General features: G+C 40.9%; 4 protein-coding genes across 9 annotated transcripts; 2 read left to right on the top strand and 2 right to left on the bottom strand.

The window, feature by feature from the left end:
* The first annotated feature begins 80,413 nt into the window (after window positions 1-80,413).
* On the top strand, window positions 80,414-115,935 carry PHYHIPL (phytanoyl-CoA 2-hydroxylase interacting protein like). The gene is made up of 5 exons (XM_054207320.1): window positions 80,414-80,615; window positions 105,687-105,883; window positions 110,200-110,374; window positions 111,357-111,474; window positions 115,020-115,935. Exons 1-5 carry the CDS (start codon window positions 80,510-80,512, stop codon window positions 115,552-115,554), a joined length of 1,131 nt encoding a protein of 376 aa, XP_054063295.1. The 5' UTR covers window positions 80,414-80,509; the 3' UTR covers window positions 115,555-115,935.
* A 386-nt stretch (window positions 115,936-116,321) lies between these two features.
* FAM13C (family with sequence similarity 13 member C) lies at window positions 116,322-247,271 on the bottom strand. 3 transcript variants are annotated; one of them, XM_054207316.1, is made up of 20 exons: window positions 247,128-247,271; window positions 246,709-246,918; window positions 244,780-244,963; window positions 238,769-238,904; window positions 215,144-215,190; window positions 173,524-173,562; window positions 168,550-168,606; window positions 166,633-166,831; window positions 157,892-158,013; window positions 149,537-149,600; window positions 142,079-142,229; window positions 136,102-136,312; window positions 135,011-135,149; window positions 133,541-133,622; window positions 130,930-131,141; window positions 125,209-125,292; window positions 121,852-121,947; window positions 120,453-120,649; window positions 118,823-118,924; window positions 116,322-118,042 (listed from the first exon to the last, which is right to left on the bottom strand). In XM_054207316.1, exons 1-20 carry the CDS (start codon window positions 247,150-247,152, stop codon window positions 117,919-117,921), a joined length of 2,481 nt encoding a protein of 826 aa, XP_054063291.1. In that variant the 5' UTR covers window positions 247,153-247,271; the 3' UTR covers window positions 116,322-117,918. The 3 variants fall into 3 exon arrangements, with proteins under 3 accessions (XP_054063291.1, XP_054063293.1, XP_054063294.1); XM_054207318.1 differs by lacking the exons at window positions 215,144-215,190; window positions 238,769-238,904; window positions 244,780-244,963; window positions 246,709-246,918; window positions 247,128-247,271 and having other exon boundaries at window positions 120,453-120,652; window positions 173,524-173,641; XM_054207319.1 differs by lacking the exons at window positions 215,144-215,190; window positions 238,769-238,904; window positions 244,780-244,963; window positions 246,709-246,918; window positions 247,128-247,271 and having other exon boundaries at window positions 173,524-173,641.
* Window positions 247,272-260,965: 13,694 nt separating this feature from the next.
* Window positions 260,966-281,779, bottom strand: SLC16A9 (solute carrier family 16 member 9). 4 transcript variants are annotated; one of them, XM_054204689.1, is made up of 8 exons: window positions 281,760-281,779; window positions 277,435-277,494; window positions 276,914-277,032; window positions 275,613-275,839; window positions 267,294-267,437; window positions 266,248-266,343; window positions 263,317-264,225; window positions 260,966-262,974 (listed from the first exon to the last, which is right to left on the bottom strand). In XM_054204689.1, the coding sequence occupies exons 4-8, from the start codon at window positions 275,806-275,808 to the stop codon at window positions 262,796-262,798; spliced, it is 1,524 nt and encodes a 507-aa protein (XP_054060664.1). In that variant the 5' UTR covers window positions 275,809-275,839; window positions 276,914-277,032; window positions 277,435-277,494; window positions 281,760-281,779; the 3' UTR covers window positions 260,966-262,795. The 4 variants fall into 4 exon arrangements, with proteins under 4 accessions (XP_054060664.1, XP_054060660.1, XP_054060663.1 ...); XM_054204685.1 differs by lacking the exon at window positions 281,760-281,779 and adding an exon at window positions 280,891-280,967; XM_054204688.1 differs by lacking the exons at window positions 276,914-277,032; window positions 281,760-281,779 and adding an exon at window positions 280,891-280,940.
* LOC128911119 (basic proline-rich protein-like) lies at window positions 281,400-287,428 on the top strand. The gene is made up of 3 exons (XM_054205416.1): window positions 281,400-281,611; window positions 282,012-282,492; window positions 287,321-287,428. The coding sequence occupies exons 1-3, from the start codon at window positions 281,400-281,402 to the stop codon at window positions 287,375-287,377; spliced, it is 750 nt and encodes a 249-aa protein (XP_054061391.1). The 3' UTR covers window positions 287,378-287,428.
* The last annotated feature ends 930 nt before the right edge of the window (window positions 287,429-288,358 follow it).

Here is a 288,358-nt window from a genome sequence, read left to right as displayed (position 1 = left end):
TGTAAATAAAGGGCTCAGCAACAAAAATACTCGTTTTAGCCTCCCAAAGAAAGGCTTATAATGAACCACTATGTACTTTCTACCTCTGGACTCTATTGATCTGCAGAAAGAGCAAAGATGAGCCTGGGGGCAGGGGGAGAAACATCACAAGAAAATATTTTATTTCCTGAATGCTCCCTCCCCTCAGTACCGATATAACATTGATCCTCTGCTGTCTCTGTGGTCTGTGACTTTTGACTCCATCTTTTATAGCGCACAGAATTCTTGCAAAGAGGGCACGTGGTCTCTCTTAGTGCCTGGAAAGTACCTAATGCATTTGAGGCAGTAGGCTATCACAGTTTATCTGTCTGGAGACCTGCACAGACCGTCTCATTTCAGGCTCTGACTTAACCTATCTTTTGTTTGTTTTACCTACCCGGAGAGGAGACCAACCCCACCATTTCTCTGGCGCCACCCTTTCAAGTTGGCTGAACCATGTATATTTTTTACTTATATGTGTGTATATAAGTATGTATTAGTTTTGGGCAAGCTAATGCAATTGTGAGAACTTTTCAGTTATTTTTTTTATTGCTATTGGCAGAGTTTGAAACCATTTGAAATGCAGCCACGTTGGCTTGTGCTCTATAAGAAACAGGGGGAAGGAATCAGCGTCTGCCAAATGGAAAAGGATAAAACTGGTGTAATGATATGTTGCAATCATGCTGCAAAGCCTACCACAGTAAATTACTGCTGTAACAACCTCCTTCCTGTTGCGAAAGGCTCCAGCCCAGGCTTTCTTGTGTCTCCCTTCTTGACATTTCAGTTCTTGAGAGAAAGTTATCTCTGCAACCCTTAGCACTGAGCGACTGCTAAGCTTCTTGGAGAACAAACTGAAAAGCAGGGATGGAGGCCAGGAGGGACAGGTGCCTGATTTTGGGCTGGGTGATGCTGCGGGACATGAGTGCCATCTCTTTTTGGCAGCTGACCCACAGCATTGCGGACAAGCCTTCATCTAGTGTGTTGGGCTTGCTGCATAGAGTCTTTTTCCCCCCGTCTGCTTGCTGGTGGTTGGTATCAGTATTTGTAGGTCACCTGAGGTTTTTATGGCATTGTCTGCGCAACCCAGCTTCTGGGATGCTCAGCCCTGTGCCTGCAGCAGCGGTTTGGCCAGGCTCGATTGTCCAGGGGGAGCTTTGTCCTCTGAGGTGGCTTGTGGGAAATGAGCTGCAGCTCCTGCTTTCGTCCATCCCAGATGCATCTCCTCTCCGCAGACATTGCGCTGTGTTTGGCACGCAGTTGTGTTTTGTTAACACTGAATGAAGGACTGAAAAGAGAGAGAGCCAGAAAAGCGAATTACTGTCCTGGTTTCAGAGTGATCCTCCTAAAGGGAGGGGAGAAGGTGACAACCTCAGTGTGGGAAAGTTTTCAGGCTGCTCTCTAAGTTGTTTATGTTCTGTGGAGAGGGTGGTTTGGGTCTCCTGAATCCAACTGCATGTTTGAGACGGAATTATTCATCTGTTCAGGGGAAGGAGGAAAGAAAGCCTCCTCTTCAAGGGGAAAGCAATGAGATCCCAGTGGTTTCAGAGGTGTAAGGTGATGGCCTTTTGACAGCACTTTCCAGAAAAACATCATACAAATCTTCATCTGATAGTTAACACTAAAACAGGAAAACACTGGAAGGAACTCAGAGCTTCCTTGTACTTAAACTGTGCAAACCACCTGGTGTGACCCAGGATTCAGGCTGTAATACTGATGACCAGGGAGGCATCTCTTCCCAGGGCTTTCACCACCTGCTGGAAAGATGGACTATGAGTATTGAGGATGCTGGGAATTATACAGAGCCAAAATCTGGGACTCCCTGAAAGCTGAGTGGAATGGAAATTCACTTTCCTCAAGGCACTTTCCAGACTGGCAAACGATGGGGTTCCCAGCACCCTGCACTTGTGTATGTGCTTAGCTGGGTGCTGCTTCAGCTGGTCCAGGGCTTTCCACAGCTGAGCCTCCTGTGCTGTTTCCCCTGGATGTGAATGAACTCTTTCTAATTTCTCTTCTGTGGTGTTTATACAATTAAATTTCCATATTTTTTAATTATTTGTAAAAAAAAAAAATCATTAGCTTCCTGTATGTGAAGTTCACCACCACATCCTTGTGCTCCGTGAGTCCCCAGCCTGTGTGGCTTCCAATAATAATAATAAAACCTGAAAAGGATTGTTTTGTCCTCTTTACAGCTACAACAAAATGGATGTAGATTTAGCTGTGCTTTTCCCCTCAGATATCTGGCAGCACTCCCTTTCTCTCTCTCCAAGTCCTTCCTGTGAGGAATGAGCACAGCTGATTGTGGGGATAAGGATCAGCTCAGGGGAGCATGTGCTGGCCAGGGAAATTTTTTCCCTTTGATGCCCATTGCTCCCCACCTCTGATGTCTCATGCACATTTCACATTCTCCAAGCCCAGAGTCATCTGAAGTCACAGGCCAGAAGCAGCTTCTCTCCCCGGGCTGCACAGACCAGATCACCCCAAGGGGATTTTCCCTTGTTAAAGTTGCCAGCAAAATATTTTGCATGGCTTAACTTGAGGTATCAAATTATTTCCCAGCTATGGCCAGTTTGAACCAAAGGCTGTTATGAAGAAATGCTGTCTGTTACATTAACACGAGTGGTCAAGAACAGCCCCAAATAAAAGCTCTGAATAGACAGGATCCAGTTGGCCAATTTCTTTTATTTTTTCTTTTCGCTTGTTAGTTTAACTATACATTCTCTCTTAAAATGAAATCTGATATTTATGGGAATATCTCATTCTCTATAAAGCTATGAATTATTTTTTTTCATGAACAGACCAAACGCTACATATAAACCGCATGGAGCAGATAAGCTGAAATATGTTTAAAAGAAGTTGATTTTTCTTATATAACAGAAGTGGGTGTATCTAATTCTCTCTTGCACTGGATGCTTTCTATGGAAAATCCATAAAACAAAATGGGAAATAAGAAACCATTTCTCTGCTGCTGATGTAAAATGACAGAGAGGAGGAAGTTTCTGAATTACAACGGGTCAAGCAAAAATACCTCAGTGACTACTCTTTCCAAAAGAAAACTGAACAAGTCAGAAATCCTACATACCAATGGGATCAGTTTGGGCTACTCGGTTCAGTTTTGCATCAAGGGAGTTTGGTTGTATTACTTTTGATATTAAACTTTCTTGGCCATAAGTACCTTTAATCGTAAATGTCACAGAGTATCCATTTCAAACCATGTTTGAGTAATTACTCAAAGTGGAAAACAAAGGGAGCAGAGTGTGGTTTGGGGTTAGACTGGAAAGGGATGGCACATCTCGGGTGTGGGGTTTAGTTTCAGTGCTGTGAGGACCAGGCATTGGGAAAAGGAGAGCGGCTGAAGGCAAGCAGGGGTCCAGGCTGGGGTCTTGCTGCGTGGCGCTGTGCCTTGAGGGGAGTGTTTCTGCTTCTTCACCAGTGCCAAAAGTCTGGTTCTCACCTTCACTGCTGCAAAAAGAATGTGTTGGGAAGCACAGTGAGGGTGGCTGCTATCACCCTGTATCTTCATGGTGGGTAGGGAGCAAGGGAGGTACCTGGGCACTGCTGCCCCCCTGCCACCTTGGATGGGGACTGATTGCTTTTGCTCTTTCCCCGTCCTTCGCCCCTTGAAAACCTCTAAGAAGTCCAGCTGGCAGCAAAGGAAGAGAGGCGAGGCACTGCTGGCCCATCACCCTGCATTGCTTTAATCCCATCATTGCAAGGAGAATCATAGCAATGAATGCCCGTGGCAACGTAATTCACTGCAGCTGAAAGCTGCCTCACCAAAGGGATTTGGTTTATTATTTCTGTGTGTTGCTCCAATAACACTGGCTGTCAGGCCTGTATTCAGTGAATGAGGATTTCATCTCTAGGAAGCTGTTTTGTTGCTGTCACAGCTAATGGCTTGTCAGAGTTTCCAAGGATATTCTGATATTTCAGGAGACCAGTTTCTTGATTGTTCCAAAATGCATTGGGCTCAGTCCTGCATCAGCCTAAGGAATATACTTCTCAATACAACCTTTTCTTTGGAGCATGCGAAGCAACTTTGCTTGTTTACTTGGTCTGCTTTTTTAAAGCTTTTTTGAGCAGGTTGGCAGCCTGCCATAGGGTTTATCTCTGTTCTTGCCCTGCTTGCTGCCCGCTGCTGGGGTGGGCAGAGCTGTGGATGGATGAACACTCAGCTGGGAGATGTCCCTGCCAGATGCGACTCCCCCATCAGTTGCAGGAGAAAAAGTGGCATTTTTACTCTGCTGGACCACTAGATGGGGAAATTGTATTTACGTTCTTGGGTTGTAAAATGGATCCTGGCAGCCAGGCTGGAGCTCTTGATAGTAATGAAGCGTATCAAGCCTGTTATCTGCAAGAGGTGTGTGGTGATGACTCAGACTTTATCCCCCTCTTCGTCAACGCCGCTGCAGCTCCTTTGCAAGGAACCAGGCTCTGCCGAGCCACGCTCAGGCCCAACGTGCTTTTGGGGACATACTCTGCAAAACTGACCTTTACCAATGTCCCTTCCTTTGAAACATTTCCTGTGGTGTGGGGCAGCAGAGGGGTTGCTCCCTGGGGCCAGTGTGTGCCTGCTCCACCGCCAGCCCTTGCATGCACCCCGCAGCTTCACACCGCAAACAGGGGGAGGGCATAAATATTTCAACAGTCTTCTGAACAGGGAGCTCCTGAGGTCAGGAAACCATCTGGGAATCTGAGAGCTCATGTCAGGTTCAAGGCAGAAGCACAAGCCAACGTGTGCTCAGAGCCTTCTCTTGTGTTTGGTATTTTGCTGCTGCTAAGCCATTGGCTTTTTCATGATGAAAGTATTTCTGCACAGAGTGGCAGAAGTGACAGCTGTATGGTGACACTGGGTCTGACAGACTTACAGGTAGGAGACTGATGGTTATGGGGCAGGCTAATTCATAGGATGAGCTTGAGAAGATTCAGTAGGCACAAGAATATTTCAAAGTTGGGGATTAAAGATCTTTGCCCCAAACATGGTGAGTATCAATTCTCAACCATTAGATCATTTTGATTTAAAGCAGACATTTTGGAACGTAGTGAACCCTTTTTCCTGTAAGAAATCAGTAAGACTGGTTATAGTCCATTTTTGATTACCCAAAGCTGTAAATCCACAAGGCAATTGGTGACTTGGTAATGCTACCTAAAGATGCAGTTAAAAAAAAAAGGCGGGGGAGGGGAAAGGCTCAGTACAGGTCATAGCGATTATTTTCCTTGCTGCAGGGTGTGAATGATGGGATCACAGCCTGATGCAGTGCTTTTGACTCAATGTTACAGTAATTCAATAACCACTTTCTCTATGCAGTGCTATTTACAGAGGAGATGTGCCTTCTGCTAAGGTGCATAAAGTTTTTCAGACTTTCTATGGATAATATAACTTTGGAAAGCAGGTTTATTTCTTTAAAGGTATTGCTGTACTATTTTTGGGAGGATATTTAAAGTGGTGCAACCATCGCAGTGTGACAGCAGCTATAAAAACATGCACCTCTACCTGTGCAGGCAGGGAAATGAGCTGTACCATGAAAAGTTACCTTCACGCTACCACAACTGAGTCCGTGCAGCCCTCTGTTCCCACCTCTCCCTGCCAGTCTCCATGGGATTCAGGGTCTGCATGGGGCCCAGGCCTTCTCCTCACTGCACCATCGCTGCACTCACCCTGATGGGTCCTGTCGTGGATGGATTCTTTACTGAAAGCTCAGTTACCCAAAATCAATGTCAGCTCAGAAAGAAGCCAGAGGAATGTGTTTAAATAAGCATACCTGCATCTTTTTGGCACTTGGAACTACTGTAAACAGCTTAGCCAAAAATATGGATGAGTGTTTATATCCTTTCAAATATCACCACCAAGCAACTAGAGAGCCAAATGGTTTTGCAGCTGTTGCATGCTTTATCTGCATGTGCTTTATTAGAGAAATAATGTCTTTGGGTTGGAGTCTGGAAGTCAGAGCTATTAAGGAAAGAAGATGCCTACGAGCAACAGTTACAATCATCCTTTGGGTGATTTCAGTTAGCTGTTAAGGAAGGCATCTTATGTTTAACCAGATTTGTCACTAGAACTCTATACTTGATTAATTGAGGAAATTGTACAGGGTCCTTTACTTCTGTGCCTTTGACTAGGAGAAGTCTCTGTCATGTGCCACAGTGTGCTTGGGGATAGATGATTTGTGGAAGTTTTCCCCTTTTGATTTATAGAAATGCTTCCATAAGGGAAACCCTTAGACCAAGATTCCTCACAAATTGAGAAAGTCCTGGTACAGGAGCAGCATTGTAGCGTGTGCTCAGAGGAGCCGAGGTGCTTGGGTAGCAGCAAATCTTTTCTGTGCCATGGAATGGAGGTAATCTTTCTATTTCATGAAGTCATCTGCTTTTGCATTTTTATCCATAGATCTTAAAATGATTCACACAAGATATAAGTATGAATGTTTCCATCTTCAATATGAGAAAACAGAGAGTGCGTGTGCATGCGCACAGGAACAGAGCCTCTTCCTCCCCATCCCAACCTGTAAGTTGACCTCAAATGGGATAAATGCATATTCCCAGGACACTCAGTGACAGAAGGAAGAGGCAAACTTTCTCCAGGGCATCTATCCTGATTTTATGATTGGAAAATCTTCCAGAGTCTTCATCTCCTGATATGCAATAGTATGGCATGGCGGGCTGGACTGCTAAGTCCCTTAAAACAAGCGGTGCTTTGGCTGAAAGTGAGACGAACATCAATATCCCCTGCTTTGATCCTGTAGAGTAGTTTTTTGGGTTTCCTTCTGTTGTGCTGAGGGGTGACCGTGGTATGAATGGAGGTGATGATGGTGGTGGTGCTGGAGGCAGCAGCACAGGGGTGGATCTCACAGGCTTTTGCAGCAGGCTGCAAAACTGGGGGCTGCTCTGGCATCCCAGCAAGCCAGGCTGTTTCCAGTTACACCACAGTGATGGCACTGCAAAACACTTCCTTGCCTTCAAACTGGCTTTCACTCTTTTTGATGTGCACAAGGTGCTTTCTGCACTCTTATTTTCCCGGACAAGCTAAGGTTACTCTGTGTCCTTAAACCATAAAGAGCCCTTTTATGCAGAGTTAGATGATGTCTGTCAGCTTCCCATCATGTCTGATGGAGCTGAGGTTCAAAGATACCAAAATTAGGTTTTAAAAATTCATCCATGAGCCAGCATAGGGAAATCTAGGAGGTGAGACATAATCACACTCCAGCTTTCCCTGGGCATTGAAATGTAATAGAAATGTCCTTACAGTCTTAGTTTGTATTTTATGCTCTTTGCCAAGAACCTATTTGTTTATTATCTTGATTTATTTATGGCCATTTTTTGGCTGGAGCAGGAGCTACCACAGAGTTTTGCTGCTGCTTCTCACCATCCTTTTGCAACCATTAGTTAAAAAAGCTGCAGACCTCACACTCCATGTAAAGGATCAGTACCTTGGCAGGAGAGAGCTAGGATGGAATTGCTTATCCTTCTTGTTTAGGTATGGCTCACACGGGCTGGCTTTATAGACTGAATTATGAAGTGAGGCATAAATATGTGACTGACAGTTTCTTCAGTCCCTCAAGGACTTCCCAGAGCTCTCTGTCTGAGATCTCATTTTTAATGGAGGACCATCTGCTGCAAACGCACGTGGTTGTTAGCAAATGCTGTTCCAAGCAACACCCAAGGTAGATGAAACAAATTAAGAAAATATACCACCTGCTTTTCTATTTGTTTAGTTCATTGCATTTCAAAACACATTGTGTATAGTCAGTTTTACTGTTCCCCTGCGTGTTCTGTCAGATTTTGGTTTTGTGGGGTTTTTACACATGTGTGGTGAGAGGTAATGGCGGAAACCATAAGGGTTGTAATATCACAACAAAATAAATAGCTGGAATGCAGAAGTCCATTGCCTGAAGCTATCTGAAAACTGAAAATGGCTGGATTTGTAGTAAACAACAATGTACCTTCAAGTTATCTTCAGTCTGCAAGTGTAAATTTATAGTTTCTTGCCCTCTCCCTGTTGGTTAGGCTGCAGTTCCCAATGCAGTTGGGAATGGTCCCTCTGTTGATTTTGAAAGCCCTCTAATTACAATTAATTAATTAAAGTATAGATGTATCTCATGTGATTTCTGGCATGACTTACCAAACTGACATCTTTGCTTTCAAACTTCTTGATGTCTAGACAGTTCATACAATTTACATATTCACTTAAAAATGATTTGGTTCTTTGACCTTTGATACACAACATGAGCTTCAATTGGCTGTCTGCTCTTTTATAGCCAACGTTATTAGCAAAAGCTTTTTAATTATTGAGATATGGTTGAATTCCTGTGAGTTAACATTTACAAAGCTAAGCACCAAAATATGTGATGCTGCATGTGGCCATTCCTAAGCTCTGAGACTTCCCTACTCTCAAAACCTTAGTATACATAGGGCAAACAACATGCATCTTCATCTTGCTAACCTCTGCCTTGTCAGGGTAACTACCAACAAAAGGTCAATATTGAGGCTGTGGGAATTGCCTGGGGTGTACCACTACATGGCATTATGGATCTGATACCAAGCAGTCCTACAGAATAATTGTGCCCTAAAATAAAAGCAAAGGACACAAGTGTAAATAGTCAGGTTGAGATGACTTAATTGCACTATTAATTTTGGATGCAGGATGGGTGACTATCCCCTCTTAGTGAGAGGAAAGGGAAAGAGATGCCCCTGCCCACCTGGGGCAGCCACCCTGGTGAGGAAGGAGGACAGTGGGACTGCCCCAGGTGGGCAGGGGCATCCCTTTCCCTTCTCTCCCACTAAGAGCAGAGCGCTGAGCTGCTTGGCCTTGGACAGCTTCGTACTAGCAGAGACAACACCTGCAGTTTCCTTTTCAGCAGTAGGTAGTTAGGGCTCTTCCCCTCCCCACTTTGGGTAAAATTACAGTTCAGCTACGCAAGAGCAGCTCAAAGTCATGCACTTAATGGTACCCACTGTCTGATGAAGGAATCCTTTTTTACTCTCTCCTCCTAATTGAGTGGGCTGTCTCCATGCAAAGTTGATATAGCAAATGTCTAAGTGAGAATCTAGAAATCCCAACTGGGGATTTACATAAGCCTTTTGCTTTCTCTAGGCCCAGAGCTTGGATAAATAATAAATGCATCTCTGCTAGTGTGCGTTTGCAGACCTACTCCAGACAAATGCCCACTTGTTCTGAGATAAAATGTCCCAAGTGTCATAGGCCAAAACTAAAATGTGTTGTTTTCTCTCTCACTCTCTCTCTTTTCTCCTTTTTTTGTCTTCTTTCTGGCTTGGCTTTCAATTACATCAGTAATAGACACAGCTGCAGGCTGAACAGGGATGCTCTATAATCTGGCCAATACGACAGTGGTATCGCATGGCACAGCCCAGACAAGCAGTCAAAATTTTCATCTCTATCAAAATCTGCCACCTCCTCATGACTCTCCACCTGCCAAGGGCCAAAGTCTGTGGGTTGGCCCTCTTAGGAGGGAACAGGGCCTTCCCTCTCTGAATATCCCAGATATTCTTACAATTTCTTTCCCTTCCCACACACTAGGCATCACAGATAATCTAAATTCCTGCAGATTTGCTGTTGCTGGGATTTGTGGCAGGTTTTTTTTTTTCTGTCCTGTGATTTCTTTGCTTTTGTGATCAAAATACTTACTCTTTTTGTACCTGGTTCCCCCCCTGCACACCCCAGGTTGTGGGGCGTCAGTGCAGGGCAGCTTGTGCAGGCAGCTAAAGATGCTACGCAACGTCCCAACCCACTCAGAAAGTTTCTTGGGGAGTCAGTGTAAGGTGGTTTGCAAACTGAGAACTTGCTCCACTTGATTCTTGCAGTGGGAATAAAAAGCTTCAGCAGTTTGTCTGCACAGAGAAGTGTATTAAATATCTCTACCAAGTATTACAGCATCATCAAAGTACCTGCACTCCTCAGTTAATTTGAACTGCATTCTCTGGGTAACTTTACTGAGCTGTGCTTGGAAAGAGCTGAAATTGCTCCAGGTGTGCCAGGCTGAGCCCAGCATTTCCTAGACTGTGTACAGGTTTCCACAATGCTGCAGATGCTGGCTGTGCCGCCTTCAACCATGTTTGTCCTGTCCAGCTAAGCCTAGGTTCAAGTTGACTGCGCAGCTTCCAACAACATGAGAAATACTTGCTGTGTGCCCTTTGGGAAACAGAAAGGCAGAGAAACCATGTACTTGCACAGGTGATGGATGTCAGGAGGGAGCGAGGGCTGGGGGTGCTTGCCAGGCAAGCATGCGGGATGCAGCATCCAAGTTTGTGAGCCCCTGGCAAAGTGTGAAAGTCAAAGAGAAACAGAAGAAAATAGATGGTAGGAGCTCAGCTCAAAATTGCAGGCAGTATCTGAACTGCCTATCTATTTTTTTTAATAATGTGGTCTCCTCCCTGTGTTGTCCTTAAAGCCCATTTTGTGAAACCAATTGTAAAGCGCCTGTATGATTTACTGCCCAGTTCACTACAAAAACCACATAATTCATTAAAAGAATCAAGGGATAATGCCATACTAAAAAGCGTACAGTCTGCAATGTAAACTAAACAGCTTGTAGGGATGGTTAAATGTCAGCTCATCATGGGAGCATTTAATAACCACAAAAGCCACGTATTCAAAATATAAAAGACAACATGAAGGGGAAAGTATTTGGCTTTGGCTTGCAAGAATTTGAGAGGTCTGAACCACCGGCACTGATCTCTCAGGTTGGCTCTCAACATGGGCTGAAGGAACAGTGCGAGGAAGTGGCTAGCTGAGGAGGTCTGGGGAAGTGACTAATTAATCTTGGCCTTCATTTAGGGGAAAAAAGGCAGGTCAGTGTTAGCCAAGTGGCTAAGGAAACTGTGGCACTCTGCATCGTGTCTTGTATTTACCTGGCAGCTAGTAGTGATTGCTCTTTTAGATTAATGTACCCATGGTTGAGAAACTGATGCTTTAAATGGTCATTTGAGATTATACCTTGCATGAAAAAAAAAGGGACAGGTTGGGAAGTAAAATGGGATTTTAGAGGGTCGTCATTCTCATGACATTTTAGGTAATGCCGGTGCTCCCAGAGTCGGTCTTGCAGCTTTCTAAAAAGGCAGTGTCACACAGCAGACAGCAGGGCCGTGCACATCTGCCCATGCCACCGGGTGCCCTTTTCTGAAGGGAGCCATGGGGTCTCCAGCAACACAGCCCAGCCTGTCCCGCTGCACGCCTGGGCTGAGTGGGCTGAGTGGGCTGCCTGGGGTCTGCCTCCACATGGCTCTGACCCAGCACCTTGATGTGCTGCTTTAGGGAAAGCATTCCCTAAATACTTTAGGGAATAACAAATTACCATGGATGCGGACAGCCACCCATTTGGTTTTGTAGTCTGTTGCTGCTTTTTTTCCAGTCTTCCATTTTGTTTTCTTTCCTTCTGCCTTCCCCCCCAACCCCGTTCTGCACTCAGGCAGGGAGCCTCTCGTCTCCTCCCAGCTCATGTGCAGCCCCAGCAGGTGCTGCCAGGAAGGACTGACCACTTTGTTGTCACCAAGTCATGCTATTGTTGCTGCCACAAGTCTTGCCCTCACTCTGGATATGTCACAATCACTGTTTGAATTGAAACCATTGCCTGTGGCCACAAAGAACTGTATCTGATGGGGCGATGGGCAGCCCTGTGGCAGCATGGGAAAAGAGAGCTGCACTGCATGCTTTCACCCCATCATGGGAAGTGTGTGCTGTGTCAGCCCAACAATCCTGGATGTGGCACTCATGTGGTCAAAGCACAACAAACCCCAGTGCCAACACATGAAACAGTATAAAATGAATTTTCACCGTCTTCCTGCCTGCACCCCTCTCTCGGTGGTATGTGTCAGTGGGGAAAAGCAGCAACTGAGGTATTTCCCTCTGGGATGGGAAGGAACTGGGACTGAGATGCTACCACCTCGCCACCCCCTGCCTGTCGCAGCCAGCACAATTTCAAGGTATGTTTCCTTTTGTAAGAGGGCAGCAAACCACAGGGACTTCTTCAGGAGAAAACTCCGTGTTTGAAGTGTGAAATTTCTCGCTTTTTCTAGCTGCCAGTGACACTTCTCAGCTGCAGCAATGATGTTATTAACCTGGCTTTGGCTCCTCCAAGGTAGAACAATCTGCTGCAAAGCAGTCCCTCTCCTCAGGGTCTAAGGAAAATGGAGTCCCAGTCTGAAAGGGAAATACAAGCTGTTGGTTTGCGTTTCAGTCTTGTGAACGTTGCACAACTGCAGGACAGTGTGATGCAGAGCAGAAGCAAATGTGGACAACTCTGGACACGATGATGGCAACAGCGGAAGGGGCACAAGGGGGCCCCCATGGGGACAGCAATGGGCAGGGAATACGCATACTGCTTATGTATTCTTCAGGCTCCCTTATCTCTTATGCATGGGAAAGTGTGACTCTGGCTGTGGGCCAGGCTGGACCAGGAATATGCCAAAATTGCTGTGCAGCTCCATATAGGATGTTCAGGCTCAACCTGCCTATGCCTTCACCAGGCACTGATTCAAAACAGCTATTGAAATCCCTGCCAGTATCTGCTGTCAGCAGCTTGGGCAGAAGTACAAAGGAAGAAACAGTCTTGCTATAAAAAGCAGCTTCTCTGCCCTGCTGATTAGGGACAGCGGGACCGGTTCCCCTTCGCAGAGCCACAAGGTGCTGGATGTGCTGTTCTGCTGCTGCCAAGGAGCAGCTTGATAATCTACTCCCATCTTCTTGAGAGCAAACCTCCCAGTTTCTCTACTGTACAGAGCCATGAGCCCAAAAGGCCTCAAGAAATGGAGAATTTGGGAAACTCCTGAAAATTTCACTACTGGGGAAAACAGTATGTTCCCCTGAGTGACATGGTCATTCAGTAATGGATTACATGACCACATGCTGACAAGCCCATGGTTATTCCTTTAACCTGTCATTAGCATATGAGATATTTTAAAAACAAAACCAAACCCCTTCAGGACAAAAAAGCCTTTGCTGCTCCGTCAGGCAGTGTACAACGGCTGGTTGCATTACCTGGAGGCTAGAAGTTGCTTGTGTCTCAGCCTGGGCTTTTCTGTCTGTAGATGGAAATAGATGTGAGGAGATACTAAAGAGGAGAAAGCACTGGGAAGAGGAGAGATTGAATGATTCAAGATGAAGACAGCGCTAACCAGTGTACAAAACAAGACCATCTTTGTTTTCTGTAAATGAAGTGTGTTCAACGCTCTCTCCATCTCTTGTCTCTTTCTTTCCTTAGTGAGACTGGTATTTCTGTTATTTTGAGTAGCCTGCAGACAATATCAAAATGAAACTTAGCCTTTCTTGGAAACGGCTCATTTAATCAAAGAGATTTACACAGAAGTACTGGGATAAATACGCACCTTCTGAATGGACCACTGAAGAGATGTAGATTTGAGATAAACCTGTGTGTGCTCTCAAGTAAATTATTCTAATTTTGGTCTGAATATAGTGCTTAGCAGAAGTCCTGCGTGCTGCTAGGAAGTATAAACCATGCTCCATTTAAAAACAAACACACACACACATCCCCAGCCGTGATATTGCTTGTCATTAATAACCACACACTGGAAGGGAGTGTTAGTTGAGTTAAACACCGATTCTCCTTTTCCTATTTTTCACAGGTCTTGCCAAACCATACCGTGTAGCATGTGAACACAAACCATGGTAAATCCCAGTCAGGGAGGACCTAAGCTCTTAATGGTTTAAAAAAAACCAATAAATCAATCCTGATGATTTAGAGGTGTTGATGGCAGGGGTATGGCACCCAGCAATGTCCCTGGGCACAGCTGAGTTCACTGGGTTGGTCAGGTCTGTGTGCTCTGGGTCCCCACTGGGTGCGGGAGCTGCTCCTTGGGCCTCTCCACAGCCCTGTCACTCACACACAGTGGGTAGTTGTATTCAGTATGCGCCGTTTGGTTTCCCTGCATCGCTCTTGGGGAAGAGCTTTCCCTGCATCTCTCCGTACCACGGATGTGTTGTGCAATGGATTTTAAAGCAGTGTTCTGCTTTCTTTCATCTGCATGAACCCTGGGTTTGTGAGGTTGTAACGGTCTTTTTTGTTTTGGGATTTGTGAAGCTGCATCGGTGGCAGCATCTGCACTTCTGGGATGGGAGAAGGCTGTGGGGGGAGTAAAGAGAAAGGTCGTTTGGGATATGGGTGTGATGGCATTGGAATAACACAGTGCTGGTAACAGCTTTACTGTCTATCTGAGAGGTTTTGTCACCAAAACCACACAAATAAGAGCCTTTTCATGCAGAATTAATTTTGCTCTTCACAGCCCAGTGGGTACATCTTTTTAATGGAGTCAGAGACACACCTACACTGAGTGTGTTTACCTCTGTGTGTGTGTATATGTGTATATATAGATATATTTTAAAGCAGTCTGCAGTGAAGTGATGTTAACCACTGTAGGAAAAATCCAAAAATGTCTTAAGTCTCCAGGAGAATTTAACTATATTTAGAAACCAGAGGGGGACTGCCATTATGGATGGTATGGGTTGTTTCTGCTGCCAGTGCAGCGCTTAGGCAACATGCTGTGGTAAGGTGCAGCTAAGGTTGTAAAAACTTCTGGGGTGCATGCACTGAAACCCTGGTACAATCAAACTATATGGCTGGAAATACCCCAGCCAGCTGAACTAGGATTAAATTCATGAAAATGAGAAACTTCTGATTTTCAAAACCCAAATCTGAGTTATCTTCAGCTATAGACTTGGCAAACTTTATTCAGCTTTGTTCTGTTGACAGAGGAAATATCCTATGTAGTTTTTATTGATCTGATTATTTTTACTGTATCCCATCAACATGTTTTTAGGATTTTATGTTGTCACCCGGGGCTATGGTATCTCAGATAATTCAGGTCACTCACAGCCTGTCCACACCTCTGGTTTCCCCGACCTGTGGGATATTCCATGTCCTTGCCTGCTCCCTGGGAGTTCACAAAATGTCCCCAGGGATTATAAATAATCCTTTTTAGGGCAGTAGTTTATCCAAGTGACAAATTATTGAAAAGATAAGCATCTGGGATGGATAATGTGAAGTTTGTTTCCCTGAGATGGTCTGTGTTTGCTGGCCAGGCAGCGTTTTGCTCCAGGCAGTGGCAAACTTTGAACAAGTTGTTCTGTGCGTCTGTGTGATGCACGTTCTGTTGTGGGATATTACCTGGTGTTTGAAATCCAGCCTGGCCTAAGGACTCAGTCCCTCACGCCAAAACCCTGTGAGCACCTGACCTGTGGCAGAGGCTGTAGTTGGAGACTTTGGTGTCATTACAAATTTCCAAAACCACAGGCACCGAGCCTAGGAGGCTCCTTTGGCAAGAGTGATGTGTGAGGCAGCTGGAGAGCTGCCCTGGGAGGGGGGGGTGTCTCTGTCTCCCCAGGCCCTTTCATAGGGGTGGTGCGGGGCAGAGTGCTGTACCGAGTATGTGGGTGTATGTCAACATGGCATTGGAGGATTTATAAGCAATGCCCAGCTTGCAGAAGTTTCCAAAATTCAGGACCATTGTGATTCCCTACATTATGCTGGGGGTCGGATGGCTGGAACTGATTCCCTTGTGGTGTGTACCCTTTTCTCACTGCAAATTCGTCCTGGCATGGAAAGAATCATACTGCCAGTAGAGGAAATTATCTTATCATGATATATAGAACAATACCGATTCTTATTTAAATAAACTCACTGTATGCATAGAATCATCTGTTTTATATAAACACTTTTCATGTCAGCAGATTATAGGTACTTCAGTTTGTGTGAAAGCCACTGTGCTCAAACTGAAAACACCTACCTCTATAAGCCTGTACAAGACAAAAATGAAGACTAAATGATCTATTTGAAAAGCTAGGGGAATTTCAATTACTCAGAAATCTATCTAGAACAATGTATGTTGCTATAGCTGCCCCTGCAGAAAATGCTACCGGAGCATTGCTCAAGAGTAGCTGGTGCCAGCACTGCACAAGCGCGTTGTGGTGAACTGTGGGCTCTTGCTCTGACTCAGCGATGCAGCAATATGATGCAAGATGAAGATCTTGAAGATAAGATGAAGAGCCCCTGTCTCCACTGTGTGCAACTGCTGCACATCCATCCTGATGCAATAACCTTAGTGTTCCTGTGATACGTGTCTGTGATTTAAAGCATGATATTACCAAATATTTTGTGCAAAAAATCAAGTTTCCTCACTCACTTCTGTCCTGTTTATATTCTTATCCCAGGATGACCAGCCTGAAATATGAGTGCCCCATGCTTTAAATGCCTTGTCACTTACTTGTCACCTGTGATGGTCCTCCTTTTCCTCAGGGAGGGAGAAGACATGGGTTTTTTGTGCGAACAGATATTTTGTGCACAGGCAGTGAGGAGAAGCATGCCTGCGAGTGGAGAGGAATGGCTGAATTTGAGGTGGCTCTGGCCCTGTGGGTCCCCAGTGGCTGCTGCGTCCCTGGCAAGGGTCAGTGTTCACCACAGCCTGCCTCCAGGAGTGTGTGGCAGTAACAGGATGTTACTACCTAAAAATTGCTTCCTTTCAATGTTCTCCCAGTAACTGAAAGCTTTACTGCGCATCAGTGTCTCAGTGTCACTCTTTTTCGTAACATATAATTATAAAAAATCAGTGCATATGTCTAAACTGTGAGTTGCCAGTTCATCCCAACAGCCATAAAGCATTACAGCGTGGCTGTAAGAGCCTGTGCCTGGCTTTGAGGATGAGCATTAGCCTGACCTGCGTGGTGCAGCTGCACTCCAGCCTTGCAGGGGGGTAAAATGCAGAGCATCAAGAAAGAACAAAACAATCTCCAGCTACGTGGCTCTGAAGAGTTGGGGTCAGGGAACGTGTCTCCAGTGCCTGCCCTCTATTTTTACTAAAACAGATGAATTTTAGAGTAGGCGCTGACCTACATAATGTGGGAAGCCTTGCCTGCAACTGTTCATGGGAGATTAGCAGAGGGGGCTGGGTGTGGGGTGTAAAGGGGTAATAACATTTCTTACTTTTTTTTTTAAACTTGTTAGCTATTTAGAGTCCAACCTCATTAAATCCATGCATTACAATTCAGTGGCCTTTGAATGAATGGATTAATTCAGTGTTATTTTATCGCTTTCCTCCTGCACCCTGCAGCTGTGCAGTCTAAAGTTATCTTGTTTTCTCATTTATAAGTGTTGTAAAGGAAGCTCCCTGGAGATGATGCAGTGTGCTGAACACGAAAGCCTCTGCTGAGCTCTGTTGCTGTGAACAATCATCACAACAAGTCCTCAAAGCTGCAGCCTGGGCTACACTTCACGGGGGATGTATTAACTGTACGTTTCCCCTTTCTGCCGTTTCACCTAGGGATCTCTGCGACACACCTAGAAAGGTGCAGAGCATCAAAACAGCAGTATTGATTTGTGAAGTTTGGGCTTATTTTTTTGTGGTCTGGGATGACTGTGAATTACACCTTCCAGCAACATTGTTAAAGCAGCTGCAGGTCCAGAAAAATGGTGTGAAGAATTGGAATTTGTGCTCTTCATTGCTTTTATATAGAAAACACTGGGGTTTGGGTTCTTTGTAAACAGAAATCTCTCACGCTGAGCACAGCAGATTTCAGAAAAAAGTATCTAGAATATCTCAGGCCACTTCTGCTCAGTGGGCACTAGCAGGGCTGTGATAATGTGTGCTGCATTTTAACAAAAACCTCTCATCTACTTTGGCATCACATGTTTGAAAAGCCTTGCTGGATTTCGTCTTTCCTAGTAGATAATGAAAGTTCGTTTTGATTTTCAGGATGTACAGTTGTTCAGACCGGTTGCTGGCAATGCTATCTGTATTCAGCATGTCTATGAAACAGCCTTGATTCTCTGGAGAAGGGAGTGGGGGGTGAATCTCATCCTTTAATGTCTGTGGCAGAGCTGCCCCTGGCCAGCCCTCCCCTGAGGGCTGACGGAAAGAAAAACCAGTGGCATTCCTAGGGTGAAAACTTTTCTAGGTACAAGCTGCTGTAGGACCCGTCATCTCCCCGAGCCTTTTCCCTCCTGCAGGCTTCAGTCACCACACTGCCCATTCTCTGAGTCTGTGATTCAGGTGAATGGGGACCACCCCGGGGCGTCATGGTGGGGACAGGTCCCACCCAGCACTGCTGCAGCTCTTTGAAGGGGAAATACAGGAAACAGAGGCTTTTCCCTAGCAAATGGGTGCTGGGTGCAGGTAAAGAAGGTGAAATCTGCTCTGTGGTGTAGGCAGGATGGCCATCACTTGGAGGAAAGCTCCACTAAAGCCGTTCTAGGATTTCAGAAGCTGTGCAGTAAATGCAACAAGAATCAGTGGAGCCCTTTCCACCCAGTCACTGCATACTGTAATCTCCAACCTCCTAGGAGACACTTACTTCTTCTGCTTTATCCAGAGGTTTCTTTTTATTTTATTTCAAACCTCTCCTCTGATAAATCTGGGATAGCAACCCTCCCACTCAACTTTTTTATTCCTGTAGAATTTTAGTATGAATAATTTCATAGCTGGAGATCTTAGACCTCTGTGCAAGTTCCCCTGTGAAATGAGCAGCGTGCCCACAGCCCTGGGAAACATGGCAGCCAATGTGAGTGGGTGGAACTCTGTGGTTTGTTTGGAGGACACTGGAGGCAGGAGGGACCTCAGAGATGATGCAGAAGGCTTGCTTTGGCACCTCGGGGATACCTCGTCTCCTCTGAGAAGCACCTCAGCAGATGCTGTGGCTACTCACGCTGCATGGCCACAGGGAGGCTGAGCTCTCTGCAGCCTCACGGCCGAGAAAGGGGAACACTGTTGGTGCTGCCATGCAGGCAAGGGTGAGCTGCCTTTCCTCCAAACCAGCCCAGCTTCTGTCCTCTGCTGCCCAGTTGCTGTGCACGCTGTGTATTTGGTTTACAGTGGGTGTTCACAGGTCCTGATGTGTATTGCTTTGTAGGATTCATTCTTCTGTCCTATGGCTGATACCACTTTGCTCCTAAGATGAAATGTGTTGTCCTCCTGCCTCTTGCCAGCTCTGGGTCCTTCCTACAGGAGAAGGGACAGCCAAGAAGCTGTGTCCCAAGAAGGCACACTTGCTTTCCAGGAGTAAACTACAGCCTTAATCCAGATGTGCTTTTCTTCACTCTGTGTGTTTAATTTTCCATTTGTTGAACGTCACATTCCAAAGTTGATGTTGCATCAGGGAAAAGCTGACAGGTAAAGGTGGTTAAAGAGTTCCCAGAGGCAAGGTACTTAGGCTGTAAAATTTCTTAGACTACTCTCTCCCTCTGTAGGTAATTAGTAAACTGCTCACTGAGATTATTTCCTATTAACAGGTATGAATAACTGTATAGTCCTTATGCTGTTTGGTACCTGATAGCCCAAAACCCACGTGTAGGTAAATGTGAAAATTAAATTACTCACCAGCGCTCATGGGCTATAACTCCAGGTCTAACTGTGTGTGGGCTGACATAACGCCACTTTAAAGGGGAGCTTGTTTATGAGGAGCTGGATGATAGATCTGCAGGAGGGAATTAGACTCAATGTGTCTTACACCTGTTAATTGAATCAGGCTGAGGTGCTTGCAGGGAGGGTGCGTTTAGACAACATCAGGGCTTGGTTTGTGCCTGTAGTGCCCTGGCTGAAAGCTGGAGCTGCATCTGTAAAAACCCGAAGACAAGCAATGAATCATCATCACCACTTGCAGCTGCTCCAGCGTCAGTGTCTGATCAGCAAAGGTGCTTTCAGCCTGGTTTCTGCTCAGTGCTGCAGTGCGATCAGAGCAGGGCAAGCTGGGGGCGACTGGGGGCTCTCCTAGGACCCAGAAAAGCCGGCGGCAGACCTGCTTGCGTGAGGCTGTGTGCTCCCTGGGACGCAGAGCTGTCAGCCCCCATTTCTGGGTATGCTGGCAGACTTGCTCTGTGCTAGCACATTAACTCCTGTAGAAATTGTTCTCTCCCAGGGTGGAGAAAGCATCCATTTCTGCCAAAACCATTTCTTTGCAATTAGCTCCAAAGAGAAGGGCCCTTAGTGCAGAGATAAAACACCAGTGGGATGAGCAAGATGTTCACTCTTTTCCTCTGAAAGTCCTTTGTTTTCAAGGAGGATGTAGCTGTCATCTCATAATTAAGTTCTGGAAAATTATCTGCATCATTAGACGGAGGTTGCAGTGTGGAGTCAGGTTTTTGATCTTAAAATCTAAGAACGTTTAAGCATGTTTGAGCCATTTATCTGCTGTTGTAAAATACAAATCTTTGGAAAAAGGCTTAACGCAGCAGTCATTAATACCAGCGTTAGGTCAATGCACAAAAATCCATTAGTGCAGCAGTAGCTTTCTGGTTTAATTTTGGCATTCTGTCTTACAATTATTTTTGTTTTATTTTTAATGAGGAGCACTAACCTTGATATTCACATATGTAAGTAGTGTTATATAGGACTGGGAGGGACCTCTGGAGTGTCTTCAGTCCAACTCTAAGACAAGACCGAGTTCATCTATTTCACCCCTGAGAAATATTTGTGTAACCTCTTCTTAAAGCCTTCCACAAAGATTCCCCCAGCATCCAAAGAAAAAAATTGAGTGTTTGGCCCCAGACTGTACTCATTACTCCAACTGAGGCCTTACCAACACTGAAGAGAAAGGAATAATTGCCTGCCTTATTTATTTCATGCATTCCATGAAATCTGCCTCCTGTTCATCAGCATTGCTTTGCAAGCTCCTGTTCAGTTCAAGATGATTCCTAACGCTTTTCTGCATATTGCTGCCTGACTAGTTATCGCTGACGTTGTACTGTGTATTTGATTTTGCTTTCCTTGGTGTAGGGATTTGCATGCGATAAAACATTTTGAATCATGTCAGACAGGAAAGATATATATCAGAAGCAAATATGTCTTTGAAAGTCAATGTAGTTTCTAACGTACAGTCACTTACTCTGTGATAGCTGTTTCAATAACACTGGAGAGATTTCATTTCCATTTGGTAGGTGTTATGTGTTTTGTTTCTAACAAATATTAATAACTGCAGTAGGTACTCATTTCAGTTAACCAGGAAGCTACCGATTTCCTGTTGTCCTCAGTACACGTGGAAAGGTGAATATATTTATATTCCAGTGAATATATTTATATTCCAGACCAAAGGAAGTTTTGTGCATTTATTGGTAATGTAATTTTGGGGTTTGTGGCATTCAGGAGAGGTCCATATATGCTGACTAGCAGTGTCTTCTCATTGACTACAATTAGCTAAAGTAGTTTTCTGTACCTGTTCTGACGTAATCTTCCATTAATATAAAACTTGAGCCCAGTGATATGTACAGCTTTGTGATAGCAACCTGGGGAGAGAAATTCTGACCAACATGTCTTACTATTTTAAATGTGGAAAAAAGAAATTTTCAGTACTTGAAGAAAGGTATATGAGATAGCTTAGGACTTGCCCGAATTTCTTGGTACGTGATCTCCGTGCATGGAACTTTTTTTCTGTTTATGGCTGTAAAAACACCCTGGGTATGTGCAGATGGGGGTGTTAACTTCAGCTCCAGACAGCTGCAGTGATTCTAAATAGGAACAGGGTGGGTCACAATAATTTATCAACAGAGTTGTTTTCAGTCTCCTGTTCTAGGCTGAAGAACCCCTTTGTGCAACAGCATAATAACCAGCGGGCAGATGACTTTGACTCTCTCACTCTCAGGGGCACGTGAATAAGACCTAATGAAAATAGCAGAGAGACAAAGAGCGATAGCTACTTCATGCTGCTAGCAAAGATAGTCCTTTCTACAACTCCATACATCTGTAACAGTCCACATCTACAACACACTGGACAGGGCCAACAACTGTAAACAACGTTATCAGAGGACAATGTGGGCTGTATGCGTGTTTATTCCAGATAAATTAACACAGGCCTGTTCACTGGAGCAGAGAAAATAAGGCAATTCTTTTGTCACTCTGCAAAAACCTGTTTTGAAAAGAGCAGTTTTAACCAAGAATGTTTGGAAATTGAATGTTAGTGGTGATGAAAGGCTGATCTTCGACTGTCTTATCTTTCACTGTCATCCTTGTCGCCTAGACATATTTAGACAGTCTCTAAATATGCTGCTTCTGAGTAATGCAAAGGAATGTAGAAAGATGTAGATCCAGTCCAAATTTTTGGTTTTGGTGTCTTCATAGCCTCTAACAGGGATGTTTAATTCCCTGAAATGACATTTGCTCTTTTGCTCAAAAATAAGATGGTCTTTAACCAATGCTCAAAACCTGCATCCAATAGTAAGACAAACAGGCTGAGCAAATCCCTCCCTACCAAAATAAAACATCTTTAAAATGCCATGTTTGGTCTCAAAACTCCAGTTGAATGCACCAAAATTAATGGGATGTTTGCCTGATGGGTCTCACTAGCTGCTAGTAGGAATAGACATAGAACACCCAGTATAAATTATAAAATGTAGGTGCAAAACCAGTTCAGTTTTATAAAATACAGTTGTGATAGATGTGCAGTGCAATAATAGCCTATGCAACATTAGCCTTAAAGGAAATCTTTACTGTATTACCATAAAAATCATGCCTCTACTTCTACAAGTCTTTTTTTTGTGGGTTTTTTTTTTTCCATAGTTTTATCCCTTCCCTTTCCAAACAAACAATAATATATAGTTAGGAGACATACTGGGAATAGAAAGCCTGAAGAAGGTAGTGTTGAGGTTTAATGCTTTTAAAACACCCCCTCCCAGCTTTGGCTGGCATGGTTGGGTACATTCCTCACAGATGCCACGTGACTCGCTTTAGGAGTAAATCCTGCGACCTGCAGCTTGTGCTCCCCTGCACACCCATGCCACCCCCACAGATGGAAACACTGAAAAGCATTATTTAAGGTATTTTGAAAGCTATGGCTCTAATAACGTCCTTATACAGGATAACTCTTAGGGGTTATCCTGGAAAGATATATGGTGGCCTCATTGCTCATGTACATAAGAGAGGATGTGAAACTGGATCAGGTATGAGGTAATGACTGAGATATGGAGAGCATCATATGGGAGAAGACAAGAAGGGCTTTATTTGTTCAATCTAGGAAAAAGCAAGAGGATCTGTGATCACTTTCAAATAGATGAATGAGGGAAAGAAACACTATGGAGAACTATTTTAGTTCAAATAAAAGGCTGTCACGAAGAAAACTAGGTATAAAGTAGTCACAAATCTGAAATGGAAATAATCTTCATTAAAAAAAAAGGCTGGACAAATAATGAGTTTTAAATGAAGTGTTTATCAGCTGTGGAACAAAGGGCATAATGGGATAAAACTTGATGGCTATTCTTTGTTTAGGAAAACTTGAAGCCTTTTTTTTCCTTTTAAAGAATGGTAGGTGCAGCGGGTTTTGTGTGTTTGAAAAACATACATCGCTTATTGAAGTACCTTTTATGCTCTAGGGACCAATCTACTTAACATGAATAGGTTTGCAGCGGTACAGCCTTTGGTTGTGTCATGGTTCACACTGAATAACAACCGTGCCACTCTTTGAAATAACATGGGAAAACTTCCGCTGGCTGTACTTACGGTAGCCCTTCACTGTGAATTAGGCAATAGAGCATCCATCCCTGCCGACTTTGCAGCCTCGGCTGTACTTCACAAAGTGCTTGGAGCAGGCAAACATGCAGGGGCTGCTGCGACTGTGCCCGCAACCTGGCAAACGATTCATAGTAAACAACCCATTAGGCTTCCCCCCCCCGTTTATTGTGAATTATCTGTGAACAGATGGTTATAATGAATTAATTCAGCCTTCAGAATTACTTTATAAATGCTTTTATACCAAAAAATTCCAGTCTGAAGCATTTGCTTTGACTTTGTCTTGACTGTTCATCCCAAAGAGGTGAACCCCCTCTCTGGTTCCTGGTTATGGAGGCCAGACGACTAGGAAGTGATGCTGCAATTTATAGCCCAAAGGTAGAAGAGCTGAATGTCGAAAGCATCAAGGTCCCCGTTTCCAGGTTTTTGGGGGAATTCTATAGTAAGTTGGACTGAAACGTTGCCAAAGCCTCAGTGTAAAGCCCAGTTATGCACAGACTGAAAAGCTGTGTAGTTATGCTCAAATCAACTGAAAAAATCAGCTACACAAGCAAGCATATGCTATAGTTATCTTTTGATACTGTCTTTTACACTACTGTAAGTTTTAACTTCATTCAATTAATACTTATTGTTGTTGTTTCTAGCAAATATTTCAAAACCAAACTTCATTTACTTTAAGTATGATTTTATTACTCTTACTTCAAGTTCTTTTTTAATTGGAGTGCCTTTCCCTAACAGAAGAAGGAAAATTATTTGGCTTGTTATCTTCTAGTCATCCCCTAGAAATTAAACTAGTGTATTCTGAATAGATATTCTGGAAGTAAGTATTCAAAGTACACCTCTCAAATGATTATTTTCAGGTTGCCAGGGATTACGCTGCTAATTACTTTTCTTTTGCTATCAAACCTATATCTGAAAATTGAGCAACGTGTTTACAGATGTGCAGGGTTTTCCCCACCCTATAACTAAAGGAAAATACACCATATTTTTTGAAAGACAATTAGCGTATGGGGAATCACCTTTCCCTGTGTTAGTACAGTGCTCAGAGCAGTTATGTACCTGAGTGCTACTACAGCACACCTGAGTAGCAATCGTGTGATAAGTAGCCTATTAAAATGACAGTGGACTACATATGAATAATTCCCTTCTCGTTTGTTGCCACTGCAGGACTGGAGATGCAGGAACTTCTTTGTAAAGGCGACCTTGCCTGGATGCAAGGCTTGGAGAACAGGTTTGGGCAGCATCGGGGATTGGCAGTGGCTGCCCTGCAGCCCCCAGCACTGCTGTGCAGCCAGCTCCTGCAGCTGGCAAGGGACAACCTGTCCCCTGTGGTGAATTGCTGTCTCGGGTGTTTTGGTGGCACGAGTGTCTGTACGGCAAGTACTTCTGAGTGTGATCTTGGGTCACTCTGCTTCTGCCTCAGCTCCCATGATTGGGTATATATAACAAACGCTGTTGCGGATGGAAGAAAATGTGTGGTTTCACGAGGAAGATGCTGGCCTCTGGGGACAGTTTGCCAACATCTGATTTGTAAAAGCAAGGAAGGAGATTAGGGTAGCTTGTTGTAAATCATGTCAGGTAAGCCTAGCTTCCATCCATTTTTGCCTAGACAAAGATGAAGACCTTTTTTTTGTGGAGCTCTGCACATCTCGACGCTGTCCCATGCTGGGTGCATGCCCTGTGGGCTGCCCTGTCTCATGCCACTGTGCTGAGCTCTCCAAAATCGCAGGGTCTGGCCAGCGCTGGGAGCAGCCTCACAACAGAGCACTGCGCCAGCAGCACTCTGCGTGCTAAAAGCGCAGCGACACCAGCCTGGCGGCTGATTGTCTTGCCGTGGGCACGCTCCTAAAAGCTAGGCCGGTGAAAATGCAATTATAACTCTACAGTACAGTGAGATCTGCTCGTTTCGCTACGTGAGTTAGATATCAGGCTTCTTAGCACTGCAGCTAGGCTGGCAGAGGTAGGGAGGGGAGCAGGAACCATCAAAGTGGTGGGATTAAAGATGTAGTCCTCCTGTCTAGCTTGGTTCTGGTAGAGTCTCAGCACAGCATTTGACTTATATCTTGTAATATCGAGTGCAGCATTTGGGAAGACCTAGGGGGAGAAAATGTTTTGTGCACTGTTATGTTCCTGATTTGTATAAAAACTACTGGGAGATAAGAGCCAAGCTGTAAAGAGAGCCTGACTCTCCCTAGTGGTTAGGCTAGTCTTGGAAGAAGTGGGAGACCTTGCTCCAGCTGCTGCTTGACATCTTTGCTTAGCAGGACATCCTGACATCCAAGGCTTCGCAGGACCCTGGCTGCAGCTCCCTGTCCCCACACACTCTCTGCGGAATAACTGCCCACTGCAGTGGGGCAGCCACTGCAATGGGGCAGCCCCCGCACTCACCCCAAAATACCAGATAATCTTACAGTCCTCAGAGCATGCACAGCAGAAGCAAAAGACTGAGGCTCTGCAGCCTGGGAAGCCTGTGGATTGCAGTTTATCTGAAATAGATATATTTTAGTTTGGGGAGCTGGCACTTATCTATTGATCAGAGCTCACAAACACATACCTTCTTTGCCATAATGAAGCTACGGATGCATGCTGTTTGATTTAAAGTTTGAAAAAAGCAATTGGCTCTGAAGCCTAAACCCATATTTCCGCAGAAATGAAGCACCTTTCCTGTCGGAGTTCTTCAAAAGGGCCTAATGGCATCATTTCCCCAAAGTTACACAACATTAACTTTGTATGTTTTTTCTAGAAATGAGGGGAAATTACGTGAACATCTAATGCAATTAATTGGTATAAATATGCCTTGTGGCAATAAAGAAAACCAAATAATGTTCTTCCTTAATGTAATGAATCAGTTTAGAAATTGTAAAGCAATAAATGTATCAGACTGAATTTAACAGCACACACTAGACAAAATGATGCTGTTAGAGCCACAGTTCTAGAAATGTTGTATTTCTCTGAGATAGGAACAGAAAAAGAGGAAACTCAACTATAAATAGAATGAACTGAATAGCAACATGTTTCATGCCTCATAATTAAGAAATCAATAACAATATTATATGATATACCAGGCTCAGCTGCTTTTGACATTTCTGGGACCTGAAGCTCCAGACTTTTATGTAAACACAGGATTTTATTCATATGAGCATTATTATCGTTGTCAGGGAGACAGTCACTCGTCTACCGTTGCCACACGGAGCATTTTAATCATCCCCTCTCTAGTCAGAATTCCTGCTTTTCAAATAGCAGACAAAGGTTCCTTTTCTCACTTGCTTTGCATCTAGATATCGCAGTTAGACAAGTCCTGCATCAGGTCATGTGCGATGAAGGGAAAAAGTCATTCTCGGAGAGAAAAGAAGCACCTATTATTAGCGTTCCCAAGACACACTGCTGTAAGACAAAAAAATTGATTTTTTTTCATTCTTAATGTGTTCTGTGCTGATGCCTGCTATTTTTGCTGTTAGCTTTTCACATTTGCTTGACTGTTTTATTTGTTGCCTTTTTATTACAGCAACAACCGTCTTGCACCAAAAAAACCCACAAAAACAACTGACTGGTAGGAAGACTTTTTAGTCTTTTGTCACTGAATTCAATAGAAACTGCTAGAGACCAGGATGCCACAGAATTGTGGGAACCCTGACTGCTGCTTATGTGTTTTTTTTTATATTACTGGATAATTTATATTTTGAGAGGGAAAATGTGCAGTCTTTGTCACCTTTTATTTCTGTCTTTTTTATAAATTTAAATTTCTCAATGAGACAGTATGGAACTGCCAGAAACACAGTAGAGATTGTGCAATAATTTCAATCCCCGTAATTTAAAATTTGTGTCTGTCAATGCAGAATAATTGCTTCTCCAAAGACTAGCACGATGCGCCTACAAGTTCAGCCTCTTAACCTGACTGCTGACTCCCAAAGGCATCTGGGCTGTGATGCAGGCTTTGCGTAATTCAGGGCTAAAATAAACACACACAAAAAAAATACTCCAAAGTGGTTGGATTCGCATGTCCCTCTGCACTGTGTTAACGCTACAATCGCGGTACATCATAAAACCATGTTGAGCCATCAGGTGATTGCTCACCCAGGTTTGCAGGTGCGTGCCTGGACCAGGCTGGCCAGTTTTGGCAGGCTGAGCAGGGACGCGACCACCCTGCATGGGCCAGGAGGAGGATGTCCAAGTGAGAATTGTGTTTTCAAAAGAGGGGTGAGAGGTGGGCTCTGTGTGTTGATACTTTAACTCCTGCTAACCCACGACAGAGATAGGAATCTCTTTTGTAAGTCTAAATAAATAATGGGCTCCTGGTGAATGGAAATGGGAAATTCAGAGTTTACATTGGGTTTTGCAGCTTGTTTTCCTGGTGGCCCCTGGCAAGTCAGACAGATCCTCTCTCCTACCTCTGTCTATAAAGACCATTTATTACTTATCCCGTGAGCACATTACAAAGGTGGTTTAGCTAATACTTGTGAAATACTTTCAATGGGAAATGTGTTGGACGTGAGCTTGTTTGTTTCTAAACTCTGCTTTCTGAGGTAACTATAAGCAGATACAAGAGTGGTTTTTCAGTTACAACAAACAGCTAGTTTGTGAAGCAGCATTTCACAGTTTGGGGTTTTGTGGTTTGTTTTTTTTTTTTTTGCTTATCTGCCCTGAGCTATTTGAAGAATTTCTCCAGGGAGAGGGCAAAGCAGAGAAAGTTGAGAGGCTCATGGGAAAAGCTTACCAAAACATTAAGGAAACTGGGCTAAACCCTGGTATCAATGTCAATATTTATTTTCAACATTGTATTGGAAAGGAGGAATGCCAAGGATAAGTTATTTAGTCTTTCTTTCGGAGGTGAATCTATGCGAAAATGTTTTACTGCCACCAAACCCTAAAAATTGTATGACCTAAATTCATATACAAAGTTGCTGTGTAGACCATACCAAAGAGAGAGACTTGACTGAAATACTAAGCTGGATCTTTGGGAGTTTCTGGCTGCACAGTGGATCTTGCTCTCTGCAGTGTCCATGTTCACTGAGATTAGTTCCCCATATAAAACAATCCTTCTTGCTTATGTCCATTGTGTTTATCAGACTGTAAGATTTTTGTGATGGAAATGCCCTTTTTGCCTGTTCGGTTTTTAAGAAAAAAATCCAACTGCCCAATAATAAGTGCTTATCTCTGCTCACCTACCTATGATGTGACAAATTGGTGCCACAACAATACCTGGTCATTATAATCTGCACGAGTATATTAAAGGATTCATAGCAGATGAAACCATTTTTTTTTTTTCATAGACACTAGATTTCCTTTAAAATTAAGGTCAGAAAAAAAACATTTGTGCGTAACCAAAGCTGTCTGCGTGTTTACTTTGGATTTGATGAGCAGATTCCTTGGGAAAACGTGTGTAAGTAGGGGTAGGGACTGAGACTACACAAATAAAATGGATTTTTTTCATTCTTTAGGGAAGCATTTAAATGAAAGGCAAGGAAAGATCTGATAAGGAATGAAAACTTAATGTTCCATTTCAGGTGGAACAAAACATTTCAAATTACCTAACCAGGCAAACATCAAAACTGAAAGAAAAAATTTCACTCTGCTCTACTTCTTATTCTTCTATGCCAAGCTGCTTCTAGAAGTAAAATTTTCTTCCTGTGGCACTCTGGCATAACTTTTGCACAGTATCCATTTTGATTAGCACCTCTGGGCAAACTCGTGCCCAGGTTCCAGGAGTAATTTATTGCTCAAGCAACAAGAGAAACCCATGCTGTTTGCAAACTGCACAGCTTTAGTTATCCTAAGCGTAATTCATTTTGTTGTAAGGCAAAACTTTCACGATACAGTTCCGAAATAATAACATATTCAACAAAAAGTCTTCCCAAGTGCATGCAGTGATATATATCTTCGTAGATTTAATATAAACTGAGCCTACTTGCAATAAAAAGCCACCAGAATTTTCCAAGCCAGTGGGGACCCACGGATTGTGTAAAAGTGTAGAACGTCAATAAAATAAACTTGGCAGGACCGTTAATTTCCATTCCAGTATAAAATCCAGTTTTGCTGATTATGGAGGTCAATAAGGAATTCTGAGGTCTCCAAACAATTTTGTGGGGTTTTTTTTCACGTCTCTTTGTTCAGAGTTGGTAAGACTGGCAGACTGGGAAAGCAATGCTACCTCTATCTCATGATGTAACTGTATTTTACGGTGCAGCCTAAGCATTACATCTTAAAGTCATGTTGTATCTTATCAGGCTAGATTCTCATCCTAATTACACTGGCATAAACAGTTGTGGCTTAATTGAATTCAGTTGAATTGAATAATTGCTGTGAGAAGAAAGCAGATCTCATTGAATTCACAGTCCAAATTAATGTTTTAAAAACAAACCCAGTTCACTCAGAAGCTATGCAAAATGCTGAATGTTGCAAGTTCCTGTAGAAGTTCAGAAGAGTTGCACGACATTGGTGACAAATCCTCATTTGGTGCACATTAATAACCTGCTAATTCAGCTGCATTTTTGTGTGACGTTCCATAACCAATAGAGATGTATAAAGTTTAGAAATCAGATGAATTTGCTCATCTAGCACCAAGCCAACACGGCATGGTAACAGACACACAGCAAGAACGGTGCACAAAAATGTATTATCGGTCAAATGGAAAAGGAGTAGCAGGCAAATCTGTAAGCTGCAGCTGTAATCTTTCATTCAAAGTGGTTCAAAAATACTAGTTCAGACTCGCAGCCTCCTTGAGGAGTGAGGAAATATAATCATGTCAGAAATGGTTGCTGCTTGTTTGGGATCATACACTTAGTGGAAAAGTGGGGACTAGGAGCTGGAAACCCCAAGAACCTGAAAGGCTTGAGGATAGTCCTGGTAAAATTGCAGTTACTCACCACAAGTATTTGATTCTTGGTGATTATGAGAAATTTTGCCTGGCAGCTCAGTTTCCTAACTTGAGGAGTCCTGTTAAGATAGAAATACCACAAAGAATGATTATGCATGAAAATTATTGAGGGGGAAAAGTTTACTTAGCTGATATTTTACTAATCTAAAAAGAAATTTAAAATTTCCAGTGCCGTAGAGACATCTGAATGACTTTCTAATGTTCCATTGAGGAGCCTTCAGTGACTATGAAAGATGAATACACTATGACCAAACTTTACCCTTAGTGAAGACTCATTAGTTCCTCCCTAACAGGCTCACCTGAAACACTGAGAAGAGCCAGCAAGCTGGTAAGCCACTGAAGCTAGCTGGTGTGCTATCACAGCGCACATCTATTTATGGATGCCCCCCTAAAGAAAGTTTATCAATAGCCAGCATGTTCACTTCCCGGCTGTTCTGCAGCAACAGCAGTAACCAGGACTCCTATCACATGGCTGTTGCAAATCTTTTCTTGGGCTATACATACTATGCATGTAATCAACTGCCATTCAAGTTTCCTCGTATGATGTCCCCTGTGGAAATAAACAGATAAATTATTTACTCTGCAGGCAAGATGATACTGAATACTGTGGCAGTTAAATATTGTAGTTACACTAAGTTCCCGTGAACAGGACATAACTTATTCATTGTCAAGAAGTGCAGGAACTCTTTCACAAGCTAGATTTTTTGTCAGTCATGATGATTTTCCATGTGTTCTGTACAATAGGAAGTCCTCTTTGAAAAGAGGACAGTAAATTATTTACCATGCAGGGAGTATGATACTAAATGGTACAGCAGATAAACCATGTAGCTACGGTGAATTCACATGAGCATGACATGACATTCATGAACCATTTATTTAGTGTGGCTTCCATGCTAAGCTGGTTATCTCTGGCCACCCACATATGCTTTTCAGCTGTGAAACAGAGCTGTCTTCTGGAGAGCAGCACAGGTTAGCCCTTTGAAATCTGCCACACCTTCACATCTGTCCAATAAACAAGTTGTTCTTGCCTGTGTAAATCTACAGGAGGTATCTTAGTCACTATGGTGCCTCTAGATAGTGCTCTGCCTTTCTAATTTGCTGTCATCTGGGGCCAGACCCTGCCTCTGGCTGGCAGAGACTTAATCATCTCTCTGCAAGGTGATATATGGGCTGCTGAGTGATGGCTGCAGGATGTGGTGCTCTCAGGAGTTGTTTTGAGGTGGAATTGCACCCTGCAGCCTCATGTACAGCACACTGTGTACAGGGTATAGTCTGCCATAGACACTGATAGAATGTGACATATCGTTAACTAGAATTCTTCTTTAGAAAGGGAAAGAAAAGAGAAAAATACCAGTAAAGCTAGCAGATGGCATCTTGAATACTGAAGTAAGGGCCTCAAGTGCTCATCCACTATAATGGCGGAATATTCATTTTGAACACTAGACTGTCTTTGGAGGGCTGGAAGGGCTTGTTGTCTTATAAAAGGATTCTCCTTTGTTTTATACAGAAGTGTTTTGAGGTGCCTGTGATGACTATTGTGGTTCTTGTCCTTGTTCTAGGCCATCTGGAGCCTGGTTCAAGAAGGAAACTCTCCCTGATGCAGCCCCTAAGCCTGTGCTTTTGTCCTTTAGTAGGGGAAAAACATGAAATATCAGTGGTCACAAAATTTTTAAGGAATGAAACAAGGAGGAAAATTCACTTTCTGCTTCCTTATCACTGTCCTTAGAGTTCCTCAGATGCTTGTCTCTGTCTTAAGGACTTTTGCATCTCCTGCCTCCAATGCGTAGTGTGGTGCGTTTTCGCTGGAGGCCGAAAGCTCCTGTTTCTCATGCACAGATGCAAGCGGTGGCACAGTGGAGCAGAGCGACTTGCCCTGAGCAACACAGCTTGTGACTGTCTCTGGTGACTGGACAAACCTCCTTTCCCTCTGCAGTGCTGCTGAGGAAAAGGACTTGTCATCCTCTGTAATTTAACATAGGTACAGCAGCACGAGAATCAGTGTGAATGCCGATTGGAGAACATTTACCTGCAGAGAGTTAAAATCTGCTCATCCAATTCATTCATGTAAGCCTACATATAAATGTGTTTATTGAAGATAAATTTGCTATCATAGCTAATTTATTCTGCATACTTCTTATTAGCTATGTTAATTCTCTTAACTCACCCCACCACATTTCTCCTCTTTGCTTCAATTCTGTTTTGATCCTCTCGGCACTGGTTTGAATAAGTTTTACATCATGGCTCCTGCGTTAAAATACTTTCCGGAAACAGCCCTGTGCTTACTCTTGCTTGTCTAGCATTTCCCTCTTACAGCGTGGAGGGTTTGTGTTTTGTTTTTGCTTTATGGACCCTCTTGCAAACACAGTAGGTTTTGGTTTTGCCTTATTACACCCTGTGATTTCTGGAAGCAGCTGTATTTGCTTGCTTGTCACCTACTTTTATACAATAAAACTGCCTGTTGATTAAAGCCTACACTGAAGCCCTGAGCCCAGCCCTGTGTCAAGAGGGACTGTGCAGTCCTTTCTCGGAAGGAAGACCTGTGTCTTGCTGAATTTTATAAGGGATGATGCCATTTCAAGTAGAGTAGAAGACCATCAAATGATGGTTGTTGAAATCATTTAATAAGAAGTGCTAAGAAAACACCCCACACCATGCAATACACGTAGGGAAATACTGTTCCTTTTCCTGCTTTGGAAGTTGTACACTGATATTGCAAATGCATTTGTTGTTCCATTTTTGAATGAATGCCTTGTACGAGCAGATTTTCCCAGCAGATTTCTGAGGAACTATATGCTGCTTATTCACCTTTAGGTGCTTCTGTATCTCAGCTGTGGGATGCCATCCCAGGTTGTGTCCATGTGTGGTTCACAGAGTGACTCTGAACCTGGGAGCTCTGTCTACCTTCCCCTGGGACTAAAAACTCCATTTTGACTGTGGGGCTGCTCCTTGCCTGCCATTTCTCAGGGAGCTCACTGAAGACTTGTGGTATGGATTTGTTGGCTAAGTGCTACAATGTCAAAATCTAACTGGTGTAACCAGCAAGAGCTAAACCGTGGCTCTCCTGGCAGATGACGTGCTGCTGGGAGGAGATCACCCTGGCAACGCCACTTGCAGGTACTGCTGCAGCAACCTGCTGAGGATGGCTGATGAGAGCTCATCAGGGAGCTCTTGCAGAGCAGCAATGGGTTTTTGTAAAAACAACTGTGGCTTTTGCTCTCTCTGGCTATTTCCAGCAGCTGAGTGAGAAACCCAGAGGGGCAAAGGAAATCCTGCTTTCCTTAAGACTGTCAAACCCTCGGGGACTAGGAAAGGAAAGGAGAATTAGTGATAACCACTGCCTTTCCAAAGAGTGTTGTTTCCGTGATGACCTGTTGCTTTCCTCCTTCAGTAAAAGCCATGGCAGATTCAAAATGCCATGAAAAGTATTTTAGTTTACAGCTATTACGAATGTTCTGCAGATTTAGCTGGAAACCAAAACCATCCTCCAATGGGAAGAGGTTGTTAGAGCACAGGGTGAGTCCGAGTCTCAGCTGGGACACAGCTGCCTGGGGATGAGGCAACCCAGCACCTCACAGTAGTTTGGTATGAGGCCAAAGTGAAATGCTCAGCCAGTGCCACCATAGCAGCATGTGCAAGTCTCCTGGGCTTTCTGTTCAATACCTGGACAGGCTGAACCTTATGAACTGTAGTTTAGAATTTTATAACTGTATTTCAGAATTTTTGCTTTGTTTTTCTGCTTTCTTATAGACACATAGGTGTTTGTCTCCCATTTTTGCAAGTAGGACATGAGGTTTCTGATACCCTTTGCGAAGTTTGACCCTTCTGTAGTGCAAAGCTGTTAACCATGATCATTCCCTCAAGGATATTAGACAGTGTTTCAGCCAAGACAAGCTTTGAGGTATTTCTCTAGAAACAGAATTAAACCAGCGCGGACTCTCAGCATCGGAGTCGGGCATCTGCATAGCTGCTGTTTCAAAAACACCTTCAGCTTCAGAGCAGAGACCACAGATGGCCCTACGGGACACTTCAAGGAAAATCCATGCTCTGGAGCAGAGCCCTTCGCCTCCTTCAGATGTTCTTTGTTGGGAATCTGCCACTCCTTCAAGTCTGCTCTTAGAATAAGAATGCAATTAGAAAAAGCTGGTTGGGGTGTCAATTCATGTTGGCAAAATATTACTGTGAAAAAAAAAAACAATGCAAGAAAACAAGAAAAAAAATCAGTCCTCTGCCTGTGAGGTGCATGTCCCATCTGCTGCCTGAGTGAGCAGGTCAGGTGAGGAGAAGACAGGGCTGGAGATAAATTTTCACAGGTACAGTGTTGCCCGTGCTTAGCTGGCAGATGCAGGTGGACATCTTTTGCCATTTGCCTGTTCTGAAAACGTCCCTCTGAGATCTAAAATCTCTTGCTGTGTTTAATTTACAAAACTCTCTGTTAATGTTACCCCCAAATGCTTCTAACGGAATTACTTAAGCTTCAGCTTCTCAGGTTGTTATCTGTCTGTAGAAATGCACCTTGAGAGATAATTTTCCAACACTTGAGACAAAAACTCCTGGCTTGATTCTAACATGTATTTCTAAGCATAATGAGAGGTAATGTACTAACAGCTCTGATATATCTAGTACTTAATTTAAACACCCTCAGACATAAACTTTGATATGTAGATTATGAATGACAAGTGCCATATTTTAATGAGTTTGCAAGGCAGAACTAAGGAACGTTTGGATAAACTGGAAGTTATTGCATGCATAAAAAGCATAAGCAGATGAATAAAAAAGGATTTTTTTAATAAGATCAAAACCAATATATGCCAGAGGCTTTCTGACTTCACTGAGGAAATCCATTTTCATCAAGTAGTGATTTGCCACATCTCTTCATAAATGGATAGGTTTCTACTCTAATTTTAATCAGACCTGCCGCAGCAAACTATTTGCCATGTCGATGTTTAGAGAGGGTGTAGTCCAGTAGTTAAACATTACACAGGAATATACTCTTGATGATACCTTCGCAATTATTCCTCAGAAAGTTTACAACAGCATAGCTTTCAGTAGTCGAATATTTATCTAGACAGAGGTATGCACTGTCCCCATCAGAGTCTCTTCTGTCATGATAAAAAAGAAAATAAATCCACTATGCACTTTGATTCATGGGCAGAGTGGGAAAGTTCCAAAGCCAGCACAAAGCACCACAACAATTTAAATTGAGAGCATCGCTTGGCAGGCTCCAGTTTTTACCAACAACACGAGCTAGTGAGTTAGAGCAATTAGTAGCTGTGTGAGGATGTCCTCATCTTTAATGAATCTCTGATAGCTGCTGCTTCTCCCAAGACCTCATTAAGGCCTTGCAGATTTGGAGCTAGGAAGAGATTGGCTTTTTGGACTGGAGTCTTTGAGAGTGCTTGCCAGATGACCGTCGGGTCGCCACCCTGCTAAAACAAGTTGCCATTCACAAACGCAGTTAATGAAACAGAGCAGGGGGGTGCCACCAACACGCTGCAGAGAACTGCTTAAAGGGGACATAAGATGACAGAAGAGCAGTGATGTCTGGGGGCAGGCATTTACCAATACGCTGTTAAGAGATATGCAAAAATGGTTTTCTTTCCCTTGTGGGTGTGGTACAAATTTATTTGCGTTACTAGCACAGCTTTTTCTTTTGCTCTAGTGTAATAGGAGGCCTTTGCAGAAAGTCCTTTTCTGCTGTCCATCAGGAACTAGCCTGAGAGCAGGAGTCTGTTCCTGTTCCTTGCAATGAGTGCTGGCTTGTCGTGCCTGCAGCTTGTGAAATTCTGGTCATGGTGATTCTTCAGACAGCATGAGGGCTGGAGGAGGTGGGGGTGCAGGACACCCTGCCTAAAGTTTGTCATGTCAGTTGAAAGTGTCCAGTTCAATTTGAAAAACCAAGGGTGAAAAATTTCTGCAACATCCAAAAGTAACCACGGGCCTTGAAAATAACCCATGTAGCTTATTGTTTCAGGAGGTGACTGTAGGCCATAGAGAAGAGTGATACTTCAACTGGTCACTGACTTAAAAAAGGAAATAACGCTTTGAGTAGTGCCAATTACAGCACAGAAATTTCATCTCAGTTTTTGATCAGAACATATATTAAAGGAAGAAAATAACACATGCTTTTCACTTTATGTCTTCTCTCTGGCTAATACATAAACAAGGTTTGGGAAAACTGGAGGTTTAAAAATTGGATTAGATGTCTGTCAGTTTCAGCACACATATTTTGCGGAACCCTATTTCTCAAACCTTCCAATTTGTTACTTTGGCATGAGTGCTTCACATTTTTATTCTACCTTTCTGCTCTGTATTGTGGTTTCCCAGCTAAAATACAGACAGTACAGCAGAGTGAAAAATACACAAGAGCCTCTTCACTGCAGCTTTCTGTGACGTACATGAGTAGAAAACTTGATTTACTTGACCAGGCATGCAGTTGTTTGTCAATGTCCTTTCCTCATGATTCCTGGTGTAGGGCAAAGTGATGATACAGTGTTTTCTGACCCAATGTCTAGGATACTTCCTATGGTATTCCCGTGGCTTCTTTCTTTGCTAATGTACTTTGTTTACACACGTTTTAGGTAGTATCATTTTAACTCTCGCTTGCTTTATTTGGCAGTGTTTGCTTCAAACCTTCTCCTGCAGGCAGCATCATAAATCTTGCATAAGGTGCCTATACCTTTCTTGTCATGGCTTTTAATGAGTTCAGCAAGTCTGCAGTCACAGTCATTGGTCTTGTTGTGTTCGCTCACTGCGTTTTCTGCTTCAGTGCAGATGCTGGTTCCTGTTCATTGTTAGCTACAATAAAATTTCTTTATTATCTGTCCACTATAATGTTTTTATTATGTGTGTTCCACTCTTTCTTCGTCTTTTTTTTTCCCCATTTTACGCTGTCAGTTTAACCACTGGTGATTATCCCATGGCTTGGCTTGATGACATCCATCCTTGTCTGAAAGCCTGATGGGAGCTCTCTGATTATATCAAGTGTTCTGAAATAATTTCCCAGTTGATTCAGTCTCAGGAAAAACAAGCAACGCACAGCGTGCTTTGCGTGTGCCCTTACTACCCGTCTCCTCTGAAAAAGAGGTCATTTTCGGTGCATATTTTTTGCTCTTAAGCACAAAACTGCTTTCAAACGCAAAAGCACCCCCAGTGCTTCCCTATACTCTCCAGGCAGCTGTATATCAAAGCACACACCAATTTTTGCTAAACATCCGTTTTCTCTCATGTTCAGTGCATTCCTGAGCTATTGGGCTGGGGTGCATTTGCAGGAAAGCTGGACTGTTGGCAATTAACTAATCATTTTAGGCTGGCAATTGGCAGCGTAAAGAAGGCGCATGTGTGATACCTTTTAACTGCAAAACTGCTTCCTCCAGGCTGTGAAGTGGTTTCCACTCTCCAGCATTGACCTTGAGAGTGCAGGGGAGGAGCTGCTGCTCAAAGCAGAGGTACGGAATTGTGCATTACCACACCATTACCCGGTGATCAAAATACTCCTCCAGCGTGTTAGTGGTGAGGCCGTGGTAACTGCCAGCATGGTATCAGGAAAAGTATCGGGAAGGTGTCAATTTTAGCAATACACTGGGATTGCTAAGGCTATTGTTTTTAATAGGACTATTTTCTTTGTCAGGGCCTTGGCACTTAGGTTAGGGAAATCTTGTATTCCCTTCCCTTTCCAATCTCATGTTTATCAGGTCTCTCCATACACTTAGTGTCACTTGGCACTGAGAATGAAAGAAGGCAATTACAGGCAAAAATTACATAGCTAATAGATAGTAAAGCATATTGTCTCCTGATCTTACCTTTTTGCACTGATCTGAGCCTCCTACTCCTCTTCATGTTAGCTCTTCTCTGCTGTCACTGTTTTCTTTGTCGAGCCTCCAGATTAACCTTCTTGAAAACTCAGTTTTCTTGTGTTGTATGTAAAGCTGTAGCAACACGTTTATATAATCTGTCAGTTGAAACAAGGAATAAAAATAGAAATAGTCACACCATGTATTAGTCATTCTTAAAACAAATTACGTGTCATGGGACGGCGTAGTAAGAGAAAAATTCCCTGGACTGTGGAGGGTTCTGGCTTAGCAGTTTTCCCGTTGCACTTCCCTTGTCAAACAAGCATTGAGCACAGATGGGTGGGAGAGCGGCAGAAGCCCAGTGGACACTGCTGCACTGCCAGGGAGGGCTGTGCTGGGCGACACGGCAGCTCCCCTCCCAGCTTCAGCTTGTGCAGTCAGTTTTGTCTTTTCCCCAACTACATAAATAACCAGGAGGCCCAATTCTAGCTGCTACAACTGACACACACGTGGATTTCTTCCAGAAAAACAGTTAAATTCTACTGTAATCTAATATGACTTTCAAACTATCATAAGCAGCTTATTCTTTTTCTTCTATGACGGTGCTTCTAAGTCATACGGATTTTACAGATAGGATTTTAAGCCATAAAGAATGGAGCAATCTGTACTAAGGTAAATGGAACCATTTAATTTGCCAAGTTTATCAAAAGCCTTTGGTCTGCACAGAATTCAGATAATATTTCGGGAAAATTAGGAACCTGGAAGGGGATGGTTCTGAATTAGTTTTCTGATGATGCGTGTGTCTGTTAACTGGAATATTATAGAGATCTTTGCTTGTATTAATTAAATTGGTGAATAAGAACAGATTAGTTCTGATTCAAATGCATTACTGCTGCGAAGCACATCAGAAGATACTGGTGGGGAACATTTTGTGGGCCATAAATAAAATGGGACAACACAACTCACAATTTCCTAAGTCCCTCACTAAAATGTGGTGAAAAAAATAAGGGCTTATGGGAGAAGGTCAGTTTAAGCCTTAAGCTCATATGTCAAAGTTCTTAGGCACCCGAAGTGGAACATTATTAAAGTTCTTTATTGTAAAGCCAAATTTTCTGTTTCAAAATTTCTTGCTCTTTATACACAGTAGCTGCATTTTGAGCCTAATTTCTAAGGAGGAAGGGAGCTAGTTGGTGGGTCAGAAATCAGTGTTTACACAGAAGCTGGTGACTGTGGCCTGATTACATCTATAACAGATAGAAAGAGGACTGGTTCCAACCACTATTGCCTATGGTGGCTGATTCCCAAGGTCTGCTTTATCAGAGCTGAAGAAAAATAAGAACAAATATGATGTGTGTATGTATGTGTACACACACAGAGAAAAATGGAAAAGAAATCTCAAAGATCTCTAAGATTTATCTAGATGGCCAAAAAGCCAGTATTCCTTGGCAACATGAAAATATTGTTTTGGCTAGAAGCATATCCTACTTTATGAGAAAACAAAATAAGGAATGAGAAATATAGAATGTAAAAAGTGGGGGGGGGGGATCAAACTGCAAAAAAGTTTTGAAATGCGGAAGAGGAGCAGAAAAGATCAAGAGTATCGGCATCATTCTGCAAGAGCAGGGAATTTGCTTAGTGACATTCCAAAAAAATGCACTAGTTCTTGTTTTGTAGAGAAAGGCAAGAAAAATTTTAGGAAAAAGATCTGACAGAGAGAACTGAAGAATAAGAGTGTAATTATTATGGCCAGATGAACCTGATTTCAGCCTCTGAGGTAAATTTACTTTTTGACTGAGATGTATATTCTTATCACTTAGCAGTGCAGCATCGAACCTGTAAAGTGCACTTCAGTGAATGATGAACAGGCTAAATGATAGGCGCAGTTTCTCAATAATCTGAGAGTAAGCATTAAGAATGGGATAACATGGTGACTGTAAAATGTACATGACTCTGTAAAACATGACTGTACATGACTGTAAAACAGAGTATCGGAGATATCCGAGCCACTTCCTAAACTGATTAACTGATTCATTAGAAGAATACACACCTTTAGGAACAAGGACTGCCAGCTACATGTATGGAAATGGGCGCTGTGCCTATTTCTGAGAGGTAACTAAGACAATATTCCATGTGCAACTCCCAATATGTGTTCAGCGCTGGAAAAAAATCCACAGATGGTAAAAGAAGGCATAATAAATAGGAAAAATTGGATGATACTGTTTTGTATACCTTTGGCAAATTGGTGTTGCAGAAGATAACCTGATCATGGTTAAAAGAAAGGAGAAACGAAAAAAAGAAAAAAGAAAGGCAGCAGCTAGGAAACAGGAGAGTGTGGTAAAAATTCCCGAACTGATTTGAGGGTTAGAGATAATGCCTTCCATGGAGAGGCTTAAGGAGCTCAATCTGTTTAGTTTGTCAGGAAGAGGCTTGAGGGGCGACTTGATTACAATGTATAAATAGTTTAATGGGTTCTAACGGGCTCTTGAATGTAGTGGAGAAAGGCATAAAGAGGATCATCAGCTGGAAGCTGCAGCCCGATGAGTGCAAATAGTAAGACAGGAACATTTAACAGTGACAGTGATTTACAATTGGAACAAGATATCAAAGAAAGTGATATATTCTGCTGAAGTATCTATCAGTTTCCTTACTGACTGCCTTTCAGCATAACGTGCTTTAGTCTAATGAAAAATCACTGGATTCAGTTCTGGAGCCTTTAATAAGCAGGTCTGGCTACAGGATCTGCTTGTTTCCCTTCTGGCCTCTATTTACATCTTTCTAGAATAGATACACTTGTATATTGAGTAAAGAACACTAGTAACTTCACTATCTGGGTATAATGATGAACTCCAGCACATTCTGTTATTGTATAATAAGTTGAACTGGCTGAATCATGGTTTTGTTTTATGGAAAACCAAAAAAGTTGTAAAGTTAAAGAAATTTCTGAAGCTTCCTTTAAATATGCTTTTGATAAATTCCTTCTCCCTCTCCTCGAAGCTCTGGTAAAAATGGCATGTCTTCTGACAATGTATACTTAGGTGTGGTTTTTTTTTTTTTAAAGTATTTTCAGAGCAAAGACACTGAAGAGGGTTTTGAGTGATGCATTGGAGAATCTCAAGCAGCTTCTGACGCGCGTGTGCCGTATCATAAAAGATATTTGTAGTTTTTAACCGCAAAGCCAGGTTACCAAAGTCACGTGTGCTTTTGCAGAGCAGCTGCACTGAATTAGCAATACTGTAGGTTTTTCAGTGTTTCAGTCCTGACCACAATAAACCATCCATTGCACTGAGACTATTTTTATAGTCCCAGATCCATTCACTGACTACTGCAGAAACTGGTGAGGCAGGCAATAATTCATGATAATTGTGATAAATTTCTGTGTCAGTTTTTTAAAATAAGTGGTCTCAAACAATGTGCTACATCTTACATAAACCACACATGGAGCATGCGGATGGGGAGCTATACCTTGCCACAGGCTGGGAGCTCTCTACTGGTGCTTGCAGTCCCTTCCCTCCCTTGCCTTCGCTATTTCTCAGAAACATTGCAGCACTGCAGCATGTAGGCTTCACCTCATAGTAAATGCTAACTTTTGCTACATACACTGTGAAAAGAGGATGCCCACCACCATAAATACACTGAAAAATTATTCATCTGAACCAGCAACACTGAGTTAAAAGGCTCCATATTCCTGTCCTGAGTTCACTATGAAAAGCGTTTGCCAAAGCACATGTGTGAATGTGGGGAGAGTCAGTCCACAAGCTGAAGTCAATCCAAAAATGAATTTTGTTTTTGTTCAGAAAAACATGAACTCTGTTTTTGTAAACCAGATATATATTAATTTGACAGCCATTCGTCTCACCCAAATTTGAAGCCAAAATCTGCCCCCAGATGTGAACATGCAGACGCTGTTCCTGGATAAACCGGGGTCAGAGATGCGTGTGCTTAAAGGCTGAAATGGATCTTTTCTGAATAGGCTTGGGGTGCGCTCCTAAAACCTGTTAGTGTTTCATTGCAAGACTCACTTCAATAGACGGGGATTAGCCTGTTTGTGAAGCACAGCACTGAACTTGCTAAGACTGATTGGGGTATTTAAATAAATGAGGAGTATACAACTTTATGGAGTTTGAACATTATGCAGAATCTTCCTGCAGATAAAATTAATGGAGAATAGTTAGCTTGTGCACAAAAATGTGTGTTAAAGCAAATACAGGTCAGTAAATGTTTACAGAGGTTGCAGGAAAAATCTGGAAATAATATCTTGCCCTGCAGAACAGAGATTCGTGGCAAAACTATGTAGCAGAGTGATCTATTTAATCTGATTTATGAGTACTTTTCTTCTTTAAAAAAGCAATCAAACAAACTCTATGAATATGATTAGAATCAAAATAAATGCTAAAAGGGCAAATATTTATATGGGCTTCAAGTCAGAATTTTAGCTGTGATGAGGCCAAAATGAACACAATCCATGAGCCAGAAATCTCTGATTGTATTTAGAACAATAGTTTTAAACAAAATAATCTGATCGATTTACTGTATAAAAACCCACAGGGTACACCAGTGCCAACATTTTATGCTTGAAGAGGCAGCATGCTTTCAAAGTGCTAAATAATGAGGAGTTTTTCAGAAACATCCTAATAGTGAAAATGAGGACACAGAACTGTGCCTTTGCAGGCAGAGGAAGGAACTCAGCAGTATTTACGATGAATCAACCACAGATGAACTCTAGAAACTGAGCAGCTATAGCTGTGATGGTAAGTGCAGAAAACGGTTGCCTGTGTGCATTAGGCACCTCTTGCATGCAATCAGGTCTTTAGATGAAAGATTTTGAGGATGAGGTAGGGTTCTGTAGTTCTTCCCATGCACAGTCTTCCTCTTTCTTGGATCACGACTGTGGAGGGAGCTGGCATGCTCTGTGGAGAAGTGACTGAGGTGCAGCTGTTGAAGTACAAATACTCAAAACAAGAAAGCAGGAAAAGCAATTTTGTCAGCAAAGTAGCTGAACATCAGTTTGAACCTGATTGAACCTACAAAGCTTTCTGAATGCTCATGCAGAGTGGCAATCCTTCTCCTTTTAATCTTCCTTAGGTCAGGCTGGCTAGGGGCTGTCAGTTCTGGGACTTCCCCCCGCACAGGAGCCTGCTTTGGTGAAGGTGCAAGAGGAGATGTTGCGCTCTTTCACCTTCAAGTGCTGCCCTGACAGCCCTTGCAGCTGTGCCCTGTCTCTCCAGCTGCAAAGTAGCATCTCTGGCTGAGCTCCTGCAGCTTTAAACACATCTCTGATATGTGTTTGTTTAAGCTTCTCTTTAAACACTGCAACATTTCTTTCCTTGGTAATTTCTCAAGGGCTTTGTTATCCTTACTGTTAGAAATATTTTATTTTATTTTATTTTATTTTTTAAAGGGTGGGAGAAATGGTTGAAAGTGAGGAAAGTGGCTAAAGGTGGCTTCTGACATAACTTTCTTCTTAGTGTATTTGCAGCTTGTTTGATACGAGAACGCAGAAATATCATTTCAGGATTTGAGGGTCACTCCCCAACAATCTCAGGCCAGCAAAAAAGGCAGTTTCAGAGAAGAAAACAAGCCTATCTTTGACTCATGTTTCCTATCCTGTGTCTGAACTATTGCAAATCAAAACTCACATGCTCCTGATGCACAGACACATAAAAAACCACAAATAGCAACATGCAGGAGTTTTGTTACTGTCTGGGAAAAAAAAAAAGCCACAATGCTCTCCGTGGTTTTGGACTTTTTTCTTTGTTCTGCCACAGGATAAAAGCCTCGTACATTAAAACTGACACATACTCAGAGATAACTTTTCATCCACAGTTTTCTTATTGTAGACTATGGCAGCATTTTCAGGCCGAGCAGTGATTTCTTGCCAGAAAAGCAGCCAAAGGTAGGCTCATGCTTTCATGGCTTGTCTGTTCCTATTTTCCACCAGTTGCTTGAGACTGAAATAAAAATACTGACCACCCAACTTGAATATTTCTAGGACTGGTGCGCCTTTAAAAAATAACACAAAGAGCACTTTATGTAAACCACAGAGTTTAGTAACCGTTTTTTCTTTCAACCACAATGTATAAAATGTTTTGACCCCACAATATCCTCTACCAGCATCTGGTTTCATCATTTGAATTATCTCATATTATGTTGGAGGAAAAAGGAAAAAAAAGAGATCATAAACAGACATTTTAAGCACAGGACTCAAAAGGCTGGGAGTGCCCTGCAGGTAACTTCAGGTCCTAAATCATTTCTTTGGGTCTGCTCAAGCTCAGCAGATTGTGCAGCTTCTTTGGCAGCTTATGCACAACGTGGTGCTGGGATGTACCGTTCCATGCAGTTCTTCTATAAACCATGCGCAGGGAGAGGTGGTTGAGAAAAGTCTTATGGCTAGCTGGATTTCAGTGTACCTTTGGAGTGGGCAGATAGCACTAAGGACATCATTGCCTGCTGGGCACACTGCCCTCCCCAGCTCCCTTCCTGCCTGCCTCCAGGAGCTGCCAAGCAGCAGGGCTAACATCTGCCATGCACATGCTTTTTCCGCCAAGCAGTGAGGTGTGTGCAGGAGGAAGCGTTGAGGGTTTATATGTAAAATATCCCAGCACGTAAAATTTAAGATGGTGAGGTTGCTAGGGTGCTCTCGGAGAAGCCAATGCGAGTGCTGGGGGCAGAGCAGGCACAGCGTGTGCGTGTTGGGAGGACTCACTGCAAGGCTCCTCGCCTGCCAGAGCAGCCTGCCTGCGTCTGTGAGCTCTCCTGTCCCACTTGCAGAGAAGCATTCCCAGGCAGAGGGGATGGGATGGGATGATTGGCTGTTGATGTGGTATGGTAGAGAAGCTTGTATATATTGGTAGCTGAAGGGTCCTGATAACACTGCAGAGCATGTTGAATGTCTTTCAAACCCTTCAGGATAAGAGATGCCATATAAATGTAGTAGACTGGTGCAGAAAAATTCTTATCTGTGCTTACTGTATAGGTCGAATTCTTCTCCCTTAGTGCCAGTGAGGTCTCTGATTCTTCACTGGGCAGGACACTTTATTTTTGAGGAAGGTCTTTCTTTGTGATATATAATGCTTGTGGAATAACACTGCTTTGACCTGCTCTTTTTGAGAAAAATAATAGTATGCTTTCCCTTTATTCATTTGGTCTGAAAATACTTTTGCTTGACCTTAGCAAGGCACAATAATTGAAACCTCGCAAGTACTTCTGCCTTTGTACTAATTTTTGCCCTGGACGTGGGTGATTCCCTCCAGACTCACACACTGTGACTGTCCTTACGCAGCAGCTGGGATTCTTTCAGCTACCAACTTTCCCCTTTCTTAGCTATGGGTTTTGCGTATCCTTTTGTCTCTGTCCTGTCACAACAACAGCACAGAGCTGAGGGTCAGATTTTACATTTGAAGGCGTTCCTCAAACAACTGGGTACTGTTTTCCCTCCTGATTCCACAGATCAGTACAATGAACTTTATCAAGCAGTATATAACGATTCCCTTTTAAATAGCAAAATGTTTTTCCTGGCTCCTGTTTGTGTTACTCCTGGCGACTCAAAGGTCTGTAAAATCGCTTCCCCTGCCAGGCTCGCTCTCGGTGGGATGCTTTAGCAGCCGGCAGTTTGGATGCATGCGAACAGACATGTGCTGTTTTCCGAGGCAAGCACCCGTTTGTTAGCGCGAGCTGCTTGCGCTCTTCTCTCGGCGGGAGCTCTTCCCCATTGAACTTTTGAACCACCGAAGCAAATCGAATCGTGTAGCTCTACAAAATGGAAACCAGCATTTGGGCTGCGTGAAGGAAGTGTTCCAGCTTCAGCACAGTTACCCAGGGAAGCAAAGCCAACACAGAAACACATTGTCCTGGGTGACTAAAGAATAAGGGCCTGTTAAACGGGTTTTGTCTCTCAAGTTTGTGGTATCTTTCTTGTGTCGTCTCTTAGGCATGACTGCGTATGTAAGATGATAAATTTTTGCAAGATTTTTCCTGTTTGACTGATTGCTGAAATTTGCACAGTACCTGCTAATACGGTTTCCAGGATTGGTGAGAGAGTGGGAACCAGTGCCAGAAATAACAGCCCTAAGTTTATAAAGACCATACGTACTTTCAGTCTTGTGACAAAGGAATGTACCAGTTCTTACAAATGGGACTCCTATAGACCTCTTTACTTCTCAGGCTGCCTTCACACCACCTCCCCCAGGGCAAAGCACATATGTGCTACCCCACGAGCCGAGTGGCTCCTTTAAATGCATCAGGCCATATGTGGGGGCACGGCCAGTAGCCACAGAGAGGAGAGGGAGATTTCAGAGGAAAGGGCCTGGCAGGCAGGGCATCTGTGGGCTCCCAGAGTAGCTCTTCTCTTCCCCCAGCAGCCCAAGCAACAGATGTGGCTGAGCAGAGGGGGATAGGAGCAGCGGCGGCGCAGCCAGCAGCAAGTCTGACAGCAATGCCAGGCAGAGGTAGTGAGGGAGGATTTGTATGAGCACAGCTTAGTCCTGACAGGTTGAGTTCAGTGAAAAATGGAGGCAGGAAATAAAAAAGGTTTCTCTTTAAGCCTGCAAATAATAATTGTGAAGAAATTGATCGATCTGTTATTGTTGAAACAACTTCTTAAAAATATTGCCATGAAATTAACTGCCCTTTGGTGTACTTTTCAGACCTACCACCTCCCTAAAATGAGGTTAGAATGACCACACCTGCCCTCAGGAATGCTGTGTAACTGGAGTCAAAGTTCAAAATAAATCCTAACCAGAGGGATTGCCACAGCCCAGCTGAACTACGTATTGCAGTAAAGAATACTTCTTAGCTGATCTTTGGTGGATTTCTTTTCCACTAACGCATTAGCTCAAATCTTCTTGCCATTTCAAGTCTTGTTTTCTTCAGAACAATGTCCTCGAACTTGAGAGGACAGCACTGATTCAAGTGGGCTCATCTAAAACGCCTTCATCTTTCACGCAAAGATGCCTACAAGCTTACAGAACAGTAGTGAGTCATTCTCATAAGCTCATGTTTTTATTCACATAGCAAAAGTAAAATGGGTGTTCTCTGCCCCCAGCTCCAGCATTGCTAATATGCAGGACACAAATACTAGAATGTGCTTTATGCCCAGGAAAAAACCTAATTATTAGCATGTGATGACACCTCCATAGTGGGCAATCATTCTGTCATTCATTCGTATTAACTTATTTTTCATGTTCCTTTTCCTTGTTTCCAAGTGTCTGCACTTGGGAGCAGGAAAGTGGGACTGCAACTGGGAGTAGGAAAGGTCAAAGGTGCTAAAAGCCCCTCTCATTGGTCAGAGGTAGCACAACTGTAGGTTTGTTCTTTATCCTTAAGACTGTGTTAATTAATCCTGTTAAGGAGAGCATATGATTTATACAAGCTTTAACAAGTGAACATTGGTCTATCTTTTTGACTGAGGGCATGATTCAGCAAGTCCCTTTTGCATTTGCCTGACTGTAGGAATGCACTAATCTCATGGAAATTAGCTGCATCGCTGAAGCGAGGTATTGGGGCTGGGTCAAACCTGCAAAATTAAGCAAAGTTGATCAACAGCTTTTCACTACAACTGGGATTCGTATCTTCTGTATTTGGCTGTATAAACTTCAGGTATGTAGCCAAGGTCAGCCATCTAGGTGGAGCTGGTCACTGGAGAGGATCTCAAGGTGAGGATGGAGTAGAGTGGGGTGCCTGTCCTACTGCATGGACTGTAGAGGGAGCTTAGATAGTTGTTAGCCTAAATCTCTAATGTATACATGTCTATACATGGCCAGTGAGGTAAATCCTACCTAATTCCTCACTCTAGTGATCAGCTTATGTTAGACGTATGATCAGAACACATTGTTTAAAAAACAACAACAACAACAAAAAAACAAACAAACAAAAAAAACCAAGAAGAAAAAGGCACATTAAGCAAAGGATATATGGCAGCACAGTATGTGGCCTTTGTCTTTTAACCAGCTCTTTGTTGGTTTCAACTAATTATCGACACCACAAGATAAATTAGCTTTTAATTTTAAATTATTTTTAAATATCTAGAAATAGCACATCATGTTTAAGTCCAGTAAGCAACCATGTTATAAAACGTTTGAAAGCAAGGACATTCAGATTTAATGATTTTTGCAGGGCACTAACTTACTTCATTGTGTTCAAGTGGAGATCTCTACATAGTACAAACTTGAAGACAACATAAAATAAATGTGTCCTGTGCCTATATAGTTGTTTAATCACCTTCCAGGAATTACTCTGGTTTTGTACTGAATGATGTTTGGGCCTACAGACCCACTGTGCGTTATAGCAGATTGACTGCAAACAAAACAGAAAATATGTGTGCTAAAATTTGATAAACAAATCAATAAATCATGTGCCCCTTTAAATATAATGAAAGGAAAGGCTCGTATTGATCTGCATCAACTCTGATTAGAGTTGCGTGGTATTCTCTTTGGAAAAAAAAAGCAGAATAGCTGCTGCTAAGTGAATTGTACGCATCAGATATTACATGGCTAGCTCCCATTGTAGTCAGACAGAGGAGCCAAAGCAAGTAGGGAGCCAGAGGACATTACCACCTTCTATAAAATCGTGTCTGAAAGATGGGGTTTTACAGTGTACTTTCTACAGCTCAAGTGTTCATTGCACTTTTCATTGGTAAGAAAAAGGGAAAAAAAAAAACCACAGAAGGGAACCTGACCTCTGAACTGAAGAAAGATTGGCATACTTTGCAGTTTTTTTAATGTTTTGATTTTAGGGAAACTTGCTAAGTACACAATAACAGGGCCTATGGTGCCAACATATTCTGAGGAGGAGTAAAACTCTTTGCAAGGTAATATCTATCTTCGCTTTCCTGTGACATTTCATTTTTAAAATAAGGTAGCTAAATGCTTTGCATGCTTACATGCTCTAGTTTGCTGAAATGTGCCGCTCTTTTTGGCCGTGGATGCTAGCTGTACCTGTCCTCTGCAGCCTTCCTTCAGCTTTCCCTGTGCAGGGGAGCCAGCGTAGGTAAGGCAGCTTGCTCCAGCTCAAAAGCTTGTCAAGTGCCAGGATATCTGGAAAGGCAGAAAGTCTAAAATCCTCTTTGGCTTCCTTTGCAGCTTGTTAATTCATACTTAATTTTTATTTGTGACTTTGGCTTGAACACAGTGTATATCCAGATCATCTGGGTTTGGAACACTTTATCATCACATTGGCATGGTGATATTTTGCCCTTGACTGTAGGTTTCTGTTTGATTGTCTTCCTAGGGCTTGTGCAAGGGTGGTGTTTTCCAAAGTGATGTTACAAAGAGGACTGTGGAACAGGGAGAAGCCAGCTATCAGGCTTGCAGGGCACGTGACATACCCCCTGTGTGAGAAGGGTCTCTGAGCTAGGGATGCAGGGCAAAGTGCAGACCCTCTCTGTGAGCTCAGAGAGCTTGTTTACTAGGGAAGTTCTGCAATTTGCTGTATCGCAAAGAGTCTGCAAATGCCTACATGCATTTTCTCCTCAAAATGGCTATCTTATATTTAAGACAAGGATAGGGACCACTTTCAAAGAAACAAAAGCCTGGTGAGAAAAAGAGGGAAGACGGTGGTGGAGCAGCATTTTTTTCCCATCTTCATTTACTCTCTCCTGTAAAGTAGCAAACCTTAGGCATGGAAATGAGTGCTGCTCTGCACTGCGTAAGTACGCTGAGGTCGCAAGGTACAGTACTACATGCAGGACCATCACACAGATTCCAGGGGCATCTCATCAACTATTTTACCATGGCCTGATTACCAGTGTTCCTCAAAAATGGAAGACCAAACTTCTGCACATTTCTTTTAAGACCTTATGCAAAGAACATGGAACAAGTCTGTAAGATGAAAAATTGTGGCTAGAAATCAGGTGAATAGCAAAGCAGATCTGGCTACAAGTTCAGAAACCCCCCCACCCTTTTACTTTGGAAGAAAAAAGCTACCAGAACCAAGCATCTCTCTTGAGCGTCTTACCTGACCCTGAAGAAGTGTTGCTTTCCTCTAGTATTGGATAAAGTAAGTTGCTACAATAAACTTAGCCTCTCCCTACTTCACCTGTGTGTTTTTCCTCAGGACTTTATCTCACCCCTTGTCTTGCTGTAAATTTAGAGAGACAGACAAATTAGTATCACATGTAGTACCCTCACCATTAGGGCTGTGCCAAGGGCCTTGGACTCTCTTAGCCCTGGTCTGTCAGATAAATTCTTACTGTGTTGATCATTAGGCAGTACCAGAGCTCAGCACAAAGTGCTGCTTTGGATTATCTGTGGTGCCACCAGTGCATTGTTGATTCCAGTGGAAGCTCTAATTTCGTATTACATGTTATCAAAGGATATCACATCATCCTTTACACGCAAGCTTTTCACAATTTAAATCTATACGTTCCTCAAAACAGGAGCAAAAGCCTCATTTTCATGCCATGCCCCAGCAAAACTGCTTTCCTGACACAGTGCAGGACTACTGATAAGCATTTGTAAGGATGGAAACATACATTAGTATAATTTATTGGGTTATTTGGAGCCTGAAATGAAGGAGCATGCATGAAGGTGGGACACCAGTGGCTAATGCTTCTGACTGACATTTATACAGAAAAACACTTTGGGATTTACTTTAGGAATGGAGTGTGTGGATAGGTCTCTTCTCTGTCCCTGGGACTAGCTGAGAAATGCTGTACTGTTCATTCACCACATCTTCAAATTTTTCTCTTAATCCTCTAAGAAATGTGGGCAAATCAATTAATAAAAGTTGCACTTTGGAAAGAGTACATCTTCTTTCCCTTATCAGAGGGAATTTTCTGTGCCATACCTCCAAACATGCTAGAAAATCCATGCTTTTTTAATGTCACCCATTCTTTGTGTTTATTACTGATTTCTTTTTTACATTGATTAAGAAGTACTGGCTGCCCACAAAAGATTAAGAATCCATACGGATCACTTATCCAAGCTCAAATCTTGTACACAATTAAAACCCTCCTGCAATTTTAGCTATGCTTTGAAATTCAAATGGATTAAGAGAAAAGCTCCTTAAGGAGGTTGCAACTAGTTAGATATTTTATTGTATGTAAATTGTACACACATGCTTACAGATATATAAAACAATACTGTAGTTTGCTTTATCAAAGTCATAGGTGGATTTAGAAAAGTCCCCAGTTGCAAACCGGCAGCAAGTTACACAGGACCTCTCCCTCCACTGCGAGAAGATCTGTATTTTGGCCTTGTACTTGAAAAATCACAGATACTCAGTGTTAGTTTAAACTCACGTACCGAGGCTATGTTTCATGTCTAATAGTCTTCAGAGCAGCACGTCGGAGCTAAGAGGTGGAATGCTACTGAAATTCAATAGGAACTGGGCCGCAAGCTCTTTCAGACCCCTTGGAAAATCCCTGTGCGAATGTGGAGGAATAAGACTGCTGTAAAACAGATTAAAAAATTACTTGGAACAACTTTTATGGACATCTGAATGCGAAGTATTTTTAAGGCTCTTCCTGTCCCAACTCTCCCCTCTTGTTGAGTACTAAACGCATCCTCATAAACTAACTTCTCTTGGGCTTTGAGGCAGAGTTAGTTCTCAAGTAAAGGTCTGTATTTTAATGTAGACAGCAGACTAGAAATGCCAGCTGTCTGAACCTGTTCAACAGCATAAAACTTCAGAATAAGTCCCAAGACAGAATGGTTACTGGCCAGAGAGTAGGAAAGGTAATTAAAGGTGTTTAATAGGTGCATTTATCAAATAGCTCTGTGGTTTATCACATAGTTCAACAGTTTATCACAGGAATATCACTTCCAGGCGTTCCTGGCTGTATGCAATGCTAGCCCTGGCTTTTTTCCCGCTCAAATATAGTGCTTCGTGGGAACAGCAAAATCTGTAGAAGTCAGAGATCAAAACTGAATGTTATTTCCAAAATACCAGTGATACACAGAATGCTGTCATGGAAACCTTCCTTACAGAGCCTTTAGTATAATCGGCAATCATCCCACACCATGCTGCAAAAGTATTCATCTGTCAGCATACCATACTATGTAGTCTATAAACTGTAGTCACAATAAAAATACAGATTTTCCTTGCATGATACTGCTTTGGTTAGACAAATGGTGCAGCATGCTTTTCATGCCTGAATATTTGTCTATACATTGCGAAGGTATGTGGGATCAGGTGGACTTTGTTTCCTTAAGAAAACTGGAATTTCCTATTTCCTTTGAAGTCCATGTTAATATCAAAAGCTACTGTGGTTTCATGAACACTTTTTAGCGTGCTTGTGACTTGGGGTAGAACTCCTACTTGATAGTGTCTCATCCAAATCAACATTTCATTGCTACTCACAGGTGGTTTTGTTTATCCTTCGCAAAATCCTAGTGGTTATTAGTTATATTTCCTGAGGTCATTTATCTTTTTCCAGACCATAACTAGAGACACTGTACCAAATCTCCAGACAGTAAGTCAAGCAACAGTGGGAGACCGCAAAGAGACCACATGAGAGAGCACAAAGCTATTCAGATAGATGAGCTATGAGAATGCAAGTATCAGCTTCTTTTGGACTCGGTGTATTTAAGTGAAGGGGACAATATATTCAGGCATGTGTCACAGTACGATTTTAGTTGCATCTTCAGTTTTCAGGTGGAATAGAAAGGCTGAATCAGAGCATTTGGAATTTATTACAGGGAAGAAAGCAGGAAATCATTGATCTTTTCTTGGTTTGGGTTTAGATTGTTCCCAGCAGCTGATTCCTTCAATATGCAAGTGAAACTTTTTCTATGCCTTTCAGTGCGGGTGGTTCAGTGCTTAAAGGGCATCAATGAATATTTAAACTGATTTCACTAACCAGAATGTATGGTAAAAACAAAGCCAAAACCCCTCAAAATTTGCGTGATGGAATTATAGTGATTCGTAAGCCTTAGTTATCATAACAACAATACAAGAAAAATAGAAAGATACATGCTCCTCTATGCCCTTACAGGCACTGGACTTAATCTCTGTTCCCTTTATAGGAATTATATCTTCTGAGACAGTCCCAGAAAATGCTACAAGTCATTCTAACCTAAAACCTTATTTAGATTGTCCATTATTGTAGGTCTATCTCTAACTAAATAGCCAAGAGAATAACAAGTATCTCCTTTCTCATGCTGCATGTTTGCAATCAAGTGTTAGAAATTAGGTCATGTAAATGATACTGTTTGGTGTAGGACTTTTCTAGGTCTTACTGCACAGTAAATAAAATTACAAGAAAACAATCAGATGGGCTACACAAAAAAGATGATCGTGCAAGATCCTGGCACAACTAAGGAGCTGCCAGGAATTAGTTCTCTGTGAGTTGTGCTCCAAAGAATAAAGAGCTAAGAGTAGAAGATAATGGGCTTGGGAAATTTCAGAGAAGTTAATGGTGTTTGTAGCACCGTGTGGTATCAACTGTGCTCTGTGGCCTCTTATAAAAAAAATTGTCACACAGCCACAGGAGGGGCAGGAAGGGAGATGGCATCTGTGCATTGTGGGGCAGTGGGAAACACAAAGTCAGTCTGCTTTTCACTTTGGTTTTTGGTCTGACGTAGCATTTGTGACTCTGCCTCTTCCCCTGTCTGCCAGATCTGTTTTTCAAGTGAGTGAATACCCGTGAGTTTTATGCCAAAGATGTTAAGGGATAAGTTTCCCTTGTGTTTCTATACAAGATGGACTAAGTAAATCTTGAGAAAAAGAAAACTCTTAATTTCCTTTCAGGCTGAATAGACACATCTGCTGTGCTCTTCCTCCATACTGACTTGCTTACTCCCCAGCAAAAAACATTTTCGATTACTCAGCTTGAAAGATCTCTCTATACTGGCTGACCACTGACCCTAATTCTCAATTTCTGTTTTAATTATGTTGTGAAAGTTGAAACAAAATGAGATTTAAAATAATTCGGAGTAAGTTGTATGAGTTTTCCCTGCCAGATTTTGGGAGGCTTCCCTTATCGTATCAGAGAGAATACTCATCCTACCTGACTTAAAGCTGTACATGGAGTATATTGGGAAAGTAAGTCTTTCTCAGATCTTTTTCCCCCTAAAAAAGAGATCCCAAATAAGAGTTTCTGACTTTCTATTCAATATTTAAATTGCTCAGAAGCTCCAGTAATTTTTGGAAGAGGTCTTCTGCCTTCTGCTTTCATTTCCTCCCTTTTAATAGGAAACTCTTTGTTCCTGTGTCTGAAAGTGAAGAAAAGTACACTTCATTAAGCCTGCAATTGTTTAGAACTCAGAAGTGTAGATTGATTAGCAAATACTCTACAATAGCTCTTATAATGGAGAGCTTTAAATAAATGGGTTTAAAACTATTCTTACAGTTTCTAGTGCTTTTTATACAGTCTAAACGTGCTGTGTACACTATTCTTTAACTCTGCTGTGTTCCTGGAGGGGAATGAATCAGAATATTCTGAATGCCTTATGTAACGTATTTAGAGAACTTTTTTGTTTGTATCTTTGTTTGAATTTCTTGGACGGAATTAATTAATGGCAAAGTATAAAGGCCAACTTTGAAATCCAAGCTGACTTATACACTAGAGCTCAATTTGTATTCTACATCAAGGAAATGTTTGGATTTGAAAGAAGGACACCATTATCAAAAAGATTTCTGTAGATGGCTCTGTTCTTCAGAGAGCCATCTCTTTGCCACAGAAGTGTGGTTTTAACATTTTGGTAATTCAAAAGGAAATTATTTTTTTTATCAGAGTATACATTCCTTATTAAAAATTAAAATTCCTTATTAAAAATTAAATGCAGAACAGGAAATAGCAACTGATTTGGGATAAGAAAAAAATTATAAAGATTGTATTTGTTTAAAACAATGTTAACTTCAGAGGAAAGGTAGAGAGAATAAAGTCTGTAGCCTGTGCTTTTGTGGTCCCGCAGAAATCTGATGGGATGACAACAGCTTTTAAGAAAGAGAGAGATTCTTTTTCTTTTCCTATCCATATTTGCATTGCAATTTTGTAACTATGTTCCTTTGTACAGTAGTACACTACTGCAGTAATATGTAAGGATTAGCTTCTTGGGGGGTATAAATTTGTCTAGCTTCATTGAAGACAGTGGAATAAAGACAATTTACATCAGTTTCCAAAGAGTTTGATCAGCTGATCACCGCAGCAATGGGGAAGTTGGCAGGAGAATCCTGCCTTTTGTCTTTGCAGAAAAGGGGCTATTGATGAAATGCCATGTTCTGCTTTACAGACAACTAAAGCACTGTCTGAGAGTATGTTAGCATGTGTGCTACACCCCTCTGTCTGCTCCCTTGTGGGACAGGCAAAGGAGAGCAGATGGAGATCCTGCTTGCACACCTACGCTTTCCTTGATTTCAGGTTCTACATTCAAAAAGGGCTTTCCTTGTAGGCAAAGCAACTCTGCCTAGGTGATAACAGAGGAAATGAAAAAAATCCCCATAATCTGGGGCTATCACGCATACACCAGCTTCTGTTAAAGCTACTGAATTTCCTCAGAGTATACAGTAGGACAGACATTAGTATGTGGTAGGGCACAAGGGAAGTTTGACATCCAGTATTTGCAGAAGACTAGACTAATACCTGTGTCACACCTGTAGGAAGCAGAATGCTCAACAAGGAAGGCTGGAGGGTTTCAAGTCCGTGCATTAAGTTCAGGAAGTACAGGGGGATTTTTTCCACTCTAGAGAACTCAAAGCTTGCTGATTTTTTTTCTGATCTATTTCTTGTGTTCTCAGGCCTTGAAGTTTGTGCGGTCACTCAGATCTGTGCAAAGTCAGCGTAATGCTCTGGTAGCTCATAGTGCCTAGCAGTAGGGTATTACAACTTCTAGGTAGATGAAAGACCGTGTCTTTATGCTTTCCAGGATTATCCTCCCTGTCAAAGAGACATTAGACAGGAAGGAGTAGGGTGTTGATAACATCTTTTATGCTTTTGAATATTTGCAGGGTAGAGAGAGGCTTGGTCGAGATGGTCTTTTCTGGTTTTAAGATCATTTTTCTTCTCACATTATTAACTCTCTTTTTTTTTTCTTCTCAAACATTATGTATTTTCTGCCTCATTTATTTATCTCTGTGGCACCTTGGCACGGTCCTGAGAAATGTTAAACGCTGTCCACTCTCTGTCTTTAGAAACAGTGGAGCATTAAAGATGATTTTTAGCATCAAACTCTGAGCGAGAATATTTATCACAGTCCCATTATATTCCCTTGTCCTATTTCTCTGATATCGGCAAACTTCTATATTCTTAGAAGAGATAGGGAATTAGGATATGGATAGTAGCTGGTGTACAGAAAGCAGCCCAGCTTCTCTGGGCTGTTTGACACTGGGCGATCATGGATTTCCTCTAGAGCTGTCAAGAGCGCTGTGGACAAGCCCGTGTTTATACTCCTGCAGTACAATATGAGCAGTGGCACAGAAAGGCTGCTGGGCTCCTGCCAAAGGGCCCCACAAAGGCAGCCAGATCATCTCCCTGCAATGCGAATACGATGACAGTGGCAGCAGGGGAAGCCTGGTTGCGCAGCCACCTCCTCCTCTCCCCTGCTCACCCTCCCCAGTTATGGTACCAGGAGAGTATACATACTGAGGGGGAAGTCACCAGGAGTGCTGGCTGCAAAGGGATTTTGGGAGGCAGGCTGCCTTCAGAGCTCAAAGCTCCCACCCACCTGATTTTAGGATGGGACTGGTAGCATCCCAGGTCTCTTACTGACCCTTCACTTCAGGTGTCTTTGGTGTTTGGCTAGTGGCCAAAGTGGGCAGGACCGTTCCCCACATGAGGCCCCAACACAACCTTCAACAAAATCTCTCTTCTCTGTGCCCGAATGAGGGCATTGGCGGGAGCTGGGGGAGGAGCACCAGGAGGACAGTGCAGATCCCTCTGCCAGGGGAAGGGCCCACGGACAAGTTGCCATCTCCAGCGTGAGAGAGAGTGGCTTCTCAAGCAAGAATCCCAGCCGGTCACCCTGTGCACAAGGTATGGCGGTCCTGGGGCAGAGGGAGACTGGAAAGAGGGAGGAAAGGGAACTAGAAAAGAGCTGAACAACTAAGAGAGAAAGGTAATGAAGAGAGCAGAGAAACCAGAACAGAGGGGCTTGGAAGAACATGACCCACTGCCTGCAGGGAAAATGAAATTTGATGAGAAGTTCAGATATGCGGAAAGTAAGGAATAGTGATGCTGCGGGGAGCAGGAGGAGAATTTATTGTGGAATTAATCGCTTGATGCAGTGACTGAGGAATTTGAGTGGGAATACCCATGTTATACAGGCAAATCTGATGTACATTTTTCTTTAAATTGTTACTCTGCTGGCATTAAGTATTTTTGTCTGGTTTCCGCATAGCTCCGGGGTTTAACAACATAAAATTCTATTCTTCTACATTGCTGATCTTCTCCTAAGCCATGAAGTTGGAAAATTGTCTAAAAACAACTTTCAAACCCAAAAGTTTCCCTTCCTGAAATCAGCAAGTAAGGGATTCCCTGCTTGTCGGTCCATCAGGTTTCCCATCTGTTCAAAAGGTTATGTATGCTTCCATGAAACGAATACATTTTATTTATTTATTTATTTTTGGAGGAGGGGAGTACATGTATGTAGTTTGGGAAGAAGACGTAACAGATGGTGCCCTCTTCTGAAGGGATGGCCAGAATTGCTCTTTAGCATGTGACAAAGCTCAAATATGATTTGTTCTCTTGGACTTGAATGCCTTTGGATCCCAGATGCTGAAGGATAAAGGTTTTCTTGTTTGTTTGTTTGTTGCTTGTTTTCTGAGCAGAGTTTTATTTATTTACATATGTGCAGAATGATCTATTCTACTGGGTGGGATCTCAGACTATTTGGTTTGGCGCCTAGTTTGAGAAATAGGTGTTTTTACTGCGCAGCTGAAGTGTTCTTGCTTCAGGTCCCTTTAGGATTGTAAAACCCACCAGAGTAGTGGTTCACTGCAAAACAAAGAGTCAATAGTACTTGGCTTTACAAATTTCTCAACACTTTCCACACTCTATCTCAAATTCATGCGTACAACCTTCAATTTTCATGAATCTCACATGGGTCAGCACGCTTGGATTTACTGGTTTGTGGTTTTTTTTTCATTTAAATTCTTATTGGAAAGCTAGTTATTTAGGGTATTAAGTTCCAGCTGTCTTTACTTTGATACAAGATTGTTTACTGCTTGATTAAGAAAATTGTCCAAAATAACACTGTATATGTCATGGTAGATCACTTTCTATACAAAATGTTATTTTATAATATTTCCCTATTGACATTTCTCCTAAGACTCGTTTAGTACTTGGAAGGCACGCTGGAGACCGCTGGCGTTACAGTGATGGTTTAAGCCTTATCCTGTCATTATCAAATGCACAAAACACACAAGACAGACAAGGATAGGATCTCTGTCCATGGAGTGGCTACAAGCCAGACTTTACTCGCTAGATAGTATCTGCTTGAAAAGAGAAATCAGAGCTGGGTGCAGCAGATATAGTGATGCATCTCAGCTATCTCTGAGCAGCGTGTGAGTGTACGCATTCAGGCTGATGGGGGTCTCCCATGTCCTGGGACACTGGAAACACCCCGTGAGAGAACAAGTAGTAAGCAGTTCATCCCTCAACTTCTTTGCTGTCCCACCAGACTGGTGATGGCTGCATGAGGCTCTTTTTTTACCTGTTTGGTAAATAAAAATGAGGCAGCTTAAAATACAGCCTTGGTCTCCAGCTGGAAGAGAAGTGGTGACTTTGCTGGGTGGTCAGGCTCTCTACTCCTCTGTCCTGCATGGGGCTGGCCCGTCCCCACAAGCTCTTCACTCCCCGCAGGCAGTGGGCTGACCCCACATAGCAGTAAAACATTGTACCCATCCTTGCCGTGGTCTGGCTCGGCTGCCTGCTGCAAAAATCAGTCTGCTGATATTTCACTTTTCGGAGAAACATTTCAGGACCTTCATTTTCACTCAGACGGCGCAATTTTGTGCTTTGGGATTTTGGTGCGAGGGAATGGTAGAGTTTGATATTTCTCTACAGATATAAATTTCAAGCTTTTAGGCTTAAGGGATGGGGTGGAGAAAGTATCTTCCTTTTTCATGCTTATGACAATAACTATGAATATAAATAGATACATTAATGAAGCTGATTGAAAGTATTTTATTAGGGAATGTGCAAGTCATTAACTTTTCAGTAAGAAAGTGTAAATAGCCCTTCTTATATTTCCATGTGAAATTGTAAAACTAAACTTCCTGTGCATATAGGAGCATTTTTGTCCATCATAGTAGCCGAAGTACTTTAATAAGTCATTTTAGTTTGAAGTAGCGCTGTCATTTAGTACTGTCATTTTTCCTCCACTGCCTTACATTCCCAAATTCTTTCATAAAAGATAGCGTATGATTTTGTGAATGTAAAGATAAAAACAAGGCTGATGTTCTGTGGGTAGAACCCTCATTTTGGAAGCTGGTTTGGAGAGCGGATAAGCATCATTACTACTGATTGGAAAATTTTCTGTACCTGAGTAGCCTCCTCGTTTTACTAGTGGCTTGATAGAACATTTTGTTGCATTTGTTTTAGAATTTCTCAGTGTTAAAAAGCATGCTTACTCTGGGGTTTGTGCACATGCTGGCAGCAAGATACTAATGGACAATGTAGAAAGAAATAAAAATAAGGAAATTATTAATTTAGGGTATTTTAATAGGTCCTCAAAATAATTAACGCTTTATAACATCTTACTAAATTTAGTGTGCTCATTTTCAATGAAATGGACTAAAAGATCAAGCCAAATGTTATTCTATATATTTTGAGTTTGCTCCAGTTCTGTGTTTGTTACTATTTGCATCTGTAAATCAATGTTTTTAAAGTGTCACAGACAAAATTTCTTTGAAATCTCAGTGGTTTTGACTCTTCCAAATGGTGATGTTTCAATTGTTGATGTCACGATAAATTTCTATTATAGAGAACTTTCTTCTAGGGGAATGTGTATTACATAAAGCGTAGAGCATTGGACTCCGGGAATTATTCAAAATTAATAGCTGTGTTGGCAAGGCACTCAGAAGAATAGCTGTGGTGGAACAAGGCACAGAAAGAAGGCCCTTTGAAGAAGGTGTAGAAAGAAGTGTAGGCACACTCCTCACAGAGAGAAATGTCATGGCGAAATGAAAACAGAACATGACTAGAAGTCAGAAACCTAACACCAGGTAATTTTTTTCCTAACAGAGGAACGTAGGGAATCTTTGTGTAAGGGTTGTAAGAAATCCACAGGAGGAAACCTTATGGCAAGAAATAGTTGTAGAAATGTACCCTACTGAGGTTTAGTACCATTTTTATCTACAATATTGTCTCTGTTGTTTAACTCCAATAGTTAAGAACTGTATCAAATTCATGTAAGCAGAAACAATTTCCTTAGTCCTAAAGCAATAATTCTAGCATCCTTCCTATTTCTAGCAGCAGCAACAACAATAACAACAAGAAAAGTTGTAAATAACTTAAGTGCTTCCTTTTTATGGATGCACATATGGTTCAAAGCTGCACCAGCGGACGTTCAGACTGGACATCAGGAAGTATTTCTTTACCGAGAGGGTGGCCAGACATTAGACAGGCTTCCTAGAGAGGTGGTCAATACCCCAAGCCTGTCAGTGTTGGATTTGGAAAATGGCCTTAATAACCTGCTTTAACTTTTGGTCAGCCCTCAATTGGTCAGGCAGTTGGACTAGATGATCACGGTAGGTCCCTTCCATCTGAAACAGTCTATTCTAGTCTATATAGCACACAGAAACCAAGTCTCATAGTAACAAAAATTGTCGCGTGCGCTTGGCAACAGCAGGCCTGTGTGTCTTCCCTTAAGGCTTGAGTCAGCTGAGAAAAAGTGCTGTGTTGAGCATTACACCGTTTTTCTCTGGATAATTAAATCTGTGAATTATTTCACTGTTATTTTACTGTTTACCAACACACTAGATTTTAAGAAAGCAATTTTATGTATACAGTACTTAAGCACCCACGAAGGCCTGCTGGCATTTGTGGGGATTACACATGAAATCCTGCTGCGGATGCAGAGAATACTCAGCTTGTTTCTCCAAAAGGCTAGTCACATCTTCACATATGATGAGATATTTATTGAGTACAATGTTAACAGCTACCATATTGCTGTACTCCCACGTTGACGCAAATGTTGGCAAAAGCTGCTCTGCCAGCTGCCCACTTACACACTCTAGTGGCACCTTTGCTATTCCTCAAATCCACAAACTGCCATTCTCGTCCAATTAATGCTCAAACACTGGTGGTTTTTTCTGCCTGACATATTTAGCAGATTTCTGTCAGAAAATAAAAGATGAAGGTGGATACACAGGACCCTGTCAAGCCAGACCAAATGCAGGAAAGTTAAGACTTTTTTGATGCCAGAAAATACCCTGGAGTGGTCTGTGGGAATATTATGAAAGAGAACCAAGGATTAGTGCAGAGATTGAGGAGATTAAACCTTAATTAAAATGAGCACTTGTATACCGTACGTATGGCAGACAACTATTCTTACGGTGCCATGGAGCAGAAGTCTTCCTGCAGTTACACAGGTCCTACCTCTCATCCCACTCAAGGAGTGGCCTTCTGCAGCAGCTGCTGGAGGACACATTGTTTAGGTCAGTATAGAAACATGCAACTACAGAAGACTCCCCATGGCATAGTGCTTCTGTGCAACAAGATAAGGTGCTTCTATAATCAGCATTTGTATCTAAACTGCATACGTGTGTTTTGCTATCCTCCTCATAGACTGGGCTCCTCCAGCTTGATGGTATCAAGCCAAAGCATGGGAGCTGCATTCGCCACTTGAGTGCACAGAAGTGGAGGTGGCCACCATTTCTGATAACTTTTCATCTCTAGAAGTATTAATCTCAGACCTAAGATAGTCTCTGCCTGCTGACCTCCAAAATATGCTGCAAGGCGTAGTCAAGACTTGAATTTGTGTCCCTTTTTATTAAGTTTACATGATTTTCTAATGGAGTTACACTTATGTTTGAAAAAGAAAAAAATCAACTTAATTTGGTGCATGTTGTTTCTGTGGTTGTGTAATCATTTTTCTGTGTCCATGAAGCTTCATTTTGGTTATCAGGAGGGAATTTATAGACCTGTGATGAACAAGAGGCATGTAAAGATCATACTGTGGTGGTGGTGATTGTCAAAATGTGAGGAAAAAAACCTGCAACTTTTGATGTACATCCCTTCAGAACACAGTGGCCATTTCAATCGTTTGAAATAGAAATACAGAATAGCAAACTATATCCAAATGACATGCCAACATCTTTCCAAAATACCAGCAATGCTATTCTTGTCTGGAGTTTGTGTACAGTCAGGGGTTCTTCTGGAGTGCCGCTCTATAAATGCTTTCAAAGCTCCTGATGTTATAATCCATTGTTTTCCAATATTTTATGATTCTCGGTAGGACATTTATTGGAGAGATGAAACATGAGTAGGTCGTAATTAATCCTTTCAGCAGATTAGCTGCGTACTCCTGGCTGTGTGGAACTATTTACTCTTAAGCAGAAACCTGGAGGTTGCAATGGTGTTCGCCACTGTTCCCTTCTGACCTGGTCTGTGTACTGGTGTAATGTTATTTTAGGGACATGTTTGATAGTTTAGAAGCAAAGTCTCGAAATAGACATCCACACGTACGTCTTTTAAGCAGCGGGGCTTCTGCTGCTCAGGCTCCTGATAACTTCATTCCTTAACTTTATTCAGGGGTTGCTGCACATAAAGCATTCCTCCAAATCATTGCCAAATAATTTGTTTATGGTTTCAGGGCATATTATGTTTAAATTACTTGAGATAGTGTCATAACAGGTATAAACTAATTATTCTAATCAAGGTTGAAATACAATGCCATCAAGTTCCAGGTGTCATTTTAGAATGTCTTCCTGTGAAAATCCTTCTGTGCTGTTCCGCCAAGGGTAATTGGGCTGGATCCTTCTGTTTCAATGCTTGCATCGAAGTCAGTGAACTTCCTTCTTGCTATCACTCTGGGAAGAAAAAACATAATCCCTGTTTTAGGGGACTTTGCTGGTGATATTTTATCCTTACGCTATTCCATAGCCTCTATTTCTTACTTGGCAAAAAATATAGGTGTTATATATAAATAAAAAAAATATTTATCTTGCATATGCTGTGTTATTAGGTGAATGAATTTAAAAGGCAACCCAGCAAAAGAGGGTTGCGAGGGGGAGAATGAAAACTGTGACTTCAGTGCAGAAGGAAAAGCAAAAAGTTTGCAGAAGCAGAGCAAAACCATTACTTCAGAGATCTAATAAGCAGTATTAGTGACTTTTAAATTAGTGTCTGCTAGGGCACGTACAGAGGAGCACTAAGAAAGCTCAGCTATCTGGTGACTGCCAAATGATACTGCTCTGCAGCCACTGCCTCCAACACAAATAGCTCAGCTCCATTTAAGTATCCTTACTGGAGGCGATCAATCACATATGGAACAGAGCAGCAGTTATAAATAAGGTCTGATGTTCATATACATTCAGTTATTTTTGCAACTAAGCTATATTTGCGTCCAAAAGAAATATTTGGATAACTGAATGTCTCCCTCCTAGAAGCAATGGAGAAAAAAAAGAGTGCAAATTGTCAGCATAGGTCAAGAAATCATTGAAATTCAGAATTCAGTGCCTGGATGCATTTCATCTTCAGAACCAAAGCGTTGCCACCCTGTGCAACCTTTCGAAAGACTTTGACGCCTTAGGCTTAAGTACCTAATGTCACAGTGAATGAAGAGATCCAGACGGCCAACTTACTGCTCATGATGGAAGACAACACAGCAAATGGAAGGAGGAGGAGCACTGTAAGAATATTACAAAAATTGCAGAGACAGTTTAAAGAAAATTGTTAATACAAGAGCTACCTTTGAGCAGAAAGTCAGCTTCTTGAAATTCCCCATGTCTCTGTGTTTCTCAGTGTTGATGATAGCAAAATGCTTTAAAAACATTGATTTCTTTTTTTTTTGCTAGTAATGTCCCACAAAGAACACTGGTTTTAGAAATTTCAGTCAAGAGTGTGTCTGCACGCTGTGGATTACCAGTTCTCCAAAACTGTCTCACGAGTCTGTCTAACGTATGATGAACTCGGTTACATATATAGCACCAGCGACAGACATAAATGGATTCACTTGCTGGGCAAAGAAGAGCAAAGCAGGAGACTGGTGGAACGGGCGTGTGCAGCAACAGCACTGAGCAACAGAGCCAGAGAGCTGGGTAGGGCTAACATCATCAGCCGCTGTAGTAACACGTCTGCTCACATTTAGTAATTCAGTAGTAAACATGTCAAAGTCTCATTTTCTTAATTAACTTAATCTAGTCAGATGATCAATATGTCATCACTGTTTTTACCCCATGAAACAAGAACATGCAGTGTATCTTCCCTTAGTTTTGGTGTGGGTTTTTTTCTCCTTACTTTCCCTCCTTTTGGGTGTTCTCTCTACCTTATATTTCAGAGCTATTCTGCAGGGCTGAAGAGAGACACGTGCAAGTACTGTGTTTGGGTTTGTTCTGCCTGTGAAATTTCATAGAATCGTAGAATGGTTCAGTTTAGAAGGGACCTTAAAGATCATCTAGTTCCAACCCTCCCATTTCATTGTAAATGGGGCCAGTGTTAGGAGCTTCAACCTTTTTTTCCTCAAGTTTGGCCTTGATCGTACTTCCAAGGAACTGCACATCAACTAATGTTTTGCATTTTAAGGCAAAAATGCAAACAGAAAAAAAAAAAGACAAGTTTTTGATAAAATATGCATGCTTACGATGTGTTTTCCATTTGAGAGGCTGATAAAGTCCAGCATGAAAAACATTTTAATGTTAACTAATTTCAGAATTACATCTTTTTGAATGGGAAAAAAAAAGCAACCCAGATATGAGCCCTTTGTTTATAACTAGTGTAGCGACAGGGCAGAGGTGAAATTTCCTTAGTTTCTTCTGTCTTTAAGAATCCAGTATTTACCAATGCATTATTCCAAATCCTTCACTGAATAATTTACATAATGATTTCAGTTTCTGTGAGTCTCATCACCAGCAAATTCGTTCATTAGAATGTATCTGAAGGACAAACATAGAAGGAACTGAACCCAGCTGAACTGAATTCATAAAAAAGTTTGAGCAAATGCTGGTGGATTTTTTTCCAGTATTTTCAGCTCTCTTAAGAAATGATACAAATCCCATCTAAAAGCAGTGAAAAACCTACATCGCTTACTGAGTTTTGTAAATCTGTGAGCCTTCTATACCTCACGCTTAAAAGTAAAGACAGGACAGACCCTTTCCCGATTTTGACCTTTTTTTTCTGTAGGTATGAAACTTGTTGAGGTATTCTCATATTACTGCAGACAGCCTCCACCCATGAACGTTGTTCATCTCTCTGGTATGTTCAGGTCTTGCATGTGTTGGCTCTTTGAGATTTTCTCTGAGCACGGTGTTCTCAAAGCTCGCAGTATGACACGTGATATTGCAAAGGAAGATAAAGAAAGGAACAGAGCAGACAGTAATAAATATGAATGAAAAGGGCAAAAGAGCCTCTCTGCATTTTCCATCCATTCTGCTACTCTTGCTTCTTTCCCCTTTATCTTTTGCTTTATGTTCTCCTCTCTCTGCCATTAAGATTTTAAACATTTTAAGTCATTCCCTCTGTCTTTCTCTACTAGGAGCATGAGTTATGAGCAATAATGAATGAATGCACTCTTCCTTAGGAGCAACAAGCAGTACGCTTACAGCAGGAGCTGCTGACGCAGCACATGGGGAGATTGACTGGAGTAGCACAGCAGAGTTTCCTAAATCAGCATGCAAAAAATGTCAGACATCGTGTGTCACCACGTGGCAGCTGGTTCAGAAGAACAACGTGGTTTTCTCCAACCTGAACATACCTCAGGAAAAACCCATTTGCAAACGCTAGTTTTCGGAGCTTTTTGTTCAGTTTTGTTTTGGTTTTACTTAGGATTAAAATGTACTTGCTTAGTTACCTCCCATTTCGTTCACTGAACATCTGGTTAACTAAATACCAGGTAGTGGATTATCACACAGGATTCCGTGGTGAGCTGCAACTCTTAGTTAAGTTTCTTGTGTCTATTTAAAAGTGGGTGAATTTTATTTCTGTTGGCTTTTTATTAGCTTGGATACTCAGAAAGGCCTTTCAAGATGGCAATACCTATGCTGAGCTCCAGATCCCCTGATGTTTTGCCATTCAGATTCTGCTCTTAACTTGTTTTCTTTCTCAGCCCTTATGTAAGGAGATTACATAAGAGAAGACTGTAATCTCCAAAATCATTTACCATATTAAACAGCAACTACCATCAATGGATCTTTATCAGCTGCCTGGAGCAGAAAGGAAACATGCGGCTGTACATTTGGAAACTGGTTGTTTACAGTACTCATCAATGCTTGCTGCTAGTCGTGGGCAGATGTCATCAACAGTCATTACACAGCTCTGAAAATAGAATCAAACTTGACCTGGACAGGTCCTCAAACAATTGATAAGCTGTCTCTGAATGATGGAAATGCGTGGAGTCCATTCTGTCCACCATTCTGCAGAGCCAGATCTAGGGCAGTGTGGGGAATGGGTACTCAGTTGTGGTGTACCTGTCAAGCTGAAGTTTCCTCACCCCTAGGAGTTATGGTTTCTCTGTGGGCCCCTGACGTGTCCTTGTGGAAAGGAGCATGACCAGCATGTGCCTGCTGATCCCTGCAGCAGTGCTGTGTTATCTCTGGAAATGACAAGTTATATTTGCCCCTTGTTGTTCTTCCTTTTTCTCTTCTTCCCCAGAAACCACTGGTAAGCAAGGAGGTGAGCTAGAGAAAGCACTTTGGGGAAAAGAAGGGCAAAGAGGGTTTGAGAGCAGCTCTGCCGTGTGTGTGCTTCTTCGGCTGTCCCAGCCACTGCGCTGTGCCCGGGGAAGGGACAAAACAGCCTCAGAGTGCAGAGGGCTCCTGTGCCTCTGTCTTTCCCACTTTTCCAAACCATGTGAACTCAGCATCAAGAGCTGGTGTCATGGCTTTGACAGCACTCCTGCAATTGCTGTGTTGTGTGGAAGGGGACAACCTGCCATCATCTCATATTCGTACATTTGCCTAAATCTGGCTTTCTCTGCTTAGCTCCCACAAGAGGATGAAGAGTCCAGAGAGTGGCTTCCTTTCCCCTTCCTTCCCCCACCCTCACACAAGGCTTGAGAGGAACACTGCCTTCTCCGTTTCTTTGAGGAGTGCTGGCGAACACAGGCTGTTACAGTCCACCGCATACAGTGCCTTGGCATCAGAAGTGGTCAGCTGCTCCGAGGCTCCTATTTGTTTGCTGGCGTGTGGCAGAGGGCATGAGAGAAAAGAAAGCAATGCTATACTTCTGAAATGAGGCATAGCAAGCATTGTGTGCCTGCAGCTCCAGCCCAGCCTGCCAGTGTTTGTCTGCTCTTTAGTTAGCAGGTAGAACATTACAAGTGACTTCCACTTAGTTGCTCCCCTGTGCAAACGGCTCTGATCTCCAGCAGGCCTGGAAGACATGATTTAAGGCTCTAAGAAATGTGTCACTTAGCCTTTTTAGAAGTGCACAGCTAGAGTTCGTGTGGTAATTTTATCTTTGAAATACAAGAGTGCTTTGTAAAGGCTACCAATGCTGATAAACATAATGACAGGAAAAATTAATTTTTATGTCTCTGCCAGAATGATATTCTGTTTGTCAGAAATAGACAACAGTCCTGCCACAATGGAAGAGGGCTGTATATCTCTTTGCTATTTGCTTCTCCTCCTTTACAGTCTCTGGAAGGGTGCATGCAGATGGGCTTTCTAGCTGTTTGTCTACTTTCCCAAACCAAGGAGGATACCACAGCAATAATCATTTGGTGACAAAAATACTGAACTGAATCAAAGTTTGTTATGAGCTATATAACAGAACATACTGTTATGCTTTATCTATGCAGGGAGCGATCTCTTTATTTAACAGCAGTTGCAGCAACAGAAATGTTTCTGGCTACAGTTTTTGTTTTTATACTTTTTTGGGCATTCTCCTTCTCCCTTTTGGTTGTTCTTGAGGTTGTGACATGAGATCAGGAAAGCTTAAAAGCTTAAGTGACTTCTTAGCATACCATCATTTCAAGATGAATAAGCGTTCATGAAGACAGCCTGCGGGAAGGGAACTGATGTACTATCTGAATGCCCTGACTTTATAATTCATACAAAACTCTCTCGGCAGGAGTGTGCCCAGTGCTGAAAACTTTGCCTTAGGGTTCAGATGGATCAAGCGGTAATAAGACTCCATGGCTAGCAGAGGGGGAGGAAGAGGAGAAAACAATTTAAAAGCAATGAAAGGAGATACCCACGATCATTGTTGTAGCAAAGCTTTTGCTCCCACAGCCTATGGAACCACCACATAATAGGCTGGAGAACTGACCCCACTCTCAGTTGCCTGCCTTGCAGCTGCACGTGGGATTGCAACCTTGGTTTGGGAACAAGTGGCTGAAGGAGAGGCAGCTGGCTGCTCCGCTCAGCTGTGTTTTGAGATGAGCAATTTTCTGTTGAGGTCAGCGAGAGTGTGATGGTATAAGGAGTTCAGACCACCATCCCTAGAGAGGGTGGAGAAATCCAAAATGAGAAAATAGGGATAAGACCATGCGTTCTCTCTAAAACTGGTTGCATGATCTATTTCAGTGTGAATGCATTTGTCCATAATGTGTTTTTCCCAGCAAAATACAGGGAGGAGGTTTTACTCTGAGATGAATTCACAGTTTGCATAAAGCTTGCATAATATTTCCATTTAGACAGTGCTGTCAGGCAGTCATTTTAATGAGTGCTGAAAACCCCAAACCAATTGTAGCCTAATCCCACTGCTTGCTCCTATTTCTGTATTGATGCTTCTGGCACCTCACAGCCATTTGCCTTCTGCAACCAAACAGCCGCACATTGGGAATGAGCATCTTGGCCCAAACTGTCTGCTATTTAATAAAGCTTGCCGATAACTATTTTCATAAGTTCTAGATGGCATGGTTTCAAATGCTGAAGCACTGTGCACCAAAATAGAGCCAAGACCCAGATAGCTTGATTTTTCCCTCATTAGCCATCATGTTCACTGCTTACTTCTTTTAGATCATTTTTTGCAAGTTTTAATTAAGAAGGTAGTTTTGAGATAACTGGTGAGAGGAGTTGGGGAACTAACCTCTACTTTCACAGCTGGGCTTCCCAATGCATGTCTCATTTGTCAGTAAGCATCCCTCATCCCTTATCCCTCGTAAGCACGGGAAGAAGCCCTGGAAACATCTTGGAGCACCTTCCTGTGTTTTGTCCCTGAATTATTTGCTGTCACATTTTTATCGGACATCACTGCTCCTGTGCTGGAAGCAGGAAGGTTTGCTTGCAATTCAGTTAGAGGCCAGTCGTGTATTTTTGGTGTTTGTGATAGCCCTGTTATTAACTCCTGAGGGCATAAGACTTAGTGGTCAGGCTATAGATAGCCTATGGGAGAGCTGCTAATCTCATTAACCCTTGGACTTAGCTTGATTTGTACATAATATGCACCCCCTAGATATATTGCTCGACTTCAGGAAAGAACAAAACCACAGGGTGGATGACAAAAAAGTGGTCATGGAGAATTTTTGCTCAGACCTCAAACTCTTTGCAGAGAATGGAGGATTTGGATATAATTTCTTGCCACTGGCACTCATTTCTATTGTACTGTTAGGTACATGTGAATAGTCCTTCATCGATGCTAAAGAATTTCAGTTTTCCATCTCTCCTTAGGCTCACTCTGTGTCATATCTGTCTTTTCTGAATAACTTTGCTTGAATAAATTTTATGAATGTAAACACACGTGTAGTAATAAGTTTCCAGAGTCTTTACTCTAAATGAACATTTGGCTCTGCTCCAAAAATACACACAGGTTTCAGTACTGCCTTAATACCAGGGCTAATTCATTTCTGGCAGGAGCTGTTTAGTGGTACACAGAAATTAAGGGGGTTTTGTACTCAGCTTTTGTATGACATTAGCTGTATCACTGTAGACGTGTGTATAATTAGGCTGATACAACCTCTCAGTTAATTTGATGGAGCTACAGCTATAAAATATGTTTAAAGGGGTAGTGACTGTACTAAAAATTTAAGGAAATAAAGCTGTGGCAGTGTAGCTATTGCCCACGCGAAATAGTAGGGCTAATCTAGATGACTAGCATTTGAAGTACAAAGCTCTGTAAGCTCCACCTTACACCATTACTTTTCTTGCTCTGCTGGATCTGCTATCGTAAAACTTTTCTGTCACTTACATGCACAAATTCATATTTCCACAGCATGACAAGGAATATGTTATAAGACTGATAAAATTGATGAAGACAGTTTTCTTGTCTAATGGGAGCTACTGTAAATAGTTATGCTAAGCACAAGACACCAGAAAATTTGATTTCACTAAGTAAAGCCAACCACTTCAACACAGAAAGCAATTTTTTGCTTTTTTGCTATTCTCTACCTCATTTGCCCTCCCCACCCCAGAAATGACCAGGTGGATGTCATGTGCTCAAGCCTAAAAAAGTACTGTCAGTGGCTAAATTGAATTTATGTGGAGGTATATTAATCAGAAGCTAGCATTGAGACCGATGGGAGTAGATGAGGTTAGACTAAAAGTGGAGAAAAATAAGAACAGAGAGAATTCAGAAGAAGAAAAATACTGGTTTTAAAAGGCAAAAATAGAGAAATAACTCTAGGAAATTTGATTAAAAAAATTCATGTGAGATACCAGGTTAGCAGTTAGCATGGAAGAAAAAGAGAAAATTAAAGAAAAAGAATTTACAGATTATGAGCTTTTGATGCAAGTTCAACAGGTCACAGATAAGCAGTGATCAGGCAAGTCTGCAACAGACCGGCGTTCCATCACACAGGAGCCACTGTCAGACTTCTGTCATTAGGCAACAGCTGTGCCTGGATAAATGACTACTTGTTCTGCTTTGCAGCCAGCACCATCCCTGTGGGCATGTAGTGTAGATTAAGCCCCCTGAACTTTGGACAAGGAGGGCAGGGGCTAGTGTTAGCTTAGGAGACAGAATTTTGTAGTATTTGTTTGCTATTCTCATTTCTCATTCTAGAATATATCGCAGATTATCAGAGACGGCTGTTGCAAACACATACAAGGATAATTCAAGGGGCATTCACAAAGCCTAGATTTAGCCTTGGGATGCTTTTCTCCCCCAGCTTCCTATAGAATCAAGAGAAAGCATTTCCTCTGGGGCAGCCCAGAGCGCCTACAATCAGGTCCCATTGAGACACTCTGCTGAGGACTTTACCACTCCCCAATGGCTGTGGAAAGATCCTAAGGCAAATAAGCTCCTTAGTCTAAAGGTGGCCTTTGCAACTATCCTGCTGTGCAGCCCGGTTTAAGAACCAGGAGCAGTGAATCAGTCACTAACAGATTTTGGAGTCAGTTCTATGATTTTCAAGGCTCACAGAATGCCATAATTCCTCCACTGGCTTTAAGCACTCTGGAGCATTACACATGTACAGCAACTGGAAGTCTGTAAGGACTGCTACAATATCAATAAATAACATACTGTGGGGCTGCCACATATTCAGAACACAAGTAACAGTGATAGGACATCATTCAGAGCACAACATGGTTTAATTAAAATGCTTGTGGATGTTATTAACAAAACAGTGCTATAAACTAGCAGTCACGTTATTGTCTGTTCGTGTACTCCCTCTATCTAATCTGCCTGAATATAGGTGCTAAGTGGGCAGACATTCCTATCAGAGCAAAACCATGTAGAACGCAGCTCTTAATTGCTGTTTCTAATGTATTTCCTTGTGAAATTCTAATAGTGGATCACATATTTAATCATAGATCTGAAAGACAGTATAAGAGCTTGTAGTAAGTGACTGAGTCAAGTGAGTGAAATTTAAGACTAGTCTCACTAGGCATCCAGGCTCTGAGCCAAGGAGAGGGAATGTCTGAGTGTTCCTCCTCTCATTCATTTAACATAATTTTTCCTCTATTTCTTTAGCAGTTAATTAGCTGTATTCATGGTAGCAGTGGGGGATAAGACAATGGTGTCTTTCCTGTCTTGCCATGTCACTTCAGTCATAGAAGATCTTGATGGTACAACAGCTGGCAGGCAGCAAAATTAATCTATAACGAGTATCTTCTGTGCTTATACAAAAGTGGTGGTCAATGGAGTTAAATCCAGCTGGCGGCCGGTCACAAGTGGTGTTCCTCAGGGCTCGGTGTTGGGACCATTTCTGTTCAACATCTTTATTGACGACCTTGATAAGGACATAGAGTAAGTTCGCAGATGACACCAAGTTAAGCGGGAGTGTTGATCTACATGAGGATAGGGAGGCTCTACAGAGAGACTTGGATAGATTGGATCGATGGGCCAACACTAACGGTATGAGCTTCAACAAGGCCAAGTGCCAGGTCCTGCACTTGGGCCACAACAACCCCATGCATTGCTACAGGCTTGGGGAAGTGTGGCTGGAGAGCTGCCTGGCAGAAAAGGACCTGGGGGTTCTAATTGACAAGCGACTGAATACGAGCCAGCAGTGTGCCCAGGTGGCCAAGAAAGCCCATGGCATCCTGGCTTGTATTAGAAATAGCGTGACCAGCAGAAGGAGGGAGGTGATTGTCCCCCTGTACTCAGCACTGGTGAGGCCACACCTTGAGTATTGTGTCCAGTTTTGGGCACCTCAATATGAGAGAGATATCGAGGTGCTGGAGTGAGTGCAGAGGAGGGCAACGAAGCTGGTGAAGGGCCTGCAGAATAAATCTTATGAGGAGCAATTGAAGGAGCTGGGACTGTTTAGTTTGAGGAAGAGGAGGCTGATGAGAGACCTCATCACTCTCTGCAACTACTTGAAAGGCCACTGTAGAGAGGTTGGTGATGGTCTCTTCTCACAGGTCATTAGCGACAGAACAAGAGGGAATGGCTTCAAGCTGCAACAGGATAGGTTTAGGCTGGACATTAGGAAAAAATTCTTCACAGAAAGAGTGGTCAGACAGTGGAATAGGCTGCCCAGGGAGGTGGTGGAGTCACCATCCCTGAATGTGTTTGAGTCATTTAGATGTGGTGTTAAGGGATATGGTGTAAGGGAGAACTTTGTAGAGTGGGGTTGATGGTTGCACTCGATGATCCCAAGGGTCTTTTCCAACCTAAATAATTCTATGATTCTATGAAAAAGCTTAAAGCTCTATAGTTATAAGAAAACCAGATCATTAGTTGACATTGAGGAACTAGTCACTTGGACCTTCTTTATTAACTTTATGTGTTACTGAACTGTACCTCCTTCTTGGCTGTCTTTGAAGAGTTTTGATGTCATCCAATGAAAGGATGTCGTATTATGAGGAAAATCTAATGTACAGGATCAGCTGAGAGAATTTAAGAAAAGCCTTTGTGGGCTTTGAAGGGGAGGGGCAGTAGGAAAGACTCAAGAAGATACTGTAATGGAAAGCCAGCAGAAATGTGTCTTGTTCCAGTGAAAATGGGAAACGCAGAAGAGAGAATGGGTCACTGTGGGCTACTTAAGCAAGTAAAACTAAAATATGAACTGCACTGGAAACAGAAAACTGGAGGGCCACCAAAACAGGCTTTTATATTCCAAGTTCAGTGCACGTGAGAAAAACAGGGACAGCATGAGGATACACTGAAACAGTTGCCAAGAGGTTAAAGATAATATGAAGAGACCGTGTTATAAGTCCTGAAGGCACAATAGTGCAAAATGACTTGACCAAGAAAATACTAATTGTAATTAATTTGTAATACGGTGATAAATTTTGAGACCAGTTCTTATTCCCACTAAAAATAATTGGACTTTTGCCATGCAGTTTATTGTGAAGGAGATTAAACTTTGAATAATGGCTTGGTTGAGAAATCATTGATGTAATTGTGAACTGCTGGGAAAAAGCAACTAAGATACATAATGAAATATCATCACTTGAACAAATGCATCTGAGGTGTCCCTTTGGGTATTTATAGAACTGATGAAACAACTAGTTGCTAAAAAAACCCACAGAGAATTGAGGAAGTATCAGGAGACTAATGAAGTGTCAGCATGTTACAAGTATTTAAAAATTGAATTAAGAGTAACTATGGAAACTATTGTCTTATGGGTATGGCTCCAAATTGAAATAAATAGTATAAATATTGAAGCAGACTGGGAAAATGTGTTTATATGGAGGTGAATAGTATAATGAGACCCAGATATGACACAGGTGTACTAGAGTAAACTAAGCGAGACAAATTAGAACATTTATCCCTCCACTTCTTTTAAAGATGAAGCCAGAAGATTAGTAGAGTACAGAATAGCATCAAGACTTTGCAAAAGCATTTGATGCTCTGCCACATAATATCTTAAGGGACTTACTGCAACGAGTCAGCTTGGGCTAAAATTCACTTAAAGGTACTGCAGGCTGGCCACGGAACTGTAGACAGAAAGTAAATGTGAATAGCAGTCAGCATGGTCAAGGATAAGCGGACGGTAGTATCCTTTAAAGGTCAAGATATGGTCCGATATCTGGAGGATAAAGCACTAATTAAATGTGAAAATGATACTAAAGTAGGAAGAATGATTAACAGCACAGAAGAGAGAGGAAATACAGAAGGTTCTAGTTGTTCTCTAGGGATACTATAGATATAATAAAGTGAGGCTAAACTTAAAAGAAAAGCAAATTAATAAATGATAATGCTGAGCATTAACAGTACTTTGTGCCCATTAGGCAACAAATAAATTTTATGAAGTTACAAATACATTATTTTTGCCTATGAAAGAATTTGTCTGTCTTAAATGCTTATTCAGGCTTTATAAAGCTGATCAGAAAACTGAAACTTGGAAAGCAGCAGTATAAATAGCATTAATAATTTGCCTGATATCTTTCTGTTTATCTGAGAGGAACGTTTCTTTTTAATTGTTTACGTTGCTCACAAGTAGGTTGGGAGTTGCACACCCAGATGACACAGTGGGAGGGCTCCATATACTGAAGTGTTCGTTATGAATGAGGACGGTGTGGTGGCAGTGGTGGCTGGTAAGGAAGGAAGGCTTACATACCAGGGCATTTCCTTGATTGTGCTGGGTCAGGTCATTTGAGCAGTGGCTGAAAATGTATGTTTATGGAAGATGAAGAGCAGGACAAGCACATGTAACAGTCTTCAGTGACTCTTCCCCAGATTCTAATAATTTTCAGATTAGGGACTCCGAATCACTTGCGGGTTTAGTAACTCAAAAGGAATTCTTTTCCATGAACGTTTCCAGCCTCTCCTTGAACCAATGCAGACTTTTAGCATTGACACTATCCTTTGGCCTTACAAGTCTAACACCAATTGCACAAAGTACCACCTCCTTCTGCTTGTTGTGAAGCTGGCTGCTATTAACTGCATTTGATGCCCTCTGATTCTTGTACTGGGAGACCTGGCAAACAGACTTTGGCCACCTTATTTGTGCTACTTGTGCTTTAGTGAATATCACGTATATCCCCCTGGTTGCCTTTTTCACAGACCGATTGTCTTTTTATCTGAGTAGTAGACTAGCTTTTCCCCATATAGAAGCCATTTTCACATCATACTAGACAAAAGACTTCAGATTCCTGAGTACATCCCCTGGCACCAGAGGTCACAAGATTACCTCAGAATAGTATCTTTGACGTTTTAAAGTATGTTTTATGGCCTTGCAAGAAAAGCCTGAATGCACGAACTGAATGCAGTTGCTGAAATGAAGTCTTCCAAACAAAGAATGAGAGATGTTTTGAGATGAATGAACTACTGCACACATCTCACTGGAGAGTTCCCAGAAATAGTGAGGGCTTCCCAGCATCGTGACCAACATGAAAGCAGAAAACAGCAGACAAACAGACCCCTTCCCAAGAGAGCTGCAGCCTCACGGCTGGGCTTAGTGTCAGGGTGCCTGGCTGCGGTTGTCACCTTTGCAGAGAGTGGGAGAAAGAGGGAGAGAGATTCACTCCAGCGCTAAAACTAAGCACTGCTGCTCTGCCTTGGATTTTCTTAGGGAAAAAAAGTGGGGGGGAGGGGGGCTTGTGCCATCATCCTCCTTGTTTGAGCATTTGAGAAGGCTCTTGCTTTGCTATCTGAGAAAAAACAAAGACATTCCCAGTGAGATACTGTGCCTAGTGCTCTAAATTGTCATACATCAGTGTCTGTCTCTGTGTAGAAAAGGAAGCTGTGTCGCACTGCACGTTAACTGTACATAGTCACGGCTTTCACTTAGCGTCTTACATCTTTTTTATTTGTCTTTCTGTCACCAGTGTGTGGATTTTACTTCCGTCCTATGGTATTTCAAGAATATCTCGCACACAATTCTTTGTGAGTATGTGCCTTTGCATGCTTGAAACAGACATGGCCACTAAAGACAAAGAATGACTGTGAAATTGCAAAGCATTTTTTTCCAGGAAACTTCAGGAGTTAGTTGCTAAGCTTAGTCAATGCTCCTTTTAGAACTGACCCAAAATATGCTGGATACTGGTTTTGACCCTTCCGTTTAGCTGTCCTTTAATATTCTGCTTTTCTCCTCAAAAGTGACGTATTAATAAAAAAAAAAAAAAGAAAGAAAGAAAGAAAAGAACTGTCTTTATTTCTTCCCTTGTTTTTCTTGCCTGAAAACTGTCTGTAGCCTTTCTGCCTTCTGCTTGCACAGTCCACTGAGCAATAACACAAGTCCCTTTTATTCCCAAGTGGGAAGGAAGAGCTGGAACTCTGAGTCTTGATGAAGTCTGAAAAAGGAGGTTTCTTTTATAACTTGCAAATAAAAACCTGCTACTGTGAAATACAACGGTGTTTTCAAATGGGAAGGAAAGGGTTGCCTTACAGCTCTGCGCTGTAGTCTGCTGCCGCTGCAGAGCACTTCTCCCAAAATGGAGCGCAGCACAGGCAGGACACAACTTTGTAACGGGGTGTGGGTTGGTTTGTGGGGAGGAGAGGAGCACGCAGCACCTTTTCCTCACGCTTTTATGGCTTCTCGCTTTTATGGCATGGGGTAGTGGCTTTTAGGAAAGAAGCCACACACCTCCCCAGCTGGCTGGCAGCCTCTCTGCCTGTCTGCTGTAGAGCGGTAGCCCTGCAACAAGGTCTTGGTGACCAACCCAGGGGGCTGTGAATGCCGGGCATGAGGGCCCAGCTTGTTGAACCTAGCCGGGCAAGAGCTGTGTGTCACAGCACATGTTTCCCGGTACATTTATCGTCCTAGAAAACGCTGCTTCTCTCTCCTTATGTGAGGTTGCAATAATAACAGACCCACTCCCGTTGAACTACAGAAATTGGTAATATTCTATTTAATGTTCAAAGTGCTGAAGGCTGCTGTTGTGGCAAATTCCTTGCAAGCTTTTGCAGTTCTAAACACACCACACACTGTTGTCTCTCATGTTGCGCTGCCATTGGCAGCCTTCCCATTACATAATATTGACCCATATTTGTGGTGCGTGACATTTTTTGCTAAAGACTGTCAGGGATAATCCGTCACAGAAGAAACGTTCTGATTATACGCTGAGAATTTGTCATCCTTTAGCACAAACGTAACCCGTGCCTCAGACAATGCTATTCCTTGTTAAGACAAGCAGAGTACAGTTCTGTCAGGTAAGAAAAACACCAAGACAGTATTGTGTGCTTTGAGACTGAAACACCTAAGACTAAATTCACCACAGAATGATTGCATGGGATCACATCTGGGAGTAATTTGAGCTTTAAAAAATGTTGAGCCCGAGCCCAGGTGATGGGAGCAGCGACTGGCTGAGGGAAGCATGAAATCTGAAGTGTGACTCTGCAAAATGCTGTCTCAGGCAGGTCCAGCTTGTTTCATGCTTCAGAAAAGCAGAGCTGTGGAAAAGGTTTCTTTGCTCTACTGTTCCACTGAAGTCTGCCAGTATTTGTAGACTAACCAGTCTTTTCTTTAAAAAAAACCCCAAAAAACAAAAAACCAACCGTAATGGCGTGGGGAGATAAATAGATATAGCTCAGGCAGGGGTTATTGCTAAAAGGCAGCTGAGAAATGAGAGGTCTTGGAGGAATGGGAATGCTCCCAAAGCTGTCTGCTTTCAAAGAGCTGTGCAAAATCCATCCGTTCTTAAAAACACAATTTCAGTTGCATAGAATAAAAAGTAGAGGAGAGAAAGGTGTTTAAAACGGAGGCAGAGAGAATAAAATGGGAATTCTCTCTATTCAAGAAAAGGGTCTGCTTCAAATTGACTTTATATAATGTAGCAAAGAAGTAAGATTGCGTGAGCTGCTGAAGCGTCTGCCACTTTGTGGAAAGGAATGAATGTGGAACATAAGGCCGAGAGACTAAATACGCTGTTTTCAGAGAAAGACATTTTCCAGCCTTACGTAGGAGATGACTGTGTGCTAAGAACAGTTGCAATATCGAGGAGAAAGGTTTTGCTTCTGTGTGAGGAATTAATGCTTGTCAGAGCCAAAATTAAAACCTGATGAATGCAGTCTCATCCACTTTCGTTTCTTCCCTCTCAGATTCTGCATTTGTCCTCATTCTGTCTGTGCATTCATTCATACATTCCTCTCCCTTCCCACCTCCCCATTGACTCACACTCTCCCTCTCTATTTGGTATCGCTTCCTTTTCATTTTCTTTAGGTTTCCTTCCCACTCATTCCATTTCTCCTCTGCCTGACCCCTCTGCACACATTTTCCTTCGTGGTGAAAACACAACAGAGAGACAAAGAGGAGGAAAAAATAGAAGATGAGCAAGGAAAGCAGGGGGCGAAGAGTAGACGGTGCAGGAAGACTGCTCAGTGTTGCACTTTGTCCCCGTGCTGCACTGCTGATTTTTGAAGGTGTCCTAGGAGTCAGGGCTCCTAGAACCTGTTTCTTTCTCCCAGGCAGCAGCACTGGGCAGTGGCTTTGTGAAAGGTAATGCCAGAGCCCCTTTCCTCAGATTAGTGTCCCTAGAAACCATCATAAAGAATAGAATAATCCCAAAGCCCAGTGGAAAGCCACCTCTGAGTGACAAACATCTGGCTGTGCATGGAGCTTGCTACTGCGTTGGATCAGTGAGGACCGGAAGGAGACTGCGTGGTCTTGGGACTCAAAATGGCAAAGGGGAGCCTTAGGGACTCTGTGGACTTGCTGGCATGCAGTACTGAGCAAGAAACATCATGGCCTCAAGCTTGTTGGGGGACAGTGGGCAATGAGCTGGTGTTTCTCAAAGCAGCTGCTGCTGGTGTCTCAAAATCGATGGCCAAATGTTGCCAATTTTGGTTTAGTGAAAAAACAGAGAGGTGCCAGGAATGCTTATTGTAATGAGTGGTAGGAAATGGGCTAAAACCGGTTTATCTGGAGACTCATGATGCATCTGAGCACAATGAGCTTGATCCCAAAGTCAATCTGTAACCTGGAGCAAGTGCTGCGCTCTGGCAGGCCCAGAGGCTGTTTCTTTGTACACCCTGTGGACCTGTGGTGAGGACGGAGCCGAGCCGCCACAGCCACCCATGGTGCAGTGCTGCACGAGCTTAAATTTCTTCTCCTATTACTCTCTATGTAAATTTTCTCCTTTTCTGGCCCCGTTCTTGTTCCTGAAACTGCTAACTGAGATGCAATTGTTTCTCCCCGATTTAAAAAAAAAAAGAATAAAATAATCTACTCTTCACAAAAGCTTGGTAGGAACAGCACTGGTACACTGCGGGTTATTTCTCCTTCCCACAAAGGGAGCAGGCAGGAAGCGTGCAGGGCAGGTAGCCAGTGACGACTCACTCCTGTACCCTGCCCTGCCATCTGTAACCTTCTGCCAGCTTTTCTTGTTTTATCAATTTAACAAGGGCTAATATTTCTTTCTTCAGATTCTTGCATAATTGAAGGATCAAAGCGAAGGCACGCGGCCCTTCCCTGGCAGTTTAGTCTGATTTATAAGCCGTGTTCCCGGGGAAGGGGAATCGATACCCGCGGGCCGTTGGGGTTTTGGCGTCGATGCGCCGCTCCTTAGCCCCAAACGACGACGCCAAATACGACGGACCGCGGCGCGGCCGGCTATGCCCGGGGCTGTGTCCGCGGGGACGGCACCCGGCGGCCCCGGCCCCCCCGGGATCCGCGGCCGGGAGAGGCCCGGGGAAAGAAAAGGAGAGGAGAGGCGAGGCGGGCGGTGGGCCCGGGGAAAGAAAAGGAGAGGCGAGGCGGGCGGTGGGCCCGGGGAAGGGCCGGGCGAGACGGGCAGCGACGGATAGGGGGATGGCAGCGGGCAGAGGGATTGCGACGGGCCCCGCCGCCGCCGTTACATAAGGAAGGGGGGGGAGGGCAGCGGGCCGAACCGGGTGGCGGCGGCGGCCCCTTTAAACGCGGATCCCCGTGTGCGGTGATTGCGCGCCTCTCTGCTGCCCCCTCCCCGCCTGCCTGCAGTGACAAATCCGCTCCCCGCCCGCCTCCGCCGAGCCCAACCGAGCCGGGCGGCGCCGGGAAGCGCTGCCGTGCGGCTCTGCACCGCCCGCCCGCCGCGGAGCCGGCCAGCCCCAGCCCCAGCCCCGCCGGCGCGACAGCAGGGAGCGGCGAGGGGCGCGATGGAGGCTCCGCGCCTGGCGCACACCATGAGCAGCCCCACTAGCCCCTGCGAGGAGGTGATCAAGAACCTGAGCCTGGAGGCGATTCAGCTCTGCGATAGGGACGGTAAGTCCGGGCTCGACACGGCTAATCCCTGCAGACGCAAGATGCTGCTGCCCCCACGGATGCTAATGCAAATTAATCCCCGCGGCGTATGGTCCTTTGTTATCCCCCATGTATTTGTAGGTGCTAGTGTTCCCCACCCCTCCCGCCGCCGCCGCCACCCTCCTGCCATCGAGAACAAAAGAAAAAAAGAGAAGGTTGCACCTTGCTGGAGGGAAGGGAGGGAAACCAGCCGCTCCCTGAGCCATCCCTTGCGTTGCAGTGCGTTTACCCCTGGGCGAGCCTGCTGCACAGCCCTGCCAGGAATGGACGCCGGGGTTCGTTCCGGGAGAGGCCGTAGGGAGAACCGGAGCAGGCGCTGGAGAGTCCAGCTCTAGGGACCAGGCTAGTAGCCCTTGTGGGTGTTTTGTTCTCTGCGATCTCCGAGCTCCTTTGTATTGTAAGGCAGTTCCGGTGCTTAAAATACACAGGGATCCTCTGGCTGGCGTGGGCTAGCGGCGAAACTTGTTGCCGGTCCCTTGTGCCGAGCGGTACGGCGGGGATCGGGCCGAGGCTGGGGCTCGGGGGGAGACGGAGCGGGAGGCTGCGGCGCTGGTGGGCCCCGCGGTTCAGCACCGCGGACAGCGCCACGGCCGGGCCCCCGGCTGGCACAGCCCGACCGTCGGGGGCACAAAGTTTGGGTTTAGAGTTAGCGGGTGCGGATATGGACGATTTATCTGGGTCGAAGCAGCCAGGTAAACGTAAGGTGGCGGTGAGGGAGAGCACCAACACGTTTACGTGCTTAAAACAGCACTGAAAGCTAGCTATGGTAGAAGGGAGTAGTATCGTTTGTGCAGAACTATGACTGACAAAACTGAACAGACAAAACTGATAGTCAAACAATGAAAATATTTTCTGGTAAAGTGAGTGACATGTAATCTGTGTTCATATACCAGATTATTCTCATCTTCCCATTTGATATTGAATTGTCAAAAGTAACTTAGCATTTTTTGTTGCAAAATGTGCTTTGGGTGTGGAATATATGTTACCTGGTAAATATAGCCAGGAATGGAGGTACTGTGTCAGTGAACAGTACAGTTGAATTAATGAATTGCCTGTTGTGAGTGTATTTTTGGAGCATAACTGTTACAGGTGGTGATTATAGAAAGACTCAGTCCAGCTTTCTCAGTTATTTTTTTGCAAATTGATTGTGATGAAATACTTCACTCTTTTGACCTAGGTGGATTTACAATATAAAATGCTGGATTTTTTAAGTTCTTTATTTTTCTTGAAATATTCAAGAAATTGAGAAGGCATTGAAAAGTCTTTTCAGTAATTATTTTTATAGCTGCACTGGAAATTCTTTGAATTTATTTATGTTTGAATTAAGATATAATATGTATCTCTATCCACTCATGCTTAACTCGCTGCCTAGAGAAACCAACCTATGTTTATAGTATTGAAGGCTAGACTGTTCTTTTGTTAAAACTCTCTTTCATGTATATTTCTTTTTATTAATGCTAGAGAGAAATGAAAATAGATAAATTATGTAATCCTTCGTATTTGTCCACCCCAAGTAATTGTAGTGAAGTACTCCATGTTAATCATTGCAGACTCTATTTGGCTCAACAGACCGTAGTTAAGGACTGCTTGATTTCTATGGAATAGTGTCATGCAGACAAGCAAATGCAAAAACGTAGTATTTTTAATTTTAATTCCCTTTTGAATAGGCTTCACTGGAAAACATCTTTGCTGTAGATCTGGCTTTACAAACTAATCTTCATCGAGTAAGTCACTGTTGTACAGGGTCATTGCTTCCTACAATACATGGTTGAATTTCTGAAGGAGGCACCTATACTGGGCATGTAAAATGTGCAACTCGGTGCCTAATTTGGCACAAGACTGTACTTGGGCATACTTCAGTATTTCCTACAGGTGGCACTTATGTATCAAAAAGCTTGTTTTAATGGGAACATAAAAACAAGCAAGCAAAGGTTAGGGCATTGATCTTTCTAGGTAAGCATGCAAATGTATACGCAACACATTTAGAGCCCCAATTGCGTACATGGGTTTAATTAGTGCATTTATATTATAAACACTTCCATATTTTTTTTAGGGTATCTTTGTTGTAAAAGATTTAGTTCTTAAGGTGATATGTTGGCATCACTGAGATTAATCAAATATCAATATATTACCTGTGGTGAATTTAAAATATGCTAGTTTTTCACTTTTTGAAAATGTCCTTGATGTCTAAGCTGTAGTAACTGTAAAGGTAGTCAATGAAATTATGACATTCTATATCCAGGTGTGATAAATTCTGCAGCATACTTAGTTTGGACTTGCAGGCAATGCTGCAGTATAAGCGTAAGCAATAATGTAATATTTATGCAGGTAACATAATATTTTTCTTGTTTTCTAAGATGAGGGAAATTAATATTGAAACATTTTGTATTCGGAAAACTGAGTTATACCTCCTACGGAGGTATATGCAGGAGCCAAAAATCCAGGAACTGGAGCAAGCAATTAATAGTATCACAACAGTTCATATATTTTTAGATTTTTTCTGGGTTTTTTTCAGTGTGTTTTTTGCAAGCCTTGTTTTCTCTTTTAATGAATCAAGACCATTTAGAAAACTTACAAATGTCAAATAAAAATAAAACAAATGTATGCATTTTGGAGATTTTTTTTTTTATAAAAACCACCTGGTAAGATAATAATCTTAATTATTATTAAGATAATAATAATGAATGCAACATTATAAAGCCAGTTATCAGCTCTTAGTTTCAGCATTCTCTGTTATTTACAAATGCATCTTACATTATTTTTTCTTTTCATTATTGTAGGTGGGTCTACTGGCACAGCTTGGTATTAGTCTGTTGCACAGTCTAACATATAGTTCCTTAGAACTCTGCTGAACTTACTTTCTGTATAGGAAAAAGTGTATCATTTGTTATTTTCCTTTGTCGTGTTTGAACATGGCAGCCATATTTCTTTAAATTTAGGCCAGGAAAGAATGTTTAATCTGTGCTAAAAATTCTGGTGACCTTTTTATAAAATTTGTATTAACCCTGCCCAGGGATTAAACCTTTAGTAGATGGATGCCCTTTGTGTCATAGCAGGCCAATTCTGTGAAAATATATCTAACTTCAGGAAATCAGGAGCCTTTGAAAAAAACTGTGCTTTTCTCAGACTTGCTACAACAGTCTTAGATTTTAGCAGCTGAATTTCCTGAAGCTCCACGTTGTGGTTGTGCAGTGCTCCCCCTACAGATGCTGCGCTTTGGCTGCTGGGGTCCTGCCAGGGTGAGAGCAGTGATGCTGGCATCTGCTCTCCCTGTGCTTACAGTTGGCATAGACAGCTGGAAAGAGGAAGACACCTGTCGGAATGCAGGAAGGAGCAACAAACCTTCAACGACGATGTTGGAACCTGGGAGACATGGATTGGGGAGAGGGGCAAGAAAACTGTCCCAGAAGGCACATTGGGCTTGGTGCTAATAGAGACTGAGGCAGTGGCTGGTCAAGGGTAGAAGAACAGGAAAGACTTAGAAGCTGGGGATGTTTGTGAAGATTAGATTAAATGGGAAGGCAGAAGTGGGCAAAATGACTCTGAGTGAGAATAGGAAAAGAAGATGAAGGAGCAAGGGAGGTAATCCAAGTTCAGGCAGGCTGTGCAGGAAAGTAAAACTGGGAAAAAAGATGAGGGGGTGTTCACCCAGATGAGATGAATTGGCTGAATGAGGATGGAATGAGAATTGGGAACCTGTGAAGAGTAAACCTGGAGACTTGTCTGCAAAGAAGAGACAGAAAGTACAAGAATGTGGAGGGGCGAATGGGGTAGTTTGGACCACAGAGGTTAGGAGTAAACGAATGAAACTAGGACTTGCTGAGCAAAGAGACTGTGTCTGAAAAGACAGCCTTAGGAATGAAGAACAGGATTTTTGAAGCGTGACTGGGAGCCAGAAGGGGCAGGACAGGAACAAGTTCAAGGAATAGGGCAGAAGTGGCCATGTTTTGGTGTAACAACCAGAGAAAGGTCATGTATATTGGCACGTGCCATCTTCCAAAGCCACACACAAGCCCAGGGTACCAAATTCTCCTTGTTCATTTGCCAGCAAGGAGGTCTAAAATTCACTGGCAAAGCATGACATCCATTTTCAGCACTTATCTGCGTGAAGGCTGGCAGTGTGGTGCAGCTGATGGTTGGCCTGTTAGATCAAATGGTACCATCTGTGCCTTTTGCTGTGCACCTAAATGTTCCAGCACTGCAGGATACCCATACGAGAATTGATATGAAGCCACAGGTAGATTTTTAATCTTCTTTTTAGTTGCCATTTTGTAAGATCTAAGAAATTGCAGACATACAATAGGTTATTAAGGTTGCTGAGTTAAGCACTCAAAGCTATGAAATGGTGAAAGTTTGGTCCTCTGTGCAGAACCGGCATGCTGTTGGGATGTTTATGCTGTGTAGTGAATACTGGGGATGTTGAATGGCATGTTGTAAACATCGTGGGGGAAGAAAGGAGGGAGAAGTTTCGTTCTAACCGTGAGTCTGTTCCAGACTTTCTGCATGGAACTGAGCAAGAGCTACCTCCTTTTCAAAGGGGTTTGTTATTTCTTGTGTTTCTCCTTTTCTGGTTCATCCTGATACCATGGTGTCAGGGCTTCAGAGGTTCTGAGTGTCAGCAGCTGCAGCTGACTTCAGTGAGAGTAGGACTTGGAACGTACAAAGCGCCATGCTAAATGCTTTGAGAAAAGGGGCATTAACCACCTTCACTGGGCACTGAAAGTTAGTAACCATCTTTAACTTCACATATTCATCAATGACCTGGATGAGGGGACAGAGTGTAACCCCAGCAAGTTTGCCGATGATACAAAACTGAGAGGAGTGGCTGACACACCAGATGGCTGTGCTCCATACAGCAAGACCTGGACAGGCTGGAGAGTTGAGCAGAGAGGAACATAATGAAGTTCAACAAGGGCAAGTGTAGGGTCCTGCAGACAGGGAGGAATAACCCCTGCACAGGTTAGGGGTTAACCTGCTGGAAAGCAGCTCTGCAGAGAGGGACCTGGGAGTCCTGGTGGACAAGAAGTTGACCATGAGCCAGCAGTGTGCCCTTGTAGTCAGGAAGGCCAATGGTAACCTGGGGTGCATTAAAAAGAGTGTGGCCAGAAGGTTGAAGGAGGTCATCCTCCCCTCTACTCTGCTCTGGTGAGGCCACATCTGGAGTATTGTGTCCAGTTCTGGGCTCCCCAGTTCAAGAAAGACAAGGGACTACTGGAGAGAGTCCAGTGGAGGGCTACAAAGATGATCAATGGACTGGAACATCTCTTTTATGAGGAAAGCTGAGGGACCTGGGTCTGCTTATCCTGGAGAAGCCTGAGAGGGGACCTCATCAATGCTTATAAATACCTAAAGAGCGGGTGTCAGGAGGATGGGGCCAGAGTCTTTTCAGTGGTGGCCAGCAACAGGACAAGGGGCAACGGGTACAAACTAGAACACAGGAAATTCCGTCTCAACATGAGGAAAAACTTCTTTACTTTGAGTGTGGCAGAGCACTGGAACAGGCTGCCCGGAGAGGTGGTGGAGTCTCCTTCTCTGGAGACATTCAAAACTTGCCTGGATGTGTTCCTGCGTAACCTGCTCTAGGTGACCCTGCTCTGGCAGGGGGGTTGGACTAGGTGATCTCTGAAGGTCCCTTCCAACCCCTACCATTCTGTGATTCTGTGGTTTTCTGTGCCTCAATTTTCCATGTGTTATTGCCTCCCCTCACAGAGATGTTTTCAAAATAAACTAATGAATGTTTGTTCAGCAGCCAGACACTGTAGTAGCCTGGAAAACCCATGAGGTGCATGGAAAAACCCATGATGGAATTCATAATTTTGTCTTCAGAGCAGAATATGAATAATGTGTAGCAAATAAGGCCTGGGACTACACACTGAACAATAGAGAATAGCTGTTACAAGAAAAATAGTTCATTATGTACGCACTATTCATTACATATGCAGAATGAGTCAGAATTTATGTGGAAAAAAATAGTATGTAATCATGCAGTTAAAGACTATATCATAATCTAAACAAACAAAGGGGCCAGTTTAAGGTTATGCAAGTATGCTTTATTGTGATGTTTTCTAATCATTGATGGCTTAAACTATACAATCTCAGTTAAGTGCTTTTAAAGTGTTTTTTGGGGTTTTTTTTTCCGTGCTTTATATATTTGTATATATTCTGTGCTTTTATATATTTGAAGATAATATTTGGGTATCAGGATCAGAACTGGAATTGGTGTCTTGGCTAGTTTCACTTGAATAAATCAATTTCATCACTTTTCTAAACACTTGACACCATCAAAATTGTTTAGTCTAAGAAGCTTGTATAAAAGCATTACCTCATACAAGCTAAGATGTCACTTCTGTCTTATGTAAACAACTTGCACCTGTGGCTTTCCATGTTATTTGACCATGTCTCATGTTTTCTTATTTATTTCAGAAGTTTATTATTATGCTGGATTTATTGGAGCGTTCCAAAAGATACTTCTAAAGTTTGTAAATGGGAGTTTTCATGGCCATATCATGTACACATTTGCCTTTCAAACAAGGGATAAAGTGGCATCATCCAGTGTCTGGGTGCATTCTTCAAATGCCTTTTTTGACATTATGGAGCAGTGTCACTGCTATTTCTGAAATGTTATCCTGTAAGTCTCAGAGGCAGGGGAAAATTGAATTTCTAGGTAGGCTACCACACGAAGGACAACTGAGAGATCCAAATTTCACAGTAATTCTTTGTGTCCTGAATGGCTGGACTTGCATAGTTGTTTGGGTTCTTTTTTTTTAAAACTATGATTCTTCTGAGCACAGGAATGAAAAATTCATATTTTCGTATCCACCATAATAGAGAGGTGGTTGTAACTGTGATGTTTTGATGGGACACCAAATTCAGAGGGATGTTTATTGTTGTTTTTATTCCTCTCCCCAACTGCAAGTTTGGAGATTTAAATTTGCTTTCTTCAAAATGCAAACTGTATCACTTTTCTAGGCTTTGAATGATGGAGTGGCCTACTAAGACATGTATTTCTGCCATAAAATTTCATCTAACCTGGCTGAACTTAAAAATAGCAAATTTTTTTGACTATTTAACATCCCTGTGTCAAGAAATGTATTTACCTCCATTCTTCCTTTATATTCTGTAATTTTCAAAGTTATTTTCCTTCTTTCTTCCTCCCTCCTCATCTTAAGAGCCTTATGCCACTCAAGTGTGTGTAATTGATTATTAACTATTTTAACTGGCAATAACCAAGTTACATATTATTAGCTATTTAAATCTTGCCTGGTATTCTGTTTATGCCCCTATTGATTCAATTATTCTTCACTGAAACTTTTCTAGATCCTTTACAAAGCAACTGAAATGCTTGATGTGTAATTATGCCAAGTTCACATACAGAAGCACAGTTCTCTCCCAGTGCTATGCACTGATACTGCTAGGTTGAAACTCAAATATATAATGTCAGTTTTGTAGTTAATTTCTGCTCATTGTTATAATTAAGGCTTTTTAAACATTACTGTCTCCCATGTATGTCCCTTTTTCTTTGTTTCAAATTATAGTTCCCAGATGTGTTCTTTTATTTATTCTGTAACAGAATCCATTTTATCCTTTTCTGCCTATGTTTCTAAGCCATGTTGTCCTTGCAGCTCCTTCTATTCTGATGTTTTCTGCAATACAAAAATGTTATCTTTTCTTTCTAGATCGTTCATAATGGTGCTTATTTAGCCTAGAACTAGCCACAGGCTCCATGGTAGCCCAGTACCTGAACTCCTTGGCTGTTTTGGCATGTATCGATCTCATCTCTGCCAGCTGATGTTCATTCCCGCAGATCAGTAGTTCTTAGTAAGTACAATGGCAGGAGGAATCAGTTAGGGAAGAGAAATTCCACTCCCTCCAGCATTTGAGAAGTAGGAATCCCAAGCCAACCCCTCACTTAAAATTTCGTATATCTTCTGCAAATCTCAAAGACAAAACCTGTTTTACCTGAGTGAGAGTTAAGCCATTAGTATCCTCTTCAGCTGTTTCATCTTCCATCTTAAACTAGATGTAGCAATTTTCTACTCAGCCTACCAATCTTGATGGCTCTACCACCTCTGGTAAGCTGTGTTCTGAGCTCGCTTCTCTGAATTCACTTCTACTTCCCCTGCAGTTGTGCCTGTGTATAATCTAGATCAGAGTCTGCCCTATAGGCCACTTCAGCTTTCACAGCAGCCTTCCAGTCAGGTCCCTGGTCCTAGAGCCATAGCTTCTAGGACAAGCAGAATGTCACTTTTGTCATGTAAGGTCAGGGGAGGAGACGCTATATCACATTCTTATTTAGAGTTCTCTAGTATTTCGTCATTCATTTTTGAATGGGTTCCAGTCAGGCATCATTGTGTTCAATTGTGTCCAAAGGCTTGCTGAAGCTTATCTTCCTGACCTTGGGTTTTCCTTATGGGACTTCTTTGCCTCATTAATTTTTCCTCCAAAATCTAGAAGGATCTCCTCCTTTACCCATTCTTCATAATTCCGTCCGCCTTTTATTATTCATGGTCTCTATATAGCAGAATTTGAGGCACCGACTTCTGTGAATAAGGTAGTTTTCAGTTCCCTTTGTGCTGCTGAAGTAGTGCCAGCATCTTTTACCACAGTTGAGGAGGTAATCTTTAAGGAGTCCTTACAGCCTAGGTTTGTTTTTCCTAGTCCGCTTGGTACAGTAGGTACGTCTGCCGTGCTGCCAGCGTGCATGGCCTTTTGTGCTTTATGTGACCTGGTAGGCTATATTTAGTTCTGGCTGAACACAGCCCAGAATCATCCACCATGTTTTCTTTATTCTTTTGATAGAAGTTTTAAGCCTTTTACTTGCAGACAGCTTTCTTCAAAAATTTATAAACATGTCTGAAAAAATAGTACTAACATTGCTAATACAAGATGCATGTGTAAAATATGTCACTGCTATAGGAAAGTATGAACAAATATAACTTTTATGATGTTGGAACTAAAGAAGGCTCTGCTCCAGGATCACTTCCCGTGGTTTCCACACTAGGTTTTGTTATATAGCAGAGCATCTTTTATTTGACCTTGAAAATGTTTCCTTCAGCACAGAAGGTTTGGTTAGAATTGTAGCTGGATCAATTTTCGCAGTGGTGTTTGTAGTTGAATCATTAATCAATTTTATTTTATTGTTTTCACAGAGTGTTCTTGTTTTATTTACGCTTGAATGAACAAGCTGTTTTGCATGGATGTTTTCAAAAACAATGATTAGCTATACTGTTTTTATAACCTAACAACAGTTTCTGTGAGCCTCGACAGTTCTAGCTGCTGCCAGAAAGGGGAAACCTTAAAATTAGTTTGGTGTTACTCTTTCATTCCTACAGAATGACAGAAAGTATTATCAGAGTTACACTCTTTCTTAGTTCCAAGTATAGAGTGGCATCTGGAGTTTATTTTTCCAATACTGTTAAGTCAGACACAGCTGGTAGCTCTCGGGGAAGCATAGTTTGAGGAATTCCCATGTTAAGCTTTCTATATCAAGGCACTCTTGTTAGGAGAATTCTGCAGTTTGCAATTGTCAGAGGCATCCCATAAATTTATTTCCTGAGCTGTTCCATTGGCTTCAATAAGATTTTGTGTAAAAAACAAATATGCGTCCATAACGCAGCATGATTAAGATCTTGCAAGAACTGTGTTTTCTTAACTTTTGTTGTGTGTGTTCAATCTTATTTCATAGAGATAGGGATTTAATTTGTAATTTCTCTCTTCAAGTTGCAATTTGTCTGTCATCTATCTTCAGTTTTGGGCTAGAAATAACATTTTAAAAAGATTATTCTGTGGTTTTTTGCAGTTCACCTCTAAGTGTACTCAAAGTTACAGGGACTTCATAGGGACTTCAAAATCAGCCAGATAAAAAGATGTTAAAAGGCTCTTTCGATTTTGGCCAGCTCTAAGTACTAGTATACAAATATCAGTGGCGTGATTCATGCTGTTGGTACTTTTAATCCAACTTATGTAAAGGGAAATTATACATGAGTTTATATAAACTAAGGGATAAAATTAAGAACAGAGTGTGCAGCAGATTGTATTTTAATGCTACTAAGGTGCATCTGATGACATAAAGTAAATATTATGCACTTACACTTTTATGATGGAATTTATGCTGGTAATTTAATATAAATGCTTAGTAGCAAGCGTGGCTTTCAGTGTGCTAACGTTTCTGACGAATTTCCAGCCTTTACACTTTCAGTGTAATTTCAAGGCATATCTCTAATCACAGGAATGGAAAATTTCCAAGCTTATCTGCTCAATGAATCCATTGCATCGCAGAGAAGTTGTGTCCTTCTTGTGTGGAACATACTGGAATTTTAGCCAGTGTTACCTGTGCTGTGATGCCACAGCTACCACCTTACCCTTCATGAAAGGACGGGCTTGAGCAGTAAGACTTCACACGGAATTTACTGGGATTGTCTCACCTCTGCCCATGTGTAGAGGTTACTTTCTCTTCCCTTCTAGATAGAGGCACCTGAAACTCCAGGTAGATTTCTTTGTTTCCTCTGTCTGTGAACTGCTTTGTACCGTGCTTTGGAACCTCGACCCATTAAATACGTTGCTTCTGTACTTCACTTTGTCCCTCTGTTTAGGTAGCATGGAGTTCTTAAATCATATTTGATTTAAGGCTCTCAAAGTCCCTCTGTCCTTTATATAGGTTATAGGCTGAAAGTCTGAAACCTGCATAAAAATTAAATTTAAAAAAATATTACAAGTTACAGATTAGAATTTCTTGCACTATTGTGAATATGGAATACATTTCAAATCACAGTTAAAAAGCACAAACTGGTGTAAAACAGCCAAATCCTATTCCTTGCAAGAGATCTGTGTGCAAAGCACACGGCAATTACCAGTGCGCTGAAGGAAAGAAATGCTCATTCATGCTGCAGACTGCCAGGGTAGCCAGTGAGTCACAAAAGCCCACTCACGCTGAGCACCCTACTTTCTCAAGAAAAAACGCTTAGTAAAATTGTGTTCCCGCGCCTTGAGTTCTCTCTTCAAGTGGTGAGTTTTGCCTTTCTCTCTGGGCATCCCTTTGCTTGAAAGAAAAGTGGGTCTTAAGTGAAAATCCCTGTGCGATGAAGGCAGTTGGTTTGCAGACAAGCTGGCAGGTCAAATTAAAGCTCATGTGATAACAGGCTGCCTCTCCTTGCTAGATTTGAACTCGCATGACTTAACTTGAGGTAGAGAACGCATTTTTGGTTTTGATTAAGACACAGCTGCAATAAATGGCACAAGTTGTTGCCAGCCAAATAAGAATGAGGTAAACAAGTATGAGCGTGAGGCTCATAGTAATAAACTAAAATGAAAGCATTTGTTTGCGCCTCTTTTTTTTTTTTTTTTTTAGTCACATGTGAAAGCACAAATCATGAAAGGACACTCAATTCTCTAATATACAGTTAATATTAAAAGCAGTAGAGGATTAAGGCCAATGCTTTGCCCTCAGTTATACTGTGTTAGATGAGGAGCATTGGAGCAATTACGCCAGTGACCCAGAGCAGTGTAACTTGGATTGGAATCTGGCCCCAAGCAACTTGTCTGGGGTCATACAGTCAGTGCCTTCATCTGTGAGATCTGTTTTATTTCGTTGTTAGTCTTGGAGATGCAGGCAGTTCCACGCACTCAGAGGCAGCTGTACTTGTTTATTCATCAGAAGAGGAAAAACCTCATGCCATAAGAAGCTCCAGATCCCTTCCTGCTCTAAAATCTGCCTCTTTAGTAATCAGCAGGGTGGGAGTCTGCTGAAAAACATCACACTCTGTTTTCCAGCAAAAAAGTATTGAGGTAGCAGCCTTCCGAAATTACACCACAAAATGGGTCTGAGTGCAGTCTGAAGTATGGTCAGCATTTCATAAGGATGCATGGATGCCCGACAATGCAGGCTTCTCCTGCAAAATGAGTAAAGTACTTGTGATAAATTGATCTGCTTGTGTAGTAGTGTTTCTGATGTAGTTACTTGCTTTCAAAATCTGGAATTCCATATAACTGAAGGTATGCATTATACACAAATTCTAGTATATGTGAGTGTCTGTAAAGTTCATTTTAATTTTTAAATGACACTTAAATTAAGCTAGAAGATGGTTTAGAGCCTTTTACATCCCTTATTACATTCTTTCCGTTTCAGCAGCTGAGAAATGCTCATTTTAATTAAAATTTGTTTTTAAAACGCGTCTTGTAGTCAACACATGCTGAGAAGAGCCACTTACCACCCATGTACTGTAAGCTTGCTGTGTTGAACAAAATGGGAGCAATGCTTTAAGTAGTAGTAAATACTGTGGTGGCTTAGCATTTGCAGTCTACTATAATGTCCTGTTTGATTTCAGGAAGGTAGAAATGCACTAGCCTGGCTCTGACGGTCAGGGGCATGAAAAGCAATGGTGTGCCAGTAGGAGCTGGAGTGCAGCTGTAGATGTTTTTGCCATGCTTCAATTCTCATTCCATAGAAGGTTGCAGAGAAGCTCATTTAGCTTCAACATGACAAGGTACAGTAAAAAATAAAAACATGTCTTTAGTATAAGCCATCTAAGAGAACTTCAGTGGGAACAGTATATTGGTATAAATGTTTTTGCATATCTGAGTCGCTCAGCAGAGAGGATGAGGAGCAAGACGCTGGTGGTTGGGGGTGTTATTTGCACTCAGTCTCAGCTTATCTGGCCAATTTAGTTTACTTGGGCTTGATATTCATGGGTCATAAAAGGAGATCCCACCACTTCTCCTCAGCTTGCTGCCTCAAAGATTTGGTCAGTCCTTAGAGCATGGTAGGATCAGTAGATCTGCTTATCTTAGGATAAGGGGAAATGCAGGCGTGATGGCACGTCAATTTAGTCTTCTGGGCTAGGTGGTTTTTTACTGTCTTAAAATTTTCCTGGTCTTTAGTGAAGAAATGTGTACCCGCATGGTTATCCAGAACCTTCCAGCTGCATATTTTTATCTGATAATGAAATTCCTTCTTTTTCATTATTTTCCCCATATATTTTTTAACACAGTGAAAATTAAATTTTTTGTGCACGTGTGTGCTTAGCTTAGTGTTTTACTGAGTGAGCACTCCTCAACTTACGTGTAATAAAAATGTGAAAAGGAAAGAGCAAAAACTGGGTAATAGTGGCCCAGCCTTGTGGAACACCAAGTAGTATATAGAAGCGTAGAGGCGCATCCAGTTTTCATAAAAAATTGTCTTCCAAAAAATATCCATAAGGAGTAAGGGAAACTCTAAAAAGGTGTCATTGTGTCAACAGAGACTTGCATCTATTTTCATTTCAGTCTACCAGAAACTCTAGGTTTCTGGCTGCTATTGACATTCTGAAAATGTGGTTTAGTTTTGAATGAGTAACGTATAAATACTAAATACTTTCAAGACTTCAGGATACCCAATAAGAATTTAATCTTAGTGAAAGAATAAGGTCAGCCTTGCCATAATAGTCATTGCACAAAGTTTTTTCTGATCCGATTTTCAGTCATGTTTAGTTTTATGGTTTGGGTTTGTGAACTCATGTGCCTCCACAGTTCACTTTCAGCCATGGGTGTGAATTGTTAGATGTTTGCAGTCAAGTTTTGAGGGGCCCTCAAGTAACTCAGTTTAAATCCCATTGATTTCAGTAAGATGCTGCTAAATCATATAGGTGCTTCTGAAGATGTTACCAAATGTTACTTAAATTTTTGCTACAAGTAAGGATGGGTCAAAAATCAAAGGAAGAATTGGCACTGGATTGGAACAATTGGCTGGTAAGAACAGAGGACAACTCACAGTGATATATCTGAATTTTCTTTATGGTAATAACGAAAGAGGAAACAATTATTGAGAAATTCATTTAATGATGCAATTGAATGTATTATTTATTTTTAATTAAAATTAATCAAATTACAGTTATTAAATTATTTAGCTATAATTGTACTTAGCAAGATATAAATTCATCCACATTCAAACTTAAATGGTCCTGAGATTTTTCATCCTATCAGTGCTTTCAGAAAAAATATTATGGGGAGAAGTGAAAAACTCTGAAGCACTTGACTCAGGAATTCAGAGAAATTATTCTTGAAAAGTTTATCCCTTTTAAAGTATCAGTCCAAAGGCTATTTGTGAGTCAGTGAGATGCAATACTTACTTTTTTCCCCATGTTCTTTTTCTTGTTACTCTTTGGCAAGAATCTTGCGAATTATCAGAGGTTGCTGTTGCATCATGAGAATCATGAGAATTGACGAGTGTAATTGAGGAAATAATTACAAAGGCTAGCTTCAGCTAGCTCTTGATGTCTGCAACCTCCCTTTCTAGTCTCTGAAAAGAATTAGGCTTCTCCAGCGCGAAGTTAAATGTGAGAGCTAACTGTAACTACTCACGTTATCTAATGTAGGAGACTGCCTTTCTTCACTGAATGGAAAGTGAGCCTGAGGAGACCAACCACCCAGGGCTGATGTTGCTCTTTGTTAGTATTTTCTTCTTTCTTAGCGTAGTACACCCTATCGGTATTGCACATGAACATCGTTACAAGTCATATCTATGAAACCTTTCGGACGGTAGCCTTTGCTTTTGAATTAGAGGATGCATCTTTTGTATAGAATTTATTCCAGGTGTAATTCCACAGCCATCTGTGGTCTTATTGCAGGAGTGAATGTCGTTCCCGCTTTTTCCTTGTTACTGACTACTGCTACTATCTACTGTCAGTTTTAAGAAGCAAAGAAATGTTTGTGTTTTACTATCTTTAACTTTGAAGGAGTACATATGGCCCAGCAAATCCATTCTTGAGAATTTTGTATCTAAGCCACAATTTATATTTCACACAAACATTATAATGGGACTCTGCTTACTAATTATAGTAACCTTTTCTGTACAGATACACTTAATTCCCTGTTTGACCTAATGTTGTATTCAGTGTCCACTGAAAGAATGCTTGAACTTCAAACCAAAGCCCTACAGTTCTGATGGCATAATCCTATTCCAAAATATACCAGCGTAACTCTTTATTTGCTACCACTAGCTGTCAGGTTTGCCACACTTGCATTGTGTTTTCCCATTGGCGTTAGAGGAAAACGTACACATTTGAGGAGACTAAGCCCCTAAAGTCCCATCTGCACAAGATCTCAAAATGTATATGATAGTCGAGTGTTTTTGCTAAGGGCAAATGAGCATCTCAGTTGAGTTAGTATTCAAGCGAACGGCAAACCTTCAAGGCTGTGCGGAACGCTTTTCTTTCAGTGTCTGTACTGCGCCTCCTGTCAGGTAGCAACTGAGCCTCTGAACCGTCATTGTGAAGCAAGAGGCTGCTTGTTTCAGTTTTTCAGAACAAGGTTTCAGTCCCGTAGTTGACAGGAGGCAGTGAGAAACGAGGCCTGAGCGAGAGCGGGGCGCTGCTCAGCAGGAACTGAGAGCCTGCACATTTGCTGCTGTTAGCGGCAGCATTGAGGTATCGGTCTGCTCCTGATTTGAATCATGGCACCACTTGTAGAGTACATTTGTTCTCCATGTGAGATGGAGGAAGAATTGAGTCCTTTGTAAGGGGCTGAGAGAAATTCTTTAATACAAAAGCTAGACAATCTAGAGAATGCTCAGTGCTTTATGTAGGTGCAGTTTTGGGGTACCCTCTCTGCTGAAGATGATGGCTGTACTAAAGGCACAATTGTGCTCACAGAGTCTAGTTTTGTTGTCTCTGTTTTACAGCGTGGAATATTCCTGCTAATGGTGTAGATTAGTAGGAAACAGATAAATTAAGCCTTGAGTTAAAACCAAGTAACAAGAGAATCCAATTGTATATGAACATTTTAAAAAACCCTCAGTAAATATAGATAATACATATTATAAATAAGTAAGACTTCATTTTCAATACTATTTTTTTAAATTGTGGACAGAGTGCACATTGTCTTACTAGAAAATGCAGGACAGTAGTGTCAGACATGGGGAGGAAATGTGGAGAAGATTTAGAGGGGCTTATCCCTCTAACAAGATTGATAGAGCCAGGCATTCTCTATCTAATGAGGAATTGGTTTTACAAGGATACTTATTTAGAAAATATTCTTAAATATGCTTGTATAAATATAAAAATCTGTATTGGGAGTTAGTTTACCAGGGTTCTGGGGAGAGGAGAGAGAGACATTTAAGAATCTGAGACTATTCACTCATTTTTTGTACATAAAAAGAAGCAGAAATAAAGCATAAATGTTATTTATGTGATTACGCATAGCAAGTGGAATTTTGAAATAGAATAGCCATCCTGGAGAAGTGCCACTTCCATGGCCTAACAAATACCAGCCTTGATTTGATAATTTTATAAATGTTGTTGTATTTCCTCTGTGTGATTTCATCGTCTCTCTTGAACAAGGTGTTGCAGGGAACATTGAAATTCTTGATATTCTGGTTAATTATTTGCTTGGTAGGGACATATTGTCCTGGTCCAGTAAAACAATTTTTTATAGCTAGCAGCTGGACAGGGACCCATTCATTCCAGAATTCAGGAGAAAAACACGATGATGTATTTTGCTGAGTTAAATTTAAAATATGTAGCTAATATATAATTTCCTGGCACTTCCCTGTCGTTTTTGATGGTTATAGAGACAGAATAATTCTCCCTCCTATTGAATTTTTGAGTAAATAAAATACCTCCACAGTAAGTTGGAGAATTCGGTCTGAATTATAGCGCTCAAATATTGTCGGTCTATATCAATTTTCCAGAATTACAAACTTAGTATTTTACCTTTATAGAGCCGGTATATAAACAATCAGCTGAATTATCAAGACAAGGAAAGGTAGAAATTTTTCTGTTTCAGAAGGTGTAAAGGTGTCTCTGTTCATTTTATGGGAGTTAGAGTTTCTGACTGAGTTGTTTTCCGTTGTTAGTATCAGTATCTAGTAAGAGGATTTCTCGTGCATGGTACCTGGGTGCTCTTTGTGAAGTTGGTCCCCTCTCATCAAACATTTCTGCTTCAAAAGGTCATAGCTGATGTCTCTCATTGTATTGAAAATGTTAACTGAAGAAAAACGCTTTCTGTTTTCCCCAATGGATATATTTTAAGATGTGAGAAAGGTGACATTTTAAAAAACATGTGGTTTCTATTATAAGATTTTGTTTGGCTTTTGGTGTGTTTATTACATGTGCTGTTGGTATCTGCATATAATGTAAACCTGATCTTTCAGAGTCTCAAAAATTGCTTTACTTTATAGGTTATTCCTCTATGCCTGTCATCCTCATCTACATATCTTTTGATTTTCAGATATCTTCCCAGAATGTATTAAGGATCCAGCATTACCTTTTAATTTTGTGCTATGTAGGTAAAGTCTCACCTTGCTTATTTTCTGGCTCACAAACCTTAGTCACATTTCCCTTATCAAATTCCTAGGTTTTCATGGAGCTGATGCTTCAGGGAAGTAACTGCAGGTGTTCCTATCTTGTATGTCTTTCTAAAGACAGCACAGTGTAGCACTTGATGCACTATCTTCTGCATGACAGCAGCCCGGATAAACCCCAAACTACGTGAACCAGATGAGTGAAATTATGTCAGTGTAGGAGAATATTGTGGTGACGCAGAAGTGGCATTGATGACTGTTCCACTGGTTTTCCTCCCAGTGGCTGGTTGTGAGGTATTACCAGGGCTTCCTTGTGCTTTTGGCATTCCCAGTCAGGTCAGTAGTTTCCGGCTGTCTTACCTGCCATAAAAAATTGCAGCAACCTTAGAAGCTGCTTTGAGTTGCTTTAGCCCAGCCAGCCATGTTGTGGGTGAATGAAGCAATTACCACTGAATCTAGGCTTTCTTTTTTGTAGCAAACCTTCAATCCTGGGCCACAGGTCAGTGTTAGAGGTTCTTCAGTATGTTATGTAGGCTTAGTTTTCGTTATTGTCTGTGTAGTCCCCCTAAAGTAATGTGGTTTGTACCACGTAGTTTTCCATCATCTCCCCCTCGCCCCCCCCCCATCAGAAAGCCGTTTTTCAACATCTAAATGTCAAAAGATCTCATTTTTGGCAAGTGTTTTGAACTGTTTTCTTCTTTGTTGCTGCTAGAGGTAAATTCAGAGGACAGCCAGTCTTCAGAGAGAATTTTAGTACGACCTGTTATTTACTTTGCTGTTCCTCTACCAAGTTTTAATTGAGCCTTAAATGAGCGCTTTGACTATAAGGAGTAGTGACATTTCTATATTTTCAATTAAATTCTTTGGGAATTAGCAGATTCCATGACTTTTAACTCTATGTTCATTTGAAATCTCTAAATATGTGGATGTCTTCTGGAAAATTGAACCGAGGTTTTAAACAGATGTTTTTTGCAAATCATCGTGAAATCAAAGTTTAAGAAACCGCTGTTCCCAAGTCAGCTGTGAAGGCTGTAGCTAGACTAGTCAGCTCTTAGGATGTTTCTCTGTAACTTACAGCTGGAAAACACAGGATTGTAACTGGAAGTAGCCATCACTGACAAGGATTCCACTGTTCATGTTACGGTTTGTTTTAAATGTAGACCATATTAAATGCAAAGAGTTTCATCCTCAGGTAAAGAAACTTCTTAATAACAACCATTTCAGATGCAAGGACAAGTGTGAGATTTACAAAGTACAGATTGACAGCCCCAAATGCCTTAATGTTATTCCAGATCCTTTGGGAACATTTTTTCAAAGATCCATGGCAATGGGGTTGGTAGCTTAGGAGAGGCATAATAGTGATTTTTTGAATGTCTGCTCCAAAAGCATCAGAAGTCCATGTTTCCCACAACATGACTCTAAAGACACTGAAGGTTTATCCCTGAGTACAAAGAAACTTAGAACCAGATGATTTGTCTTTGTCCATAAAACTGGAGATTTTCCAGTGCAATGCCAAAAGAGGCAAATCTATTTGTACGTGTTGAGGGGGGTTCATAATGGGTTTAAATGAAAATGTAAGTTACACTTCATTAAGCTGATGTAATTTGCATCTTGAGGGACAGAAGGACAAAGCCTTAGCAGGAAACACAGTCGACAAGAGATTTTAAAGTAATGCAAGGAAAAGCCATTTTATCGCTTTCTTCCCTTTTCTGTTGGTTGTTCCCCTGGCATGTTTGGGCTCTGTAATACAAAGCGCATTTACAGCACTTCAGGGATGTGTAACTTTCCCCCACTACTTAGGACAGCTCTAAATTTGTTTGAGCGATGCTTCAAACAGACCCCCCCCTCTTTTATTCCAAATTCTGTTTAGATATTTGCGTTTTTTCCACATATAAAATGGATAAATAATTTTTGTCCAGATATTGGACAAATATCTGAATTGGTTGAATCTAAACCCCGTGAAGGGGAATTCGCAATCTGAAAAGCATTCTTATATATACTTTGCTGGTCATTACCCCCAGTATCCAAGCCTAAATTGCAGATAAATAGTAATATTTTACATCTATATTTTGTCATCCATGATTACTGAAGGGATACTTTCACAGCTCCAGCAGAGAAAAGGATTTCACCTGGCCATGCCTTCTTTTAATTTCTCCCGATTTAATGAACATCATTGTGGTTGAATGAATATTTCACGAGTTTACTTCACACTGCGTACAAGCAATCACACTCATTATGGCTGTAATATTTGTCGTTTTTTCCCTGTTGATGGATGGCTATTATGTCATTGTATTCAGTCATTTGCAAGTTCTGTTTACTGTGAATTTGTTTCCTGACTGCCGGGTAATTCTTCATGGTTGCATAGTGCAGCAAGCCACGTAGTTAATGCTGTGAAAGGTGGCATATTAGTCTTGTGGATGGAGTTACGGGAAAGAGGGTGTGATTTGATTGCTGAGTACAAATCGCATGAGTTCTGAATACTTAGGAGTTCTACTGCAGCGTGTCTGGTGTACAACCTTTGATCATGAAGCCATCTTCTTAACATTTCTAAGTGAGGAATTACATTCAAACTATGGGAAACAGATGTATGTGTAGGGATTCTATATATTCATTAAATGTGTATCGTACTGCTTCATTTAATTTTTTTTTTCATTCTTAATGCTTAATAGCAAGAATATATTTGCCAAGATTGTATCAGAGTCAAAACATCTATAAGCAAGGTCATAGGAACTCAGAAATGTATTATTTTACTGGTCTAGTTTCATAAAACTCACTTCTGTGATCTGTAAGTATGCTTAGAGAGTGGATTACAAATTAGCCCTTTCAGGATTTCTTTTGTGGATAACATAAACAGTTTTTCTGTGAAACGAAAAATCAGTAGGCATGTACTTCCTTGCCCTGCTGTGAAGTTCTGCATTTTTAGAACTAAGGAACAAGAAAGATCAAGTATTCTAAAATTATAAAAATTCAGTGATGGTGAATGCTCAGTAACTACCAGTCAGGGCTTGTGTAAGGTTCTTCACCATCCTTCCACTGCTGCAGATGTAATGAATGGTTCAACTTGTTTTGCGTTACGAGGCAAATTAAAGAAAAACAACATCCTTTTCCAAATCTTTTCAGTGTGGGCTTTCAATTTCCAAGTCTTATCATTTGTCTCCAATAGTAGCAGATGAAAGCCATGCATGTTCAATGGGAATTTTTGGCCTTTTTTTTTCCCATTCAGAGATAATTTATGTAAGTAGAAGATATAATGAGGATACTAAATTAAGTGTGTCTATGTGTATATAAATAAAATGTGTTTGTTACCCATTTGCCAGCATTTTGGCTCAGCTGCAGCAGTAAGTATCATAACTGCTTTAAAATTGATTAGAAAATTTAACTTGAAATTTAACTCTGGATATGGCAGAGAGAGATAAGCCTGTGAATAGGAGCGTAAAGCATTAATCTTGCAGTTCTCCAGCTGATCTCAGTAAAGCTGGCGTGTTGTATTTATTGTTTGGCTTTGAAGAAATTTAAAGTCTTGATGCTTCCAGTGTGACCTGTGCACACATGAGTGGTCTTTGACTTCTTATTATACGGGTCAAGAATCACTGGGTCCTTTTGCTTGTTCTAAAAGTGAACTGTTTTTTTGTTAAAACAGAAGTGTTTCTGCGGCACACAGGGATGACATGCCTAGTTTTTTTGGCAGGGGAGACCAGGTTTGTTTGACTACTGACTCTCCTGTAAGTTCCTGCCCAAAAGAAACCTGAAAGCAGTGTTTCTATCCAGTCCCACAGTGGCATCCAGTGTTGAAGGAACATGAAGGTGCAAAATGAAGTAGCCATTTTAATTGGAAGCTGATCTGTTTTAATTTGATTTGAAGCTGTTTGGAGCAACATTTCTTATGCTACCTTTTCAATTTTAGTCTGGATTGTGATGCTTCAAAGAAAGATCAATTTAGCCTCAGTGAAGTGGCAAAGCAACAAATGGGAAAGCAGCGAGTTCTACGGCCTTCTCCACCTATTTTCACATCCGTAACCATAGTAACTTCCTTTCAGCTGGAGTTTTGGAGTGCTTTAGGGCAACTGTATGCTGGTGTCGAGTAAGTTCAGCTGCTTATTTCTGCTTTTAGTAGACATCCTATTTCCTGATGTTGATCTATTCTTTAAATCGATCCTGGTATAAAGAAGAAATGATTTGCAGTGGACATGCTTTCCAGTATGAGAACCAATTCAAAATATTCACTAAAGCACAAGTGGAAAAAAGGCAAGGTACAAACGTGTTACCTTTTTAGTCAGTTATACCTGTCAGTTTTTGATCTTCGTGACATCTATATTTCATCTACCACACATGTGAAGTCTCTAGTTATAACTAGCAAGTGGTCCACTCAGCAGTCTCTTGTAGCAGCCAGCGTTTTTAACTGGTTTGGTTGAAGATATTTTCAGACCCTAGATGAACCCCCACTTTAAAAGCAGAGAGTAGTATTTTCCTAAACACCTGACTTCCAAGTTTAGCTCAAAGTTACCCTTCTGCTATAGAAAATTCTGCCCATTCGTACTATTTTGTCTTGTAGGTATGTAACTATATATTATAGTAGTTGTAATGCTTTTATAATATTGATAAACTCTAATGGAAATATGCCATGATATGTAGTTGTTATAAATGGTGTAGATACATTGCCAGACTGGATACGATATTCTGACTCTGCTTCTGTGCTATCCTCTCATTGTCATTTCTTTCTAGTTAATTACAGTACAGTGATGTCAAACACTGTATCTCACATTTTTATGTCGTATTCCAGTAAGTCTCAGGACAGAATGGTGTTCCTAACATTGAAAAGCACTAGTTTTTGCAGGACCCAGATTCTGAGTTAAAGCTTAAGCTTTGCAAGAAAATGCTTCTTTAAAATTTCTTGGTGGTCTGAACACTGGGGTGTTGGCTGAGTGGGCAGAGCTGGCCCAGTATCTGCATGTTTGGTTCCTACCATCAGTTCCTTAGTGTCAGTTCCTTAGCATCTAAGAAAGCAGGAGCATGCTTCTCACGCTCTGTCCTTTTTTTCCTTGTTCCCATGAATGGTCCACCAGTTGCTATTCAAAAGTCACCATTTACCAATGCCCACTGAATCATCATTCTCTGTATTAAAACTATATATCATTATAAGGTTCCTGTTACTGCCTGTCAGCTTAATGGATTTTATCATTCAGGACTACACAAATATGTATCGAAACATGCATTACAAATTTCACAGGTGCTTCATGTTCTAAATAGAAGGGAAACTGGAGTATTGCTTGCTGCTGATGATTGTGAGGTATTTTACATTCTTATTTCAAATTCTGTTTGTATTCTGTTTGTATTTCAAAATCTGTAAAATGATTTTTTTTTCCACTTTCAAAGATTCCTGAGAAGTGTTTATTTTGGATTTTGTTCCATCACAAAAAAAAAGGATAGCTTAGCACTTAGTAACACAAGTGGTTTCTTTTTCTGACATATTAAAAATGTTGCTAAAAGTTACTGGGAGATATTCTGCTAGACATTTACTTAAACTATTTATTCACTTCTTAAGCAAAGAAAGTGAAAGGATCAGGAGTGCAGACATCTAAAGATGTATGCCAGACATTATTTCCAAGAAATGTACAGAAAACAATACCTATTTACAGAAGCACTTTTGCTCTTTGACTGTCATCGGTGTGCTCCAAAATCTTTTTTCATCTCCGTTACTGTTTGTTAGTGGCCATTACTGCTTTGCACGTGTCTGCTGAAGCTTAAACTACTTTGGCTGCTTGTAACACAGCTAGGGCTCATAGTTATGGAGTAGAGAAGCTTACTTTTGGAGCGAAGTCACGTGTTAGTGTATTGTGGACATAGATGGCTTGGATTCCTGACTGCATATCTGTTCAGGTCTTTATGCAGTTATTCATTGTGCTGGGATCCAAGCCCATCCAGCTCTCTGGGAGGTCTGGGAACCTCAGCAGCATCCCTCCATCTTCTGCTTAAACACAGAGCCTCGCTCCTGGCAGAGCAATCCCATGGAGCCTTTTTGGTGTGCCTGGTAGAGCTTTCACTCATTTTTCAAATACAAAATGCTTGCAAAAGAAAGCAATGCCATTTTCTCCCTGCTGGCTTTCTGAGGTGTCATGTTGGGAAAAGCACTTACCAGGTATTTCGTATGAACAGAAAGCTTTTGTTAATGACTGGTATTTCGGAGCCAGTTGCAGCCAGTGCAGCTGTTGAAAATGTCATTGTGGATGGCACAAATAGGATAGGGTTTTGCGCAAGGCCATGTGCCATTTGACTTTGATATTGGTTGAAAAGGAAAAAAAGAGCGATAGGATGATGAAAGAATTGACAAACTGCTGGATGTAAATGCATAGAATGGAACAAAAATAGAAAAGTGTTATTATTGGTTCTTGAAGTCATCAGTAAAATTACTTTATTCAGAGTACTAGCTGGAAATCTATGGATTTTGCAGACTCTGTGATTGAATTTCATATATCCATGAGGAGAATTTTGAACAATCAGGCCATCTTGATATTCTTGCATTGAGGTGTTGGTATAACTCTCTGACAATGTATGTCAATAGGTTGAAGTGTCCCTAATGTTTTCCAAATCACATTTTTATTATTATTACAGACTAGACTCACTTTCTGTCTCCAGTTTTTTATCAGTTATGATGGAAGTATATAAATACAATCTTTTTCTATAATTAAATGTGACTAAAAATAATACTGACAATGTGTTCCTTCGCATCTCTGCATAGATTTCCAATCTGCCTCATCTGGACAGAATTTTGGGAACTTTACTCTCTTCCTTACACAGGCATTAGCCTTGATTTTCTCCATTGTTTTTTCTATTCTTGTCTATGTTTCATTTTATTTTTTTATGCCATGTTTCTTTACTCCATCTCTTACATCATCTTCTCTATTTTTTTCCTTTCTGTCCACTCATTTTTCTTGTATTTCTGCTTGATTTTATTATTTCTTTGCTTTTGACTTGTGTCTTATGTAGTGCAAGATCCCCTAATGTTTCTGAGTTTTAATGCTCACGGAAGGCTGTACTATAAGGTTGCCTTGGGAACTAAAGGACGACCCAATCTTAGAACCTGTGATGCTTTTTGGGGTCAATGGTCATTTGTTCAGCTACCATAAGCACTTAGAGAAATTAGAAAAAACTTCCCAAGAAGACTGCAGGGTCTCAACTGGGCAAATAGAATAGAGAAAAGAAGGACCAGAAAATGAAATTGGTGCCTTTTATTGTGGCTCAACAAGTTACTTGTTTCATTGTGAAGGAGACAGATTTTTATATATGTGTATGCATATGTGTATATACCATCTATAATCCTTGAAGAGATTGGTTTTACTTTGTACTTGAAAAAGAGTTTTAGGTTGGATATGATTTCTGTTTGTATTTATGTCACTGAGAGGTATGGATAGGGCCATTATATTAACTGTGGATGTTGCTGGCATCTTAACTAAACACCGTGGCACCAGATGCCTTCAGATGTTTCTTATCCTTAAACTACAACTGCACACGGTTGTGATACCAGCCAGTCTGGGCATGCTGCTTACATGTTAGTGGTGCTTATCCACATGAGGAATTTCATCCCTTTCCAATATTTCCCATCACTGAAACGGGGACTTGCATAATTGTACTTCATAGTTGCTTCTGAGCACCACCTATGAGACTTTGTGAAAGGCTCTTCAGAGATGTGATTGTATTGGAGCACAGAAAACAGATATCTAATAGGCCTTTAACTGAACGAATCATGCTTGCTTTTTATGCAGGGAATAAATCACAAGATAGCGGGATTGCAGAGATGGAGGAACTTCCAGTCCCGCACAACATCAAAATAAGTAACATCACATGTGATTCCTTCAAGATTTCCTGGGACATGGATTCTAAATCCAAGGACCGCATTACTCATTACTTCATCGATCTCAACAAGAAAGAAAACAAGAATTCCAACAAATTTAAACACAAGGTAATTTTCACTTAAAAATCAAGGTGGAAATATTTCCAATAGATGAATCTCAGTGTTTTATTAACCTTTCAAAGCCAGACCATGGGAAACAGGTATTGGACATCCAGCAAAGGTGGGTTTTGAGCAATCCGATTGACAGGTTTTACTCAGAACACCTTCTCCATCTCTAGCCTATGCGCATGTACGCACGAATGTATTTGTTTAATGGAGAACTGAACATTACCTTTTCTATTTCATTTGACATTAAAACAGTTTTGGAACCTGTACAATGTATTGCAAGATAGACATCTTTATTCCTGACTAGTTCCTAACCATTATTTAAACAATTTCTGTATTCTGTGCCTGTCCTTGTTCAGTGACAGACTCCTGAGAGCAACACATGTCATTTCAACAGAGCGGTCACAAATTCTAATGCCCTTCTAGGAAGGCTTCCAGCAATTTGGGTTTGCAGCGTTCAGCACTGTGACCTGAATATTCATCTGGCCTCTTACCTCAAGCCACTGATGCGGGGACATACTGAATGTATTGCAGAATCTGTAGTTATCAAATCCAGCAAAATTTGCTTTGACCTCAGAACAGTTGAAATACTGAGATGTCTAGAGAAACATGGAATGAGATAGGAGATTAAACACCACAATCATCTGCACATTTCAAAACAATGTTGGCAATATCTCTAAAAGATAAGGTTTACCAAGACATAAACAACCATCCAGACAAATATGAGAGCTCTAATTCCACCAACACCTAAATTACTATTGGCTTATAAACCAGTGGGATAAGCAGGAAGTATTTCCACCAATTTCTCCAAGTCTGTTTATTGTGAGAGTATTTTTCCTGTGACTGCTATTAATAGCATGCATATAATTTTCACATTTCCTTATTTGACTTTTTTTTTGTTTTAATGTGGTTAGAAGTAACATATTCATGAACTGCAATGAAAAATCACTACTGCTTGAAATCGAGAATTTTACGTGTTTGGCTAAGATGTTGCAGTTGCTAGGAACCAGTGTGCAAAGCACTACCAAATTTAATGTTGTAATAGCCATTTATTATGACCCATTTTTAATTGTGGTAGCAAATAAAATAGGATATGTTCGGGTTTTCCTACTGTTATTACTTTTGGACTAGCAACCTTTGAATTTGAATTGCCATTTTATCCTGCAGGAATAAATGTACCTTTTAATATAAGTGTTTACTTGGATGGATTCTTTTTAATTTTTTTCATTTTATTAATCTACTTTTTTTAAATTGGTGTGCGAACTGATCTAAAGATGTAAAATTTGTTTTTGTAAAAGGTAGAGCCACCCAACTAGATCAAACACTATATTCACTTCAAAATCTGTATCACAGTGATGAGACTAGTGTTAAAATGGAGAGGAAGAAAAAAAAAAGGGTATTGGTAGTGTAATAAAGATAAGCCAGTAGATTTATTTTGTTTTTCTGAGCAATTCCCTAGCTTTTTACGGTGATGAAGTGTTTAGTCAAAGGAGAGAGGTAATTGGTTTTGTAAGAACAGGATACTAAAGCCTATCAATTAAAACAATGAGTAAGTCGGATGTCTTGTCAGAATTAACTTAAAATTTCCTGGTACTAATTGTGTTAGTGACTTTGGTAAAGCTTTTTTTTTGGGGGGGGATGGTGTTGGTGTTTTTTTTCCCCGCAGCCAGAGTGATGGAAATCCCGACAGCAGGCAGGGTGGGTGAGAGAACTGCAGAGACTGAATACTCTTAAATCTGTGCCGGAGCACACGTGTTTGCTTCAGGCATCTTTAGCACTAAGTATTTTTTAACACAATTTTTTAGAATGAGCTTAAAAATTGCTCAAATTCAAAATCTGCTGTATCCCTAGTATGATTAGAGACTCGCATCCTTCCTCCCTATAACATTAGTTATACGCGTGTCAGGGCAGAAGCTCAGCGGCAGAGCTGCTGGGAGCTGATAACCTGGCAGCTGCAGCGCCAGGGACTGAATCCCCCCACCCATCCATTGCCTTCATTACAAAGCTGTTGTAGCAAGGGGAAGGATATCACTGCCCCTTCTCCTAGCTTTTTAGAAAGAAAAGAGGGAGTCCTACCACTTAGTTATAAAAAAGAGCCTTGGGACTTATTCCCAGGAGTCATCCAGCAGTCAGGCTCTGGAAGGAGACAGGCATTTCAGGGGGAAAAAAATCATCCTCACTTAGCTTGCAGATAGGGTAAATCACTGTCTGCATGTGCCTGTCTCTCTCACAGGTGATAAGCCCAGATCACCAGCTTAAACTGTTTTCTAACTTGTAGAGAGTTAGTGTTAAGTCTCAGTTTTCCCACATGGCTGTGAGGGAGTGACTAGGGATATCCTGGTAGATAACCAGGATAACCTGGTAGATAAACGCCGTACTTCAGGAAAGGGGGCTGATTCTTTCCTTCTGTACCTAAGAGAGCATAAATGAATGGTTCATTCCTTACGATACCTTTTCTGTTGGCAAATATATAAAATATATTCAGCATATTTAGGGTGCATATAGTGTTATTATTTAAAACTGTTGTCATGATATCTGTGCAGGAGGAGATTTGTATTGGTATTAGCATGTAAAGATTAGAATTCTAATAAGAGTGTCTTTTTCTCAATGCAATTTGCATGCCTCCCCCTTTTTTTAAAAAGATAGAAGTATGATTATTCCCATGTAATAGGAAATGAGGCTCAGATATTTAGCAAAACTAGGACTAGAACCTGGGTGTGCCGAGTTCCCACAGTGTGTCCTAGGAGCAGAGCTGGCAAAGGAATGGATAAGATCAAATGGCAGAAAGCTGAAAATTGAAAGCTGCTGCTTTGGCAATGAAAAGGGACTGCAAAGTAGGCAGCTCCTCCCAAAAAGGAGAAGAGGTAGTGTGACTCGTATACCTTCCTGCTTCCTTATTCAGTGCGTCCAGGTTGTTCTTGGAAGTTATTGCCGTCTAGGTACCTTTAGAGTTGTCTGGTAAGTGCTGGTGGTGGAGCAGCCATCTGCCACTGCAGAATCCCGGCCGGCACATAACCTCCTTTGCATTTCTTTGGGGGCTCAGCCAGGAACGAGAGCTGGGCAGGAAAGAGATGAAAGGAAAGAATCGAAAATCCCCAGAGTGATTTCAACATGCACATTTGAACATTTTTTCCTGAGGTCAGTATTGCAACCTTAAAAAAAAATAATGCTTATAAAGAGAACAACAGATTAGAGTTATGAAAAGCATCGTATCTGGCCCTCCCTCCCACCTGTGCAAGAGAAAACCCTCTATTTAATGTGCTTGTGGGTAATCTGCCCTTTTCTGGTACAGTTAGAAGAGTTTCCTGATGCCCAGCTGTAAGGTAGGGCTTTGGTGCATGGGGGCAATGAGGCTCTTACTGTTACATGAAAAACTGCCAAAAGTAATGGGGGCAAAACCCACCACCGGTTGTGGGCAGAGAGATTTGACCCAGGGGGAGGCAGTTTTTACCATTGCCAAAGAAAAGATGACAGGAAGACTAATGATTGTAGCTGCAGCAGCTGCTGACTGCTTTAGCGTTAGCAAATACAGTCCAGCGGGACGCCTTGGCAATGTAGTTCCAGGGTGTCAGCTTTAAACGTCATTTGAGGTTTCTTTTCTTTTTCCTTGTACTTTTTCTCTATCTTTTATATATTATTTATTTCAGAGCACACAACTGAGTCCTTTACAGATAAAGTTTTCTCCCAGCTGTTTCTTGATTTAAATGAGAATTAGCAAAAAAAAAAAATGAATCGTGACAGCAAAATCTTACCCTTGATTATCAGTCGATCACATTTCAGTTCTTGTAATATCACAAGCTGCAATTTTACAGTTACTCTGCAATGTGTTGAATTTTTTTCTGTTGAAGTTTGGTTTGGAAGATATCAACAGCGATATAGGTGGACTGATTGATCACAGATATAGAATTTTGTTTGGTTACACTGACTCAAGGAAAACGATGGCAGTGAGAGCACAAGGAGATCTTAAATTAAGATATCCTTGTGGTTGGTAGCATGTCTTTCCCTGCTTGCAGACTTAAGCACAAATGGCCCTAGTCCGAATTATGTATTTGGGCTATATATAATAGTATCAGTCTATAGTCACTTGTAACCAATAGTAAACTCATAGGTGCCAGTTACACCGTAGCTGTTAGAGCAGAGCATAGAGCATTGTCCTCTGTTCACTTTGCTGCACCAGAAGACTGTGAGAAGTAACTGAGAGTTACACAGAAGAGCCGGGGGCTGGGGATTACATTACAAAAACAAGGAGGGAGGGGGCGGTGGAGTGATTTGATTGCACTGCTGACCTGTGTGTTATTTTTTCTTTGTGTTTCCATCAGGATGTACCCACTAAATTGGTGGCCAAAGCTGTTCCTTTGCCTATGACAGTCCGCGGGCACTGGTTCTTGAGCCCAAGAACAGAATACACAGTGGCAGTGCAGACAGCATCAAAGCAAGTTGATGGCGATTATGTTGTTTCTGAGTGGAGTGAAATCATCGAGTTTTGCACAGCAGGTAATATTGCTGAGGAACCATGCGTGCACCACAGGACCTATGCAACTAACGCTAGCTCTGCTGCATGAGTTGGGGAGCCATCTACCAGTGCCAGCTGGGCCAGTAGGGTTACAGTAGTCACACCTGGGAACTGGAATTCTACCCTTCAGGCTTTGTGTGCGCTCAGGTTTGGTGTGTTAATGAGAGGAGGGAGGCAGCTGGAGCGCCCCTTTGTTCTGCAACCCCAAAGGGCTGTGCCTGGCACGATTGCTTGTCCCAGGAAAGGAGAGCGGTGAACCAAAGTGGAGCGGGGCCGCTTGTGGACCTGTTGCTGGCTACTAGCACCTGTGGAGAGAAGAGAGAGTGGCAGCTCCCAAACAGAGAGCTTGCTTAAGGCGTTCTGCTGCTCTCCCTTTCTGCGTGCTGCAGAGCCTGAGCACCACCAACGCCCTCTCTCGAGCCTGTCATTGATGTATCAGTCTCCTCCTTTGGATGTCTGTCACCTAGTGCAAATGTGGTTGCCTGTGTGAAAGCCGAGCGCTGAAGTGAGCTCTGTGTGTGACTCCCATCTTGGTTGAGAGGCAGTTTAGGCTGGGTCCCAAGCAAGCTTTTTTAGTTACGTGAAGTGTTACTGGCTCACAACCAGGTACGTTGTAGCAAACAGTTTATCAAATGACAAAGTCTGGGAAGGCAATTCTCAGCTCCTCTACAGGCCCAAATACAAGGAAACATAGGAAATCCTGAGCTGAAAGGTGTGGTAGGCTGGCAGGGTATTCCTGGGGAAAGGAGTGGGTAGAATCAAACATGCACATTCCTGCCATGTGTCCGTTGCCACTGTTGGAAACGGCTGCTGGGCTATATAGTTTCCGTATAGCTGCTGCACGATGTGAGGTATGTAACTGAGGCTCTCTTCCCAATTTTAAGTCTGTGCATCTGCGTAGCTTTTGGAGAGTATTGTAGTTTTTCCTGCTTCCCATACTAGCAGATTGTCTTTTCTTTACAGATTATTCAAAAGTTCACCTAACACAGCTATTGGAAAAAGCTGAAGTGATTGCAGGCCGCATGCTTAAACTGTCTGTTTTTTATCGGAATCAGCACAAAGAATACTTCGATTATATCAGGTAAGAAAGTAAGCATATGCAAAATTGTTTGGCAAATTAAGGGAGTAATGAAAATAAGTAAATGGAGGCAGCTGTGCTACAGCTAGAGCAGAATGTCTATATGCTTTATTACCAGTTCAGAAGAAGGGGAAAAAAAAAAAATACAACTAATTCTTCCACCTTGCTTAACTCAGCACTTCCATTAGGCAATAAAAGTTTGTGTTTTGAAGCAGAAACTGAAGTATGCACGGGGTCTCCAGCCTGATTAAAGTGGCTGTTCTCATAACAGAGTGTTTAGTAGCCAAATGCTTCTATTGTACTAAGAAATTCAGAGTGAGATGTCTGATAGAAGTGCACAACTGCGTGCATAGGCATTTGCCTGCATATAAGAGTTCCACTTCAAGTATTTGCTCTCCACATACAACCGCCCCATTTCTGTGCCCAAATATAGCAACTGGGGCTCTGCAAACCAAATGCGATTTACAGGTCGTGTGGGAGGGAGAGGGGATGATGTTTAGACAATTTTACAACACTGTGCTTCAGTTGGCATGAATAAATGGGATAGCTGGAGGTAGGTTCCTTATTCCTGTTGGAGACCCAGTGTGCCTTTGCACATGCAACGGGAAGTGTTATTACAATAGAAAAGAATAATTTTCAATAGAAGCAGTCGAAGCTCATGTACTGACTGAGGAGGAGCAACCAGCATGCAGAGGTAACCTTGCGCTGTTAGGAGAACACGGATGGGAGGTAAGCGGTGTGTCGACATCTGTTTCATCGCTGTGTCAGAAGGGCGGCAGCACTGACTGTGCTTCTTTAACGTGTGTTGAGGGACGGGGCTGCTGCTGTCCCACAGAATTCCAGTTTTATGTGGGTGGCACACTAGTACCCGTCTAGAACTAGAAGTTTTTTAAAACTGGTGAATTAAAAAAATACTCGAGGGAATCCAACTCCAAGGAGTTTCCACCACCCTTGGAAATGTTCCCACTTTGTAGCGAGTATGACTATCTGCTTGATTCCAGGAGTGTCTTGTATGTTCCAGAGCACAGGGTTTGCTCTTTCCCTTCTGTGTTTTGGAAGAATTATTTTATTGCTGCAAAACTCAATGGAGATAGAGAATGAATTGCAGTTGTTGCAGCTCTTTGAGGACCTCGTAAATCTCTGGGGCCATCCTGGACTAGGTACCACAGAAGGGAAGTGCCTGTGGCAGTTCTGGTTCTCATATAGTTTTGTTTTCAGCCATAGAATCATAGTGCACCTGCCTTGGTGTTCATAGAGCTTTGAAAATTGCCACTGAGGTGCATTTATAGCTGTGGGTTTGGCCTTGTTCTGCCAAATGTGACGCTGATTGCAGTGTATCTTTTCACCTCCTTCCTGTTATGTGCTTTCTTGGTTTGATACAAAGAGAAACTCGTTAGTTTTCCCTTCTGTTAGTGAGTTAAAGAGACAAATAGCTGTGTTTTACCGGGTCGGTATGAATCTAGAATACTTGTAACTGATAGTCACCTTTTCTGATCAGGGATGTACTAATATGGTCATGTGGGCTAGTCCTTCCACTGTACCCATAACATAGAATGTTATGTTAAAAACCCTAACCACATGCTTCCTTCTAGGAAAAATTTCTTGTCACACCATGCCTGCAAATGGCCTCTGTGGTGTCATAACTAGTAAATAAGCTTGGAAAAGCTTGTAGAGTAGCTCTAGTAGCACTGGCAAATGAGCAACTGCCACGCTGCTGAAGCAGCAACCCCTAAATGTAGGGTTTGAAGCGTGAGCGTGTGAGCGGTGTTCATGACACTGCTGCTTACCTCGGCTGGGAGCGCCATAAAGCATGTTACATCCCCGGGAAGAGTGACCTATAATTAGCCTAATTGGCCACTGGATGTCAGTATCTTGCCACAGAAATGGAACTGCGAGAATCCTGGCTTTTCAGGTGTCAGAGCTGGTCGTTATTCAAGCTGATTTATTTTTTTCTTCCTAGTAGTCGTTTCAGCCATAAAAAACCCATTGTACCCCACCCCACTCAATGTCTTGTGAAATAGGGCTTGAGACAATAACTATGTTATTGTGTTTGAATGACCCTGAAAACTTTTGAAATTTATTGTAGAGTCAAATTAAGATATGCTGCTGAGGAGATTAGAAATAATGAAAAAAACACAGCTGGAGACATTGCTCAGTTGATCAGCACTGTTTTGTATGTATACACAGAATTTGTTTGCTTTGTCTGCTACCTCACGCTTTAAACAAGTAAAACCTTCTCCCGCACAGCACCATTTTACCTGGCGCTGTTGCAAGTTAGAAGCAGGGAGAGAACAGTCTCTCTTGGCTAGCTTCCCTTCCTCAAAAAAAAAAAACAACCCAAAGGTGGGGGAAGAAAGAAAGAAAAAAGAGTAAAGGTAAAGCAAGAGGAGGATGTAAGACTCTCCGGCCCCACAGCCTCATGCGTTTTTAATCTGTCAATGTGCATAAAGGCATTTTTCTAAGGGTGCCTAGTAAATCTGGTGTTTTGCAGGACTTACTTACAAAAGGGAATGTTTCCTTTTCTGGCATCCCACGGTTGCAGGTGCAGACAGAGCCAAGCTGTCACCAGCGCTTCCAGAGAGGCGTGGGGCACAAGTTCTGGGGAACATCCTGCTCGATGTAAAATCTCAGGTGCTAAGGGAGGATTAGATGGGGTGTTTTGGACTGTTCTCCTAAATGTAGCAGCCTAATGCTGCTGAGTGCAATTTGGGATTTGGGGTTTTTAAAAATCCACTTGTTACATTGAACGTTTCTTTTCAGTGGAAACAAATGGAGCTCAAATGGAGCTCAGCTTGCAAAAAAAAAAAAAAAAAAAAAAAAAAAAGGAGTTAGTCTTGTACATTTTTTCCCCTTAGGACTAGTGACTGCAGAAGCTGGATACCAACCAAAGTGGAAACTAACCAAATTGCCTAATACTCTGTGCCCAGCTCTGCTCTGATTGAAGTCAGCAGTAGACAAATTAGACCTGAAATTATCATCTGGGGGGAAAAAAAAAAAAAAGCCATGGCAGACAGTACATTCCTTCCTATGAGCTCTCTGAAAAACATCGTTCAGAAATAACTTTCACTGGCAGTTTTCTACATGAAATATATACTGCCTATGCTAAAAATACATATTAACAAACAGCATATTCCGCATATTGAGACTGACTTGCAATTTTCAACGTATGATTAAACTAAAATGTGTTTATTGTTAGAGTTGTAGTGGAAGGCTGAATTAATCAGCTAATTAAAGACAGTGGCGGTTTGGGGGCTTTTTTGTTTGTGCTATTCTTTGCCTGCATATGATACCCACACAGCTCGCAGCTGACAGAGAAGACAGACTGGAAAAGCAGGTTTTTCCCTTGAGCAGGAGTTATTCTGGGTCTTTCTGAGCCTGGTGTCACTTGATTTTCTTGGTCCTAAGATCATGACACTAACCAGTTTTCAGTTTAACGGTTTTCCTTTGTGTCCCTTCAGTACTGCTACCAAACAGCCCGATGTCCTAACTTCCCACTTTTTCCATTAACATGTGTTATAAAATAAACAATACCAGTCATTCGTTTGTAGAGAGCATCACGGGAATGCCATGCAGCCCTCTGTTAAAGATAACAGTGGCAGCCATGGCTCTCCGATCAGCGGGAAGCTGGAAGGCATCTTCTTTAGCTGCAACACTGAGTTTAACACTGGGAAGCCACCACAAGATTCACCTTATGGAAGATACAGGTTTGAGATTGCAGCTGAAAAACTCTTCAACCCAAACACTAACTTGTACTTTGGAGACTTCTACTGCATGTACACAGCCTACCACTACGTCATTCTCGTTATCGCCCCTGTTGGATCACCAGGAGACGAATTCTGTAAGCAGCGCCTTCCTCAACTAAATATAAAAGATAATAAATTTCTGACCTGCGATGAAGAAGATGGTGTCATGGTTTACCATCATGCCCAGGATGTTATTTTGGAGGTAATTTACACTGATCCTGTGGATCTCTCCCTCGGCACAGTTGCGGAAATTACCGGTCACCAACTAATGAGCTTGTCTACTGCAAACGCAAAGAAAGATCCCAGCTGCAAGACCTGCAATATCAGTGTTGGACGTTAAAACTTCCCTCGTTACTTAGGAGCCTTCAAACCTCTGTTGCCCATTTCCATAGTCAGACGTTTTTGTCAGAAGCATGCACATGCCGCTGTCACCAAAAGCAAACACGAGTCTTCAAAATCTCCAATAGCGTTTTTAGTATTCTTCTCTCCCTCTTTCCCTTCTGTTCCCCCGATGCTTCAAATGATTAGAAGTCCTGGATTACTTTCTGGCAACCATTTATACCTAGATGCTGCAAAAATTGTTTTCTGTTTCTTGCCAAACATAACAAAATCCTATATAAACTGCTTTAGCAAAATAAAAATAACGGCTTTTAAATGGTGTTTAAATATGCATTCATTTTAACTACTGAACAAATACTGGGATAACTCCAAACAGCATGAAAGGTTGTAATTGCAGCATGATTTAAATTTCAAAGCCTAGAAATGTCAGCACTTCCAACGTGTTGTTTGACAGTGTTATTTATGTTATTTATATTAGCTAACTGAAAACAGAAACTGTGTCTCGACATAATAAATATAATAGAAAAATATTTTATTTGTACTGTTGTATAAAATATTATACAATCATATAGAATATATAGATTACATTTTAATATCAATTGTATACATATGTCATGAAATCATTTTCCCTTATCAAAGATGTAGTTTGTAAACTTCAAATAGCTCTGTATCTGTTCCTGTTGCTCTAGATGACTTTAATTAAAACAGATTTACGAAGGAGACCATTTCTGATTCATAAAAGTTAAGTTATAAATTACTAAGTCAGTACACTGAAACAGCAAACCTCTGAGAAATAAAAAATTCCTTTTTTAGTGTTCATACTTTTTCCTCCAAGCTACTTGAAAACGCATACGTCTTCAAAATCATGCCGAGCCATTACATACGATAGAAATACAAACACGGTTGGTACAGAATAGGCTTCATAAAATGAAAATCTTCTTACCAAGATAGAAAACAGGTTGCTTATACTACGTGGTCAATACAAAATGACAGTTAAAGCAAAACACTAAATGTGATTCAACTGATTCAAGTCCCTTTTCTTTTATTTTTCTTCCTTCCTTTACGTCTGGGCTAGGTATTTCCCAGAATCCCTGCTTTTCATTTCTAGTACAAAAACCAGTGATAATCCTCCTGTTAATAGTCCTCTTTTCACACAAATGGTCTATCACAAATAGTGAAAAAAATCTCCTTAATATTACAAAGTGTGGTGCTCTGAAAGTTAAGAAAGATGCATAATTCCAATGGAAAAATATCTTTTTTTATAATCTTATTTTCCGTAAACAAGAAGTCTAACATTCCTCACCCAGATAACTGTGACACTCGATTATATACCATGTACTTTATCTATCCAAAATAACTCAGCATAATGCAATAATCTAGTCTTGTTTTAATATATATATATATATATGTGGCAATTTATAACACAAGAAATACTTTGACATTTTACAAAGTGCATGCGTCTAAACGAGCTTTGGTAGTTAGAAAAGCAAAAGTTATAGCGTCAGGCAAAATAAAGTGCAAGGTTTAATACAGAAATAAAAATTAGCATGTAGTCGATCTATTTACTGAATTTTAAATACCATGAGCCAGGTCCTGTGAACCAGGGTGGAAAAGACAGCAGCCACTACATTTGTTTTATCTCTTCCCAGTATATTGTATCCATTTTGTTTTGCCAAACACTTTCGTTTCTAAAAAAACCCAACAGTTCTATTTGGCAGTCATGTTGCAGCCTTTTTTTTTTTTTTTTTTTTTTTTTTTTTTTTGCATAGGCAATACCACTTTGCTCTACTCCCAGAATTTTAGACCAAATCCTGGCACTGGTTCTTTGTGTGCACCTTTGAAGCTACCGGAATTGGACGGCAACTCTGTCTTGAAAGATACAGCGCCTTCATGAGTTTTTCCTTCATTTATTTTATGCTCATGTTTCTTTTAATCTAGTGAATCGGCATGTTGAGAAACAACATTAATAGTTAATTATAGTGCATGTTAATTCTGGAAAGAAATGTGTGGTACATCGTCACGTACTAAAAACCTGGAGAGCATTTCCTCACGCTTCTTAAAACTAAGAGCCGGTCAAACTGAAGATGTACAATACTTCAGCATCCCCTTAATGTCTAACATTCTCACAGTGCACTTCAAGGCTTTTTCAACAGGAAAAAATATATACTATAGTCCACTCACCCGTGCTTAATATTCTTGCATATTGCTGTCCTCGCTCATCCCAGCTAGTACAATTGGTAAAGTGCATCAAAAATCTCAGTGTGTCAAATAATTGTGCAGCAGACCAAGACCTGTAAAATTACTGCCTCTTTTTCATTATTTGTTTTTTTTTGCTAGAGAACAATACCATGGCAATCCATTCCCTTCAGATTGTTTTGGAAATATCATGCTTACTGATGAGAACCTCCAAGAGCCTGATTTTGGCTTTCGTGTGCTTGTATTCAGAGTATTCCTCGGCCATTGGCACCCGATCTTCTTTTTGAGGACTCCTACGAAAAGCAAATAAAAGTGCTATCACTTTTATGATTAAGAGGAGACATAGTCTTTAAAATTAATTCTGTAACAACTAATGAGGATTGGGTTGGATTATTATTTTTCTTCCTAACTGTAGGTAACTAAAGACAATTTGACAGGACGAAAAGCTCTAATAGCCTGAAATAACAGGTTTTAAAATACTGACTTTTTATATACCAGGTAATTTTCATTCTTGTCAGCTATGCAAGCATAACTACTTCATTCTAAAATATGCAGAGAAGTTACTACACAGGGCTTTGAAAACTGCTAGCAGAGTACTGCATGCCCATATCCTCCGTGGTTTTCACCAAGCAAGTTTGCTAAATGAAGGGAGGGGATAAATAGAGTGAAAAATAGCCAGCATTTATCTATGGGTGAAAGGAGCTCTGGCTTCTGTTTCTACATCTGGCCTTTTAAAAATGGCCCAGCTGCCAAGTGTAACCCCTGCACTCTTTAGCAGCCTCCCTTCAGCTCTGGAAACAGGGTTTATACCCATTGCAGGCACATCCTGAAAGATCCCCAGATCCGGATCGTCCTCACGGATGCTCACATCCTGGGGGAATTAAGCATGGAGATGGACATCTCCACAGAGCCCAGACCCCTCCATGGTATCTCCCAGTCCCTGTCCCCAGTCCCAGAAGCTGCAGCTCCTTTGGCCTGCTCACCCAAGAGTACCCCCCCAGCAGAAACACACTCATCTGCACAGGAGCCCAAAGGGGAGGAGGAGAGGGCTTTTTGTTGAGCTGGTTATTTACCTTCCTGTCTGTTTATAGAATTGTTCCTCAAACTCTCTCAGAGCTTTGCGAAGCCTCTTCTTATCTGCTCTTGTTTCTCTGAGATGTTCAAGCAGAACAGGCCTGTAAAAGAGAGACAAGAACATGAACCCCGCCCCCCCCCCCAAGTGCTTGGAAGTACTGTAAAAGCTGTGGCTTTGGGTAATAAGCAGCCAGCTGCTATGGGCCATGGCAGGCACTGCTCTCGGTGACCCGAGACAGTCCACTGCATCCCTCCCACTAGGGATATAACTGGCTGTACCATCACCCACAAGAAGCAGTATATTCTCACCCCTCTAATAAGGTGAAGGCAGAGACTTTGGAAAACATGGGAGGAAAAGCTTTCAGGATTGAGTCTTGCTAGAGGGTCTTAATTCTGTGTGGAATTAATGGAGTTGACAGGGCTCAGCATCTCACAGGAAATGCTTTGCCTCTCTGTCACTGAATAAAGTCAACATCCAGCCCTACTCCTAAAAGCAGCTGTTACCAAATATTACTGTGATACGGTGGAAATGCTAGTGGTACCCAGAACCAAGAAATTTTTTTTTGAAGGCCTTGTTTTAGCTGGTATTTGGAGAAAAAGGTTTTTTAAGCATAAAAAGACTTCTGTTATGACATCTGCAGCTGTTTGTTTGGTTTGTTTTTTACTATAATAACAAAATGCACAGAAATACCTTCACAGCATTTGTGAGCAGACTGTTGCATACATAGTTGAGTTACATGGAAAACCAAGACATTTTTATTTACGCTCTATTTTGGTAGAGCCTAGTCAACTTCATTCATGCATCTAAGAGCTGCCACTTAAAACACACGAAGAAGATACCATCCCATAAGCTATGACAACAGATCTGTTCCTAGAATGCATATGCAACAAGTTTCAGAGATGAGTGATAACAGGGCATGTGCATCTTGAGATTCGTTATCTCATGCAACCTGAGATTCTTCACTACAACTCAGGAGGAGGGCTTTATTTTGGGTGTATAATGGAGGGTGGTATTAAGTTTTCTGGGCATGCAGACACTGATAACTGTTCTTACACAAGGAAGAAACTGATTTTACATGCATTCAATGGCCTCCCATGTGGCCAGGTATTGTGTGACCCTTGACTCAGCTCACCTGTTGCTACTTGTATGCTTCACGTCTCCAGCATTTTTACCTCACACAGTCAGTCAGTCCTAGTACACACACACAGGAGCAGACTGTCCTGCCTGCCCAAACTGTGCTTTGTTTTGTGACTGCTTTGTAAGAACACAAGTAATTAGCTATCTAAAAATTTTGCAGCAATTATAGGTAGATCAGCATATACTTTACTAAGGCATGATGTAGTATGTACCACTCTATAGTTTTTTTCTCCTATCTGTTTACATTCCTGCACCTTTCTCTTCATGGGCCTGGCACAGAGTTGTGTGAATAAATCGCTCAAATCACAGGTATGCCGCCCAAGCAACAGCTAACCTCTGCCTCTTTTCTCCTGTAAGAAAACGCGGAATCTCTTCTTTGGTACAGAATATTCCTATGCAACAAGTATGGCCCACGTGTCATTTACAAAGTCTACATAAAGTATTTTAAAACATTCAGAAAAAAAACCGACAACAAAATAGACAGAACTTACATTGTTGCCTCATGTAAATTGGACATAGACAGGGCTGTTTGCCTGAAAACTTTCTTTTCATCCAGAGGTGAAACGTATGCAGGCTCACTCTCCTCCTGAGAGTAACACAGGTGCTCCTCGACAGGGAGGCAAGATATTGGACCAGATGATAACTCATGGCTGCTTTGAGAATGGTCTTCATCTGAATCTTCCTCCTCCTGCTTGTAAAATGCAAAGCATTATTAAATTAGCTGTTTACATTACAATACTAACAATTAGTAGGATCTAACTTCCTGGATTTATTCACTGAGATAGATGACACACATCGAAAGCTCTACCCAGCTCTACCTGGGATCGTTCACGAGAGCTGTCGTGGGGCCCACTGAGTTACTGTGTATTGTCCACCATGACTAGACAGGACACAAGTTGGCTCTGCTTCTGGGTTATCTCCAGCTGGCAATTTAGTTCTGTTTACTCAAAAGCCTTTATAAGTAGCAAAGATTTAAAGAACATACTGTATTTATGTAAGCAGCACTGCAGTCTTGCTGGAGCTTGTCCTCCTCTTATATACCATCTACTGTTTGCATTATGCCCAGAAATTCTGACTGTAACAGGAGTTGGAGGCAGAGATTCCACAGTTATATACCTACAAATGTTAACTACCAAAACAGAGTGATGTCACTGTCTTCCTCACATTCCATCATCCTCAGAAGAAAAGTTGAGCTTTTGAAACTAAGGCTTAAACATAAAAACTCCACGGAGCAAAGCTCCTAAGTAGTAACACAAGGGAACTTCAGCTAAATTTTTAAATAAAATATCCATGTGCATATGTACAAAGATTTACGCTGCGATTTTTCAAAGACATCTAAAGCTCCGCTGTCATCTAATACGACAATAGTTCATAAATTTAACCCAGCCGGAATTACTATTAGGTTAGTATTTTTGCTGGAGACATGCTAATTAACTTCCAGATAACCACCTTGCACTACCTCTGCTCACAGAGGGACCACTACTGTTACTTTACATTGACACATTATTAATTAAAGTACTACAAATTATACTTATGTGCTACATTATTGATAAAAGCTTTGTCAACAAAATATAGAAGATATAGTGACAGTATAGTGCTTCGTGGAAAGAGATAGGTTTCATTTTGTGTTGCATTTGTAAGCCATAACAGAAAGCTAATGCCAGCCTTTGATCTCTTGCCCAGTCATTTGAAGTGATTGCCTCAGAAACTTACGTGCTTGCAACTTGAATTTTACAGAGCGTTTGCTCTATTTGAAATATCAACACCCTGCATTAACCAATGAGCGGATTCTTCAAACATCAGTAGCTCTACTGCTGCCAAACAGGTACAAATCAAACTCAGCACTTAGTAGGTTTTCTTGACAATGGGTATGAATTCTTTCCAACTTACAATTGTTGTGATCAAAGATGGAGCTGCGAGAAGTTTCTTGATTATTCTATATCTGTCGTAAAGAGGTTTCATGAGACTCTTTTCTTGCTTGGTTACCTAAAGAGAAATCATAACAAAATATACTCTTCCAAATTAAAAATAAAAAATAAATAAATAAAGTTGTCATTTGCTCCTGTAAAGCTGAGAGAGGTATTAAAAGAGTATGTGTAATTTGCTTCCATAGATACGGCATGGGAACTGTAGTTTAATCCATACAATTTCTAAAAAAGAAAACTGCAATCTGTTTTCTAATGAAAAATACCCAATGTGCATTCCTCACTTCCTTGAGCCACAGAACCCAGGCAGAGAGTAAACTAGTCTCTGTCTCTTTCTGAAGATGCTAATAGAGTTGTAAGAGTTAAGATATGCTCCTACCATGCATTGAATTGGCAGTTCACTTACTTAACTAGAATAACAGCAACAGGCTAGCTACAGTAACATGAGAAGCTGCCTGGGCCAATATACGCAGGTGCCCAGTGGGATGGAGAGTGCTGAGGATCCAGCTTTACAGCCTCATGGAGCGAGCTGGCTCCATGTGCATCCCTCGCCACAATCGGGATTAACTGGCTGTTCATTTAGTTTGCTCTTGCTCTTTTATGAGCGCTAGGAGCATTGATTTGGAGGAGAATGTTATTTTAGATCAGGTATTAAGAGCCTGATCCAGCCACAAGTATTTGTAAATACAAAAATAAACCTTATGGAAACTAGCTTTGCAGTAGACTGACTATGGAAAAAAAGAACAAATCCCACAAAAAAAAACCCAACCGCAACCTCAGAAAAACAACATGTTCCTCAGTGATTAAATGTCAAAATAGAGTCATTTGCAAACTAGTCCACCGTCAGCCTCTGCTCCTCGACTGACATGCCTATCAGCACTCACTGGGTACCATGTCACTGTCTTTTGGCACTGTGACTGCCCTACTGCATCGAAGCCCAGCCCCACACGCTCAGCTGAGTGCACACATGGCAGGTTTGAAGGGCCACAGGCTGGCTGGCAACGTGGACAACAGTCCAGAGCTGCTCAGAAACAGACCGATAGCTGGTCCTCAGGAGGAAGGGTGACAGACAAATGCAGGTTGATGGCTCTGCATATGTCTGCCTGAGTGAGAAGTCAGAGATTATTTCTAGAGGCATGCTTCACTACAGTGTCAGGGCTTGCCTATCCCACCTAGTCCGCTTCTCTTCCCCAGTCGTCTTGTTCCATTTGATTGCAACACATAAGAGCCCCAGGAAATGCCAAACAAGCCAGAACAGATAATTTTCTGTTTTAAACCTAGTCAGGGCCCTCTCTGCCTGACTTTGCTCAGGTGAGTCTGGATAAAGATGGTGCTCAGCCATTCTGAACATCAGCAGGGTAAGCATCGTCACCAGTGCTCTCCATTGTGGTCGAGGCTGCTGTATTCATAATACTCTGAATATGCAACAACTTGACAATTTTTTCTGATGGATTCATTTGTACTCCCAAAGAAGGTTTCTGGAATAACTGCGAGATTGTCTAGGACTGCATTTTGCTATTTGCTTAAAAGGAAAAAAGAAACTATAAACAAAAAATCACGACAAACCACCAAAGTTTTTGCATAACAGGCAAAATGATTATTTTCTTGGAATCCCAGTGCACTCCATTCAAATTAACCTTTTGATAATGCTATGGTGTGATATTTGTTAAATGACAAGGCATGTCATGGGTTGCTAACTCAAACGTCTAAAGTTGGTGGTCTTGAGCCTTCAGCAACCAGCATTCAAGTATTGTGAAAATCCATTTTCTGCACTGAGACAATTCTTTGCCAGCAGAGACGCACCCTGCTTTGTTAGCTAATGTCACCGGGGTGCCTCAGACTGGGCAGTCACCGATTTGCCTTCTCCAAATCATCACCCCCTAAGTTTTATCAACTGTGTGAGCTTCCCCAGCAGCTCTCTCTTTCCTGGGCCCCTCCAGCTCTGAACTGGGCATGGAGTCTGTGCTTGTCACTGAGCTTGAGCCTTGGTGGCCTCACTCTCCAGCTGTTCTTGGTGCCCAGGGTACATGCAGACTCCTCACCCCTTTTCCTCAGGAAAATACGTTGATACAAAGATTAAACTTTACTTCTCTAAGATACATGGTTATGTAGGTATGCAGCTGGAACTGCGTGGAGCATCTCCAGATTGCTTGATTATTTTCAACCACAACAAAAAATGTAAAAATCTTGCCTAACTTCCATCTCCCTGCTTTAAATTCTTGACTGTCCCTGGGCTTTCTGTGACCTGAAGTCAGAGCTGTTCGACAGACCTACGATTCCCTCATGGCTGCTTAGTCTCCCTGGTCACCTCTCTCCTCGTGCAGTTAGCATCCTCTTTCTTAGCTGGCTACAGAGCTGCTTCGACCTGGAGAAGAAACACCCTCTCTGAGCCCCATGGTACAAAGCATGCTCTATTAGTCTCTTTTCTATCTTTGAATCTTCAAGTCTCTTTTGCCTCTATATACCATTAACAACTCAATTTCTTGTTTGTTCTCCTTCTTAGGAAATGTAATTATTTCTTCGTGCCCTTCCTATATATTCTCTCCGTCCCTCAGCTCTCATTCCAAGCCCAAAGAAGCTGGACAAACAAACTATTTCATCCAAGATGCAGAGAGATCAGATTCAGATCATAATAATTTTAAGACTTGGAATATTTTTGGACACATGCTGGTGCCGCTTCCCTTTTCCTCTACCACAACAACTACTAGCCAGAAACAGAGACAGTCATAGGAATGCAGACACAGACATCAAATGGGAATTCCCTCAGTTGCGTATAGAAAAATTTCCAAATCATCATCTCGGCAACAGTGGCAATTTTTTGTTTTGTACCTACATTCAGCAATGAAAGCCCTTGAAAGGATTTTAATTAATAGTTTTAAGTGCTGCTGTGAAATAAAGGAAGACACAGATGACAGGTCATGTCATTTCTGTATTTCATGTCTCAGGTGGTGCCCCGTAACCCTTTCTCGGCTGCTCAGCATTCTGACCTCTCATACGTCGTAGCACAGCTACAATGTGCATGAGCCGAGTCTGCTGTTCTTATATATATAATCCTCCAACTTTGTCATCAAAACCTGCAAACTCCAATCATGGAGAGAGATGCACGGCCACTAAAACTTGCCTTTGTTTTTTATTTTAAAAATATAAACCAAATTCATTAATATCAGGCAATAACAGTTATACCTGAAGATTAGTTTAAAATAACTAAAACTATGTTAATCATGTAAAATTCATCCAAATATATTTAATATAGGAGTCAAAAAGTATTTGTTAGAGAAGTTAGATAATTTTTAATTTACCTATCTTTCCATGGTATACTTACAGGTCGTCCATGAATACTCTCAACATATAGTAGACATTTCTGAAGATTGATTTTTTCCAAAGCCATTTGCTTTTTTGTCATATCCTATTTAAAAAAGTTATTTATAAGATTATGAGTCAGGATTTCATGACAAAGGAACAGGTAGGTATCTGTTTAATAATTTATTCTCCCCAGATAAACATTAATAATGAATTCTGTTTCTGTCCACACTGAGGTCAACGGGGACTTGGCATCGGCTTAGCAAGAACAGAGTCCAAATGTACATGACTGAAGTTTTAAATGAATCAAAGTACATGTCACCCTCTCAAGGCCTGGGGCAAACCAACGAGAGCTAGGAGATACTTCTACTGATCAATAGAGCAGGTGTCAGTTAGGCCTTTACCAGTGGCAAATACACCGTACTTGCTTTGCCTGGCCAAAGTGGAGCCTTTGTGGCCTGAACTTGCGCTTGCTCTCCTGGAGAAAGATGCATGAATGAAAATGTACTGAAAGGCTGGAATCTTATTTTTCTTAACGTCATTATATAAAGATCTAATACTTGATTTCTTTCAAAATAACTATTCTACAAAAGCAATTTAACAAGCTTAAAGTCAGGAAGCAGTTCTAGACCATTGACAGAACACTGCATCCTTATCTGGAAGGTTTCCAAGGGTACAAGGTTAGTCAGTAAGACAAGAATCTTTGTGCATTTCTCAGTCAGAGCCTGCATCTGAAAAATTTTTCTGGGAATACCGGAAAGTCTAAACAAGCAGAGGTGTTTGCTTGACTATCACAGCCCAATCGCATGGACGTGGGGTGTATCTCATGCGTTGGGTTTAGGAAAGACGGGCTCACAAAAGGCGACTGCAGCATCTGAGTAGAAGGTGTTGGCATTGAGGTCCCACAGATATCAGTGCAGCACCTCCCTACAACATTTTCCAATGCTTAGGTAACATTTATGAATAGTTGTTGTAACTGAAAAACTAAATAAATATTTTTCTTATCCACTATTTAATCCATTAATGAGATCTGTATGTTATTAACTTCTATCTGCCAGATCAGTTCATAAATCATAGATAGCATTATATATTAAATATTATTTAGTTGTTACAAATGAGAACAACAACCATTCTAGACAAAATACTCAGAAACTTGCAAAAATGCAGAGAGGTCATTCCTCAACTTTTTAATTATTCATCAAGAAAAACAGATTTGCCTTGGCTGGTAAGGGATGAAGAACAGAAAGCTTCAGCTATGCAAACACAACACATCTATGGAGTGGAACGACAGTTTCACAATCAAATCCCTAAATATCCAATCATTGTGATACCATGGTTAACACCCCATAAATGCTGAGCATACTAGAAAAAGGTGCTATCTCTAAAATGAAATGGAAGAATAATCTGATCAGCCACCAGGAAATGATGGCTGGACAGTGTGTGTCTGTAGGACCGCGATGGGGAAGCTGCAGAAAGAGCAGCCTTTTACTAACAATGGGGACGGAGGTGGGCTTTCCCCCTCAGTCACAGTTCTTGCTCTGCTGGGCTGAACACCTAACACTAGCAGTTCATTTCTGTTCAAAAATCACAATCTGAAAGATGAAATCACAAAGATGAAAGACAAATGTTGATTTTCAACAATGCGATTTGTCGGTGTCGGTGATATACCAGGATATGTATAGGTGTCTGCTGCAGGGAACATGGGTGTTTCTCATGTTTCTCTCCTCCTCTCTCTTTCCCCCTCTTCCCAAGAAGATCTGATCCTGACACTTGCATACTTTCATCTGGGTCAGAACAGTCTCTGCCAGATGACGACAGATGTGTATGAATTAGGGACAGTGTCCGGAGGTTGGGAGGCTCAGCCACCACAACCAAGTAATGTGAAGAACACTGGAGTTGGGAACAGGGAAGGGAATATGCCTTTCTGCAGAAAGTCGACGACTAGGTTTTTTTATTGACAACTGAGAGAAGTATTTTCAGTAATTAGCCTCTACTTTTTAAAAATATATCAAGCCCTGAAGAAGCAATGCACTTCTAATATCAAAGGGGTGCCTTGCTATTAACTTCAGCAGGCGCAAAACCTGTTTTGTTTGCTGCCCAAATGCAAAACCAGTGCAGAACCACTAATCACATTTTGCCTTAAAGGTCTGCATAAGTTAATCACTCCAAAATTATCTGTCATTCACGTTAAGAGAAGAGCTACTAACTAGAATGTAGGAGTATTATAAAGTAGCTAATTGGTTTACTTATTGCAAGTTCTGCAATTAATACAAGGTTAATTTCTTTCGAAAACTCTTAAGCCTGGAGCAACGGAATAGTTAGGAGGAAACAGGGAGTGATCATTAATATTGATTTTACACATGAGAAAAAATCTCAAGAGGGTTTAGCATTTGGGCCTATTTCATTAGCTCATTTTATTAGCAATCTCAATAGGGGTTTGTATTCAGCTATGTTCAAAATGGCTGATAATTTTGAAATCAGAGAGGGCAGGTGGAATCACAAACTACAGAATTGTCTGAGACATCTTAGGACTGTAGGCTGCGTACAGCAACAGGAAATTCAATGCTAAGTACATAAAAACAGTGCTTCATAGCCAAGGAAAAGATGAACTGAAGCGGGTCAATAATGAGAGGACAGATGCATAAAGGTCACCAGTCTGAGAAAAGCCTTGGGGGGACAGACTGCAAATCTTCAAACTAAACATAAGGCAAAAGCTGATTGTTGCCTATAAAGAAAGAAAAAGGAGATTCCATGCCAAGCTAAAGTAGTAGGGTGGTTTTCGTAACTTGGGACAAAGGCACACCGAATACCGTATACAGCTGTCTTCCCCACTAGTCAGTTCCCTGAATGCTTATGCCTTTTAAGCTCCCTGTTGTTTTTCCAGACAGATAATGCAAACCCTGAGGCCGGACAGTGTGACAGCGGGGACCGGGCACGGCTGAGGCCTTTCACTTTTGGTGGCAGCGCTTTGTCTCCATGCGGGCAACGAGTGGGGGTTCCCAGGCCCTACTGCGCCTGCCACGTGGGGCTGTGTGGTGGCTCACTACAAAGCAGCATTTCACACAAAAACAGTAAGAAAAATTTGAAAGGAAGGCAACAAGTGACACAAGACATCCCTGGAACGATGCCAGTTTACTTCAGCTGAGGGACAGGCCAAGTCTGACTGCAGCCCACGGGTGAGCCACAGCTGAGGACCGCAGGGCTGCTGCTCCTCCTCGCTGCGATTAGGGCAGCAACGACATCCCCAGCCATTAAACATTCGGCTTGGCTTAAAAGTCAGGAGTTGGGATTTGGATTTGGGATTTAGGGATTTGGAGTAATATTATTCAAATTTTCTCTATTTGCCTTATGGCTCCTGAACTCCTACATTCATGGTCTTAATCTTTTTTTTTCTGAAGCCTTGTACCTAGAAAATAGTAACAGGTGGCCATCCCTTTTTGGGTTACTGAATCATTCATGGGATAATCCCAATTTTCTCTAAGTCTTCTCAATTCAGTAACTTTACTCACAGGCTTTTTATGTGGGAGAGATGTTTGGTTCTGAAAACCCACATTCCTCTATTTCATACTCAGATTTTATGGTTTGTCCCCTTCAGACATCCTGGGTGCCTCAGGATTTTTCTCTGTACTCATTCTCTCATTTGTATTTCAGCAGGGCCTTAGAGGCTTTCCGCAGTTGAACTTCAGGGGAGACCGAGGCAGGCTTTTATGGAAACAATATCCCTGCCCAAAATAACTAAATCTTGAAAAAAGAAACATTTAGCTGCTATTTAGTTTACTATTATTCTAGCTCAGATTCTGGTACGGGATCTAAATGTTATATACAAAATAAAAAGTTGCACGTAAAAAATATCTATGGTAACACCAAAGTTGCGTGTAGCTGAAATGAAGCCTTTGATCTTTGCTGTAACCAGCAGCCATCCTTGGTTCACTTCACATCATCAGTGCTCGTTCTTCCCCAGCATTTTGATTATGGTGACTCTTAATCAAAAACCAATCATTTTTAATGTTATACTTAAGGAATTGGTAAAATATATCCTTTTGAAATAGATCGATTTGACTTCATATTATTCCTTTTCTAGCCTCTGTTCCATAGCAGTTTCGTATAACTATTATCATACACCTCTGCTAACAAGTGGATGGTTCTCTCAACACAAGTTTTCTCTACAAGAAGAATCTAAGATCTTTTAAAAAATATTTGAAATTACTGACTTGTGCAAACATTTAATTTACATTACAGAATCCTCCATGAGAATATTTCAAGCCAGCACTGCCATTGCACAGATTTAGGAGGTTCTCTCTTGGAAAAATCAGGAGAAGTCCTATTAATGAGAAAATGAGTAGGACAGAGACCCTCACAAAACTTCCGCTATAAGAGGGGTTTTCTGGACAGGATTTCCTCATTGACATCTCTTTTGGTGTCATCTCATCTCACTCCTTGCACAATAAAAAAATATTTAACAACTGAAAATATTATCATACAGTCTGCACTATTGGGATTTTAGGACTATATAGAGAACAGTGTGGTTTTGTTGTCATCTTTTGTTTTCTTATAAAGGAGTTCTGGTTATGAAACACTTTTTCCATTTCAAGTTTTAAAAAAAGTAGTTTATAAAAAGAAACAATTAAAAAGTCAGTCATGTATGCAGAGCTCAAGATCTCAGAAGCACGGCATTGTTATGCACAGTTCTAGTTTTTATACAGTAACGAGGTGTTTAAGAAATGAGAATAGAAGCAAAACAAAACAAAAAATCAAAAATTATCTCTGCTGGGTACTTTCTGTTACTGAAATCTGCCCAGAATCATTTCTTAGTTCTCACATAGTTTAGCATTTAGTTCTTCTTCACTCCTCCTTGTCCCCCTCCTCCCCCACCCTTTTTCATTCATCAGACAGAGTCTAAACATTACTGTCAATATTTAGATTTTGGGTACCTTCGAGGTCTTGCTTGGCTGTATAGCATCAGGAATAGCAACATCATTTAACAGAAAAAACAGCCCCCAAAACGTATTTTTATGGACAATATGTTTTGCAGAGCACCAGCTTCAGACAGACCCTATAATGCGCCAGTAGTGTGAAGGTACAGCAGAATTTTAAAACATGTACTAGTTTAAAAATAAAAATAAATTGCCCAGCCATGCAAGCACATTTCATGGAATATTGCTCCTACATGTAGAAGCGTAATTGAGAATGTGGAAGAGCAGAGGGAATATCACCACAAGTAAGCGTACAAGATCAGAAGGGCAAAGCAGTCTGGACGGTTGTGCTATCCATGTCATCTTAGCACTCGGCAGAGGCTTTCAGCATTTCTCAGGTGAGAGGGGACCTTTAGTGTCAAAATAACTTCAGGAACGTTTTTAGTCAAATGGTTTCTGTGGACTCAAGATGGGATTCCTTTTGCTGTCACCATCTCCAATACACTGGGATATGCACTTCCCGCGCACACAGCCGCAAGTAGGCAGGTTTCAGCGGTGCCTGGCAAACAGCTTTGTACATGCATCTCTGAGAAAAAAGCGCTTAGCGTTATTTGAAAAAAACCTGCACCTCTTTTTCTGTGCAATTCTTCCCAGAAAAGTAATTTGGGAAATCTGCACTACAGCTCCCATCTTGTTAGAGAGAAAATGCGCTGCAGTGCCAGAAGACAGAGGGTGCACAGCCACCAGCAGGCCCTCAGACAGCTACACGCTCAGTAGTATCTGCCTCGGATGATAAAGTTCTGAAAGAAACAGCCATATTTGTTAAATACCTTAATAGTCTCAGGAAGGTTAAAGTGTTGTCTTTTCTCCTTTAATCGTCTCAATACACTATCCATGGTTTCTTCTACTGAGGGAGCTGGTTCTGTGCTTGTGGCCTCCTGTGGCGCAGCCTCTTTAGAGGTCCCAGTGTTTTCGCAATGATCGTTTCTTTGGGGTGCTCTAGAAGTACAGTTTTGCTCTTCCGATATTCTGAGTTTCAGCTCTGAAAGGCAAATTACTTGGCAAGTAAATAGATTAGAAATATTTGCAAAGAAGGTTCCTCTGACACTACAAGAAAAAAACCCAAACATCCCTACTTCTTGCATACAATTATTATCATACCAGTTGTGTAGGTAAGTAACTCCGCTTCATTTCAACATGTAACAGCTTTTACCTGGTTAAAGGGAAATCCAGTGGTCAAGGGATGAGATGTGACCAGGCCAATGAAACTTACAGCACATAGGTACTTCTATTTTTCCTCCAAGCCCATCTTTGACATAAAAGGTGAGGACTGAAGAGGCACTGGGTTAAAGAGTGGGGTCTGGGAAGGAATCAGTGCAGAACTTCTGTGGGAGTGAGGTTAGGAAAAGGGCTTTAAAGGACAAACAGTGCTTGAAACTATTTGTGGGGAGTCCTGGTGCAGGAAAGATATTGGAAGCAGAGCTCGCTCTCTCCCCCTTCTGCTCAGTAAACCCATGTACTCTCAGTTGATCCGGTGTCTGGATAAGTAAGAACATGTCCAAGCTTCTGTGGGGATTGTTGTCTAAGGATGCAGTCCTTCACAGACGGCCTTCTGGACAAGCAGCAGTGTCTCCGCAGCCACCTGCCCCACTCACCCCCGCTGTGCTTGCCTGCCCTCCTGTGCTGCTGCACAAGTGAGGAGAGTGAAGGCCATTCCCTGAGGAGGGCTGGGGAGGCTACGCTGTGATACGGAGCCCACCATGCCAGCCACCAGGCTGCTGGAGACACCTACTCCAGGTCTGCATAACCAACCCCACTCTCCTCTAGTGCAATTTAAACCATAACCCTCCCTTCCAGAGGCTGCATCACGATCCGAGCCAGGCTGCTGAGCTGGTCCTTACATGGAGAATCAGCCACTTTGCTGAAATGACTTCCCTTGGCAGAAGAGCACCTGAGTAGCCCAGCAGAAGACATACAAGGTTACAGTGTGTCCTAGCTGCTCAGTCAGCAAGCTGCCTGGCTGCGCCAAAGTATGCAAGTGTATTAGCTTGACACCAAGCCAAAGACCCTGGAGCTCTAGGGACCCGCAGAGAGTGACAAGGAAATTGAATTGAGGTCTGAGTTAGCTCCTGTGAAACCAGGCATTCGTAGCGTATGCCTGGCTGGTGAAGGACCTTGGGCAAGGTGGGAGACTGATAGCTCCAAATGTGTTAAATTTATTGAAATCTGTGCAGAAACAGTAACATCTTTTTTTAGCTGTGACAGTCTGAGGATACAGGCCAGGTTTGTAGGAGAAAATAGTAATTTTTATTAAACTCATAGAGATATGAAGGATGGGCAAGCCTTCCAAATGTGAAGGACCTAGAAGCACTTGAATGTTTTTCTGTTTCAGTTGCACCTGTCTCATGAACCTCATGAATCTTGCTTCACTTAAAAGCAGTATTATCATTCAGGATAATAAAATCAAGGGTGTTCACAGAATCAAGGCATTTTGGGTGTGCAGGCGAGGCTGATCTGTAGACCTCCTGGCTAGCTGAAGCAATTGAGTTGAGTCAGAGAGATAATTTTCAGAAAGTTAACTATGTAGTTTGGCAATTTCCTCTCATTTGCCCTTCCTGGATTTGTAATAAAACATTCAAGGGGGAAAAATTCTTGTAATTATACACCATAGTATTTAAGGGAGAGCTTTCCAGAAGAAATTTACTGAAAGATGAGTTTTTAATTCTTTATTTGCCACAATCACACCCTCTATATCTCCATTCTTAACTATATCCAAAACAGAGATGAAACATACTACTGCAATTTAATTAGTAGTGAGAATCCATTTGTAATGGCGGAAAAAAGATTCAGATAAATTACAAGTAGCCTTTAAAAAAAAAAAATCAATCAATCAGTCCTGGCTACATTCTCCCTGAGGACAAGCACGTGATACACCCACAGACATTAACGGAGCGGTGTGCAGACAGGCAAGGGCAAAACTTGACCCTCAAGACCAATTGTAGTATCAAGGAAAGATCCATTTTTATGATAAAAGAAAAAAAAGCTTCAGAGTTGTATTACCTCAGTCCTAAAGAAACATTTTACACCTACATTTGTACTATTACAAGGACACTTTTAACTTCGTAGTTCTGTACTTCAGACACTCAGAATATTCAGAATAATATTGCCTTTTGCACTAATGTTTATAGTTAGGAGGGAGAGATGATATCTCTTTCCCATTCCCTGTTAGCCTTGTTATGAGCCTTACTTTAATCCCTGCTTTCAGGAATGAAGGCAAGTCATATCACCTAATATCTTTGTTGTCATCGGGAGACTTATTGCTACACACCAGTGAAAAACAAGCAGAGCATTGAGGTCAGAGAACTAACTCTAAAATATTCCAGGTACAGTCACACTTCCAAAAGCTTCAGCAATAGAGTGAAACGACATGCTATCACGTACCTTTGAGCTGCTTACGACCTTTGGCCAAATCATTCATCCATTTCAGAACTTCAGGATTGGAAGTCTTGTCACCGTGTGAAGGCTGAATGTAAAGAAAAAAGGAAGAGGAAAAAAATACGAAGGAATTGATGGTTATACAGTCAAATAGATAAAAACCTACCCCCACACACAGTGCTAATAAATGTCCATAGTTCTGACCATACTACATTATAGTGTCATTCAGAGCATTTGGCTTGATCATGGTACTAATTTATCATGCCTTCTCTCCCCATTGTGGCACGGTGTTACATGGATCTGAGTATTTTGGCTCTGATCCTAAAAAAAACATTTGACTATTTGGATAAGTAATCTCCGTGACTTCAAAAGGACTGATGAAATACCTAATGTTAGTCAAGTTCCTAAGTGATTTCCAGGATGGTAACTGAAGTACTCTGTCCCTTGCAGGGACAAGCCCTTACTGCTTGAAGACAGGGCTTCTCTTGTGAAACAGCATGTTAAACGTTTCAACTGAACTGCTCAACTTATCAAATGAAAAAATTCTGTGCAACAGAGTGATTTCAAAAGCAACAAACAAAAAAAGCTTTGTATATCAGTTCTTCCTGTGCAGTTAGAAATTGCCTCTGAATTGAAATCAATTTGCCCTAGATCTTCAAAACTCAGATATTTAAAATGCTAAACAGTTGTGCAAAATTAAACCTCTGAAATAATTTCTGGTTACAGTATGATGACTGTTCAAGTATGAAATTTTACTCCTACAAGTAAATTATGACCATAGGGCATGCTTAAGTTTGCAGTCATAGCCGAGATTATAAGGTAGCATACAATTTGCTGAATTTTCATTTTAATGTACTCATAAAATATAAAAAAAAATTCCCTGTTTCATATGGTACACATCCGTAGCATCACGGATGTTTTGATATGTTTACACTGCACGATTCGCTTTACACAAACGAGTTTGATCTGAGTGATGATCTTGCATACGCTGCACAGAGCACACCATTGACCTCAAAAAAACCCCACCAGCAACACATCACTATTTTTATTTCTGTAATTTCTGCCATCGGCTTTTATGGAGCCCCATGCTCAGAGGTTTACAGGAGTCTGCCTGAATGAAGGAATCTGCACAGCAGAGCAACAGTTTCCAAGCAAATGACTTCTACAAAGTAAATAAGTAGCTTTTCATCTTTTGAATCATTTTGGTTCACAAACCTGTCAGCAATGTTTCACTGATTCACATTTCTCACACTTCTAGAAGATGGATATTTTGCAACAAAGCTAATCCAAATTACAGTCTCAGAACTACTGCATACACTGAAAGATGATAAAAAAGATATTCCCTCATTGATAATTTTCGCATTTCATTTTACCAAAAATACTCTTTTTCCTATTGTTTTGCTTAAGTTTAAATGCACTAGGATTCATGCCTGCCACTTGTAGTATTGCCTTTTATCTTTTCAATTATTATCTTACCAGGTAGTTTTTTTCTTGTTCAAACTTTTCTTCATACTTCCTAATTTTTCTCTTGAGACTCTGAAGGTGCTTGGTAAGTTGTGCTACTGTTTGTGGTTCTTTGCACTCTTCACAGTTACATCTAGAAGAACTTCTTGGCCTGCAAAAGCCGAAAGCATGATCTGGATCAAAGAACTGGCTATAACGGACCGTGCCTTGTTTCAGGCACACTTAACACTTTCCTAGCACTTCAGAATTGGCAGCTAGGTTCTTTCACAGGATAGAGACAATTTAGTTTTACAAAGTAAGCATAAAATAATTGCTTTTGCTTGAAGGTACCTCTAGGGTATATTAATAGGTTCACCATCTGTCTTACACATTTTCTCTTTTTTTAATTTTTTTTAATTAATTGTGGGATTTCGGAATATTTTTCAAAAGCTTAAGTTAGTAGGTCACAACCTGATCCAGTACTTACATTTAACACCCACATCTTACTTCACAAATTTTCCAACTATAACGGGAGACCGTAACAACACGATTTGCAAAAGTAAGCTCAGGGAGTTTTTTATTACTGGGAATAAACATTATCATTTTGAAGGCCCTTTAGTTTTGATTTTTTACAATTGCAAATCAACAGATCCAATTACTATTCATATGCAGCTGACAGCTATGTATATAAGCTTTTAAGAAAGTTTGGTTTCTGTCTAAAACTCACAGCTTGGTTTCTGGAGATCACATATGTGGCCTGTTCAGATGTTCCATGACACTCTCACGTGCAGTGAATGACTCAAGCTATAGTTCTATTACAGCTGAAATTTTTAGTATTATGCCCTCTATCTTATGTTCACTCCTCGGACTAATTACTAACTAACATTCAAACTGTCTTTGCTAACTATAATTACAAAGGCTTCAAACAATCTTGTACTGTGTTATTACTGAAAAAATGCTAGATCCTATTTCTGGTATTGAAAGTTAACCATGTCAAAATATGCTACAATATGAAAATTTCTTGTTTATGACATAACAGTAACTGAAAAAACATGAGGAGTCAAAGATTGTGGATTGTATAAAAAATATTCAAAATATAGAAGAATTAAAATATGTTTCCTTACATCATGAAAGGTTGAGCACTTGGCGGAGAAGGGGCAGACTCTGTGTCTAGATTAAATCTCTGGCTTTGGCTAAAGATAGAGCAGCGTGGTGACAAAAGAGGATTGTCTCCATCCGTAATGTGATAGAGCAGTCGACTGGTCCCCAGGGAGTGATGTTCTTGTGGGCTGCTGTCCATGTCATTCTGCCAGTCCCTGTGGGCTGGCACAGGCTCTAGAAAGAAAGCATAAACCAACATGGACTGAGCGTCACTCGCAAGATATTTAGCTACCTAGATGAATACAGAGTTATACTTACACAAGTATTGAAAGCATAAGTGTTCAAAGTGAACAGCAAATAGTTCAGCAAAGTGACACATGCAGGATGAACATAATACTGAGGATGAGAAAATATAAAGGAACCGTTACTGGCTTAACATAAAGCATTTTTGAGTACCACAGCAGAAGGGGGGTGAGTGTGTTTGTAAACTATGAAATATAATATAAAGATAGTTTCCCAGAATAGTAGTTATATACTAGTGGTAATATACTAGTAATACAGGAATTATATTTTCATAGATCTGTTTGCTTTTGAAAGCCACATTCCTGAAGACGACGACGAATGTACAAAACAAGTTTAATTTTGTGATTTAGAGTTTAGTTCTTTGGTCAAGAGAAAGGCAGATCAAAAATATAACATGTCCTGATGCTAAGAACCTCCAGTGTTGCTTGCAGTATCCTGCAGAATTTTGTTGAGGTTTGAAGTTACGTACACATGGGTCTAAAGAACCCAAGATAATGAAAATAACAACCACAACCAGTAACATTCAAAGTAGTTATTCAAGGTGGTGTGCAGTGACTGCTACTTGGAGGACTCATGCTTATGATACTCTGTTAATATTGTCTGAATATAAATGGAAACCTTGCCTCAGGTGCCTCAAAAGGTAAAATTTGTTTTATAGAGATGGTCAAGATAGAAGTCAGAATGATTTATTCCGGACTGAAAATTGGTGAACCTCATCACACTGATTCTGTTTATGGGTAACATGGAAAATAATGGGCACATTGCAGAGCCTGCCTCCAGGGAATGCCAAGAGTTCATCTTCCCTTTGCCCTGCCCGAGTACATTAACAGGAAGAACCATTGAATCTTCTTCCTCACCCTCAGGGGGTGAAATGGGTGAGGACGATCTAACCTCGTCGACATTTTTGCTATCAGATGATTGTGCTTTAAAGCAGATTATACTTTTAGGGAGGAACTCTACGCTCTCATGGAAGCTCTCCCCACAAAATCAGTTAATATATGGTAAAACAAAGGATGTGCTCTGTCCCAGGTTCCCCAACACCAATTTCCATAGTACGTAAAATTTTACACCAACTACAAGGTTTTTTTCCCCTCTAAAACCATGTATATACACAGCCTTTGAATTCATATAAATTATTTTATATCTCCAGGCAGTAGGCGTGTTATTTCTAATCAGTACTGTATTTGCAATATAGCATGCGTTCTAATACATTTCACAGAATCTTTTTATTCAACAGAAGTCTAAAACTGCACAGAAAAAAGAACTGTATACAGATTTACTCACAGAAGAGCAGGCAGGTTTAGAAAAGTTCTTTCAACTTCACTTTCTTTCCATTTTCTCCTTTGTACAAGGGACATGACATTACCATGGTGAGTGGGAACCTTTGTAATACATTTTATTTGGCCTTTGCCCACCAGACAATGAAGCTACAAATCCCAATGGCTGCACTGGGACAGGGGGAAGAAACCAGCTCTGAATGGCACCCTTCATAGAAAGCAAGTATTGATTTCAAAAATAATAGTTCCAATGGCCTAAAATATCATTTTATCAGGCGCTATCCAACTGCTTTTGTTTACAGACAATAAAAAATCCAATTGTATATTGCATAATCACCGTTTAGTCTGTCATGTGAAAGTTACACATGACTTTTGTATCTATAAGTTCGTTAACTCTAACAGCACCATCACTTATAATTACGTTAAGCATTTTCACAAGACAATGTAGTTGATTATTAATTCCGATCTAGCATCTTTCCTCTAAGTACTTCATACTCTGTAGGTCGAATTCAACTCTCCAAGATATGAGAGCAACACCCAAAACTTCTAAATCGTGTATGAGATTCAAATCCTCTCGCAGAGGGATGCAGAAAGGCATCTGGGAGAAGCAAGGGGAGAGTATTTTACCAGTCACAGGAAATTACGTACACAGACAACATACAGTGATAAAGGCTGCAATAAACGTTCTGCAAACAAAAATGTTGTCTCTTTCTGGCAAGTAATCTTTCCTTGCCCTGTAAGACTTAAAAAAATTAATAGTTTTGGTTGGGGTTTGGTTTGTTTGGTTTTTGGTTTGTTTTTAATTTCTGAAAATCAATATTGTCACGGAGAAGAAACTGGCTTCCCTCCTTTTATTTCATTATCTTTGAACTTCACGAAACATATTATCACCGTGAAGCAGGTGACTAAGAATAGTTTCACTGTTTCTCATACTCTGTTACTAAAAGGAATAGTTTTTTTTATAGTCATATTAATTATCAGTCTCCTCAATGTGAAAGGAAAATAATGTTGTAAAGAAAAATCAGCCAGACTGTGTAAGATAGGTACAGGAAAAAAGTTTCCAACATTTGAGCTCCCATTTTCTATGGACATAGAAGTACCCCTCCTGCAGGAGGCAGTCTGTACTGCTGATAAACTGTATGGTCACAGGCATTTGCTCCTTTTCACGTTACAACCAGGCAATTTTACTAGGCCCAATCCAGCCTCAGAAATGGAAGAAAAGTACACATTTGAGACTAAACACTCCTGGAAGATAAATGCAAAGGACAAGTAGTGGCTGGAGAGGCCCCAGTGTAAAACCAAACACACAGAGCTGCTGAGGGTTCGAGAAGGGTATTTTTATTGAGCTAGCAAATGAAGGGGAGACAACCTGCATGCCAGGTGAATTTGGGAGTATTTACCAGAGGCCAGGGCTCTTCCATTTCCTTGACACCAGGGCTTCCTGACAGCATGGCTCCTCTAAATCTCACAAACTGGTACAACTTTGTTAGGGCCACAGGAAAGGTTTTTAGTCCCAACCCTACCACAGATGAATTAAATGACTACATACTGTCCAGAAGTGGTCAGCAAGTCATTCAAACTGATTCATTTACATGTCTCAAATACTATAATAGCAGAACATCTCAGGGTGATGCCAAGTTATAACCAACTCCATTTTCAATTACAAATTAGGGCCATCATCCTGATTCCAGTTCTGCATAGATCCTAAACAAGACACTAAGCATTATCCTGAGAGTAGCCCATGAACTGACCAAATATCTACCTGTGTTCATGTGTCTGATCTAATTTTAGCCTCTGTTTTTGACAAAACTGGGAACTAAAGCCACCTCTAGCCAAGCCAGTAAGTTGTCCCTTAGGCTGCATCTCCTCCATCTCGTCTACTGAGTCCAGCTTCGCACTGACAAGAGCTTACCACAGGACTTGAAGCCAATATCTAGTACCTTGTAATATGCAGTATGCTTCATAATGTGGACTTCAATCATATGACAACAAGTCATATGGTACAAGTCTGTATTCATGCATTAAGTATGCTGAATAATACAGTAATACACTGAAATCTGTTCTATAAAGAAAAAATAAAAAATAATATGCAGATGTAATGTGTTCGTCCCTCAACACGTTATGTCCGTGAATGCCAGTATCATAATTTTTTATTTGAAAGATATTTACAACCTCTTGTAGTTAAGTTCAACTGCCCACTGCTTAAGTCACATATTTGATGTACACTCATATCCAAAAGCTATAAAAATAACTCACACTCTACTTTTCTTTTTTTTCCCTTAAAAAAAATAGCTTAATATCCCCTTGCAATTCGTTATGGTCTCGTTTTGCCAGCTCTAATTCAAGTTTTTTCATATTCAAAAATAAACTGGAAATTGCTGACTTTGCTCAGAGATAAGAACTACTGTTCACTCCTTAAAAATTGCATCCTGAAATACCCTGTCATTTTACTAGGCTGTTCTAGCTTCACTCACCATACATATAATGTATTTTTTTCTAATTTTTGTTGACTGGGATCTGAAACAAAAGAAATTGAATAGACTAGACAATCATGCTTATTTTAAAAATAATACATTTGTACATTGTTAATGTTAAAATTTTTAATGCCTGATCCACTGAGCAAAGGCTAATAACTAGAGGCATAGTATATATGGCACATCCTCTAAAAACTCTTCCTGGTACGAATCTCTGCACTTCCATCCAAGTTCAACCTGAAATAGCCAACAGTCCTATGTGACAACTGTACCCAAACTGAATGTGTCAGAAGATTTCAGTAGCAATTTAAGAGACAGAATTAGGACTAGCTCTATTGATGCAAAATGGCAAGTTATTAAAAAAACCCACAAACCACAAAGCAGTTATTCACAGGAATTAGCATACATTAAAATCCATTAAATAGGTAAGCTTTAATTAAAGCACAAGTTTGAACAGCTAAAGTGACAGAGCATGCTCTTGAACTGCCTGAGAGAAATGCTACATCATCCAATATTTGCCTGTGTAGCTGGAGACAGGCAAATAGGAGCTAGAGATTGTATCAGAAGTCAGGGGCACTAACAGTATGAATAAAACAAAATCCAGTCAAAACAGAAAAAAATAAGGAAAGGAAACAATTATGAACTATCCTAACAATGGATTATGAAACTACTAAAATAAAATAATTCAGTTAACTACTGGAAAAGGAGGAAAAACCCATCCTGCCATAAAGGAAAAGAGTCAGTGCAGATTCTGAATGGGCTGCAAAATGTCTCTGCCTGTGCAGCACAGGTCTGAGAGCTGTCTCTGCCTCAGATCCACACCAAGCGACTAGCACCAGTGCAAGTTCCATACCTGTATCCAAGAGCTATTAAGGCATTTGCCTAGCTAGGCTAAAGCATACATTTTTTTTTAAGCTAAACCCTAGGATATTTAGTATTTTTTACATTCCTTCATCTTTATAATAATTTGGATTCTACATACCATTTTCCTTAATTGTCCAATGCAAACCTCAAACTTTAGATTTTCTTAAGTAGAACACTATCATTTGTCATTTTTTTAGGTAAATAACTTACTGTGATTTCTTGCTGAAAATTCTGAGCAAACAGCTTCTGAAATAAGTTCTTCTGAACCCAGCCTTTATTCTGACATAAAACATCAATTGCAAAGGGGTTACTGACCTATCTGCCTTAATTTGGACCATACATGGTGAATGATTTAAGTATTTGTGTATTCATGTCACTTTTCTGTGAGATGTATTAGTCATATTGCCTTTGACCTATTTTTCACGAACAGTGATTCCTCTTCTACTGAGCATCACGACTCTGCCAGCCCTGTGATTGCAAGCTATGAACTGACAAAAATAGTGCCGAGCCTTAGGGCTACTTATTTGCAAGGACTGGTTTCCATATTGAGGCAAGAGGGAGAGATAACACGCCACAGTTTGCCCAAATGGGTAATAATACAGGTTCATGAATGATTAAAATCCACATGCTGTAAAACTCACCTTCGCTATCTCTCTGCTGATGCATTAAATTAAAATCAATAATAGGAGAAATGAAGTGATATTTCTCTGACAAAAAGAATGACAAAAATAGAATTACATGATATGGCAGGTGATCTCACACAATACAGACACAGGAAATAAAGAGCGTAAATTTACTTGAACAAAAAGGCAACAGATTAAAAATAAAGGAATCAGGATTCTTAAAACCTGTCTGAAAAGCAAGACTCCCTCTCAGAAAAACAGAATGTTATATCCCTAAATTTCAGTTCTTTTAACAGGTATCACACCCCTTTTTTCATTACACAGCATTTGCTTCGGGAAACGGTGCTTTGCATTAGCTCTGCACTGTTTCCCAGAGGACTGCAAATCTGATATAAACAGCAAGTCACAAGGCTTTTTTTATAATTGCAAATGAGAACACATCGTGACATGATGGCTTACCTCCACAACCGGCCCCATCAGCTTGCACACTGGTTTGGACTGATGAAGAGGCTGGATCCTTGGGTGCCGGCAGCTGAGGAGTTTCTTCCTGGGTTGGCAGAAACGCAGAGCACAGATCGGTTTCAAGGGCTTGTAGCTTCAACAAAGAATTCTGCAGACAAAAGCAGAACATTGGGCTAGATAGCGAACAACAGAACACAGCGATAGCTCTTCAACTCACTGAGCCCATTAGCAGCGCCTGCAAAGGGGTGTTCCACTAGCAGCTCGGAGAGGATCTGCAAGAGAACAAACGTGCCCTATTCCACGAGTTTCTTGACTTCTGGTTATTTAAGTCCCAATTTACATGGATTATTCATGACACGTGGGAAAGATGACTTCGTCAGCAAAAGACGATTTATTCTAGGAATCCAAACTGAGATGGTGTCCCTTTTCTTGGTCTTGAAGCAATACACTAAGCAAGTATTTCATTCATTGGGCTGACATCACGATCTGATGACATTATGTCCCTCCCCGTTTACCATTCATAAAAAAACAAATCTCCCTCTCCAGCCTATTGTGCAGTACACAGCAGTGAACAAAGAGTTACTGAGAACACGCTCCCTCATGGGATTCCTGGAAGAGATATTTTTTAATTGGCTGTTTTAGAGATACTTCTTTATGTAGACGTAGCTTTTATGTAGGCTGCTGCTGCTTCCACAGGGCAACCAGATCATTTCCTGTCCACTGCAAAGATAAAATTAACAGATCATTGTCACTTGCTGCAGACAAATCAATGAGGACAAGGCTAGTTATCTATAATATCACTTCCAGCTACTGTGTCATGCTTGGTCCATTTCTCATTTTAATCTTCAATGCTGCATGCAATATTCAGCTGTACAATCTGACACAAGCATCTTGCTGTGATGTAAATGCTGTGAAAGCCCTAATCACCATCCAGCTGGGCAAAATGAGTCACTACCAATACCCCACGCGCTCAGTTCCCCTCTCTCAAGGGAAATACAGCTTGCAGCATCAAAGAAAGTCACACAAGGCTGTCTTAATAATCACACAGCTGGCACACACGGAATTATATGTAAAATGTTAAGTCACTCAAATGGTACATATTTGTGAAGAGCAATTTCTGAAAAAAATGGGAGTTGCAATAAAAAAAATAATTCCTCATGTTTATATCCTGAAAAGCTCCTTTCCCCACTCTGTCAAAAACCTGAAACCAATTTATTGATTCATTTAATGAAATAATGAATTTATTGATTGTAATAATTTCCTTTAGGTAACAGAGTAGTTTAACATGTCTTTGCATTATTTTTACTGTAATACAGCCCTTTTATAAAGCCAAAGATGCCAGTGGTTTCAGGTAAAAATAAAAAAAATTTAAAAAGGTAACTAATTTGGCTGAGAACAGCAGAGAAGATTTCAGCCTTAATCCTTTCATTCTTTTTATAGAATTCAGGCAGTGAAAAGGGAGCAGAAAGTAGCTCTTTCTAGGAGCTAGCTCAAAATAGGGAAGTTTCAAAAAAGCACATGAACACTATAACTTGTATGTGCTGTCAGGAGAGCTTCAAAATCCACGTCCCGTTCCACAAAACAGATGAGGTTACAATCAAACACTTGGACTTTGGCCTCAGCTTAGGTCAAAAAGGGAACCCAGGAACACCTTCCATCTCCTAGTCCCAGAGCAGACAGGAGCTCTGGCCATTCCTATCAGAAGCAGCTTGATATTACAGACATGTGAGCCAAGAAGTGGCCTGTGTTATACTTTTATTTTAGAATGAAGTTTGTCTCATCTGTTGTCAAGATACATTTTGACATCTCATCCTATAATATCAGGAAAGAAGTGATTGCAAGGCCAAGCACTGATTCATAATGAAATGCCTAAATGTAGTACTATTCTTTAAAAATATGGTACGATATAGAGCTGGTTTCTCTGATCTGAGGCAGGAGATACTTCTACTATTCCCAGGTCCAGGTTGCCATTAACAACCTACCATCCTCTGGACCAGCTGCCATTTCTAAGGATAATTTACCCATCTTGACCAGCAGTGCCTCGTCTTCACACCTCAGTTTCTCCACGACTCTTGAACGACCAGTATCTTTTCCTTGTCACCTACTGACACCATTTGGTCCAATATTTGACATGTATTACTTCAAACTGATCTGGCTCCTTTGACCTGTCTGCTAGAAAAAGCATACCAGGTGTGCAAATGTCCCCAACATGGGCTTTATCAGTGAAGACCAATATAACGAATTCCCTCAGCCTCTCTGTTTACAGCCGTATCACCTTAGTGCCCATTTCACATGTCAGCCAGCCAGCAGTCCCAGCAATACCCTACTTGCCTTCTTGCTTTTGGTGTATTTAGTAGAATTCTTACTATCAATTTGAGCATCTTTTATGATGCACTTTCAAAGTCGTCTTTAATCCTCTACAGGGTTTTCTTGAATTAGAGACAGAATGATGGAAACCATCTCACCTTCAACGGCTTTCAAGTGGCAGTGAATTTTCCTTGGCAAGGGAAGGGTGCCGACTTCAATCATATCCATGGCACTGTTTTGGGAAGAGCTTTCATGACATGACAGGCCTCATTTTCCACTGACTCTCAGCCCAGCTAGACCCAAATGAAGTAGCTGTAAAATTATCATAACTGACGGGCAGCGTTTTACAGACATTAATGTCAGCTAGCAAAATATGACTATACCAGTTACAGACCAGTGAGGACCCTGATCCCAGCCCGGACCTTATAATAAGAACTGCTGATATCAAGTAAGGAAAAACATAGGCAAACATACCAGAGGAACATACCAACAAGGCGAACGTAGGCGAATAACTGACAAATATACCTAACCTTCACAGAGTGTTACTTCAAGCATTTGACAAAAGTATTTCCGTATCAAGAAAATACATTCACTTTGCATCACTATTTCTTATGATACATTAATATTTATGGCAAGTTCAGTATAAAAGCATTCACACAGACTACGTTGTTAAACATTGTATTTTGGCGATGCTTATGCTGTAATTCACCAGCTGGTTTATATTCAGTTCCTCTTAATGATATTTTTCACCCATCTGTGGAAGGTGGGAGGATGGCAAATTTCCAGTCACTGACAAATACTAAAATTTCATATAATAATAATAATAATAGAAATACCTTATATGATTTCATGACTGTGCCCTTGACAGGGTTTTGATGTAGGGAGAAAAAGAGTAAGGAGCTTTGATCATTTTGATGTTACCAGGGAGATGATGAATCTGCAGTCTGCCATCAACCTCATCTTACTCTTAAAACACAGCTGAGTACTATGGTACCGCCACAGCGCACCATACATGAAAAGCCACCACATATTTATGGGAACACATGTAAGGAGACAGAGCTGTAAGCAAAGGACAAGCACAAAGCTGCCTGGGGTCCCCAACTCACGGGCAATAGGAGCGTCCCAGTAAATGGGACTTACTTACTGCCTGCCCTGCAGCACGTCCTCTCCTGCCCCTCTCAGAGGGTTGCTTCAAGTACCGGCAATGCCAGAGCAGCTGTGCTGGATGCTGCCAGCCTCAGACCTCCCGCTCTGTGCCAGGAGCAGTGGGGCTCCCTGTTTGTGCAACTGCAGCCCAAGCAGAGCAGCAAGGTGCTCTGGGAGAGGACATGGCCATATATCAGCAACTGGCAGCGAGTCCTCTATCCTTGGGCAGGCGAACATGCTACCGACTGCCAGCAAAAGGAAGGCAAGAAGAGAGGAAAAATAAAGTCTTAGCCCTGTCTTCATCTTCTCAAACCTCCCAAGTTAATTTGAAATCTTACTGACCACTTCCAACTTCTCCATAATTCTCCAATACTTTCCAGTACCTGTACAGCCATGTGACCGCAGGCGTCACGCCACAGTGGTGGGGATGTGTACTCTTCTGCACTGCACAAGCTCAGCAATACATCTAATGTGGAGTTGAACCCGCCTGTGCACATGCTACTTAAAAATCTCTCGTGGTCCAGACCCACCCTTGGGGCCCAACCGGGCCTTCTCCGCTCTTGGCCATTTAAAAGAAGTTGCAAAACACGTTAGAAGCAAATACAAACAGCTAAAATACACAGAGATGAAAATGTTAGATCATGGTGAGTATCATCATAAATTTTAGTAAGCTCTTAATGGGAAACCAACATCACTGAAATAATTTAAGCTACAGCTAATGATCTTAGTTCAAATACTTCAGATTTGATGCTCATTCCAGCTTTACTCTGGTGCCTAACATCAGTGTTTCTGATGCAGTAATTCCTGATCCATGGTAATGCAAACGAAAGGACATATTGATATTTAAAATGGATCCTTAAGTTTCTTTGGAAAAATAACCATATTGTTGCCTCTTAAGACTAGTATTTCGCATGTGTGAAAAAATCGTCTTGGACAAAGTTTTCTTATCTCTTCTTATGTCCTCTTAAAGTAACTGACAATTCAAAGAACTTGAGCTATGCCGATTCCACTAGAAGAAGAAAAAAAATCCTGCATTATTCTAGATCAAAGATAATGGAAAAATAAAGACATTTACAGGAAGTCTGAGGAAAACAGAAAAAGAGTTGGTGTGGTATTTCTCTCCTATTTGTAATTTTTGCTAATGCTTTAACAAAACATATTTATTAAAGTATCAAACTTTTGCCTGCTGGAGAAAACAAAGTAAGAAAGGATTGCCATTTGCAGAGGAAGCTCAGTCTGTAGTAATGAAACCATCTTTACAAACAAGTACACCTGTAGACTGTACCCCATTGACCATCTCTCGTTCCCACCCAATGATAATTGAAAATCAAGACACGAGGCCTTAGGGGCAGGAATTATTGAGATGACAGATGACCTCTTACATCTAGAGATAAATACCACATACCTACACTCACACTGCTAAATCCCACTGGAGAATGGGACATTGAGTGAACAAATACTCCCAATTTATCACCAAAATGCTGTGGCAATGAGTGGGAGTCCCCTAAAATAGCCTATAAATTTATTCTTGGTAGGTGCCATAAGTAACTCCCTCTCCAGCTGGAGGCCCCTGCATGGGGCCCTGCAGGATGAGCGCCGTGTGCCGTGGTGGTCAGCACGTCCAGGGGGCCGTAGCCCAATGGGACACAATGCGCCAAGTGGAGTCTCACAGCCCTGCGCTCTCCCTTATTGCACCAAGAGCTACAGCACTGCCAAACCTGGTGATCGATCCGCGCTCACTGCATATCTGCAGAGACAGCAGAGAGCTAACAACGGCCAAAAGAGTGCCAGCGCTGTTAGAAATAATTTATTTCCCTGAAAAAGCACTACTATTATCAGCATCCGTTGTTTCATCCTTGTGGATGTCCTAAGGTCTGGTAAATTTAAGAACTGAGGGAAAGGGAATAGGTCTGCCCACCCACGGACCCTGCCTGGTCTCAGCCTGGAGGCTGAGGGAGAAGGGAGGAGAGGCAAAGCCCAGACCTGGTGCTTTCTGAAGAAACTGAAACCAGCCTGTCCCACACACGGTGTTTCTGAATATTAAGGATGCCTGCACCCTGCCCCGGGCCTGCTCCTGCCCCTCCAGGGCAGGAAGGCAGCTATTCTACTATATCCAGTTTATTCCTGGATTTACTGTATTTATGAAACCAGCTGGGGCAGAGAAGGAGAATAATCCAAGCTTTGAGTATTTAATGGCCTTTGAAGTGATTCATATAGAAAAGAAACTGAGTAAATATCAACCTGTTCAAATTCTTCACTCTAAGGAAATTAATGCTTTTCTATGTCACATTAAAACAGTGACATATAAAAGCATATCCCCTGCTTTTTAATCTGAGAATTCGGGTTAAAATAAGATAGTGATATTTTATGTGAACTTAAATAAATATCTGCAGTATCTGTTATGGCAATATTTGTGTCTTTAGGCGTATGACATTTTCAATTCAGAACTTCCTTTGTGGGGAACAAACAAGCAACAATAAGATAGAACAAGATATGCCCTGGGTCTGCAGAATGGCACAGCTGAGCAGTGAGGAGAGACATCACTTTCTCTAATCCAAGAAGGGAATTTATTTTCTTATGACACATGTCCATTTGGGTTTGCAGTAGACCTGAGGCACAATACAATCTAAGATTTTGCAAAAGAAAGCACCAGAATGTAACCCTTACTCACTCCCCATAAATTATTAGCAATTTATTTTAATTTCTATCTGTTTTAATATCTTACACTGATTTTAGCTATTAGTTTATCTTAACCTTTAAGGAATCCTTTGCACGAATTTTAAATGGAGGCTTTGGTGATTTTTTGCAATGGGGCTTCTCAAATGAAACAATAACTTGATGATTTCTCCCAGGGCCTTAATTGGCTAGACAGAGGCTGAGTATATTCCCTTACATCAGTCATGGAACGTGCCTTACAAGTTAGCATTGAGATTTTCAATAGTGAGCTGCACAACAATGACATAGATACACAGGAAATAATACATTGTAAGGAGGAGATTAAGTTTGAATTCCTTTAAAAGGACATACTGTGGTTTTCCCCTAATGAAAGTCAGGCATCTATTAATAGACATAGATGTTCTCTGGCTCATTATGGAAACAAAGCTGTTTTTTCCATGGTTTGACAGGAATGGGCTTCCCTTCCCCCCAGCTCTTTTTTTCCCCCTGCTTCTGTTGTTCTGTTGTCTTGGCCTACACTTAAAAATATTGTCTGCTTTTTGTTTAAGTCTGGTATTCTTCACTGCCCTTGCAGTACATAAACATACTCTATGCTAGTATGCAGATACCCTTGTTTGTGGAAGATGCTTTATAAGTTTCCCCACTTCGAATAATTGCAAAGCTTGGCTTTGGCCTCCAGTATATTGCTGACTGAGGGAATCGAGCCCAGGCTCATCCATTGTTTGACGTGATCACACAAGCAGCTGCTTTGTGCTCTACTCTCACACCATCCTCCTGCCATAACCCCTGTGAAAACAGCTCTTGTTTCAAGTGGCACAGGTATTATTTGGCTTTCCTTGCTTCCTCTCTTCACTTCAACCCTCCTCCCCTCCCATCTTACAACAAGACTACCTTTTAGACTACCTTGTACTTTTCATAGTTTATTTATGCAGGATGTAGCAACCTTGAGAACTCCTTATTTTTAAACAAAACATCATTGATAGCTGAACACATTTGAGCTGTAATATGAGGAAAAAATCAAATGTTCTTAAAAGATGGCATTTCACTAAGTCAATATTGAATGTTTAATTCTTTTCTGAGCACAAACAGAAAGCAGCATAAAGTTGGCTAAAATATTTTTTAAATCTCTTGCTTCTAGCTTTTCAATTATTATAGCAGTCTCGTATCACATTTTTAAGCTTTTCTCCGAAAAACAAAAGACTAAAAAAAAAAAAATAACCTAAGACTCTCAAGTGATTACATTATTCCAAGACCGTAGAATTAACAAAAACCAAATATCTAATTAAAAATTTGCAACATCGTATTTCAACTTTTGGTTAAGCTTACCTCATTTAAGCTGTTAAATTGCTCAGTTGCTTCTTTTGGTGAAATTTGTGTTTTCTGATCTATTCTACAAAACAAAGCAAGAATTTTCACTCAATGGATTGCTTATCCATGCTGCAAATATTCAAACTTTTCATCGTGTCTGTACATAAATTACAAGTTATAGGATAAAGTTATTTTATTATAAAAATAACACATCTATGAAAGTTACATCAGTATTTCATACCTCATTCAAAACCACAATGATTTTAATGGAATCCTAAATAATGTATTTAAATTGTGAATGAGGTCCTGGAAACTATGACATTAAAATCCGGGCTCACTCTGACACACAGAAAAAGTCCTAGAGAAGCTCGGTTAGCTCTCAGTATCTTGGTGAGCTAATAGGGTTAAAGCCAAGATAAAGCTCAAACATATGTTTAAATCTAAGCACAATTTGTCCCACATGCTTCAAGTCAGGAACAAGAGTTTTCCTGTATCAGAGCCATAAAGAATAAATCTTTCCATATTTAAACTTGATGGTATCCCAGGATCCCAATCTTCAACTTTCTGCTTAAGTTCTGTTTTGCAAATTTCACAAAGACCCAAGAGACTCTCATGAGGACCTGGAAATCCTTTGAGTAAGAGAAATTTCCACACTTTTTAAAGAGTGTCACTTTGCAGCTATCAGAGATGTCCATACCTTTGGCTTTCGCTCAGTGTATCACTGCTTCTCCACATGGAAAAAGGAAAGGAAGGTCCTGGACTGGCAAGGGGAAAATCTCTTCCCTCCGTCTACAGCTAGTGAGACAACTGTGCCCCATCCAGACGGATGTGGTTGTGGTCTAGGGCTCCACACACCTACCTACCAGCTTACGATTTCACTCTACCAATGAAACTGAAGCCTAACAAAAACCTCACACAGATTGGATGAGCAACCTGAATAGCCTCATCCCGCTGCTCCGTCCTTCCCCAAGGCAAACAGAGGCTTTCTACACTCAGCTTCAAAGCTTGACATGGGTCTATCACAAGCTGACTCTCAACTCAGCTGAAGCAAGAAAACTGTTGCTGTCTCAGAGAATGAGATTTCTCATTGCTGAAAAGCTGGCAATGTTTGCTGGCCTCTGTGAGACTCACTCACAGACATGATCAAAACTAACACAAACCCCAGATTCCTTTGGACAAAAGAATTCATCTTTTCCAACCTATCGTGCTCAGAGTAATCCAAGCAAAACCAAATAGTTTTAGAAGTCTCTAGAGACCTCAAAAACAGCATAGACAAATCCGTAGGCCTTTGATGTAGTTCTTCATAGATTTATGAGGCATTTAAAGACTGAAATGATGGATATGCCACTTTCCCTACCAAAACAGACACATTAGATAGCTACACCAGGGTGAACAACCGCTTGCCTCCAAACAGGATCCAAGGTGCGCAATTCGTGTAGGAACAAAAATGAGTCATTTTGGTGGTGGTACATCTAGCACCAGAATGGGAGGTCTCACAGGCCACCCAGCCTGTACCTCCAGCCAGATACACAGGTACCTGATCAGAAGTGAGTGGTTTCTGGAGATACCTCAGCAGCAATGTGCCTTGGCTGACTGTTGTACAAACACCTATCTACATCTCTATGTAGCTCTCCACATATATATTCTTTCCATCATCTTGCCAGAAAATGAATAGCAAATGTCTCCACAATGTGAAGAGAACAGAAGGAAAATGGAATTACAAAAGCCAAAAGGTTAATTCCTAACAACCGACCTCTAGCGTTTAGGCAGCAGAGAGGACAGTATGAGGCAGCAGAAGAGAGTTAAAGAAAACTAAGAAAAAGCATAGGGAGAGCAAAGGGACTAATTTAATAGGAAAGAGTGACATATTTATAGTTTGGTTTAACTACGTGTAAGGAAGGACCTGCAAGGCTACAAACAGATGAAGAACTAATTTACTAATGAAGAAAAAAATATTTAGAGTGATTTATTGCATTGAACTAGAGCTAGACATAAACGAAAGGAAGAAAAGGACACGTGTCAGATTTGTACACTTCTGGTATTCATTTGCATGACTCCTTTCAGGGTGCATAACACACAGCAAATGTGAACCCTCCTTTAAAAAAAAAATACACAACATAAAAACCTAAACACCAGTTTAAGTTTAGGTAAGAACCAGCAGTTCTTACTGGTGCTATACAAAGTTCTACATAATTCACAGCTGTATCACTCACGATTCTTGCACTCTGGAGAGTAAAATGTTTACAGCACCCCTGAAATACAACCTCTCTCTCATTCAGGATGATGTTCTTGTCTGCCATTTTAGGGATGCAGAAGTCTTGTCTTTTATGGTTTCTTTTTCACTAAAAAGGAGTAAGATGCTCTTAGCTTGGCATTCTTTGGATTCTGGAGATACTGAAATCATTAAGGTGAGTAACCATTTTTGTATGAAGACCATTTACACTAGCAGTCATATACATACGCTGAGCTGATCTTACTCTATACAGAGACTTTGGGGGTGGGCTTTTTTGTTTTTGCCAAGATTAACTGTGCTGCTAGGCAAATGCAGGTTATCTGATTGTCACCAGGCAACAAAGGGCTTACAATTAATAACGATGAGTTGAATTCTACTCTCATTAAAAGTCAATCACAAAATATCCATTAACTTCAAAAGCAGGAGGAACAAGCCCTAATTTTCTGTCTGTGCTGAGTACATGAAAATTATTTTAGGCCTTAGCTGAAATTTTGAATAATAGCAAACAACCCTTATTTTGTATAATGTACATCATGTAAAATAACGAAAATGGAATTCTCTCTGTGGCTACTACTCAAATATATGTTATAGCATTCTTTATAAAATATGAAAGGCCTGACCTCTCACCCTCCCTATAGACTGGTAACTCAGGCTTTGGCAGACTGGCATCTGTATGGCACAGATGACAAAGATGCAACCCAGTAACATGTACATTTGAAGTTCATGGACATAACCAAAAAAATAAATTAAATGCTAATTATCATAACAGAGCTCCTACCAGACTTCAAGGGGAAGATAAATTTGCATGAGCAGTGAGCTGTTTAAAAAACAGACCAGAACATGTGAATTATTGAATTATGCATGATATCACTTCTAAACTGGCATAAAATTCAAATAAGACCACATAAATTTAAAAAGTAGGAAAAATGAAGATAACTTAAGAAAATTCACTTCTTATTTCCCAGACTAAACCCAGAAAGGAGCATAACATTCTGTAATTTGCAAGTCTCAATCCAGTCCAACCCTGGATTACACTAACCCCATCCGCAGGAGACTTAGGTGTTCATCCACCATGATGCCACACATGCTCAGTGTCTTGGGCCAATTAATGTATCAGTGATGCCAGGAAAAATCCTGGTAAGCAAACCAGGATGCTCTGGGATGAAGCCCCTTTTCCAGATTCACTTTCAGTCTATCCTGGCCCAATACTTCTTCCCTGTCTCCAGTTTAGCAGTCGGTAGTCGGTTTTACCCTTCCCACTGTGAGGGTGGCCTACCAGGTTAACAGCTCAGAAAGCGCAGGTTCAGTACCGCACCAGAGCACTGATTCAGCCTATCCAGAGGTTACATCACACGAGTTCACAGAAAGGCAGACCCCACAACCAACACACCCCAGTGCCAGCAAAACAAAAAGGTCCTTTCTGAGACCTCCACAAATGGCAAAAAACATTATGAAGTTCAAACATAGTCACCACCTTACTACAGGGCTGCAGGTCAATGTTTCAAAAGCATGCCTGTGGCTCCTTACAAAGCAATACAGAACTACAACAGGCTCTTGGATGAACATAAAGGACAAGCTTGCAGTGAAAGAAACAACACTATTAAGACCCGAGGCTGTTTGGATACATCCTAGGCTGCTCCTTGGGCAGTCCCTGAATGCTGGACAGACAGAGAGCCAGGGTAGGAGTGCCTGGCTCATCAATCACAGCAGTTTCGTAAAGGCTGGCTGTGAACCACATTTGTTTTTCTAATCATGAGTGCCTCTCATACTCACCAGGCACAGTCCTTACTTGGGCTGCAATAAGATACAAGAAATAACATTGGAACCATAAACACCAATATCTTAATATCAAAATTCCTGAAGAAGCTGCTCTTAGGAACTGGTCCATCATTTCCCAGCAAAGCAATGTTTCATCAGCAAAGCCTGATTTGCTGACAGAGAGCTATTTGCAGACACATACTGGTCACGATGAATTTTTGCCAGGTCTGAGGCAAGACTCAGAGGGAAACTGGCCAAGTTTTCTCCCTGCTCACCTGGCCGCCTTTGTGGGAACGCAGCCTCACAAGCTCTGCCTCACCCGTGCGGGTCCACCATATGGTGTGGGGACATCAGCATTTCTGCAGCTTCCCTGCTCCCTCCCACGCATCCCTGAGTTGTAGCTGTGCAGCAGAAAGCATGGAAACTACCAGAGTCCCCACCTGAACTGACCTCTCAAAAGCTAATTGCCTTGAAAACTTAAATGCTGAAAGCCTCACTTAGTCTCCCTCAGGGGAGCACAGAAACCCTGGGAGACTCTGGCTGAACCCAAGATCCAGGGTGGCCCAGGCCTCCCAGCATTTCCAGTTTTCCTGCAGAACAGTCATAGGTCTGGCAGCAACTGCCACTCTACAGCCTCTGCAGAAATTAGGGAACAACCCTGGGACCAGCTGAGTCCTACTAAATGAAATTACTCCACTCCCGTTTTATGTGGGGAATAGGAAAGAGGGGGAATTTTCAAGATTTATTTTTGTGGGGGCAGAAACCCCCAAAGTGTAGTTCCCACACTGACTTGGAACGCAACCTTCTCTGGAACACTGCCATTCCCACCGCCCAGGAGTTCCACATTTCATCCCCCTTTCTGTGTAACAGGCATCTGAAGAAAACACCATTCTCTAGTCAGGTAAGAGCGTACACAGCTCTGCAATCCACGTCAGTTTTGCTGATTGCCTTTGAGAAGGCAATCGGTAAGAACAGCTTTGTGTAATCATATGTATTGTTCCATACTGGCTTTCCTATTCTCTGTTAAAAAAAAGGCAATTCTCTTTATTGTAACATTTCTTCCTGGGGCCTGCATATAACTTTTATCTCCCAAAGGTGCAGATTATATTACACTCTTATCCAAACCCAACTACACACAGTGACTAGAGCAGCATTCAATGTAATCACTAGCAATAGTATTAGAAATTCATGTTCTTCTTATAAAATGTAAAGGTTTCCTTACATGTAGATGGCATTTCATATTCTAAAATGATGCTGATGTTCATAAATCATGCATGATAAACACCTCTTGAAATTAAAATACTTGATTTGCAGGTCAGGTATAGCTTAGCCAAGAACAAGAAAGTATTCCCTCATTCTTCTGACTGTGATCCTCTTCACTAAGTCTATTCTTCCATTTCCCTCAAATCCCACTAAAACTTTTCCTTCACTGTTTCAGTGATTATCATAAAATTAAAGCACTTCCCCTAAAAACAATCAACATATATACTTGTGTGTCATATTTCTATAGGTTATGTCTCTTATATTGCCTGTTCTGTTCTTTGTTATGTGTTTGTTCATGAACATCCCTTGTTAGATTACCCTGAATTTAGATTGCTTAACAGGGACTGTACTGAAAAGTTTTTTGTATCTCAGTAGTTTTCAATCCATATTTAGACAAATTAAACCTGTACTGTTTTTAGTTGCCCCACACTAACTAGAATAGATTTTTTAAAAAAAAACTGTACCATTCAGAGGCATCTGGACCTTTAAACTCCAGTGAGAATAATGACAGAGCTATAGCAGTCTGCAGAAACAAAATTAAAGTAGAAGTACTAACCAGCCGCACTAGAAATAATCAACCTTGGTTCTTAGTACGAGACAGAAATAAATGTTTCTTCTCCTGTCTTCCCCACACACATCTGATAGACAGAGGAGCCTGCCCAGTGGCACCCCTGCAGCAGTGTGGCCATCTCCTCTTCTCCAAAAGACCAGAAAGCTTTTGGTCTGTGAGTTAGGGATCCTAGGCAGAGGTAGCGTTCCAAAGCACTGCTAATTTTACCAGTAACCTAACAAAAACAGGGTGGAAGAGAGTGAAACTCAAGTTTTGTGGGGCTAGCAGATGTGTTCTGTCAAAGTCTAGCTATGATTGTTGCCTGCTGCCAAGACTGAATGCTTAACCTTTGCCATGTCCCAGAGCAGAGAAGGCAGAAAACAAGGCAAGACGTCATACCCTGGCTGCTATGTTTCACGGCCTGTTGCATGAGCCAGTTCTGTGATCCTGATGTAGCAGCCAGTGCTCTGCACGAGTGAGACATGGGCGTGTAATTGCTCTGGCCCTATCAAAGCTGAGCGATGGCAGAGGGATGGGGCAAGCTGCTGGTGACCCTTAAAGAGGAGTCATCAGACACAGCGACCCTCAAACTGAAAGTGATAACTTCAGCATATGTAATTCAAAGTCCCCTGCCCCAGCTGGGTGTTGGGAATGTTTTTTCCAAGGACAGTTAAGACAATTAAAGTAAATAAAGTGTGAGTGTGAGGCCAGGGACCATGCATTAATGCTTGTTTACTCCACATTTGAAGTTCCTTATTTGAGAGTAAAGTCACCTCCATTTTGTTGACTTCATCAAGTCTTCATCAAACTAAGACACAGCCAGAGTTGAGATTTGATCACTGTGCTTTCACAGCTTTTAGCATGGTAAATCCAGGTACCATTATTTAACAGACTTAGCACTTGTGGACAGCAGGCTTCCTAAGGAGCCACCCTGGTGTTAAACAGAAATAAATAGCATAGTGAACAATGGTTCACATATCACAAAAATAATGGTATTACCAATGTAATACCATTAATACCATAGGGAAACTAAAAAGGCCACACTGTTGAAATGGACAGGGGAACTTTACTGTGGTTGCTGTTTTATTCATGCACACACCACTCTGGTTCTTATCTTTAACGTCCCTGTTTCTTTCATCTTGTTCCTTTCATCAATCGAAACTAACCAATGTTATTTCATTATCTACTCATACACAGACCTCCTACCGGCAGAGCCACTAGGTAGGTCTAACTCTCCAATACCAAACCCACTATGCTCCTCTTTACAAGAAATCCATGTGATTTTTTCCTAGTGTAAAGAATGCCAGAAAAAGAGCAGGCAAGCTTCCTAGACTGGGGGTAATTAGAAACACTTTCTGAGATGCAGGACTTTGCAGTGTCTCAATCACAGATGCAGGCATTGGAAGGCGAAAGCAGTTCTTTGTGAAAGCTAATTAAATGCTTGGTCATTCTGCTAAAGCTTCCTTTGAGAGCACAAATTAATATCATTTACAACGTTGCCTACTAAAAGCTGTGCTGAAGGCAACCAGTTCATTTCGCATAAAGCACCAAACTGCCATTGGATGGCAACTGTCACTACTAACCTAGTCCTGACTTGAAAGAGACCTTGGAGGCAATGAGCTCTGCATGTCCACCAGCTGTGCCCTGACCCACTGAGCATCCCTGGGATGTACAGCTGCTGCTCTGGTCCCTCCAAAGAGAGCCAGAGCTTCTGCCACACAGCACCAAGGCTGCCATGCACCTTGAGGCAGAGAACAAAGAGCAGAGATGTGGCTCATCTGCCTGAAACTATGTGCGCAGCAAAGCAGGGCCAAATCAGCACCTGAGCATGGGAAATTTGTAAAGCGGTGCCCCAAAAACTGACAGCTGTGAAGAGCATGATCTTATTTACACAGTCCAAGCCTGTCAGTAAGAGCTAAATTTTATCCTTAGGATACACCCTCACTGGTAGATTGGGGCAGTGGGGCAAGTTGAAACCCCATTTCTAGCCTTTTGCAGAGCCATGAAGGATCAGAGGAGGAACTGTGACTTCCAATAGCTACCAGAGCTGAGTTACTTCATGATCAGCTGAGTTACCTGCCACCAAGACTTGGCTAATGCCTGACCTGGATACCCTGTACCCTTCAGGGCACTGGAACAAGCACAGTTACCACAGCACCCAGGGTCTAAACTGCACCTAAATGTATACCCCTGCTAAAATCAGGTGTGCGGCTTCCCATTCCCATTGCTCAGTGAGAATACAGCTCTGAGAAAGACTGCAGCAAGTCACCACCGGGGGGAAAAGAAAAGAAGTGCCAAGATATTTTTGAAACTTGGCACAGAGGAATTGAAGTTTCTGAACTGAGAATGTTTTTCCTGCTTGAAATGTAAGGGGTTTAAAGAATGATGAAATTTGCATTCTTATCTTCATCCCTTTCACTTTCTCCAAACAGTTCTAGGCATATAAATACAGAACACAACTGCCAGTGGGAGCCAGGAGTCTGAATATTTTATACAAAAGGCAGGAAATAAATTAGCCTTTCCTACAGTTAATCAGAAGTGAAATGCAGTGTCTTATCCCAAGGCTTACCTTGGTTGAAATCTCACGACTGCTTCCTGGCATCTGAAAGCCACGTTCTGTGCATAGTCATTAGCTGAGGATCCAGCCTTCCCCTGCCACTCTGAGAGGCCTGGCGAGGCACTTTCCAGCTCCTGCACAAAGCAAAAAAAAAAACCAAACGTTGCATGCCCTGTTAGTACCAATCAGGCTTAGCTGAATATTTTGCTTTAAGAAAAAAAGGAGCTCCATGAGACTTGATGCTGATTGTGATTCTTTATTATTTTTTGGTAATAATCTGGAAACAACTGGAAAACACAGACTAGAAAAGGTTCTAAACAAAGTAGTATCTTCTTTCACTGTAAAACATTTTTTGAAACCAAAGCAGACGGTAGCCCATTTTCTGTTTATTAGTTAGATAACAGATGTCAGCTTCTGAGCTAAGAAGTGCTATACACAGAGTTCAGTATCTTTTTGCTTATGTATACATTCACATTTCATTTGAAATTATTTACTCACGTGTCAGTTTTTTATTACTTGGGTATCATAAGAAAATTCTAGGCTGACAAAAGCAAATGCAATTCACTTAAATAAGATTTGTAAGGTATAACCAGTTTCCTTTTTCCTTTTGCTCTTTCCCTTCCCTAGCATATGCACAGCTTTATGAACAGAGTATCACTTTGGGAGGAGTGAAAGGTAATGAAGAAAAAAAGTGACATCAGCCATCCCGCCACACAGAAAATGAAAAGGCAATAGAGTCCAACAAATTGAGGAAGGGAGTAGGAAATAGAAAGGTATGCATTTTACTCCAAGCTTTTGAAAACTAGTTGTAGGGCTGTGACAAGGTCTGTTCAGCACATCTTTATTTCCTTACCTATAAAATGGGTTATAATATTTCCCTTGCATTGCAAAAGGGTAAATTAATGAAGTTCTTTGGAAATCAAAGTGGGGCTTTTTCCTACTTCTTTATTAGCTTTTATCATACAATATTTTATTCTAATAGTTCACAAAATTAAAGTACAACATGCTTTGCGAAACAACAGTGTTCCCTTCCCCTGGTGAAGCAATGTATCTGATTTTGCTCCAGTTTCAAAGCTTAGCTGGAAGCATGGAAGTTGGAAAGACTGTTTGGATGTGAACTTGGAGGGCTGAGGTCATTCTACATTTAAAAAAACAGTGGCTGCTTTTACTTCCTTCTTAGTCCGTTCCGTCTTTACAGACTATGAATGAAGCTTGTTCAGAGATGCATTGTATTTAAACAAAACTAAATTACACTTTTTTATTTTATACATTTTATAATTTTATAAAAAGTCAATTTTATAAAAAGTTTTAAAATTAAGAAAATTGCCCAAATGCTCTCCTCTCAGGAGAAATATTCAGTGTCTACCTCTCAAAATTAATGATGAAAAGACTAATGGATCTTGTAAAAAAAAAATAACAACTGGTAAAAATCAATAAAAAGTCTGATCACTGGCACTTTACTTCCTCTCCACGATGACATTTTAACTATAGGATATTTGTTGGATAAATGAATGTTAATTCCTCCTCCTTAGTCTATGAGATGAGTAAAAAAGCATCTCGAAATCTATCTCTAGAAAGAGGTAGCTGTCACCATCGTGATGGAAGGTATTCGGGAGGAAGCAGCCATGTGCTAACTCTAACACGCACGTCCGTCCATGGAGTATGTCTGTGCTGCATTTTTGAAGTGTAGACCTGCCCTGGCGCTAAAAGCACTTTCCCTGCCAGTTGAAGAGAGCTGTGCTAACATTAGATTAGGCTGCTTTGGTATCAGCCACTGCAGTAGAACTGACCCAGCAGACGTTAATCAAGCTTTCCAACCATACTGACTACCCACAAGGGGCAAACTTCCAAAATGGACCTCCAAACCAGAGGCTGTTCTTTTTTCAGACTAGATATAACGACACTCTGGTGATATCAGAGCAAAAGGATTGAAAGCTTCACTCAACTGGACTAGCATCACTCTTGCTTTTGTTACCCTTTGTCTCCTTCAGAGCCTTCTAGGACAGATGTCTTCCCCTCTCCCCATGTCTATCTAAGATAGTTTAGCATTGGATAAATGATATTTTATCCAAAAATGGTAATAACAATTCAGGTTACAAATGGACAGAAGTTTTTTGCAGCTGTCCTAGCTTTTCCGTTACTGTCTTGACATTATTTTCCTCTAGTTATATAAAAATGATCATATGTTCTTGGGGTCTAAACAGGTCAACACAAAAGTTTTCATTAAAGTTCAAGGCAGAAGTGTATTGAACCAGTTCAGCTTATTTTATTTGCCCAGAAATCTTCAGTGGTTTGATGGTCTCCAGGTAGAACAAGCATTTTGCTCATTTGTGCTTGGAATCTCTTGTAAGGACAGGGTTACATTTTGCTAGGTATTGGACATGACAGGAAGTAGAAAGACTAACACTATATTCTGGAAAAAGCTGGAAGAAAGAATTCTGCATCATCACTGTGATGCATACTGAAAATATTCTTTCTCAAAGAGATTTAATAATAGAGACACGTAGGAAGACTAAAAATCAGATCTCAGAAAAACCTCTAGAACTGAATCTGGGAATTTGTACTTTTTGTAAATCTGAAGGATGTAAACTGGGGGGATAGAGGGAAGAGGTCGGGACACTGGAGTTCAGGAGATGACTTTCCTATGACTGTAGTGGCCTCATTAGGGGACATTTCTGGTCAGAACTTGAATCCTAGCTTTTTATGCCATCATATGACAATATAGAGTTTCAGGATACAATAAAATACCAAAAGAGGCAAAAGCCATTGACTTAAACCAGTTGAAGACCTGATCTAGAATTCTTGCAAGAGCCTCAACTTTTATGTTTAGATGGGCTTAGCTTCAGAAGTTGACCGCGACAGCTGTTTATACAGACAAAAAGAAAACTTTGCATGCTCTGTAAATGAATGAAACTAGCGCATGTCAAGTTAAGCAAGCATATCTTCTGGCTGAAGCCTTCTCAGTGTTGTACTATTTAAGTTAATCAGTCAAAGAAAGTCAGTCCAGTTAAGGTACAAAACTAAACCTGCATTAAAGTAGTAAACTTGCTTCAGCAGAAGCCTCTTCTGCAACAAATACCCCTCTCCCATATCAGCAGAGAGAACACAGCAATTCAAAATGCTTTCTGCTAGATGAAAGCTGAGGACAAGAATATGTGCTGGTAATAAGTGCTTACTTGCAGGCTTGATGTTTGAGGATTTGGGTGAGTTTTGGTTGGTTTTTCTTTTCTTTTTTCTTTTTTTTTTGTTGTTGTTATTGTTCATAAGTTATGTCATTAGGATGTTAAAGAGTAACCTTAGGGAAACACCCTTGATGGAACCTCCATTTCTTAAGAGCAATGAAAACCATTCCTGATGCATCAAAGGCATCCAACAGTATAGTGCTGTCTTCTATTGTATTTCTGTTTCTTCTTCACTACGGAGAGTGAAGCTTCTACAATGAGGCTCCATCTGGTAAGTAGTCTGTGAAGAGGGAAATCTCCAGGCATTGCTGAGAAGACTCAGTGCTGCATAATCACTGCCATGATATTTGCTCCGTACACAAAATAATACATGGGCTTGGAAGCAGACAAAAATTTCCATCATGGATACATATGTTGAGATAACTCAACTTCTGTTTCACAAGCTAAAATTATTTTTAAACTTATTTTCCTTAAAAAAATCACAGTATGTCATAACCCATCTCTGTCAGAGCATCTGAATTACAGTAGAGGCATACAAATGTTTGCTGTGTTTACGCAGCAGGTTAATCTGCTCTTGAACTCCAGAAAGTGCCCTGCATCCTTCATATGCTTTATCCAACACACAAACACTTCTGTCTCTCGTCAAATGTAAGCTCTATGCAAATACCCTGCCAGCCCTGGCATATCACATAGTGCTGTGTCAGTGTAGAAAATAGTCAAGACTGAAGTCCTGAGAAGAAGTGCCTCCCACCCCTCCTGAAAATGCAAGCCCATACAAGAAAATAAGCAGGTATATATTTAATGGACAGAGAATTGAACAGACTTAATCCACAATGGGAGGTATGGTTTAAACATAAATAGAGTATACCTAAAAATTGAAGCGGAACTTGCAGACTGCCTGACATGTTCATCTGTTTGTGTAGCTAATGTGTTAACATTTGCTCTGTTTTTTTGATTCCAGTGCATTTAAAATCACAATTTTAATGCCAAATTACTGAAAGTTCTTTGAAATCCATGCAATTTGACCATTTAATTTATACACAAAATACAAAATTTCACACAGCAATTTTCAGCATTCCCATATCTACACATCAATTGTCAAGCCAACATTTCATTTTTATAGTCATTTACCTTGATAATACGACTTTAAAATTGAACTTTTACTGTCTCTACCTATTAGCTAGCATGCTTAGTGTCACTTTATAAGTATGTCTCAGTATCAATAAGGAATTTGTGGATAACTCATTTAATAATCTATATTCATGACTGCATCACAGGTGAGTGACAGGAGAAAGGATTAAGCAAGGAAAGCAGACTTTCCATTCCTCACCATCTGTTCTCACGCTGACTCCCCAGAGTATGTTCTGAGCATATGCTTCCTCACCTCTTGAAGTCAAATAAATCCTAATTAATTTGATTTTCTATAGATTAACATTGCGGAATTGCTAAAGAAGCTCATGAAACCACAGCAAAGATGAAACCAAGTAGCTGAGGTACAGCAGTGTAATCACATTCTAGCAGCCTGACTCTCTTCCCAAACTTTGGAAAGGTTACAACTGCCCCCATACCCAGCTCCTGCCTCCAAAGAAATAACTGCATGCAATATTCAAGATACAGCTTTACTCTAGTGACATTTTATCAGCTGATAATTGGCCAAGTGAAGTCTCTTGATATTAGTCACTTTTATTAGACTGTTAATCATCACTGTAGATTTAATAACTTTTTCTTCATCAAGATCTAGGGTACACGACCACAGTACTACACTTGCGTCAAAAAAATCAGAGGCACAGGAATCACACTTCAGCAGACTGAGAGCCCGAGTGGGCCATCTTTCCTCTACTTGAATGCAGCAGTCTGCTCCCTCACAGTGACTTTTCTACAATGGAAATCCCTTGGATTCTCACTAGTAGAAAGGCACACAAAATTGGTTACCATCCAAACAGGCTTTAATCCTTCCAGCACATGCAGCAAACTTATTTATGTTCAATAACCTATTCTGATCTTAAAGGGACAATTTTTTAAAAAAGCAACTCATGGGCTTACAGCACAGAAGGGCAAGTGGGTCCAGAGAAGGGCAATGAAGCTGGTGAGGGGTCTGGAGAATAAGTCTTACAAGGAGCGGCTGAGGGAGCTGGGATTGTTCAGCCTGGAGAAAAGTGACAAGACCTTGTCACTCTCTACAACTACCTAAAAGCAGGTTGTAGAGAGGTGAGGGTCAGTCTCTTCTCCCAGGTAACAAGCGCTAGGACAAGAGGAAGGAGCCTCAAATTGTGCCAAGGGAGGTTTAGACCAGATATTAGGAAAACTTTTTACACTGAAAGGGCTATTAAGCATTGGAACAGGCTGCCCAGGGAAGTGGTTGAGTCACCATCCATACCACCATACCTGGAGGTATTTAAAAGACAGGTAGACATAGCGCTTAGAGATATGGTTTAGTGATGGTTTTTGTCAGAGTTAGGTTGATGGTTGGAGTAGATGATCTGTAAGGTCCCTTCCAACCCAGGCGATTCTATGATTCTACGAGTAGCAAACATTTCCTTGGCTTATCAGAGCAACACCTTTAAAAGAGATACTATCACTGCACTTTTGTAACTGTCTTTGTCTGAAGCCACAGACAAAGAAAAAAGCACTTGTTGAAAAAAGCACTCTATCAAACTCAGGAAAGGGAGGATGAACAGTTTTAATCACTGTATGTAGTGCATCATGCTTTTCTTTCATACATGCATGTACTCAGACATTGCTGTTTGTCAGCTTGACATCAGCTGCTTACGAGTACATCATTTATTTCATCAAGTGGCTTGGTGGCAAGGTGTTTCACAAAAGGAAGGTATAGGCAGTTGCATAGTGTTTCAAAGCATCAGTCTGGCCCACTTTTCCAGGTAATAACAACCTGCCATATACATATAAACAACAGTTACTACAAACAACACAGTAGCACTTTGCTTTCAGCTTCAAAATGGAGGGAAGCAGCTGCTATCAGTTCATGACTAGAGCTGCTGACACTGACAGCTGCAATAGGCTTTGGGAGGTCGGAAGACACCAAGGATCCCAACAAGAGCCCACAAACCCTTTGCAGAGCTCTTCTGCAAGCAGACTCTTGTTTTTCATAGGCAACTTTAACAAAGCCAGGAGCCAGATGCTTGCTTCTTTAAGAACAAAAGCCCTTGAGGTAGCTGAAGATGCAGCAAGGCAAGTATTTGGGTCAAGAAGCGTGCACATCCTAACTAACGAGAATGAAGGCTATGTGAAATGAAGGGCTTGGTAGATGCTTTCTCCAAAACAGCTTCCTTCTGCAAACCCTTCCAAGAGGCAACCTCTTTCCTCTACAGCAAGCACCACTGAAGCCAGTGGAGATACAGGAGGCTGATGAGAGACCTCATCACTCTCTACAACTACTTGAAAGGACATTGTAGAGAGGTTGGTGATGGTCTCTTCTCACAGGTAATTAGCGATAGAACAAGAGGGAATGGCTTCAAGCTGCAGCAGGGTAGGTTTAGGCTGGACATTAGGAAAAAATTCTTCACAGAAAGAGTGGTTAGACACTGGAATAGGCTGCCCAGGGAGGTGGTGGAGTCACCATCCCTGAATGTGTTTAAGACTCATTTAGATGCAGTGTTAAGGGATATGGTGTAAGGGAGAACTTTGTAGAGTAGAGTTGATGCTTGGACTCGATGATCCCAAGGGTCTTTTCCAACCTAAATGATTCTGTGATTCTATGACATTCATTGAAAAGGATACAATTCCCTCTATGAATGAGTGGAGTTCCTTTATGGAGGGATGTTTGCTTTGTGTTTATTCTTTATATTACACTCAAAGCTCTACAGTAGCTCTCTCATCCCTCAAGTACTCCCATCAAATCAAAGGTGAGATAAAATAGTGCCTGCACATCATACCTCTTCCAGTATGCCAGAGATGGGAGCAATGCATAGTGTGGGGGCCCAGCACCAGTTTTGTGTTTCCTAATTCAAACCCTTGAGTCATGTGACATTATCTGCCTGACACTGTTTTTCCTTCCAGAGGCTGCATATCTAAGTTGCACTGGTATTTTATGGCAGTCTAATTATAGACTCAAAAAAGTTTCCCATGAAAGAATATCAACATTTTCATTTAACCACTTCAGGCCACGTAAAATACCATAGAGCAGCAAATCTATGCTGCGTTAGCTTTCCTTGGGTGAGAGATACAGGCACAACATGCACAGGGAGCAGGCAGACAGGAGAGTTGGAAGCAGCTGAAAGAGCCACAGATGATCAATGAGACAGATCTTGCCCTACTTATGACTTCATGACTCCTCTTCCTGGTACACCTCCACTTGCTCTTCATAGGCCAAAATTTCCTATAATTTTTCTTGTCTGCTGATGAACATGCACACCTCATCTCCCTGCAGCCTAAATAACATTTCCTAGGAATGCAATAGATTTACAAAAAAATGAGCAGTTATTAATTCATCTCAGGGATGAACTCCAGCAAAAATATGCAAGAAGATTAGGTCAAGAGTTGACATTGATATTCTGAAAAAGACTGTGATGATACCATTGGGGTGCCATTTGCTTTTACTTTTTCTTCTAGGATTCAAAAGGATATTCTTCACTTAGAAGGTAAGACATGCCATCCAATATGATGAATTCCAATTCTAAATTTGAAAAAATGAACCAAAATCATTCCTGGTCTACGATGGATTCAAAGCACTTCAGAATGCACTCCACAAATTGCTATCCACAAACAAGAGAGGAGAGAGACAGAAAATAGCCAAATACTTTATACATCAAAGAGATGTAAAGACAGACATCTCTCAGGCCTTGTGTCTACTACAGGCCGACAATCTACCAATGTTAGTATCAACTATGTTGGTTATGAGAATATTTCTAGCTGAGGGGTTAAACCTGGAGCAGAGCTCTATCCCTTACACTGCACATGAGACGTGACTTGGGAAGCACCGGGGGAGAATAGAGGTGGTAACTCTGAAGTCTGCCTAGCAATGCACCTCCACAGACAGCAGCAGAGGCTTCTTCATTTCTAGCCTTCCTTTATAGCTTTTAGAAAACTTACAGCTCTGCTCCCCTCAGCTCTACCCAGGAAGCCTGTGGGCAAGAGCACCGGTACCAGAATCTGCACTGGAATAGATTTATTGTTTATAGATGAGAAAAAAAAAGAAAGTAAAATAAAGGGAAAGTACAAAATCTGTCCATTGCTAGCCAAAACACCAGTGCAAGAGATCCTTGGTCAAATAAACTGTCCTGGTTTGAGACAGAAAAAGTCTAATCAAGTGCTGCAACTATCAAGATTTTTATATTTGGTGCAAGGAGTCCCAGGAAATCTAGAGATATTTGCACCTCTTCAGCTACGCTCTCCACTCACTTTGGATGGCAGTTGCAACACACCCCTGGCTGAAAGAAATTGTCTGTCATTACAGGAGGGTTCCAGGACCCCAGGTCTCTGAAAATCAGGGTAGATTATTGTGGGGTCTCAGTCACACCGTGGATTACCAGAGAGTCCCACTTTGCATTTCAAAAGGTACATTTACTCAGATACTGTGCCATAGACATACCCTTGGTAAGTTTAGTTCTTTACCTGACTTTCCTCGTGACTTTTTCCATTTTCTAGCTTTGCAATGGGCTTAGGTTTTCTTAGCTTTAAGTTGCCCATTTCAGGCTTTAGAGCGTAGTCAATTACAGCCTGCTGCTTGTGCTGCTGAGTATCCTGCAGAGGCAGCTGCCTTTCCTCTAAGACAGCAGCGTTGTCCGGATAATTTTCTTTGTTATCATCATCTCTGTAAGAAAATAAAATTGAAATGCATCAGGCAGGACTTCAGACACCTGTCAAAACATTATGAAGGACGAACAGCAACAAGTTCTTAGCTATTCATGGCATTTTAATTTTACCAAGTTGAGTAGTCTACACATCAAATACTGTATGTTAGTAACATGAATCTGAGAGGCTACAGTTTATTGTCAAATCACAAGCTTAACTACCATTAGTATTATTACACATTCAACTGTAGAGACATTTAAATAAGACTCATTTTAGAGGCACTCTCTGGCTTCAGCCCTAGAATTCACATTCCCCAAATAAAATCTGAAACAGTCTTCTCATGCAGAGGACCTTTCCCCATCCAATGATTCACACTAGGTTAAAATCTCACAAAAATGTTGTCGCATACAGTAATTCCTCCCTAGAGCCACACTTCCATTCTGACAGTCTCTGTTTTTGTGGGCTTTGGGACAAAGTGAAGGAGGTAGGCACACAAAGTAGGGTTTGAACAGCCAGAGATGCGTTTGGGTGGAAGGGATATCATGTGCCCCCAGTTTGGAGAAAAGTTCCTCCTGTATAACAGCACGTCTAGTGGTTTAAACAGACGCTGTTGCTCATGGATGCTCAGGTAACCACTGAATCTGGGACAGATATTTTCAATCTCCACCTAGCTACAGAGTTCAACCTGTCCTAAAGAAGACCTTGGTAGTCTTATCCACACCCAGTCAATCCAGCCTTAGACTGGTCTAATGCCTTCCACTGGAAGCATCTCCCTGGAACCATTAAGAAAGCTACTGCAATGCAGAATGCGAGGCCCCCTGCTCAGCTGGCAGAATGAGCAGATCAGCATTACTGCTCTGAAATCCCTGGCTGTTGCTTAGTTTGCAGGTGGAATTTCAGATGCTAGCTTCAGCTGGTAAAATCCTAATGGTTAGCTGAGAGATGACCTGTCTCCTGGTGTGAAACTTCCACAACTGAGACAGTCAAGGACTATCAAATTAAACCCCCCTGAGATTTTTTTAGAAAGCATAACTTGCTAATTCAACGGTTTCTCCCAAGGATTTGGAGCTGCCAAACTCACTTTCCATCTGTGGCCCATCAGCATCCAGATGGATGCTCGCAGGGTGCCTGTGGAGTTAAGCACCATTGCTGCCCATGCCTTCTGCAAGTGTGCTCCAAGGCAGTTGTTATAGTTACAATGTGCAGAAGTGTTGCTAATTTTAAGGTATCATCTGATTTAAAAATCTTTCTGAAAGGTTAAGTTGCATCCTCTAGCAATCAACGTATACTAACGTAGCTATGAGACACATGCCTCAAGAATACTTGAGTTAAATTACAATTTGAAGACTTTTTTTTTTCAGAGACACTCATCAATGTGCGTATCCTTGCAAAGTTGCAAAACTCCGCTTACTACTACTTTATACCAGCTGCTGTACAGTAAAACTCAATGTATTAGCATCAGAACTGCATCTGAATTAAAGTAATATGATGTGAAGAACACAGACTATAATACGTTTACTCATATGATAACAATGGTAATTAATCTTAATATTCTTTACACAAAAGCATACAATACAAATATGAATTTCCCAGAAATACTAATAGCTTTAGCAAGTAATACCACAGAAATTCTTCATTCCCTTGAGAATAAAGATTTCTTTCTAATAGTTTAACAGAAGCACTCTGACAGCTTTGTTGGTTGCCAACGGATTTCAGACAAAATTTGCAGTAGAATACCTGGGGCTGGAACTGGATGCTTGATCTTCATGTACAGAATCCGAATCCCCGTCGCACCTTGAAAATGGATACAAAATAATTGCTGATTTTCTGCCAGCTGCAGAAATTTAGCTTTTAATAACATGACAGTGCAGCTGAAAGTATAAACACATCTCTCCTTCTCACACCTTAGCTGGGGTCATTTAATGCCATAGCTGCTCCATGACAGTCTAAATCTCAGCGGAAGAAGGGGATTTGAGATGTTACGTGTACACAATTTGCTATATCTTTTTCAGCAAGATAGAAATAGTGATGACAAAGGATTCAGATGTTACCATAAAAATCACAGGAAATTATGTATTTTAATTGCTTATAGTATACTACACATTTAAAAAAAAAATAATTAGAAACAATTAGCTAAGGGTATTTTTCTCCTAGATCACAAAAGTATTTAGTTGAGCAGTCATACATTATGCAGCAGGAAAAAGAATCCCAAAATAAATTATAAATTGGTCACTACTCTTAAAAAGTGAATTAGCAGAATTTTCAGATGCCTGAAGAATCATAATCGATTAGATCCCCTTAAGTTACAAACAACAGAATTGGATAAATATGCCAACCACTCAGTGTTGAACACTACATTGTGCAGCATGGCTGAACTTTGCAGAATGATACAACTGCAAAGCCTATGAGCAGTATTTCTTCAAATAAACATACATATAGACACATACGCTCCTAACAAATACGCATACGCCCTTTCTAGGTATTATTTCTGGGGAAAAGTCGGGGGCCTCTCCTCACCCTCTGTTCATACTCACAGGGCACAGACACTAAGCAGGCCTGGATCACTTGAAGTTTGCTGGCAGAGGAATCTCTTCATTATGAGGGAAGCAGCCTGTACTTCCGCTGACTTGTTAAATTTTCAGAAGAGCTGCCGCACTTAGGACAGAGCACATTAAATGATAAATTCATAGCTCTGTGTTGCAATTTGATGGCAAGGTTTTTAATATATTCCTCTTTCCCACCAGTCTTCTGCTAGTATCTTTATCAAAAGCCAGACTGCAGCAGAAAATATTTAAAGGGACATTCAAGTGTTTACACTTCCTGAATACATCAGCATATGGATGAAAGCATTTGCTGCTAGCAACTGGAACATGTAACTACAGTTGCAGATCCCTCCTAATCACACAACATTCCTGTAACGGGTGCAGTTCTCCCCACAAGGCAAAGTGGGATGACAGATGGAAGACAGGGGTCGATGTACAAAATGGATAAATTCACTGTAGAAGTCTGGTTGCCTTTGACTAAATCTAGTGCCAGCCACACCTTCCCCTCTGGTCTTTCACTAATTACCTTATGGGTGTCTGACACCTGCAAGGTGTGAGGATAGGACATACTGGGGGTATGAAGAAGGAAGCCCAGTACAAAAGGAACCAGAAACCTGGATGGAAAACACAATGGAGAATTTCAGAGGGAGAAAAACATAGTAAGGAAACACACTGTGAGGAGACAGTGCCAAGGTCAGAGCTGGACGCACAGAGGTCCAGCACAAATACGAGAGTCGGCTAAGATGCCACCAGGTATGCTGTGCACCATGGACCATGCCACAGTCAACAAAGCCCAGGGACCCTCTAAAGGGACAAATTCTCCCTCCTGTGTGTGCCACGGGAAGAGGAGGTGGGAGGAAGCAGCTCTAGCATCTTCACTCACCCCTTCCTCTCACCAAACACCACACTTGGCAGCCTTCAGTCCTGAAAGACCATTTTAGCAACTGGGAACACTCTTTGGAGGGATGATAGATGACTTAGCACAGGTCCATCAGCCAAGTCTATGGGTGCATACTTGTGTGCATACTCCATAACCTGGGGAAGTGCCATGCGGGTTGCTTTCCCTGAGCTGGCTGTAATAAGGTGATCTTGAGAAGTAGAGTTCCTAACTTACCATCCAGATAAAAGCCATAAAACAAGACAGAACTTATAAATAACACAAGTAAGCATGACAAAATGTATTTGAATAGCAGTAGATAGCAGTAGATAGGAAAGATAAGTAATAATGAAGAAGAGAAGATCATGTCCATCATGTAATAAAAAGATTATGAGGAAGTTCAGAAACAACACGCTCTGAAATTGTTAACAGAAATTCTTCTCTTCATAAGAATAAATATTAACCAACAAAGCTCATTCACATGAGACAGTGCTTGAGGCTAAGACCATAGCAGGATCTTTAAAAAGATGAATCCATGATATAATACAAATATTCATCATTAAAGCCCAGAGTATTTTTCTTGACTTTTTTAAGAAATGCAGCTTATGTGTTCATGCCAACTTGTTTGCACATATCAACAGACATGCACACACTCCTCTCCTCTCACCAGTAACTTGTAAATCTTGTCCAGCTTTAGCTATATTTAACAGACAGAGGGATATTCAAGAGTTTGGTAAGTTTTGTGAAAGCTTGTGGCCATGTAGTAGAGAGAGTTCCCAGCAACCCAAAAATTGGAGCAGCATCTCACTGATTCCTAAAGCATCAGAGAATATGCCAGAACAGCTTCAAGTCATAAATCCATATGGGTTGAAGCTTACATTGGGCAAGAAGAACATCTTTTAACAAAACCAGTGATGTACATCCTTTTCCTTCAGTGTCCAATCTAACTACTGACTAATGGATATCTCTCTTAAAAGTAAGTATATCCATTACTGGTTTTATGGCACTGGCCAGCATCAGGTCAGAGAAGGGATCCCAGTCTAGGTGGACTGTTGTTCTGACTATTTATACTTCTGCCTCTGTATGTTTCTTCCAAGGATCTCTGGTTTAATGGGATTAGCTTTTTACATTTTCTTCCATTTTCACCTTTCCGTAGGAGGCATTTCAGTACAACTTGGAAACTGCTCCTCTTTGCTGACTTGACCTTTAAGATGTTCACATGAACAACTTCTAAAACCAGTTTGCACGCATGGCTTGCTGGAAGCTTAGCGGCCCCAGGCACTTGCCTTGTCTGGAGAAATGTTCCTGAAAGTATAGTATCACTGATTTTATATCATTCAGGAAGTCCCAATTTTGCCTTTGCCACAAGTAAAGACAGAAATTGTCAAATGGGGATGTCTAAAGTTGCATGGCAAGCTCTCTCTTTATTCTGCTCAATAAAAGTAACCTATTTTCAGATATGGCCCGCACAAACAACTAGTGCTGAAATCAGTAAGAATAGTGTATCCTCAGCAGTTCTCAAAAACAGGCTTTGTGGGGAGGATCTAAACAGGATTTAGGGAAATCAACCCTGGAAACCAAGTTTGTTCATTTGGACAATGCATTTCAGATGTCATTGTTCGCTTGCTTTGTTTTCTAAAAGCATGTTTCTACTTCTATGTTTGGAAGATAAGATTAAAAATTAAAGCCCCTGAAACAGAACGAACAACAGCTTAAATGAGAGAGATTCACCCTTCAGGCAATGCCTGGCCCCAGCTCTGCCATGCCACTGCCTCTCAGCTCGGCACAGCACAGCACCGCACAGCACCGTCTGCCCCCTCTCCCTTTCCCCAGGGGCCGTGCTGGAACTACGCAGTCAGCTTTTATGCCATCCCAGCCCTTGTCTTAGTGGTCACGTGAAGGACCACAGAGAAAGGCCGTCACCTTTGAGTCCCAGAAACCTCAAGGGTGAGGCTGACACAGGGGACGCTCCAGGGGAATCTCTATGGGAAACAATGGATGTAGGGACAGAGAAAAGGGAAGGAGGAAAAAATATGAAAAATGTACTATCTGTAATCTGGTTATTCTTCTGTGAAGAGGGAGCACCCCAGAATTTTACAGACCAATATTCATCACTCAACTAACAGGGACACAGGAAAAAAAAAACCCAAAAGCCACAATGATTTATTAGCTTCTGTTAAATCTTTCCATATCTGCCACAATCACACTAAAAGGGTGACTAAGTTAAAATATTAAATAAAGCAAGGCAATGTAAGCAAATAAAGTGAAGCAATATATGAGAGGGAAATTATTTGGATCACTTTTCCTGTAGTGGTTTTGACAATACTTAGGGACGGCTCAGAAGATTACAACTTGGCCTGCTTTCAGAATGTATTCTGTCCCCACAACACTTAGGCAAACAGCTCACTGCAGCCAGGGTTTTTTAAATTATGAGCATTTTAGCAGTGTAAAACTCACCTGATACACAAACAAATTTAAAAATAATTTCCTTCCTGAGAAACTGCTTGGCATATTACTGCTTAAGAATCTGCCCTAAAAGCTTTTGAAACAATCAAAAGCATGCAAAAAAATAATGTAGAGAACACCAAAATTGAGTTGTTTTAGACTGAAAGAAAACAAAGACAATTTCGTCTCTAATGGTTCCTAAAGCCTTTGCCTTTCTAACTTTCTAATGTTCTCCCTTGTGCTATTCTGTTGTGTCTGTAAAACAACAACAAAAAAAAATCAACATATATATCCTTATGATCATATATCATAATTTTTCATATCATTATATAAATGAAAGGTCTTCTAATGAGTTTATGGAATTGATTACAAAGAAATGATGTATTTGGTATTTGGCCTATCTAAATAATGGATAGTTATTTTTTTCAAAATATTTGCAAAGATATTTTTTTTCTAATAATGCTTGCAGGAAGTACAGACCATGTGTTCTTAGAAAACCGACATGCTTGTGTTTATCAAGATCAGCAGTACCAGAAACGAGCAATATTTTCACAGGAGATTTATTCTACACTGAAAATCATGCATTTAAACATGTGTGATGTGCATCAAATAGATTCTCTCCCAGAAAGGTATTTCACTGCTAAATGGTCACAGAGCACGTGAAGGGAGCTGTTTCATGCAATCTTTCCCATACAGTCAATAATATACTTAGATCACAGAAAACTGAATCAAAAAACATGACAGACAGCTTGGGACTTCTCACATACCACTTACAATTATTCTCTACAGTAACTAAACTCAGCATTCTTATTTAAAAATAAGGACATCTTTAAAGTGTTCACTTACTCTGCCAAAGCTGTTGTGTTGAAGGGATTATCCTGAATGCTGAAACAGAAACAAGAAAACATCAGATAAATCAGCAAGGCAGGCAGGCTCCCTGTATCCTTCTCAGTTGTAGGAACACATGCACAAACATGGCATTGCAAGGCAAGTCTCTCTGTGTCAGCTCTACATGCACGGCTCTACCTTCAGCTGCTCTGCACATGCTCATAATCAAGGAACCATAGGGATTAGCCCTACAACACTCACAAAGCCCATCCAGCAGCGCTGTGAATTAATACAGGGATGGAGGTAGTCTGAGAGGCTCAGAAAGGGATCATATTCTTTTATAACTGTAACAGTGCTACTAATAAAGGCTTAGGTTTACAAACAAGTATTTGGCATTCAGTCCTTTAAACGTTTGCTCTGTGTTATTGGCTCTCAAACACAGTTATTTTTATTACTTAAATAGGGCTGCTCAGCTAAAATCTCTGGAGGTTTTATCTTCTTGTGTAGTGGTCTCTTACACACTCAGCTCACGGCCAAACCCCAGGGGAAGCTATGAAAAAATAATCTGGCAGAAAGGACAGTTCAAGTAGCAAAAGGCTATTAAGCTAACAGCAAGCAATAGATGAAACCATTTCTATGAAAGGAATAGGCTGCTGTGCTCCTGCAACAAAATGTTTCAGACCTGATGTAATACATTCAGTGGGGGTCAACTCAGGATACCAAAAACTGCTGGGTTTGAGGCAGTGGTGGAATCCCCCCTTGAACAACATCTCTCAAATCGGATCATCCTGAAATCTTATAGCAGCAGGGGAAAAAAAAAAAAAAAAAATCTCACTGCTACATACCAGAGCTGTGATACTTTTTTTTTCCCTTTGGGGGGAGGTGGAGAAGGCAATGCAGACAACAGTGTCTTACGAGCACTCCTGTTTGTGACAATGGCTCCTGGCGGATGACAGCAGCAAGCGGAGCAGGGACACCAGGAGGTGCAGCGTCCCCCTCCCGGCAGCAGCTTGTGCCGCTGCGAGGTGTTGATACACATTTCCCAAGCAGCAGCAGCAGCCAGGAGCCACAGCCCTGACACTTTCCCTTCTCTCACCAACCGGGCTAACAGCGTATCTCATCTCTGCCTCTTCCCAGCCTTCCTACCTGCTTGCACACACTACTTTGCTCTTTTCTTTCCCATATATGTATATATAATGTCAATTTATATAATTGCACAAATTACCTGGGGCGTCAGAATATCACAGCCAGTCTGTAAGGACTTCTGCCCTACAAAGTAGCGGGTTTCATGAGAGAAGGGTGAACAGAAAAGCTAAATTTAATGGTTAGCATTTAAATCTTGCCTCAGACCTAAAATTTCAAATTTTTTCTCCTCCTGCTTTCAGTTTCTTGGCCCCTGGCTTTACCCTGCCTAACAAGGGAGAGCCGAAGATGGTTGAACCTGCATCTTTGCTTCCCTCTAAGTCTCAGGTGCAGGGAAAACATAATACTGATGTTATCTCCTTGTTTTCAATAATGACATTAAAGTCAATTAGGCCTGTAATGCTATAAAACATTGCTCTTCAATGTACTAAAATTTTCAGTGCCAGATATATGTCGTCACCACATTCAGGTGACGTGTCAGGTCTCTCATCATCCTGAAGTCCCAATAAAAAATAATTCTACACATGTATGTGAAGTTGTATGTGAAGTAAGCTTTAGACTTCACCACTGAGCAGGTACACTTTTAAGGACTTTACATTCTGAAGTAATTAAAATACATCTTTCTGAAATTCTGAAAATAAAGGCTTTTAAATCAGTTTTTTTCCTCATTTATACTGAACAGTTTAAGTGATTCATATTTTTGCAATATCATATCCATGGAAAAATGCCTTCTTTGTTAAAAAGCTTCCCATTTTATATCCAGCTTTGTTCTTATCCTCTTTTGGCAAATGTTGACCAAGCCAACATAAACATCACATGCCAGCTCTCAGCTGACAACAAAGATGTCGGAGAACTACGAAATGAACATATTTTGGAGACACCAGGATTCAGAAACATGTTGCTGTTCACTTCCGAAAATTTGACTAATATATTGCCTATTTATGGCTGACAAATAGATCGGCAAAGAAATTCCATTCTTTATTTGTTTTGTATCATCAAGAGAATTCCTGCTAGGTCAGGAGGAAGACTGAAACAGGAATCACGTAGCCTCCAGATCAGTTTTGCACGTAATAGAGACACACGCTCAATATAAATGATACGTTCATAAGCTCAGAACAGCATTAATTGGCACTATAAGCATGTATCAGGCAGTGAATGCTTTACAAAGACAGTATGGTCTGGTTTCAGAAGACTGCAAAAGAAGAGAGAGGTAGTGAGACAAAAGTGGGCAGAAGTAGTTCTGGCTTCAGGAAAATGGAAGAGCATGCAACAATCAAGATCAAAAGGCCAGAAAAAAAAAGAGGGAATAGTGAAGCTTGCCAAGCTACAGTTGTCTAAATCGTCATACACACACACCCCACATACAACCCCCTGCAGACTTTGTGGCAGCTTGGTTTCACCTGCAGAATAGAACCTTTGCCTCAGTTTCCAGAATTTGCTCATCTCAGGAAATGACTGTGCTCTCTTAAGGGCATTGCTGACTCAGGTAAATTATGAGGCCTTTCAGCCTTAACTACAGAATAATGGAGAATTTGCTTTGGGAAATAAACTGCATGTTTAGAGGGAGAATTACATATTTACAAAGAACTCTAAACTCTCTAAGGTTCTAGGAAAGTTAGTATTTCTGCATTTAATATCTACTATCTAATGACAAATTCAGTGCAATCCTGTAGGGTCTCATTAGCATTTATTGCAAGACTATTTTCTTTATTATTATTTGTTATTCCACAGAGTCCAAATTGCTTGTGCTGAAATTGCTGCATCAGAAGCAATTACATTTTGCACTATGGTTAGGCCATACAAGGGAGCTGCACTAACGCCGCCGAGGGACGTGAGAGATGCGGTATGACACTCTGTGCACGACGAGGAGCCCAAGGTGACTCCCTCCAGCTCTGGGAAGAAGTTACTCATGTTCCACTACCCAAATAAAGGGAAAGTTGGAACAATCTGAATGATCTCCCCCCTACTGCCTCTCTAAGATGAAGTCAAGCTGCCAGAATCAGCTGAGCTCAGAGACTCATAAAAATATTGAGCAAATTTGTTTGCCATGGAGTAAGCGTGTTCCTGCCTAGTAGCAATACCTTGAAGTGCTCCAACAGTCCTTCATCTCCCTCTCAAATTGTGCCAACAAGGAGCTGCACTCACTCCTACCTGTATGCATACACAGCGTATACTTTCATGGCCAAAACACATTCAACTCCGGCAAGGAGCAGATTAAATATGCTTGCTTGTCAGGTCACATGGCTACTTCTGAGGTCACATTTACAACAGAACACTTTTATTTAAGCAGAAAAAAACTTGAAGGTCTCTGCAGTAACTCATCTCTGCCTTCAGCAAGTCTGTTCTCTTCCAACACACAGGACTTTCTTAGCTGATAAGTGTAAGGATCATTCTTGCAGCAAAATGTTAGCACTGGGGATCGTCCCAGTGCCTTGCCCTTTCTTCAAAAGCGATCCTGCGGGATACTTTCTCTATTTTCCAATCAGCAAGGCATAAACCAAGGAGCTGCCATGTGAAAGAGAAGTCACATGTCTCTTGCCTGTAGTGATAAATACTGAATGCTACACTCTGCGGCTCAAAATATTCATGTGTTCACTGACTTGCTTTCTTGATGTGCAGTCTGCCTTTTTACGGGTAACATTCTCAGAGACATCAGAAAACATCTTAAGACAAATTAAACTAAAATACAGCAATTACATGTAGGAGTTGGTCAGTGAGCACTTGATCCAGTTTCTATATCTTTGATTTTTCTCAGTGACCTAATTAGCACATCATCTGAGTGAATGGACCTCGGGGGGAAAAAGCATTCAGCTGATCTTGCTGTATGTCTTAAAATGCGCAGACTTTTAAGTCTCGAGCTGAGCTTTAAGTGCAGACACAGTCGTCATAATCCAATCCAGGGCAATTCCATAAGGCGTACACATGTTGGGTTGGATAAAGCTTTGTGCAACTCCACAGACCTTCAGGGTTATATTTGCTGAAGATATTTGAGTGAGCAATCAAACTGCATATAGTTCCTTACCCAAGCCTTCTAAGCAGTGGGCCCATGAATCCCATACACACTCCCACAGTACACCCAAGTTTGCACTGGGGAAGGTACATCTGCCCTGTAGCTCAAAAGGCACAGCCATACTTCAGTCAGATCCCTGCTCTTTTAAAGGGAAAAATATGGAATTTGTGCAGACTGGAAATTCTGATTTGTGAACGACTGCAGTGCCATCACTTGGGTTACATTTCAAGCACTAACCCTGCCAACGGGGAAACCTCCCAGGAACATGGGTAATCACTGGGGCAGGGAGCCCACACTAAGCTCCTTGCTGGAAGGCTACACTGCTACTAGTGCCCTGGTTAATTAGCATAAGCCTACTTCATATAGGTCTGCTGACTTGAGAAAGTGTGCTAAGCAGGAGATACAGAACTGTGCCTCTTATTTTGTTATTGAAGAACAGGGTGCTTTATGAAGTCCTATCAGCTCTGCTGAAAACCTCTGTAGAGATGCCCAAGAATCATTATCCAGCATGCACTGGGCTGCATGATAAACCCAACCGTACCAGTCAAACTGGTGCTAGTGACTGAGCCATTATACACACTAAAACTTGCTTAAATGTTGTCATCCACTGCAGATAATTTAATACTGCTACAGATGACAAAACTATTTCCAGCAAGTTTACACTAGACTACTTGACTAGACTAGTCAGGCTAGACTCGACACAGCACTAACCAGTTTCCTCTGAGCATTGCAATATGGGGAAAAATACACACACAGACATATGCCCCCCGCCCCAATTCTACTGAGATGCCCAGAATGCTTCAACAGATCGCTACACCTAAAAGTAAATATTCTTATTTTAGAAGCCTTGATCTTTACCGCAACTTACTTCAGCAAATAACAGAGTTGCAAGAACAACCTCTCTGAATTAATTGATCTGCCTAACATGTCTGCAAGCTCACCGTGTTCCTTTTGCTTGTGACAGTAGGAAGAGAAGAGAGGCAAATAAAGGCAAAGGCATTGTAAAAAATAATACTTCCCTAGAGCAGAGCACGTGTGGAGAATGTGTTTAGATAACATCAGCAATGGGGGTTTTTTGTTTTGTTTTGGTGGGTTTGTTTTGGTGGTGGTGGCCTTTTGAAAGTGTGTTCCCTCTTTTTTGTCGGAGCTATCTAATAGAGCAGGAATGCTGCAGGGTCACATTCTTCCTTTACACTCCCAGTCTAATTATTTTGGAGGCTTACTAAAAACAACGGAAAATGTTAACAGTATTAATTAGTTTACATATAGTAAAGTTATTTAGAGGAAGTAGCATGTTGTTTAAGGAAAGCCAGAATTAAGAAGTTCTATACTTTGTGTTTCTTCATCTGAAGACAACCACAGAGAACTAGACAGCTCAGCCAGGAAGAGATTTCACTCTTAAACATTCAAGAATTTCCTCTTCTTTGTAAGAGTGCAGATCTTGCTGAACAATTTGAATGGGATCATATAAGTACAGATTGTAATTTATGAGCAAGAATGCCAAATCAAGGCTTAAATGTATAGCTTATCCAGCATTTTCCAAAATTTAATGGAAAGGTGAACTTGAGCTAAACCACATTCTCAAAAAGTTGACAGTAAAAGGGAAAACCAAGCAAAGAGCTGCTCATGCATTCAAAAAACATTAATGCCTTTTTCTGCTGGGTCTGTAGACGAGTGGAGCCACACAATTTAGTTCTTGTTAAGCCCAGATACGAGAAAGAAATATGCAAGATATGTATGATTCTTGGCTGTTTCTTAGGGAGATAACCATTGCCATCTAGAGCAATGCTGGTTATGCTGGGTAATCTACTTGTTTTCTGAAAGCAAAGAATAAACAAGAAAGCTCACACTTTTTTTCTCAGATTTCCCTTTGCAGAGCTCTTCCTTACCACCTGGGAATCCAGTTGTGTAATCTGTGTGCACATACACACACACGCATGCATGCACGTATAAACATGTTTATTTCTCTTCCAAACATCTATTCACAGAACCACAAACCTGAAAGACTTCATTATTTGCCTTTTTCCACATCTGTGTGTCATAGTATACATACTTATGAGGTATTTTGCAAATCTTGGTCGCTATCCTCCATGTAACTAGCAGAGTAGTACATACTACCTTGGTTCACCTGTAGCTCTATCTTCCCAGCAGCACAGAAGCCAGAATGATATAAAACAAAATCTATACCAATGTAGAAGTCACATAATAAAACAAACTTACAGCAATTGCTGCCTGATGTCAGAGCAGTGACACATAGGCAACATCTCTTTAATTAGCATTATAAAAGGGCTTCATTATCAGCAATTATGTGTTTTCAAAGGGCACCTGGCCTTCTCCCCAAGCATGCAGGTGGGTCACCACAACCACTGATTAGTCCTATTGATATCTGAGGGACAGGTCAGGTAACATTAAAAATAGATTCACACAGAATCCTCCCAAAGCCTCTTTCTAGTTTACAAAACCTGTCTCTGTGTGTATTTCTGTGCTCTGCCTACAAGCAGAAACACCAACAGGCTGCTCTCAGAAGGCTGGTCAGCTGTACCCGGGGCCCATGCCAAGCTGTGCTAGTTTACACCACCGGAGGACGTTGCCCGCAATATTTGCCTGTGTCCACAGAAAGGCTACAAAGCTGGTGAGGGGTCTGGAGGACAAACCTTATGAAGAACAACTGAGGGAGCTGGGGTTGTTTAGCCTGGAGAAGAGGAGGCTGAGGGGAGACCTTATCACCCTCTACAACTACCTGAAAGGAGGTCGTAGAGAGATGGGGGCTGACCTCTTCTCCCTGGTGACAAGTGATAGGACAAGAGGAAACGGGTTCAAGTGATGTCAGGGGAGGTTTAGATTGGATACTAGGAAACATTTTTTTCACTGAAAGGGTTATTAAACATTGGAACAGGCTGCCCAGGGAGGTGGTGGATTCACCATCCCTGGAGGTGTTTAAAAAAAGGGTAGATGGGGCACTTACGGACATGGTTTAGAAGTGGTTTTTGTCAGGGTAGGTTAATGGTTGGACTTGATGATCTTAAAAGTCCCTTCCAACCTCAGCAATTCTATGATTCTATGATTTATAGTCCAGCAGAGCTCCTCCCTTTGATCAGATGTGCCTTAAAACTTTTTGCGTATAAAGCCAAACATACCCTTCAAGTCCTTGAATATTTCTTTTTCATAGCTTGCTTCCTGCTTTGTATTTTTGTGGCACTGCAGGAAAATCTAACTGGTACAGACAGATTATGAAGTATTAATGTAGAAGCTAATCAGAGATGTGAAATGTAGAACTATACCATTATATGCCACTTAGCTTCAAAACAAACTGCTTTCTGTTTATGAATTTAGATCATATTCAGAGAATTCCAAATAACCACTACTGTTTGTGTGATACTAAGAGTGACTAATAAAATTCAGAAAGAGAATAGTAATAAATGCAGTTACAAAAGTATAAACTGTAACTTAAGACACCTGTAGCATAATAAATAACCAGAACCACTTCTCATTTGGAAACAAAAAAAAATATGGGCAGTAACACATGGATGTTTAGGAGTGAATTTAGCTTTACACTGCACTACTCTGCATGTTTGAAATAGCTGAAAAACTAAAGATAACATTGCTTCTTACATCTGAAAAAAAAGGAATCTCCATTTGCACACACAAGATACAATTGTACGAGACATGGGATCCCACAGAGGTTTTTGACTCCATTCACTGCAGTCAGTATCTTTATACACACAAATCTCATTACTCCTTTGATGAGTCTGTTAATTTCAGGGGCTAGAAGGGTCAGAAGAGAGGTTGATGTCATTAAGTCAAAACTGATGTAACAAGTCCTTTTCTGAACTTCCTGCATGTGTCACATAAATATAAAACCAAGACAGACTCAACTTCTCACAGGCCCCTCTGGAGCCCCCTCTAAGCCATGGTAAAAGCCTTACCAAGAACAGCATTTAGTTAACTTATTTCTGGCTGTCAATTCAGCATTATGTTTTTTCCCAGCTATCTTACCTCTCATAGAAAGGAAAAGCCATCCACATGGCAAGCAGTTTTGGACCACGAGAAAAGACAGAAAAGAAAAGAATGTGGTGGGCAAAAGGAATGAAACTGGTATTGGAGGACATAACAAGAAGGCATGAACAAAATCCAGAATAAATACAACAAACGTCATAAGCAAACAATCACAATGTAAAATACAGTTGTGATGGGCAACTGGGGGAGGTCCATTTACTTCTGGACTTTAGTTCATCTATATTTGTGGGCGTTTATGAAGCTCCAGTTGCTCATTCGTATTTCCACCATGGAAAACGCATGGTAATGAATGCCACTATTTATTTTTCCAAGTTGTTTTCCTGAATTTCTATTCACTATAATGTATAGTCAATTACATTTGAAAACCACTGATTCAGACCATTAACTTTTCCAATATCATGATCCATTGACATCAGAAAAGTCTCATCAGTTATGCCTTACACGCCTGCACTTGAATTTCACTAAAATGATGTGAATAAGCCACTCAATAATAGCAGCCACAGTCAGTGGTGAACTCCTGCTCAGCTTCTACCTTGCTGGTTTAATTTCTTCTCATAGCAAGTAGTCTCCTCTATTTGGCTTCTATTTCTATCCAGACTCATGATCTGTGCTGGTGTCCTACCACCTACTATTTTAACGTTCCAGAAGGACAATGCATTACTCCTCAGCACAGACAAAAGTTTGATCTTTCAAAGTTTGAGAAAGTGTTTAACTCTCAACACATTTTGTTTTGTTTTTCCCAGTAAGCAAAAAATTTTTTTTTCTCTTTCACATGGAGGGAAAGACAGAGGAAATTCTCTTTCACCCAAACGTACATTCTCAGCAGGTTATGTCTTTCAACACGGTAAAACAGCCAGGACGGGACACAGCACTCTACAGAAATTAAATAATACAATTCTGTTACATAATATTCAGCTTTGTGGCATAAAACCAGAACCATACAGAAAATATAAGTAAATGGCACAGAGATATCTTATACACGTTTGAATTTACCTTCTCATTACTTAAAAGCATTTTCTTTCATATAATGGTTGTTTGGGGAAGGGATAAACCTGTGGCAGGCACTGAAACACAGGCAACACAGGACCTAATTTCTATACAAAGCCAAGGAAATATCCACAGAACCACACACCATCTGTACTCTTGGCTTTTTTATTCTCCTGACGCACTGCGTACTGTTTAAGTGTGTGCGCTTTTATCTTGTGAGCTGCCTTGGTTCCCTTGCTGTGCAAGAAATATCCTGAGATAGCACCGAGCTCAAGCATGTTTGCAGACATGCCTTGTACCAGGACCCCTGGGACGTCTCCATTTCCTAGGTAACGGAGTTTCTTGACCCAAATAGCAAGATCTGAGTTCTGACACAACCAGACCACAGGAGATCTACCACCCATAGCACCACAGAAAGGTCCTTACCACAGCTCATGATTTTCATGGGGCCAAGCTTTGCAGCTCTTTACAGCTCCTCAGGGGAAGTCCTCTTCCAAGGACCAAGACAAATCTCACTTAATGAGAGTTTGCAAAAGAGCTGTATTTTCATTCTGACTTAGAATGTCTCACAGACGTCTCCAGAATTAGTTCAGTAAATTGCTGTAGCACACATAGAGGACAGCAGTCAGTCCTTTGGTTATAAAATGCATTCCATGTTCTCTTTTCAGTTGGTTATTTGTTTTAATATGTTCTCATCCCAGGTTAGCAACAGCTTTTAATGCTCAAAAAGAATTTGAAAACAAGAATTTTCTCTGGGATGACCTTGTGCAACTTTACAACAACTGACGACACCGATCAAATGACCTCTCCTCACATAAATTTGGTCCCAGTGAAAACTCTTTGTGACTCAAGTATTTCCTGTATAGATCTGCTGAAAGGAAGCAGAAGCATATGGTAAAGATATTTATGCAGGAAGAAGCTTCACCACTTTGCTATCTATTGCATTAGTTTTGTTACAAAAGGGCAGTGAAAATTACTTTTCCTGTTTGAGGCATTTAAATCCTTTGTTGTAAAGCACATTAAGTGCTCTTCATGACATCATCACATTTTCCAACTCAAATTGTCTGTCCCCTGACCTCTTTGATAAACTAGAGAAATTGGTTTTGGTTTTACATTATTCATCAGAGAAGTAAAAATAAGAAAAACTTTTTCATTCTAATTTTAATAATATTTTTCATCTAGCAGTCATGCAGCACCAGTCAGCAAGATACCAGTCATGGAAGAAAGGTTTATTTCTAGGTGAGCTCTCATCCATTTTTGGAGAGAATCAGAGTCTTTAGAAAAATTCTATAAGCAGAGTCAGTGAAAAATAACAAATAATCCTTGAAACCATGACTGTAATATCTATTTTTTTCCTGTAAAGATTACAAGGAAACGATGTCTTGCCTTTATATTAACAGAAATGCTGACAGTACTTATTAAAAAAGAGCAATGAATATTGCAGTCTAAATGTAGGCATATTCAGGAATATTCAGAGCTACAGTAACTTCCCTCTCTTTGCTGATGCTTGAAGAACTACAGCCTACATTTTCTAACCCAAATCCAGGCTCCCAAACCCACATTTAAGCACCTACACAGTTTCAGACTAATTTTAGGTAGCCACTAAACTGAAAACATTTGGCCAATACATATTATGCTAGTTTTGTGTCTAGAATGATGGTTGTAAAGGCGCTGGGATTATGCCTAACACTACAGCTGTGTTGATGCATGCACACTATAAATATAGAAGGAAAAAACCCAACACATCGAAACTAGCTTCAACAGTTATCAAGCCATCAACCCAGTTACCATCTCAGGACATATTTGTGCCCCCCTTCCCCCCCCCCCCCAATTTTTTGGTTCTTCATATATCATCTCCATTCTGTACAACTACCCCAAAGCTCCTGTCTCAGCCACTGTAGGTGGCAAAGGGGCTAATGTAAACCAGAATGACTATTAATATCTCCTATTAACCCCCACAGAAATGGTGCAAACCATGGACTGACAGTGAGGTCCCTTACTTGTTTGTCTCTCTCCTCGACTCAACACTTGGCACATACTTCATTGCTTGTTTACGCAACCAGCCACTCAAGTGTTTTGAAAGAATGGGCCAAATAATGACATTGTAAACTGCCCAATGTAAAAACATATTGAGACAGGGCACCACGCAGAGTAGGGAAAAGCCATTCTCCAAAGCAGTAATAGTTCTTAATACAGCATTACTCATAGCTGCATGGAGAAACAGGAAAACCAGATAATCTATAGCTACCAAAAAGTAAGCATGACTCAATTCGAATGACTCATGGGTGTGACTAACCTGTTTAATAGCTCTCTTTTAAAAAAAAGTCAGCCTTTATATCATTTCTGCGTGTTCTTTCTCAATTGCCTTGCATTCCATAATTTTAAAATGATTACCAAAGCACGATCCCAGTGTAGATCTAAGGAAATCACAATGATATATAAATGTATCTTAAAGCTTTAAATAAAACATACAGTAAGTAAGCATCAGGAAAGCGTATTTGTCTAGAATCTAGCAGATTATTTCTTAGGCAAACATAAGACAAATACAACTGAATGCCAGACTGGAGGGATGGAGGGTTGAGTCATGCTGCTATCAGGTGCCTATACCCTGCCTGCAGGTGCTCTACAACTCATTGCTCCATCGCATTATAGTTTTGCGCAGTGAATTTCAAGCAGAATAAAAAAGTAGCTGAGTCCTCAGAAGAAAATGAAGTCAGGAACAGCAATGCTTTTAAGGAGAGCTTGAGGAACAGTCATCTTCTGGCAAAAAGCATTTGCATTTTTAAATCAATAGGGATATTAAATCTCTAAATGAGAGGAAAATTTAGAGATCATTCACTGTTATCCCACTCTTCAATATAGAGTAAACATTCCTCCTCATACACCATTAAAATGAATCCCCACTATTTAAAAATGTTTATAAAACCATAACTGCTCTTTGCACTTGTGATGTAGAATAGGCAAATGAATTTATTACTAGTTCATTTTTACAAATAATCTTATGCCAAAGTCAAAGAGCAAGCAAGCAGAAGAAAAGGAACCAAATGAAACCTATTCTCCAAGTGCATCGCTAAAGAAAACTTTTTAATTTCAACTCTTACCACAAAGTGTCCTGTCACCCTTTGCAGCAAATGGTGTTCATATCCACCCAACGCAGCCAGCACTAACTGAAAAGGCTGTGAAATCAGCTGAAGAGACATACTGAAATATGGTGCTGTAATTCATCTACTCTATCATTTGGTGAATCTATAGAGGTGCCACGTTTCCAAATTACACTTACATCTAAAACTACACATACAATAAATCATCCATGCAGCATTTCTCAACAGCCTCTAAGCAGGTTTATCTGACATTGCCACTAATGGAAAAGAGGATTAATGGGCTTTATTATTATTTATTATCCTCCCCTTGACTGCAGAAAATCCAGTTGCTTTTCCCAAGTTGTTGCTAAAGGCCTTGATCTGAATCCCTACTTACAGCCTTAGGTGGGAGAAGCATGAGAAAGGAAACAAAAGGTTTGTGACGTTACTTGTGGGATCAGGCAGTAACCACGGACACACTAAATTTAATCCATACTGTATGGAGCACTTGATTGATTAATAACTGCTATAGACTAGTCAAGCATCTCTCTCCGCTATCTGGGAGAAAATTTCCAGGTAATTTGTCAGAAAATATTTACTTATGTGTGCTGATGAATTCCTGCGTTTCCACTGTCCTCAGCATCCTCACTTCCTTGCTTGTGCAGTGTACAGTTGTCAACTAATCTGAAACTGTTTCATACTCAAAAGTATGATAAACTGATTACAATTAATGCAGCAGTCATTGTGATAAACCATATAATACACCTTCAGGAGTTGCATCTTATGCATCAAAGCTGCAGAGGCTCTGTAAATAATAAATACGCCAATGTAGACATATTCAAGCTCTCACCCAAATACCTTTTGGCTTGCAGCAAAATAAGACTATAAAGCATTTCCTCAGTTTATTTTTAGGAGGTGGTCATTTCATTTTCTGGGAGAAATCACATTATGCAAAAACTAAATTATGCAACCCTACATTTCATTAATATTTTTTTTGTTGGCAGAAGCCTGTTCCAATTTTCAAAATCCATTATGAATGTAGGGAATGATGCCCATGAAAAGAGTGAGTCACAACACTGCTGCCGCTCGAAATGAATAATCATCAACTTTTTTCATAATGTCCTCTGAATCTGTGCAAAAAATAACTTTCCGCTTTAACAAGAAAACTTTGGGAAACAGTAAAACTGGAAACACGTGTCTCAGATTTAGTCTCAAAAAATAGTGACATTTTCCCATATTATTTTAAAGTAGTCTTAACAAAATGAAATACTTGTTATCCGCAATTTGTTGACACGGCAATACAAATATACTCCCTCCCATAGCAGTGAAATTACATACAAAACATTACGCATTTACAAAGAAATTGGTAAAAATTTCAGACAGCTACTGAGGAATTCCTGCAGATCTCAGTCAGCTATCTGAACAGGCTTTTTTAACCTGGCTGTATTATAACAGTCTGCAAAACCTGCAAATGAAAAGTCACAGCAGCTGCCCTTGAGCTTAATTCTCAACCTCTCTCATATAGTGAGTGGCACAGGACTTCACCAATAACAGTGCCACTCCTCTGCTCTAGAAGCGCAGGCCTGAGATATGCACATAATAGCCAAAGCACGCAGCAATCCTGATCTCCAACCTTTTCCTGGAAAGCTGCCAAGCTGTTAATATGTTAGATGCGAGATTCCTCACCATGGAGCTCCTCGGGGATTAGCAGCTAGATTAGCCCCATGCAACAGGAAGTTCTGCTTTGCTCTACAGATACCCTAAAATTACCTTGCTATCTCCTACATTCTTGTATTCTCTTCACCGGCTTCATCTCCCACTTGCAAAGCTGCTGGCCTCCTCAGGCTCTCAGGAGCACAAATCTTAGAAGTTGTTACTTAAGGTCTCTCTTTGACAATTAAAGATTTTAAGGAAATAACCTCAAAACGTCTCATATATAAGCAGAACGCTTGGTTCTTCCATAAGTCATAAGGAGGCAAGCAGACAGTCTGCTTCCAACTTGGGACCATTGCCATCATTTTCAAGTGTCATTATGGCATTGATGCAGACAGCACAATCCATTTCTTGGTGCAGAACAGCCACCTAAGCCACGAAGCATCCTAAGAATCTTAAGAATCATGTAGTTCTCATAACTCAAACCATCATCCAGCCATCTGTGTTTCTATATATGTTTCCACAGTGCACAGTTTTCAGAATATAATTTTTGCTATTCCTTAGGTCAACAAGACATATTCCTTAGCAGGAAGAAATCACCCAATTGTAAGATTAAAAACAACCACACAGTTTTGAGAATCTGAAAACCTGTCATCAATCTTGTAAAACATTATTGTAAATCCATTTCAGATACAGACACCAGCAACATCTACATAATAAAGTATCTTCCTACTATCACACACACAAACACAAATTAGAAATATATCAGTCCTATTTCAACGGAGCTTCGCATTATTTGCTTTGAACTGTTTTTAACAGGACTTTGCTAAATCCCTAGATGTTGAATATGAGTTTGAATATTCTTTTCCAATGCTATTCAAAGTAAAATCAACACTGAAAAGGTCTGGAGCCATAGACAGGGAGATGAAAAAAATGACGTTACTTCCTTAAAAATCAATCTAAGAGAAATGAAGGGGACAAAAAAAAGCTAGTGCCTGGCAGGGATGTGCTGATGCTCTCAGGTTTACTGACACTAACCCGCTAAAGCCCCTTGTTCCATCCACCATGTATGCAAAAAAGCCTTTTGACTTGTGGGATCAAAATCAGATTCAGGGCAAGGTTAAAAAGGGAGAAATGGCACTGCTCTTACACCTGAAAAAATTAAAAGGTAATAAGTTGTTGGGGGTGAGGAGTAATATAACCTGTTAAAAGATTGAAAAGGGTCTAATTATCTCAGTTCATGGTTGTCAAGAAGGCTGACAAAACCTGAATTGTTCAAGTGGGGGGGGAAGTTGCACTGAAAGAAAACGGAGGAGAGGGGAATCAGTCTCATCTTGAACTTGAAAAAGTGAAGACAGAGAATTGAAAAGACTGAATCTTGATAAGTTTCCTGTAAGCACAGAAAGAATTAATTATGATAACAGAAATATTAGACTAGAAGAAAAAGCACTGATAAGAGCCAAGGTAACTTATCTTTCCTGTATTTATAGAGACACACTTTTTTTTTTTTTTTGGCAAAACCTGTAATAAAGACCCTGTTCAGATGAGCAATCTTGTGAGTGACCTATTCTTATTGTGCATTGTAAAGACACTGTCATGCTTGACATCATTTCCAAGTGTATTCAAAAATAGGCTGTAGGATCTCGGAAAATTTGCAAATCTAATTAATCCAGGGCAGAGGTTTGGGGTGGTAATTATACTTGCTTTAGTTTGCATTTCATTCAATGAAATGAATGTTACACTATCTTTTTCATTGAATTTATGCTCAGAAATATGCATGACCATGAAAAGCCATCTGGTGATTCTAGGCATGGAATCAAGCCCAGTGACTGCTCTTTAACCTGAGCCCCTCAGATAGTTAGGATTCAATGTTTATGAAATAGATACACAGACAGTAACATATGCAAACAGGAAAACACAATCTGCATTTCTCCTTTGTTTATATATTCATTAAACTGGATTTCTGCATGTGCAAATGATCAGTTGGTTGCATAAGTGTGTGTGCAATACTTATTTGCATTAAATCATGATAAAACTAACGCAAATTATATGGGACACAGACTTTTTTCATATGTGCCTCTTTTGATCTTCTGGCAGATTGCTAATACTGTGGGTTTTGGAATATTCTATGGAGTACAGTTTATAACTTAACCTCTGTGACCTTGGAACAATTAGAAATAATTATAGAACTGACTGATAAGAACTTGGATTAGAATTAAAATTAGAATTACCATAAAATCAAAAAGAAGTATTTTAGTACCCATTCTCCTTTCTGGATGCGAGAAAAGCTAGTTAAAATTTTTTTTCATTTATTAACATAATTGTTTGAACGTTTTTTCATATAAAACTACCTCAGGTGAGTATACGATTTATACTTTGTTTTATATTTATAAGAGCTACAGCTAGATTTACATTCTAATTCATTCTCTCCTGTTGTCAGCTCTAATTTGCAGATGTCATGCACATAGGCTTTCACTCTAAAACAGAGGCAGAAATTTGGGCATGTTCAATGTTTGGAAGACATTCATATCTGCAATGATAGGCTAAACAGATAGGGCAGATGAGACAGGAGGATAGAAGTAAATTACAACTTGATGTTACCAGAGTATCAATTTATTTGGAAGCCAGTATGTTTTCAACAGTGCAGCATAAAGGAGTCATTTTTTCTAGTTAGAATACTTCTGTCCAGCTGGATTGAAATACTTCTGTAATACTTCCTAATGTATTGATTTGTTTAAAAATGTTTGATTTTTGTCAAATGCTAATGCATGAAATCAGAATATGCCCAGCTAATTCATATATGGTGCCTAAGAGCAGCCCTTGTATGGGTTTCTAGAACTAAACTAAAACCACACTTGTTCAGAACTCCACCAGTTAGTCATCAGTGACAAACTGATAAAAAAAGAAGAGTACCAACACAGTACTTATTTTTATCCAAAATAAAACATTACCATTTTCAGATTTTGTTTAAAGGAAAAAAAATATGAAATAGTCTCATAGAATGACTCTCCTTCTTTTCTAAGTCTCTCAGCCTCCTACCATTCCCAAAATTTGTGCATACGTGGTACTGGGAATCACAGCTCAATCTGCCTGTCCTGGAGTGTGAATAAGCACTTTGGCTGTTCATCTCCAAACAGTTTGCCCCAAACCGTTGGCTAAAGAAAATTAATCTCTCCTGACCTTTTCTGTTAAACTGTTCCAGTTTCTACCATAACTCAACACAAGGGAGGATTAGGACTCTGGGTGCATTTCTTGGTTTAGTGACACCCAATTGCCCACAGGAATCCCATTGCCCAAACTCAAACATTATAGAAATGTTTCAATGAGCTTTGAAAAATTACTTGGGAGCTTAGGGACTAAACTTTTCACCAAATGCAATCTGCACAAAACTGCACTCTTTAGTCAGTATATTATTCTATTTGCAAGGCACAGTAAAGCTCTGACTAAAATATATATTGCTGAACGGAAACACAGCCAAGTCAGTCTCTGGCTGGAGATGGCCTGAAATCGATTCAAACATCCTAGCACTAATTATGTCTCACTTGAGACATAACGCCAGCCAAAAGGAAAGAGTAGTTCAGGAACTCAGGTGCCATTCCTGCTTTCTGAATGCATCCTCACATATGACCACATTCAATAAATCTGTTCATCCCTTGAGGGGAGAGATGTCACACCCTGAGCTCCTGTCCTAGTCCTACCACACCAATGAAACGAGTAGATACTCTTCTGGAGGACGAGGCAAAGATGTGCTAATCTTTTTCCACAACAACTTTGTCAGACAAAATGAAAAGCCCAGTGCCATTCAACAGAGATACTACAAAGCAACCAATGTCCTCCATCAGCAGGCTACTAAACAGACATTTATACAGTATTTTGCAGAGAAATCCTCAATTATAGTTTCCCGTCTGAGAGTAGTGTGACACAGAAAGAAGTAATAAGCCCAGTTTAACAGTGCAATTGCATTGCTTCCAGTCAGTTCATTGCATGTGCAAAGAAAGGACTTCCACAAACATAAGTATCTATATAGATGCATCCAGTTTTAGTTTCTAATATTCACCATTAAAGGCATAAGAAATTTAAAATTGGCACCAGAACTCAGATATTTCAGTGGCACTGATTGTAATATTCTTACCACTTGCAATAACTTTCAGGACCAACATCATTTTACAAGCAATGGTATTCATTAGAATACTTATGGCACTCAGTTGCATATATAAATAGAACAGTGTGCATAAAGCTGCTTTAAGGCCAAACCCACCGTACATTCACAACTGAAAAAGAAGGGCCATAAAGTGAGAACCAACTCAAGATGGAATTTTGGTTTTGACTGACACGAATCAGAAGTGTTGGTTAATGAATTATTCCCAGTGATTTAAATAAATGAAATGTTCTTCCTGCCTGGTGTACTGTAGGCATTTTCACTTGATATTTCACATCAGGTGGATGAATCACATGTGTCTTGATCTTCCCTCATGGAAAACCTTGACTCATCTTCCCAGGCACTACTAAAAACCTTAGCATAACACTCTTGAAAGCAACAAGCACAGAGAAACATCTACAAATTATTTGCTTATCAACAGTTATAAATATTTTTAAAGGAATATTTGTTTAAAAAGGCAAAACCAAAAGCAATATGCTCTGAAGCCACTTGATGTTACAGCAAGCTGTGCTCAACACACCACCCCGGTGGGACATGACAAGGGTGATGTGATCTGTCACTGAGTCTTGCATGGCCTTGAGTCACCTGCAGGCCAACCGACACCGTGTTCGGGTACCCACAGCTATACAGGTCTTTGCATACAACAACTGCATCCCATCTAACTAGAGCAGAACTGCTGTCATGTCCCTTGGCTCTAACGTGCCCAGCATACTCCAGGCTACCAGATGCTGCAATGCAGACTTGTTTTGCCTGTCTAGATGTTCTCTGGGAAATTGACCCAGCTAATTTATGACCACTATGCTGTCAGAGCATCATAAACTACTTGCTCAAGTCCTAGTGATGGGCTCCATTAATTCTATTAAAACACAAATTTCATATTAGATTTTTGATCTGTTATTTTGACAAAGCCCGAATTCTTGGACAGATAATTTTCATCAAGCATACATTATTTTCTGCTAGGATACACTATATATTCCATTCCAAATTACATAAAACCTCTGTGCAAACTAATGATATCTTATCCCCTGCGATACCTTTATGTACAATAAACAGTCCCACAGTTCCTAAATTATTCAACATAATGTGCTCTAGAAGCAGAATTTGCTCATATTTCTTTAGGTGTCATGTAGTTGGAAGACACGTGGTTCTCTTTAACCCGTTCCCCAGTAAAGGGGCACTCATTTGGTTAACTTTAAGCAAAAGAAATGTATCTTTTCCTTTTGTCTTCACTTTCATATTTTAAACTCATCTAGGAGGTATGAATCACCCTATTTTACCGTCAGTTCAAGCCTCACAAATAAGCACATCACAAAAGCTAAGGAACTATGACAGATGACAAAAAGCACTGTATAGTTGAAGACAAAGAAAAGAGAGAGACAAATTAGTTAAGTGCTGGAGTAAATCGTCCAGGGATGTTGCTCAATCTCCATCTCTGGTGGAGAGATCAGGTTAGACAAATGTCTGTAAGGAATCTTTTAAGTGGAGCTTACCTTGCCTTTGGGCAAAAGTATGGATTAGATGACCTCCTGACATTTCTTTCAGATCTGTGAGTCTACAAATATAGAAGCATTAATCACTGCCTGTCTTTAGAGTAGCCTTCATGGCCCTCCTAACTCTCAGGATGACACTCAAGAAGAACTGCAGCTACTATAGCAACATCACAGGGCTACTTCACCTTCTTCCATAGGGCAAAACAATGACAATTGCTAATAGTTCTGAGACTTGCTATAGCATGTGCATTTTTGTCTTCAGCTGACTGTATCCTACCAGATAAGACCAAGCGTTTTAAAGGATTTCAAGCAACAGGCTTTCTAGTTGGCTGGCAGAACCTTTATAAATCATCCGATGAGAAGCAAAAAGCAATATACTTCCAGGGCTCAAGGAGCTGTGGTTTTGAGAGCTGCTTGAAGGGAATAAGCATTGAGGGAAGGCCTTCTGCACCTGTAGGCTTCTGGCACTGCCCCAAGACCATCTGTGCAAAAACCTGTGGGAAGGGGAGCTTTATCCATTCAATGTATTAAATGTTTTTTCTGTTCTGCTTTGGTGCACTGATACTTCTGTTCTCGAAAGTCTGCCACCTTTCAAAGCATCTACTACAAACTAAAATAATGCTTTCCATTTTAAAGTTTCCTTAGTAGGAGCTAAAGGATGGTAATAACAGCATGAAAACCAGGCACACGTTTTTATCACCTCCTCACTGCCCAACATCTCCAGGTCAGAAACAGGTTTTCAATTTCTTTTTTGGCATCCACACCAGATCTGTTTCAGGAACACACAGTTCTGTATGAACAAGAAATCCAGAAATACAGGCAGTGTCTTTGTGGAGCAGGCAGACAGAAACTGATACTGTAATCCTTCTGAATTTTAGAAAAAAAATGGGAAAGTTTTAAAAAATAATTATTTCTTATCCCAAAACTATTCATTCAATTATACCTAAAGTATAGCTTGGAATGTAACAGGCAAACCACAGGAGAAAGCATTTCCAGAGTTCAGGTTTTTTTCCTTCACCATACACCTCAAAGTAAAAGACAGCTGATATAACAGAAAAATAGCCTGACAGATTGAGAGAAGTAAACAGGGAGCAATTCAGAGAGAAGAAAACAAGACCGTACTTGCATTTTGTTCTTTCAGCTTTAAAGTGAGCACCTGGCTGAAACATTATGAACTGTCAAAACAGAACAGTAGCTTATATTTCCTTTGCATTATTAGATTTTTGTTTCTATTTGTAAGAGCTGATTAGTCCCAAATGTTGAAGGAAGAAGAAAACAGCACATGCTGCATTCAGGAAAGTTTTGCCATGCTTCAGAGTGGGCAATGGAGGTCAAAGCCGCAGCTGCTTTGTCAAGTAACAAATACTTAATCTATTGTGAAATGTGTGTTTCATTAACATGGATATTATAAATGTTTCATGAGTTTACTCACATTCAATACTCATGACTATTGACTCCCAAGAGTTTCAAAGCTTTCTAAAACTTTTTGGAAAAAAAAAATTATTTATTTTTTACAGTAAATTTGGTTGCAAGACTGAAGTCTCTGTGATCAGCATCACAACTGGACACTCGCTGTTACTATAAATGTAATAAAAGGCAAAAATTGTTTGGGGGTAGTTTTTGCCTTTTTTTACAGTCAAAACTTTATTACTATGAAGTATTCTGATTAGGTTCCTCTATTTGTTTTTTTAAGGCACTAATTAAGACCAAAATCTTTGATTATGTAACAAATAATTTATGAACAAAGTCAATCAAACTATTATTGTTCCAAAATCTGATAACCTCTCAGGAATATTTTGTTGCTGACAGTGCACAGCTTGGGTTTCAGCAATACTTCAGATGTCTCACATCTGAAGAATGTGAACATACACTTTTGAAAAGGAACAAAGAAGACATTAAAACAGACACTAATGTAAAGCAAGTCTTTAAATAATATAAAATAAAATAGCTAAAAGCATAATGCCAAATGAAGAACAGAATGTAAGTTCCTAAGAATCTGCAAGAAAGTGACCAAAATTACTTTACAATTCTAGAACTTCATCACAGTATCTTTGGTACCCTGTTGACCAGAAAAAAAAGAAAAGGAAAAAAACCAAACCTCTCCTTTATATGTATGAATACACACATACACAGAGATACATTTATATGTTTCTTACATACATTCTCCCTGCTTTTTGATGTTTCTATTTTCAACCCCATGATGAAGGAGAATTTCAGAGTTCTGCTCTGCTTAGTCATTCCCTAACTTTTCATCAAAAGCTATCATGATCACCAGTAGGACCTGTGCTACATCACTGCAGTTGTGACAAAATGCATTACTTACTGAGTTTTGCATTACTGAAGCATGTAAGTGACTTCAGGACAGAAAATTATGCAAGCGATGAGTACCTTTAGGATCAAAGAGATTCACAGCAGCTTGGTATAACACCTTAGTAGCTCATAAGTGAGCTAGGTGTTCAGATCTATTAATCTATCATTGAGATTTTGGCTCCTAATTATCTATGTCACTTTTTACAGTAGTGCTTTGGAAAACATTGAAAGAAATCACCTTCTAGACCAGAGCCCTAACTCATCCTCTGAGCAAACATCCACAACACCGACACCAAACCCCTATGTTGCAGACTAAATGGCAGCACCACCAGTATTCCCACTGCAAAGGCCAAGGGCTCAGTGTACCAGTAGTGCCACCACCCAGCTTGCTTCTGGAAGGGTTCAAAGCACATCATTACTCACTCTGAAGCATGGCAAAACTTTCCTTAATGCACCATGTGCTGTACTCTTCTTCTTTCAGCATCTGGGACTAATCAGCTCTTACAAACAGAAACAAAAATGTAATAATACAAAGGAAACATACCTCACAATTGACAATAGCTGGCAGGCCATCATGCTCTTAATAAAAAAGGATCATTTTAATGGACTTCATGCACGCTGAAACAACGAAGATCTCAAGAGATCACCAATGCCTTTTTGGTATGTCAGAGCTTGGAAAGCTCTTCAGGCACAAGGCAACATTTTTCTAACTGTATTTGATAACACTTGCAAAAACATGGTGGTGCTGATCAGCAGAGATAAACCATATAAGGGGAATAGCAGGGTCATGTCTGTGATACATCAAGACTCACGATGAGTGTCAAATAAATCTCAGATTTTCTAAAAAATAGGGACACATATCAAGTGATGAAGGACATCTTGTTGTCACACAGCTCAGATGCTAAGGTTTATGCCAACCTTAGTAACAAAGCTAAACTAATATCAGAACTCCTCAAGTATCAGAAATGTCTAAATCTACAACCAGAATTATGTAGATGGTTGTTTTCCACATTTTCAAATATTATCACAACGCCTTTCCTTTTAAAAAGACAAACACAACCATTTGAACTGCAGCAGTATTGTTGTTTATGGTTTGGTCTGTTTTTGTTGTGGTTTTTTTCCTGTTCTCATTGTTTAAAATAAAGAACAAGTATTGACATCTTGAGACCTTTGCAGTTGTCCTGGAGTCATTAATCTCTCTGGCTGACCTAATACAATCAGCCTTTACTTATTTTTTCACTAGTAGATAGTCTTGCATCTACTCCTGATAGAACAGCTTGTTAATGGTCATGTTTGTACCAGAGACCACGAAATTTAATACTAAAAATAAATCACTTCTGTAGAGAAGAAAAATCATTACTGTATTTGAAATATGAAAACATTTCAAAAAGCGTATCATTCTCCATTACCAGTACCTTGAAAAAAGTACATTTTTCATGCTTTAAATGGAATCCAGAACGGTGACTGTCATACAATTACAGACCCACTGAAAATTCTACCAACAGGCAAAACAATAAACACTTTAAAACAAATCTCTCTGCTAAGCAAACCTAGCCTTGCTAAACTACTTGAGAAATTTCTTCCTCCTTACAGTTTCTGGAAATTGAGACTTTCTGAATTTGACCTTTACATATTCACATTCTGGGCCTTAATCTATTTCATTTCTCTGTAAACAGAGACATGTTGGTGAACACATGCAATATGTTTATACCAATTATAGAAGCATTTTTTGGTAAACAGTTTGTTTGCCATGTGTTCTTTGTGCAAAAGTACCACCTACAGATTCAACTTCCTACAGCATTTAGGCCCTACTGTCTCCATGGAAAAGGCTCTCCCATCCCATCACTGCCACTCTTTTGATTTTTCCATTAGTACCTTGCACAGACTGCTGTATTTGGGTGACAAATACACCTAGCAAGGCACTGAAATGTTCAGAAAGCAATAGAAAAGGATCACAAAATTACAAAGTCAACTATCCCAAGGTGAATTATTTATTGTTCAGTTCCAGCACTTGTGTTTCTCAATATCATCCAATCACACTTTGATGTTATTTTAGAAACAAGTTTTACCAAAACTAGGAACCAGCGTATTATCTAAGGACAAGCCAGGACAACCTCTGTACAGGTATACGTTTTTCCTTATCTTATATTTATTGCATATATATTTCAAAGTCCTCAAATAAACTGTTTTTTCTTGCATCCCAAATATTAAAGAAGCATTTTATAGCTTGCTTATTTTATGGCTTGTTATTTGTGATTCAGCCAACTTATATCTGTCTCAGCTCAAGAAAGAGATTTACAGTGAGCTTGGCATATAAAAAAACCCCACCAACAACCCAAGACAGTACTGAGAAACAGGTCGAGGAAAGGAGAACAGAAGAGAGTTGTGTCATGAACCTGTAATTCTATTTGCCCCATTTTGAGATCAAGAAAACAATCAAAGAGGAGGAAACACTAAAAAAATTAATGCACGCACACAATATTCTATACCCTAAAGTTACTAGACAATACTATCTCAAGGGTTTTTTTTCTTATCTCAGTGATTTGGCAAACACTTTTATCTGCACTTTCAAAGAAAAAGTCTAATCTGACCTTGCTCACTATAAGAATCTCTGTGCAAAGGGCTTGCCGACAGTAACTGCGGGCCTGCTTCCTGAAAGACTGGCTGTTTCAAAACCTAAGATTTTTCTCAGAAAACTTGAGAATAAAAATTCTTTATGATCTCAGCTGATGTCCAGTTTGTTACCCAAAGTTGGAAGGTGAACTAATGATATTGCCAAATTAATTACAGAATTCTTCCTGGGATCCAGCGTTGAGGCACACATAGTGGCTGGTGTCCTTGCTTAGCATCAATTTTTCAGTTGATGTGCACTTGAAGCTAGCTGAGGCAAAAATATGGTAACAAATTTTTTGGCAATTCTGGGTATCACAGAATTTAGGTCCGTAAGTTTGAAGGCTTTCTATTTATTTATTTTACCTACAGCTGTTAATTTACTTTAGCGTAATACTTTATTATTAATGTGCTTATTACATTCCACACAAAATACTGAAATATACTACAATATTTTAATGCATTCTGATGCAGAATTATTTTCTGAGTGTGTGGTCAGATACTGAGATGATTCGCATTAATTTAGGGACTTTGGGGTGATAAATGTGGCAACTTTTGGTATCAAGTGTGATTTAACAGCCTACAATTGACAGCAGCATGTCTGGAGACACCTATATCAGACATTCTTGTCCAACTGTGGTATTACATGTCTATTTTTTTAATCAGAGCCTGTTTTATTGCCTTAGGTTTAGATACCCCATTAGAAACTCTCAGCAGATTATAAATTCCTGGGTTTGGAACAGTTCACAAAGAAAGACTCTTTGCTGGGGAGAACCATGTCATGGTGAGATTATTTTTAGTTCTTGAGAAAACTAGACAAAATATTATGTCAATCAGGACAGGAAACTGCCTAAAACCAGGCATATTCAGATTTTTTTCCTTTTGTCCTTTATGTTTCTCATACTAGTGTCCATCTCCCAGCAGAAACACACACCAAATGGAGCTCTGTCTCTGGGAACCAGGAAACAGAACCCCTCAAAGCCTTGTCTCTAAAAATTTTATTTCCTGCATTTTCCAATTGGTTCAAAATGCAACTAATAGAAGCAGCAAATCATCCTTCCTCCCCCACCACTACCTTGATCCTCCCTGATAGGCAATGGCCGGACGAAGACATTGATCCCAGTAGTAAAACATATGCAGTTTGCCCCTTAATACATACTTATGTGGTCCATTAGTATTACTGGCATTTATATATGTGTTTCAATAGGAAAACTACACACCCGAGGGTCTCATTCTGCACCATTTTCTGTATTCTCTGAATATAATGGAAAAAAAGAGAAGATTGGACAGCTTTTGGTTGTCAAGATCATGCTCATGGTGTAAATTGATATACTGATCTCTGGAGGGGTTAAAACAGTGCCTAAGGTGTGAAGTTGCAGTTGTTCTTATTGGAATTTGAACGTCAGCTAACCACAATAATGTTAACAGTGCTAGAAAAGATGCTACAGTAAAATATGGCTTGAGCAATTAAACAAGTATTTACGGCTTCACTGAAAGCTGAAACATTATCTCCACCTTAACATACAGAAGAAAAAGCTGGAAATATGTAGAACGTACTGATATATATCTAAATACTGAAATTTACCATAAGGAACAATCGTATAACAAATGCCAGAACTGATCAATGTTCAGAAATGTCATCTCTCAAATTATGCAAAAAAGACAACGGAACCGCCTTACCCCTTAATGAAGCCGTTCCTTCCTTGTCAGCAGGAACATGGGAAAGAGTCTCTCTGCCAAAAAGTTTTTGCCTGACAAGCAAGATTTAACAACACAAAGAGCACACAAAACACGAAGCGCAAGATAGACATAGTGGATAAATCTATCCTTATGCTCTATGTCACAATATGAAAGGGAGACTGTAGAAGGAGCCCAAAGCTCTCCCATAGTCAAAAAGAAAGCTTTAGTTGAATTTTGGATCATCTGGTTATTGAGTAACAAAAAAAGCCTTCTTCTCAAGAGAAATTAAATTTTTCCTGAACATCCTCATTTGAAGCAGAGACGGAGAAGAGCCCCAAGCTTAGATGCCTGTGCTAACCAGGTAGGTAAGGGGTATTCCAGTAGCATTCTAAATGACAGAAAACAGCATAGGCACCAAATGGAATCTCAAATATCTACCCTAAAATTAAGCAAAAACGTCAGCCTTCTCATCAAAACTTATTTATATAGCTGTGGATATTGTATAGCTAGAAGTATTCACTTTAAGATAAGCATGAGTATCTCAGTCTGATGAACAGCCAATAAAGGAGCTAATAATCATTTTGCCAATTTAAAATTGAACTGGGAGAGGTTTCTGCTCATAAAATATACCACATAAAAGTAATTATCTTTCTACAAAAGAAACCTTGCCACCCTCTCAAGTGTTGTCAGGATGCTGCTTTTGAATTTAATATTAGCTTTATGAAGCAGAGTAAATTATGTTACTGGTACATGTTTGGCTTCTCACTCAATTGAAATGACAATATTTTTAGTCTCACACAAAAAAATTTTACAGAAAAGTAGAAAAACTAAACATAAAGGTTTATAATTTGGCTATTTTCAAGTATTTTTAGCATAACTTTCCTGGGAACATGCAACCACATCTGCTGTGGTCACTGCTGCAACTGTAATACAGCGCGTAGATAAAGACAAGTTCATTTTAAACTTGTTAGCTCAACTACAGGCACTTCTTACTTCGCCGTAGTGAGGCCACAGCTCAGCATGGGCTCCTTTTCTGAGGATTTCATCAGCTCCTAACTTGATTTTTATAACTTACATGTGTCTCTACAGCCACACTGATGTTACTTCAGCTAACTTGAGTCAGCTAATCCAAAATTGTTCTTTTACCTATACAACGATTTCAGCTACCAGACTGCAGGAGACAAGTAGACATATAGAACAGAAACCTTTAGAACAAAAATCTCATGTAAATCAACCCACTGATGCACTCCGTAAATATATAATAAAATAAATGCTTTACTGCTTTTAAAGTGTATTTGAAAATGAAGCTTTTTTTGGCATCAATCTGAGCAAACACATTCAAAAAAGACTGAAAGGGACAGACAAGTTATTTCAAAGAGAGAGAATTAAGTGGGATGTTGATGTAACATTTGTAAGAAACCCGTATTTTCTTGGTGACCACTTCATAATATTTTCATTAACCTGCCTCACACCTTTCAGCTCCATTGAAGGGAGATTAAACAAACTGTCCGTCACATATTAAACTGCAGGACAAGGGTGCCTCCTCCTATCCTGGAGGTTGTATGCTTGCCACACCTCTGGTTCATGCAACCCTTCCTTGACTACATCACAGCCTTGGCAGGAGCAAGGTGTAAATTTACCCCCTACCTGGCAGCCCAAAGGTATGTAAGAGCATCACTGCAAAACTACAATGTATTTTCTCTAGGATTTCGTGACACCTGAGACTGTATGCTTTAGATGGATATTATCCAGGAGCCCACCCACACTGTATTTGCACCATCTGCTTTCCCAGCTTAGCAGTATTACACTTTTACAAGTCTCATAAAATCTTCTATGGTCTTTCCAGGTGCTCATATGTGACCAGGCTGAGGGCTTAAAATATGCAAAAAAAAAAAAAAATCCAGAAAATTTTCCAATTTACCATTTTAATTATATACAGCTTATTTAAAACCCTGTTACCACCTTTCAGGGCAGTCCTTGCTTTTCTGAACAGATCTCTTAAAATAAAACACCAAAGGAAAACAAGATACCATGATGCAAACCATTCCCACTAGATGCTATGGTCTATGAAGTGGTACAGTTGTTCAACAGATGAGAAAATGGAAATACATTTTATACAAAATTGTGATTTTGAAGAAAAAAAACCCAAACAAAACCCTAAATTTTCTGCATCACAGAATTAAGAAAAAATAAAATATACAGAATTCAAAACACTACTGGGAGGTAGAAGGGCATTCTGGCTACTGCCCTGAAAACCTCTGTCAATTTGCTTCTCTTCAGGGTAAATGGTGAAGGAGTCATTGATTTGATTTTCTTAAGGGGGGAACATGGAAAAAAAAATGCAACACTTTGGCACATTGAAGGTTTTACTGGAAAATATTTATCCATGAGAAAACATCTGCAGCATGCAGTTTTAATGAGATTCTGTATCTGTGTTGCTACATTACATTTTTAATCTGCAAATGGTAAAGGATGAAAGCTGAATTGTAAGGGCTTAGCTAAAACTTTTTCTAAGATTTTTTTGGTGAAGGAAGAATCATAGCCATAAGACAGCAAAAATAAAACTACGGTCTGAAATTCAGTCAGGATATTGTGTTTCCCGTTACCAGTTTTGTAGTCTCTAGAGCAAACATGTTGGAAATATAAGCAGCAGACTTCTCCGAGCTTTCTCTGAAAGACAGCTAGCATTTTCATGCTGAATCTAAGACCCAAGATTGTATTGTGTATTTTTTGCTTCATAGAACTGTCAAGATGAAAAAATATCTAACACATTTGTTCATTTGTGCTCACATTAAAAGAGTAAATGATCCACCGATTTCCCTTCTTACAGTTATAAAAATATTTTGCAAAGTCATCAAACAAGTCAAATTAGATATCACAATTGATTTAAATACAACATTTCATCAATGTGATTGAAGACTTGCCTGCTTTCAATGTAATCAGCCATCTTTTCCTTTTAATATTTGAAGTCTTCCACCTGCAGGCTGGCTGTTAGCTTTAGTGCTTTGCACAGAAAGAGTCAAAAGAACTGATAAATAGAAAATACCAGCCATTTTTACCAGCCAACAGAAACATCAGAGGTGACATGCAAAGCTAGCCAACATGAAGTAGCTCAGCATGAATTTTCCATTAACTCAGGAATATGCTATTTGTATGGAAAACTACTGAAATTCAAATCTAGGAAGAAAAATGCTGCTGCTGACATATCCATTTCGACATATTACAACAAAACCAAAACAGAAATTCAGAGAGTTTGCTCTTATGAAGGTTATAGTGTGAAGTAGTAGGAAGGATACTGAATTGGGTTTTCTTTTTGTTTTGTTTTGTTTTTTTTTAAAGAGGTTATTCCTTTTGAAGCCATGGCTATAGGACATGGAAAACAGATAATCATTGTTTTAAGAGATACTGAATTTCACTATATCCCCGTATTACTTGGAAAAATTTCATATGTAACATATATGACACAAAAATGCCAAAACTTTGAAAAGCCCTGAATGAAAACGGAAAATACTTTGGAAAACTAGGTGGCAAATGAGTGTCAGTGTTTCATACAAAAATAATCAATATCAGAGAAAATAATAAGCAGTCACTGAACAAAATAACAACCTTAACTACTACATTGCAAATTGTCCAAAGTATATTACCCAAACATTCACGCACAAACCTGCCCGAGCCAGGTGTAACAGTTGGATGAGTTATACAGCCCACTGCATTGGATTGCAGCATTAACACAAAGTTAGCAACCCTCTACTAAGTCAGTATATCACCTGGAAAAAAGGATGAAAGTGGCATTCACTATTGACAATTTGCGCACGGTCTGAGAAAGAAATGAAACGCAGTTACTTTTAAAAGGATGAGAACAAAATAGCTAACATATGCATTGGCATAAAGTCAAAACTCTACTTCAGTTTGCGAAGGGCCTTAATAAAACTCACATGGTACTCCTGCAGTTGCCCTGCCTGTGCAGTACTACTGCCCTTGGGCACAGAGACTTCATGAGCAGGAAGCTTACGAGACCAAATACAGGCCCCAAAACACTACTAGGTGTTAAACCAAACCCCAACTCCAGACATTAGGGAATATTTTTGAAATCCCAAGGCGGTGTCCCTAAGCAGTGCTGGCTTTTGGTGCTGACCACCACAGCGCTACCCAACACAGCACACTTCCAGCATAAGCCAGAGCATGGCCGTGAGCTCGGTGCATCTCCTGCCCTGATCACAAGGCCTGAACTCATTTCAGATCCAGGGGCCTGAATACACCACCCACATATCCAGTATCTTCATTAGCCCAACCTTGCTCAATGAGACAAGTACATGTGCCACTTATAGGTCTGCAGTCCGTCAAAGCAGAAAACTGAAAACTTCCGGAATACCCCTTCCTTCTGTAGAACAGTAACAAGTGCTGCACCAAAAATTAGGGAAGATAAAATTTATTTTCCTTTCTTTCCCCAGCAGTTGGAGGTTTCCTCTAAAAGACTGCATACAAACCAGGATCAGGCTTTCCTTTCTCAGTAATAATGCGGCTTAAGAAAAGACCAATGACTACAAACATTTTCAGAATCCAAGCAGTGCACAAAATTGCACCTCAAAACCAAAATGAAATCTTTTTCCTGTTGCCAAAGGCCTCATACTGGAAAGGATATCTAGGAGTATATTAGTCCATCACTGCAGGTCTATGCTGGTGTAACTTCATGCAATAACAAGCTCTAACTGGAGTAACACAGGCATGACTCAGATGTTAGATGGTATCTAACTATACAGTTACTAATGAATTTCTGACATTGGCCATACATAGGAAAAGTTTCACAGCCACCTAAAACATCAGCTGTAGTACTTGTAAAACATTTTTCCTCTAGCAAAGAGGTGGCTAGAAGCTTTTTCATTCTAAACTCAATGAAGTCTCACGAAAACATCCCATACCATCAGAAAGGGAACACTTTGCAGAGAGGTATGGGTCTTAAGAAAAATTTTTAACAATCAATCTTTTTGGATTAAGAACTCTGGTATAATGTCTCAACAGAATGACCCAGAGTGATCTGAAAATAAAAAATTTTGCGGAGAGACAGTAAAAAAAACAGTCTCTCATGAATAAGTCAAACTCTTGGAGATCTAAGAATTAACTACAAGACAGTGAAACAATTTCTGTCTTGAGAAGGAATACTGAAGCCCAACAGAGGAAGAAGTAGTTACATTTTTTAAATCTAAAGCAGGAGCGTCTGGATGGCGCTCTTAGTGATATGATTTAATTTTAGGTAGTCCTGCAAGGAGCAGGGAGTTGGACTCGATGATCTGTATGGGTCCCTTCCAACTTGAGACATTCTATGATTAAAGAACTGGGATAGGACATAGAAGAAGTTTATTACCACCAGTGCTGCCTAAAAGAAAAAAATGTTTCCTTAAGAAAACTTTGCGACCTTCTTTAGCTGTTTCCTTTAGACACCACACACTGCTGCACAACGGACACATATCAGAGTTTCCCTAGGGCACCTGGAAAGGTTGGTAGTGCAACACTGATCCAGAGTGCAGAGAATCAGCACCCCAGGGTACCAAGGAGGAGTATTGGAAGTCCAGGTGAATTACAGACAACCTAAAGAGACCAAAACTGGAAGCCTCTGCACACCCAAGGACCTGGCGAGGGGCAAGGGTCAAGCGTGAGTGCTACACATAGTTGTGCCAGGGACATTAATCCTTTACTCAACACCAAAAGATGTAAATGCATATCACAACCCAAGCCCTCTTGTTTTGCCCGCAGCTATGCCATCTGCACAGAAGTCTTACAGCATGGATCATCCATTGCACAAAACATATATTGAAAGAGGTCCCTTTTTCTCACACCAGGAGTCTGGACTTTTACAAATGCTTTCCCTCATTCCTTCCAGGGAAAAGCCTGGCATGTGACAAGAGGGTATTGGAACACTGACTTAGTAACAAAAGTTCTCTGAGCCTTCTCTGCAGAATAAAAACATTGCCTTCAAACCATCTAAGTGGTAAAAGAAAAAGGTTGCCCCATTAATTAGAAACAGCCTCCACAGCATTCCCCATTGGTTGTATCAAAACATTATAGACTTCATCCTTTTATTTACCCCCAGAAACATTTTGTCATAAATGTTCAGGACTGTGTGGTGAAAAGCAACACTAAATAATATTTTCGTTAGCCACCAAAATTATTTCACTACTTCATAAAGAGCAAAAAATTAATTCAGTTACTTCGTTGAAGTTAACAATAATTGAATCTTCAGATCACAAGAGAGTCAAACATATAGCATTTCAAAGTTGAAGCATTTCAAGTTGAAATATTAGAGCAAATTACTAATTGTTTAATGAAATATAAGGCAAAATCAGAGGCTTTGTATATTGCTAGTGGTTTAGAAGTGCCTTCAAACTCTAGGTTCGGAATATTTCATGAAACCTGACAATTAATTAGTGGGCCTAATGACCCCTCTTTGTCAATCTGAAAGAAATGAACAGGAAAATCTTTTCCGGCCATGTCCATCCTCTCTGGAAATGTTTCGCGATATGTTGCAAAAAATAACTAGCATTTCTGCTCTCCTGTGCAAAGAGGGTTTTTTTTCAGGTTTTTGCGCCGTTACTCTCGACTACCGAATTACCAAACTGAATGGGGAAGTGGACACTGCGGAAGGGACAGCCCCCCTGCAGGAAGACCTGGATAGGCTGGAAGACTGGGCTAACAAGAACCTTATGAAGTTCAACAGGGACAAATGTAAGGTCTTGCTCCTGGGAAAACATCACCCAGGAGTGCAGCACAGACTGGGATCCAGCTGGCTGGCGAGCAGCTCTGTGGAAAGGGACCTGGGGGTCCTGGTGGACAAGCTCGATATGGGTGAACAGTGCGCTGCTGCAGCAGCAAAGAAAGCCAACAGGGCGCTGGGTTGCATCAACAAGGGCATCACCAGCAGAGATAAAGAAGTCATTTCCCACTCTACTCAGCACTTGTAAGGCCACACCTGGAACACCGTGTTCAGTTTTGGTCCCCACTATCCAAAAAAGATGTGGACAGGCTGGGGAGGGTCCAGAGAAGGGCCACCAAGATGATCAAAGGACTGGGAAGCCTGACACATGAGGAAAGGCTGAGAGAATTGGGTGTTCGTTCGGCCTTGAGAAAAGAAGGCTTAAGGAGGACCTTATCACCATGTTCCAGTATTTAAAGGGTGGCTACACAGAAGATGGAGACTCCCGATTTACAAGCGGTCACATGGAAAAGACAAGGCGTAATGGGTACAAGTTACTCCTGGGGAGATTCCAACTGGACATAAGAGGAAAATTTTTCACAATGAGATAAATCGGCCACTGGAATCATCCCCCCAGTGAAGTGGTGGATTCCCCATGTAAGAAAAGCAGGTATTGCTTTTGCAGAGGAGAAAAGCCGTTTCCATCAGAGGTGGCATGATAAGGGAATGACTAAAACAAAGAGGCTCCAGCAAAGGCTTGTAGAACATCTCTTATCACACAGACAAAAGGACAAACTGATTCCTACTGGATTAGTGTCTAGAAGGGTAGTCAAACATTTAACCAGGGCTAATGACACTGAGCAATTTTTTTACCAAAAAGGAAAGAAATAAAATAGTCAGATAATCCCTTTAGGTGTAGCATAAAGAGAAGTAAACAGAGGCAGGACATCCGGGAAGAATTTTAGGCGCTTCGGACAGACTTGCAACCCTGGAGTACCTAACCAGTGGGAAACAGGGGAGGGAAAAATTCGGCCGGGATTAGGAAATAAAAAGGTGTGTTTCAAGAACTGAAAGGGTGCCTACTTGCTAGTTCACACGCTCTTGCAAGAACGTGAATAAAAATGTGCTTCACAGAGGATCCTGCCTGAGCCCATTTCATTCGGATTGGAACTTATTTCTCACACCCAACATTGGACAGTTTTAAGATTCAGCTGGACAAGGTGCTGGGCCATCTTGTCTAGACCGTGCTTTTGCCAAGAAACGTTGGACCAGATGATTCTTGAGGTCCCATCCAACCTGCTAATCTATGATTCTATGATACTCCAAAATAATTAAAATGAATTAAACAGCTAAATGGCTTGTGGTATCAAAGAAAGCATCAAGGAGTATCAGAGAGATACTTTGAGAAATTCTTTCCCAAACCCACTGAATTTCTTTTCTCAGTAATAAAGCAAAATCTGATCCAGAGTTACATCACGGACCAGTAGTCATGGAAAATAACATTACCACTGTTTATATGATGATTCATATCCTCTAATTTTCAAATTCTCTTGACAGTCCTGCTGTGCCACAAACAGCATTAATGTCACACTAGAAGAAAACCACAGATCTTAAGTGCTGTTTCTGAGAAAGTCAAATTCATAATCTGTTCTTTTCCAGGCTCAGCCATTGTCAAAGATATATCTGCAGGACAGTAACAAAGTCAATGGACAATACAGGTCTTCAATATTTCTCAAAATAACAGACCACATAAAGTGCAAAACATATTTGACCATAAAACTAAAAACAAAACCTAAAATATTCCATATTGACAGTGCTCATTTTATGAAAAAATCTTTGCATACCACCTTTCCCATGCAGTCAGAGTCATGAGAAGTGTAAGATGTTGAAGCTAGGGTAGGAAGCTGATAAATTCAATTAGTTGCAGTGTTCTGCTTTTTAACCTTGTTTCAGCAGCAAATAAAATCAGCTCTGAGACACTTTCATACCCTTCCTGTGTGAAGAAAGATTTACTCATTATCTCTCTAAAGCTAAGGAACTGCTCCAAAAGCAGAGCCAGGCTGCATTACCATAGCTGCTTACACTGGCAGGAATGGTGCATAAAGAACCAGGCATTCAGCCTTCCCTCCCCCCTGCTCCTCATGCCTTTGTACTGCCCATTAACACCAGAATGACCCTATCTCTGAAGCCAAGAGCTGGCCCACAGATAGGAATAGTACATGCAAAAAGAGTTGGCTATTTATATATTTCGCATATGCTTTAATTACATTATCACTACAGCACACAACAGCAACATGCTTTATAAAGCACTGACAAATTTTATGGTAATTAGAAAGCCCAATTAGCAATTCTCACACCACAGGCAGATTTTGTTTGATTCAGCAACAGTTGAAGAGAGAAAAATTTAGAAGAAAAAAAGGCTTAAAGGTATTTGAAGTTACAGACAGAAGAATCTACGTCTATAATTTAAAGTATATTTAACATATGTTTGAAATCTGTTCTTCTCAACAAGGGCTCTGACTTGAGAACATGCTTCTTGATTCCATTCTCCTGCATTTTTTCTCTCATTGACATATCTGGCTTATAGTTTCTCTGGAAAAGAATTTTATCCCCTAAGAACAACTATCAAGAGCTAAGAGCAAATGCAATTTTAGCTTAGCAAGTTAAATACCATCATAAAACATTTCTGAATAGAAATACAATCTGGAGTTATACTAGTATAGGTAACACTCAAACAAGTGACAGTTACCAATTACCTCAAGTTAGGAAAACCCCCCTGTTTTTTTAATACAAAATGGTTCTCTGTGGTGGTTTATACACTTTTCACTCTAAGTATCTACACCCAAAGTGATCCTATTCAGTTCCCAGTCAAGACGCATCGCCAGCTGGATCAGAAATGCAGCCCTGTTATTCCAGAGCAGTTTAGAAAGGTGCACAGATACACCAGCACTGAAACGTTGCTGTTTGGTATGGGATGGACTGTGTAAATTGGAAGTAAAGCAAGCCCAGCCTCAGACCTGGGAGGAATTCTCCATCTGAATAGGTGAATACTGTCCCTAGTGTAAACTGGACTGACTTCTCTTTTAACATAGACTACCCAAAGCTCTTAAATTAAATAAATTCTATTTTCGTAAGAAATCAATAGGGAAACACTTCATGTAATTCTTTTTCTCCAGCTCCACCCACGCAGCTGATACGACTCACGATCCTCAAAGTTGTTTCAGCTTTCAGGGATATTAGGACTTGCCTCATTCAGTTTACTGTAGTACTAGTTATACCGAGATACAGACAACTGCTTTACAGCTGTAAGAAAAATAAGCTACTTGACAGCAATTAGGGTAAAACTTTGCTGTGGCATAAATTCTGGAAAACTGCGATTTCCTCAGTCTGTCATGCTCCCTGAAGAAAGGGTGAAACGTTAGCAAATTTTAATGCCTGCTTTTAAGAGGAAATGAGGGAAATTCAGTGAATTATACTGGCAGATTAAAATATGGTAACCTAAAGCTTCTGTAGCGTTCTACTGTCAAACCCCGAATGCTGAGAATGAACCCACTGAACTACAATTTACAATGATTGCCAGCAACACTTCCCAAGGATTTTGCATGCATGTCAGTTGTTACTGGATTTAATTTTGCTAGAGACTGGATGAGGACTATTCTCTTTCATTTGGAAAACACTCAACATTTCCTTCCCTTTTCTTTTCAATGGTGAAAGTTAAAAATGAAAGCTTGACATTTGGCATAATGCCTACTTAAAAAGAGTAGTCCCATCATTTATGCCTGAGTCCTCATCAAAACTACTTGAAATATTCTCTGCTGCGTACCCTATATCAATACATAGGACTCGAAAGTGCACACACACATGGATGGGGCAGAAGTGAGTTGACTCTGCAAAGTGTTTCCCATTGGCTATAATCATTCATGTTGATCTATTAGAGAAGATGTGCCTGCATCTCCTTAGTCCAGATCTATCCCTAAGTGCCTACAGGCATTCTCTTGATCAGCCTGATTGTGTAAACAGAAAGAATTAGTGTTAACAATATTACTGTGGGGAAAAAAAAAAAGGTAAAAAAGATTAGTGTAAACAGTGGATTAGCAGTAGCAGCAACGAAAACAGGTCTTTCTAAATGGGTCTGAGGAAGCTGAAACAGTGGTAGCACACCACATTACACATTACTCGGGAGTAAGGGTGCACACACACACTATGGGGAAGTACTATTAAGCTGATTTAGCTAAGCTAGTACAACAGGCTGTGTGGATGCACTGTCCCTTAACCACGTTTATTTTGGTTTAATTCATAACAAGGAGGAAAAGTGGGAGAAAAACTAGAGGTACTCTCAAAACCAAAGGAAAAATCATCATGTAGAATTTTACATTACTTTAGCTAATACCAAAGTAAGCCTGTGTACATGAGCATGCATGTGGACAGACATGTAAAACTGGATTTCTTTAAAACTCTCGCCTAGAGAATGTAAAAAGGGTACTTGTGAGACTAAAACAAAGCCAAGAGCATTTGCTGATTAATATGTCTTCATCATTGACCTCACTACCAAGAAAATATCAAAACCAAATTTTTCATTTCCTGTATTCTGTACATGAGAAAAAAAACACCAAAAAATAATTTCTGTGTACTGCAAGAGGCATTGGTATCTCAAGCCTACTGCATAGCCACAGATTTCCAAACCTTGGCCAACTTTTCTGAATCAAAGACAAAAAAATTCAGTTTAAAATATAAAGTATGACCAGAAAAAAATCTGATCAGAGAAAAAATACTCTGAAAACTTTTATTACACACTTGCCTTTGCTCGTCAATTTTTCCATCTTTGATCTTCATTATAAATTGTCATTGTATTTGTATATTTTATGAAAAGCATATCAGGAGAGTGAAGGAGGGAAATAAAACATCAGCCTTGTGATCCCTTACTTCAAAACACACTTTATCCGTTTCAAACTTTTCTTTGTAGACTTGCTAGTTTGTTAATCTGTAGACAGTTCCTAACAAAACTTTCTTGATAGGTGGGACAAGGCATGTCAGTGTGATATCGCTAATATTTTATCCTCTAAGCTCTCTTTCAAAAAAGGCAACATATTGGCATTGGGAGGTGTATAATGGAGTTAAGCAGGACAAAAGACCAGTTTCCCATAACAATAACAGTTCTACTTGTGCCTACTAGATTCAACAGCATCACGTACATTCAGACTAGTGACACTACCCTGCTATAGTGTGGTGCCGTGGGGTTCAAGGATAGCTGCAGTTATCCTTGAATCTAGCCCGCAGAGATGGTAAATCTAATTCCATTTAACAATTAGCTTTTACATGAAAAGAAGTAACAACAGAGTCCAAGAGGATGAATCTGCCATAATTGTTACTGAAAAAAAAACATCCTGAGACAGACACTTTTATTTGCCCTTAATAACAAACTTAATTTAAAGGGGTTAAAATTGCCCGTTTTAGCATACTGATAGACACCTATCAAACACATTTCTGTGTATCAGATTCCCAAGCTGACAGATTTGTGTATGCAATCAAGCTAAGCCTCTATGAAACAAAACAGAAAATCAGTTAATAGGTATCTTGTGGTAGCACACTGATTTACTTTAAAAGGCCATGACACTAAACCAACCAAATGAAAGACAACTCCTCTTACACAAAATTAAAGTAACAGAAGTTTATCTTGTTAATCAACAGTGTGAGTTATCCTCACTTTTCCATGCTAAAAGGAATTTGATAAGAGTTAAATTATCAGGACAAGTTTTAATTCCACAATAAAAGACCATAGGATAGAAAAAATGCAGTAAGTAGCTGAAAAAGGGAACCATCATCCTGTTTTATCTGAAACTGCTTATATTATAAAAGAAACTAGCAACACCATATAGGCATACTGAACAACAAATAACACATTTAAGGTCAGTGACGGGAAGGCAGGTGCATGGTAATTAGTCTTACTCTCAGTTCAGAGCTAGCCATGAATTTTGGAAAGCTGAAGTAGATTAACTGTCCTTTCCAGTCATGTAATCTCGATAATGCTTTTCTTTACTGATGTATTTACTGAGAAACTGGGTAGCACCTAATTGTGCTTAGTCCTAACAGAAAGGTCATTTTTTGGTAACCAAATACCAAGACCCTGGTTCTGAATCAGTAAGCTTCGCAGTACATCCAGCAGGTTTCTTAATTCCAATACCTATTCCCATCACAGCAGGCTGAGGCTATGGCTATCTCTTCTACATATTTATTTCATGAGTATTTGTCTTTATGTAGTACATATCTTTTGGGTGGCAGATTGCCACATCTAAGAGCTGGTTTCATAAGGGACTTTCTTGTGGCATTGGATGATTTTTTTAAACCAACAATGTTGCTGAACACAAGTAGTGTCACTGCTTGCTGGAGGTCGGGTTGCTTCATTCAGGTGCTCCGTTCTCTGCTCAGACAAGAACGTGCCATGCTAATTCAAATTAAATGGTCAAATGCTTAGTTCATCTTATTTTGCTAGAAGCAAATTACTATGCGTTTTTGCTCCAGCAGAGTGGCAGTAACAAACAGCTGGGGTTACAGCTTCATAACTGGTACCTTTGAATGGCCTGAGGGTTTGCAAAGTGAGTATTTACCATCAGTGTTTACCTAGTTTTGTTTAAATGAAAGCAAACAGTTGGGGAAGTTCACACCAGCAACTGGCCCACTTGCTTGATTATTATTAAACAAATAATAAAGCACTGCTTCCAAGACAGGCATAGTCAAATTCATTTTCCTGAAAGAATTGCCTTTTGCTGATCTTCATCAGACCTTGGTTGTAAAAGAATGAACACCAGTGAATATTAAGTTCTCTAAGAAATGCAAATCTGGCTGTCCTGAGGAGACATAAATTAGGTTTTAATTTTCTGCAGAAATTTGAGTTAGCAAGACAAAATCATGGCAGATGGATTTACAAAAAAAATATTTGAGCATGAGACGATTTTTTTTTTTAAATCCAACATATGGCACAAACTCGAGATAGAAAACTTGGCTTTAATTTCACTCTGTGTCCAAAGGGATTTTAATTTAAATCTCTGAGAAGAATGCCTTAATTCCAGTAAGGTTGAAGCTGAGCATTTCCAGTCTCCCTGTTTATATGACCCAGTGTTTATAAAATACATTCACAGACACACTTTTTTTTTTTTTTACTCTTTTTAAATTTTTTTCATTGCAGATACTGAAATTCAGCTGCTTTATAACCTGGATGAACATCCAAACCATTACTTACCAATTGTGTAAGATAGGAAGGACTTAAATTCAGTGTGATCAGAAAAAAAAAACAATTGCCAGTTGTTCCATTATGACAAAAAATGTAGAAAAAATGCCCAGAATTCATATTATCTCCTGAACTTGATACTGTATCTCAGATCCAGAAATGAGTTAGGACTACACGCAAGTCCTCCACAGACCTAAGCAATCAGTATGATTTAGAAGATACCCTCTCACAGAACAGATGATTATTTCAACAGTGCTTTGTAATTTCTATGGTGATAAAGTCTCAACTTTGGGAGGTACTATCTGCTGGCAAATAAGAGATAGTATCTTTTGAAATCTTCTCCCTTGACTTTTGTCTCCCAAATGATGTATTGTACTCCCCTATTGCTCTAGTAGTATTTGATTAGCTTTTGGGAAATGCCAGCTTGTCTCTGCTTCAATAGCTTTGTCTAAAACCTTGAATTATCTTTCCTAGTTCTCTCAGAAAGCTATTTCCTAACTATTGTGGTTTATTAATCTGCTGTATTTCTGGCAAAGCTAGCAGAATATTAAGTGGGATACTTCAGCAGTGTCTGGCATTACAAAATATCTGGGAAATACTTGAAGTTGCTCTGAACCATAATATCTTTTCCTTGTCTTTTGCACTGCAGAGCACAATAAACTTGGCCTCCGTTACAGTGTTTCAGTGAAATCTCAGAACAAACACACAAAATGTAAAAGACTGGGACGTGTACCATGATTTTCCAGGGGCTATTAGCTTAGTCCATGAATTTCTACTCCAAAATGCAAATAGGGGTGGGAGCGGATTACTGTATTTTTAAGCCTTATGGGTAAAAATAGTCCCTTAAAAAAGTTTTTGGCTAAGCTATGCTCCTGTGGTCAGACAAGTCAAATGCTGGAGAAATTATGCAAGGAAATCTAGAATTAGGGCATAACATAATACTGTTTGTTTACATAAATGCAAGTGACATAAATGTCAAATTTTTCTGACAGAAACACAGCAAAGGATTTCAACTTTGTTTAGACATCAGTTTTTCTCTCTCCAGAAAATTTAGCCATCTGCATAAAGCACCGTCGTTGCACACCCCAACCCTCTCCAAAAAGAAGCTTTGAAGATGCTGACTTCACTGCCAGCCCCCTCCCCTTCCCAGGAGTGAGCACACACAGTTATTGATATATTTTACTCTGATTGTAGCCCAGCCTACTGGTGCACTGCCACACCAGTGCAAGCCCATGAAACACTTCCTGAAACTAGGCACTTCATCCTTGCAGTTTAGGAAATACCAACATGTCACCCATGATATAAGCAGAATAGAAAATTAGAGGAATACTGAAAAAAAAACCCCAAACAACCCCCCAAAAGAATACATTTGTTTGGGGGTCAACTGGTGACATTGGCCTTCTAGGTCTCCGTTTATCTGTCTACAGCTGATATACATCAGTGTTAAGACTTTGAGAAGTTTCACTTTTTAGGTTATTCTTCCATCAAACCAGCTATCATTACATTATAGGAGCATATTATCTGGATTAGTAGGGAGATACCAAAGTTTCCATGAAGCAGTTAAATAACGGGTGCTTTCATCCTACCTTAATAACATGAGTCTGTCTCTTTCTTTATCTTCTGTGTTGTTTTCCTGTGTAGAGAAAACAAACAAAATGTACAAGGCTGGATTTCAATTCAGTACCAGCTTGGTCCACTGTTCAGTTGTGCTGTTCATGTCTATTTTCAGGAGGAAAAACACTTCTTGTTCATTTAGGTGTTTATAATTTTCTTGTCCTAGTCAAGATCACACCCTATCATTTTCCTAGCTAGCAGCCATGTGAGGGAGCAGGAAACTCATTAACACAATCATAATAGAAACAGCTGGAAAAAAAGTAATTTTTAAAATGTTAAAATATGATTTTTAATAGACACTAAATTAGTGGCACCTTTCTACATATGACAAAGCAGTACCTCAGTAGAAAAACAAATAAAGGAAAAGTGTACTAAAAAAACATCCAGACCATAAAACATACCTGTACACAGCACCTCTTTTGAAAGGAGGGGGGGGAAAAAAAACGGAAAAAAAGGGGGGGCGGGGAGCAATAAAAGGTGCTGGGTTTTATTTTCTCTTTACTATTATACAATGGTAATAAATCCAAACTAACAGGGACACTTCAGCTTGGATTCAGAAGAATACTTTCCCAAGCACAAACTTTCTGACATTGCTGTAGCCAGAGTGCAGTCACCTCCCCTCCCCAAGAAAACTTGGCTCTGCAGCTTTACACACTGATGGCATGTATTCCATATGTCAAATTCCCTTCTGCTCAGGGTACCTGCAATTTTACACAATTTAGGAGCTATGATAACCCTATAATTGGTAAACATTGCAACAAACAGGAGATATAAATTTAAAACAATAAGAACTCTTAGTTGAATGTGGGAGGTATCTATACGAAACACCAAAGTAGCCAAGTGGGAAGGATTTTAAAAGACTCTCCCCAAACAAGCTGGAACTTTTGCCATTTAAGACTGAACTAAGTTTCAGCTTTGAAAGACCTCAGTGGTAGTCTCTTAATTTATTTTAAGAGATAATAGAATTTTTAATCAGATCTTGTGTTATCTGGACCCCAGACATCACAGTTAGTGATGTAATTGGAAACTGGAAAAACTATTCTGGCTTTGCTACGCTTTTCACTTTTTATTCTTTCATCCCCTGTGATTTTTCCTGCCTCAGTGCTATATCCTAATGTAGAAAATCAGGACATGACAAATATTCACCATTTTGTAGTAGAGACAGAAAAGCGTTATTGTAATTACATCTGTCATGTAGTTTTCACGTAGTAATGAAACAGCCACTACACACCTAATCAGAGCTACCCAGGAAGAACTTACCATGCACAAAAAGTGATCAAGTAACCTATTAACTCAAGCCTCAAGCAACTTTACAGTAATTATCATAAAAATGGAAAACTGATTTAGGCCCCAAAACTTAGGCATGTGCTTAACTTTAAGAACTTAAATATGCTAAGCACTTGCTAAGTAGATTGGCAAGCACTGAACTGCCTTGTTAAATAAAGCAAGACCTAAATCTTACACACACACAGAGTAGTCAGTGCCTGTCAAGAGGAATTTCATGGGTAGCACTGAACTACACAATTTCCACTCATTTACATTACTAATACTAACAGTGCTCAGGTGAAAAGGAAGCTCAACAGCTCTTAGATACAGCTCTTTAGTATGTGAGAATGCCAACCTGGAAACCCAAGCCTTTCCTCTTTCTTTGCTCTCCTCCCCTAAAACGTGCATATAGTTTCCAGTTTCACTATAAATTTCCCTGACTGTAAATAAGGATTTGCAGGTTTTTAATCTTGATCCCCAAAGGTACCGGTTCTCGCTTTTCAGCACTGCAGTGTGCTGGATTTACCAACCAATATACCTATCTCAACATTGCAGACACTCTGGGAGAAGGGAAACTACTGCTGGGCAGATGATTAGGACCTCCTGAGGTCTCTTCTATCCTGAGTTATTCTACAATCCTAAACCAGTCAGTTCCCATCGCTCTGTGCCTGCAGTACTCGCTCAGGATGGGAAAGCTAGGTGCAATTCCCTCCTCTCCCCAGGAGTGTGCCAGTGCAAACTCCAGCGGGTAAGTGCATTTCATCCCACTTGATGCAGCTGCCTTATTTTATTCTGGCCTTGGTCCAATATTTTGTTAAACATTTGGGGACTGAACCCAGGGATCCTTCTTTCTCCGCAGTGACTATAGTTCCCCTAGGTTAAGAGGTCAGCATTATTTTTGTTCAAACTCCCTCTAGGAAGATCACCTTTTAAACACTGCATGGTCTTCGCTGAAACGTTTTCAACAAGGGTCACTTAGTGTTTTATTCCCGAACTTTACAATACTAGCAAAGAAAAAAAACCCCTCTCTTTAGAATTGGCACAGCTATGAACAATACATAGCAAACACAGCTTCATTGTTAACTTCACTATACCTTAAACATACATAACTGCTTTTTAATTGCACATGGATTTCTGCACAAGAACAAGGGTTTCTACAGGGATCTTTGCAGTTAGTTAGTATGAGAAATTGCTCTAATTAGCAACTCTTTCAACAATTTAAAAACGCGTTCACTGCAGCCAAGGAGTCTGGAGCTACAGAAAAGGACAACAAGCCTGCAAAAGAAATAACATTGTGTATCTGACAAAAACACACAAATACATTGAAATTTATCTTTTTTTTTCCGTTTTAAAGTTAGGCTTTGGCTCTAGATATTTGTACTTCTTCCAGTAATAGCTAAATCACTGCGGGATGGTTCACGAAGCTATTGCATATTGCATTTGACCAAGTTGGTATTCAAGTGGAGGGTAAAACATGCCAAAGAGAAGCCATTTGTTTGTCAGTACCTGAGGCTATTTTAAGTAAAAAACTGCAATGCAAAAGGTTAATTTCAATCAGTGCACCTAGGCAGTACATAAGAAAAATTTCACATTTTCTATAACCACAAGTTTTCTAATACGAGTGAAATTTCCAAGCTCCTTTGAAAATGCAAGTCACAAAATAAGTACTAAGGGGTAAATTTTGCCCTGAAGGTTGTATACTAACGACTTTACCTACCCCTGTTCAATCACAAAGAAAGAAATATTAAAAGGTGTCAGGAGTTTTAATTTTGGAGAGGTTCAGGGGAGTCTACTGTAAATTAAAGGGTCTCTGTTCATCAGTTCTGCAGGTTTCCCACCAATGGCCCTAGGTAAAACCGTCCTTCATCCACGCAGTTTTCCCTAAAAAGTATCTCCCTTTTCTGACGATGCAGCAGAAGGCCAGCAGAGAACATGCTACTCCTTTGAATGTTGACATTGAGGACACATTTCTCCAGAATCTACTATACAAAAACCCAAAAAAGTAGTCCTAAACTCATCCTCTCCAGTGGCAGGAATGTATAAAGATAAGGCAGTACTTTATAAAAATGCACACCCTTGTAACCCATCATCTTCCCCATGGAATTTTGGACATAACGTCTTGAATTTGTTCTGCTAAACTTTGCTATGACAAATATTTTTCTAGCTTCATATTAAAAGAAAGTAATCATAAGAGCACTATTGGGGGAGAAGGTATAACGCAAAGTCTCAAAGAAAGGTTGCACACACCACCGAATACAGTATCTCAAAATTCACAGCAGAATGAGCTGGTGTGAGAAAACCCATGTGATGATTTATTAAAACATAACTTTTGAGAGATCACCTGCTACAGGGAGAAAACAAAATGGGCTTCTTATTGGTACAGTAAACCTGAGTCAATATCTGGCATTGCTTGGTTCAACTACTCTCCAGCTATCTTGACACTTCCAAGAACAAGGAGCTAGAATTTGCATTCAAAATATAAACAGAGCTCAACAATATATGTATTCATTTACATATTTTTTAAATATATGCATCTTCTCTAAGTATGTAATATACAAGAACCACTATAAACTTCAGTTTCTTTTTTCTTTTATCAAAATTATACTGTAATGCCCAGTAATGGTTATAGATGTTTAGTACTGTCTCTCAAAGCTATTTCATTACTACGTTTGATAGTCATTTAATGATCTGAAGCCATATATCCTCAAGACTGTACTAAATAAATCAGCCATGGTAATGATACCTGCTTCACCAACAAGATGTTTTTGAACTGAATTGTTTTAGTACGAAAGAAAGTAAAGTGTACCTTAGAACAGTAACCTACATAATTCACTACTCAAATGCAATATTCTGTTTCCATTTTAATCAGAATGCAATATTAGTGTGCCATTTGCTATTGAGAATTCACCTTTTTTTAGAGAACTTATGAGAATTTGAGCAGAGACATCCATGATTTTACCCCTAAGAAATGTAATTAAGCTTGAAAAAAAGACTTTTGCAAAAATAAAATTATGAAAGAAACAGATTAGTACTAATAACTCTTGAAAGGGAGGATATTTAAGTATTCACTATCACAATCAGTTAAGTCTTCAACTTTGATCTCAAAATTTATTAATGGATCTTCTGTACAGAATACTGGAAGTTAGTAGGCACAGATATTTTAGGTTTTTACTGTATTTTCTGCCTCATTCTAGGGCCAGAACAGATAAGTCTAGCTTTCCTGGAATTATAATAGAATACCAATTTGCTGCAGCCTGAGTTTATCTCAGTTGATAAAAATGTAATGGCATATTATTTTTAATTAGGCAGAAGGTTTGTGAAAACACACACATGCCAAAATTTTAAAATGTTTATTCATTTAACAGAAACAGACATTCTCAACTTTAAAAACCTCACTCAGAGAGTTGGTAAAAACCAGGCATCGTCCACTGCATTATCAAGTAACTCCTGAAACTGATCTAACTGTGAATTCAGCATGTCTCTCCACTGATGCATACCAGCAGGATAATACTCTCTCAACTCCTAAAAAAGGCTTTATATTTACCCTGATTAAATGTGTCTATAATAATTTCCCCAATTTTTTTCTTGTTCTGTTTGATGCATATTAAAAACTCGTTTTATATAAATGTTACCTTACTGCTCTGGCCTGGTTCCTTCCTCCCTGCCCAAATTCAGACCCGCAATATGAAATACTGCAATACCACTTCATTGTGCTGCTCAGAAAGCATCTTTTGAGGGTTTACTTCCCCAGAAAGACTCATTGATTGCATCATCCTAGCACCTCTGGCTCCTCATAGACTTGTAGTGAGAAGCTTTCAAATACCTGCTGCACAATAGCTTTATAATAAACCCCATACATCGAGGAAGTCTTTGTCCCGTTCAGTTACTGTTCAAGCTTGCCTGGAAGTCAGCTTACTACCTCAAATTTCAACTGACACATTGTCTCACAGGGCACAATTTTTTTGGCACACTGTATGCAAGATAGGCAAATATTTTGAAGACACAGGAGTTCTAACACTTCCCTTTAGTCTCTTTGTAAAAGTTCTTGCTAATATCTCACCTATAAGCGTCAGAATTGATTTGTCTTATTGTCGTCATTAGCACAATGTAACTGACTTTTTGGGGGCAAGGAGCAGAAAGAGAATGCATTTCATTACTAGTCTGCTTTTTGTGAACCAAAACCATGGGCAACTGCAATAGTGTGGGGGCTGATTTGTTTTTGAACACCATAAACCAAACTCTAATTTGGGAAGCCCGTAACTGAACGAAACATTAAGTCTGTTAGAAATAATCTAGTGTAGCCTAGTTTAGGAAAGAGACAGAGAAATGCTTTGGAAACAGATCTCATTGCTTACAAAAAATACAAAACAAACCACACAGTATTTGGGAGTGGACATCAGATACAGAAAAGAGTTTGGGATAGGAGCATGCTCCAACCCCACAGATTTTGCAAGGCATTGCAATGCCTGTCAACTTTTCCACCTTTGAGAAACTCTTAAACTACTTCTGGGAAAAAACCCAAGAAAAGTCCTCTCTGCTCTCCTTCCTAGGCCACAGTAAATTACCAAAATGCCATGAGAGCCTGTCAGTGTTCTCCATCCAGGTAGGCAATGCTACCAAAGTTCCTTCTTTAACGAAAAACCGTTTTAACCTGCTGGGCCTTTTAAACACCACCTTCATCACTAGACTTCAACTGCACGGCTGCGTTTATGTCTCCCTCCCCACCTCCTATTTCTTTACGTTATTATTTCCATGGTCAAACATCACAACCCACAGAGCTCGGGCAACGTGGTAGGTGTTATGAGTGCAATGCCAGACCAGCAGCTTACAGAGCAAGTTGTCTCAGCAGATTGACAGTCAACAGGGATATCGATACCTCCCGGCACACTTGACCTGCCTGGTGGTGGAAAACAACAGGAAACAAAAACAGGAGCAAAAAGGGAGCATGGCTAAAGTCAGCTCCCACAAAGCATATAAATTCAAATTTTGCAGTTACTCTTGTAACTTCTTTCAATAGCAATAAAGAGTGAGAGAGAGTATTTCATTTTCTGCAAAAATTAAAGACTACACCCTTCTGCACAATGCCCTCTTGGAATGCATACCAGTATTCACCAGATAAGAGAAAGTCAGAACTGCGTTCACAGTTATTTGTTTCTATTTCAGTTAAATAACAGAGAGGGCAGAAGAGAGTCAGTCCCAGATGATGGCATGTAGGGAAAACCATACTGCTACATTAAAGATGTGCCTTTAATTAACTTCTATCTGAACAATTATAATTAAAGACTTTACCACAGGTGTTCTTAGAATAATTACCTTCTATTTCCTTGCATAGTGCACATTCCCAGGAAATGGGAATCGAGACTATTTTGTAATTTAAATACTTTCTCAATTAGTTTTAAAATTTATTGCTTTTTAATTGGCTTATTGTTGAGATCTTCTTTGTGCCTTTTTGGCCCTTTTCAGATTCCTATAGGCTTTTCCAAGACCTCAGAAACGTCTTTCAGGTGGCCAGATGCAATTCTGAGCAGTTAACAAAATATAGGTTGCATTTTATTGTGTTTGGATGCAGGAAAACCAGTTCATATACAGAGTTATACATTTACTTTTGGACTTGGGAATAAATGGCTCATTTTTGTCACTGGTGCTGCATGTGTGGTACTAATTTCCTACAGTATTGTTGTGGAGATTGATATCTCTTTTACTGTTGTATTTGTATATAAGTCTTAGCAGATGACTGTTGCACGTCAAATGGTGCAATGTGTACTGAATACAAAAGATTGACTAGCTATCCTGATTTTTTTTTCCTCCATGAGACTAATTGTGCAGGTCAATGCGTTTAGCAGCAATTCCTTGGCTTCTTATTAACATGTCCACTGATAATATAACAACATATTGTAAAATTGGCAATTATAAAACATAGGCCAAGAGAAACAGGCTCCTGCTTCATCTGTGCTGCAAAGATATGTTGGGTCACATTTTTCTCATAAGCTTGAAATTCATAGTTCATAATTTTATTAAAACAGAAAGACAGAGAGGGCTGAAGATAGGATTTCATGAAGGGAGGAGAAGAATAATGCACAAAGGAGAATGATTTAAGGCAGAGAGTCCTGCCCTCTCTTGCATTAGTTCCTGCCAGATCTGCAGCAGTTTTTAGTATGCAAGATTACACTCGTGAAATTCTTCTTAACTGTATCTTCCAGTCTAGGGAAAACAAACAACAATAACCCAAGAATAAACAGGATCATTCATCTTTTCCTTATGTTTATCTCTGATTATGTTATCTTTATACTGAAATAATATTCAGCCAGAGGCAGTCTTAAGAAAATAAAGAGACCTTTGAAGTAGCACCTCCTGAGACAAAGCAACAGCATCAAATGGCATATATGCTGGTTTCAGTCTAACAGACAGAAACTAAGCTTCTAATATCACATTCACAGAGCTATCAGCATTCGGCCCATCTAAGAAGCCGCTGGGGAAGCCAGCTCCCCACTCTCCTCCATCAGCGGACATCAGGGGGGTACTAGATAGATGGATGCATGAGGGTGTGGGCTCACCTGCACGTGACACAGCATTGGAGATAGCGAGCTTCCAGCTACAAGTTCTCATTTAACACGCTCATTCAATATAAGTGTGCAAGAAAAATTTTAAAGGGCATTGTAAAAGTTATGATGTTGTAGATTTAAAACCATCTATTGCCTCCATTACAGCCTTCAACAATCCCAAAAAAGGCAGTCTATATATATATGAACACATACAACAATTCAGTTGCTCTAAGGCTACTTTTATAAAAATTTGATAGGAACTGATGCTAGAAATCCAATTACTGCTGAGTAAGCCACCTCAGTCACCTTATGTCTTTTTATTTTAAGGACATTGACAGACAAAGAACTGAGAAAAAAATATTTCCATTTTGTCAGTATTTGGAAGTAAATAAAGAAAAGAGAATTTTCCGTAAGTGCCCATTTGGGACTCTAACTCCTCTTTTCTTGCATTAGACTCCCTCCCCAAAGTTGAGTACCTGGCTGTAACTAGATAAAAATTAAGCCTTCTTTGAAACTTTGGGATTTCTATGTGTCAGCTTTCAAAGATAGGCAGAAACATTCAGTGTCTATTTATTTAAACTCCTGTCCAGAATAAGACCTTGTTACTGTTGGCTCTTACCAAGCAAGCCTAGAGCATAAAGCATCTTTTGCCAAGAAACACTGAGATTCTTCCTTGTAGAGTAATTCCCAAGCTTCTGACTGTCTTGTTCCCACAGTGCTTCATTAGCTGAACAACTGAATAAAATGGATTCTGTTTACGTAAGAGATATTAATAGAGTCCACGCTCATTTCCGTTGCATGCCATTCAAGGGCATACAAAATGACCAATTTAGTTAACATGTGGGTGAAACCCTTCTGCTAAGTGGCCACTAAGGTGAGCAGGGTCAAGACAGAAAATAGAAATTTCACTGGGGATTGATTTGGAGGCGCAAGTAGGGGGTAAAGAGATGGAAATTGCATTAAGAGTAACTCCTAGGTCTGTATTTCAAGAATTTTAAAAGTTTAACCCTACAGAGCCTACATTCCACCCACATTTTATCAGTGTTACTTCCATCTTGCTCAGTGTGTGCTATAGGAAAACTGTATTTAGTGTACCAACCAAACAAAAAGTGATACAGAAGTGAAGAACCAATCTCCTGAATGGCCTGTCCCTACCTGTGCACCCCATTCTCAGTGCTTCTCCTTATTTCAGTGGGGATATTTGCCTGAAATATGTATGAATCATTTCAGCAGTATCCCTGCTTATCCAAAACTCTATGGTCAAACTTCATTCCAACTTTTCTTTGCTTATATGGAGAAACAGGGAAAGAGAAGAAATCAAAGCTTAAAGTCAATTACAAGGTTTAATCTTTCCACCACCCACTAAGCAACTCGGCTCAAATCTCTCTCCCTGACTTCTGCCAGCAGCTTGCATGGTTTATCTTCCCTGCTCCCAGAAACAGCAAGGCTTCCATCATAAACATCCTGCATTACATCTGGTCCAACAAACAAGAAGGAGAGCACAAAGGCTGTAAAGTAGAAGCATCCCTACTTTTCATGCACCTCTGGGTAGTGTACAAGAGCTTGGTTGTGAGGTAGTTTTCTCCCACAGGATGGTGAAGGGGAGGAAGGATAAACAATAGGTACTTGAAGACAGGTTTTGGCAAGCCATGACAAGCAAAGTACAATGGTAAGTGCCCTTCTGCATTCCCTAGCAAGAACTGCATGAGCTACTGTGCCCCAGACATACCCTAAACATACAGCCACCTATACAATAAAGATGCCATGTGCATATAGAACAGCCTACCACCAACTACAGAAAAAGCCTAAAAATACTGTAAACTGCAGAAAACATAGGAAATTATGGCTTGTGAAAAAAAGCTGTTGCAATACATTCTACAGTAGAGCAAAACAACCTGCTCTTAGCATTTCTCAGACTTTTAATGAGTCTTTTCTCTTCACTCAGATTGCTCGCAACTGTTTGTAACAAGTGTCAAGCCCTCCACATGCTCACACATTGGGCTGTCCAGTTGATAGGCAAGGTCTTTGTTCTGAACGCCCATGGAGACCTTGCAAGCAGTGCTTTCTGTAAATGAAGTGCTGTCGCTGCCTGGAAAATAGCTCATGCAGACAGACAACTTGGAGACAGAGCAACTATCTGGCTCCTCAAGAATGACAAGGAGCCAACAAACAATACTTATTTTATATTCAAATCCAAATGAATCCCAATGCAAAGGAAGTGTTTTCAGAATGTTTGAGGAAGGTCTCCAGCTCGCGTAGATTTTTAGAATATATGTTGACATTCCATAGGGCAATCCAGGAAATGTAACTTGAGCCAGAGCTGGCAGGGAAATCCAGCTCTCTTTAACATGCAAGTTTACAGAGCAGCTAAAAAGGAATGCTGAGATGTTGTGGAAGAGATTTAAGTTCTGAGACAGAAAGCACACTGCTTCAAGTGTAAAATAGGTAGCTAATGAAAAAGAATATGAGGAAAAAAAGAGAGAGAGTGAAAGTGAGTGCTGCAAAACTGTCTACGCTCTTTCAGATTAATCCTGACAACTCTGTCATAATTTCTTCCTTTCCCAATTGATCTTTTTTGTTGAAAAGAACAAAAATTTCCACACAAATTCCCAGAGAGATACTAGCAGTAAGGCTGAGGCCAGAAAAGCTACCTTGGCTTGCTCAATTACAAAGATTTTTATAGGGCACCATTAATACATAATTCAAGCATATACAGAGAATGACAAAAAGGGAAAAAAAATGTGAACCACATAAAAAACAGTAGCTTAAAGGGTCAGATTTTAAAGGATATTTGAAAAGTTTGAAAGTTGTAATGGGTGTATTTAAGCTATCTTAAGATGTTCAGTAGCTAAAAGCATACTTAATGGGCATGAACATCCTAAAGTGACATGTTGGTGAAACTCTCACTTTGCACTGTTTCTCAGCATCAGTCTGACTTTGTCCATTCAACAGTTCTGGGGTGTCTCTAATGCTTCTTAATGAGGATAGAAATACATCTTTTGGCCAGCATTAACACAAGTACGAAACTTCCAAGGTTTCGTACCTTGAGCAACCAAGAGAGCAACACTGCACAGAGGTCATCTATCCTGTTCCCCACTAAGCATGAGCAAAGCAGAGCTGAGACAGAGGGTTTAACAGGAGATGGAAATACATACACTGCTTGTTCTCTTCCTTCTCTTGTGGTACTTTTTCTCTCCTCTTTTTGCACAAGAAGGGAACAGTGGGGATTGCTTTTTTTGATGTGAAATTCTGAACTTACATCCACTGAACACATAGGACAGTAATGTTAACCATCGGTTCCCAATGTTCATCCCCACTGAAAGCAGCATGGCATCAGTAAGAACAGCATACTTGCACTGATAACATCATCATGCTGAGAACCGAGTGGGAAAGCAAATCTTGGAGATTTGGTTGTACTAGTTGAATGAGATACATTATCAGCCCAGTTTTGAAGAGAAATTCCATCAAGGATATAATAAGTTCTTCCCAGAAAAGTCTTATCGAACCTTGCATACAGCCATACTCAGTTTCTACTTTGATGAATTGATATTTCCCATCTAAAAACAGGCCTGGTTGAAAAACTGACCCACACTGATCAAGCAAAAATCATGTGGGAAAGAGCCCTGAGTCAGCAGAAGGTTACCAGAGCTACTGAGATAGCAGGTATGCACTTCAATATTGGTCTTCACAGACGTGAAGGAAAAGTCTCAGAAAAACTTCAGCAGAGCTAAGATAGTTCATGAATAATTTGACTTCTCTAGGGGGAAAAAAAAGTCCCTAAGACTAATGACTCTTGCAGCTACTCTGATGGCATCAAAGACTGGAAAACATCAAATATAGTGGCAGCAAACTGAGAGAATCCATGCCTGTGGTATCACTACATGTCACAGAAGAGTTTAACAAGCTGGTAAAAGAAAATTTGAAAAGGGATATGGAAACATAATATTAAAAAATGCATACATCGTATTGAACCATTAATTCAACTCATTCTGAAATGTGCTTGTGTCTGCCAGTGCTGTGGTTAATAGGGAGGGTATGAAATTCAGAATGCAATTAAGTCTTGGAGGAAGCACAGTTGGAGGCTGTGGCAGTTTCTATAGCAACCTGAAAGGCTCAAGACTAGTAACGGGAGATTAACTTAAAGGCAAGATAAGTATGTAACTATAGTTCTCATTTATGATTTTCTCTGCTTCCAAATGGGCAGTGTATTCTTGATTTAAACAATACAGAAGTGCATTCAGATGGCCTACTTGTTACTAACTAGGGCAGAAATAACCTTTTAAAAGATCCTCTTAAAAATATTCTGACAATTTCAGAATCAGGGAATCATCCAAACTTCACTAATTAATTCAATCAAAATGGAAACCACTGAACTTGAATGCTGCCAGAAGATTAGCATGAGGCTTCAAGATAGGGAACATGACAGTCATAATAAGAGTTTGCTGATGTCAATGCACTGTATGCTTATGAACAAATCCTCTTGACATATTTTTTGGATTATGCTTCAGATCAGGTATTAAGTCTTCAAAACGGTGAAGGCAAGATAAAGAAGAATTTTTGCACTATAGATCTTTTTCTTTCCTTTTTTTTTTTTTTTTTTTTTAAAAAAAACAGGACAATATTGAAGAAACATCATCCAGTATTTTTCCTGGCACTTAGCTTTTATTCAAAGGTTCATCTGAGACTGTAGCCACCCTTTTAAACTCCTGTAGCCACCTTCCATACAAATAAAAAAAGAAAAACATACATTAAAGATATTCCTCGGACGCATCCCTAGTGCAGCCAGTTGCTCTGAACTTGTTTTACTTCATCATTTACAAACAAATGATACATGAATAAGACATTCAGGAACATGTATCCAGGAAACAAACATATTCTTGCCCTGTCTTCTGTACTCTTTTGAACTGCGGACATGACATTACCATGGGTACTGAAAGCTGTTACATTAGCTAAATAGCTAGTCCAAACTAATTTACCCTATCCACCCGGCCAAGTAATGTAGAGCTAGCACTAGCACTTCCGCACAGCACCGGGTTGTCCTGCACAGTATCTGTTACCATCAGACTGACAAAAAATAACACTGCCCCTACTTCACTACTAATCGATCAATTAACCCACAGTGTGTTCCAAGGGTTACCATGGAATGCCTGCCTCAGACAACACAAACCTCTTGGGTTGACCCAACCTTGCCTTCAAACCCTCATGTGGTTTTACTTGCGTGGTAAGCTTTTTTTGGTTGGAATTTGTTGACTTGTTGCCTATTTGAGGAAAAAAAATGCAGATACCCTGTGAAAATTTCAAGAACTCGCTGTTACGCAATTCAAAATGTTTGTTCCACTTCACTGAAGATGTTCCAACCTGTCTAGATAATATCTAAGCACCCCCTAGAGTAATGGGACTGGCATAGCATTATTTACAATGGAACATGTTCTCTGCTACTGCTATGGTGGGAGGTTGCCTGTTGATGTGGAGAACACAAGGAAACAATAAGCTGATATTTTTTCTCAAGACCATACTACATTCTCTGTCATAAGTAAAATCTTTCATCTTGTAAAATGCTCTGTTTCGGGAATAGTACTGTCTTCTCCACAAGATCATTCCAGGTCAAAAGTGGCTTTAGCTGGGGAGCTCCACCACATCAACTACACAAATCAGAGTAGAGGTGACACAGGAATAATCTTTTTATCTGCATAGCTTGGCCCTGATCCATTGAAGGCTTCTAACATTTGGACTAAGGCCTTCAATCTCTACCCAAAGCAACCGAGAGCCAATGAAGAGCATGAAATACACTAGGATTTTCTCCAACGTTTTCCCTTCCTAGGAAAAAAACCCTCTGCAACAAGAACTGCAGAACCAGGCTGAAATGCATTGAGGTAGGGAAGAAACCTTGCCATCCTTCTCTACGAGGAGCAATTTACATCACCTCCACCAGTACAATACCTAATTTATAGATAGGTGACTTCTCCTTGCTTCAGTGTCATATTAGACAAAGAGCCAATAGCTTAACAGGTGCAAAGTTGGTCAGAGTAGCGAAAATTTCCTCCTATTAGTTTTAATTTAACAAGGAACGTGAAATAAAAATAAAGAGTCTCTCTAATGCTAAGTGTTTGTTCTACTTTGTAATAGCAACAGTTTCAAAGAACTTTTTCATTTCCAAGAAAGAAAAAGTTGGTAGAGAGAGGAAGAAGAGAAAAGAAGGGAAAAGGAGGAGGGAAAAGGATATACCTAAAGACCTTGTAGCAGTTTCCAGAATTAATATTTTGTTCTGAGTGGAAGAGCTGCAACAGGGTGAGATGAGGACACCACTCTCAACTTCTTCATTGAAGTGATTTGTAAGTTGATACCAAAGAATTAATTTATTCTTCTATTTTCCACTGTTAATTTTCTTCTCCCTTTCAACCAATTGAAAAGCCGCAATTGAAGACCATACAGGGACAGCAGCAGCCTTTCAACTCTGAAGTTAATTTTCATTAAAAAAAGAAATCCCATGCTATATAAAAATTTCAAAGTAGGGAACATTACATATTGTAGAATCTATTAAGTGGGAAGAAGTTGGAGAGATCCATCATTCCCCTCAGTATTCTTAGGAGCTGACCTGTCCTTTAATTGAAGTTATCATATCACACTTTGAAGAGTTTCTTTGCCTTTTCTAAAGTGGCCATGGCAGTGCCAAGATTCTCAAGAGAGCGAGCTTAATAGGAATATAAAAAATGCTACCGGCCTCTTGTCCACATAAAGGTTTTTATATTTTTTTTTCTTTGATTTTGACAGGATATGAGCTTCTCTCCTTTAAAGAAATAATGTAGGTTTCACTAGAGGAAAATGCAGCAACATTTAGAAAGATGTATCTCAGGTATTAGCATAGGTTTGGAAAACAGAAATTAGAGCAAAGCTTTGCAAAGTTGTTTTGTTTGTGGTTTTTTTGTTTTTCTTTTTTTTTTGTTTATATCAAGGTTTAGTAGATTCCTAAGCACACTTTTCAGGAACAGCGTATCTGTGAATTTTAAGCATACAAATAAATTAATCTCCTTCCCGTTTCCCATAGACTTTAGAAACAAACAGACTTCATAAAGACTGACAATTACAGGGATCTGAATTTGCTATAGACATTAAAAACAAACAGACTTTATAAGGAATTACATTTACATGGATCTGGATTTAGATTTCAACTCTCTGGTCAGAAAGTGCAATGACTGTTATCTTGTGAATACAGGGGATAAAGAACACTGGAAGAGAAATCAACACTGCTGCTAATAATAACTAAATCATGCTCCAGGCAGATCCAGGAGGAGATCTTGTTTTAGTTGACAAGTTTGCCTTCAACTACAAAGTTCCTAGAAGCATCTTTATTATACAACTTGCAAGAAAAGACTATTTTCTTTGTAACACACAAATTACTAAGGGCAGGTGAAAAGAAAGGCATGCACAGCTCACTGATTATCTAGAATACAGCAGGTTGCTGGTCTGCCAACAGCAGTTTTCACAAGTTGCTTAAGCTTCTAACATGAACTGTGCTTAGTGGCTGCAAAGGGTAATTAAATAGCCACAGCTCTTTACTGTTCCACAGCCCTTTTAATATTAATTTTGAATACAGCTTATATTCCTCTCCTTCTGCCCCCCACTCCAAAGAGCATTTTGGTTAAGCATGGAACACATTATAGAATATAAATAGTCAGCAAAATAGCTATGAATTTGGTTAGACTAAACATTAACAACATGAAAGCAAGAGTTTGAAGAAAAATAAAGCAGCAGATCAGATATTTAATTAAGGAAATATTCTGCTCATCCATCATTCCTTGCTATTAAGCAGTAGACTGCTTGCTATACTTTCCTGGTGAAAATATGCAAAAGACAAACATTTTTTAGAGGTACTATATGGTTTTGAGTTACGGCGTGCTGCATGTATCTAAACTCATCTCACAGGATATTATTGCTGCATGGTCCTCTTGTATTAACCAATGAAAAAGATCATGAAGCTCAAAGCAATCCATGTAATTCCCAATGAGTTTGAAAATAAAATTAAAAAGAACTAAAATAATATCAGATAGAGAGTTCTACAGCATAATTTCTTCACTTGATCTCTGCCACTGCTCTATGAAAATATGAAAGCCATCATGTACACACTCTGGTAAACCAAAAAGGTTGTGGTTTTTTGGTTTGTGGGGTTTTTTTGTAAAGTAATATATTTTATCTTCCAATGTATTCCCATTCAGCTTGATGTCATGGATGGGAGGAAAAAGAATATAAATAAAACACATGAAAATCCTAAAGCTACAGAGCTTAGGATCTATGAAGAACTCTGTATGTCATCTCTTGTTCTCTTCTACTTACACCCACATACTTATCTTGTGTAGCTTTACCCTTCCCCTGCCTGCAGGGTTTACAGATGGCTCAGCCTTCCCCTGACCCAGTACTCAGGCCCTTCTCCTGCCTGTGCCAGGCAGAGACGCCAGCAGCCCTCATCTTGGCAAACCTCTGCATCTTTCATCCACCCCATGGGCAAGATGGAGGGGAGGTCAGTTTAAACCTGTGGATTTGGGTCCCCTCTCTGCCCAGCTCTCCACACCCAGATTCTGGCATGAGGGGTCTCCCAAAGTAATCAAAAGCTGAGCTCCTACGGCTGCTCTCTCATGCAGCCCAGTGACACCAGCAACTCCCAGGCAAACCTCCAGTTGCATACTGGAAGCAATGCTGGGTCAAACAGCTGCATTCCTTCAAGTATTTCCCTGTCCTCTTAACAACTTACAGAAAAATTCAGTCCTGATCAGCATCCTTTACCATGATCATCTCCAGGCACAGCTGACTACCTCACCACTTGGCAGAATAGCCTAAGGCCCACACTATTATTTCTTTACTAGCCAGAATCTTTGTATGCTCATCTGCAGTCCTCTGGGAATACAGCAACATCTAATTAAAGCAGATGGTCAGTGAAAATCGAAAGGTCAGAATTAAGGTTGTTGACAGAACCTCAGCTTCAAGTGTCCATCTAGATTACCAGCCATGCAAACCAACCCGTGCATGCAAAGCCAAACCGCAGTAATGTTTGTTTAAATTAAAAATGGTCTTTGAACTGACTAGAAATGCACTTGGGAAAAAAGCACATATGGAGGTGTTGTGTTTATTTGCTCTTATTAAAACTTTCTGAAGTATCCTGTTCTTTCCATAATACTCTTAAAGGCTTTTTCCATTTATTTCTTCCAATTTTTTCCACAAATCTCTCTTTTTTTGTTTTGTTTTGAGAAAAAAAAAGTTCTATCAGTAAATCAGGATAACTTGGACAAAATTTTTCTAACCATGAACCCTAAGTTCAGCACGCAACTTTGCCATACGTTTCCTTTTGTTCCTATGTTTTTGGCTCAAGAGCATTTGTATTTTTATTACAGGCATATTTCATCCCTTTCCTTTTTTCATAGCAAAATAAAAAGGTACCCAGTATTTAGTTTCATAGTTCTGGAAACTATTTAGCAGAAATGCTGACTCATGAACATTCATTTCCTTTTTTACTTGAAGCAAAGAAATTAAATACTGCAGTCTGCTCTATGGAAAAGCCCCAAATAAACTGGGAGAGAGTGAAACTGCATTATGCTGTAACATCCTAATAAGCTTTCAAGATTCAGCCAAGCCTTTCTACATGCAACTACAATAAGTGCTAGCCATATTCCTCCCTCAATTCGTGTTGTTTAAATATTTCAGCATGCTTGCATCTTTGCAAATAGGTGAAACAGACTAATTAAAGAGGAACAAAGCAGCCTAGGAACTGCTGGGGGGGGGGGGGCGGAGGTTGGAAGGGAGCTAGAGGGGAATCTGCATTCAGAATATGTCTGTTAAATCCACTGTTGCACTGCTCTGCAACTAACTACAATTAAATGAACTACAATTAACTACAGTTAAATGAAAAACGGGATTTTCTTATTTTGATATTTTTTCTGACAGTGGAATTTTTTTTCAGGTTTGTATTCTTCTCTACATTTCTTGCCTGCTTTTCTGATGAAAATGAAAACATTTCCAACTCCCATCCCTAACCTTGCACAAAATGAAAAGCCAGTAAGGGTTTAAAATAATGTCTTTTTGTTCTCCTACTATTACAGCCAATGACAAGTGAAAAGGCTGAAATATTTTGACGCTTAAATATCACAAGCCTTTCAATAAAAATACTTTTAATTTCCTAAGGGATGACTTTCCTATTAAAGACTTCACTTCTGATGTTGTTTTTTCAAAAAGCCCTGATCATCAGCAAACAAATCAAATTGCTCACGTACACCAAAGAAAAGGATCACAACAGTGGTAAGAGATTTTATTGGTAGTCCTGCCGAGGTAAAGAAGGCGACACGAGCACAAAATAAAAAAGGCTTGCCTTTCATAATGGTTTGGAGGTGAATTCATACCCTTCCTTCATGCCTCTCCGATATCAGTAATTATCTGAGGAAGGAACAGGCTGATGTTCTGACACATTACAAAAATAGAAATGTAATACCTAATTTTAAGATAGGTAGTCAGAACATATTAAAGGGTTATGTTCAAAGGAAATAACAGCTCTGGAGTGAGAGAACAATGCTGACACCAAGTGGAAGAAAATGCTGCCAGCGCCATCGTCTATTGCAACCTTGAGACGCCTGAAAATCTCAGACCCACAAGTCTTAGGTTTAGGTGTTGTGGTCATTTTTTTAAACATCAGAGGAAGACCACACAGATCCTCTGAAAGCAGTTATCTGTGTCATCCTAATGTGCACACTAGCTGATTAATTATAATCCTCTTCCTTGTAGTGTAGCTGATAAGCAAAGCAACTGGCTGCCGCTCTGAACATAGCGGGTATTATTCTCCTTCACAAATTGCAGATAAAGCTCTGTAATCTGTAATCTATGTAAATTCTGAGAGCCTGAATATGGTAGGAGCTTTTGAGACACTCTGTTCACAGCAAAACTGAAAATGGGCATTCACGGACTGAAAAGTAACAAAGACAAGTCTCTACTGAGTTGGTTTCTGTATCACATACTGCTTTCCAAACATATTTTCCAAGCCAGAGAGGGTCTGTATCAGTGACCATTTTTAGAAAGACCTTCCCCTCTCACGCGCTTTCTATCATTATTGAATGACAGACAGTGCTCAGCGTAATCAGCTAGTGTGATTGCTTGAGCTCTGTTCTTCTATTATTGATTGCATTAAAGAATCTCAGGATTTCAGTTTGATCGGCTTCCCTCTTCTGTGCTCAAGCTGCTTGTTACAGTAAAGCACAGCTGACGGTGTGCTTCTTGTCACACAGCACAGTGTCTCTTGACAGTATTCTCTCCTAGAGCAGACTTCCACAGGAAAAAAATAAATAAATTAAATTATAAAAATCTACATACATACATCCATACAGTGGATAGTGGCAAAATCCACTAAGTCATAGAAAGGGGTTAAAGTGTGACAGCAGTGTCACAAAGCACTTGTGCAGCAAGTCAAGAGAAACCCACAGTTTTCCTGGAGCAAACATTAAGTCAGCGACATTCCCTACACACCCCACAGCTCACTAAAAATGGAGACCAGGCACGCTCATCGTTTCCAAGTTACAGATCTCCAGTACAAAGGCCAGTCTGCTACACATCACAGACACAACACAGAAATAGCACCTTGCTCTCTCTCTGTCCTATTCCTTCCACTGACAGGCAGAAAGGCTCTGGCACTGAAGACCTAGAAGGAGTAATGAGTACTCCAGCCGCATCCACTTTGGTTGTTTTAAGTCACACTTGCATAGGCTACAGCAGGTTTTATCAAATCCTTATGCCTACAGTTGGTAAAATATTCTGCACTGTTTATCCAGAAGGAAGAAAAAAACAACCAAACAAAACAAAACAGAAGCTATAAAATCTATTGGCCACAATTTTTGTAGGGATACAGGTCCTACTTGATCCTCAATGTATGGCATTTTTTATCCAGTCTTCTGGTTTGGGCAGTACTCAAATACACAATTAAAACTTAATGTTTAATGAGTCCATGCTTTTGCTAAATTTATAAATGTTAGGGAAAATACTTTTTCCATGAATGGGAAATAATACAAAGTTGTCTTTCTATAATGCAACAGCAATCCCTACAGAAACATTGACAAATATCCTGGCAGTTCATATGGTACACACAGGATTTGCTATGTTTACATCCAAACCCAAGTAAAAGTTATTATTGCTAAGCAAAGAACTCGAAAGAAAATCAAGACCTGTAGAAGTTTAAACTTAGTAAATTGTAAAGAGCCACAAACAGGAATTGGAATTATGTTCCTCTACCCTTGAAAAATTATTTTGACAAGAAAATTTAGTCTAACCTGGAAATTTCAGTATACTAGATCATGAGATAATGCCTGCTTGTTTGTTCATTCCGAATGGTTTCGACTAATTCCACAAGCATTGTCATGGGATTAGCAAAGTACAACATCAGTTAAATTATTACTGTCCTCCAGATTGAAGACAGTCCATTTGGGAGACCGCAATTTATTTTTTATGGCAACTTCAGATGATAGGGAGGCACAACTTTTTTTTTTTTTTTTTTTTTTTTTTTTACAAAACAGGGTTAACGCTGAAACGTCCATCTGATCCTTGAAAAAGGCTAAAAACCTGAGATTGACAAAAGTCTCCAGACCACAAAAGCCTTCCCAACAAAACCATAGTTTGAGTAGATAAAGTATCCATGAAATATTCAGTTGCATTATTCTGACCAACTCCAAACCACACTGCAATTTCAGAAATTCACTCTGAGGTGTCTGCGGTCAACCTGCAAGTCCAGGAGAGTGTCCAGCTCCACTTCCCCAGCCCTCTGGATCTCTCCAATCCCTTCATAATGGGGTTCCACGATTGTAGCGAGTAGCTACGTGAGATCCAACCAATAGGCAGTCCCTGCAGCCTTACTGAGACATAGTAAAGCATGTGTAAAAGGACAAAGGAAGAAAACAAGGAATGAGACTTGTTTCCTCAGGGTGTAGGCTTTTCTTCTAATTAATCCTATGCTTTGATGGAGAGACATGCAATGGCTTGTACGCACCCACAGGTGTGTACAACAGAAGTCAGGCTTCTATTTGTTTGCAAGACAAAGGTAGCGTGCATAATTCAGGGTGGATTTATCTATGACTTCTCTACAGAAAGGAGATATGAAAAAACACTCTTGGACTAGATGCAAAAAACAAAAATAATCCATAGTAAATTTTTATCTAAAACACAAGATTCACAAGTGATGAGGGCAGACAGTATGACAAATTGCTATTAGCAAGGTTTGGTCCATAATTTAATTGTACTATAGAAGTTAAGCTAATCTTGTACACCTCAGCACAGCTAGTGATCCGTTTCAGGTGAAACACAGTTACCTAGAGAGGCCTCAGGTCACAAACACCACCACAGTGTTGTCTAACCTCTTTTTAAAGAATGATTTAAGCCAAGCAGGAAAATCACTTTAGTACCAGTGCACTTTGCAAGCTCTGACAGAAGGTTATAGGACAACTTTAAGAAATGAAACCCTGGCAGGATTTTACAGCATTCCAACTCCAGCCTAAGAAAATAAATAAGTGTACAACATACAGTGGCCAGGAAAAAGGACAAACTAAAATGAATAGTAGCTTGGATATATCTTTTAAACCACTCTCTTTAGATGGAATAGGTGGCACTGAGTAGTCTACTAGCCAGACAGGGTAATAGTTCTGAACTATTAGACTGGTGCCTCTCAAAAACTTGCAAATTTTTCTTCCAGTCTGTCAGCCTGAATCAGCCTGCAGAGGTAGAGGTAGGTGGGATGACTCTGGCACTTCAAGATACTAAGAGCTCTGCTCAGAAACAAACGATCTTGCCCATCTCAGCCTAACAAAGACATAACTGGAGGTTAAGCTTATGTCAGCTGTATGGCATGTCTGCCAGGTTGGCATGGCTTTAACTTGTTAAAGCTCAAATAATTAGGGTAACATACAATGTTGAAGGCAGGGGGGGGAAGGCATCCCAAAACCAACAACAACAACAAAAAAAAAAAAATCACAGGAATTAAATAGTCCAAATGCAAGTATCTGTGTAAATGCTTTAAGTTATTTCATGAGAAAGAGCCAATAAAAGCAAGTTTCATTTCCAGGAAGCAACAAGGGACCTGAGCCAGGTTTGCCATTTCACTTTTTGCTTGCTTTGCTGGAACTAGAACAGGCACTTTTAATATGTTTGGTTTGTAAACCTAACTTTGATGTTTCCAGTTTAGTGGACTTTGAGCAATTGTTATATTATGAAAGATGAAGGGTACCTATCCAACGTGCTGGGTTTCCTGCCAGAAATTACAAAAACAAGATCAGCCACAGAATACTGAATTCCCTTCTCACCCACAGATGAGAATTCTTTCATAAGCTTACCTCAGAGCAGGAGAGTGCCTCATGGCTATGCCTTGTCTGAGGTTTTATTAAAGAACTTGAAAGGATCTTTTTAGCAGAATTCTTTCCCGCATCACCACAATCCCAGACAGACTGTGACATTTTGCAGAATTACAGGGAGGGAAGTTGCTTCTAAAACAAAAGCACTGCAGTAGAAAGCCAGGTTTCCTGGCTTCTCTAATACCCTTCCAACTTCCTTTAGCTGCTGATGCTGCTTCTAGTTTTGTACGCAGAAGCAGATACAACAGGACAACTAATATTTTATCGTTCATGCTCGTTTGAGTACAGGTTGCAGGAATTCTCAAAGGTGGTAGTGACATGGGACATCTTCAGAGAGTACGGGCAGCTGGAGGTGTGGGCTCCAACACTGTCTTTATGTGAAACAACCCTAGTTTTAGATTTTGGGCCATGTCCTGTGATATAGCAGGAATATTTCAGAAACATCCTTGTATCAGTGTATTTTTTTCTCCGTACCTACGGCTGTACAGGATTTATTTTAAAAGAGAGGTTCCAAGGAGCAGTACAGTCTCAATATTCAGTTTGGGATACATAAGATGCTCCAAATGCTGAATTTGACTTTGTATTAGAAGTCTGCTGGTTTTCCTTAACACACATGCTTGGAGAAAGAACCCAGGAAATTAAGGAGTCGCAAACACAAGCACCACGATCTACAGTTACATACAATGCAAATCCCTTATAATCCTTCACCTGATCTCGCACATTGCTATCCATCTAGTCACGAACCGCAAGGATGTGTGGTAACTGCGTGGTGCAGTACTAAACTGTAGGTTTTGCTACAACACTTCCTTCATGTCTTCTTGTAAAAATCAATTTCAAGTTAAGCAGCAATGACACATCACATCACAAACTGAAAACAAGACTTATATTGACCCTGTCCCTAAACCAGCATTTGTCTATCATGTTTCTTCCACCAGGAGACTTTTGCCAAAAAAGGCAAAAGAGGAATCAAAGTACTAACAAAGTTTTAGAAAAGAATATGCCCAAGGAGAGGCTGAAATATACACAGTGAGCTCTGGAAAGGTGAGAGGGGTTTCACCCTACTGGTTTTGCTTTCCTGCATCATCACTGTACAGCCAAACACACACAAAATAAGAAGTGCTTCATTAGAGGAAAAATCCAGCAGCTTTGATCTAACAAACCTTGGCATCAAGATATTTAAATTGGAACAACTTGGGATTTTATTCTTGACCTTTTACTTTTGCGGGTGCATTTTTTTTTCAAAATCAGAATTTTAAACACTCATGTTTCCCCTCTAGCTTAGGCATATGATGAATATTTACATTGCTGGCAACAAGCTATAGTCGTTAATTACATTATGTATAAGCAAATACGTTTCCATTTGTAGCTTAGAACCTAACGAAGCACTTTTGATTACTTGCTGAACCAATTAACGTAACTTTCTTACCTGAAGGCCATCTGCTTGTCTCTGTGAAAAACAAGCGTTCAGGTCAACAAAAAGCATCTCATGATCTTGAAGCAAATACAGCAGGAGGCCATTGTAAAGCCTTTGTTCTTCACAAGCCAAGGGACTGACAGGGATCCTAAGGGAAGCGAAGAGGGATTAAGTTTGGGAGCTCTCAGATCAGGAGCTAGCGATGAGTCACACAGGGAGCCCCCCAGTACCCAAGATAATTCAGCTAAGCAGACAGCTAGAAGACTGGATAAAAGAGAGTGCCAGCCTCATTTCCCAAAGGTGACTGTTGGGACAGGGACCAACTTAATTTGGTGGGTTCACAACGCTGGGAGCCTCACGGTGACGGAGCCCCAGTTTGCTGCAGCAATTCACAACACAATGAATCTTTGAGGCAGCACAACAAAATAGTTAGAACTTGACAGTAACTCAGCGATTAAGTTCATAAAAATCAAGGATGACAAGGACAAAAAAAAGCCTTAGAAGTTTGCCATCACACACTGGCATTGAGGCTGGAAGAAAGGCATTTTGTTGTTCTAGCTTAGTTTATGAAGGTGAACTTTCATGGCTAGAATGTCTTATTACCAGAACTGCCTGAAAAAAAAACACAGGTAAGAAGCTGTTTCAGTGCAAAAAATTATGAGTTCACAGATATCAGGCACATAGAGTGGAACTTCCACACACTCCTGTTAACGGGTTTTGTTTTGGTTTTTTCTTTCTTTTTCTCTCTTTTCTTTTCCCCCTCTTTTTTAAATAAATAGTAGTTGAACTTTTACTATCCACACAAAAAGTCTAAATTGAAATAATTTAATTAAAGTCAGGGGATTCTTTATATGGGATTTTAACCTCATTCCCTGAAGGAACTGTGTATTTCCTCACTCCACCCCCTGCCCCGTGAACTGTTTGGAAGTTTGGAGGACAATTACATAAATGCTGTCGCCTTAATCCAGCTTCTCTAGCCATGCTGCACCAACTCAGTTCAACCCAGCACAATATTAATATTTAAACAAGAAATTCATAAACTCTGGAGACTAATGTGGAGACGTACACACACCAGTCTTCTGTTTGCCAAATCAGTACATTCATTATTAATTTGTGATTTTAAAGTACAAATATACGCACTGGGCCCAGTCCAATTAAATACATGCACTGAGCCCAATTGCCCTCATTCACGTTCTCCTTTTGTAAGCTTACTGTTATTTCTGTAAGAACTTGAATTTGGGCTCCTTTTGAAAGATGATGGTTTAAGCAGACTTATAGCCAGGTACAACGTAGGCAGATTTACAGGATAAACTACTGCGTCATCACATCTTTCTTTAGGGTTGGCTAACATTTCTCCTTCTTAGATTCCTCCTGTTCTCAGAACAGACTCAATTTCTCCACAAAAAGCAAGCCCATGTGTAAAACCCGGTTGACCGAGCAACAGCCTTTCCTACATGCAACAGTCCTAAGAGATTATTCATCGCTTACCCAAACATTAAAACCCTCTACTTACAGGCCATAGAAGCAATCTTTTTAGTCCCTTGCCTTCTTTTTCTCAGCTTCTTTCTTTAACCTAGACATATGTTCTCGAATCCATCTCTGCCAGCTGTTAACTCTTACCAGCAAGGAGCACTCCACAAGATGTCCATTAAGAAGATAAACAGCTCTCACCCTACTTATTGGGTCCCATTTTTCGTGACTAGCGGCCTATATTTTGGGTGCCCCGTTCTCAATTCATTCTCAAACAAATCTAATCAATGCTCTGGGATGCGACCCTACAGCTGACTCCAAATATCAATGTCTGCCCATTCACAGATATTCACGGGCAGAAACAGATGGGTATTCCAAATATAGAAAATACATTTTTAGTTTCCTCTGCAGCCACCTTCCACAATGACTTTCAATTAATTTTGGAAAATAATCACTTCCTGCCTCTTCAGATACTTCTGCTGCTAGCAGAAACTGTGTTATCAGGCTGTGTAGGGGAACCATGTTCATACACTGCTGAATCCAGGACATGTTCCTAGGAAGAGCACAGCTACTGAAGTATATTCTGCACTTCACATAAAACCCCTGTAATCAGTTGCAGTACAAATGAAACACAGGAGAACACGCACTACAAATAAGAAACAATTCAAACTTGGTCATCAGGAATCAGCCACTGGTTTCCTTGAGCCTAAACCTTTCAAAGTTGCTTTGCCACAAAAATGCAAGCTAGAAAATCCATGCAGTCCCTTGCCTTGGCTTTTTTCCAGGAGATCTGCCAAGGTTCCCTGCTGGCAGTGGCTTGTATATGAGGCTTGCTGCACATTTACAGAAAGAATGAGTCAAAGTGAGTAGAAGCAAACAACTGGTTGGCTAGTATCCTTGTACACTCATGCAGGAACTACTTACTGAGGTTAGTAGCAGAAATCTCTTTACCAAGATGAGGCATAATGAAGTACCCACAGAAATTTAAGTAACAGCAGTTGAATCTCTGATAAAAGCAGAGCAGCTCATACTTGTTGGTGTTTACAGAGACTACCAGGACATGAAACAGCTCACAAGAAGAATGAATGGCAACAGAAATAAATAGTTCAGAGGATAAGCAGAAAGAAATAAACAGCAGAAACTGACAAAAGAGTGGAGCTTAACAAAGAAAGCGTAGGGAGTAGTAGCCACCTGAATTTTGGCCTACAAGTTGCACTTTTTGTTCCTCTTACTTAGGAGGCAAGGACATGAATGCTGCATCATGCAGATATTAAGACTGAAGTCTCAAAAGATAAGAAACAGATGGCAGGGTCAAAAATCTAAAAGAAAAGCAATTGGAAAGGTGCTAGTAGAGCAACTTAACAGCAGTGAACATAGCTTAACTCAGTCTCACTGGCGAAAAACAGCATGAGGGAGGGAGGCCAGTAGAAGAAATCACAAGGACCTGGTTTGCAAAGGAGACTAAGGATAAAATGAAACATTTTACTCAGTTACGCTTTTCTGAAATACGCCTTCATTTCTTACCCCCACCTTTGGGTCCTACCACCCTGAACAGGGACAGGAAGCTGTCTAATTACTAATAATGTAACAGAATAATGCCAATATGAGTATTTTAGTTAAATATCCAATACAAGCAGTATCAAAGTAAGGGGGTACAATAAATTAAAAATAGAGAAGAAACAGCTTATTTAACATTCAGTTTTCACACAAACAATTATATTAGTTTCCTAGCATTTAAAATTCGTTATAATAGGAGTTCTCTGTGATCCTGTAACTAGACTTCCAATATAATACCTCTGCTAAGGCTTATATTTTTTTTGTGTTGCAATTACCACAGTTACTAATTATGAAGTATGTGCCGTTTCGGCTTGCAAGGTTTAATGAGCAGCAAGTTTTATATTCCAATTTTGTGTCCCGATGGCCCGTATGTGTTCTGTGTTCCAACTACTGAATATTCCAACTCAAGTTATTTCAATGAAACTATAAGCATGACAGGTCTCCACAAATAAAAGTGTCAACAGATTGAGACAGGTGATAATCATGGGCAGAGTTTACACTTGAATATAAATAGATCAAAAATGTAAAGTAAAAAGGCTTATAAACAACCTAGTTTACTTGTTTAATGTCAAAGAAGGAAGAAGTAATTGCACAAAACCGCAGATTGCCAGAATAGATGCAGATTTTAACACCTGCAATGAATTAGTGCTGTAAGTGGAGCTGACATTACATCCAAAGGTTATTTCTAACAATCGCATGGGGTAGGCATTTCTGCAGATCAGATCTAGAGTTGTTTTTTTCCATAACCTTCACGTTCTGACTGAACAACTCTAGCAAATACTACCCAACATGTCTCACTTTCCAGTGAATCTACACTCTGGCTGCCAAATGTTTCATAATGTGGCGGCTAATTGCACTAATTCTTGCTCTGAAAGAGGTAAAGGATATTTATGACTTTATTCCCTGTGTCAGTAGATACAGTTTGCCACATTAGACTACCTTGAATTTTGCTGCTGTACAGGACAATACAAATGGTTTATTCTGAATCATTTGAGGCCTCAGGTCACTCAGCAGGAAGTGGTATGGCAATGTCACTGAGAGAAAGTCCCAGTTGCAAGGCTCTCCTCCCCACCCAACTACCAAAAAGGTGATGTTTCATAATCCTAGGAGGTAACTCTCCAAGGATAGCACTAATTAAACACTTTACAAAAAATGAGCTCCAGACTGGCTGGTTTCTCCCCCAGAGCTGGCGAGATCAGAATGACTGTAAGAAGCTGGAGTGAATGTTCATAGGGCATATATACTTCTAATTATGGTAGCTGTGTTGCCTTCACAAGTCACTCTGGTAGGGAAACCTGATACTGATCGTTTTCAAGGCTTCTCAGACAGGTCATTGCCACAAGCATTTAGTTTAGCACTAAGTGTACTTTAAAAACCAGATGGGGGGCATGTTCAAAAGTAGCTGGACCATCTCCAAAGACACAGCGGGTTGCTTAAAAACTGAAACAGCTCATCAATCAATAAGGGAGCCTCCTGGATTCTTATGTGTTGATACAGAAATCAGTGGGTGCACATTCAGAGGATTTGGGAACGGAGATAAAGGAATAAAATAAAGTATTCTTGCATGGGTGTGCATGCACAGAAGCCCCATGTGATAGCAAAGGGGGCCTGATGGCAGGAGAGTGAGGGTCAGTGCAGTCCTCATTGATTTAGTGTGAGGGTCAAGGGATAGATTTTTGCTGAAGGACTTTTGGCATCAGCCTTTTACCTGTTTAGAGGTATCGCCACACAACTAATCCAGACACTGGGAAGTAAACCTTATCTGCCTACACTCATTTACTAATTTTAGCATGCAGATATTAAGGAACTTGGGGTTTGGTCATAGAACTGCTTTGTTCTATCACTGAATATCCTCCATTGTCAAGCCTGTTCTCACAGGAGCAAACGGCATAATTCCTACCACACCACATGTCATTGGATTCTTGTCCCTAGCTGTACTCTCGCTAAAGTAAGGATCCTTATACCACCTGCAAAGGTTAAACTCTGGTACATCTGGTGATAAGCCCACAGGGCAGGTAAACAGACATAAACATGGAAACCTATGGAAACAGCAGCAAGGTTTAAGAGAGCAGTTCTCCAAAACAAACCCTGTGATTGATTTCTTATATGCTTGGTACCAATTTTTATGACTGTTATCTTTTTAATAACTTGCTTGTCATCCCATACAAAAGAAGTGAAAAACCATCAAGGTTTCTTTTACTGCATAGAAAATACTAATTGTTAACATGTACATTTTTGCAAAGTGGCATTAAGCTGAAATGGCTATGATCCACTAAAACAAAGGTTTACAAATTATAAGACAGGTATAAGCATTTTAACATCCTTTAGTGTCAACATGAAGGATAGGATACAGAACCAAATTGTTCCAGCTTCACTGGAAAATCTTCCATTATCATATCATTCTAGGCTGTTCCTTCACCACCCTGACTTGCATGACGTATGCCCTTCCACCTTTCTTTTTTACCATCCATTTAAGCGCCCACTCACCATCATCCCAAACATACCTTCTCTAGCTTCAGCCAAGCACTCACTGCTTGTGAGCTCAGCTGGTCTCTGGATGTCAACTTCCATTTTAGTGACAAGGGCAGAACAAGTTACTGCTCTTTCTTAATAGAGGAGATATATCAAATACTATTACAAGGTCAAAGTCAGCCTTAGCTTTTCAAAATCAAGGCTAAAAACTAAGTAGCCTCCACAGCCAGCACTCAGTTTGGCTAAGAAAAGAGGAGTAGTTCTCATTAAACAGCTCTCCATCCCTCATGTCTCTTCTTTTCAGATGGTTTCTTACTTAAGGCTGGCCCTCTACAGTCAGTGCCTAACAGGATGAAGGTGGTCAGCCAGCTCAGAATCAGTCACGTCTGCCCATAATATACTATATAAGCATTTAACTTTCAAAATGCTGCACTTACTATTAGACGTACAGTTATGACAGAAAGCCTCGTTGTAAAGTGTGATCTAGTGGTACTATCTAAGGTAACTAAATAGAGAGCACTCACTTGAAAAGAACAGGTCCAAACACAATGGCTAGGTTTTCCAGAGTCATGAAATTCACTGCACTGTATGTTGCCACCTTTAATAGGAAAGCAGACAGGAACTGAAGAAGGTTTTGATGGGCTTTGGGCAGGCAGCTGAGCAACTGTCTGAAGTTCTCTATGCATTCTGTTGTGTGGACTTCGTGCTCTGTGCGGGAGGGGGAAGAAAAGTTATTACATAGGTATTCCTAATAATAATACAATTCCATCACAGGCATTATTATAGATCTGAAAAAGATGGAAGGCTTTAAAATATATTAGAGCAAAGTGAAGAATAAATATGTCCTAAACAAAGAATTTATATGCTAAATCTTGACAACAATTTTCACATATTAATATTAAACTAGCATGGATTTTCCAGATACTGAGTTTTATATGCACTGTTTCTGCTATTCTTCCTATTATAACAGAATCCTCTAGAACTTGCTGCTTTTTTAATGGAATTGCAGGCAGTAGGCATGTACCTGAATCCTTAAAGCTGCCTTTATAGGTGATACAGGATTGTCAGCCTTGACTCTCCCCAGAGATTTTACACATGCTGTGAGTCTCATTAAGAGGAATAAGAAATTGTACCCTTTCAGCCCCACATCATCTTCATTTCCTGACTAATTGGTAGTTCTCGGTCTCAAAACATTTTTGCTCTATAAATATGCAACCGTAGTTACACAAGAGATGCTTAAAAATCTAAATTGGGGATACTTAGCATTTTCTTGGTTCTCATTCTTCAAAGAGTTACAAGGCAGTAAATGGGTTCACAAACCACTCTATTTGATCAGCAGTTCAAAATTAGTATGATAAAGTCTCCCGGTTATTAGAACTGAGATGACAGTACTGCTCAATAACTGGCAGCTGATGCACAGATTTGCCATAGATCACCAGGACACATCTGCGTAGCTTTGACATTGTGAATAGCAAATCATGCCCTAAAGGGCAATTTTAGCCCTAAAATATACATTTCATAAAGGCCAAGACCCATGGTGCTCAACCTATTAATGAGAAATATGGAAAACAGGATGGAGAGGGGGGAAAAAATACAAAAGGAAAAAAAAAACAGCCCCAAAACGGACAGTAAGACTGTTCCGTGTAGTCAAAACAAGGGGCTTGCAAAAACCTGTAGATCTGTCAGCATAGATTTTCATAGTTCATGAAAATTATTCCTTTCTCTTTCTTCCTCTCCTTTTTTTTTTTGTTAAATATGTACGTAACTTGGCACTTAGTAGATGAAGTTTGAACAAAAGCAACAAGCAATCTAACCCACGAAATCCACTTATTTGTATGCAAACACCTGAAGCAGTTATCACTCAAAATCACTGGGCAGAAGCATCTGAATTCATTAGCTCAGCCATTATAAACGTGAATAGGGAACTAAGCAGTGTATTGCTGTAGGTACTCAACTTGGCTTTGCATGTTGAATGCTTCATGCTGCTCCACACACTGCTGTGCAAGAAGACTGTAAGAAAACAAGTAAAAAGTACTAAATAGGAACAGGGATGTTCAAAAAGGCTCCTGTACAAGAGAAGGTTAAATTTCCACTTGGAAGAGAGAAGTGAGGCAGTGGCTATATAAAGACACAAGCAGCATTATGATGGCAATTAGATGAAAAATAAAAATATTATCACAATAACAAGTAAGGTATCCAATTTAAAAAAAAAAAAAGCATGCAGAATGGGTACTTTGTCAAAGAATACAGGATTGGATAGCAGAACGCCTTCCCACAGGATGTTGGGGAGCCAAAAATGCTTAATGAATTCAAAAGACTGGCCCATCAAAAACAATTAAACATCAGTCTTAGGTTAAGGAAACTTAAATCCTTGTTTATAGGAAGGTGCAATGAACACGTTATCTGTCACTGTCAGAGAAAGAACAGAAGCTTGGAAGGTGCCCATTCTGTACCTTGGAAAGTTTTTAGCAAGCCAGAACAGATGTTGTCTGGAAAAACAGCCACTGGCAGTTCTTTCAGGAAGAGTTTCAGGAGACTAGCCACAGAATCAACATCTCCATCATTAATAAGGTCTACTTTTTCTCCTTGATTGTACTTCTGCTTCAATTCCTTGATTTTAGTTACTGAGCCGCTGATTCGAAATATACCAACACGCTCCAGACCTGTTTAAGAAGAAATACAAAACAGTAAGCAACAGTTGCATTACCATACCTGTGTGATGAGAACTGGATCTCAAAAAGCCAGAGCTCCTCTTAGAAAGCATAATAATCATAAAAATAGACTTTTCAGCAGTTATAGCTGAAAAGTACCACTTAAAGAACAACAGTTTTCGGAGACTGAACATGAGCTTTCAGAAAAAATGTGAACTTACCAAACATTTCTAGGTACTCCACCATCTGTGTCACAAGAAAAGGAACTCCACATTCCGTTGCATCCTGTATGAGGGTTTCCAGAGGAACACCAAATGTGCTTCTTTCTCTGCTGCACTGTAGATCTGGTGAGACTTTATTTGTTGTGTGCCTGACTTGAACAGATGATAATGATTTCTGAGGAATAAAAACAGGCAAGTGATAAGCAGAAACCAGTTTTTATTATCTTAAGTTACAAGGGTCTACATCTTAGGTAAAATTATTGTCCTCATTGTAGCATCTTAGTACAGATTTTACTTATACTGCATGTTCTTAAAAGACTAATATAATTCTTCTTCTCTACAGCTGAGACAGGACCTGCCATGGGGTAAATCCTAACAGAAGCCATTCACACCTACATTCAGAGAAAATGGGGGTCCAGGTCAGGGCGAATACCCTGTTTAGGGCAAGAAGGGGTTGCTAAACCCCTTCCTCAAGAAGGGCCCCTGCAGTCAAGGAAAAGGCTGACTAAGTGCTAGCGCACAGCCCTCCAACCCCGTGAAATTTGTGAATTTCTACCCAATTCACAAAGACAAGAAATGCAAGATTCATGGAGGAGCCAGAAGAGGAACTTAAGCAGCAGCCACAGCACTGGTAAAGGGTTCCCGTCCATTTGCCTATTTATTCTGAATTTCTTACCCCAATAACCAATGCGAAGACGTATGTGAGACATCATGAACACCCTCGGGAGGTGCTTTTTCATCTCGCTAGGATGGGGAGGCTGCCCAGTGTGTGTGGGCTGAAAAGCCGGTGAGATAGTGCAGGGGTGCCTGGGCCCAGGGCAAGGCCCAGGCTGAGGGGCCTGCGTGAGGAGGGGCGGGGGCTGCCCCGGGCCGGGCGGGGATGGCTCCAGAAGGTTCCGTGACTGGGCCCCACTGAGCCCCTCAGTCCCTCGGAGGGATGTATTTAAGGAAGGCGGAAATGCCGCCTGGCCATGAGGAGCCCTTACTCCCTCATCCTCTTTCCCTCCTCTGCTTTGCCTTACAAACAGATGACATTACCCACTGTGCCATATTTTATCCTCATTTTCCACCCAGGCAAGCTGTGCTCGCAGTCACAGAGAGGACCCATTTCCACCACGCAATAAGAACAGAAGTCCAAACCGGGAACACCCGGATTTACCAGTTCTGCATTCAGGAATGTTTAAACAGTCCCCGCATTTCTTTTCAGAGGGGAATTCTAATTTTTTGTAGCATCATCCCAACACATTCCAAAACTAGCCTCTTCTTAAATGTTTTTATCACTATGTTTTCAGAGGGGAAAAAGGAAAGACTTCCCTACAGATCTGTAGCAGAACCGCCACAGAAAAGCTGTTTGTCAGCTCCTAAGGTGCACGCCTTCAGTAGAGCCACAAGCCAGAGCTCGGGGATGCCGCGTCCAGCCCTGCTGCCATGGCGGGGGGGAAACACAGACACCCCTGAAACACTGGGACACCACTTTGCTCTCACGGCACATAAGCAAGCTTAGAACGTGGTGTTAATGCTAAATTCCCTAATAATTACCCAATAGAACCAATATCAGAGTGTACCAAACGTATTTTACAACATTTTTATATACAAGCTGCGAGGTGTTAAAAAAAAAAAAAAAAGCCTCTAAAGTATCTATGATATATCACTTTAAATACCTCCTTCTTTCCCTCCTCAGATGCAGCAGTTGGGTTAGGGGAAGAAGCGCAGCCTTCTCGGGCAGAAGAAAAGATGTAAGGAAGGACTCAAGAAGCCAGATTTAAGTTCACTTACACAAAGTGAAAGGGAGGTGCTTGCTCCCATATTAGACCGCAGGAGTGCCAGTATTTCAGCTGCGCTGCTCAGAAGACACCATCGCCTTTCTTCCCCTCACAAATCCATGCAGTCCGGCCAAAGCTAACTGCAGCCATTCGGCTGTTCCTCTGTAATTAACTCATCGTGGCATAATTGCTAGGCATCATCTTAATCAGTAGTTTCACTCCAGATTTTGTCAAAGGTAGAAATTAACTGCTAGTAGACATGGACTGCTTGTAGCCAAGGCTTGCTGCTGGAGGCACATTGTACGAGCTGACGGACGTGTTACCATCAGGAGATGTTTCCATGGCACCTAACACACACAACGGCATGGCTTCCTGAAGCACACTGATCGTGTGCTTGATATTTGCTTTTGAGTGGTGTTTTTTAATGCCAGTTTGCAGATATTCACGCTACCTGCTGTCTATTCTGCCTGCTAGCAGTAGGGAGTAAAATATTTTGAGATGGCTGACAGTATATACATATTATAGATACTCATTTATATAACATCTGCACAATCATTTGATAAGCACACAAACAAAGTTCCATCCAGCCTTTGAAATATGGAAGATGTAGATGCTGTTAAGCCCAACATCTTCTATTGTAATGCTTTCACATACAAAGCCTCTCCTAAGAAATAAGTCTCAATGAAGCAAGTGCTGTTGCAGTTAAATCTAATTGGGGGAGATTCTTAATACAAATCTGGTAGGTACATACAAAACAAAACCAAAACACACACAGCAAAAAAGAAAATACAGGTGCTGAGTCAGACCCCCCCTTGGTGGAGTCTAGAAAAACAGGAGTTACTCTTCCGAGGCGCTGGACTGCTGGTTCAGCACAGACAGCAGAGGCAAATCCCCCTTCTTTAGGAGAAGAAATACCACATAAAAAATAGTGCAGATTTTTAGCCCACTTACCTCTCCACAACATCCCACGACAAGGTCTGCAAATGCTATGGTTTAAGGCTTTCTTGCCCTACAATTTGAGGATTTCCTGCACACCTGGCACGAGAAGAGACCTCACATTTGGGCATGCCAACCCCCACCACACAGGTGCAGCCAGGCATGGCCAAATCACTAGAGAGTAGGGTTCATGCCCAGACAAAAATTCCTCACTGCCACCTCTGCTTGCTCCAGATCTTGCCTTTCCAGCCCTCAGGAAATTATTAATTTACCTTGCTGTGCAGCAGAAGATGCCGTCTGACAAAGCTGGTCCAGCAGGCATTTAATCCCTTTCTCCATGGCGCATGGGCCATTCCTGCAGCACGGCTGGCTCTCCCCAAGCCCATTTTAGCTGGTGACGTGCAAAGCTCAGCCCTCTCCTCAACACCACCACTCCCAGAGCCCCCTCAGCTGTTCTGCCCACGGGCTGAACTGGAGGCAGATGCCACCATGCTCAACAGCCCAGCCTCCCCAAAAGTAGCAAAAGAGAGGACTCCACCACCCCATGGCTACCTGCTGGCGCCTGCCCAGCAGCCCTCCCCGCCCCCCAGGCAGGGGCAGCTGGCCTTGTCACAGCAGATGTGTTCCACCTGGTCCCATCACCAGGCTGATTGAGGGATCCTGTGCCTGTCCAACCCCTCCACCACTGCCACATTAACCACTTCACAGCTAAGCCTGTTCAAAGCTGTTGGTCCCACAGGCAGTGCCAAGGATGATGGTGCTGTCCCCAAAACCGCTCCATATAAAAGCGACCGCTAAAAAAGAGAAGAAAATATGTTCATCCTCCCATACCCCACGGGGTGACTGCCCTTCTCTGTCACAGCAGTATGGCATCCAGCGCTCACATCTGAGAGGATACAGGGGCCATTTTGGTGTGTAGCATCCCCTCCCTGCTGCATTCAACTCCTCTGCCCCACTACTGCCCTCCAGCCACCAGAAACAGTGCTTTCCCTCCCTCCATGCCCTGATATACTTTATGGCTGTGTTTGCAAGGCAGCAGGGGCAGGAGCAGCTCTCCCCCACCTTCGCTGGGTCCCTTTGGGACAGACAAAAGCACAAGGCGCTCCAGCTAATGGTGCTTTTGGGACAGCAGCAATTTGCTCGCTGCAGAGAAACATCTCACAAAAGGCCTGTGCAAAAAAAACCCAACAACTTAAAAATTCATAAACTCTCTTTGCTCCCCACCCCACAGCAAATTTTCACCCTCCGTTTTATTAGATGTGATAGGAACCCTTCTGACTTGTCACTCCCCCATGCTTCAGGGGTAAACTCTAGGCAAATACCTTTTAAAGCAACAAATTCCCGGCTTGAGCAGCAAGCACAATTTTTTTTTCTATTGGATCATCACAGGGCAAACAAGGCAGCAGCAGCTCCAATCAGCTGCTTGGTCTCTACTGCTCCTCTAACTGCAGTTACTGACGAATTTGTTTACAAGACCTACCTGTTGGGTCCAAAAGTGAAATTCAGTGAGGCTTATAGAAAATGAAGACATTTCAGTTTCCCAGAAAGCCTGCAGCAGCTAGAGGGCACACGAGGCTTGCCGGAGTGGTGGTCCTGCAAACCTCACTTCAGAGACAGCACCGAGACCAAGGCCCTGGACAGGATTTTCCTTTTGTACGAAGTAACACAGTTCAGAGGGATGATTTCTCCTGGCATTGCTGTTGTACAAAGAGCAGAAGGCTGCAGGCAGCACAAATTAAACATATAACTGCTCATACTGTGTAGCCCTTTCTTCACAGCCTCTGGATCAAAGTCAGCCCCTGCAGGACTTCAGCTATATGAATAGGATGTGTGGTGCTTTGAGCAGCCACCCTGACTTCAAGGGCCGCATCTAAATTAAAACCAAAACTGTTGGCCTCCCAACACCCTGCCGCCCAGGGGAAGGCTTGTGGGGAAAGGCAGTGCCCTGGCCTGGGCGGTGTGAGGGGCTGGGAGGGCTTTGGGGATTGCTTTTGTACTGTCTACACTGGGCACGGCGTCCAGCTACTGGAAGAGATGCTTTTTTAGGCTTGCTGATGTCTCAGAAAGATAGAGAAAGAATAAACATGAAAGGAAAACAGAAAAGTTTAGTCATCTTCCTTAGAAAACAAGCGTTTTTACAGAAGCATTAAGAACAGCAGGATCCCTGTGAGAGAGGGCAAAGGTAAATCCACTGTCAGCAGCAGTAAAAAACAATAGCAGCAAGAAAAATAATTAACCGAGGCTTTACGGTTCATTTCAGAGTTCTCTTTCAAAATGGCAAGCAGCCTGTTCTGCTAACCTAGTGATCTGTGTCTCAGTTGCGGGAGTCGCCAAGTGCCCAGCCAAATAAGAAAGAAAGCCCTTCTTGGTGGGCAAGAGCTGAGCAGCCAGAGGGGGTGCCCTGCGGGGAGGCCGTTGTGGGGATGCAGCGTGGGCCATGCCGCTGTCCCTGCCCTGTCCCAGATCCAGCTGGAGAGGCTGCGGTGCCTCTGGGTTCGAAGTAAACACTGGGGAAAGCAGCCCTGCTGATCCCAGCTGAAGAGTAGCTTGCAAACTGCAGCCTTTGAGTGCGGGATGCTCTGGATCAGAGTAGAAGTGTGGGGGTTCATAAATAAATGCACAAAGCCTGACCTGAAGCAAAGAAATTCAATCCAATTGCAACTGCTAGCTGGCCCCTCCATGACATTATCCTCATTATCCAGTGACAACTTCAAAAGCGACTTTTCAAGGATACGCAGGCATACAACACTGATTAAAAAATCAAGACCATATGTTTTTAATTTAAAGTATTGTCCACCATAAATAAATGCTGTTACTGTCATACTGCTTGTCTCCTGGTATCTAATGTTATCCTAAAGTATAATTTGTAATGCCTTGATGTATTTAGAGCATTTAGGTCTTTTTTTCCTGTTTTTCAAGTGGACAACTGCAGAGAAAAAAAATACCTTCCAGTGTGTCCGAAGATCAAAGAACACCATAAATACAGATTAATCGGCTCATGAAAACATCACTAAATTTGTCTCATCTGTAGTAAACACTCCAGACCCTCTGTGATGGCTCTGCTGGAGTTGCTAAATTATGCTGTTCATACAGTAAGATTATGAACTGACTGTGCTGTATGCAAAACACTGGACATTCCAAATTCACATAATCAACCTCTAGGTCATTCCCAGCTGCTTTAAAAAACCTTTTCTTCCCATATATCAAAATAAATGGCAGACTTGTGGAAGAGAAGGCCACGGGGCAGCATCCCACAGGACCTCACAGCTAATGGTGTTGCTTTTTGCAGCTTGCCTAAAGGCAAATCAGCACATGTGTCCCGGCCAGACAGTGAGCATCCCACAGCTGCAAGACCCACGGCGTAATATGCCTTGTCTTGCCCACCCCAATGCTGGGGCCTGGGGGCAGTCTGGGGTAAAAAGGGCCTGACAGACCCTGTGGGAGCTGAGGGAGGAGGAGAAGGCACTGTGAGACAAGAGAGAGTAAGAAGCTGATGTTGTAGCAGGGAATATAGGACTCCAATGTGCTATTCAGAACTGTTCTGAAAAGCGCAGTTTGTTTTGGGTGGGGAGCTCAGAGAAAAGTCACTGGCATAAGTAGCAACACTATTGCTCTGACTTGGCAATTTATATAGGATAAAACACCATGACAAGCCCGTGAACCCATGCCAAGTGATTGTGTCCTGACCTGTTACATTTCAGAGCTGATCGCTTCAGCAAGTAGGCCTGGAAACACTAAAAAGCCCTAGCGATTTGTCCGAACAGAAGGAAAACAGAAATATTATATTGTCTATTCCTTGGCTCAAAACGCTCAAAATTGTCTCATTTAGGAATATATTTTTTCTTTTCTCTATGTAATCTTTTGGGAACAGTGCAATCATTTCCTAAACGCACTACAATGCAACGGTTGCACCATCTCAGCCTTGACAGCCCTTGCGTGCTTACGCCATAAAAGCATCCCTGAATTATCTCAAAAAACAGTCAAGGCCAGATACACGCGAATGACTTTCCATCGGACGAACCTGTCTTACTGGCTTTCGATGCAGGTTCTCATTGCCACCCTAGACACACAGCATTTGTATATTTTATTCCAATTCATCATGAGACACTTAAAAAAAAAAAAAAAAGAGTAAGTTCTGAAAATTGCACATTTTAAAGTATATGGAGCTGGTAGAGAAACTATAGTGAGTCTCAAACAAAAGGAAAAAATGGTAATATGAACTACAACCAAGACAGAAGTACAGATGGGGAAAAAGATGCGTCTAGTGTTAGGTAATCATTGGCAAGAAATAAGGCACAAAAAAATGGTATTTCTATTTTAATTGGTACTGTATCAGTACACATTTTCCCACATCTTAGCTGCTAACCAAAGCCATAGTACAGGCTTATAGGATGGTTACCACATATCCCTCATCACAATATTTTGACTGCCAACTAGGTCTACTCACCCAGCTAAATTATCAGGATGGAAGAGTTGCTGTCCTGACAAGAAAGCAGTTCTCCCCTGCTGCTACACGCATTGCTTTTCATTGTGCTTATGGAGAGAGTACACAGGCCACATTCCCTCCTGCCAGGCAAGCTCTTGCCAGCTGCCAGCAGCGTCCCCTCTAACTTCATTTCTGCTCACAGCTGGTCAGGAGGTCTCCTCAGGATGTGTATGCCCAGGGCAAAGACAGGTATGTCTCCTCAGCCAGGGCCAGGCAGGCGCAAGGGCATCCACATGGCTTCTCCATCAGCCAGGCACGCATTTGTCCGGTGCTGTGCCTGAGCAGGTATGTCCTGAGTCATGGCAAGGTTCTCTGTTACTGTAGATGCAGCTCTGCATTAACCGACCTGGCAAGCTTGGAGTTGCTTGCCTCTATCTGCACCCATCTCTGGCAATGGATGTGTCGGTGTCCTGCGGTGGCTCAGCAGAGCCTATTTCAAGGCAGCTGAATTACAGGCATGTGGAGAACTGCCCAACGGAACAGTGGGAGGCACATGTTCGGACCGCTTGCTTGCCTTCTCCCCCCCCCCGCCCCAGTCTATTAAACTCTCTGGCATTATTTTTCTTTTAAAGGCTCTAGGAAAGCATGCAGAAAACCGCACGCTTCCTTGGCAGTTTTGCAGAACTGAAAGTAACTGGCAAGTGACAGGTCAATAACTGTCAATACACTTCTCCTCTTGAAGGTTGACTTGGAGCCTGCCTCTCTCTGCTTCCTGTTTTGGATTTCGTTTTCTTCCTCTAATCTCCACCTGGCACCTTAACCTCTTAATTTTCTTGATGCTGTTCCATGGAAAACAAGTCAGTATTCAAAATTCAGTGTTGCTTCATTATCTAAATGTACTATCTTGCTGTTGCAGCTAAAGAGAACATCAGCAAAAATAGCTGTGGGCTGAAAACTATTGTAATAGCAAGTCAAGATCTTTTTCAGGCCTTAGAAATTATTTAAAGCCCATTTCAGTCTATATAATGAAGTTCAAACGACGCATGAATAAGCCTGATAACTGAACTCTTGATTCAGGCAATTAATTGAGTGAAAGCAAATCCCAAAATTTGACACAGAGGGTAAATTTGAGAGGAAAAATATATCCAAAGTAGCTGGAAGTATAGCTGTACCCAGTAAAGGTTCTGTCTGGTAAAAACTAAGCACAGGAGGAAGGGCTATTCTGCAACTGGACATTCTGACAACTATTCCTTACTTGAGCTCATATGCCTGTGTATACAGTATATATTGCTTACTGGAAAAAACACAGAAAGAAATACATCATGGGAAAAAAAAAACTGTTCTCCCTCCCCAGTGTCTTATCATCCCTGCCAGAAAGGCAAATATTCAATCTGCTTCTTGGTGCAGTTTGCACAAAAAAAGGAAGTCACGGGAATAGCAGTTTGGGCTGAAAACTTATATTTGTAAGAAGAGAATTTATTCTTCTTTTCATGCAGATTTTCTTGCCGTCTGCTGGTGGTGGTTTCATCTTACTTTCTTCAGTCTGAAGGAGCAAGATCAGAAAAATCCTCTGTTCACATCTCTTAAGCAGCATCTTCTCCCCTTCAGAGTGGGTTACAGCACTAGAACTTTGTATTTCTAACATCGCAATTGCACTGGAGTGCAGATTGACTTAAAAAAATACTTGGCATTTTCATACATGGTTAAGGGCACCTGGATTTTCTGATAAGGCACTACAGCAGTAGTTAAGCAATATGACTCCGCTGATTGACTGGCATTCACCGAACGTGCATTTAAATGCAATCAGGAAATAATAACTAAGGAGAATTTTCTTTCAGTTTGGCTGATCCCAGGTTTATTTTTCCAAGAAACAGGAAGCTGAAAAGCAAAACACAAAGCAACACCAAATTTTTGTAATAATGGTTTGTTCCCCATCCCTCATTTTCATAGGGAATTTGAATTGTTGGACTACTTTTAGCAAAAGCTACCAGTATCTGGCCAGTTTTCAATCATCCTCCCAGGGCAGATCTCCCATGGGGCTCCATCCACAGGCTGGTCACTGATTTCTGACAGCTTCCCACAGCTGACGGGAAGCTTAGCTTCCAGCTTCAGCTCTAGACAGCTCATGGCCTGCGAATCTCTAGCTGAAGCATTTATCTCTGGCACCATACGCTGCCATTAAATAATACAGTTCCAACACAATATTATGTCTTTGAAGAAATCTTTGAAGAGCTGTAGAGAAATAAAATATGGTTAGTCCTTGCCTCCTCTCTGCCTCTAGCTTGCACAGCACCCAAGGAGGGGATAAAAAAAGAAAAAGGAGTGGAGGCTTCAGCATCCTCTTGCACCATGGACGCTGCCCCAACCCATATAAAAGTCAGGCAGAGGTAGGTTTTTATTTATATTTCTCCAATGGCGTAGAATTTCAATACCTTTGGTCCTTACTGATTCAACATTGTTTCAAATGAGTTGCTCCTGTCTATTACGTTCAATTAACTCTACCTTCTTGAGACACATCTTGAGACATCTACCATGTCTTGAGCAAAACTGGAGAAAACTCAAAAAAGGTGGAAGACCCTCAACAGAGAGGGTCTCTTCCCTCCAGAGAAACTGAGATAGCAGCAGCAGCTCCATCAAGTTTTCCAGTGCCAGAAGAGATGATAAAACCCTGTTTTCAATAATTCAGTCTGTCATATGTAAATTCAAGTCTTATATTTCTGAAGCAATAAGGTACACGGTGTGCTCAGTGGGAATTCTCTCTTCTCCATCTCTCTCCCCCGGGAATCTTTTTGGTAGCCAAAATGGTCATCCACACACCCAAAACAATAACTACTTAATTGTTACCTATAATTGACGGTGGCTGGGGAGATACCAGATTGTCAAGCCCAGTATCATAAATTGTCCCTTGGTCCCTGGCAGCACCTCCACATAACCCTGTTTTATTTGAAGCAAATATTAATTAATTGAAGCATTTTTATGAACCCTTGCATAACCTCATACATGGTATTTATTGTAATTCAAGACACACCAGATGATTTCAGTTATCCTGATTTGCAAAGATGGTCCCCTAAGTAATGCAAAGCAGGGAGACAGCCACTCTAACCCAGGGACATTTTAATTAAACAGCAAAGTAATTTGATTCCAACAGAAGGCAGCATGACCTAATACAACTTGATATGCAAGTCATATATCAAATTTTAAAGTTATAACCACAAAACCCCCACACAATTTAGATATGATCTGTAAATATAGAGTTGGTCAGAGCACTGGTGGTTTACAAAACAGGGGGGTAGGTATTCATCTTGTTACCCCGCAACATCTCCTAGTCATTGCTGTTAATCACTGAAAACATGTTTACTTTTCAACATGAGCTGTGACACCAGAAAAGGAGGTAAGAGTCTCAGCTTGCAACGAGAGAAACGGGGGGAGACACACAACATTAACTTGAACTAAAAGAAAATGTTTTTGCAAGTGTAGCTATGACAAGCAGGATTAAACTTGGAGCCAAAGGCAGCTGGGAACAACATAGGCTGCAGCCTCACGGCACAGGGGCACAACCGCAAGAGCAGCTCACACAAGAATTTCTCCAAGCTCCTGCCCTCCCACCCATCCGCTGCGGCCACACCATGGCGTGCTGTGCTAGCAGTGACGTGGGAGCCCCTGCTGTAACAATGAGCTCACCTCAGTTACAAAAAGAAGCATTTCCAGGGGTTCCCTGAGTGGGTCTACAGCACAGCACCCACAATAATGCACTGTTGTATGCCTTAAGCAAGCACTTCCACTGGCAGAAAACACAACTTCAAACTATGGCCTGGAAGATTCACTGGACTTACCCCCTCTGCAGCGGCACTGGGGCTCAGCGAGGAACGGGTGCAGGGATGCTCCCTTGAAAACTCCTGAGGTATGTATTCGATGCCAACATTGCACGATACTCCTTGTTGCACGCTAAGTGAGGAGACTGGAGGTGCCCAAGTGTTAAATTTCATGCTTCAGGCATGCGATTCTCCCACCTGTCACCTTACACTAGCTCACAACACTGCAGCGCACACAGCACAAAAGCTGCACCTGACACAGGACATCCAAAGAGGAGAGAGCTCAGCAGTGAGACCCCAGAGCCAAAAGATTTGTCCTGTCTTCAACTCTTCCTTATCACGTGCACGCAAGACTCAACGTTCCTCATTAAATGAAGTCTTGAGCATCTGCAGGCAGAGAAGCTGAGAAATCTGCATTTATACCAGTTGTATTTGACTCGTTCTATAGCTCTGGCTGAGAATGTCAGTGAATTGCTCACTTCAGGCATCTTGGCCTTTAGATTCTGGCAACATGAAATGATTTTAAGGCTAATAAAGTCAATTTGTACTGATGTGATTATTTTGTGCTAACCAAAAAAACTCAAGAAAGCAAATACTCCACAAATCGAACAAAGATAGCTAAAGCTGACCGACAGCGTTGCTGCAAAAAAACATGGACACAAGAAGAGAAATAACGTAAGAAGCTATTGCAGAAAACGTGAGGCCCTACAATGAGGACATACAAGAAAGGAGTCACGACTTCCCCACAGAGCCAATGACAACAATCCAGAAGCATACCAGCTATTTGGAGAAACTTGAAATCACTGTGTCATGGCAGGGGGGTTGGACTAGATGATCTTTACAGGTTCCTTCCAACCAAAATTATTCTATGATTTAGTTCCTGCAACAAATCCATTACGTGATATAGCACAGTACAAGATGAGTATCTGTGTATCGACTTCTAAGAACTGGTTCAATTTAAACCCACAAATATCTTTCTTCAAAAAAATAAAAAAAAAAATGTAAAAAGCAAAATGGATTTTGGTAAACAGAGGGCATACTGGCATGTCTCTAAAGACTATTTCTCATAAGAAGACTGACAAGCCTTTAACTTGGCTCTTCAGCATAATTAGAGTCTACAGCAACACATCACTGAAATAGTCCTTTCCATCTCAGGAATTTATTTCATACTGCAAAGAAGCTTTTGCCACTTGCTTTGACATACCTGTCCAATTTCTGTATGATTTGCCTTTTGCCATTTTAAATCTGACCAGTATCATGCTCAGCCCAACATAGTCACCAGACATGCCCTCCTGAAAGGCCTGAAGTGAAATATGCTTCAAATAAAAAAATACCTCAGTGTCAGCTTAATACTATGCAAACATCTCAACCAATTTTTATAGCATGTGATCTGTCGCCCTGACTCAGCACATTGTTCAATGTCAGTACGTGCCCCACCCCTGGAGGTGTTCAAGGCCAGGCTGGATGGTGCTTTGAGCAACCTGGTCTGGCGGGAGGTGTCCCTGTCCATGGCAGGGGGTTGGAACTAGATGATCTTTAAGGTACCTTCCAACCCAAACCATTCTATGATACGTGATGCAGGAATCCAATACCAGCATGATGTGGACAAATTAACAGCTACCAAAGGAATGTAATGTGGTTTTACAGCTAACCATAAAGACCATCAATTGAGCAAGGCACAGAATAGACTTTAAATCTAATAAAATTTAGCAGTTTCATTTGTCTTTTGTTTTGGTAACTACAATTAATTTTCTTCAGATCTGCAAATAAGTTAAATGTTCTATTGGCGATTGACTCCACAGTAACCAATTAATTTATGCAATAAACAATATATTTTTCTTCTACAATAAAGAGTCATTATTTAAGCATCTCATTCCTTCTGTTCCAGATCTATTTGTTAGGACTATGAAACTCAAGAGGATGCAGAATTTAATTCTACATGGCCAAACTGTGTACCTACCTACCTCTACCGCCCTGTCAATGCTGATAATCTACTTTTCGAGCAACAGAGGCACAGATAATCATGCTGCATCTCTCCTGCCACTTTCCAAAAAACATTTGAACCTATGGGTTGATTGGAATGAAGCCTGCCAGACAGGAGGAGGAAAGGCTCTCACATAATACTCAGGTTGCAGCATGTCTGAAAATCTCTTCTTGGAAGGGAACACTGCAAAACTAGAGAAGTAAAAAGCAAAAAATGAGAAAGATTAAATTTTAGGTCTTGTTTATCAATTAAATTCAAGATTAGATTAGTCACAGAGCTCAACTAGGGCGCTGGTGCTAGGGCTAGGGCTAGGGCTAGGAGTCCTAACACATTGCCTGCAGTAGCAATACAGAATTCTTCAACATCCAGGGCTCTTTCCTCACTGATGGGCAGGGTTACATCAGGAAACTATCATACATCACTAGCCATATTTCCAAACTTATCAAGCTGCCTAATAACGGACACCATTTTCATTGCAAAAGTGTGCTACATATTGCCCAATCGTTAACATTAATTCCAGACGATTTTTTTCAAACAAACTGACTACTAATTTAACATGAGTTTCGTCTCTAAAGTGCTCAGAATGTATTGTTGGCAGCAACTGAGAGATTTTAAAAGATATTAATCTGAAGGCACACATACCCCGATTATATCCAGTGTATCACCGCAGTTTCTTTAAGATGTGTAAAACATGGCCCTACTTTTATATGCATGTGGTGAAATCTGACTACAGCTGCCAGACAGCACAGAAAACAGGTGCAAATCCACACCAGATACCCAGGGCTCCAGTTTGGAACTGGAGCTGCACTTATGCCTATATTGAATACTCAGTATTTTTTCCACATGCACTGAATAAGCAATCCAGGAAAAAACCCACACAGTAGTTACACCCGGTTGACAAATGGCAGGAAAAAAAATAGAGACAAACTAACTGCGTCTTTATTTGTCGAGTCTGAATACAAACAAACATAAATGAATCCCAGGATGTCAGCAAAAACTGTCTGAAGCTAAGCTGGATTCTCCTACCTTGGACCACAAGAGGGAACATTACTTGCACTTATGCTGGCCCCACTTAAGCGTTACATCGCTCTTGGTTAATGAGGTGTGCAAACACCTGTACCTCTGTGCATAGCACTTTGACAATAAAGGGTGCTCATTACATGCCTGGTTTTTATCTGAAGGATTATTTATGAGCCAGAATCACAGCACACATTTGACGCAAATAGTATGGCTGAGAATTACTTGGGCATTTGCAGACAACCGTACAGGATGTAACTTGGGACTAAGAACTTCTACCTCATCCAAGGCTTACCAATGTGTTCCACCAAACTTTAACCCTCCAGCAAGAAGCCAAAGCGCGTGGGTGGAGAGATTTCTGTGCCTACAAGAGCAACCATACATCGTTGGCACAGGAGCAGCTGCCGAGGCAACAGCTATTGCCCGGGGCACGCAGGACAGTGCCAATGGCCAAGTCATCCTGCCTTCCCCGCAGCACCTGCCCGCCTCAGGAAGGACTTTAACCTTACACAGTGTTCCCCCCAGTCACACCAGCCATGGCTTGAACAAAACCAAAAAGCCAACACACACACACACACAGAGCCAGCCTGCAGCTAAGCAGTATCCGGGCAGTGGGTTTCAGGGGCTCTCAATTAATCGTCCTGTTTGGTGTTCAAGTATTGCAGCTCTCTTTTCACCTCAGCTTCCCCTTGTCCCACACTTTTTCTTACTCCCGGTTACTAACTTCTCTCTTTATTGTGTCCATTCCAAAAATGACAGAGCAAAGATGACATCGCTGTCACATTTTTCCTTTTTTTATCAAATCTACCTTGTTGAAAGCTCTACTGCTAAGCTCTGTGCAGCAGGTTCAACCTACTAAACTGTACTTGGGCAAAAGGAGATGCCCCCAGTACTGCCAGACGGTGGGTGACTCACTTAGAAACACTCAGCTGTGGACTTCTGTAAGCACATTGCCAACTCCGATCTAAAGATCATGAACTTGCATAACCAAGTCCGCGTTTCTTTTCATGGTTTCAACAATCATATTTATTCCTTGGTTTAAAAGGTTTTGGTTCAACAGTTTTATAAACAGACTTCACAAAATGTGCAATATTTATAAACACAGTTCTTAGTTGCAGTGGTAGTAAGAATCTTTACTATCATCATAAGGTTCACTTCAGTTATGCGACACAAGATTGGTTTTGTTCCCCATCTTCTCCCTCCCCCAATTGGCACTTCATTGTAAATTGGAGAAACTTTAAAAAGACAAAAAGTTAATCTAAGCATGATGTTATAAGCACCTTGCCACAGTATTACATTCTAATAAGGCAAATTTTTGTTTTGTAAAGTCTGATTGTGCAACTCGAAAACCTATAAAAGGTGACAGAAATGCCAGCCTTCTCCTATAAGGAACAGGTCTTCATTTTTGCTTCAAAGTTTTTACACCTCTGCACCATCTTACCCCTTAAAAAAAAAAGTACAGCTGATAATACAGCAGAATATACCCCTTACAGGGTGAAAGGAAATTACAGTAGACATAGGCTGAAAACACAGTGCATAGTAGACAAAATAAGACTGTACTTAAAAATAAAATAAAAAAGAAATAAACGAAGAAAAAGGAACTGAAAAACAAGAAACAATGGAATTTTTCTAGTGGAAGAGGATTTTTGGGCTTTATAAATAAGTGGAAAATTACTAAAATACTTTGCTGTATAATATAAAAAAAGCACAAAGAGTTTTCCAGTTGTCACCTAAGCACTAGATGCAACTTTGTAGGAGTAAGTATTTGGAGGCAACTTTGAGCTCTGACTGGTACAGGCATTCCAGCAGGGTAACGCTGCCAACAGCAGGAGAAATCCACCCAGTAAGACACACAAGCCACTAAAATAGAATGCAGTGTTGTACTCCTGCGTCCAGTCGTAAAACCAACCTGAGGGTGAAAAATAAGAGAGAAGCGCATCAGTGAGGAGTTACATGTAACACAGCACTGCAAGTTAGAGAAACATCATGAAAAAAACAAACCAAAACAAGATGGCCAAATCCAAAATGCAGTTTGACCACTTAGACATGAAATGTGCTTTTCATCAAAGCCAAAACCAGAACACAATCAGCTTGGCCAGCTAAAGCAAAACAGGCTTTAATTTTTGTTGGAAGATTTTGATTTTCATCCTTCCATTGTTAGTAGGACCAACCAGAACGACTCGCATGCAAATTAATTCTGCCTGGTCCTGACAAGCTCACGTTCACTTTATAGTATCTATCTTGGCCTTACCTACAATTGGTGGTCCGAGGCTATTTCCAAGTCCAGCAAAGAACATCAATATCCCATACGCGTGAGTCAGTTTCTCAATTCCCACAGTCTTTGTTGTTACATACGGAAAAATCGACCAGTTCCCAGTCAGAAAACCCAAAATCCCAGAAAGCATCGCTAATGTAAGGTAACTTTTGGCAAATGGAATTGCAAACAAGGCCACTCCTGTCATTAGTAAGGTAGTTACATATAGATATAAAGTGTTAACCCACTTAAAATCTGCCAGTATTCCTAAAGTGAGTTTGCCAACAGCAGTCATAATGCCTATAATGGAAATAAGGGGCATATGATAGTCATCCTCATTAATGTTTGCACTTCTTGCTACATCTTCCATGAGCAGAGAAGGAGGAAATCCACCAATATCAAAGAGCAAGATGGCAACAAAGAGAGCTGAAAATACTTTGTTCTTAAAAAGAACCACGGTTTCCTCCCAGTAGTTCAAATAGAGCTGCCACTTCCTCTTGGCGAGTTGCTTGCAGAAGTTTGTCTGTTCTACAACTTTCTTTTTATAAGTGTCTTTCTCATTTACATTTATTGAGCTTAATACATTCTTGTTTAAAATGCTATCCTGTTTGAAATCAGGCATATTGTTCACGCATTTTTCATCAACGTAGCCCTTTTCAAGGATGCTTATATTTTCTTCAACAGTCTTTTCTTTTTCATGGTAAACAAAATATTGATCTGGGACTTTGTCTACACACGTTTTTTCTGGTGGAGGGGAATCAGATGACTCCAATGGTCTCATTAGGCTGCCACATGCTAATATATTTAGAGACAGCGCGCCAACTATTAGCAGACAACCATCCAGTCCATAGAGATCAATAAGCTCTCTTTGCAATGCTGCATATATAAAGAGTCCAACACTTGAGCCTATAAAAGGAAAATAAGATCAGTGTAAACTGAAGAACTGAGAACATTCTTCAACACTAACAAACTTCTATGTCTCAGCAGCTACAAATATACTGTCACAGGAACAGTGAGCCATTTGTGCTCCTCTCTCCCCAGGCTAACGAACTGGTACTTTACCATCCTTCTTGAAGTTACAGTTTGTTTATGCAGAATCCACAAAATAAAAAGCCTTCTGAACAATTTATGACGATTAAAACCAGCAGACACTTTAGAAACAAGTTGGATCAATACTATATCTGATGAAAAACACTGAAGAACTATTAAGCCATCCTTCTGCCTCACTCACATACATGTATCCCTTCAGGTACCATTTCGAGTTAGCACAATTAGAATTTCACACACCAACATTTTCCCCTTTCTCCTCCTCACTGCCACCTTCCTCCTCTAAGGCAGGAACAGTCCAAGGGCTCACCAAGAGCCCTCCTAGAAGCAGCCCTTGACTGCTTGGTGTTTAAAGAGGGGAGCTCACATGATGTAATTTTACTCCAAATTCTGTAAGCTCTGCATTCTGAAGCTCTGCAGGGACTAACATGCATTTGAGAAATTTGGTTATTCAGAAGAAAACACCGAAGAGCAAGCAATTACTATGAACACAAGCATTTTAGGCAATCCCATGAATTTAAAGAAAAAGCTCTCGGTTGAAGTGAGCGTAGATCCATTGTAATCATGGATGTCCACTCACAAATAGAGCGTGTTGTTTTTTCAAGTCAATTTAAAGACAAACTTTAAATTAAAATCATTTACTGAAGACTGTCTCTAGGTTATATTAAAACCATTCATATACTTCATTGCTAAACACAGGAAAAAATTATTATAAAATTCAGACTTGTTTTGTCTTCCAGGTACTAAAATTAACCAGGACTCAATAAGATCAGGCCTTAAGGCAAACTACCTGGAATCCCAACAAAAGCCACTGAAAATGATTCCAAGGAACATTTCTGCAGAAGTTTCCCTCTATTCCACTGGTGTGGATCTGCCAGTAATATCTCACAACACTGGCTGTACTGACCAGGCCTCTCCTTGCTAACAGCTACTTGAGAAAACAGATCAGAGGAGAGACTCCATACAGCACAAAAAGCAAGGCATGGGACAACAGCCTTCTTTAACAGTTCCTAACAGTCCATTAATTTAGCAATTCCTCTTGGTGTAAAAGACAACATCGCATAACCTAAAGACCCAGAGAGAGGACAAGAAATACTGCTCAGCATCCTTCAAAGGATTTTCCTTCTATTATCAGAGGTTCATTTTTCTAGGATCCCTTTAACACACATGGACAAAAAGCTGGGATGAACTTTTGGAAGATTTCAGAATTTAGTCTCCTTTCAGATTGGAAAGGAAAAACTATTAGAAATGTAAGCCCAGACTTCAACTACTCTTTTGAAGGTACAGCTAATGTGGGGTTATGGTGATCCAGCATTTACATCCTGCATCTCCAATCTCCTTCTCACCTCTGATCTTGGGAGAGAAGGGAGAGAAGGGAGAGAAGGGAGAGAAGGGAGAGAAGGGAGAGAAGGGAGAGAAGGGAGAGAAGGGAGAGAAGGGAGAGAAGGGAGAGAAGGGAGAGAAGGGAGAGAAGGGAGAGAAGGGAGAGAAGGGAGAGAAGGGAGAGAAGGGAGAGAAGGGAGAGAAGGGAGAGAAGGGAGAGAAGGGAGAGAAGGGAGAGAAGGGAGAGAAGGGAGCTCTGTGGAAAGTTTGTCCTCTTATTACCCATGGCACACAGCCCAAGCTACTCATGAGTCTGCTTTCGTTTTAGTGAATATCCTTTTCTCAGCTATATGGATAACCCACACCATACACCTGCAAGCGTAGTTACTATTTTATCTGAAGCCTGATTTTATGTGTTCATTGCTACTGATGTTTTAACTTAAGAAGTACTTCAGGAAGTAACTGAGAAAAATATAATCTCCTGGGTTTTATTGCCAGGGTAATGGTAGCTGCATCAGAGTTGAAAAGTTAAGAGAGAATGACAATTAAAAGTCATACCTGTTGAAATCAGACCAAGCGCAAGGCCTCTGCGTTTGTCAAAATACTGGCAAGTGATAGTAACCGTTGCGGTATACAAAAGGCCGCATCCAAGCCCTTGAGAAAAAGAGTTAGAAATAAAGCATGCGACATACTCTGGGAAATGAACGCTCCTTTTTATTCCCCAGATAATACAGTAGTGCACCCTGGGCACAGAGGTACATTTTAGCCCTGGCTCAGCACCAGCCACACCAGCCTTTCACTGAGCGGGCCATTAGGCTGCCTGCACTGTCCCACCTCCCTCTCCCCAACCGCCCCTGGCTGCAAAACCTGTGTGGGGCAGGCTGGCTTTGAGGTGTTCACCAGCTCAGGTTCTGTGCTACGTGCAAGAGTTACATGGCTTTCAGTCCAGAAAACAGGCCCCAGAAAACAGCGGAGCTGCATCCGTGGGGCACTGAGCCCGAGCCCGCATGCTGCTGGGTCCCTGCTGGCCTGCGAGGTGCCTGGATTCCTGACACAGTTAATTTGATAAACCACCCACAGTAGCCCTCTGCAGCACACAGGGGCAGGTCACCACCTGCCAGGAGAACAGCACTTTCATGCCTCTAGCACAAGCGTTTTAGGTTCAATCCAGTTATGTGGAGAACAACATTGCTGCCTAATGATCTCTAATTTATCAAATTTATATCAAATTTATCAAATTATCAAAATGAGTACATGACAAAATTCCAGAGGAGATGTTATTCCTTTAATATTGGCACTTCACGTCTGCAGAAGACCTGCTTTATTCCACTCCTTAGGTGAAACCTCAGCTTCTCCATCTCTAACAATCATGTCAGAGGATAAACTGTTTTCTGCCCCGATGAACATACGCATTGCCTTTATCTTTCACTGCACGGTAACAGCGTCATGAGACATCCCTCCTCACCCCAAAGTAAAGTATTCCTTGATAAACCAAGTCCCAGACTACCGCTGTGTCTGTGAATCAATTTCCCATTTCAGATTCAGAAACCAAGACTCAAAATAATAAAGATTAAGTCTCTATATGAAGGGAAGGTGTTTCTTACCAACAACAATCCCATATGAAATATATAGAAAGTATATGTTGGGTGCAAAACTGCTCATCATGAGGCCCCCAGCCACCATAAAGCCACTGAAGATTGCTACTGGTCTTGCTCCAAAAGACGATACGCATATACTGCAGACAGGACCTAGAGGAAAAGCAGGAAAAACATTCCTAGTAAATACCAGCATCAGGAAGAACTTCTAAAAAAAACTCAGTCTATGTAAATGTTTCTTATGATAATTATTTAAATATATAATTATATTAAACAACAATTCCGAGTACTCATTTTTCCAGGATTCTTTAAAAGAGTCAGTTATAAAAACATACAAGATCAGGCTTGCAAGATTTTTGCTCAAGGAGAAACTGACATCAAACCCAGGAAATGCTACCAGGGTTGGGAGGGAGAGAGGGAGCAAAACATTTTTAAACACAGGATGATACATACATACTAGACTGCAACACTGTCAGGACACACCTAAGGACCTGTACAAAGGTTCTGAAAAGAATCTTCCTCTTTAGGTACCAAAACAAGTTAGACCATCAACCAGGCTTTATAACCAAGCAGGTATTTTTTGACAGAGCCCAAAAACTGTGTTTCAGAAAAGAGAGTATCTGTATTCATCGTGTTATAAGATAAGATTTATAAAACTGAAATGGAAAATAGTAACTTCTGATCATAATCATGGTAAGAATGCCACCTGGTGCTTACATAGAGGAAATATCTGCTGATGTGCCAGATAAAGACAAACACTGCTCCTCCCTGATTTTCTAGGGAATTAAATATCTGCTAGTCGGTATCTTACCAAATAACTGTTTACTACCTATCTTGGTTTCTACTGTAAAGCTACAGAAAATAAAAGGCATTTATTGAGATTGTCCAGAGCAATGTTCATGAAGTTTGGAAGAGGTTTCTCCCTCTCTTTATCCCCCTCACACTCCCTCCCATATTTCTTGGTTGGTTAGTTCTTCAAAACAAGAACAAAGTGCAGGGAACATTCATACTCTGCCTCTACTCAGCCAGTTCTCCCCACACAGAAGTTGTAGAACAAGCACTTGTTTTCAGTTGTGTGACCTGGAATACACCTCTGAGTCTGAAGTAGCATGCAAGCTTGGTGCCCTGCATAAATAAGCAACCAGCAAGGGACTGGGCTTGCAAAAGACAATCTCCCATCTGAAACCCTGCAGGTCCAAACATTCATATATAGACTCCATATATGATCCCCAAGATCCTAAACTCACCAACTCTGAGATTAGAAGTTAGACACACAGATGAATGACATTATTTAAAAACCAACAAAAAAACCCCAACCTCATCACCTCTGTATGTCGTTCGCAGCAATACAGAGACACTCCATGGTCGATACAATCTGCAAAAGCTGTAAGGTTGGTCGTCCCCTGACTCACACATAACTGAGATTCCCAGCAGATGGGAGGTGAGCCCAGAGAGGCGATACGAGGTGAACAACAGTTGGAGCTGGGGCCGGCGCTTGCCTAGGTTTGCAGACAGGAGCTAGCAGCTGGGAATGTAGGCAAGGTTTTCGTGTGGTTAGCAGCCATGGGACAAGCAGTTCTGGCAGGCAGGACCACAGATTCGTCAGCAGGTGCAATGATCCTCAAAGGCAAGGCAGGTCAGAACTTTTGCCCTACGTAAGAGCTATCTGCTGAGGGAACGTAAAGGGAAGCGAGCCTGAATTGGGGCTTATCCAGGCAAGGAGTCAAAGAACCGCCGAGAAAAATCTTCTGGGGAAGTAAGGTTTGTTTGGATTTCGGAAATGATGAAGAAGGAAGACGTAAGCGCTTGTTGCTTCTCAAGAGTCAGCACGCTGTGGGAATGAAAGCCAGCCAGAATAACTTGGGCACAGCAACTTGCCAAGAACAAAAGCTGAGAGTGTTAGATTGTTGCTGATTCTTAGAATTAATTACTAGAACTGGCAAATTAAGATTGGTATGTTTCCTAAAACCATGGGATTTAAAAATAAACAAAGGATTGAATCTGTATTACATAAAAAAAATAAATCCTTCTACAGTAAAAGAACATTAGGTAGTGATAACATAATTCAATTAAGCAGAGGAATTTGCACTCTTTCTATTCTTTATTTCTGACGCACTACCTTGCTAAAATAAACAGTATTTCCCTTCCACCTGTTTGCTACATTTTGACACAGCTGCTTTCAGAAGGTCTCTGTGCAGCCTGGGGTGGTGGTACTGGTACAGACCACACTGATCGCTACTAAAGGATCCGAGGTGAAGCTGGAGCCTCTGACCCCCAGGCAGAACAAGGGAGACACAGGGTTGAAAAAACATGTCTTCATAATCTGACAAGGACACTCTCCTCTGGAACACCATCAAAAGCATCTCTGACAGGGTCCAAGGAGATGCTCTTCCAGCTTCTCCCACTTCCAAAAAATAATCCAAAAGGAGAACAGAAAGTACAAAGAGATCTTTTTGCTCTGACATGGAAAACAACCTGCACAAATCTGAAGAACCTGCTCCAATAAGTTCAGTATTAATGTGTCATCTCACACAGCAAGAGATCTGGCAGTTCAGCAATGGCCCCGCTTATAAGAAAGAGCGCCAATATAAGTATTAAAATAGTTGTTATAGGTCTCCGTGACAAGAAGAAAAACAACTCCATCTTCCCCCTCACACTAGGCCCTACTTTCACACTCCCCTCATCATACTGCTAGAAAATAAAAGTCACAAAAGAAAACCCCCATGACAGCCAGCATCTTTGTTCTTTTCCCTGCCTCCCCGCATTCCTTCTCTTTCTCTGTTTCCCAAAGAGTTGGCATGGTTTTTTCTACCAGGCACAGTATCTTTGGTTATTACCATGGTATTTGCACAGGAGTTCACTGTACACAAACATGTTATTCTCTACAAGTGATTCAAGCACAATGGGTTCAAGGTAGTTAATTCTAGTCAAACATCCAACTTCCCCAGAGCAGGACTGAGACTTGCTCCGTGAACTCCTGCCCTGTGAATTTTGTTCAGAGTGGAGATTCTGAAGAATGTAGGAGTCTATGTACAGCCGCATAGGAAATAGCTCTTCTGGCAGCACTAGCTGACTCTCTTTCAGAAAGATTCTTCCACTGATAATGTATTTCTCACCATAACGTGAACAACATAAAAATAAAATCCCAGTGGCAATCCTCAACAGTAAGCATGAAAATGGCTTTTAAGCCAGCATTTTGTTCAGTTTGCCAAGCAACTCCAGAGGTTAGCACTGGTATTAGAATAATATTTGAAGGCATTGATAAATATTTACCCCTTTTACAAATAAAATCCCTGGGGCTATTTTCCTTCCAAATGATGTGTCTTAAACTAGGTGAAACTCTACCAAAAAAAGGTACCAGCCCAGTTTATAAGAATGACAGCTAACTCTAGGAAGAAAGACTCAGAAGCCAGCACAGGGACATCCACTGCTCTTCTGGCACACGACCTGCCAAGGCTCGGCAGCCAGTAATACAATTATCAGGCTCTGCAGGGGAGCAGTCAAGAAGATCCCTAGACAAAATGGGAAGCAGCAGCAGAAAGAAGATGGGCTCTCACAGCAGATCCTCATGCAGAGAGACCAAAGAGGAAGAACTCCTAAGAGGAATCACTTGTACATTGATATTTTCATTAAAATTTTTTTGAGTAAGAGACTTTGCCTTCAGTGAGACCGGGATGTGACAGTGAGTCCTTCCTGAGATGTGAAAACAAGCCATCTGTTGCTCACACAGGAACTTTATAATGACCACAATCTTCTGACCTCCTGACAAATACAAAATTGTTTTGTTTAATGGACATCAAAAACTAATACTCTCTTCCTCAATATTCTCACATGAAGAGAAAAATTCTGCAAATTAACACTCCCTTCCTCCACTCACCCATCCCAAGGGTCCTCCCTCCTTCACCTCATACACACACAAAACCTTCTGCTACACAAGCAATACTGGACAACTGAGTTCTTATCCCCTGCATTAATCTGACCCACCCTGCTTGCTGGTATCTGTCCGAGCCTGTTGAAACTGTATAGTAGAAGCAACGCTCATGGACTGTACGTAAAAACCACTGGGCAGAACACAAGAATATTTTTTGCATATTTAATGCATTGCTAAAGCCTGGTCATAATAAATATAATATTCTCCAAGTGTTTGTACTTTGGATAAGGATATAGATCAGAGAGGGCTTTTTTTACACTGGACTGCAACCTACTCCCAACTGATTGAAAAGACTGCTTCTTTCCGATAAAGTTATTAAATGAACTGGGCTCCTCTTCGGAGGAATCATTGGGATATCTTCTCCCCTCCCCACAAACTATGTATAGCTTCCATAGTTTACAGTGGGGGCTATTTATGTGTGAGGCTTTTGTCCAAAAATACATGGATGCTGCAAAGGTTTTTTTATAGTTGTAAAAATATTACTTGAAAACACAAAATTAAGCTTTTTAAACATTTAACACTGAGTGCCTCAGCCCAGGAGAAACACCCCATTAATTTATCAAGACATGCCTTTCAAGGGACAATCTTCCCTTTGCTCTTCTTCCATCAATAAAGGGGAGTGGGAATGAAAGACATATTGCTGGTGTCTCCTGCTATGCCAAATACTGTGAAGTCAAGTCTTACTATAAACAGCTGCGGTACCAATTATGGGCGCCAAGGTCTTTGTTTTGCTTTTAGCAAGTATAACATGGATTAAATTTAATTTCAGGCTCCAAATGGATGTAAAATTAAGAACACTTGGTGCAGGAGAAACACACGATCTTCAACAATGTAATAAATATCCTCCTCTCGCCTGTTTTAGTTGGGGAAAGATGTTAAGCTCTTTCAGTTCCTTCCTATGCAACAAGCCCTGCATCATCCATGGAGCCACGTGCCGCATCTGCTATAGGCTAAATCAGCATTATGACACTTAATATCGTAGAGGAAGTCTCATAACTGCCCTGTATAATAAGACTGATGCTTTCCTTCCAGTGTTTTAGGCACATTTCTTCCAATACACTGTAAGGTCACATCACAGAAAGTTATAACTCGGGTCACCCTGCAAGGAAGAGATCAACCATATCCCAGTCTCCTTCCCTTTTCCAGCTGAGAAGCTGAAGAGCCCAGCTCAGGGCTGCACACTGGCCTTAGCGACGCTGCCTGTGCTGCGAGCGAGAGGACAGAAATCGAACACCAGGTGCCTAGGAAATTCATCTCAACAAACAAGGTGCTGTCCTGGGTTTCTATGTCTCGAGTCTAAGTTTAGCTCTCATATAAGTCAGAAGTAAACACTGTAGAAAGGATACGGCAAATGTGAAAGGACTCGCCAGCATCAGCTACTTTAAAAAAAATAATGTTTAAGACTACACGTACAGAGGGGAGAAGACACACAGAACCTATTTCTGTGCCAGCTGGCATACGTATCAGGACATTTTCTTCTTTTTGGTGAAATTACAGTACTAATAGAGTAAAGTCACTGGGCCTAGCTTCCACTGTTACAGAAGCTAGCTCGTGATTTCCAGTGCTATCAGTGAGATAGTCTTCCTTAAGAAAATGGACACTAACTTATTTCCTGTATGTAGCTGTGAATCTACTGTAACTGCCATTCTTTTTCCAGGCTGGCATCTACAGCTGCAGAAAGGTGATGCTAAGTTGGAGAGGGCTCACAGAAGACTCTTAATGGCTCTCCAGAAGAGCCTTAATTAAAAGAGCAGAAGTCTCTTGTAGCAATGGCAAAAAGACTGCATCAAGTTAGAGGTTTAAAAGAAAATTTAGAAGTAATTTGACTGCAGTCTCTGGACATACACCACACTTATTCAGAGACACTTCAAAACATACCACTTAAAGATAATATTATTCATCAGCTGAAAACTAAAAGTAAGCAACTTATATCATAAGTTTACATACTGTTAAGGAGGAAATGAATTACTGAAAAAAGTTGTAAGAGACAAAAAATGCCCTAAACAAACATGTTTTAAATCAAATGAGAATTACAATATTCTCTGCATGCAACATGGATTGCTTTAAGAGTACCAATACTTGAAAATATGTCTTTGGATAATTACATCAGTGACTGGAAACCAAAATAAAAGAGAAGAATGGAAAGAACAACGAATATAAGAGTCAAGTAAGGAACAGTAAAAGTCAAGGGGACTACTGAGAGGCTTTGGGGTGAAGTTGTTCTGCTACTAGCACTCACGTGCAATATTGCTGCTGAAATCAGCTTGCTTGGGGAGATTGTTAAGTTATTAAGTTACAGATAATATCTTTTTACATACATGAAAATATGCTAATTTAGAAAAATTCAATTATCCCAATCATCTACTTAATACAGGTTACAACACACAATGGTCCCACCTGGCCTATAATACTGGCACCTGCAATAGCAGAAACAAGAACAGAACAAGTTCTCTTTCCCTATAATCACGAAAAGGGCCTTTGCAATGTGTTATACCAATGGTTTTGCACTGAGAACACATACGTTCTTTACACTAGTGACTAGATCTGAAAAAAGCCTGCTATGAAAACTGCGTGAAAAATTGCAACTTCCCAAGAGTATTCTAGTTTTAGGTAGAGGTTATGACACTTACAGTGTCCCCTCCAACAAGTTTACTTTAAGTAAAGTTATCATTAAGGTCAGATCCCAGCTTGATAAGACAGTGGGATCCTCCATTTCAGGCAAAGCAGGGAACATATATTTTGTTTTCAGTCAACTCTGATAATACCAATGCAATTAAAAGGCCCGTGCTGTACTTTTCTTTCAAGGCATTAAAAACAGGAATGATTATTAAGCTTCCCAAACTGAATGAATAAACGTACAGTGACATACAGCGTTACTCCTAACCTGTCAAAATTTCAAGTAATTTAATCATTCCTTACCAACATCAATTACAATAGTACCTTTTATTTGTATTATTCAGACACAGAAGTTTCTATTTGCTATAAAGCACACTACTGACAATTGCTCACAGTGGCAAGGCAGAGGCCACTAAGAAATCTGGAAAGTAGCATGGTGTGGACGTATGAGAAACAGGGCTGAGGCTCTTGTCAGAAGAGTGAGCCAGGGACTTCTGGTCCCCAGGGAGAGGGTTTTTCTTCACCCCTTCTCTTGCAATCCCCTTCTGCCTAGTTTTTCTTCAGTGACTATCTTGGTTTAGCCTTCCCCCCCGCCCCCCCACTTCATTCTCTCACTCAAATTTACTTAGGTCTTGATCCATTAATAGTAGGAGTTAATGCCCTTAAAACAGGGGGGAAAAAAGTACAATGGAAGAGCAGTCTACAGTCCTTTGCCTACTTACACCCTGGGACTGAATACACAAGTCTTCTTTTGGTTAATGATACACCCGCCTTTGCCCATTTCTGTTCTGCCTAGTGATATAAAACCCTAATATGAGTGTGACACCAGTATTTGGCCAGTTATAGCGTCATACAAAGCAGCAGTCTTTATTCAGGTCTGTACCACTATTTGAACGTCAACTTTCGTTTAAGGAGAGATTTCCTCAGAATCCTGAGCTGCATTTCGTCCATTAAGCCACATAATTGCTATTGCCCATAGCAATTTCTCTGCTGACAGGCAATTTTTTCCAGATTCAGCAAAAAGATAATAGTTCCCATGGTGAATCTTTGAAAAGCAGAAGTTAGTGATATTACCCAGTACAATACCTATGCTCGTTATTAAAATAACAACAACAAAATGGACCTATGGACTTTCAAAGTGGTGTTTTATTTCCCCAAAACCCTGCTGGTACTCTCCAAGTAACAATGTCTTACTGAAGAAAAGCATCCAGGAAAGTTGTTTTATTTAATGCCACTGTTATTCATAACTTTCCAGGCTTTAAAGGGAGTTTTTTTCTCAAACAAACAGTGGAAAAGAGCCCTCACCCACCCTAACTGGTGGGTTTACTTCAAGAGCTGAAAAATGAGCAACTGGTTTATTAATTGACTTTTTTTTTTCTTAAAGCACTTGAACCATTTCAGAATAACAGTTTGCTCTGCTTTGGAAGATACTAATGCACATGTTAGTCTTAAAGCCTCATTAAAAAAAAAAATTAAAAAAAAAAATCCCATCAACAGAAGTACCATTCCGTTTCCCAGGCAGAGTTTGGTTTTTCTAGTTTATTCAAATACAGTAATTTTGAATTTTCTAAGGGTAATATTTTTATTGCTCTTTTACCATTATATTGTTTTGGTTTAGGTATACTGGAACTACAAATGTAATCTTCTTAGCCGTCTTGACCTAAAACAAAAATGCAGCACCCTCATTCTATCATTAATATAATTCCAAAAGCACACACAGATGGGAGCATCTATTAGAAAGAAGTGTTTTGATTTAAGACAGATACTGCATCTACACTTACTGGCAAGCAATCCGATTCCATTTGCTAGTGATCCAACCCAAGCAGTCTTGCCTTTCCCTTCTCCAAAAGCATCCAGCCATTCTAAATACAAGACTCCGACCGCCAATGGTGATCCGTAACACAAGAACTGAGTAAAGAAGGAAACGACAACAATTACCCAGCCCCAGCCACCATCTGGTGGTTTCCGAAATACCATCTTGTCAGGAGTGCAGATGTACAGGCAGAACCTGTGTAAACAAAAACCAAACAGAACAGAGCATTAGAAATGTGACTGATTAGGTTTGCTAATACAGAGAAGTACACATTCAAACATTATTTCAACCATCCTTCAAGAAATATATGCAACACAGCATATAGGCAATGAAAATTAGTTACTATTTGGTACTTCAACCTCTTCTGCGTAACACAGGAACAGTACACAAAGCATTAGTAAGTCATACATACATTGGCACTGTATTACAGAAAGGGAGAACATTTCATTTTCTGAGGGTTAAATAGGCTTTGTGAAGACTTCAGGCATTAATATCTGACACAGTTCAACGAGAGAACCACATGGCCACCACCTGTTAAGCCCTCAGATATCCTGAGTATAGGCTTGAAGGACAAGAAAAGCTACAACTATAAAAAAATCCCAATAAATAATTTAGGATTTAAAAGAAACCCCACAAGCATAAAAACAAGGTTATAAAAAAAATAAAAAATCTCTACTTAGTTTTAATGTCAGTATAGGACCTTGCAGTTTAGCAAGGTGTTTGCCACCAGATAGCGTACTCTGTGAGAGGCAGGCCAAGAGCAAGACTGACATTCTGGAAATAGTAACAGTTGAGTACTCTGCTCTGTCAACAAGGTGATGTGTAGAGGAGCAAAGCATCCAAAAATCACTTTGTACATATTAGTAACTGAAGTGAGTTCTGAAAGTGTATACAGGTGTCGGCTTATATGCCAAGACACGACAGCATTAAACACGTTCACAAAAACCTCCTATAATGTGTCACAGTGTCCGCTCTCTGCACAGTTTGCACACATCACCCATCCCAAACTGGCACTCACGTCTTGGACTCCATAAGTACCACCTTACTCCTTTGCATGGCAAGATCCACCACCTATGGATTTAAATAACTGACTGTCCTCAGGTGCTCAATGCTGAGCACCTCAGCTTGAGAAGGTGCTCAAGACTAGTTTGTGAATGTCGGGGCTGGTGCCTTTAACATCTAGCAAAGAATTTAGAAGTTTCCAGGCTAAAGCACTTTGGAGTTTTGATGACTCCAATGATATGCGAGTCCCCTATGCACACAACTAACCTGCCCTCCCCTCTCTACAGGGAGAAATCTGCCGAAGTGATGATCACAAAACCCGTGTTCTGTTCCTGGCTCTGTCACTAACCAGATGTATGATTCTCAACAATTTTATTTCCTTTACCCTGTAAGATAGAAACAGATAAGATCTTACCCTGTTTTCTCCATGAAATACTCTCAAGAACCATCTTCACACCGCAGCTTAGGCGTTAAGACTGCTGCAGTAACAGTTCTGCTCGGGGAGACCCCCAAGAGACAAAGCAGAAAAATAAACACGTCACATGGCCCTTTTGACTTACAACCCAGAGGAGATGGAAAAAAAAATTACTGCTGTGTGAAAGCAATGGTGTAAACAAGTAGACAGCAACAGAACTTCCATTCAAGCTCCCCCGTACTCTTTGCTCAGGCAATTTTTAAAAATTTGCGTGGAAAACCTACAAAAAAGCTACAGTATAGAGGAATACTTACTATAGAGAAATGAAAAAGACTGGACACACTTAAATGTTACTTTGAGCATAGATACTTACAGATGATGACAAAAAAGTCCTTCAGCTTCCTACAAACGTAACTTCACGTGGCGACTCTGCCTGCAGAAAAAGAGCAGCAAAGCAAGTTTTCAGCTGAAGTATCACTGCAACAGCGAACACAACTCCGAAAAACTGGTGCCTTCCTGTTAAATTTCTCCTTTTTAATAGCTTTTCAGAGAAACTTCAGAAATAATCAAATTATCTCAGTGGAGAAATACTGATCTGCCCTCAATTAATTACCAACTGACAGCAGCCTTGAGCCCCAAAATAACATAAACGTTGTCTACTAATGTAAAATAAACTTTGATGTTCTAGGTCCTTTAGGAGTGATTTACAGTTTTAACATACTGACAGTCCTTCAAGATACAGTATTTCCAGTTATAAATGTTACAAAGTCATACGTTTCAGTTATAAATGTAAGCTCTGATTTATTTCCTCAAATGACTGGTAAGTGTCCCTTGATTACATCAGGTGAAAGGGTGACAGCTGGGAAGATAGAAATCATACCATACTGTAAGGTATCAAAGCATTAAAAAGCTGCTTATAGGTACTTTCCAACAACAACAACCTTTATACAAAAGGGGGTCCCTGTATTTCTACACAAAAATATTTAAACTAAAAGAGCTGACATACACATGCCTCCACACATTAAATAAGTATAACTTGGCTTGTTTTGTCCCTGACTGGTGGAAAAATGGTGGAAATAAGTAGTAGCTTCAAGAAAAGACACTTCCACTGAGACAAAGCAAGGAAGTTTTCAGAAAACCACTAAAATAATGGAAATAGACAGGGGGAAAAAAAAAATCCCAAGTCATATTTGTTTGAAAAGTAATCTTTAGAAAACAAACAAGTTTTAGCTCTTATATTGATTTCCACTATATTGGCGCCCTAAAACTTGGCACAGAGACAACTCTGAGTTCAGTTCTGCTATTCTAATCATTTGATGGGGAGGAAGGGAGGGCAGGGCAGCAGAGGAAAAAGAGTTTTCATAGTCTTAGGTCACGTAGTTTTTTCTAATAGAAAGACTAAAAAGAAACCCTCTGGATCAGTTCCTCAGCTGCTGCAAGTCTGCACAGCTCTACTGACTTTAACCAACTGTTCCCAACTTATGGCAGCAAAAGAGCTGACCTCCTGCATCCTGATGCTTCCTGTTTTGCACCACAGATCTCTTTTGCATCTTTTAGCTAAATAACAAGATTTTGCGTAACAAAAAACATTTCTACTGTCTAAACACTTCAAGCCATTTACAGTCTGCAACTGTCAAGCAAAAAGTGAAAGCCGCTGTCATTTTTCCCCTGCCAGAAATCATCCTCAAAATTAAAACAGATCTACAATGTCCCCAAGTTTGTTTTTAAGAGCCAACATAACCTGGCTTTTCCTTCTCTTTCTTGCAGGTTGCTCCTTCACCTCGCACCGCTGGGTGCTTATTCACTAAAATAAGGCATATTTTCTAACTTCCCCGAAGGCACAAAGTCCTCCTGAAGGGAGCACGTGAGCTGAGAGCCCTGTGCAAGAAGAGCCCATTCCCCAGAGCCCTGTACGTGGTTAAAGACGTCCCAGTCAACCAAGTTGCTGCTGGGACCGTAGGTATGAATATACCTTTTATTGCTACACTATTTAACGCTTCCGTGAAAACAACAAGTTGTAGTATAAAAGCTTAGTAGCACGGACGAGAGCCGACAGTAGGAACTAAACCTTTGCTACTCCCAACTCTGCCTGCACAGGCATCGAATCTGTGCGTTGACTTGGGAGGGATCCAAAGTGCTTTTTACTATTTTCTGTCTGTGTGGAAGGAGGACACAGACTGTACAGATACAGGCGATCATCAAAAATAAAGCAGCAGAAACACATAGAGAAAAGAGCACTTAACAGTTTTGTTTTCTCTTGGAACCAACCAGGAAGACTTGTCTGATCCTGGAAAGAGAGGAAGAACCACGGGTTTAAGATTCAGGTGGGAATCATTTCACAGTCCTTACTGTTCCCAAAACCTAAGGATGTTGTTTCAGACTCCAGGAAACCTAGTCGCATCAAAAATACTGACACAGAGAAATGAAGCATAAAGAATTAAACGGTAACTTGAAGTTTGGTCAGAAAAAGCTTTTCAGTGAGTTGTACTCACTGCGAATAAGAATCAGAGGAAGAGGGCTGCCTGATGAAAGCCTTTACCAACAACAACAACAAAACGAAACCCTAGAGAACGAACTGAACAACAAGAGTTTTAATGTGGAAAGAGAGAGGTGTCGGGCTGCAACTTTTCTTTTATCTGAGCAGCTCGATCACAATATTGAGCTCTTTTTCTATAAATCTTAAAATTTGGCTTAAAGATGAGAGAGGTGCACAAAAAGAGAACTGGTCTAAAGATGAGTACAACTGAAACGTTAGCCCTCAGCGCAGAAACTTGTATTAATCTGTGGCAAAGGGAACCTTGAGAAAGACAGTAGCAATACGATTGTTCCCAGTTTGCTATTTGTGCAACCGGAGTCTGGTTAAGTATGCTGCTTTCGGCAAGCAGCACATGGCTGCAGAGAAAGCCGATGTCAGCAGAACCACTGTGTGATTAACACTCAGCTATTCCAGTTTTGCAAGGCACTGGTACGAATTAAGACGGTACCAGCCAGAATAGTAATATCCCTCATTTTAAGCTGAATTAGATTTCATGTAAATTTCTATTTATTTTTCAGGCAATGTTCTTGCAATTATCATCTGAGGTTTCTGCTACCCTTAGCTTGCAAGTAACACCTAGAGCATTAGAACAGTAGTGATGCATTACAGTTGTTTTTAAACATACTCATCATATCCAAACACCTACATACATGCTGACATGACAGTATAAGTGTTGCATTAAATGCACTGAAAAAGACGCATCTGTACTTTGATGACATCAGACTTTAACTGATGTTCTAATTACACTGGCTCCCCATGTTTAAATATTCAGCTTTAAGTTCTTTCACACTGAATGTATGTATTTCCCGCTCAGTTCTCAGCATTCACATCTACCTGTTTCTCATGTTCCTCCACTTTCCCTTTTGCAAGTTACAGAAGAGGCTCATCAACATAAATATTCCCTTCCATTTCTGCCCAACAAGGGAAGAAGCATGGAGTTTAAAACAAAACACCAGAACAAAACTTACCGATGACACAATAATGTTTTTCCATTGTGCAAAATAAGTTCACATAAAGAAGAATCAACCTGGGCAGCACACAAACCAGCCAGCTTTGTACAAATCTGTCAGCTCAGCAGAACCAGTCCTACCTGTTTCCAGAGCCTCACTGCCCCAGAGGGGATGGAAAACCCCCCCACACGTATAACTGCCTGTCAGACACTAGCACGCATCCCTGCTGACATGCTGACAGACGTAAGCCAGTGCTGCTATAAGCCACCAGCCAACTCGATTCACCAGAGGAGAATCCTCTGCACAAGGAGCACCCGGTGTGCGCCACCTTACGCATCACAACCTGCGAGGGCTCCTGTCGGCGTCCACTCTCTCTCAGCCACTCTGCGTCCTTCGGCCAGGTCCTCTGTGGGGACGGACAGGCTCTTATAGCCCCCGGCTCACCTCGCCTCTCCCCACGCCCCCAGGGGCCAGCCCACACCCCCCACTCCGAGGGACCGTGTTACACATTGACCCCTTCCATCCCTAAACCTGTTGCGACGGGATGCGCTCATCCACCCAGTGACACACGCCAAGAGATGACTGAAGGTCGCCCTCACTGGCCTGATACCACGCACACGGCAAGATGGGGTCATGCTATGCTGCCCTGCTCCCAAGCACCCACAGCCTCCGAGACGGGCGCCCACTCATGCTGGTAGGTGCCCACTGCCATGAGCCCAGAGCAGGCACCGATGCCACGACACTGCTGGGTTCCCACTTGATGCCAACAGGCCCCCACGATGCAGGAGGTACCCGCAGCCAACACCAAGGGGTGCTCACAGCGGGGTGGACATCGATGGGGACCCCCAAGGGATGCAGCCGCCCCGGCTGGCACCCAGGGGCGACCGTGTCCCCTGCGACCCACCACCTGCTCCCCACAGCCTGGGCGTCGCGGAGGCCCCTGCAGAGCCCGCTCGGGGCCACCGGCCTGGCCCAGCCGCCCCTGGCACGGACACCCGGAGCCGGGACAGCCCTGCGAGGCCTCCCGACGGCGAACCGGGCCGACCCGGCTGGCGGCGGCCCCAGTGCGGGACCCGTGCGGCTGCTCCCCCGGCTCCCGCCGGCCCGACCCGGCCCCTCGCTCCCCTCTCCCGGCGCCCCGCGTCCCCCTCCCACCCCGCCCCGGCCCGGCCGAAGCCCAGGTCCCCCCTGAGGCGGCGGCGTCCCCGTTACCTGCGCCCCGCGCCGGCAGCAGCGGGCGGCCCGTGGGGCGGGGGCGGCCGGGCGGGGGGCAGGAGCCGCCCCCGGCGCGGCGGGGCAGCCCCGCATCCCCGGCGCGGCGCGGCGGGGCGGGGCACGGCCGCGGCCGGTGCCGGCACGAACCGGTTGTAACTTGGGCGGGGGGGGGAGGAGCCGCCGGGGGCCGCCACCGCCTCCGCCTGCAGCCCCGGGGCGGAGCGGGGGGCTGCCCCGGCTGCCGGGCAGGCAGGGGGCGGCCGCTCACCCCTCGGCCTCACCTCCATCGCCGACCCCTGCCCGCCTCCCTCCTCCTCCTGCTCCGCGGGCGGACCCCAGCCTCCCCACCCCGCTCTCGCCGGGAGAGGCGGGCACTGGTCCCCGGGCGAGGGTCGCCCCCAGCCTGGGGCCAGCAGTCAGCGCGGTGTCCCTGCCCGTCCCCAGCCCCACCGCCCCTAGCGAGGGCCTGGCTCCAAGGCACGACAAGAGCCCCCTACCACCACCCCCTGCTCCTGTTAATTCGCACGCCCAGGCTGAAGCCCCGAAGGCAGGCGCAGGACCGCGGCTCTCCGGGCACACCGCAGCGGCTTGCAACCTGCCCGGGAACCAAAGGCAGCGGTGGCCGCTGCAGGACGGGGACAGGAGCTGGCTCCCCGCCAGCATCGTTGCCCACAGGCCGCAAAATTGCACTGCAAACAGCACAGATTGCTACTCCAGCCTGCTAGCTCAGGTAAGAGGCAACTCACTCTTGGATAGGCATAGCCATTGCCTTTTGAGGCAGTCTCATTAGAGCACTAGCCCAGATCAGTGCATATGGTATGTACAGCGCTGTTAGACATATGACGAGGTACTGCAACCTTCACCCTCCAGACTGCAAAATGTGTTGCAGAAGGTGTCTTAATACTCAGCGAGTATCGGCTCTACCCGTGGCTGCGCGTTCAGCACGACAGCTCTGCTGCTATCTCTACCCACTCAGGGCAGCTCAGGTACCCACACCAGCTGCAGGCGGAAATACAAACATTGCCAGAGTTGAGTGACATTCTGAGAGCTGAAATATCCCTAGAGCTGAAATTCTGAAGCAATGGCAGATGTTTACAGCCCCTGCAGTTCCTACAGGCATGGCATAACTCCCCTTTCAGAGCTGCAGTCCAGATTCACTCCTCTGTGCGGTATTTACAAGAGTTCATGAACTTCAAATATCTGTTAAAGCACCTACATCTACCCCACAGCATTCAGGCAAATATTGAAATTAAGGCTTGCTACCACAAGGACTGACAGAAGAATGATGCAAACTCAAAACTCACTTCTAAGACACCACTGAAGTGAGAAGGCCTCTACTGAATATGGTTCAGTTTTGGGTATCTCATGTCAAAAGGGGCAGCCAACAGAAAATAAAGGAGAAGAAAGAAAAAAAAAAAAGAACAGGAACTATCAGAGCTCTAGAAAACTTGTCCAGGGAGGAGAAATGAGATAAATGATATTTAACCAAGAGAGAAGGTAGAGAAGGTGGAAGGGAAACATAACAACGTTATACAAGAACTAAAAGTTACTGCAAGGAGAAAGGAATTAATTGTTCTGCATACACATTAGACAACTAAAAGAGGTGAGTGGGCTTAAACTCCATCAACAGATATTGCTTTAGATATTAGGAAAAGCAAGGCTGGCAGAGATTTCTTTGGGTGGGCATAGCACTTCGGGAACATATGTGCACTGAGTTGCAGAAACAAGGCATGACTGAGGGCAGCTGTCCAGATAGTAAACAGCCTGTTTTCTTTGATCATTTCTTGGGCTCCAGGACACAGGCTGAAATCGAAAGGCTAACTGAAATCTTTCCATAGCCACGCAAGAGACGTCTGGAAAATAAAAATTCTGAAATGACTGTTCAAGATGTGCTGTTTCCCATACTTCAATACAAAACTAATAAATACGATAAAAACCTTTTTGCATACAAGTACGTATAAAGCTCCACTTCCCGTTACAGTGCTTGGTATAAGTGTTTTGCTTTTTGAATTCTACAGAAGCTTAAAAAACAATGTTGTGGGCTAAAATTAAGCACAGGACATTTCACTCTAGCAAAACTGGTTATGAGCATCTGAAAAAAACAGTGAAGAGGAGGACTGGTGTATTCACGAGTAGTCATTAGACTGCTGCATACAAGCAGCTCAAAGTTCATAATGGTTTATCCACACAGGAACATTCAGAAGAGTTAAGGCATATCAGTTACAGCGTACAATGAAATACATTGGATCTTTATATGCAGAGGAAGTGTTCCTAGTCAGATGCAAACCTGCTTTAGACCACAGGCAGCTTTGGACCTGAACCAGAAACCCCTCTTGAGAATTAAAATGCACTTTAAATGAATACACATTGATCCTAATTGCTTTGCTTTAACTTCTCTGGGTGCCTTCCAGATGACAAGTCCTCCGCTTTTAATTAACTCCGCTTTTCATATGAACATGCCAGTCAAGCACACACCATAATTTTGAGAGGGCAATCTTGCTGGTAAAAGACAGACCTGTGAAACCAAGCCACAGAAACAAAAGGCCAGAGGAAAGAGTCCCTCCGTCCATGTCTCCTTTGTCCTTGGTTTCATAACAAGCAACGCAGCTCCCTCCAACTCTAGGTTTCTGCTCACTTAGCCTACAGTATTTTGGCAACTGCCATTTGGCTTAGATTTCAAATCACTGATTAATCTTCTCATTTCTTCACTTCAGAAACCCTTCCTACAGGGCCTCCAAAGAATGATAACAGTGCCATAGCTGCACCTTTCATAACCACGCTTTTGTCCCACACATCACCAGAATAATTCTGAAATCCTCACTTTAAAATAGAAAATGAAGCAAAACACTGAATAATGCCTACAAACCCCTACGTCCCCCAGCCTTCTGGGGTTCAAGAATCCACAGGATAAAGGTACTCATGTAGCATGGCCAGGGATGAGAGCAGCACCTGACTAAAAAGTTACCTTACTTTTGATGAGCCACGGTTGCAGGATGTGCAGTTCTAGGTCACTAGCAGCTGTACCAGCATACAGATGATCTAGAAATGTTCTCTACTCTGCAGACAGTGCAGCAGCTCCTGAGGGTACAGAGAGGAAATTTAGAGGGTATTCATACAGCAATCCTAGAGGGGTGCTTCCCGGCAAGAAACACGGCTGGTGTACTGAACATCCCAAAACTGACCAAACAGGGGGGGATGTTTGGGGTCTTTTGTTTGTTTGTTTGGTGTCTTGCTTTGGTTTTGTTGTTTGTTTTTGTTTCTTTAAAAAGAAGGTACATAATCTGCAACTGAGAAAAATCTCAAAACATAAACCAATTCTAAATATTTGATCAACTACTGTCCTGTAACCTGTGGTCCAGATTGGGAAGCATCCTTTTGTACATTTGCAGTCTTTACACAATCTGCGTAGGAGGAGAGACTCTGGAAAGAATATGTCCAAAGTTCATTGTCGTCTTAGGTGTTCTGTTAACTTGCTTGTGGAAAATGTCCATTAATGATTGAAGGGGGAAAAGGGTGCGGAAAGCAATCAGTAGTTTGACTAGAGTTTAATTTAAGCAGATGCATTAAATACCTGTGCACTTACAGAGTCTAAAGGACACTCATTGGTCTTCAGCAGCCTTAAAAGGCAATACTTCAGTAGTTATAATTTAACCCTTCATGTGAGAGACAGAAAGAGTGAGGTACGTCAAGTGCCGTTCGGCCACATTAAGCAGGGTCATTATACCTTCTCTCAGATTTGTGTGAAAGGGAATAAGATTGCTTAAGCTGCAAAGCATACAGATTTTCCCCAAGATGCCAATAAAATACCACAAAGCCCCCTGGTGCCATCATGGCTATGCTGACAAGGAACTTAGCCTACTTTGTTTGGGGAGGTACAGACCTAGCAGCAGAATTGTCTTCCCCCACCCAGTGTGGCTGTCACTGCCAACACACAACACAGTGCATCCACACCACCCTCTTCTGTAGAGGTCCCACAACATGGGCAAGACCTGACATAGGTGTTCAGATGAACCGCGTCACCAGTCTAACCACCATCTGACTACGTTCAGCTGCATACTGCTGAATGCTGATTTGTAAATCAGTTTTCTATGTTAGTCTTCAAACCTATATGTGTGTGAAACAAATATCATGTGCAAACCTTCTGCAAAACTTGGAACAAAAGAAATATTGCAGCCCCTTAGGTTGAAAAATTCTAATCTATAACCACTTTTTTTAGTTTTAAATGACAAAGGTTTTTTTGGTTGTTACAGGTGGTGCTTAGCAACATGGTTTAGTGATGGTTTTGTGTTACATTGATAGTTGGACTGATCCACGACCTGAAAGGTCCCTTCCAACCTAGACAATTCTATGATTCTACTCATATAGGTAATGAGGACACAGAAGGATTACAGCAAAAAGTTATCTAAGAAAAGTAATTCTATCTTGCTGTTCACTAAAATACTCTTGCTGTGCAATGCAATCAACTACTGTAGTTGGTTTTTGAAGATTTCAGAAGTAAACTTGCTTCGTAGAAGTTTGCTGTAACAAACTAAGGAACTATGACAATTTTTACCTAATGTAATCTTCTGAATCTGCCACATATATTTGCTTTCTCCAAACTGATAATGGAACTATTAGGGTTCAGTAAATAATGATGTTTTTTGTATTAGAACATTAAGGAAAAAATAATAATTTAAGGCTATTTCAAAAATCACATATACTTCAACTAAAATACAATACTGCGCATGAAATGACAAGTAAGCGATGGCAGCATGAAGCACATCTGCTAAGTGTGTGAAATGGAAATAAAACTAGTGCCCCATCTCTGAGCAAAGAAATTTATCAGTTCCACTTTTCTAGAGCATTCACTTTCAGGGAATATAAAGTAGCATGTTTTTATTAAGGCATAGATCTCTCATGATCTCTAGGTTTGCCGCAAATTCACCAAGATCAATGCCAGTACAGACCACAAGTGCTATTTTTACTGAGATACAAATTTTCTGTTCTTCAACCCCATCTTCCAATGTAGCATTGATCTTATTAAGTGTCCCTCACAGTAAAGCTAAAACCCAGTTAAGATGGTGCATATTACACTAGGATAGCTCAGAATGCACTCATTGTTTTAGGGAAAGGATTAAATTTTCTTTAGAGATTGGAAGAAGATTCCTTACAGAAGAAGGGCGAAGGTCAGAGCCATCTCACATAAGGGCAAATCTCGTATATACAAGTACGTATGGTTACATTAGAGAACCAGATGTCAGTGAAAATACCAGCATATTAAAAAAATCACAATACATAAATAATCAAATCACTTTTCCAGAAAATAATAAGTTAAAATATCTTTCCCCTTTCTAGATGTTGCACCTCTTTCTGAGCTATTGTATCTAGGGAACATAAAGTGCTTGCTTAACTAGAGGAGGCCAACTGGTTTATGCTGCCTCTGCCTTTTTTTTTTATCAGGAATATCAGACCTCCTTCCTAAGTTTTATTTTGTATTAGCTTCATGCCTTAAAAGGATAGCAAAACAATCTTTACTAAAGAATATGATGCAAATTAGTTAAGCATATTTTTATTTGCAGCAGTGGATGGACAGAAAACAGAAAAGAACTGGATCGTTAATACTGCTGAAAAGCTGAAAAGCAGCATGAACTAGAAGAAAGCAAGTGCCAGAATATCCCCTCCAGTCCCATGCTACAAACTCCTGGGTGACAGCTGCAGTAATCAGAGCTGCGGCAGAGGGCACGATGAGGTGGCAAAAATGCATTAAAGAATGTCCTTTAAGAAAATGACGACTCATCTGTTACACAGAATTATCTGCAGTTTCTGGCTGTTGAGCGCATGACATGGAGAGGGCTGTTACCAGCCACATCACGCGCCTGCCCATTTCCCAGTTGGACTTGGATCATACAATAGTGTGTCAGTCAGATGCTCTAGAAATCCCTAGTTCCCCTCTGGTGGATAGCTCTGAGTCTTTGTAAAGACTATGCAAAATAGCCTTTGCAAAGATGGGCCAAGTAGATGACTTCAACTCCAGAGCAAAAAGACGACAATCTCAGCATATCAAAGTATTTTTGTTGAGGCAGTCACCAGGTAGAGCGTGACTACTGGAAACGGCTCCTCAGAAGTGGTGTTTGCTTATTCCACGCTGACAATTCATTTGCTTCTTGCCAGTAAAGAATACTGAAGTTTAATAGCACGCTTTTATCAGGGCAGTAAGTAGCATAATGCATTCCTGTGAGACTCCGCAGAGTACAGGCACACACTTTTCATCCTGCTTGAGCATTAAGTTCATTTAATAGAGTTAGCTTTTCCCTCACTTATTTAGCTACATTAAAATACTGAGGAAGGCATTTATTTTTTGTCAATGAAATGGAGAAGCTAATAGTAGCAGTATGGAACAGCCAGTGACCTAAATTCATCTTGGTGCAATCTCATTTTGATGCGAATGTTGTAAAGTTTTTTCTGTATAATACCATTCTGCCAGTTAAGATGTAGCCTTATTCCCAGTACTGCCCTTAACCTAGTCTTCAGTCTTCACAGGCTGAGACCATGATTCCAAATTACACTGCATTTTTGTAGTTATGATTGTGCATCCATCGATCTGTTGGGATACAGCA

Source organism: Rissa tridactyla, chromosome 6 (assembly GCF_028500815.1).
Source record: "Rissa tridactyla isolate bRisTri1 chromosome 6, bRisTri1.patW.cur.20221130, whole genome shotgun sequence".
NCBI classification, from domain to species: domain Eukaryota; kingdom Metazoa; phylum Chordata; class Aves; order Charadriiformes; family Laridae; genus Rissa; species Rissa tridactyla.
Note: the sequence above shows the minus strand (reverse complement) of the source record. Positions and strands in the feature narration are given on the sequence as shown.

Excerpts from the sequence above, each read along its gene's own strand:
- FAM13C (XM_054207316.1), bottom strand. The coding sequence starts at position 247,152 with ATGGTGGAGTACCTAGAAATGTTTG. Across the intron at positions 244,964-246,708 it reads CTTGCTAAAAACTTTCCAAG|AGCACGAAGTCCACACAACA; the intron begins GTACAGAATGGG and ends CCTCCCGCACAG. Across the intron at positions 120,650-121,851 it reads CATCTTTGATCACAACAATT|GAGGAGGAAGATTCAGATGA; the intron begins GTAAGTTGGAAA and ends TTTTACAAGCAG.
- SLC16A9 (XM_054204689.1), bottom strand. The coding sequence starts at position 275,808 with ATGGTATTTCGGAAACCACCAGATGGTGGCTGGGGCTGGGTAATTGTT. Across the intron at positions 267,438-275,612 it reads TGGAATCGGATTGCTTGCCA|GTCCTGTCTGCAGTATATGC; the intron begins GTAAGTGTAGAT and ends CTTTTCCTCTAG. Across the intron at positions 262,975-263,316 it reads CCTCGGACCACCAATTGTAG|GTTGGTTTTACGACTGGACG; the intron begins GTAAGGCCAAGA and ends TTTCACCCTCAG.
- LOC128911119 (XM_054205416.1), top strand. The coding sequence starts at position 281,400 with ATGCAGCCGCCCCGGCTGGCACCCAGGGGCGACCGTGTCCCCTGCGAC. Across the intron at positions 281,612-282,011 it reads CCCGGCTGGCGGCGGCCCCA|GCAGGGGGCGGCCGCTCACC; the intron begins GTGCGGGACCCG and ends GCTGCCGGGCAG. Across the intron at positions 282,493-287,320 it reads ACTCCAGCCTGCTAGCTCAG|CAGTGGATGGACAGAAAACA; the intron begins GTAAGAGGCAAC and ends TTTTATTTGCAG.
- PHYHIPL (XM_054207320.1), top strand. The coding sequence starts at position 80,510 with ATGGAGGCTCCGCGCCTGGCGCACACCATGAGCAGCCCCACTAGCCCC. Across the intron at positions 105,884-110,199 it reads CCAACAAATTTAAACACAAG|GATGTACCCACTAAATTGGT; the intron begins GTAATTTTCACT and ends TGTTTCCATCAG. Across the intron at positions 110,375-111,356 it reads CATCGAGTTTTGCACAGCAG|ATTATTCAAAAGTTCACCTA; the intron begins GTAATATTGCTG and ends TTTTCTTTACAG.